Source organism: Lissotriton helveticus, chromosome 1_1 (assembly GCF_964261635.1).
Source record: "Lissotriton helveticus chromosome 1_1, aLisHel1.1, whole genome shotgun sequence".
Classification (NCBI taxonomy): domain Eukaryota; kingdom Metazoa; phylum Chordata; class Amphibia; order Caudata; family Salamandridae; genus Lissotriton; species Lissotriton helveticus.
Genome location: NC_136057.1, coordinates 698979084 through 699267441, shown reverse-complemented (window position 1 = coordinate 699267441; position 288358 = coordinate 698979084). Strand labels below are relative to the sequence as shown.

The following is a 288358-nucleotide window of genomic DNA, read 5'->3' as shown; positions in this document are numbered from 1 at the left end:
TTTTATCGCTGTGACGTTAGTTGAAGCGACAAAATTTGCCGACGCAAGAAGATCTTATCGCTATGTAGCGACTGCACTGCGGCAGAGTCCTGCCTCACTACCTGGGAACATACACTAGAGCTTGTGTCCTAAGTGCTGTCTGACTGAGGTCGGGAAGTGGGACTATCCTCAAATGCAGACAGTGTCTTCTCAGAAAAACAGGCACATCACACTCCAGAGACACTGGTTGACAAAGCAGGGAGAAGGCACTCCCGTCTCTCCTTCATTCATGGAATGCCTCCTCCCCACCACTTAAGTTGGATATACGACTACAGATTTATTTGCATTTGAGGCTGAGAAATTCAAAGTCATAAAGAGAGTTAAGCCTGCCAGGAATCATGTTGTGAATTTCTGGCAGGCATAAATGGAGGCAGTATCAGAAATAAACATACGTTTGCGGTTGAAAAAATCTTCATGAATAGGTGCCACTATGTTGTGGAAAGTTAGGAAGAGGGCTACATGTCTTTCAGTTGCAGACACACCACAATCATGACTGTGATAAAGCACGATAAATAATTTATTTAATGAAGCATGTTAGTGAATTTGTGCCGGTCTTCCTGTGCTAGCACTGGCACTTAATTCTTATCACCAGCCATCAGTTTATCAATTTAATATATAATTTAAAAAACATTTATAATAGCAGCGCCCCCAGGTGACTGACACTCAAATTTTGTTGCACTGAAAGGGGCAGTGAGTGATGCAATCTCCAACTGCAACCTGAGCGATGCCTTGCCATGGGACTAAAATATATATTTTTTTAATTTATGATTCGTGCAGCACTCAAGATCTGGTAGTGTTCCAACATTTTCTTTGAGTTATTAAATGTTGGTCTGCTGGGGAGCTATACCCCCTGATCCTGGGTATTCAGTCAATTAGTGTAACATCACGTCCCTTTCTGGGAAAGTCTTGACCTCCAATAGCACTGCAGTACTGGTACCAAATGGCTTCTTGGCAAGATGCCCCTTTTCAATGGTAGTCGTGATTATCCACAAAAAACACTCTTTTTGCAATATTCTTGATGGAACATCCTTTCTTTTATTCAATCTCAAGTTTGAAGTTATTACACGTGTTTTTTAGAACTCAAGCACTGGAGCACACTAAGAAAAACAAGTAGTATTGTGGTATGTACACATTACGCACAAGCAAAAGAGATTTACGATTTGACTGTCTCTTCTGATGCCCTAAGCACTGAAGACATCTACAATATGGAGGGTGTGGAACAAACATGAAGGAAAATACATTACAGAACTAATGCTGCTGTCTCCTTTCAAGATGCTAATATGTGTCTTTGCATCACACTTGGATTTAGGTCTCCTAGTCAAAAGGTTATTGATAGTCAAGCACTTGACAAACGCTTAAGAAAAGACGAAAATTATTATTCACCTTATATTCTTTATAGGGGAAACATATCCACCAAGCATCAATGGGAAGGAACCAGCTGGATTGCTGTGGGTGCAAAGTTGAGACTGGTGCCGCAGCCCCACAATCTCTTTATGAACCACGCATTAGACTCACGAGTGCCTGAAATGGCAACTCGCCTTCTGTCTGCTTCTGCACGGGGGAAGTGCTTATAAATAATGTTATGAAGCATGTCATGAAATATTGTAAAATGTTAAACACACGCGAGTGCAGTTTTTAATTTCTCTTAGAGGGATAATGAAATATACAGCTAGAGAATTGAAGAATTTATTAAAGAAGCCCTGTGCGCTGTACTGTAATATTTGTTTTTAATTCACCCAGACTATGGTTGTACTGCTGAAGCAGGCGACATGAAATTTTTATACCACTGTGTGGCTGTGACCTTACTGTAGCAATCCCTTCTTACGTCACATAATTCGTAAAAACAAAATAATATTTTATTGTTATGCGTTTTGTTCACCCGTTGCTTAAGTAAAGCCTTCCCTTGCCTCAAGGACTTCATTCATCAGAGACTGTCAGACCTGTCGCTACAGAGTGTACGTCTCTCCTTTTCTGCTCCAAGGCTCTTCAATATTTTATGAAAAAACACTATTGAGACATGTTCAGCATGCCACCAGAATACAGAAACCCAGGAGAATATGTATGGAAAGGACGGGATTGACAAATAAATAAGTATTGGGCGGCGTTGTTTTCACAGATCTAACAAAATTGTTAATCATTTGTTCATAATAGCTTAAAAAGTCATTTTAAAATTGGGCTCTGAAAATCAGAGTCCAGAAGGGTGTGCCGGTAATCACCACACCATAAAACTGATCCCCCAGGAAATTATATTTAGTGTGTTTGGTAAATATCACAAATTATAAAATAGAGCATAACATGCGGACTTTGAACCTCACTGCACCAAAATCCGCAAGATCTGGTATTTACTCAAAATGTCCTCCCACATGCTATCAGCAGGTTTGAAATGCCAATATATACCTGGGGGTACATTGGAGAGACAGGCTTTATGGCATCAGGCAATAACTGGTTGTGATAAACTTCACTCACTCACAATTTTGACCCCGGCTCGAAAATTAGTTTGCACAAAGATATGAATTATCTGTGCATTTTGTAATCGGAGCCTAAAATTCACAGGGATTACAGTATTTTATCGCACTTGCCCCCACAATACACTTGTGTAATATTGTATGTATATAACTTTGATACCAGACGCAGAAATCGAAAATGAAAATGTGTGCTGCACATCCATTTATGGTGAAGGGCACCTAAATATTTACTTGTGGTAGCATATTTGTGTCAGTAGGACATTGGCTTTTTTAGAATGATGACCTACAAAAATTGGATTTATTGTGCTGATTTCCACGTTTTTACACGGTATTCCACTCGATGACTTGAGGCAGGTGGAATACAAGTGAAGAGTGTTCCCTCTGAGCTCATGATTTCAGGATTGACAGCAGGTCACTCATAATGAGGCCTAAATATTTTTCTCTGCTTCCTTTACTGTAGTAATTGACAGGATAGCTTACTCCTGAAAATAACGCACTCTGGCACCCCAAATCTAACTCAATTGCAACTAAATCCTTTCCGGTGTTGCCCAGCCCCATCTGGCACACGCACGCGCACCACATTACACTCTCTTCAGGAAGACATTTGATGCCTGGACGGCATTGTTTGTCTAAAGAAACAATTCCTTAACCAGTACTTAAACGTCCAAAGAATTTTACCTCTTCCCTTGACGGAACTGAAGAGATACTTTCGCTTGGATTCTTTTTGTCTCCTATTAGTTTCATTGCACTCCTTTCTCTCTTAACGTTTCTTGCTGCTCTGAATTGTTTATACATTATTGATATTTATGTTCACTGATACTTACTGTATGGTTAACCGACATGGTTTCATCTGTTTCTGAGGCTCTGTCTCAATAACAATTGTTCACTGTGAAGCGCTCTGACACCCCATGGAGTAAAGGAGTGATACTAAAAAAAAAGTAAATAAATGAGCCTATGGGCCTAATTATATACCACTTGTTCACTGTAAGGCTCTCTGACACCCCATGGGTAAAGGAGTTCTATTTAAAAAAAAAATAATAATTACATATGTGGCAGGGCAGGCCACATGAGCCTATGGGCCGAATTACGATGTCCCGCCCGACACAGTTGCGGAAAGGAACCGCCAGACCATAGGTCAGAGGTTCTGATCGCAGGATTACAAGGTGCCCGTCCATCACTAGGTCGCAAAAATCCATTTGTCAATGGAAGCTTGTGCGGTGGGCAGAAAAGGGCCGCAATACAATCTTCCATTAACAACTGGGTGTTTGTAAACAGAAAGGCACCAAACGTGCCCCCCCAGGGTCCATGCAGAGAGTCAGGGGAGCAGGGGGCCCTTCTAGGGGCCCCCAAATAGGCTTTCCAACAGCCTTTTCATGTCAGAAATGCCGACATAAAATGGCTGTCAGAAAGTTCCATCATAATCCTGACAGTGGAGCCAAGCCTTGCTCCGCCGTTATTAGGGGATTATGCTGGCTTCCAACATGTCAATGGGCTCCTTGGGCCCATCGGAACCATCTCGGAATTCCCCCTCCGCTGATTTAATTCTGACCACCTTCATCCTTATACAGCAGTCAGAATGAAACCTACGATGTCGGGCGGAAAGCCTCTGACCACTAGTTGGAGGCTTAATCGGGCCCTATGTGTTTTGTTGAGGATAGTAACGATGACCTGAGGATGTTTTGTAAACCATATACGTTTTGTTAGGAATTCCTCATGCCTCCCCACGTAAATATGACAGAAAAGTCTGGTATTATTTCAATACTATACTTACAATTTACAAATAGGTATAAAACCCTCTTTCTGTTTGCCCGGATATCTGTCTATTTTTGAAAGATGAGCCTTGAAAAGTATTAACCAGGATCTAATATTTATAAAATAAAATCTTGGCAGCCACTCCTAAATAGCTGAGGATATTTACCTTGTTTTTGTCAACCATTTATGAAACATGCTCTGGAAATGCATTTGTGGGTGAGTTCTAGCTGCATCTATTTTTTAAGAATCAGAGAGGAGAACATGAAAGCAAGGTTATCATACCTGAGATTACCAGTTTCTGGTTGCAGAAGCATAAACAGAAAGATTTGCTGCAAATTAAACAGACAGAGATCAGCAAGAAGAGGATAATCGACATTCCTTCAAAGCGCATGCCATGTTACAGGTAGGCTGGTGAGTCTGCCCATGACATCGAATTTATATAGAGAGGCTACAAAACAGTTTGCTGAAATAAACCCAGGCACCCAGACATCAGGGTGTTGGTGTTTCGATGTGTGCAAAAGCTGTGATTAGGAAAATGGCTAGTCTGCTTGGGAGGCACCAGAATCCCTGTTAGAAGATGGTGCAGATGATGAGAAAATGCAGAGCAAAAATCTTAACGATTTGTTTTCCAAAGTGACACCTGATTTAAGGAGGGATGTCAGAAAAGGGAGAACCAAGTTGGAGGAGTATTTTGACCTTGTTGAAACTAAACAACAGGGTTTATGAACTTTCCCAGGCCTCACGAGGCCATACACCATAAAGTGAGCACTGCAAGTACTAATTCAAAGCAGCTCCTAGTCACAGTTTTGGCCTGATTCGCAACTTAATTATTATAATCCCTGCCCCATGATATCCACCACAAGAATCCAAGTCTTCTGAGAAAGCAACAACAACCAAACCCAATGCCCATGCACTTAGAAAATCATTGGTTAACCCCCGTCCACTTCCATCAACTAATCAGAAAGCAGAGAATCTTCCATGTGTTAGCTGGCCAGAAAACTTTGTCTGAGGTCGCTGGGACCTTATATGGTCTGCTAGTGGTTGGTACATGTCTACACTGATTGGTGGTTGTATCTGGTGTTTCTATTGGATTAGAGTTAATGTCCTCATTGGTTGGGTATTTGAGGGTTCTGATTGGTTTCTGGGTCTGTGATTCAATCATTGTAGGGTTGGGACTAGGGATAGGGTTAGGATTTCTATTGGAAGTAGGGACTAGGGCCTCCTATTTTATTGGTTGTTGGGAGTAGGGGGGGACTAGGGCTAGGGTTAGACCTTTAATTGGAAGTAGAGATTAGGGTTTCTGGTGTGATTGGTTGCTGGACTAGGTGTGGGACTTAGAGTAGGGTTGGGCTTTCTATTGGAAGTAGGGACTAGGGCTACCTGTGCCATTGGTTGCTTGGACTTGTTTTGGGACTACTGGTAGGGCTAGGGCCTTTATTGGATGTAGAGATCAGGGTTTTTGAACTGATTGGGTGCTTGGATTAGGGCTAAGATTGGCTGTAAGGTCCTGGTCTCCTATTGGTTCCAGAGTATAAGGCTAGTGTTGGGATTGGATAGTGTTAGGGCTAGGGTTCCCATTGGCTGAAGGGGTCACCTTATTACTAGGGCTATAAAAGAGGCCAGGCTTAGGGCGTCTCAGCCCGGGCGTCGAGGCTAAGGGCAGAGAGGACAAGGGCAGTTTCCTGTTTGTGCCTGTTAAGGGCAGAGAGGACAAGGGAAGTTTCCTATTTGAGCCTGTTCGAGACTGGTCGGGACTAGGGCCAGAAATGCTGCCCTTTTTCTCATTTAGCAATACCCAGCCCACACCATCCACATCCAAAAACAGAGCAACACACTCACACCAAATGTACACCACACACAACACTATGCCCAGATTAATGTACCAGCCGGCACTACAAACCCAACCAAACCACATGTACACACCCTACTATCCCAACTACCACACATATTCACCATCACCTACAAACAGGACACAACTCCTATACCATTAACCAATACACTCATCACTAACAACACCAATCAACACCATACATAACTACACCCCATTCAGACACACTCTTCCTGCTGTAATTACACCTAACAGACCACCTTTTATCACTAACAAACGTATAATCATCCGTCCATCAGTTGTCCAACAAACACCCTCCTCTCCCTTCTACCATAATAACACTAACGCACAACACACACACTGCACACCACCACACTTTGTAACTCTTGCAACAAACCAGTCTAAGATAAACATTCTCACCTCTACTTCATTCCCTCCTACACACAACATACACTCTACTCATAAACACATCACCACCCCTTCTATGTCACATCCTCCTCTCACAAACCACACTACACAACCAAATCCATTTCATGAAACATATACATCAGCACCCTTTTTCACTAATCCTCAAAAGCAAAACATATCACACAAACCAGCACAACAAGATCTTCAAAGAGCAACACCTCATAATACAACACGGTCTGCCATCTCACTCTAAAGACACGCCTCCTAGAAGCCGATATCCAAGAGAAGGCCCTTGACTGGACCACGTCCTTCCTCTCCGGCAGAACCCAGAGCGTCCGCCTCCCACCCTTCCGATCCAAAGCCACCAACATCATCTGCGGCATCCCCCAGGGCTCATCCCTCAGCCCGCCACTGTTCAACATCTACATGGCCCCCCTCGCACAAGTGGCCCGCCACCACAACCTCAATATCATCTCCTACGCCGACGGCACCCAACTCATCCTCTCCCTCACCAAGGACCCACACACTGCCAAAACCAACCTCCACGAGGGAATGAAGGCCGTCGCTGACTGGATGAGGAGCAGCCGTCTGAAGCTGACCTCGGACAAGACGGAGGTCCTCATCCTCTGACCCACCCCCTCAGCCTGGGACGACTCCTGGTGGCCTATCACACTGGGAACAGCACCAACACCCACCGACCATGCACGCAACCTAGGATTCATCCTCGACTCCTCCCTCTCCATGTCCAAACAGGCCAACGCTGTCTCCTCTGCCTGCTACAACACCCTCCGCATGCTTCGCAGGATCTACAAGTGGATCCCAACCGAAACAAGAAGAACGGTGACACAGGCCCTCGTCAGCAGCAGATTGGACTACGGTAACACACTCTACGCAGGAATACCAGCCAAACACCTACGATGACTACAACGCATCCAAAACACCTCCGCCCGACTGATCGTCAACGTCCCACACCGCAGCCACATCTCCCCCACCTGAGAGGCCTACACTGGCTCCCCGTCGACAAGAAGATCACCTCCAAGCTCCTCACCCACGCACACAAAGCACTCCACAACCCGGACCTGCCTACCTGAACAGCAGACTCAGCTTCCACACCCCCACCCACCAGCTCCGCTCCCCCAGCCTCGCTCTCGCCGCTGTCCCCCGCATCCAACATATGACATAGGGCAGCAGATCCTTCTCCTACCTCGCCGCCAAGACCTGGAACACCCTCCCTACCCACTTACGGCATACCCAAGACCTACTCACCTTCAGAAGACTCCTCAAGAACTGGCTCTTCAAACAGTACCAGCACCCCCCCCTCCCCTCAGCGCCTTGAGACCCTCACGGGTAAGTAGTGCGCTTTACAAGTACTCTGATTGATTGATTGATTGATTGATAATACCATCACAAAATATAAACATATACCCACCTTTCAAACCACACAAAAGAACAAACTCCAATGCCAAGCTTTCACTCTGACACCACACCTAACACAGATACAGCAATACAGCACCTCTCTTCTAACCGCCTCTCATCTATTGGACAATTTAGAACATTACTACATGACCCACATGCTGCACCACTTCCCCTGACTCATACACCTTCCGCCTTAAAGACACACAAAAAATATAAGCAACATGCCACACGTCACAACTTTGCTTCCTCATGTCTACTTCACAGCAATGTTACACCACAAAAGCAACACAGCACTCCAACTCACTCTCAAACACCATCTCAAACACATATACATGCAGACTCATGAATATGCCTTCTTAGCATGCTGGATGAGGAACACGATACAGAACAGCTACACGATTGCTATACTAATACAGCTAATACCAGCACTAAAAACACACCTGCTACAAACCCACACAATACTGATCACTCTTCTACCAAACTAAGTCCCACTATGACCAAAGGCCACTCACTAAACTGTCTACTAATAAATGCTCGATCCCTCTCTAAAAACAAGCATCACATCTACGACCTTCTCATAGATGCAAAACTAGACATACTATTCATAACTGAATCATGGTTGGGAGAAGATATGGCTCCAGTCCTGCATGAAGCCATTCCTCTAGGCCATGGGTACTTACAAACTTTCTCTCGGGGGCCAAATTTACAGTTTGGTTTGTGTCCGAGGGCCGCATCGATGGGGGGGCGGGGTCAGTGGGGGAGGGGGAGGGGTTAGAGCAACAACATAAAACTGACCATGAGGTTGATCATAGGTCCCTGCCTTCGTCCACTGAGCCGTCCCGGCATACACACATCTTTCTCTTTCTCGCTCAGTCTCCCTCCCTCGCTCTAGCTCTCTCTCCCTCTCTCTAGCTCTCTCTCCCTCTCACCCTCCCTCTCTCCTGTCTTCCTCTATCTCACTCTGACTGTCTCACTTCCTCTCTCTCACTCCCTCTCTCTCACTCCCTCTCTCTCACTCTCTCTCTCACTCCCTCTCTCTCTCCCTCCCTCTCCGTCTCCCTCCCTTTCCCTCCCTCTCACTCACTCTCCGTCTCACCCCTTTCACTCCCTTTCCCTCCCTCTCCATCCATTTTCCTTCCTTTCCCTCCCTCTCCCTCCCTTTCCCTCCCTCTCCGTCTCCCTCCCTTTCACTCCCTCTCCGTCTCCCTCCCTTTCCCTCCCTCTCACTCCCTTTTCGTCTCCCTCCCTTTCCCTCCCTCTCCCTCCATTTCCCTCCCTTTCCCTCCCTCTCCCTCCCTTTCCCTCCACCTCACTCCCCATCAGTCTCCCTCTCTTTCCCTCCATCTCACTCCCCATCAGTCTCCCTCCCTTTACCTCCATGTCATTCCCCATCAGTAGCCCTCCCTTTCCCTCCCTTTCCCTCCATCTCACTCCCTATCAGTCTCCCTCCCTTTCCCTCCCTCTCACTCCCTCTCCGTCTCCCTCCCTTTCCGTCTCCCTCTCTTTTCCTCCCTCTCCTTCCCTTTCCCTCCCTCTCTGTCTCCCTCCCTATCCCTCCCTCTCTGTCTCCGTCTCACTCCCTCTCCCTCCCTGTCCGTCTCACTCCCTCTCCGTCTCACTCACTCCCTCTCCCTCCCACTCACTCCCACTCCTACTCATTCACTCTCATTCTCTCCCTCTCGCTCACTCACTCCCTCTCACTCATTCTCACTTGCTCACTCCCTCACTCACTCCCTCTCACTCACTCCCTCTCACTCTCACTCACTCACTCACTCCCACTCACTCACTCCCACTCACTCACTCCCACTCACTCACTCCCACTCACTCCCTCTCTCACTCCCTCTCCCTCACTCCCTCTGACTCCCTCCCTCCCTCTCACTCACTCCCTCTCACTCTCACTCACTCCCTCTCACTCCCTCCCACTCACTCACTCCCTCTCACACCCTCACTTCCTCCCTCCATCCCTCTCACTCACTCCCTCCCACTCCCTCCCACTCATTTACTCACTCCCTCTCACTCCCTCTCACTCTCACTCACTCTCACTCACTCACTCTCACTCACTCTCACTCAGTCACTCCCACTCACTCCCTCTCTCACTCCCCTCTCACTTACTCCCTCCCTCTCACTCACTCCCTTCCTCTCACTCACTCCCTCTCACTCACTCCCTCTCACTCACTCCCTCCCACTCACTCACTCCCTCTCCCTCCCTCCCTCCCACTCACTCCATCCCTCTCACTCACTCCCTCCCACTCACTCACTCCCACTCATTTACTCACTCACTCTCACTCTCACTCCCTCTCACTCATTCCCTCTCACTCACTCCCTCTCACTCCCTCTCCCTCACTCACTCACTCCCTCTCCCTCACTCACTCCCTCTTCCTCACTCACTCCCTCTCACTCTCTAACTCACTCCCTCTCACTCTCTAACTCACTCCCTCTCACTCCCTCACTCTCTCACTCTCACTCCCTCCCTGTCACTTCCTCCCTCTCACTCACTCACTCCCTCTCACTCCCTCCCTCACTCCCTCTCACTCACTCACTCCCTCTCACTCCCTCTCACTCACTCCCTTTCACTCCCTCTCACTCTCTCTCACTCTCTCTCCCTCTCCGTCCCCCTCCCCCTACCTTTCCCTCCCACTCCCTCTGTCACCCTCTGTCATCTCACCCTGCCTGTGTGCCAGCCGGGGCACACACACACTCACAGCCGCACCCGAGCACTTCACAGGTCATTAAGACCATTTGCATGTTAATGAGGCCTTTGTATTTCACCTCTTCTTAGGCCCCCGCAGCTTTACTCTGGCCATTCCTAGGATCGCCCGGCTGGCAGCCCCCATAGAGAAGCAGAGTCTCTCGCGCTGCTGCAGACACTTGAAAAAAAACCTCGGAAAACACAGGTATGATGTCACGGGGGTCCGCGGGCCGCCAGGGACGGCTTGCCGGGCCGCCCCTGGCCCGCGGGCCGTACTATGAGTACCCCTGCTCTAGGCTATCAAATAATCACCCAAAATCGTATAACCAAAAAAGGAGGTGGTCTAGCTGTTGTATTCAGGCAAACAATACATATCACTAAAATTGACAACATCTCCATAAAGATTTGTGAGGCTCTTGTAACAAGATGCAATACTACACCGTCTTCCTCCTGTAACTGCCTGCTCCTTTACAGACTTCCACCTAGCAAGGCAACATTCCCAGACGCACTTCTAGACACAGTTTCAAACCTGATAACAATACACTCCAACCTATGCGTTCTGGGTGACCTTAACATTTGGTTTAATAAACCCAATATGACCCTTCCAAAAACTATAATCACCGGCCTAGATGCATTGAAACTGCATCAGATTGTCCACAATCCGACACACACCGCTGGACATATCCAAGATGTCATTTTTGCTAATACCGAACTAGTTACCTTTCAAACTATAAGTCCAGTCACATGGTCAGACCACCACTTGCTTGCCTTCCAACATAAAACAACGCCAAGCGACTCACCTAAAACTACCTTAAATCCATCCACCTATCGGCCTTGGAACAAACTCAATTTGGAACACTTGGAAACACAATTAACATCCAGTACAAATCTGGAAAGCATAAATTCTGTTCAAAATCTATATGAGTGGGTACAGGAAGCTTTTGACATCCTGATGCCACTCAAAACCACACAACAGAACAAAATAAAAAAAGCGCCTTGGAGAAACATAGAAATAAAAGACATAAAACAACAAATTAGAAAGCTGCAACGTACCTGGCTCAAAACAAATGCCAAACAAGACAAACTTCACCTACAGAAAATTAGCAGATTATACAAGTCTGCTATCAAAAAAGCTAAGAAAAGATACTATTCAGACAGAATTCAAAATGCCAAATGTGCAAATAAAGAATTCTATAAAATACTCAATGAATTTCGCAAACCAAATTGCCTAGAAGGAATTCATCCTGTTACTCAAGATATCACAGACAAACTGGCAAATCATTACACGGACAAAGCAGACACATTTGAATCGTACTTAAAACAGAAACAAAGCACCAGCACTAACCCTTGTACAAAACAACAATCCAAGAATGCTCTAATCAAGCCTCTCAGTTCCGTCGGACACATCTCACACGGTTAATTTATGGACCTGGTCAAAGCAAGCAGGCCTGCTGGCAGCCCTCTAACCCCTGTCTGCCACAAACTTTCAAGAAAATTCTTTTAACAACCTCTGCTGCCATTCCAGTAAGAAGAATCATCAATGATTCCTTAACTACTGGAATATTTCCAGAAGAACTCAAAAAGTTATACACACGCCCTTTACTGAAGAAAACAAACTTGGACCCGCTGAACCCTGACAACTACAGACCGCTTTCAAATGGACCGTTCTTGGGTAAACTGATAGAAAGAGTAGCGGTCGCCCAGATGTCACAATTCATTGAAGAGAATGACATACTTTCAGACTTCCAAACAGGATTCCGTCTGGGATGAGGCACTTAATCTGCCCTCCTTGCCATCTGGGATGACCTAAAGAATACAGTTGACCGCAACGGGGTTGCTGCGCTACTCCTCTTGGACCTCTCAGCTGCCTTTGACATGGTTGACCATGACACTCTGAAACAAAGACTCTATGAAACCGGCATAGAGGGAACTGCTTTAGACTGGATAGTGTGCTACCTTCGAAACAGAACTAATGTCATCCATACCCCACCTTTCTCGTCCAAACCATACTCCACAAAAGCAGGGGTCCCTCAAGGTTCTATCATCTCGCCCATGCTTTTCAACATCTACATGAAGTCATTACCAGTACTGATCAATAAATTTCACCTCACGTGCTATAACTATGCAGATGACACGCAAATACTCCTTCAACTGGAATTCCCCAAAGATATTGGAAAATCACCAATTTTCAGCAGTCTCAGAGCTGTGGATCAGTGGATGACCTGGAGCCATCTCAAATTGAATGCTTCAAAAACTGAAATACTCACGTGTAGCGATTGGTAACATTACAACCCGCTTGCTGCATGACCTGATGAACTGGGATCACTGCCTAAAGTATCGAAGGAAGTAAGAAACCTCGGAATGACAATGGACTCCAAGCTGTCGATGAATGCCCAAGTGGATAAACTAGCAAGATCCAGCTTTGCTACTATAAAAACGCTGCGATGAATTTTCCCTCATTTGGGATTTCCACACAAGGTCTAAGCTACCATCTCCCTTGTTCTGTCCAAACTCGATTAGGCCAATAGCCTCTACCACGGATCACCTTTAACGACCATTAAAAGACTACAACGGATTCAGAACTCGGCTGCCAGACTACTCTTGCATATCAAACCGCGAGACCACATCTCTCCTGCCTTGAAATCCCTGCATTGGTTACCGGTTGCCAGAAGATCCACGTTCAAGCTGCTTTGTATCACCCACAAAGCAATACATGGAATGGGACCGCTCTTCATCAGGAATAAAATCACCAAACACATTCACCAAAGTAACCTCCGCTCTAAAGGAGCATCTCGCCTCAAAATCCCACCATACAAGAAAAAAACCATTGGTGACCGGTTGCCAGAAGATCCACGTTCAAGATGCTTTGTATCACCCACAAAGCAATACATGGAATGGGACCGCTCTTCATCAGGAATAAAATCACCAAACACTTTAACAAAGGAACCTCCGCTCTAAAGGAGCATCTCGCCTCAAAATCCCACCATAAAAGAAAAAAAAACATTGGTGGCAATCCTTCTCTGTTCAAGCATCCAAACTCTGGAACTCTTTACCCCCCAACATAAGGTCCACCGACAACCACCTTACCTTCAGAAAACTACTCAAGATTTGACTCTTCCCCACTGAAGCACCATACGCGAACAGAAATTTACAGCATATCCCTCTGTATACAAGCATTTTTTTTCACTATAGATATGTACCTATCTTTGTGTATTACTTTCAATCAATCAATCAGGGATTTGTTAAAGCGCGACTACTCACCCGTAAGGGTCTGAAGGCGCTAGGGGTGGGGGGGGCAGGTTCCATTCCATCAAGGAGGGGGTCTGTCGAAGAGCCAGGTTTTGAGGTTTCTTGCGAAGATGGGGAGCGATGTTGTCGGTCTGAGGTGGAGCGGAAGGGCGTTCCATGCTTTGGCCACGAGGAAGGAGAAGGAGCGGCCTCCCGATCTGGTCTTTCTGGTGCGGGGGACCACGGCGTAGGAGAGCTGGGCTGATTTTGGGGTGCGTGGTATTTGAGTCGGCTGTTCAGGTATGCTGGTCCGGTGCCGTGGAGGGCCTTGTGTGCGTGGGTGAGCCTCTTAAAGGTGATTCTCGCCTCGACGGGGAGCCAGTGGAGTGTGCGCAGGTGCTGGGAGATGTGGCAGTGTTTTGGCAGGTTGAGGACCAGTCTTGCGGCGGCGTTCTGGATTTTCTGTAGCTTGCGGATGAGGTTTTTGTTTATTCCAGCGTAGAGTGCGTTGCCGTAGTCGAGTCTGCTGGTGACCAGGGCGTGAGTGACTGTCTTTCGGTGTTCGAGGGGGATCCATTTGAAGGTCTTACGAAGAAGGTGGAGGGTGTGGAAGCAGGAAGTTGAGACAGAGTTGATCTGTCGGTCCATTTTGAGCTCGCAGTCCAGGATGATTCACAGGTTGCGTGCATGGTCTGTGGGGGTTGGCGGGTTTCCGAGGGCGGTGGGCCACCAGGTGTCGCTCCAGGCGTCGGGGTTTGGGCCCATGATGAGTACTTCTGTTTTGTTGGTGTTTATTTGTAGGCAGCTGTTTTTCATCCATTTGGCGACGGCTTCCATGCCTTCTCGAAAGTTGCGTCTGGCGGTGTTGGGCTCGTTGGATAGGGAGAGGATGAGCTGGGTGTTGTCTGCGTATGACACGATGTTGAGTCCGTAGGTTCTGACGATGGGGGCAAGTGGAGCCATGTAGACGTTGAAGAGCGTCGGGCTGAGGGAGGAGCCCTGGGGGACTCCGCAGGCGGTAGGTGTGGGGTCCGAGAGGAAAGGGGGGAGTCTGACCCGCTGCGTCCTGCCGGAGAGGAAGGAGAAGATCCAGTCGTGGGCCTTGTCCTGGATTCCTGCGTCGTAGAATCTACGTATTAGGGTGCGGTGGGAGACTGTGTCGTAAGCCGCTGATAGGTCGAGGAGGATGAGGGCTACTGTTTCTCCTTTGTCCAGTAGGGTGCGGATGTCGTCTGTTGCGGCGAGGAGGGCGGTTTCAGTACTGTGGTTTTTTCTGAAGCCGGATTGGGAGGAGTCGAGGATGTTGTGTTCTTCAATGAATGTGGCGAGTTGGCTGTTGATGGCTTTCTCGATGACTTTCGCTGGGAACGGGAGCAGGGAGATGGGCCTGTAGTTTTTGAGGTCGGTGGGGTCCACTGAGGGTTTCTTTAGGAGGGGGGTTCACCTCGGCGTGTTTCCAGTCGTCGGGGAACGAGGCGTTCGCCAGGGAGCGGTTGATGGTGTGGCGGAGCATGGGTGCGATGGTGTCGGCGGCTCTGTTGAAGATGTGGTGAGGCAGGGGTCCTTGGGGGCCCCTGAGTGGATTGACTTCATTGTCTTCAGTGTGTCTTTGGTGGTGAGGGCTGTCCAGTCATCAATCGCTGGTTTCTGGGTGTCGGGGGTGGTTGGTGACAGTTCAGTGTGTTGGTTGTCTTCGTCGAAGTTGTTGTAGATGCTCTTGATTTTGTGGTGGAAAAAGGTGCTGAGTTTGTCGCAGAGGTCTTGTGATGGAGGGATGTCTGTAGACTCACTGGTGGGTTGGGCGAACTCCTTGATGATGCTGAAGAGTTCCTTGCTGTTGTGTGCATGGGTGGAGATTCTGTCTTCAATTGCTTTTTTCCTCGTTTCTCTGATGAGTTGATGTTGGGCGTTGGTGGCGGCTCTGAAGTTGTTGTGGGCTTCTGTGGATTTGGTGTTTCTCCAGGCCTTTTCGAGGCGGCGGCATGTGCGCCTGGATTCTCGAAGTTCGGTTGTAAACCATCTGGCTTTCTTGGCACGGGTATTGTTGTTTTTCTTGAGGGGGGCTATGGTGTTGGTGCTGTCCGAGATCCATCTATGCAGGGTTCGGGCTGCGGTGTTGGGGTCGTCGTTTTCCGCGATGGTTGGGGTGGAGTTGTTGAATGAGGAGGTGAGCTGGTCGTCGGTGATTTTGGTCCAGTTTCTTTGTGGAAGCAGGTGCTGGTGTGTGTGGATGGTGGGTGTTCTGAAGGTGAAGTGAACGCAACGATGGTCGGTCCATCGGAGTTCGGTGGTGTGGCTGAAAGTGATGGAGTTTCCTGTAGTGAAGAGGGGGTCGAGGGTGTGTCCTGCTGAGTGCGTGGGCTCGGTCACGATCTGGCGGAGTCCAATGTTGTGGAGGTTGTCCAGGAGGCATGTGGTGTTGGGGTCCAGTTGATTGTCGAGGTGGAAGTTGAGGTCTCCCAGCAGGGTGTAGTTGGTGGATGCAATGGCCTGCGGGGAGATAATGTCCGTGATGGAGTTGGCTTAGGGTCCGCGGGGTCCAGGGGGTCGGTAGATGAGGGTTCCTCGGAGGGTGGCGGTGGGGCTGGCCAGTATCTTGAAGTGAAGGTGTTCCATCAGTTCTGTGGACCCGTCAGGGAGTGTGCTCAGGCGGAGGCTGGATTTGTGGACGGTGGCGATTCCTCCTCTTGGGTGGGTGGGGCGGTCCTTCCTGGAGATCTTGTATCCTTGGGGGATGGCGATGGCAATGTCCGGTCCCGAAGTGGTGTTGGTCCAGGTTTTGGTGAAGAATGCTACATCCGGGGTGGTGCTGTCGAGGAGGTCCCAGATTTCTGTGGCGTGTTTGTGGAGGGATCGTACGTTGAGGAGGATGCATTGCAGGGACCCACGCTACACTGCCTCCTGCCTCCTGCCTCCTGACCTGCTTCCTGGATTGCGCCTGATTGCCGCAGCTCCTCGTGGGAGACCCAGCCTCCGCTGTGCCATCCACCTCCGCTTTTCCTGCCGATTCCGGCAGATTTCTTTTTTCCGCCGCTGACCCCTGCGGCCCCGCCCCCCCTCCTGCCTATTCGCCGCCCCGCTGACCCTCCCTCCCGGCTCCCTACTTAAGGGGTCCACACCAGAAGCAGGTAGCGACCGCTGAGCCTCCCCTTAGGCGAGGTCGCCCCATGCTACACTGCCTCCTGCCTCCTGCCTCCTGACCTGCTTCCTGGATTGCGCCTGATTGCCGCAGCTCCTCGTGGGAGACCCAGCCTCCGCTGTGCCACCCACCTCCGCTTTTCCCACAGATTCCGGCCGATTTCTTTTTTCCGCCGCTGACCCCTGCGGCCCGCCTCACCTCCTGCCCATTCGCCGCCCCGCTGACCCTCTCTCCCGGCTCCCTACTTAAGGGGTCCACACCAGAAGCAGGTAGCGACCGCTGAGCCTCCCCTTAGGCGAGGTCGCCCCACGCTACACTGCCTCCTGCCTCCTGCCTCCCGACCTGCTTCCTGGATTGCACCTGATTGCCGCAGCTCCTCGTGGGAGACCCAGCCTCCGCTGTGCCACCCACCTCCGCTTTTCCCGCCGATTCCGGACGATTTCTTTTTTCCGCCGCTGACCCCTGCTGCCCGCCCCCCCTCCTGCCCATTCGCCGCCCCGCTGACCCTCCCTCCCGGCTCCCTACTTATGACGCCCCCTGAGCGAGCGCGCAGCGGACGCGCGCAGCGGGAGCACCGCATGTGCGCCGAAGGTGTGCCAAAGGTAAGCCCGTCTGCGCCCGTCCGCGCCTGGACAGCGCCCAGTGCCAGGACCCCTGGCCCCCACCGATGCAAGATGACCCGACATACCTACGACGCCGCTGCCCTCAACGCACTCAATGCCGGCCGGAACCCCATCTGCTGCCGGGCCGCCCCGAAACACATTCACGGACCCTTCGCCTGCAGAACCTGCAAGTTCACCTTCCTCTGAACCTGCACCGTGCCCGCCAAGCCAAGCACCAGCAGCAACCTCAAGTGCAGACTGCTCAACACCCGCTCCGTCCTCAGACACGCCGTGGAACTCTGGAACCTCCTCGACACAACATCACCAGACATCGCCTTCCTCACGGAAACCTGGATGAACTTCTCCTCAGCCCCCGACATCGCCATCGCCATCCCGGATGGGTACAAGATCATCAGGAGGGACCGCGTCAACCAGACCGGAGGAGGCATCGCCATCGTCCACAAGAACACCATCCGCATCACGACCGACTCCAACGACACCTTCGCCGCCGCCGAGCATCTCCACTTCCAGATTCACACGAACCCAAAGACGACCCTCAGAGGCACCCTCATCTACAGACCCCCGGGACCACGCACACAATTCAGCGAAGACATCACTGACTTCATCAGCCCACACGCCCTCACCTCCGCCGACTACATCCTCCTAGGGGACCTCAACTTCCACCTGGAGAACAACAAGGACCGCAACACCGCCGCCCTGCTGGACAACCTCGCCAACCTCGGACTCAAGCAACTGGTCAACACCCCCACCCACTACGCCGGCCACACGCTTGATCCCGTCTTCTCATCCAGCAAGCACATCACCTTCAGCCACTCCACCGGACTCCACTGGACCGACCACAGCTGCGTCCACTTCAGCTTCAGAAAAACCACAACCCACCACCACCCGCAACAGGTTCCTCACAGGAACTGGAGCCAGATTACCGCCGACCAGCTCACCACCTCCCTCAGCCAGAACCCACCTGCCAGCACAACGGACCCCAACGAAGCAGCCCGCAACTTCACGCAGTGGCTGACCGCCTGCGCCGACGACCTCGCACCACTGAAGAACCCTCCCAGCAGACCCAGAAGCAAGAAGGCCCCCTGGTTCACTGACGAACTCAAGGACTCCAAGAAGACCTGCCGCTCCCTCGAGAAAGCCTGGCTCCTTGACCAGACCACCGACAACATGTCCGCCCTCAAACTCGCCACCCGCAAGCACCACCAGCTCATCCGCACCACCAAGAAAAAATCACTAAAGGAGCGACTGGACAACAACGCCCACGACAGCAAGGAACTCTTCAGCATCGTCAAGGAGTTCTCCAACCCCAGCACCGGCAACAACAAAATCACTCCTTCACAAGATCTCTGCGACTCTCTCGCCTCGTTCTTCCACTGCAAGATAGCCGACATCCACAACAGTTTCGGCGCTCCACCCACGCACCCAACCATCGAACCAACGCACCCCACCGCCACCCTCCGCACCTGGACCACGGTGACCACCGAAGACACAGCCCGCACGATGAACAGCACCCACTCCAGATCTCCAACCGACCCCTGCCCCCACCACGTCTTCAACAAGGCCGACTCCACCATCGCACCCCAACTCCGGGACGTCATCAACACCTCCTTCAACACCGCCACCTTCCCGGAGAGCTGGAAGCATGCCGAGCTCAGCGCCCTACTGAAGAAACCAACAGCGGATTCCACCGACCTCAAAAACTTCCCCCCCATCTCGCTCCTCCCTTTTCCTGCCAAAGTCATCGAGAAGATCGTCAACAGACAGCTTGCCTCCTTCCTCGAGACGAACGGATCCCTCGACCCCTCGCAGTCCGGTTTCGGAGCCAACCACAGCACCGAGACCGCCCTCATCGCAGCCACCGACGACATCCGAGCCCTGCTCGACAACGGGGAAACAGCGGCACTCATCCTCCTGGACCTCTCTGCAGCGTTCAACACTGTCTGCCACCGCACCCTAGTCCAACGCCTCAGCAACATCGGCATCCAAGAGAAGGCACTGGAGTGGATCATCTCGTTCCTCGCCGGAAGAACACAGAGAGTCCGCCTCCCCCCATTTCGATCCAAGGCCACCGAAGGCATCTGCGGCGTCCCGCAAGGATCATCACTCAGCCCCACCCTCTTCAACGTCTACATGAGACCTCTCGCTGCCATCACACGCCAACACAACCTCAACCTCATCTCCTACGCCGACGACACCCAGCTGATCCTCTCCCTCACGAGAGACCCCGACACCGCCAGAACCAACCTACACGAAGGGATGAAAGACATCCCCGAATGGATGAAGAACAGCCGCCTGAAACTGAACTCAGATAAGACGGAAGTCCTCATCCTGGGACCATCGCCCTCCGCCTGGGATGACTCCTGGTGGCCCCCAGCCCTGGGCACCGCTCCCACGCCAACAGACCACGCACGCAACCTGGGCTTCATCCTGGATTCCTCCCTCTCGATGACCAGACAAGTCAACGCCGTCTCTTCATTGTGCTTTCACACCCTTCGCATGCTTCGCAAGATCTTCCGATGGATCCCGACCGAAACCAGGAAGACGGTCACCCAGGCCCTCGTCACCAGCCGACTGGACTACGGAAACACCCTCTACGCGGGAACCACAGCCAAGCTACAGAATAGACTCCAACGCATCCAGAACGCCTCCGCCCGACTCATCCTGGACATCCCCCGACGCAGCCACCTCTCCGGCCACCTGAAGGACCTGCACTGGCTCCCCGTCAACAAGAGGATCACGTTCAGGCTCCTCACCCACGCACACAAGTCTCTCCATGACCTGGGCCCCAAGTACCTCAACGACCGCCTGACCTTCTACACGCCCACCCACCAGCTACGGTCTACTAGCCTCGCCCTCGCCCCGTACCACGCATCCGAAGAGCCACCGCCGGAGGCAGATCCTTCTCCTACCTGGCGGCCAAGACATGGAACTCCCTCCCCATCCACCTTCGGCTGACCCAGGACCACCTCGCCTTCAGGAGACAACTCAAGACCTGGCTGTTCGAGCAGTAGCGGACCCCTTCCCCCAAGCGCCTTGAGACCCTTCCGGGTGAATAGTGCTCTATACAAGTGTTATGATTGATTGATTGAGGGTCTTCGGTTCGGTTGTGTTCTTGTGGGCGGGTTGTGCTGGATCCGTGTTCTTGGCGGTGCTGCAGGTGTGCCGGCAGCGGTGACAGCTGAGGGGTCCATTGGTGTCGGCTGGTGATGCTAGCTTGCAGTTGTTGTTGCAGCCTGGGTTGAGTGCGTGGAGTGCTGCTGGGTCGTAGCGTTCGCGGGGCGGAGGTCCAGGGTTCCGGGTGCTGGTCGCGGATGGGTCGCAGACGGGCGCAGACGTGCTTGCCTTTGACGCGCCTTCGATGCACCAGCGGCACGCCCGCAGCAGTGGCCGCCATTAAGTAGGGGTCGGGGAGGGCTGGACAGCTGGGAGGCGGGAGCTGGATTGGGCCGGTCGCGCTGGGGGGGGAGGGGCCGCGGGGGCAGCAGCGGCGGGGAAAGGTAAAGGGAGGAAAGAAGGGATAAAGAAAAAAGGGAAAATAAGCAGAAATAAGGCACAAAAGAGCAGAGATGCAGAAAAGAGCAGAAAGGTGAAAGATAGAAAGGGTAGAAAAACGAGTGAAAACGAGTGAAGGAGCAGAGGGAGAGAAAGGGAAAATGGGCAGAAATAAGGCACAAAAGAGCAGAGGTGCAGAAAGGTGAAAGATAGAAAGGGTAGAAAAACGAGTGAAAACGAGTGAAGGAGCAGAGGGAGAGAAAGGGAAAATGGGCAGAAATAAGGCACAAAAGAGCAGAGATGCAGAAAGGTGCAGAAAGGTGAAAGGTAGAAAGGGTAGAAAAACGAGTGAAGGAGCAGAGTGAGAGAAAGGAGACAGAGGTCCACTGGACCACCAGGGATGAGGCGCAGGAAAACCTGCGGGTGGAGGAGGGCCTCGATCACCAACACTCAAGAGTGCAGGGGCAGGGGCACCTCACTTAATGGTGGAGCTGCGAGGGTGGGAGAGCAATTTCACTGACAATGAGTCAGTGCTCTTGCTCGCCTGTCCTCGCAGTGGCCGCCATTAAGTATGGGTCGTGGAGGGCTGGACAGCTGGGAGGCGGGAGCGGGGAGGGGAGCTGGATTGGGCCGGTCGTGCTGGGGGGGAGGGGCCGCGGGGGCAGCAGCGGCGGGGAAAGGTAAAGGGAGAAAAGAAGGGATAAAGAAAAAAGGGAAAATAAGCAGAAATAAGGCACAAAAGAGCAGAGATGCAGAAAAGAGCAGAAAGGTGAAAGATAGAAAGGGTAGAAAAACGAGTGAAAACGAGTGAAGGAGCAGAGGGAGAGAAAGGGAAAATGGGCAGAAATAAGGCACAAAAGAGCAGAGGTGCAGAAAGGTGAAAGATAGAAAGGGTACAAAAACGAGTGAAAGCGAGTGAAGGAGCAGAGGGAGAGAAAGGGAAAATGGGCAGAAATAAGGCACAAAAGAGCAGAGATGCAGAAAGGTGCAGAAAGGTGAAAGGTAGAAAGGGTAGAAAAACGAGTGAAGGAGCAGAGTGAGAGAAAGGAGACAGAGGTCCACTGGACCACCAGGGATGAGGTGCAGGGAAACCTGCGGGTGGAGGAGGGCCTCGATCACCAACACTCAAGAGTGCAGGGGCAGGGGCACCTCACTTAATGGTGGAGCTGCGAGGGTGGGACAGCAATTTCACTGACAATGAGTCAGTGGTCTTGCTCGCCTGTCCCTGCAGTGGCCGCCATTAAGTAGGGGTCGGAGAGGGCTGGACAGCTGGGAGGCGGGAGCGGGGAGGGGAGCTGGATTGGGCCGATCGTGCTGGGGGGGGGGGTGAGGGGCCGCGGGGGCAGCAGCGGCGGGGAAAGGTAAAGGGAGGAAAGAAGGGATAAAGAAAAAAGGCAAAATAAGCAGAAATAAGGCACAAAAGAGCAGAGATGCAGAAAAGAGCAGAAAGGGGAAAGATAGAAAGGGTAGAAAAACGAGTGAAAACGAGTGAAGGAGCAGAGGGAGAGAAAGAGAAATTGGGCAGAAATAAGGCACAAAAGAGCAGAGGTGCAGAAAGGTGAAAGATAGAAAGGGTAGAAAAACGAGTGAAGGAGCAGAGGGAGAGAAAGGGAAAATGGGCAGAAATAAGGCACAAAAGAGCAGAGATGCAGAAAGGTGCAGAAAGGTGAAAGATAGAAAGGGTAGAAAAACGAGTGAATGAGCAGAGTGAGAGAAAGGAGACAGAGGTCCACTGGACCACCAGGGATGAGGCGCAGGGAAACCTTCGGGTGGAGGAGGGCCTCGATCACCAACACTCAAGAGTGCAGGGGCAGGGGCACCTCACTTAATGGTAGAGCTGCGAGGGTGGGAGAGCTATTTCACTGACAATGAGTCAGTGGTCTTGCATAAACATGTAAAATAATTATGTTGTTGAGAGAAAAAAAATAATAATAAATAAATAAAAATCATCTTCTACATGTGCATACTTCCATTGTGCATCAATGTACCTTCCATATACTTGGAACTGTGTGTCTGTTACTTTTCTCCTGAAAAAGCATATCCAATGCACTGCCCTATTTCTCATCCTGTGCCTCTATCAATATCTTTAATCTACATATACTTACCTCCTTCATGTATCTATAAACTTTCAATGTAATTATGGATCTATGCATTTATCACTTACTTCTATTTTAACAATTCCAATGCACTACCCTATTTCTCAGCCTGTACTTCGCTCAATATATCTTCTAGCCCAACCTTCTGACTCATCTCCAACTTCTTCTACTACTCCTTCCAATGCACTACCCTATCTCTCATCCTATACATCTATCAATATATCCTCTACATCCACTCTCTCATTTATCCCAAGCCCCATACCACTACTACGATTGCCAAAATAACCCTTTCTAGACTCTCTCCTACTCTACCCCTCTTGCATCATCTGACACCTCTTTTACTATAACGATCCCCTAAAACAAACCTTTCTAAACTCTTTCCTCTGAGTCCTCCCCTCCAAAATTAATTTTTACTTCTCCAAAAGCCTCCTCCTATTGCTAAGACATAAAAAAAATTCTTTCACTCTTTTATCCCTCCACTATCCTTTTCAATCTAAATTAACAGACTAACAGACTAAAATGTTCACTTCTCAAATTCCATATTAAACTATACTAATATACTACCCAAATAACTGAATAACATATCCACTACTCAAATTACTTCTTATTTTTTTATTTTTACTATACTAATTTTCAACAGTAATCCTTTATGGGTTCCGGAGTAGCGTGGTACTCGCCAGAAAAGCGATTCAAACACCCATTAGGGGTAACAAGTGCTATATGAATGCAAATCTTTCTTCCCCTTTTATCCCTCCGCTATCCTTCTCACTCCAAGTTACTGACTAATATCCACCAATGAAATTACTTCATATTTCACCATATTAATTCACCACTAATCCTTTGTAGGTTTCCTGAATAGCGTGTGTCAACAAGCGCTATATAAATACAAACCTTTGTCCTCCTCTATCCTTCTGCTATCATTCCAAATCCAAATAACTGACTAACCTATCCACCACTTAAAATGTACTTGCATGTTTCACTATACTATTGGCCTCTATATATATTGGCCTCTTCGGACAGGACCACCTCCAAGCCTGTACCTTCCCAGCCCTTGTGTGACTCGCTGAATAATTTTTTTATTAAAAGAATTGCAGACATTAAGGCCAACATTCCCCCTCCTTCTCCAGCTTTTTTAAACCCCGACCCACCACCCAACACCAATCAACTTGATCATATAACTCCTCTGTCTAAAGAAATGTTCCTTTCTTTGCTACCCTGCGTCAAATCTGGATCCCCTTCCGACATCTGCCCGGCTTACATCTTGCGCGACATCTTCCTGACCTGCCCTTCCCCTCCTCTTACTTTTCTTAATGAGACCCTCAAGTCAGGAATTGTCCCTCCCTGTCACAAATCAGCCACCATTATCTTAACCTTAAAAAAACCAGGCGCAGATTCAACAGCGTTGGCAAACTATCAGCCTATTGCTCTTCTCCCTTACCTGGCCAAAGTTCTTGAACGCCACGCCACTAAAGTCCTCAGCTCTTTCGTTGAGGACAGTGGCTACCTTGCTCCGCGCCAAGCAGGGTTACGCCCTCTCCATTCCACCGAAAAAGTGGTTCTTCTTGACTTGTCGGCCGCCTTCGACACGGTGGACCACACCATCCTTCTCTCCCGTGTCGAGGCGGCAGGCATTGGAGGTTCTGCCCTGGCCTGGCTCAGCTCATTTTTGAGCAACCGCTCACAGGCGGTCCATTTGGCGAACTTCTCCTCCCCTGCCCGCAAAGTGCAATGTGGCGTCCCCCAGGGATCTTCTATCTCCCCCCTTCTTTTTAATTTGTATATCTTCCCTCTTATTTTTGCCCTTCAGAGGATGGAGGTTACGGTGTTTAATTACGCCGATGACCTCCAGCTCATTTTTAACCTCTCTGATTCTCCTGATTCTATCCACAATTTCCAGTCAGTGATGGTATTTATCAGGGATTGGATGAGCTTTAACCATCTTAAGCTCAACCCTGATAAGACCGAGCTTCTCCTCACTGGTGGTAAACTTAACCCTTGGTCTTCTATTTTTTGGCCCCTCTCTTTTGGTCCTCCCCCCTCTCCTTCTCCCTCTGTCAAGACCCTGGGGATCACGCTCAACCAACATCTCACCTTACACTGCCAGATCAGCACGGTGGTGTCTTCCTGTTTCTTAATTTTGCGCGCTATCCGAAAAATTTCATGGTTCTTGTGAGAAGTTGGCCTGGTAGGGGATGTTTCCAATTCTGGAACCACCTACTACCTGACCAAACAATCCCTTATGGTGTCTGGTTGTAAGTCAACCTTATTAGACAAGCTATCCTAGGGGTAGCATGGACTAAGCAGCCTAAAGGCTTAACTTAAGAGGTCGTGTTAAGCGAGCTGTTTTACCACATACAATCCTGTAATACCAAATGAAAGGACACCACACAAGTATATATTATAAAAATATATGTGTTTATTACTAAAAACAATCCCCAGTATTCTTTATGAATAAAGGGGCACAAGCGTTAAATCAAAAGCACTGTTTAAACATACAAGTTGCACAATTATGGATGAGGGCGGGTGGCCACTCAAACCATATACTAAACAAGTGGTATAAGAGAGGCCACTCGAACAGTGGTTAGGCCTAGGGCCTAGGGAATCGCTGGGAGCAGTCAGGACAAGCAATGCTGAAGTCGGGAATGGCCCTCGGGATTCGGGAGATGTGCGGAAAGCGCACGCATGCACCAATGTTAACCAATGGTGCGTAAAAGTCATAGAGTTAAAGTTTAAGGACACTTCCGCTGAACCTAGAGGAACAAAACTTAACACACAGACCCTAGAGGTGTGCACCAGTGTGGGAACACCGGCGGAGCAAAGTTACCTCACCCACAGGAAGTGGGTGCACAGGGTCGAAGTGGCGTCGGGTTTTGACACGCAGGCTCTTGGTGCTTGAAGCTGAAAGGGCTGCAGGCAAGTTGAAGATGAAGTGTCCGGTGGAGTCCAAGGGTGGACTCAAGTTGTAGAGTACCTGAAAGCAGAGGGGACAGAGTCTGGGTCACTCAGCAGTGACCAGGGTGGAACCAGGACGGAACCAGGCAATGTCGGGCGCAATCAGGTGGTCGTCGAGGAGCTTCTCTCCGCTGTCACGTGGGCTCTGGGGCATCTGCGACGTCCAGGAGCAGGTCACGATCTGTCCCACGCAGGCTCTCACCGTCGGTGCAGTCGGCTTCAAGTTTGGAGCAAACAAGCCTTGGCAAGAGCAATCCACGCGGGATCGGAAGATTGCTTCTCACTCGGACCAGGAGGGTCAGAGTCGGGGCTCCTTTTCAGGGGAGCTGGTGTGGATCTGGAGCAACCAGATTCACAAGTCTTCTTTGTAGTTTCGTCGGCACAGGGACCACTAGCCAGCTGGCAAGTGACCGGGCCAACGTGTTGAGCCAAATAGAGCCAAAGGGCCCCACGCAGCACTCGTCGAGTGTGGAGGGCTGAACTTCGGCTCAGGAGTAGCTCAGGGTGGGGGCTTCTCAAACCCCGGTGCACAGCTTCGAGGGTCACTCGTGGGCTGCACGGTCAGCGTCTCGTGGTCAATTCAAGATGGCGTGCCCCACGCTTCCGGTCGCCTCCACGGGTCTCAGCTCTGCAGGGACTGTGGATCGGGCTGTTGGAAGGCAGGCAAGCTTAATCTCGTCGATCTCAGTCGCTCGAGTTCCGGCGGGAACTGCAACTAAGTAGACGTCGAGGGCTGGATGATGCCTGCTGCTGCAGGGTGGTCACTCCTTGACCACAAGGGAGATTCTTCGGGCTTCCACGTTGAGATGGAGGTCCAAGGGTCCAGAGTTTCGTTTCTAATGTTTCTTCCAGGAAATCTGATGTGCATTGGCACTGCTCCCACTCTTATTCCAATCTGGGGGGCGTGATTACCTGCTAGGTCCCCTCCTATGGGTGGGACCCAGGAAGTGGGTGGATACACCCCCTTCCTTTGATCCAGGCCGCCCTGGCACGAGGGCTGGAGTGCCCCAGAACCGGTTTGGCCGGATTATGCAAGGGGCAGCCTTGTGCGCCCCAGGCAGTGTCTGGTTTCTTTCAAACCTCCCTGCTACAATACACTATCTCCTGTCTGGAGGGCGGTGACACCCTCCTGTGACAGGAAACCCTTTGTCCAGGACCCATTTGGTCGAGTTTCGGTCAACTGCAGGGGTCCAGACATTTGTCTGTGGCAGAGGCATCCATTTTGTGGATCTTAAGGTCTTTGGAGAAATTAACCGCATTAAAGTAAAGTAACATGTCTTACCCCTCTAGAGGGGTGGAATGCCATCCCCGTCGCCAGAACTGGCGAGGGGATGGTATTCCAAATCGTATGACACCTTACACGACATGTTTTGATAAAGCCAAACCAAAGTTGCTATTTAACCGCGAGGATTATAAGGCACTTAAAAGTATATGGTATGGCATTATCCTGAAACAGCTTAGGGATTTGTTCCCGACAGCTGCAGACAGGCTCAGCTCATGCTAGAGCTCCATCTCACATAAAACCACGCACTCAGCCTCCAGGATTGATGAGGCCTTCTATAGGAGTGGCTCACAGGTTTACATGTGTCCAGATATAGGTTTAGATATAGGTATACTATACCTAAGCAAGGGGTGTTTACACCACCTTACCCCAGCTGAGTGATCAGCCAGTTGTGTCAATTTAAGAACCAGCCAGGGGTGGCAAAAGATATGCTGCAGCCCCTGGTAGGCCTTGGTGGCCCCTATGCCCTGGGCACCTATAGTGCATTCTACAGGGGCTGACAAGGAGTCCATTTCCAATTGGTATGTGCCTATAGCACATGTGTCATTAATTTAGTGAGAGAACAGCAGGCTGGGGGTCTGATCAGCAGGCCCACAGCCTCAGTAGTCGAAAACCAGTGAAGCAAAAAGCAAAAATTTGGGGTGACCATAGGATAGCAGACCCTACTCTCCTACACAACCCCCCCCCAAACGCAGGGACATTAAACTAACCTTGACCAGATAAGTCTTCATGTTCTAAGTGGAAGTACCTGGAGAGACCATCTGCATTACCATGGTCAGTCCCTGGGCGGTGATCCACTGTAAAGTCCATCCCCTGTAGGGAAATGGACCACCTGAGCAGTTTGGGATTTTCACCCTTCATCTGATTAAGCCATAAGAGGGGCTTATGGTCTGTCTGCACCAGGAAGTGAGTTCCAAACAAGTAGGACCTCAACTTCTTTAATGCCCAAACCACAGCAAAGGCCTCCCTCTCAATGGCTGACCAACGTTTCTCTCTGGGAGTCAGCCTCCTGCTAATGAAAGCAATAGGCTGGTCTTGACCATCTTGATTAAGTTGTGAGAGCACAGCTCCCACCCCCAACTCAGAAGCATCTGTCTGAACAATGAACTGTTTGGAGTAGTCAGGACTCTTCAGGATAGGTGCAGAGCACATGGCCTTCTTCAGGTCATCAAATGCCTTCTGACAGCTAACTGTCCACTGAACCTTTTTTGGCATCTTCTTGGATGTCAAGTCATTTAATGGTGTCACTATAGACCCATAGTTTTTCACAAACTTTCTGTAATACCCAGTCAGGCCCAAGAAGGCTCTGACTTGTGTCTGGGTAACTGGAGGAGCCCAGTCCTGTATGGCCTGGATTTTGCTTTCCAGTGGCTGAACCTGGCCTCCACCTACTAGGTGGCCCAGGTATACAACCTTACTCTGCCCTATCTGGCACTTTGTGGCCTTGATAGTTAGGCCTGCCTTTTGCAGGGCCTCCAAAACTTTCTTCAGGTGGATCAGGTGATCCTCCCAGGTGGAGCTAAAGACAGCAATATCATCTAGATAAGCTGCACAAAAGTCATCCAACCCAGTAAGGACTTGGTTCACCAACCTTTGGAAAGTGGCAGGTGCATTCTTCAAACCAAAGGGCATTACCACAAACTGATAATGTCCACTAGGGGTAGAGAATGCTGTTTTGGCTTTTGACTCCTCAGCTAGTCTGATTTGCCAGTAGCCAGCTGTCAGATCAAATGTGCTCAGAAACTTGGCAGAAGCCAATCTGTCAATGAGCTCATCTGCTCTTGGAATGGGGTGAGCATCTGTCCTAGTGACAGCATTGAGACCCCTGTAGTCCACGCAAAACCTCATTTCTCTCTTTCCATCTTGGGTATGAGGTTTTGGCACCAGGACTACTGGGCTGGCCCATGGGCTCTCTGATGGCTCAATCACTCCAAGCTCCAATATCTTTTGCACCTCAGCCTTGATGCAATCCCTGACATGATCAGGTTGCCTGTAGATCTTATTCTTGACAGGCAGACTGTCACCAGTGTCCACAACATGGGTACACCAGTCAGTCTGGCTGGGTGTGAGTGAAAACAATTGCCTGTGGGCCTGCAAAACTTGTCTGCAGTCCATCTGTTGCTGGTCAGTGAGGCTGCCTGCCAAGGCTACTCCATCAACTGAACCATCATCAGGGTTCTGAGAAAGCAGGTCTGGGAGAGGGTCACTCTCTTCCTCCTGTTCCCCATCTGTGGCCATGAGCAAGCTCATGTCCTCCCTGTCCACAAATGCTTTCAAGCGATTCACATGGATTACCCTGTGAGGGCTCCTGGGTGTTCCAAAGTCTACCAAGTAGGTGACTTCCCCCTTCTTCTCAATAATAGGATAGGGTCCACTCCATTTGTCTTGGAGTGCTGCTGGAGCCACTGGCTCCAGTACCCATACCTTCTGTCCTGGTTGGAACTCTACCAGCACAGCCTTTTGGTCATGCCAAGCTTTCTGTAATTCTTGGCTGGCCTCCAGGTTTTTGGATGCTCTTTCCATGTACTCAGCCATCCTGGAGCGGAGACCAAGTACATAGTCCACTATGTCTAGTTTGGGCTTTTTGAGAGGTAACTCCCATCCTTCCTTCACCAAACACAGTGGACCTCTCACAGGGTGGCCAAACAAAAGTTCAAAAGGGCTGTAGCCAACCCCCTTCTGTGGGACCTCTCTGTAAGCAAAGAGCAGGCAGGGTAAAAGAATGTCCCATTTCCGCCTGAGCTTCTCTGGTAATCCTTTTATCATGCCTTTAAGGGTCTTGTTAAATCTCTCCACAAGCCCATTGCATTGTGGATGATATGGGGTGGTAAACTTATAGTTTACTCCACATTCCTTCCACATTGCTTTCAGATAGCTGGACATAAAATTGGTGCCCCTATCTGATAACACCTCCTTTGGAAAGCCCACTCTTGAGAAAACTGCAATGAGGGCTTTTGCCACCACAGGTGCTGTGGTGGTCCTCAGGGGAATAGCCTCTGGATACCTGGTGGCATGATCCACTACCACCAGTATGAATCTGTTCCCAGATGCTGTTTGGGGGTCCATTGGACCCACAATATCAATTCCAACTCTTTCAAAGGGGACCCCCACCACAGGTAGTGGTATAAGGGGGGCCTTTGTTGTGCCACCTGACTTACCACTGGCTTGGCAAGTGACACAGGAGCGACAAAACTCCTTGACATCCTCTGACATGTGAGGCCAGTGAAAGTGTGAAACAAGCCTGTCCCACGTCTTGTTCTGGCCTAAGTGTCCTGCAAGGGGAATATCATGGGCCAAGGTAAGAAGGAACCCCCTAAACTGCAGAGGTATGACCAATCTCCTGGTCATGCCAGGCTTGGGGTCTCTAGCCTCTGAGTAAAGGAGTCCATCATCCCAATACACAGTATGGGTACCTTGGGCATCCCCAGCAGCCTCAGCAGCAGCCTGCTGTCTGAGGGGTCCAAGGGAAGGGCAATCTAATTGAGCCTGCCTCAGGTCTGCCCTTGAGTGTCCCCCTGTCCCCAGAAACTCAACCTGGTCAGGTTCAAGCTCCTCAGAGACAGTCTCCTCTTGGACTGCAGAATCAGTTTCCTCTGAAACTTGATCCTCAACCTGGGGCAAGGTGGAAGGCTGAGCCTTTCCTCTCTTGCTCCTTCTCTTGGGTTGTGGCTGGTCTATTGTTTCAAGATCCACCACTGGTTCAGGAAGGCACTTCTTAGCCTGAGCCCTTGTCATGGCAAGGACATGCTCTGAAATCCCTAGCATTTCTACATGAGTCCTGTACTCCACTTCTGACCATGCTGAGCTTTCAAGGTCATTGCCTAACAGACAGTCTACTGGTAGGTCTGCACTCACCACAACTTTCTTTAGGCCATCAACCCCTCCCCAGGAGAAGTTCACAACTGCCGCACTATGGGAGGTAGTGGAGTTGCTGGCGTTGGTCACTAGGTAGCTCTCACCTAGTACAATCTGTCCAGGGTCCACAAAGTCAGGTGTCACCATTGTGACACTGGCACATGTGTCCCTGTATGCTTGAGCCAGTTTCTCATTAATTAAGGGAGTCTGCCTGTATTTGCCCAGGTTAGTGGGGCTTACTGCAGTGGGCAACTCAATGTCCACATCATACAGGAGAACTGCCTGTGTAGGGATTCTGACTAGGCCAGATCCTACTTCAATACCCAGGGTCAACCCAGCTACACCCTTGGACTGTGTTCCACCACTGCTTACTGTACTTGGGGTTGCAGTTGCTTTAGGAGCTGTAGTGGTGGGAACTGGATTTGCCTTGGTGCACTCACTGCCCCAGTGTGAAACTGATTTGCAGGTATTACACCAAGGTGTCTTTGGACCTTTGTTCTTCTTCTTCTTGTTACCATTTTGGGAACCACCCTCCTTACTATTAGTTTAGGGGCCTGAAGACTTCTGGTCTTTTTCTTTATCTTTCTGATTCTGGTTACCACCCTTCTGGTCTGTTTTCTTCTGGTCACCACCTTGGTTCTGGGGTTTCTGCTTAATCCTTGTTCTGACCCATTTGTCTGCCTTCTTTCCCAATTCTTGGGGAGAGGTCAGATCAGAGTCAATAAGGTATTGATGCAACAGCTGGTTTGTGCAGTTATTAAGGATCTGTTCTCTCATCATAAGATTGTACAATCCTGTATAGTCTGAAACTTTACTTCCCTGCAACCAACCCTCCAAAGCCTTAGTGGCACACTCCAAAAAATCAGTCCAGTCTTGAGTCTGTGCTTTTTGGGTGTCTCTGAACAACAACCTGTATTGCTCAGTGGTTAGGCCATACCCTTCAATAAGAGCACTCTTCAAAACAGAGTAGTTTTTGGCATCCTCAGGTCTAACTATGAGGAGCCTGTCCCTCCCTTTCTCAGAAAAGGAGTACCACAAAATTGCAGCCCACTGATTCTCAGGAACCTGCTGTACCATGCAGGCTCTCTCAAGAGCAGCCATCCATTTGTGGATGTCATCCCCTTCTTTAAAGGGGGGCACAATTTTGGTCAGGTTTCTATTGTCATAGGCCCTGTCTTTTTCTCTTGGAAAATTGCTGCCACCAGTGACATCTAAGCCACTTAATTTCTGCTCTCTTGCCAAGGCAAGTCTAGCTTGAGCCAAGGCTACCTCCTCCCTCTCTATCTGGAGTTTGACAGCCCTCATTCTGGCCCTATGCTCTAGCTTTTGAGAAGCACTCATGCCTCTCTGTGATTCTCTGGAGGCACTAGAAACATGAGAGTCCCCTGAGGGAGATCTCACTCTTCTGTTGCCTGGGAGAATAACATGTTGGGTTCTGGGGAGGTGCTGGCCCTCTCCATTCCCCAGTAGGTCCAAGTTGGCCTGGCTAAGCCTGGCAACTGGAACCTGGCTACCCTGATCCTGAACTTCTAAGTCCTCAACATCTGAGTCCTCATCTAAGTCATCATCATCCTCCTCCTCCTGAGGGGGATCAGTTTCAGGGGGGTTCCCTCCATTTCCTGTTTCTAGGGAAGCTTGCTTCGCCTTGTCTAAGTCATCCTGTTCTAGGATTTCTACCAGGATTAGGCAGGTGGGGCTTCTGCCCCTTTTTAACCCTCTTGCTTTGCACAAGGCAATCAAGTCTCTGCGGGTTAGTTTGTCATATCCAAAAGTTGCCTGGGTAGGGTCAACTGTCACAGGAGTAGACCCTGAGGCTTTTCCTGTGTCAGACATGGTTACTAGTGAGGTGTAAGTGGTGCACTTACCTACACTAAGTGTTTTCCTACTGTACCTTGCTAGTGAGTTGTAGTCAGGGTGTGCTAATCCCTTCAACCTACAACTACTAAGTTCAGTAGAACTTAATATGCTAAGCTTTTGATTTATATGTACCTAGAGGTACTTGATGTGATCTTTCAATTTGATATAAAGATTGCAATGGTAAAACAACAGCAAGCTCAAATCCGCACCGCTGCTCACCAATGTGAGAAGTTGGCCTGGTAGGGGATGTTTCCAATTCTGGAACCACCTACTACCTGACCAAACAATCCCTTATGGTGTCTGGTTGTAAGTCAACCTTATTAGACAAGCTATCCTAGGGGTAGCATGGACTAAGCAGCCTAAAGGCTTAACTTAAGAGGTCGTGTTAAGCGAGCTGTTTTACCACATACAATCCTGTAATACCAAATGAAAGGACACCACACAAGTATATATTATAAAAATATATGTGTTTATTACTAAAAACAATCCCCAGTATTCTTTATGAATAAAGGGGCACAAGCGTTAAATCAAAAGCACTGTTTAAACATACAAGTTGCACAATTATGGATGAGGGCGGGTGGCCACTCAAACCATATACTAAACAAGTGGTATAAGAGAGGCCACTCGAACAGTGGTTAGGCCTAGGGCCTAGGGAATCGCTGGGAGCAGTCAGGACAAGCAATGCTGAAGTCGGGAATGGCCCTCGGGATTCGGGAGATGTGCGGAAAGCGCACGCATGCACCAATGTTAACCAATGGTGCGTAAAAGTCATAGAGTTAAAGTTTAAGGACACTTCCGCTGAACCTAGAGGAACAAAACTTAACACACAGACCCTAGAGGTGTGCACCAGTGTGGGAACACCGGCGGAGCAAAGTTACCTCACCCACAGGAAGTGGGTGCACAGGGTCGAAGTGGCGTCGGGTTTTGACACGCAGGCTCTTGGTGCTTGAAGCTGAAAGGGCTGCAGGCAAGTTGAAGATGAAGTGTCCGGTGGAGTCCAAGGGTGGACTCAAGTTGTAGAGTACCTGAAAGCAGAGGGGACAGAGTCTGGGTCACTCAGCAGTGACCAGGGTGGAACCAGGACGGAACCAGGCAATGTCGGGCGCAATCAGGTGGTCGTCGAGGAGCTTCTCTCCGCTGTCACGTGGGCTCTGGGGCATCTGCGACGTCCAGGAGCAGGTCACAATCTGTCCCACGCAGGCTCTCACCGTCGGTGCAGTCGGCTTCAAGTTTGGAGCAAACAAGCCTTGGCAAGAGCAATCCACGCGGGATCGGAAGATTGCTTCTCACTCGGACCAGGAGGGTCAGAGTCGGGGCTCCTTTTCAGGGGAGCTGGTGTGGATCTGGAGCAACCAGATTCACGAGTCTTCTTTGTAGTTTCGTCGGCACAGGGACCACTAGCCAGCTGGCAAGTGACCGGGCCAACGCGTTGAGCCAAATAGAGCCAAAGGGCCCCACGCAGCACTCGTCGAGTGTGGAGGGCTGAACTTCGGCTCAGGAGTAGCTCAGGGTGGGGGCTTCTCAAACCCTGGTGCACAGCTTCGAGGGTCACTCGTGGGCTGCACGGTCAGCGTCTCGTGGTCAATTCAAGATGGCGTGCCCCACGCTTCCGGTCGCCTCCACGGGTCTCAGCTCTGCAGGGACTGTGGATCGGGCTGTTGGAAGGCAGGCAAGCTTGATCTCGTTGATCTCAGTCGCTCGAGTTCCGGCGGGAACTGCAACTAAGTAGACGTCGAGGGCTGGATGGTGCCTGCTGCTGCAGGGTGGTCACTCCTTGACCACAAGGGAGATTCTTCGGGCTTCCACGTTGAGATGGAGGTCCAAGGGTCCAGAGTTTCGTTTCTAATGTTTCTTCCAGGAAATCTGATGTGCATTGGCACTGCTCCCACTCTTATTCCAATCTGGGGGGCGTGATTACCTGCTAGGTCCCCTCCTATGGGTGGGACCCAGGAAGTGGGTGGATACACCCCCTTCCTTTGATCCAGGCCGCCCTGGCACGAGGGCTGGAGTGCCCCAGAACCGGTTTGGCCGGATTATGCAAGGGGCAGCCTTGTGCGCCCCAGGCAGTGTCTGGTTTCTTTCAAACCTCCCTGCTACAATACACTATCTCCTGTCTGGAGGGCGGTGACACCCTCCTGTGACAGGAAACCCTTTGTCCAGGACCCATTTGGTCGAGTTTCGGTCAACTGCAGGGGTCCAGACATTTGTCTGTGGCAGAGGCATCCATTTTGTGGATCTTAAGGTCTTTGGAGAAATTAACCGCATTAAAGTAAAGTAACATGTCTTACCCCTCTAGAGGGGTGGAATGCCATCCCCGTCGCCAGAACTGGCGAGGGGATGGTATTCCAAATCGTATGACACCTTACACGACATGTTTTGATAAAGCCAAACCAAAGTTGCTATTTAACCGCGAGGATTATAAGGCACTTAAAAGTATATGGTATGGCATTATCCTGAAACAGCTTAGGGATTTGTTCCCGACAGCTGCAGACAGGCTCAGCTCATGCTAGAGCTCCATCTCACATAAAACCACGCACTCAGCCTCCAGGATTGATGAGGCCTTCTATAGGAGTGGCTCACAGGTTTACAAGTGTCCAGATATAGGTTTAGATATAGGTATACTATACCTAAGCAAGGGGTGTTTACACCACCTTACCCCAGCTGAGTGATCAGCCAGTTGTGTCAATTTAAGAACCAGCCAGGGGTGGCAAAAGATATGCTGCAGCCCCTGGTAGGCCTTGGTGGCCCCTATGCCCTGGGCACCTATAGTGCATTCTACAGGGGCTGACAAGGAGTCCATTTCCAATTGGTATGTGCCTATAGCACATGTGTCATTAATTTAGTGAGAGAACAGCAGGCTGGGGGTCTGATCAGCAGGCCCACAGCCTCAGTAGTCGAAAACCAGTGAAGCAAAAAGCAAAAATTTGGGGTGACCATAGGATAGCAGACCCTACTCTCCTACAGTTCTTTTCCTTCTCAGCCCTCAAATTGATCCTTATGGCTATGGTCCTTTCCCATTTAGATTACGGTAACGTTCTGTACAATGGTGCCCCCGCTTATGCCCTCTGGCGTGGTCTACGGTCTACCTAAATCACACCACACTACACCCCTTCTAAGATCCCTCCATTGGCTCCCTATCAGAGAAAGGACCCTTTTTAAGATGGGTTGTATCACGTTCCAGGCCCTTGCGGGAACAGCTCCATCTTCAATTAAGTCCAAAATCGAACCCTACATCCCCAGCAGACAACTGCGTTCCTCCTCTCTGTCCCTCTTGGTGGTCCCCAGGTTCAGGAGGAGCAGAGCGGGAGGCTCTAAGTTCTCTGTCCTGGCCCCGCAATTTTTGAACTCCTTACCTCTCCCAATGAGAGCAATGCCATCCTATTTGGAGTTTCGCAGCACCCTGAAAACTACTTTGTTTTCACAGGCTTTTAATATCTAATCCGCCTACCATCTAACTCAGGGTCCCGACTCCCTCCTCACAGCGCAATGAAACCGCCTGGTAAACGTGCGCTCAACAAATCCCCTTAATTTAAAATTAAATTCAACACTAATCCTCTATGGGTCCCGGAGTAGCCGAAAAAGCGCTTCGACACCTCGTCAGGGTTAGTAAGCGCTATATAAATGCAATTACAATACAATATTTGAAAGTTTGAAAGTACAATGAGCTCACAGCAGGAATGTAACCGCCAGCTAAGTTTGCACTCTTTGGAAATGCAAATTAAGTTTTAAAGCCAGTCTTAAGTGCTGGCTACTGGCTCACACTCAGTGAGATCAGAAAAATAATAATTTACATTGATAAAACTGTTTTGATTAATAATAATGAAATTAAGATTTTTCTTTTTTTTTTCCCCCCAATAAATACAACTTTGGGTTTTTGTTTAGGCAAATAAAAACGAAATTGTACATTTGTGTGGGACTCTGTCCTGTTGAAGGAGCCATCCATCAAACTTTCAATGCATTGACGGGAACTGTCATGATGGTGGTTCCTGCCAATGCTAGAGATGTTTGCTGGGCAAAGGGCATCTCAAAATTTGGTAGGCAGAGACTCCATTAGGGAGACAGAGTACTTTACTCCTTCGCTCAGATGGAGTAAAAGCCCTTCAATCAAACTCTAAATCAGTTAGTCGGTTGTAAATAAAAGAGACAAAGGGACTAATTTAGAGTTTGCCGACAGAATACTCCATCACAAATGTGGCGGATATCTCGACTGCCATATTACGAGTGCATTATAGCCTATGGGACTTTTAAATATTGAAAACGGGTTATCTATCACATTATGAGAGAGTATCCCATCTGCCAATCTTTAAATAAGGCCCTCAGTCAAACTAGAGGGTAAAGCTAGAGAATAGTCAATTAAATTCACTTTTTGGATTTACAAAATGAATGCATGCAAACGTAAGGCTACGTCCAGAAGTGAGTCACGGCCTAACCTCTTTTTTTTTATTCGATTCACACCAGTGTATAATGGGCAAAATTGCTAAATACAATTGGTAATTTCACAAACTGCTGCATAATTATCAGGTTGGACTAGAAATCCACATTTGTTTAATTTAATCCTGTTAGTGAAATGATGTAACTACAAATTAAATATTACTTTGTTCCATTAAAAGGCATATAAGCATAATTTAGTAAACTATGAAATCAACATTCAGCACTTCTATTGCTTTGCCTAGATATGAAGAGGGAGAACAGTTAAACTGTGTACAATTCATACTGGCTGATAAGACACCTGTTTTGAATATTTAAGGTGAAAGTATTTATTGTTCAGGAAAATAGTTATTGTGGTAGCACTGACAGAACGATCATGTACCGTGCTAAGGTAATATATATATTTTTAATATATTTTATTAGAAAAGGTGTAATCCATAATACAAAATAAATCAAATTCAATCAGAGGGAACACATTTCAAATTCATTGAATAAATACCTCCCCGGTAAAATCTTCCTAGAATCATCTGCCCGACCCCACACACTGGCCCTCCTCAGCTCAATGTAGCCACAGCATGTCACCCCAATATCTTCAACATAAGTAGAGAAAAAACGTTTATCTCCCCCTTAAAACCCAGACACTCTCCTGCCTCCTACACCACGCTGCCCTTCTCCCTACACTGACTATGCGTGCTTAACATAACGCTTCCGGGTGAAGCCTTCAGACCCGCTAGTCCTTCCACGATCATAATAGGAAAGCCTGTCTATTTCCCTTCTGTACCATCTGCCCTTAATTCTCCTATACTTTGCTTGCCCAGCCTCTACAATTTCCTTTATTAATACTATACCTATTCGTTCTAGCATTGTACCAGGCTTCCCATTGGCTCACTGTCATCTTTTTTGACTCCCATTACTCAAAGCTTGACTCTGCAAATAATTTCAAATGAGTAGTAGTTAATGACTGCACAATCAATGTTGCTATGAAAACAGACTTCTCGGCTTTAAGACAGTAGCAATCTTTCACACCCAACATGGCCACTCTTGGTGAGGGATTAAGGGTGGGCGGGAAACTATGGTCTGCCGGCAGAGTTCGCAGAGTTTTGTCAATCTGCGCTAAGCTTAGAAACGCAAAGTTAAGCAAGAAACTTCACCGACCGCTGGCGGAGCGGAGTTTTCCCATGCGCCGGTGCTCACCCCACTTTGACAAATTAATCTCTGGCTATCAGGCAGCAGTGATGTATCAGCCAATCTGCAATGGCAGCAATATTTGCAGTTCCAAGCAAGTTGTGACCATTGTCGTTATTTGTGGTGGATTTACCAAGCCTCTCTCTGCACTGCTTCCTCCACGGTCTAATAGGAAACCAACGTTAGCCTTGGCAAAAAACGCTTCATTGCCTCCCATGACGTGCACAATACATCACAGAAGAAGGACAAAACTAGGTCATGGATGCTCCGGTGTCGGCAATTCACTTTCCTGTGACGATGTGCACTGCAGGCTGCAGTCTCCACCAGCCGGAGCTGCACCCTCCATCTTCCGCTCTGAGTCCTGCAGGCTTATGCTGATCGTCGTCTCATGATGGCAAACGAGACCCATCTGGCCCGCACATTCCATCATGATAAGCCATCATGTCTCAGGAGTGCATTGCTTCCTGCTCCTGAGGTGAGAGAGATGAGATGCCGAATTCAGAGAGGAGCCTGCAGAAGACTTGGAACAGAAGATGGAGGAGAAGGGCAGCTCTGGCTGGCACAGGCTGCAATCTGCAGTGCAGTGCACACCGTCACAGGTAAGTGTGTTGCCACCACCAAAAGAGTGACACAATCTAGCTACACATGGAGAAGGGGCTAGCTGAACCTATCATTGCAAGTGGGAGTTTTTGGGTCACTTCACGGAGCGTGACTTTGTGAACTCTGCCCACCCATATGAGGGATGAATATTTTCTTGAATGGTCCAGTTACTGCCTAAATAAGCTCACCCAGAACTGTTTAAGGGTGCTACAGGACCAAAACTTGTGGAGTAAGTGCTACTTGAGTTCGAAATCCCTAAAAAACAATTCCGGCATACTGATTATGGCGAGGAATGTTGGTTGCTGCCTTTGGAGTCGTAAATTAATTGTTTAAGGGTCACCACAGGTGGATCTCAAACTCGGGTTGACGCAATGTGGCCAGTGGATAACGTGTACAGATTTCTGGCATGGGTAGCACATGATCACTGGGTGGGATAGTTCCTGATTGGCTTTATTCCCAACTCATGTGACATCAGACGTTTTATGATGTTTTTAGGAGTGCATGTACTCCTTCTGGCCATTTGTGCTTTATTGGGGCAATTTCCCATGACCAGCGTAATGTTGCTGTGCCTATCTGTGGCATTGATCAAGAGCTTTCATGCCCGAATGTTTGACGGCAAGCTACACGCCCTCACACCTGTGACCTATCAATCAGCAATCATAGGACTAGGTTTCATGGCCTGCTTGACTACAAATTTGCGAGTCGAGGTTGATGTGGAGTTCACAACGGGTGATTCTGTTAATAAGGCTGAGATTTTATTCTTATCGATCAATGCATCAATTTCCATTTTAACACCAGTCTCCCTCAGAATTGCATCTTGGGCATCTCTCAGTAATTGAGGGAAACATTGTATTCAGAGCACGGGGCATTAAATAAAACATACAATAGACGATTGCAGCTCGGAGATAAGTGAAACTCAAACTGAATTCCTTCTCCTGTGTTGCTCATTAATATCAATCCCCCCAAGCCACCTGCATTTTCTTCTTGTCATTCCATTAGCTGTGCAGGGTCTGGGGTTAGAGTTTGGTACCAAAATCTTACAGAGAGATGAACCCCATCCCACCTAAACAGATACTATACTACCCCCTTTAAAAATTCTATGCCTGCCCTGTTAACGTCAGTTAGGATTGCTCTTATTTTGGCATATATTATAAAATATGGCTGGCTGTACAATGTTCTACCCAGAAACAGACTGTGGGGATCTAGACCTAGGATTCTCAAAGAGGTCCACACCTAAGTTAAGCCTGGGTCATCTCATTTACATATGATATCCTTGGTTAGTCCGGGCAACAGAGAACTGCAGAAGCCTTGTTCCGTCTCAGCATTAATATTTGGTATACCTTTCATTTAAAAAATCTTCTTCCTAAAAATTATAAATTGGTATACTGCTTTGTTTGTTACTTTTTCTGGACATCTAGGGGATTTTCGTACCACGAAAGCAGAGAAAATCAAAACTTTCAATATTTGGAAAAGAGCTGAATTGTCAGAGCTAGAAGACTCAACTGACAGGCCGTGTACCTGCATTGCCAAGGGTGGCAATTAGAGTCCCAAATCACCTTTATTCTTGGGCTGCTGCAAAATGCTCATTATAACTTGCGGTGCTTTTGATTCCACACAAACAAGCATACGAACTGATCCAACTTAGAAAAGAAACAATTATCTAATTTGTATGAAACAGCCAGAAAAATAAGGGGGGGTTCAGCATTTTAATTAGGGTGATCTTGAGCATATTGTCAACTCTCCTTAATAAAACATTATAATTTTCATAAAAGAAGTGCTTTTCTGAAAAATATATGCCTAGATATCTCTTAGAACCCAGTTTACAGCTCCCTCTTAAGAGGGGCGGGAGCCTTTGTAGGGGGGCAATAAAGAGTTGATATTCTGTATTGGACTTGTTTATCTTATAGCCTACTAGACCTGTAAAGCTCTTGATTATTTGTAGTGCCTGTTTTATGTTGTCCGCTGTAGGTGTTAAATATACCACCATGTCATCTGCACACAACTTTATTACCGGGGTCCCTAAAAAAGGTGTTGAAATCATACTGTTCTGACACAGGGCTTGGGCCAGGGGCTCATTAAACAGGGCAAATAACAATGAAGGGAGAGGGCAACCCTGTCTTGTCCCCAACTCCAGCACCAATTTTCCTGCCTGCTTGTTGTCAATGATCAATCAAGCGCTCGCTCCTTGGTATAAGGCCTGGATCGACCTCATGAGTTGGAATGGAAATCAAAAACTGACAAAATGTAAAAAAGACACTTCCAGATCACAAACTAGAATGCCTTCCCTACGTCCAATAGATTAATGACCGCCAGAACAGAATCTGTTAAGACCAGGTCAATAAAGTCAGGCATAAACGGAGTATTCGTACCCTTACGACCTCTGATAAATCCTGTTTGGTCCAGGAAGACCAGTGCTGGGGCTACCAACCCAATCTGGTTAGCTAGGATTTTTGCATATATCTTATAGTCGGAGTTTCCCTCTTTTTATGGCTGTTAATCAGGACCCCTCTAAGAAAGGAGTCAGTACCCATCCACCTCCCAGGAGATAGTCAAACAGAGCAGTAAGAGGTTCTAAAAGGCTAGCAGGAAAAGCTTTACAGAACTCTGGGCCTAGACCATCTTCCCTCGGTGTCTTACCATTTGCCAGTTGTCCTATTACCTCCTAGTCCTCTTTCTCTGAGATTGGATTAATGTATATTACGGAGGCCTCTGGTTTCAAACACGGCAGGTCCCAACCTACCAGTAAATCCTCTAATTGCTGCTCCGTGGCCACCTCTGCTGCTCCTATCCTATCCCCTCAGTAAAGGGTAGAGTAATATTGATAGAAAATTCACCAGATATCTTCAGCCCCATCCGTAAGCTGACCTGTTCTGGTTTCTTTAAACTGCTGATAATTTTTTACGTTTTTGGTTCTCTTTAGCCCTTCACGCTAAAGACCGGCCTACATACTCTCCTTCTTTCTATACTTGGTACTGAAAGATCTGATTATTTATCAGCACTTTTTGGAGATAAATATCTCTTACCCTCATTTTTGTCTCCTGCTAATGTAGGTTAGCCATTCCCTGGAGTAAGTTGCATCCCTTCTACGGAGCCTTTTGCCCACACCTGCTTTTCCAAAAAAAACGGCCTACTCCAGACATAGAACTAAAGCAAAAACCTTCCCCTGTTACATACTCTGCTCCCTCTCTCCCCCTCTGCTCTAATATTTGAATTACCTTTTCATTTTACTTCTGTGCCCGCTTCCCCTCTCCCTCCACCAAATTCTAGAGCCCGCCTGGTTGCTGGGTGGACCGTACTCCCCCTGCCCTTATGGATGGGATGTGTAGCACCATCGTCCAACCATGCGTGGCACCCCCATATACTCCCCTCTGTCTGATCCGTAACAGCATGAACAAAGGAAACAAAGGGAAAAGAAAAAAGAGAGAAATAAAAGTAATAGTTCTGTGTCTATACCCAAACATCTAAATCACCATGATGAGGCCATGCACAAATCAGCCTACCCACCCAACCAAATACATGTAAGTGCCTCTGGCATTCCCAGGGCACATTAACTGAGGCCTCCGACCCTCTTCACGTGAATCAGGACCCCCTTTCTGCCACAGAAGTCTTATGAGTGGAAATAAAGTCTCTAGCTTCATTTGAGTCTGAAAAGTCTTGGAAGTTCCATCTCCAGTTGATCCTTAAAGTAGCTCTGCAGAGAGATGTGAATGGCTAAGACCTTGAATTCTGGCAGCAGGATTCTAAACTCTATCGCCCAGGCGAATTCTGGAAGACTGAAAAAGCAAAACCGCTCTCTGAAGAAATGCGTTTTCTTGCTCTAGCGACACTCAGAGCTAACTCCTTTTTATATGGTAGTCCTCGAAGTAAGCAAAGATTGTCTGCTGCCTTGTACCAGCCTTAAGAGTGCCTGCCGGGACCCGATGGGCCCTTGCTATTGACAAATCTCGAGCTTGCAGCTCTGCAATCTCCTAACCTAGTGACTCACTTAATAGGCGCGACTGCCATTTTTCCAGGCACAGGGTCAGACTGATTTGCATATAGCCATGTCTGAACTGGGGTGGCTGAGTGAACTAAAGAATGGTGATGGATTAAACCCAGATCAGTTGACTGGGGGTGAGTGTTTGATTTGTTCAAACGCTCCGTCCATCATCCCCTTTTGTATCGCTTTGTTCGCCCTAAGTGTGGCAGGGTATGCTCAGACGTGAGTCCCTTGTTCACTTGGCCACTGGATTCAAGATAGCCTGGCTGATGAGGATTATGAATCCGAAACCGGTCCCAGGATGCTTGTTTCCGGTCCAGGGAAGACATGGCTTGGCAGTTCGGGCTGGACTGTTCCCATAAGGCACAGGGTCAGACTGATTTGCATATAGCCATGTCTGAACTGGGGTGGCTGAGTGAACTAAAGAATGGTGATGGCTTAAACACAGATCAGTTGACTGGGGGTGAGTGTTTGATTTGTTCAAACGCTCCGTCCATCATCCCCTTTTGTATCGATTTTTCCATGCCTGGCTGCAATGACTCGGAGCCCTCAGGGACCCCTACTACTCTCACGTTGGATTGGCGGGACCAATTCTCCAAGACCTCACACTTTCTCACCAGGGACCTAATTTGTTGGTTGTGGTGCCAGTGGTGTTAGTAGAATTGGGTTTTGCCTGCTCCTACAGAATCAGCAAATTATTTCACTGGCTTCAGTGGGTGGGACACTTGAGGTTAATACAGCTGTTTTCCCAATGTCCGATGAAGTCTGACATTGGGGTCGGGCCTACTTCCCCCACTCTCCATACTCCCTGGGGAGATTGAGACCAGAGGACTGAAGCTCCGAGTAGATGGCTCCAACTAGCCTGATTCTTTCCCTCTTCCAATTGAGCCTGTATCCATTATCGATCCTGCTCTTGCAACCGTCTTTGGCTTCTGGGTCCTAGACGACTAACTTTTTCCTGCCTGGATTTAACCACCATCCTCACATAGTCCCAAACCTTATACTGGCTGACCAGCTGGCTCTGGAAGAGCAAAGCATGTAGTCCTGCCTTTTCCTATCAGAGGCCCCCTCTGAAGCTTTACGGAATATGGCTGAGTTCAGAAAAAGCAAAAGGTAAAGGGATTAGTCAGTTGCACTCACCAATTGTTTAGCTTCACACACCCTTGCAGTGGAGGGGGTCTGAATCAAATGCCATCCGCATGAAGATGGAGAACAATAGGGGGCTGCCGAGAATAATGGAGATGTGGTGAGGAATGGGTAACTGCACCACATGTGCTTCACTGTACCATTTTGGTGTCCTGCCGATGTTACAAAGTGCCTCTTGTTCTGTTACTTCATGCATGATTAGTGAGGAATTCAGCACAGTCTCAAAACCCTCATTGCATTGTGTGTCTGTATAATCTCTTTCTTTATTTCCTCTCAATCACCCAGTGTCTCACATCAGGTGCCGACGGCCTTGCACCGTAATTAAAGGAAGCTGCCATCTAGACCTGAATCCATGGAGAAGGGATGAGGATAGATGAGTATCTGCAGCCTGCCACACGTCGCCCTACACTGGTCAAGCATGGGTCTCAACTCAACTCATCTACGGTCGTCCAGCGACAGTAGAAGCCAGTAAATGACCCCTCACTATGCCAGGGTGCACTCTGCACCATGCACCCATATGTGCAGGATGCTGAGAAGCGAGGAACTGGGGGGAAAACCTCCCCTCGCTCTAGCATTCCTAAGAGCATTCAGACGCCGGGAGAGGTGTCACCTTCGCTGGTGCAGGAGTGTGCAGGGAGCGGGAAGCAGTGCCTGGAGCTGCAAGCTAGTCGCTCTTTAACCTGGCTCCATCTGCCATGTTGGCCGGAAGACTGCTAACACAAACTTAGCCTCAGGTGGTATTATTGTCAATAATGGATGCGCTATGAAATGGACAAAGCAAATTCTCTGACAGCTGTTGTTCCTCAATTCAATAAAGACTTTAAATAGGTATTCAATCATTTTAATGATCAGGTGTTGATTATGACCAGTGATAGAGGCCATTGTCTTCCTAGACTCTCTCACAAAAACAGCTTTTCATATCCATCACAAAATCAGGAAAACACCTCTACACACTCAGGCATTTTGAAGCTTGCTTCAGATAGAGAGTGAATACAACAATATGTGGTATTGTTCATCAGGAGGGAAGCACACTATTGGCCTTGAGTTTTAACCACTTTCAAATGAAGCATTGCAATTTGTGATTTTTTTATTTACATTTTACTTCACACAGGATCACATTTAACAATTTATTTTGACCTTCTTTCTCATATCTTCTTCAGTTCTAACGAAAAAGATTGAAAGTTGTTGTCAGTGTTCAGTCCTGTGTTGTGTCATTTCTCCGTAGGTACTTTTTCTGAAAGTTAACCAGTCCAAGCGGCTCTTGATGCTGGAAAACCTCTCACTCATTTCCTTTTCCTTAATCTTTCTTGTCATATCTCGAACAAAACTGGTGCAACGATGGAGATCATAAGCTAGAAAATGAAAGTGCACAGGGTACAATTGAAAGAATTCACATATAATCATAAGTTGTGTGTAATGGATCATTGGAAATATACATTGTTTTCAATTAGTTTGTAGCCCATGGGATAGCTTTATGTAGCTTACCCCCTAGCAAAGACGACCACATTCAAAGAGGTCACGTGATTGGTTCTCTCATATGAAAATATATGGACTACAATACAATATGAAGCGATTTTGAAGCTCACATAACATTTTTGTACTATTTTTTGATAATTGCTATTACTCAACACGAAGGAATATTTGGCAAATGTATAAGCAAAAGGCGCATTTAAAGTAGCGCGTATGCGGAAGAATCAATTAAAATTGTAGGTTCTTCGACCTGAAATGCCTAAACAATTTGTAGTGAAAAGTACTATTTAAAGCGCAGAGGATTCAATTCCATTCAAAGCTGGGTGGAATTTAGAGGCAACTTTGCAGGGAGTTTGCGGGCTCTCGCTCGATGAGTTATTGGCAAAACTAGGAGGAAGTCACCGTTTCTAAATATATTAGACCAGCAAATTTGGCCAGCAATACTTTTCCAATGATTTAGAGAAGACCAAAAGAGAAATAAATGAATAATTTCCTTGACATGTTCCGTTGCCCTATCGACAGCTTTTTTTTTTTGCAGAGTTTTATATAGCGGGAACTAGACCCGAACCGAATCAGGTATCGGAGCGCTTTACATAGCACCAGTTACGTTACATGAGGACAAACTTTAATTTTAGGCACGGGGAGATTAAGTGATTTGCCCAGAAACACAGGAGTTTTTTTTTTTGGGCGTCGTTACCGAGACTCGAACCCAGATCCCCAGGTCCGAGGTCGAGCGCCTTAGCCGTTAGGCCAACTCCTCTCCCCTAAGAAATCAGCTTTACCTGATTTCTGAGATCTATTGCTAATTAACAACATACACACAAAAATACATATACGCATGCAGAAAGGGGCTTTAGGACAGCACCGTTCAGTCATAGGTTACTGTTGTACTGTTGTTCTGCAGAATGTTGGCATTAGCTAAGTGGGATGTCAATCAAAGTTGGTATCAGCCTATACCATTTTCCAGATGAGACATCATAGTATGCTGACTTGCTACACCCTTCCGCCATTCATTTGTATTTTTAATTACTGTTCTTCTATATTTCTTCAAAGTATGCACATGCTAGCGGCCCATGGCAGCAGGGCCGGACTGGCCGTAGCGGGCACCGGGCATTTCACCAGTGGGCCGCTAGTGTGGGGGCCGATTTTATGCCCCTGTGGGCCGTTTTTGTCACAGGGACGCAAAATCGGCCCCTGTAACAAATTCGGCGGAAACCGGCCCTGGCAAACAACACATCCGCTCCCAGGGGGGCCGGCCGAGTTCTTTGCCAGGGCCATTTTTGATTTCCATTCCGGCCCTGCATAGCAGCCAGTTTTTTGTGCTTTTTCTTACTATTTTAAGATGGCACTGTGTGCGTGCATATGTACACATGGATCATGAGGCATATGTTGCGATCCATGGCACATATGTGCAAGCTTGTATTGGCAAAGCCAATAGGTCAGCATTCACATTTTCAAGGCGAGTTCTACTGGCTTTGCAAATGCTTGTTACTTATTGTGATACTTATTGCGGAACGACAGAGATATTGCAGCTGTGAGTGGGGCACAAATACCAGAGTTATTGAGCACAAACCAGAGATCCACCAAGATAGATCTGTTGGTGATTTTTCTAGTAATACTTTTTCAAGACTTTTATCTGAATATGTTAAGGTTATGGATGTTAAAGATTGCTACATTTGCGTAAAATTACCTGCTTCAGTTTCTGAGGGGGTCACATACAATATGCTTCCCCTTACTTGTAGTGTTATAGCTAGTCTATTTTATCAGACAGGTCGCCTGGAGTATTATTATTCTAATTACGATGAAATCTTTGCTAATTTAAAGGTTGACAAAAGCTTGAATAAACATAAACATGCTAAACAGATGAGGGAATTTTTCATTGTAACTAATGAACTTACTTATGAGTATGCTTTTAGAAATAATTTAACTTGTAAATTGAGAGCTGAAGAAAAATATTTCTTAAACTTAGTTGAAGAGAGAAGGGCGATTTATAAATGGAATGAGATGTTGAAACAAACCAAATCTAAGTTTTGGCAAATAGAGGATGAAAAGCTAAATGGTAGAACTGAAAATGTTGCTATTTACATAGATAAACCTGTTAGTGGTAAGCTTTGTATTAGAAGAGATAATACTCTTTTTGATAATTATTTTGTGGGTGCTAGTCAATGCGAAGACACTTATCAAATCTTGGGTGGTTGGGCATTTAAAGGTTGTAAAGATCCAATTTTTCCTGGAATTTATTTTGTGTGTGGAAATAAGGCCTATTATAATCTCCCAGATCACTGGTATGGCACTTGCTATATCGGTTTAGTTTTTCCAAAGATTTTTCATGTAGATAGAAATGTAAAGGGTTTGTTTGAAATTAATAATCATCTGACTAGATTCAGAAGGGAAAGTTTTTCAGAAATTTTGGGAGATATTTTTGGTGCAGTAATACCTTTTGTGGGTATAACCCTGAATGCAGTTAAAATCAGAAAAATGTCTACAATTGTTGACAGATTGTCTACTGATACTGCTAGTGGATTCCAATTAGTCAATACTGAACTTATTTCTATGAGATCGATGGTTATGCAGAACCGTCTTGCCCTTGATATCCTTTAAGCTAAAGAGGGAGGAGTTTGTGGAATTTTACATGGCCAGCATTGCTGTACATATATTCCAGATAAGAGTCAAAACATTGAGATGTATATTAAGAAAATTACAGAGTTACATTCAGAAATTGTACCTTTAGAAGATGAAGATTTTTCAGAACGTTTGAGCAAAAGATTTGCAGCAATCAAAACCTGGTTTCAAGAGATAGGTAGTTCAATTTTAGGCAAAATATTATGTCCTTTATTAGCTATAGTTTTTGTGATATTTCTGCTAAAAATTAGTTGCTTGTTACACAAAAGAAAGAAGTATCTTAGGGAGAAGAAGAGGATTTACATGCTCAGAAAAGAACAGGAGAAAGAGATAGAATTAGAAGAGTTTTGTAAGTCACAATATGAGAGTTACAAACAAACAGCAGAATCGAAAGTTTAGAAACACTAATACTGTGATTATCAAACATGTTCAAGGGTATTAAAATTTTTGCTAAAATTTTGGGTGTAGTTTGGTGATTTTGAAATCACCAGATAAGGGAGCTGATGGAGCGAGTTTCAGAATAATATTTTGTTCTGGCTTGCAGAGCTAAACTTCCATACTAAAATAACCATATTAATTGATTTGTGATGAATTATTAACCAACCTAGATTAAAATGCATTTACATGACACGAGGGACTGACTTATGTGCTCTTTGTTGCAAAAGAAAGTGCGTTGAAAATAATAAACTAACCTTGTCTATTGTCTTTGTCAGTATTAAATGCGGCTGTTTTAATTAATGGCATGTGCTTATTTGTGTGCTTATGTTATGTCTTATGTATTTTATGTGGCATAAGCTCATGGAGAATCCTGTGGCCTAAAAGAAGAAGGTTAATATGAAACGCAGCTTTGTGTGCTCAGCTAGGTAACATAAATTAATGGGTTAATAATTAGCAAAGGGGGTGGGTAACAGAATGGGTCTCAATTCTCTAATTAATTGATGTCTTGTGTTAACTGAAAAGATGGTGTTCACGAGTCCTGTCCAGAGAGAGCTAGAGCCCTGCATGGAAACTTTTACCACGTTGAAAAATATTTGCAAGCTCTAATGAAAATTGTTTTACGTGCTCTTGGTGAGACTAATTCAAGGACAGGAAGCGGCAAAGTTTGCCAAGCTAAGGAAGTCACGGCCTGTGATTTGCGAAATGTTTCTTTTTAAGGAAGCTGCGTGACTTGTGAATAAGAGACAATGGACTCTAAGAAAAGCCTGATCTAGGCTTGGAGAAAGGTGATGACACGATATGAGCTGACATCAGTCAGCCATTGAAGACACTGGATGGCAGGGAAAAATATACTTTTTAGCGAGATTAGTTAGACAGAAAGGTATAAAAACTTGGCCCCTTTGACAGGAGGGCGCTTCTCGCTTTCCGATTCCTGATGGGCGTGTCGTGCTGTTGGACTTTTGGCGCACGTAAGGATAACAGGCTTTAATGACTTTAACTTTTTAGGTGAAGAGAGTTTTAGTCAGGAAATAGACTTAGGGAATGGAAAACTGTTATTTTGCTTTAACTCATACATGCTGATTTGCTTTGAAGATGTCAGATCAATAATTCATTATCTTAATTGATGCTGCTTAATTTGCTAATAAATAAAGATTTCCTAATGAGAATGCACTTTCCTGAATAATAAAGTTAATACATAGATTTTTGAAACAACAAGCTGGTCTTGTTTATTCATGGTCTAGTTACCATCAGCTGATCCATATACCTAAGTGACTTAATTAATATGAAAAATGCATAAAACCATTGTAAGAAATGATAAACTGCAGTTATATATAAAATTATAAACAGTTTGTGAATAGGTTTTATTAATTAGGTCACATGATTCAGTCGCCCAAAAATTGTCTTGTTAGTTAATGGGCCTTGTAAGAGATTTATGATTAATGGTGAGTATTATGGTGATGGGTAGTGTTGGTGAGACAGTTTTTCTAAAGGGGCGCTGGATCAGTGGTAATACCTTGCACAGAGCCTAGGGGTTCACCAAAAGTGTACAGGACTCAATGTAAACATCAAAGTGAACTATTTGTGGTAGTGTGGTTGAGCAGCCTTAGGCCTAACAGAGAAGACATTGGTTGCACAATCATTGAGCAATAATGGACACACAACTCAATAAATGGAGATCCAGACCAATTTAAGAAAATTATACTTTGTTTATATTTTATTTTTAAGAACAAGGTTGTGCAACACAGTAAGTACCGTTCTCAGTAAAAATACCTTTTAGGTTTCAGACGTTTGGCAGTGCAAATTTCATAGCAGTTAAATATATATATCATGTAGGAAAACAATTGTGTGGGGTGATAGGTACGTATACTACTTACAGTTCCAGTCCAGTCTTCGGGTGTCTCAGGCTAACACTGCAGGCAATGTCGGTCGTGGGGGACTGGGGGCAACCAAGCGATGCTGGATTCAGTACATAAACCAAGATGGTCCATACATGCAATTAGAATTACCCTTGCGGTCTTCAGAAAGCAATGAAGTGATTTGGTTTTTAGCAGACTGCCAACACGGTTACTGTTGTGGTTGCCGGCAGTTAGCTGCTGTCAATCAGATAGAGAAGTTCTGCCATCGTTGGATCATCATGGGGCGATCGGGCAGGCAGTGTAGAAGCTGGCAAACCCACTTTCAAGAGAGTACAGGCTCTCTGGCACCGGGCTGAGAACAGCTCAGGTTGTGGGCCTAGAGGATCCCTCGAGGTCATCCTGCTGTGTGGTGTTCTTCTCACCAGGCAGAGTGGTGTCCCCACAAGTGATGTTCCTCTACCACGAAGGCCATTGAATTCTTTGGTAGCAGTAAATCGTGTCTACCCAAGGGTGGGTCCTCATCGGGTCTGGTACCAATGGTTGACAGGGACTAGAACCTCTAGTCTGAAGGGAGGTTCTTGGCACTTTGGTGAAGGTTAAAAGGTCTCCGGGGTTTCTTGGAGGCCTTGCAGAGTGTCAGTGTTCGAACCGGTTGAGAGTGGTGGGATTTTTGCTGGGGTTTGTCTGTATAGGTTCAGTTCCTGGTTTGACAGCGGTCATCTTCTTCTTTGGTCGATCGAATCTGAGGGTAAGGTCTGGGGAGCCGCCTGAATACAAAATTTAGGAGACATTTTAGGCGAGTAGCAGGTAGGGCCAATTGGCACCTTACCTAGTGTGAATGCACCCTCTATTATGCCACCCTCCAGTGGGAGGGGGCATAGGCCTAGCCCTGATTGGGGGGGTCCCCCCATCTTCAAGATGGCAGGGACTGAAAGTTGTGCATCACCTCAGTTCCCACCTCTTTAGGAGTGGGGTTGGCAGAGGTGGGCACATCTCCTATCTTTTTAAATTTTCGTGACAGCTTTCCCACCCAAAGTGGGGGTGTAAACCAAGGGCTCCCACCTCATGCTAGGGGTCCAGAAACATATCTGATGGTGGTTGGCAGCCTACCGCCGACCAGAGAACACAGCAGGTATGGTAGGGATTCAGGGGACACCTCTGAGGGGCCCTCTAGGCACATGGCAATATAAATCCCACACTGACATCAGTGTGGGTTTATTGAAAGGAGTAGTTTGTTACAAAACCGTCCTGTATTCAGTAAAGGCATCATGCTGCTGTGGAACTTAGGTTGTCGAGCTCCCAGCCCATGTACTCTCTATGGCGTCACTGGCACCTACGATATTAGGAAATGGTGCCCAATATTGTAGAGGGATATCTGTTCATACAAATATGCCCCCACCTTAAGTATAATGCACCCTGCCTTAGGGCTGTGGGGCCTGCTAGAGGGTCCTATGCTGCCAGGCAGAGCTAGAGGACAGGGTGGCATGTTGACCTTTTCATTTTCTCCCTCACATTGGCATGCACACTGCAAGGGCAGTGGCATGGTCACAGTGAGGGGTGGGGGTCCCAAGGGATCCTCTTTATTAATTAATTAATTTTATTTTTTTCAAAGGTTTTATATAGCGCTACTGTACCCAAGAGTATAAGAGCGCTTTACAAGGATGGTGAACATAATGACATAATATTAACAATTAGGCGAAAAAGAGTTACAGTATGATAATGCATTCAACTGTGCTAAGGGGGCAAAGAAAGAGAGATAACATTAAGTGGAAAGTGAATATTAAAAGTTAGGAGCGAGAGGGGGTGAAGAGAGGGGGAGTGAGAAAATGAAGGGATTGTGAGGGGGTGGGAAGAGGAGCGGACAAGGGAAGAGAGAGGAGTGGACATGTTCAGAGTCAGTAACATTAGATACCCCAGTATTTGTTGAGAAGAAGTACTTTGAGTTCCTTTTTGAAGAGAGGGTAAGAGGGGTTGCAGCGAAGATCCTTAGGGAGAGAGTTCCAAATTGTAGGAGCGTTACCTGAGAACGCACAAGATTGGGTCTTTTGACATTTGAGTCTGGGTGGGATCAAGACAAGGGAGTTTGTGCTCCTCAGGGACCTGGAGCAACCTGCTTTGTGTAGTTTCGTTGTAAGGTAAGAAGGGGTGATTTGGTGAAGAGCTTTGTGAGTGATGCAGGCAATCTTGTAGGTGGATCTTCCTTCTATTGGGAGCCAATTGAGATTTTTGAGGACAGGGGAGATGTAATCAAATTTTTTACAATCAGAGATGAGTCTCGCAGCTAGATTGAGGACAGATTTCATTGGTGCAAGATGGATTTTAGGGGTGCCAGCCAAAGTGGCGTTGCCATAGTCAATCCTGGAAAGGACAAGCGTTTGGACAACAAGTTTGAAATCGTCTGCTGGAATAAATGGTTTAAGTTTCTTGAGGTGGAGAAGGGTGAAAAGCGCACTTTTGGATGCATTTTTAATGTGGGGGATGAGATTTGAATTCTGGTCGATACTGATGCCTAGAGATTTGACAGAATTAGAGGTGGAGAGTGGCAGTTAAGAGCGTTGATGTCCTTTATCCAGAGTTGGATGGGAAGGGAGTTGTTTTTGGGGGAGAAAAGGATTATTTCAGTTTTGTTTGGGTTCAGTTTGAGATGGTTCCAATGGAACCAGGTTTGAATTCTGGTCAGGGTCTCATTGAGTTGGAGAATGTCTTTGTGGGATTTGATCTTGTAATATAATTGGGTGTCATCGGCATAGAGGTGGTAATTGATATTAGCTTGTTTGAGGATGAGGGTGAGTGGTTCCATGAACAGATTGAATAGGGTTGGGGAGAGGATGGATCCTTGAGGGACGCCGAGTGAGACAGGTTGAGGTTTAGAGAGAAAGTGGCTGTGCTTGATTTGCTGTGATCTGTTTTGAAGGAATGAGGAGAACCATTTGAATACATTGCCATCTAATCCGAACCGCCATTAACTAGGGACTTACAGCAGGCATAAGTACCAATTGGCAGTTTATTTTGGGGAAGCAGCTCAGGCACAGGGGACCTGGTTGGCAAGGACCCTGTGCACAACATTTGATACTACATTAAAGCCTGGTAAAACACCGGGGGCTAAGCCTATTCAGGAAAAAACTGGCAGTGAGAATATAAATATGTCTATTTTCTCAGACATGATCGCTATAGCTAAAAAGACAGAGATCAACAGCCATTTGCACTTATCATTGTTTGAAGATGAAAGGATGTGGAAAAGACCTCTGAATTGGAAGAGGCAGTTGCAGCCTCACTCACTACTGCCAAGTCCACCCCCTGTGGTGAGTTGGACGATCTCAACAGTTTTGGGCCAACCTTAAAATTCAACCTTTGATGGTACTGCCATACTGTAAAGCTCATCCCCAGTCACTATTTTGGTCCATGGGAAATCCTGCTAATCTGCAGACCCCATCCTGGATAAAGCTAACCCTAGCCTACCTACGATGCCTCCCAGCAAGTGAATAGGACCATCATGACAAACAAGATTATGTGATTCATCCTGCTTCCTAGGTCAGACGTCTGTCCCATGTGAGGGCCAACTCTGCCCAAAAGACAAACAAGAAAAAGAGGTCACTAACAGCTGTCACTGTCAGGAAGTAAGCCCCAAACCATCCACTGACATATGAATGCATCAATCCGGTGCCTAGAGTAGGCCTCATTTCCAGCCTTATGGATGGCAAGGAATTGTCCACTGGCTCCTAAGTTGTCCAAACCTGAAAATTGGCCTCTCAGGTTTTCCAGAGTGGGGGGCTACATTCACTTTGACCCTGTGCAAATAATTCCCAGACTCTCAGGGTTTACCAGCTTACTTTTTGGGTCTACCTAAGGTCTACTAGGACCTCCTCTGGGTACTCTTCCCCAAAGTAACACTAGTCAAACCCTGTGGAGGGCCCACTAGTGCTAGCCTATCTTTTGGGACATGAGGAATCTCGCTTTCTTTGACTTGGTTGTGGGTATCAAAGACCTACCCCTGTTTAAAGATTTCCTTCCCCATGGGCTTGCACTTCCCTGCTTTTCAGTGAAACTACCAGGACAGGTCCTGTGTCTTAGGTCCCATGCTCACTGTGTCAATGGAACCAAGCTGCATCTGACTGAAGAGCTCCAATCAGGGAATACCGGCAGCCGTGGCCTGTGCAAGTAAGAGCAGTGGGGCCCGTGGGGGGGGGGGAGGGGTGGTTCAAAGGACGTTAATGAGGTTAAATTAAATAAATAATTTTCCCTAGTATTGACCATTGAAATCCCCCACCACCCGGCCCCACCGCCCCAACCCTCTCACCTGCATGGGCCGCGTCTGAATACTGTTCTTGGGTTGCTTCTGTTCTGGTTCAGAGAAAACCAGGCTTGGCAGTTTGGGATGTTTCTATTGGAGCCTGATCACTACTGATTTGCTTTTGTCTAGGTCCAATCTGACGTGGCATGATATGCAAAAAAATGATAAACCGGGATGTGGCCCAAATAATTACCAGTGGCTGAGATCATTTCACGCATCCCACCCAACACTTTTTGGGTGACTTCAGTGCAACATGCTAGGTAAGACGGGTATGCCAAGATGTGGGTCTTGTGCTTACTGTGACACTGGACCCACACTGCATCTCACTGAAGATCCCCAACTAGGGCAAAATTGGTCTTGTGTTACTTGTATTCTGGTTCGGAGAGGACCTGGATTGAGAGTTCAGGCTGGACATTTCCATTCGGAGCTGGGTCAACGCTGATTTGCATATGGTTTGGTCTAATATGAGATGGACAAAATGGTTGATGGGATATAGCCTGAGTAAACACCAGTGACTGAAATCAATTCAAGCATTCGACCCATCTTTTTTCATTTTATTTCCTTTAATGAGACATCGTAAGTGTGACCGGTATGCCAAGACGTGGGTTCCATGCTCACTGTGGAACAGCAATCAAGCTACACCCCTCCTAACAAAAGAACCCCAAACTAGGGCGAAAACAGCCTTGGGTAGCTTGTGTTCAGTTTAAGAGAAGTACTGACTTGGTATTTGAAGCTGGACAGTTTCTATTGGAGCAGGTTCAATGCTGATTTGCATATGGTTGGGTCTAATCTGAAGTGGCATAGTAGGGAAAAAAGATTGTGATGTGGCCTGAGTAATTATCAGTGGCTGCGACAAATACAAGCATCCCACCCTCACTTTTGTGTTTACTATGGCCCCCACTTTGCGTATTCTATCAAGGTCAGAGAAGTCATGACTGCCAAGTCAGGCCTCCTGTTATTTACTACTGGGAGGTATTTCATACCTCTTTAACACCTACTGCCAGGCATAAGCAGAGACAGGAGCTGATAGAGGCTTATGCTAATTAGCCATCTGGCAGTTCAGCCAAGTAAAAAAAAACTTCATAAAATGTACTTTTCCTTAAGGTTTATTAAAATGTCAACTTCGCCATTAAATTAGATTTTTAATAACCATTACAAATATGGCTTTCATTATTTGTCTAGCTTGCCCCATTCCCTAAATAGCATTATCAGTATTTACCATGCACTCTGGTCTTCTACATAGGCTAGCTAGTTCAGCCACTGTGAAAACTGATGTTAGGGCCCGTTACTGTAGATACATGGTAACATTAATTTTTCAGATGTCCACTTTTAAATACTATGCACCCTACCTTATGAGCTAAAGGGGGAACATAGGGGTGGTATACTCATAATTAAAAAGGATATTTGTATCTGTTAAAAAGGGTTATTTTAACAGATCACAATGCAGCTTTTACACTCCAGCAGCCATGCTACAATGGTAGGACAGAAGCCATGTTTTCCCTTGACATACTAGTGGATAGCACAATACATGCTGCAGTCCATAGGTGTCATTTAATTTTTCATCCCATGGGTATATTTCCACATCATATACTATGACCTCATATAGAAGGTAAATAAGATAATCAGAGATTAGCGAGCTTCTACATGTTTTAGGAGGCAAAGCACATACACTGGGCACTGACCAGCATTGCCCCACTGAACAGAGTCTAAAAACTGGCAACAAAATTCAGGAAACAAATCGAGTTGACCATACGAAATTCGGCACTTTCTCATGGACATTATTTCCCTTGGTATACAAAAAAGTGATGGATAGAATGCTTGAACAAATCTCAGCCATTGGTAATTACTTGTGCTGCATCCCAATGCATCATTATTTTGCACATCATGTCACCTCAGTTTGAACCCAGCTATTTGCAAATCAGTCTAGACCCTGCTCTGATCGGTACAGTCTAGCCCGAACTGCCAAGCCACGTCCTCCCTGAACCAGAACACAAGCAACCCAGGACCAGTTTTGTCCTAGTAAAGGGCTAACCAGCCGGGTACAACTTGGTTTCAGTGACATTGTGTGCACGAGACCCATGTCTGGGGATACCTGTCCCACTTTGGATGAAAAACTAATTTATACAAAAAAGTGATGGTTGAAGTTTGAAGTGAACATTCTTTTGAGCATCTTAAATGCTGTTTCGGTTGGGAGCCCACAAGAAAACCTTCTTTCATGTTTTCTTTCTGCAAGACATGGGTAATGCCACCACTGAGATGGGAAAAATCTTTGATACATTTGCAATAAACATGTGTGTTAGACCTGTCAGCCTTAGGGTGGTCTCCCCTACATTTTTGCCCTTTTTGCCTCCCATTCTTATCCTATATTTTGTTGGACTTAGGACTCTGGGCGCCTCACCACTGCTAAACCGTGCTGAGGTGCAGGTGCTCTCCTCTAAAACCTTGTGAGGCTGGCATATCTGCCACAAGCCACTGCTAACGCAGTAAGGCTTAATCCTCCATAGGCTAACATTGGGAACCTCCCCTTATGGACTAACTTCTGACAGGGTCCTAATAAGTCTATCATGTTTGGTCTTGTTGGACTCGGGGCGGGGAACCCTTTCCAATGATATATAGGGTTTGGGCATTACTACGCTAGGGATCCCACATTTATAAAGGGGACCTTTTCCTGCCTACACTTAGATTAGGCTGCAGACTCCCCCCTCCCCTCTGCATACTGATATCCTGCCTGGGTTGGGAGGTGGGAGTGGTGATTCACACCTTCTTCCCTGGGATGAGCTGTGATGGGCTGCCCACTGTAGCCTTAACGGCCTGTCTTTCGTCACTGTGACAGCTAGGTCAGGGAAGGCAGGGAACATACCAGAACTCCCTGGACTCTTCCAGAAGCCCCTGCCCCCAGACCCTTCCAGAGGTTTCCACCACTTTCTAGCCCCTAGACTAAAAAGATATATAAGGGAGGGTCCTGGCCTCATATTCTTGTTACACTGCTGGACCTGGAAGAATCCCTTCTGGAGTGAGGACTGCTGCGCAAGAGGATTGCCACTGGGAAGGAGGCTGACTGCTCCAAGGAACTGCTGCCCCACAACCTGCTGAGCTGCCCTACTGTCTGCTGATCCTGCCCTGTATGGGAGACTGCAACATCACCACCAGAGTGTCTCCACAACATCCCAAAGGAACTACTTTTCTTTGAATAACATTTTAAAGAGTCTTCAACCTTTTAAAGATTGCCTTTTTGGGACTGCACACTTTTTAATCTAAAGGAAACTACCTGTCCTTGGACCACAGCGTTTTAAAGACTGCCCTTTGGAACAGCAACAACACTCTCCAGATTTGCCCTGCAACGCTGTGCCTGCCCTCAGCACTGCTTGCCCCGTGATCCTCCCGAGGGCTCTGTGATTGCCTCTGCTTCTGGCGCAAGCCGACTAAAACAGGCCCTGAGGTCACCGCCACTGGGACAGGATCGCGCTGTGTAGCGCTGAGAAGCCAAGCGCTGTGTGGCAGGAGGCTCCGTCATTGCCCCGGACTTGGAGGCACTGTTAAGCGCTGTGCTAAAGGAGCGCTGTGTGGCCGTGACCTCCACCCGTGCGGCGCCTGCTGAGCCGAGGCCCCAGGGGGAGAGGAGCCTCGCACCCGCGCCCGCAATCACCACCCCAGGTAACGCCTCAGTGCAACCAGGCTGCTGCGAGGGGGCGGGGGGCGGGTTGGCCGGGTACCTGGAGTGTGAGCTTTGTGCTTGGCTGGGAACCGTCCTTCACTGACCGGCCTACGGGGGGGCATAATTACTTGATAATTGACACTGGGGTATTTTTTAGCATTACCAGCAGCGCCTGGGCAGCCGCATTTCCTACGCTGGGAGCATCATTTCTATGAGAGGCACACTTATTACGCTACAAGGGAACTTTGGCCTAAGAACCTTCCCACAGTGAATTTTGACCAGGAGAACCTACCTCAAGTGAACTTTTGCCATCCAAGGACACTGTGAGAAAGACATTACCAGCAGGAGCCCTTGGCACACTGGAGCTTTTTGTGATTTGATCAGGCCTGGGAACTGGATATATTCCTATTGATTATTGATCTTGCTTGGAAACTGGAATCCTTTTTATATTGAAAAGGCCTGGGAACTGGATTCATTCTTATTGATTATTGATCTTGCTTGGAAACTGCAATCCTTTTTATCATTGATCTTGCCTGGAGCTGGATTTACCTGCTTTTGTTTCTCGCATAATTTTTAGATAAAGAAATTCTTATTCTTATACAAAACTGGTGTGGTGTTCCTTTTGTGAGTGTTTTTACTGTGTCATCGCCGTTGTGTGTTGCACAAACACTTTACACATTGCCTCTGAAGTTACGCCTTTGCTGCTCTGCGCCAAGCTACCAGGTCGGAAGCGGTGGTCCCTACTTGGACTAGGCTGCATACCCCTGCCAACTAGAGACCCCGGTTCTAACATTGGTGATCGAGCGGTGGGATAGGACTTGTGCTTGTGTAACACCACGCAGCGACGCAGTGTACACCGCAACCCTACACCTGACTCTATTGAATTTTTGTCTACCCTCTCCAATTGGCATTTTTGAATTTATTATTATTTTTTTTTAATTCTCCCTGACTGGCTGCTCTTTTTAAAAGTCCTTTTGCCTAAGTCCCATTTGGTTTTCTCTACAAACGTCTGAGGCCCTACCTAGCAAGATGGCATTCGAGCTGGCCAATCTGGAAGTTTACACAGTGGCACAACTCAAGGAATTCTGCGAGGAGAAAAGGGTGCCCTTCAAGCGAAGCGCCAAGAAGGCAGAGCTTCAGAAAGCCTTGAAAGCATGGGTAACAGCCCACCCAGAAGGAGATGGGGACGGGCAAGGACCAGAGCACGACGCCACAGGAAACCTTGACCTACTGCACTTGGCGGGAAATGGTAATTTGTTACCAGGTACAAGGGTACCTTCCAGGGCAGGCAGTAGTGTGTCAGTGAAGAGCCTGTCCATAGAGGACCTGGAGGACAGGAGGGAGGAGAGACAGCTCAGGTTGGAGCTTGCCAAGCTGGAGAAAGAGCGAGAAAGAGAAAGGTGGGCCATGGAGCAGGATTGCGAGAACAAGCGACTGGCTATGCGGGAAAAAGAACTTGCCCATGAGCTCAGCCTGAAGGAACTGGAAATCCGGGCCCTAGAAGTAGGGGCCAACAGCAACAAGAATGGTGGCAGCGTACCTATGGAAGCTTCACGTGAGTCCAGGCTCTTTATGCCTAAAGATGCGATGGCCAGTTTTAAGGTGGGGGATAATATTGATAAGTGGTTAGCCGCCTATGAGGTGTCTTTAAGAGCCCATGGGGTCCCAGAGAGTTATTGGGGGGTGGGTTGTATAAGTACCTACCTCCAGATGTTAGGGACACCCTCCTTTACCTAGAGAAGGAAGACCAGACTAACTATTCTGTCATGAAAGCCGCATTGCTTAAGAGGTTCGGTCTTACCCCTGAGAGGTATAGGCAGAGGTTTAGGAATAGCCACAAACTTCCCACACAGAACTGGGTAGACTTCCTGGACTACGCTAGTAAAGCTTTAGATGGTTGGGTGTGGGGCAGCAATGTGTATGACTATGAAGGGTTGTATGACTTGTTTTTAAGAGAGCACCTTCTAAAGAAATGTTTTCCAGAGCTGCGCCAACACCTGGTTGACCGCAAGTTGACCAATCCTAGGAAGCTTGCGGAGGAGGCGGACACCTGGGTCAGTACCAGGGTGTCCAACAAGGATTCTGGGGGGGACTCCCAAAGGGGTAGTCAGGGTTCCCACCAGAGAAAAGAGGGGGGAGACAAAAAGAAAGAGTTCTCCAAAGGCCCCCAAAATAGTTCACAAGGGAAAGGGTCTAGGTCCCAGCCCCAATCTGGCCACCAGAAGCCCACTTATCCTGACAAAGGTCAGCAGCCCAGAATTGTCCGGTGCTATGAGTGTGGTGAAATTGGACACTACAAGGGGGATCCCAAGTGTCTCAAGAGAGCACCACAGCCCACTGGAGGTAAAAACCCCGGGGTGGCTAGTGTAGTGCTTGGGGAGGAGCTGTCCCTAGATGATGGGAGTGAGGGGGCAGGGCTTGTCCTAGTGTCTCTGGGAGACAGTGAGATGGTTCCTAAGGTCCATGTGCCCTCAAATACTACCAAGTATAGGCAGTGGGTCACCCTCAATGGTCGGGGGGTGGAGGCCCTGAGGGACACAGGTGCCAGCATGACTATGGTAAGGAGTCAGCTGGTGTCCCCACAGCAAATAATTCCCGATGCAGTCCATCCAGTTGTGATGGCTGACAACAGGGGGGGTCACTATCCCATAGCACAGGTTCCATTTGAGTGGGGAGGGGTTTCAGGCCTTTTAAGAGTTGCTGTGAGCCCTGCCATGCCAGTGTACTGTCTGTTAGGGAATGACCTTGAGCATACTGCCTGGAAGGAGGTAGAGCTCAAAGCGCATGTGGAGATGCTGGGGTTACCGGAGTGGATTTGTGCTACCACACGGTCTATGGCTGCCCGGAAAGGGAGTCAACCAGGGCCGGAGCCTGGAAAAATGGCCCAGTCAGCTGCTAAGAGGGGAGGAGCCCGAGGGCGTGGGAAGCCCCCCCGGGGCAGTCACCCCGTGAGATGGATGGGGCACCTGAGGAGGTCACACCAGAGTCCATGGAGGGGGACGTTGTCCCCTTGGGGGACCTACCTACCCCTGCAGGGTGGCAGGTGGAAGGAGGGCCCACCAGGGAGGAATTTTGCCGGGCACAGAGGGAGTGCCCCACCCTTGAGGGCATGAGGCGACAGGCCGAAGCCCAAGCAGCAGGCAATGCCTCCGCAAAGTATCATATTTACTGGGAGGATAGGCTCCTTTACAGTGAGCCCAAGGCTCCTGTGGATGGGTCATCAAGGGCCTTAGTGGTCCCCCAGTGCTACAGGGCCTTTCTTTTGGAACTGGCCCATGAGATCCCTTTGGCAGGACACTTGGGCCACGACAAGACCTTTGCTAGGCTTGTTCCACATTTTTATTGGCCGCAGATGAGGATCTCCTCAGATACATTCTGCAGGACCTGTCTGACCTGCCAAGCTAGTGGGAAAACAGGGGCTAAGCTGAAGGCTCCCCTGGAACCACTACCTGTCGTTAGCACCCCCTTTGAGAGGGTGGGCATCGACATTGTGGGGCCTATGGATCCACCGACTTCTTCTGGTCACAGGTTTATCCTGGTTCTTGTGGACCACGCCACCCGGTACCCAGAGGCTATTCCTCTGAGAAACATCACTGCACCTGCAGTGGCACGGGCCCTGATGGGGATTTTTACCAGAGTGGGTTTTCCCAAAGAGGTGGTGTCTGACAGGGGTACCAATTTTATGTCTGCCTACATGCAAGCCATGTGGAAGGAGTTACTTATAAGTTCTCCACCCCTTACCACCCACAGACCAATGGTCTCGTGGAGAGGTTTAACAAGACCCTAAAGGGCATGATCAGGAGTCTGCCTGAGGGCCTGAGGAAAAAGTGGGACATCCTCTTGCCCTGTTTGTTGTTTTCCTACAGGGAGGTACCGCAGAAGGGAGTGGGCTTCAGCCCCTTTGAACTTTTGTACGGTCACCCTGTTAGGGGACCTCTCAGTTTAGTGAAGGATGGGTGGGAGAAGACTCCAAGGAGGCTTCCCCAGGATGTAGTGAGCTACATGCTGGCCTTCCGTAGCCAAATGGCTAAGTTGTGGAAACAAGCTTCTGACAACTTAGAGGCCAGCAAGGCGGTAATGAAGGAATGGTACGACCAGAATTCTCACCCTGTGGAGCTAAAACCTGGACAGAAGGTGTGGGTCATGGAGCCTGGAGAGCTTAGTGCCCTCCAGGATCGCTGGACAGGCCCTTATGAGATATTGGAGAAGAAGGGCAAGGCCACTTACCTAGTGGACCTTAAGACCCCCAGGCAGCCCCACAGGGTGCTACACGACAACCGCCTCAAACCCCACCATGAGAGGTCTGAGCTTACCTTACTGATGGTAACTGATGGGGCCGAGGAAGAGGAAAGTGAACCTCTCCCGGACCTCTTTACTTCCAAGGAGAAGGATGGATCGGTGGAGGGAGTGGTCCTCTCCCCATCCTTGACTCCTAAGCAACAGAGAGACTGCCGCCAGGTCCTGGGGCAGTTCTCCTCAGTGTTCTCCCTTATCCCTGGGATTACCCACCTGTGTACCCATGATGTGGACACAGGAGACAGCCCCCCTGTCAAGTCCAAATCTTACAGGCTGTCAGATAGGGTGAAGGCCAGCATCCAGAGTGAAGTCACTAAGATGCTGGAGTTGGGGGTGATAGAGCCCTCCAACAGCCCTTGGTCCAGTCCGGTGGTTCTGGTACCAAAAGCTGCCCCACCAGGCACCACACCACAACTTAGGTTCTGTGTGGATTACAGGGGACTGAACTCTGTGACCAAGACTGATGCTCATCCTATCCCTAGGGCGGATGAGCTCATTGACCGACTAGGGGCTGCCCGATACCTGAGTACCTTTGACCTCACGTCGGGGTACTGGCAGATCGCCCTAACAGATGGAGCTAAAGAGAGGTCCGCCTTTTCCACCCCAGAGGGCCACTACCAGTTTAGAGTGATGCCCTTTGGACTGAAAAACGCTCCTGCCACCTTCCAGCGGCTGGTGAACCGGGTCTTCTCCGGTTTAGAGGCCTTCTCTGCTGCCTACCTGGACGACATAGCTGTCTTCAGTAGCAGCTGGGAGGACCATTTGGGTCACCTCCAGGAAGTGCTTCAGGCTCTGCAGCAGGCAGGTCTGACTATCAAAGCTAGCAAATGCCAGATAGGGCAGGGGTCGGTAGTCTACCTAGGACACTTGGTAGGCGGGGGCAAGGTGCAACCCCTACAGGCCAAGATAGAAAGTATCCTGGCCTGGGAGCCTCCCAAAACACAGACTGAGGTCATGGCATTCCTGGGCCTCATAGGTTACTACCGCAGATTTGTCAAGGGCTATGGCACCATTGTGGCCCCCTTGACTGAGCTAACCTCTAAGAAATACCCTAGGAAAGTGATCTGGACAGAGGCTTGCCAAAAAGCTTTTGACTCTCTAAAGCAGGCCATGTGCACCGCTCCTGTGCTCAGGGCCCCTGACTTCTCCAAAGAGTTCATTGTCCAAACGGACGCCTCAGAGCATGGCATAGGGGCGGTACTTTCGCAATTCAACTAGGAGGGAAGGGACCAACCAGTAGCCTTCATCTCCAGGAGGCTGCTCCCCCGAGAACAGCGGTGGAGTGCGATAGAGAGAGAAGCCTTCGCGGTGGTCTGGGCTGTGAAGAAGCTGAGGCCATACTTGTTTGGCTCCCACTTCCTGATTCAGACTGACCACCGGCCCCTCAGGTGGCTCATGCAAATGAGGGGCGAGAATCCCAAATTGTTGAGGTGGTCCATTTCTCTACAGGGGATGGACTTCAGGGTGGAACACAGACCCGGAGTAGACCACGCCAATGCTGACGGTCTCTCTCGGTTTTTCCGCCTTAGTGATGAGAACTCCCTGGAGGTTGGGTAGTTCTCCCCACTTTCAGCTGGGGGGGACACGTGTTAGACCTGTCAGCCTTAGGATGGTCTCCCCTACATTTTTGCCCTTTTTGCCTCCCATTCTTATCCTATATTTTGTTGGACTTAGGACTCTGGGCTCCTCACCACTGCTAAACCGTGCTGAGGTGCAGGTGCTCTCCCCTAAAACCTTGTGAGGCTGGCATATCTGCCACAAGCCACTGCTAACGCAGTAAGGCTTAATCCTTTATAGGCTAACATTGGGAACCTCCCCTTATGGACTAACTTCTGACAGGGGCCTAATAAGTCTATCATGTTTGGTCTTGTTGGACTCGGGGCGGGGAACCCTTTCCAATGATATATATTGTTTGGGCATTACTAGCTAGGGATCCCACTTTTATAAAGGGGACCTTTTCCTACCTACACTTAGATTAGGCTGCAGACTCCCCCCTCCCCTCTGCATACTGATAGCCTGCCTGGGTTGGGAGGTGGGAGTGGTGATTCACACCTTCTTCCCTGGGATGAGCTGTGATGGGCTGCCCACTGTAGCCTTAACGGCCTGTCTCTCGTCACTGTGACAGCTAGGTCAGGGAAGGCAGGGAACATACCAGAACTCCCTGGACTCTTCCAGAAGCCCCTGCCCCCAGACCCTTCCAGAGATTTCCACCACTTTCTAGCCCCTAGACTAAAAAGATATATAAGGGAGGGTCCTGGCCTCACATTCTTGTTACACTGCTGGACCTGGAAGAATCCCTGCTGGAGTGAGGACTGCTGCGCAAGAGGATTGACACTGGGAAGGAGGCTGACTGCTCCAAGGAACTGCTGCCCCACAACCTGCTGAGCTGCCCTACTGTCTGCTGATCCTGCCCTGCATGGGAGACTGCAACATCACCACCAGAGTGTCTCCACAACATCCCAAAGGAACTACTTTTCTTTGAATAACATTTTAAAGAGTCTTCAACCTTTTAAAGATTGCCTTTTTGGGACTGCACACTTTTTAAGCTAAAGGAAACTACCTGTCCTTGGACCACAGCGTTTTAAAGACTGCCCTTTGGAACAGCAAAACACTCTCCAGATTTGCCCTGCAACGCTGTGCCTGCCCTCAGCACTGCTTGCCCCGTGATCCTCCCGAGAGCTCTGTGATTGCCTCTGCTTCTGGCGCAAGCCGACTGAAACAGGCCCTGAGGTCACCGCCACTGGGACAGGATCACGCTGTGTAGCGCTGAGAAGCCAAGCGCTGTGTGGCAGTAGGCTCCATCATTGCCCCGGACTTGGAGGCACTGTTAAGCGCTGTGCTAAAGGAGCGCTGTGTGGCCGTGACCTCCACCCGTGCAGCGCCTGCTGAGCCCGAGGCCCCAGGGGGAGAGGAGCCTCGCACCCGCGCCAGCAACCACCACCCCAGGTAACGCCTCAGTGCAACCAGGCTGCTGCGAGGGGGCGGGGTGCGGGTTGACCGGGTACCTGGAGTGTGAGCTTTGTGCTTGGCTGGGAACCGTCCTTAACTGACCGGCCTACAGGGGCATAATTACTTGATAATTGACACTGGGGTATTTTTTAGCATTACCAGCAGCGCCTGGGCAGCCGCACTTCCTACGCTGGGAGCATCATTTCTATGAGAGGCACACTTATTACGCTACAAGGGAACTTTGGCCTAAGAACCTTCCCACAGTGAATTTTGACCATGAGAACCTACCTCAAGTGAACTTTTGCCATCCATGGACACTGTGAGAAAGATATTACCAGCAGGAGCCCTTGGCACACATGAGCTTTTTGTGATTTGATCAGGCCTGGGAACTGGATATATTCCTATTGATTATTGATCTTGCTTGGAAACTGGAATCCTTTTTATATTGATCATGCCTGGGAACTGGATTCATTCTTATTGATTATTGATCTTGCTTGGAAACTGGAATTCTTTTTATCATTGATCTTGCCTGGAGCTGGATTTACCTGCTTTTGTTTCTCGCATAATTTTTAGATAAAGAAATTCTTATTCTTATACAAAACTGGTGTGGTGTTCCTTTTGTGAGTGTTTTTACTGTGTCATCGCCGTTGTGTGTTGCACAAACACTTTACACATTGCCTCTGAAGTTACGCCTTTGCTGCTCTGCGCCAAGCTACCAGGTCGGAAGCGGTGGTCCCTACTTGGACTAGGGTGCATTCCCCTGCCAACTAGAGACCCCGGTTCTAACAATGTGCAAATCCAAGGAAACATTTTGTAACTATAGATGCTTCTGACCTAAACCTGAGACATCCATCTCTTCCTTCTTATTTTGACATTTCTAAGGTTCACCTGTCAATTACTTCTGTTGGAGCTTGCATTACCATGCTCCCATTGTTCAATGAGGGATTTAGAAAGAGACAATATCATCCAAGCATAACTGTACTAAATGATTTAAATATCAGCCAAAACTAAATCCATGAAACAATGAAAAATTTCAGGTGCACCAGGATGACCAATTTGGTAGCAGCATGTTCTGTAAATCTTCTTAATATTATTAACAGTACCCCACTGGCATTATTCAATACTCAAAATGCCCAAGTTGCTAATGGAAAGTGTTTACTACTCACCGCCCTCTTTTATAAGTAGCATATGGTAAAAACACCACAAGTCTGGAATTTGGTGAACATTTGTGCTCCTCACACCGATCCTAGAATATCAATATCTTTAAGAAAAGGATATATATACTTATCTTTGATCATAATTTGATTTACGTCTCAATCGACTGATACAGAGACACTGAGGCCTTCATCTTTTTTCAGAAAGAAAAATAGAGGTGCCTCAGCTGGGACTGAAGAAAGTATAAATAACACATTTTTAAGTTCTGTAAATAGGCTTTAAGGAACTTGTTCTCATTCTCTCACAGAGATTAGATGTGCCCAAAATATATCTCAGGTTTGGCAAAAACTGTAAAACATGCATGGTACTAAAGTGGCACTGAAGAGAGATTAGGCACTGTTAACTTTGAAGTAGTAGTGGAATCTTTCACTTCCTCTTCAGGTAATTAGTGACCTCCTGAAACATAACAATGGTCATGGCAAGACTATGATGATATTGATATTGTTCTGGTAGCCCATTTTACATAAGAATTGTTCCTCCTCAGTCAAAATTCCAATTGTCACAGAATATTTGGAAGAGGCTGTTAAATCAAAGGAGAGTATTTCTCTCTGATCACCAAAAGACACCAGAAATAGAAGTGAAATCTCGATAAATGGCCCACAGGTCAATGACAGTCTGATCTACATTGGGTATCTTTTCAGCGCTATTAGGAATATTATTGTGGTGAGCTGCGGCCGATTTGATGCAGTGCTTTAGATTTAATATTTCAATACTGTTACTTTTTAAATATTACTGCTCTGCCTTGTTTTAACCTTTTTTAATAACTTACTGCACTTTATTTGTTCTTCCGATCACTGTCCCGGTCCACCGCAGCTCTGTGCATTTTGAGTGGAGGGAGTGGTTGGAGTTCTTTCGTGGCCACTCTCTGTCATCTTCCCCTTCCTGAGTAGGGGGCTGGTTAGCTATGACGTACTCTCCCAATTTAATGAACACCGGCAAGCGGACGTGCATCGGACGCACACAGCGGGCGCGCTGCTGGCACATCTTCACCCGGCTGTGCAGGGACCAGGGGCCAGTAACCTTGGCCTTTTTCAGTCAAGCTCTAGATCAGAGGTCTTCAAACTTTTGAAGGTTGAGCCCTCCCAGCTGAATTGTTTTAGATGTTGGGTCTCCCATCCCCTGACAGAAATTTCTGGAATCTGGTACACTACATAATCGACCACCACACACATTTCCTGGGCCATATCCAACAAATAATGTTGAACACAATAAGAGTGTTTAGTAAACTGTAGGTTTGTGAGTGGGTGTGGTGAAATAATAGAGGCTTATTACACAGCTCAAAACACCATTTTCCAAGATAAAATGTGAGCAAATAGTTTTTACTAGGATGCTTTGTTTTACACATGACATAGATTGATAATAACACCACCAATATAAATGTGATGGGTTTGCCTGTTTTTCACCACAGAAACAGTTAATCTGTGGATGGATTTTTGCTACTGCCATCCTCAGGTTGTGCTCCACATCCAGTCTTGAACGGTACTTAGTCTTTAATACCGCAAGTGCTGAGAACCCAATCTCACATAAATAGGATGAGCTGAAAGGCTAGAGTTTTGATAGCAGCTTCTCTCAAAGCTGAACATTCTGCAGACATTTACAGCCAAAACAGGGACTGTAAGGGAGACAGTGTTGTCAGAGTTTTTTAGCACTCCCTAGCTCAGAGCTGGTACACGAGAAACAATTATTTTCTAGAAATCATTAACAAACGTTTTAGGCAGCATTATAATGGGATAATTGCCCACCAACAAGTTATGGATCCAAAGACAAAGCGGAAAGTCCACAAGGGGGGGGGGGCGCTGAACGAACACCTAATTGAGAATATCTTAGTGGTACGATAAGTGGCTTGCCTGAAGCAGTGGGGGTTTAGGACACGTCGGGCTTATGTTTTTAAAAAATAGAACTAATAATAAGTTAATTATGTTGTCTATTTCACTTCAGAGCAATGTTGTCTGACAGCCTTTGTCGTGGCAGGGACATGTTAAGGATTTTGGGTGCCCTGGGCCAAAAATATTTTGGGGGCCCCTGTTAAGTACAGTTTTGAGTTCAAATGTTTAAATGATTTACTCTCAGCTCTACCATACACTCTTTAGCCAGGCTACCACGGTGCACAGGCACTATGGTCGAAATTCTAAAAGCGTTTATGTTAGAAATGGGATTTCTGGTTGGCTAAGGCTTGCGCCAAAGCCAGGCAGAAACCAGCACTCTATTCAAGGCAAGGGAGTTACACGCCAAAGATAACCCCTGCTCACCCCCTTGGTAGCTTGGCACGAGCAGTCAGGCTTATCCCGGAGGCAATGTGTAAAGCATTTGCACACGCACACAGCGACAACATCCCAGGCACACTACAAAAGGAACTTCATGCAAGGTTATATAAAAATAGCCTTTGTATTCTCACAACACATTAGAATAGTAAACACATAACATACACTGTGCCAACTGGCACCAGCAATATTCACAGGGGATTATTTACACGTGACAGGGCCACGTGGGCCACTGTCAGAATCAGCACTTAGCAGAAATTGGTAAAAGTAAAATAGATCATAAACATACAACCAGTAACCACTGGTAATCACTGTACTCCACCTCAACCTGTAACATGAACCACATTATGCACAGTCACATCAGGCACGAATTACATTCTGCGCCAACTTCACCAGCATAAACACCTTATGCAATCTCCTCACTAGTCTAAACACATTAGACCCTACCTCCTAAGTATAACTCACATTAGGGGTGTACCTCCCACAGTGAAACATAATCTCACTAGCATAACCACATGAAATGCAAAATAACCTCATAATCATAAACCATATGTAAAGCTATCAAAACAGGGTGTGTAAAACATACTAAATGCATTACATTTCCTAGCACCATAATCACATGAGCACATAAATCACATTAGGGCCTTGCACCCTATACATCTACCAATCCCCCTGGCCAACTGGCCACTTCCAAAGGGGCTCAAATGCCTGTGTCCAGAATGTCAGGGCGCGCTGCCAAGGCAGCGAAGGTCAAGGTTGCGCCACTGCGCAAAAACCTAAACGTTGCAGCTTCCCACTACTTGCTGGGCAGCTGAGAACCATCACATGGGGGATAAACGCTGCAGCTGGCACTAAGTGCTGCACAGCTGGGGAAGGCCTGGCACCTCTGTTCCATCTCTGGCCCTCTCAGGGGCTCTCTCATGAATTGCGCCTCACGGTGGAGCCATCTGGCTCTGGAATAGTAGGGCCAAACTGTGGAGCATTGGAGCCCTCTGGCTCTGAAATCAACTGTGCCCCCGGAGCCCACTGGCTCCTTAAATATTGAAATATGGCCCTGGAAGTTGGAGCCACGCATAGGCTGTGGAAAATTAATACCACGTTGAAGCGGCCCTCTAGCTAGCAGGCCGCTCAGGAAACAACAATGCCGCTCTCACTGGTCCCCCCTCGGTTGAGCCACATAGGCTCTGAAAAACAATTGCCCAACCGTTGGAGCCCTGTAGCCTCTGAACTAGTAAACATGCCCCCATAGGGTGGGAGCGGCCCGCTGCCATCCGGGCCTCTCTAGATGCCACCACCATACTGTGCCTCACACTGGCACTGACCCCCACAGAGCCCCCACTCACCAGGACTCGCTCTGGGGCAGGACTCCTCCATCTGCGCTTTGCCGGGGCTCCCAACACTCACGGGAGCCCCTCTCCTGCCTCAGGCGCTTCGACGGTGTTGCGGGCGGGGCTCTCTCTCCTTCTGGGGAGCCTCGCTGCTGCGGCTGCACTTCTCCTTACGTCTGGCTGCACTTCCGCTTCCGTCCAGCGGCACCGCCCACAACCAGGCAGACCGCAGGCAGCGGCGGCAATCTCGGTTCCTTTTGGCCATAATACGGGGTAGGCTCCCATATTTGTTAACATATAATGCAGGGTTGGCTCCTGCCTATAACCACCATGAAACAAGCGGGGTGGGCACCCGCGAAGGGGGCAAAATCGCAGGGGAATCCCCACTTAGGGATCCCCACGAAGGTGACCGCAGCCCAGTGCTGCGAGTGAAATGCCGAAGCGCCTCCTTCTGGGACAAAGACAGGGCTCTGCTAGAAAATCAAAATCAAGCACCCACGAAGCACTGGAGGGGACACACAAACCACCAAGTCCCAAGGAATAACCCCTAAAGCAACAAGCATTTGCAATGCAATGGTCTCGGCATCATTAAAGGTAGAGCTATTGTCATTGCTCATGACATTTTTTTTCTTTAAATCAAAAATAAATGGGCATTGTCATTAACATTGCCAATACACAGCACTCTGCACTCAACAGCACACAATGCTCTGCACACTTGCTCTGCACTCACTGCTCTGCACACTCACTACTCTGCACACTCACTACTCTGCACACTCACTACTCTGCACACTCACCACTCTGCACACTCACCACTCTGCACACTCACCACTCTGCACACTCACCATTCTGCACTCACCACTCTGCACTCACCACTCTGCACTCACCACTCTGCCCTCACCACTCTGCCCTCACCACTCTGTCCTCACCACTCTGCCCTCACCACTCTGCACTCACCACTCTGCCCTCACCACTCTGCCCTCACCACTCTGCCCTCACCACTCTGCCCTCACCACTCTGCACTCACCACTCTGCACTCACCACTCTGCCCTCACCACTCTGCACTCACCACTCTGCACTCACCACTCTGCACTCACCACTCTGCACTCACCACTCTGCACTCACCACTCTCCGGGGAAGACGGGCGTGTATTCGTAATTTGATGTCTCTGGAAGGTTGGCAACCTGACAGTAGTGTTTCATGTTCTCTCTCTCAGAAGGATTAAGCTGTGGTTTTCCCTGGTGGTGAATAGAAGTGTGACTAGTAAGTAGTTGTGCACGTTCACGACCTCACACCCACGTCACTCTCAGCCTTTAGCCAGGATAGTCCGTGTTGTGAATTACACATTCCTTTTAAATATTACGTAATTGTAACATTTATTGTCGGAATGAAAGATAATTTGCTGTCATGTGACAGATCCATATATTAGCCAAGCAAATCAGCGGTTATTGGCGTGTGTTTTGTGCGGCTGAAATGTCTTTATCTTTCTAATTTTGGGGCAGACGGGGCCCGCAGTTGTGAGAATAGTCGCAGATGACACGTGGCATTCACTGCGACACCATTCTTGTAGCTCGAAATACCAATAAGCTGAAATTAGCTGTGGATGCGATCGATACATCTGTGCTGATCAGCAGACAGACCCGGGCACCCATGACCTTGAAGTGCGCGTGACCCGTGCTGGGTGCAGTAGAACCCAAAAAGGTGTATACATATATCGGGGGCGGGGCTTCCCTTGGTGCAGCAGGTGTAGTGGCACCGGGACCCAGAAGCCTATGGGAGTGGGTGGCACGTCGTTCCTTGCACTAAGGCTTATGCCACATTGTCAACGCTACTGCCTTGTATTCTGAATGTTGCCCTTTATCAGACTGGCGGTGGTATGATTGGGGGAGGGGCTGGGGGCGGGGGGAGGGTGTTATTAACCCCTTAATTGCTGCCGTCGGCCAACGGTCGTCACGGCCACTACCTCCCCAGTGCTGCGTGCGACCGCTGGACGTCCAGTTCAGCACCGGATAATGGACAGCGCAGCACTGGGGAGGAATTTACAACGCTCCTAAGGAGTTAAAGATGAATTCTGGAACTAATCCGTATAATATCGACCACCCATCCCCGAACTGGTAAACCATTCACTGCAGCCAAGTCAACCCTGCGTCCCGAGCACACCCGCTTCGACTGGCCTTTTTCTTTAGTCGCTGTGTGTGATCTTGGGCAGGTGTTGTCAGCACTGATCTGCTGAATGAGCTTCCGCTGCTCGATGCGCGTTGTCACAGCCCGGCCGGATTCACAGCCCAGCTCTGTCTTCCCCTTAAAGTAGGCCAACAGCGGACACAGCCGGGCCTCGCCCCGTGTCCTGCGCTCAGCATGAGGCGGAATATGGATTTTCTTTCTTGTTTAAACCGGAAGCGGCGCCGTTCCGCAGGCGAGCGTGAGATTGACCTTTGAGAGAGTCTGGCACGTCTCCTCCGATGCCAAACACGGCGTGTGCTGTGCCCAGGAACAGCAGTGAAGGGTTCAAAGCGAGCTCGAGCCTGCCACCCCCCCCCCCTCATCCCCGTACCCCACCTCCGTTGTAATGCATCCCTTTTATTAAATGTATAGTTAAATGCGTTTATACTGTCTACGCAAGGAAAGCACGTTTGCGTTCCAAGCGGATTTTGACTGTTCCTTTCTGCGCTGCTCATCCTAGGCCGTGAACACACAAACACTTCAGTGTAAACACCGGCCTCATTGTTGACACCTCCTCCTGCTGGGTCAGAAGGTAAATAAGGTCGGCACTTTCACACTCACCCCTTGCATGCAACCATTGTAACTCCACAGACCACACTTTGTCCCCAGCAGTCTCTTAGTATCGCGGCCGCCCCGGAAGTCAGGCACGGTCGCCTGTGACGGGGGCGGGGCCACGTTCAGACCGGAAGAGGAGGCAGGCGGAGTCGTTGCGTCTCGCGGCCCGGGGCTCCTGTGAGCGGTGTAGAGCCCCTGGGCCGCGCCAGCAGGAGTTTGGGCGCCGCGTGCTGAGGTAAGGTAAGTTCCAAAAGGCTGGAGCGGGATTGGTGCACTTGTGTGTGTGTGTGTATGCTCGTGTGTGTGTGTGTGTATGTATGTGTGCGACGGTGACGGCGGGGGGCGGGGGGGGCCTGGGTGCACTTGTGTATGTGCGCGCGTGTGTGTATGTGTCAGGGGTGGTGTCTGTATGTATGTATGTGCGTGCGTGCATGGGCGCTTGTGTGTGTGTGTATGCGCATGCGTGTGTGGTGCTTGCGCTTCCCAGGAGACAGCGCCTGGCCACAGCGCGCGTTCCAGTTACAAATCGCCTCGAAGGATGCGCGCGGCCGGGACTGTCTCCTGGGAAGCACGCTCGGTGACATAAGATCTCGGCGGAGACGTGCTTCCGCGCGTCTTTAGCCGAGACCTAAAAAGGGGTCCCAATAACCAGGTCTCCACAGGTGAAGAGGGCAGAAGGGTCTCAAAGAAGTCCTCAAGGCATCCAGGGGCAGGGCAGGGCCCAGGGAGGCAAGCCTTCCTCTGGGCCCCAGCAGCAGCATGCCCCTGATAGTTTCAAGTATCAAAACAAGAACATTTTACATAGGGTCACAGCCCCTTTTTATACACACATTTCCTTTGTTTAAAAGGGTGCAGGCAATGGGTGAACCAGCTACAACTGGTTCAGGGGAACTCCTCAGCACTTTGGTTTGCTCAGCCCCTCTCACCCTTTCACTGGCCAGGCTAGGGACATCAGACACACCACAGGGGGTGGAGCCAGCATTGTGGAGCGAAGGCACAGCCCTATTCAGGTCCCAGGTGCAACTTCTTCCTCCCATCTATATGCAGTCTCCCCTTTCACCACCGGGCAGACCCAAGCACACCAGCCAGCTCCTGTCAATCACAAGCCAGACAGTCAATTCACATTCACTGCACACAGAAATGCCAACTTCTAAAAGTGGCACTTCTACACTAGACACATTAAATCTGCGCACACCGTCGCGCAGCATTTAATCTCACAAGTTCGCACATACCAAACTAGCCCCTGCACTCCCCACACATCAGGAACTACCATGGACACACATATCCCAATGCATTCCTATGGGAGGGCAGGCCACTCTCACCACACATACACAGAGAGCGCACGCACTTTACACTGGACCACAGTGAAAAAGTATGCAGAGGCCTAAAATCACTAACACCAGGTTACAGAAACAGGCTAGAAAAATGCAAAAAGTTTCGGAATGAACCTGCCAAAAGGGCCAAGTCCAACAGTTTACATCTGATATTCAGAGATAGTGAAGTGTTTTGACTGCTGTAACAAAGCAGCAGCCCACTAATTTTACAGCGAATAATATCTGTGATATCCTCTATTTCTCATATGTGAGGACCCGCTTGGATCTAAAATAAACTTTTTTTATGATTGTTGCATGAAACAAACACATTTCTCTGCAAATAGTAATAGACTCCCTCACATCAATCACATTAAAAAGAAATTAAACAAAATGGTACTTACAAGAATCTGTTTAGGAATTATTCCAGGCCATCAGGGCAAAAAACAGAGCTGTCTCTATCAAGGGGCTCCCTGAAAGGCTGGATTGCAGTGCATGTAAATGTGTTCTTTTGTAATTTAGATTGAAAACCTTGATGGGGCACAACATGCCCTACTTGTGCACAAGGGCGCAACTAGATCCGAACTTTGGGTGGGGGCTAACACTCCTAGCCAGGGCTGGCCCTAGCACTGATCGCACACAGTGCAACAGTCTTTTTTGGTGCCCCCTTCCCCATTTCCTCTTTCTTCATGAATTTCCTCACTACCACTCACCAACGATGCACCTCATCTCTCTATAGCACTTTTCTGGCAATCATTTCATTTTTTTATAGCACTACTCATTGTTTACTCACACTCAGTTCAGTGATCTGCTTGGTACATGTTCTTTGTAGCAGGCACATTAAACCTCTGCACTGTGTGGGTGGCAGGAGTGCAGTAGAGCCATCAAACAGTGTGAGAGTAGGGTAAGAGGAGTGACTGTAGAGTGAGTGAGGTGACCATATGAATTAGGGTGCAGATGTAAGTGCAGAGTGGGACGAATGAATGTGTGGTTAGTGATGGGCTTATTTGAGTGAGATTGCAGATTGAGCAGTAAGGGGGACAAGTGAGTGAAGTGTCACAGGAGTGCAGGTTGAGCAGTGTGCTCGTGTGACTGCACGGTGAGGTACAGGGTGAACAGCGCAAGTGCATTGTTAGTGCAGAATGATCACTGTGAGTGCAGGTTAAGTGGGCGAATGGTGTGTGTGCATTGGGGTCAATGTGAGGGTATTGTGATCGCTGTGAGTGCAGGGTGAGCCTGAAAGTGAAGGGCAAGAATGAGGAGCAAGTTGTCTGAATGCAATGTGCATTCTCAGACACTTGAAGTAACTCAGCATGTTATTGATGGCAGCGTAGGGTTTCAGATATGTTACACTATTGCTATTATGGCATTAACCACGGATAAAGGTGGAGGAAATAAAGGTGCTGATCTTGCAACAAACTTCCAATTTTATGATTATGGTTGCCAGCTCATTATTTCGATGTCCCAGGCTGTACAAAAATAAGCAGTCTCCTGAAGCTGTATTCTCAGCACTAGTCTGTGCACACTTTGAACAGCAAATATAAATAGAAATAACTTTTAATTGATTGTGTTCTAGGGCTGTCTGAATGATCCATGACTGATAATAAAAGGTAACGAAGACAGAAAAGTCACATTATAAATGAATACATACTTCTTTATTTATAACCATATTTAGTGTCAAGACAAGGTCTTTGTAGGCTATTAAAACAACACATGGCTGGCTGACACTTTGCACGCCTGCCTGTGTAATTTTAAAAGAAACTTTGTCTCCTTTCTGGGAAGAGCTAATCCTCCCAGGACGGGGTTAAATTCATAGAGCTGAAATACTTCAGCTGCAGTGGGAGGAAGGATGTCTCCTCTGCTAAGAAATGGAACCTGAAGGAACAGGACTGTCTGTCCATTTCCTTACGGGTTTAGCAGAGGAGACTTCTTGCCTCTCACTGCAGCTGAAGCATTTCAGCTCTATGAATTAACCCCTCCTGGGACGGTTAACATGACAAAAAGCATGAGCACGTCGTGCACCATCGATTACCCCCTCCAACCATACCGGAGTTCTCCAATAAAAAAATCCCCAGAAGACGAACAAAGGTAAGATTAGAGTGGAGTGCGCGCCCCCCACTGATTTGGTGTCGCGCCCCACAGATTGAAGAACTCTCCTATAAATGCTACTCTTCTTTAATGCTGCATAGCTTTAGACATCATATGGGTGAGACCTGCCAAGTTCTCATCCCAGATTTTCCTGTCCTGCAGTGCCCTTGTTTCCGCTTTGAGTGCACTTCCAATTCTCAGCTGGCAGCAGAGCAGACCCAGAGGGGAGCTTTTGATTCCTCTATTAATTTGAAAAGCACTTCCGCTGACGGAATTTCACTGTTTCAGTTTGAATTGCCGTTTCCTGTCTAAACACCAGCTTTATTTGTTTCACTTTCTTATTGATGAAGATCCTGACTTTTTTTAACTGAGACATGGCTGCATGATGGTTCTCTACCTGATATTATCTCGGCATTGCCTAACAACTTCTCCTTGTTGGGTATCAGTAGATCCCTCAAGGTTGGGGATAGTATTGCTATCATTTTAAAAACTATTTACAACTGTAAAATTGTGGACCTTCAGATTCCCAATTGTGAAGCCTTGGACTTTTCCATTCCTTTTCATCATAAGTTGACTTTCTCAGGCGCCCTTGTCTAACACCCTCCTGGGCCTTTGCTTAATTGGTGCTCAGCCTTTTGTGATCTATTGGTTTCCCATATTCTCTGTTCTGCTAACTTCTCTGTGCTTGGTGACCTTAATCTCCATTTTGAGAACTTGGAAGACAAATCAGCCTCTACATTTATTGAGGATATGAATATTCTCAATCTTTTATTGTTAAATTCACTTCTCACTCATATTGCTGGTCATCTTCTTGACCCTTTTTATTAATCTCTCTATTATTTCTGTTGCACTTCCTTTGCTGGACTGATCATTTTGCTGTTACCTTTTCTATTACGTTTCCGGATATCTTTTCCGTTAGATCTACTGTACAGTCAAAAGCCTGGAATGGGCCCAAACTTAATATGCCTTCCCTGAATAAAGTGCTTTGGGATAATATTCCTGCTCTTGCTTCTTCTCCTGACCAAGCTCAAGTTTGTGTGCACTCTTGGCTCTCTTCAGCCACTGATGCTGTTTTACCTCTTGTCTCTAAACCCCAGTTCAGGACACATTGCCCTGTGCCTTGGTTTACCGATTCTCTTAAACAAGAGAAAAAACACTGTAAAGCATTAGAAAGGAAATGGAGGAAACAATATTTGTCTGATGTTAAATTAGAGTACTTGGGAGCTTTAAAGAAATACCATGCTCTATGTAGATTGGCACGTGCTGCCTTTTTCATAGATAAGATTTCTAGCTCCCAGCACTGCCAGAAAACTTTGTTTAAGGTGGTTAATCAATTCTCAGACGCCACTGGGTTTCTGCCTCCTCCTTTGCTCACTCCACCGCAATGTAATGAGTTAGCATTGTTTTTTTACAACAAAGTCTGGTCTATTTACGCTTAACTAGCAGTGGATGTTGCTCAACAAGGGAGCATAATATTCCCTAGTGGGTTCTTGTCAGATTCCCAAGAATTTTCTTCCCAGACCTCTGTGTTTGAGTACCCTGAACAGTTCTGCTCCTAGCATCTCCTGTATTTGCCTTCCTTGAAGTTGTCATTGAGCTCTATCAAGTCTGGCTCTCCTGCTAATCCTCTCCCCTCTTCTATACTCAGTCGCTTGGATGACACGGTCCTTCCTGTGATTCTTAACTTAAGTACAAGTTTCGTACCAAAGGGGTGAAAGCATGTTCTTTTTTCTTCCTTTATTAAAAGAGGAAGGTCTTGACCCACTTTATTGGTCCAATTTTCGTCCTATCTCCCTTCTTTCGGTGGTCTCTAAAATTTTGGAACGGCATATTAATACCTTACTTTCCTCTTTTGTTACAACATCAAATCAGCTACATTCGTCTCAGTCTCGATTCAGACATGGCCGTCAGCACTGAGTCTGCTCTCCTTGGGGTCACTGAGCATCTCAGACTACAACTTAACTCATGGGGAACCTCTGCGCTCATCCTGTTTGATTTGAGGGCTGCGTTTGACACAGTGTCTCATTCCATTCTGTTAGATCACCTTGAAGCCTGTGGGATTGTGGGCTTGGCTCTGAAGTGGCTGAGGTCTTTTCTTACTGACCGTACTTTTCAGGTTTTTTCTAACAATGTGAGATCACACACATTAGAGTTAACCTATGCAGTTCCTCAGGGCTCTATTTTGAGCCCTTTACTTTTTAATATATATATTCGCCCCTTGGCCGACATTGTGGAAAAGTCGGGTCTGACTATCTTCTCCTATGTTGACTATACTCAGATCGTCTTCTCCCTTTCTGCTGCTCAGCCCCAGGATCCTTCCTTATTGCAGCGTGGCTTGAGGAATGTGTCTGCCTGGCTGACCAGAAATGCCCTGAAGCTTAACAGTTCCAAAACTGAGGTGCTCATTCTTTAGAGAAAATTTGGAAGTCAGTGATCTCCCCTTTCATAGTAGTATTAAACAGTTCCCAGATGTTATCTGACAAGGAAGTGTGCTGATTTTAATAAAAAAACTAAGACGTGCCTTGATTTGCCAAAGAAACGATTGGTTGACAAGTAGTGCACTATGATAAACTTACCTCTTAACCAAAAGAGTCTTATTATTGGGCCCAAAAATCAATGCTTATAGCTGCCTGATCTGATATAGGGTTTGGTATAATTGAAGAACCAGGACCCAGTATCTCTTTAGAGATAAGAAAAAACATATTTCCTCGAAGCCCAAGTACCAAGGAGAGAAGAAAGTATAGAATCTTGTCTGTGGAAAAAGAGCTCGCCAAGCGTCCACAAGTCCATACTGCTCTTTAATTCTATCCACTGCCTTCACCATTTTTGGTTTATTCTGAGATATTAATCCTCTGATGATATCTACCTCTAAATTCTGAGGGCTAATAAAATCGTCACCTATTATACTTCTCCCACTATTAGTCAATTGAAAAGACAGTTCATACAATGGCTGAGGGTCATCTGATGCTGCACTATAAAAACAGGTCATACAGTACCTTACCTCATTATTAGATATTTCCACCACAACCTATCTTCCCTCACAGTCCACCACCACCTGGGGCCAAATGGAACCTTAAACACCTTACTAACCAATATCCCAACCCCACGATGTGATGCAGAGGCTGATGAATAGCAAACAAATGTAAAAAAATAGATCAGTTGATTGGCGACAGCAGCAGATGGTTTTTAAGAGCAAGAGTGGATTGTTACTTCACCATGATGTTTTGTGAAAATTCTGTCCCAGTTGCAGATTTTCCACTATACTAAACTTCATTTATTAAATCTCCACAGATTTTGATTCTGTCAATCAGGAAATCCAGAGGTGCACCCACAGATTTACTTTACTGTGCACCTAAGTTCATTATAGCTGTGCTAAAACATTTGTAAATTCAGCCATGTGCTGGCAGTGTTATTATTCATCACTTGTTATTGGGAAATAACTTGTGGACCCCCATAAGAACTAGCACAAAAAACTCTGGCGTCTGTACGTATGATGGTTGTTAAATTCAGGCAAGCATTATCCAACGCTGGTCATTTAAAAATGTATGCCCATTCTTTGCTGTGGAGTAAGGTTCGCTTGTATTTTCGCACAGACTTTCACATGTAAACACTACCTTTGAAACGAACTAAATAATGTCTTGGATATTTCCTTGAAAGAAAAAATAAAACACACTATTTAGGCACATTTTCTGCATAGTTGGCACATACAGTTGCACAGAAATGCTTGTTGTGTTACCTCAACTATACTTACATTGCAGCAGCTGAGTGATGCCCTCAGAAAATAATCCACTCTCAAGCCATTCATCATAACCAGGAATGTAGCCAAAAGCAGTCAAACTGTGACTGTCCTGATGCCTCACATTTGCTCCTAAAACACAGTAAACAGAGGAACACACAGTGCAGTTGTTTATGAGAATTAGAGCAGTGATGCATTAAGAGCTGTGAAATATGTGACTGTCATCCACATGTCTGAAAACACAAACATGTCTTTCATCATGCAAAATGATGCTAGTAAATTAAGTTACAGTTCATTGTGCATCTCACAACTCATAATGACTTCGAGGAAAAAGTAAAAAAAAAAAAAAGACTGTATGTATTGACCCTTAACATCGAACGTGCATGCATGTGTTGATCTGGACTAATAACGCATGAAGAATATTTTGAAAAATACACTTATGTGGCTATACACATTTTAAAAAGGACTCATTAAAATCAGTACTCAATCAGAGAGTAATCAGAGTGCTTCTCTGCTTTAAAAAAAAGACTAATTTCTCTAAAGTTTAACTTACTTCTCTTATTTTCTATCTTATTTTTATTTATGTATATTATTTTTTCTCTTTCGTCTCTTGAGTTTTAAGTTAGACACATTAAAATAAATACAGTTTCAAACGTGTCTATATCAATCCCTTTGCAGGAAAACTGCATTACAAGATCAGGCTACTTGTAGAGAGAAGTCTAATTATCATTGATATGTTTTACTTTTATTAAGTCAACAGACAATTTCATTCTTAGGTCTTGACTACAAACAGTTTTCGCTGTCACAAGGCAGACATGTTGTTTCCAATACACTCCATATATTTAGAGTGGCTTTTGGGCCTGCCTCTTGTTGATGATTGGATAGAATTCTTATTTAGCTCTATTTTGTACTTCTTATTCAATAGATATCCTCTCTATTCTTTTGCTTGTGCTGACCTGGGGCTGTATTATGTAGAGTGCCCTGGGGGCGCAACATGCGTTTGTGCCTGCTTTGCGCACCTCCGGGGCACTCTGGTATTACAGAAGGGTCCGCAGACGCTTGTGCGGCCCCTTCTGTAATACTGATAGCGCTGGCGCACATAAAGTGCCAGCGCTATCTGCATGGACATTTCCTCATTTGCATGTATTGCCGTATTACCACAGCGGGCACATCTTTCTTTAAGAATGCTACTTAAAGTCAGCACACAAACCAAAAATGTTATTGAGCATATTATTTTACTCATGTTTTTGAGAATTGAAGAATATTATGAAATACGTACAATTCCTTCATATTTTAAAAGAATACAATTTTTATTCAGTACAAAGATATCCTGTTAGTGATTTTGGTTATGTGCTTCATCCGTGTGGGTATGGTCACGCCAACACTGTGCACAGGGAGCTTTTTCACAGTTGCTCAGACTGAGCTAATTTCAGCAGCAGCTCTGTTTAAACACTTTCCTACAGCTCTTGAAGGAGATCCAAATCTGCTCTGACAAAAGTACTGTTGGCAGGGACCTGTGAAGCACTGCTTCGGGAGCTGCGTAGGAAAAACACAGCATAATCCATGGTCTTGAGGTAGGCATGTTGGGTTTACTGTGAGGGGCATAGAATGCTCATCAGGATTCTTCTTTCAGTCTCAACACATCATTTCCCACCGTTTGAGTAGCATTCACTTCACCCCCTCATTAAGTCAGAGATGGTCCATCCTGCCAACACCTATTCCCCCTTTCTCTCAATTTCTGGGAGCACTACGCAAAGACCAACTGCCAGCTACACCTAGTCAGGTGGCCAAGGATGCAGGCAGCAGATACCAAATGGTTGGCACAAGAAAATGACAACTTTCTAAAAGTGGCAATTTCAGAAATGTGACTTAAAATCTGACTTTATCATGAAAGAGTGCTTTTAATTGCAATTCTTTGGACAACAAATTAGACAGTCCTACAGCTTCCCAATTGAAAGTTATCATGTATTAGATATAATAAGGCCACCCAATGTTATCCTGTGTGAGAGGTATGCCTTGCAGTAGAGAAACGAATGTAAGGGTTTATCACTAACAGGACATACAAAAATTAAAAGTACATGTTCAACGTTTTAAACACATCACACCCTGCCCTATGGGCTGTTTAGGGTCCCCCCTAGGGGTGACTTATATGTATTAAAAAGAAAAGATTAGGCCTGGCAAAAAAAGTTTATTTCGCCAGGTTGAAATGGCAGTCTAAAACTGCATACACAGGCTACAATGGCAGACTCAAGACATGTTTTACAGTGTTAATTAAGTGGGTGGCGCAATCAGTGCTGCAGGCCTATTAATAGCGTTTAATGTAAAGGCCCTGGGTTCATGTAGTACCACTTTACTTGGGTCTTACAAGTAAACTGAATGTGCCAATTGTGTGTAATCCAATTTGACCATGTTTAAAGGAGACAGCATGTGCACTTTGGCACTGGTTAGCAATGGTAAAGTGCATGGAGTCCCATGTCCAACAAGAACAGGATCAGCATTAGCTGGAGCACTAAGGCAAAATGTTTGGGGGAAGCCCACCCTTAGGCTGACAGGTCTAACTCTCATGCAACCATCACTACCTCAGAGCATGATTTTTAATGTTATAGTCAGAGCCTGCTCTTGATTAATACTGGCATCCAAAATTCTCCCAATGATTACTAGAATATTGTGGTCTGGAGGACCCATTAGAATGCTTTTTAGCTAACTATAACTACTGTTATTGGCCTGCTCAGGGAGCATCATGTGGCTGTCAGCTCCCCGGGTAAACTAGTGTGGTTGGGCCCTGCAACACTGTGTCATGCTCAGTCCCAGCCTGTTTTCCCTTCACATTTGAGTGAAGGTACCTGTGCTTCTGTTACTCATCTGTAACATAAACAGGCTTTTCTGGGAGGTACCTCCTTCTTTCCTGGTACTACTGATTAATAAAAACTGTTTCCCCCCAGGCAACAGAACTGAATAGCTGAAACTTACTACATGCCACTGTATCAACTTTAAAAATCAATATCTTTATTTTTTATGTTCACCTCTTTCCACTCCTAACCATTCAGTGCGATGTACATGGAACATTTTGCTATTTTTACATCAACCCAGGACTTCACTCTCTGTTCCCTGTTTCTGTGTGATTGTGCATTTTGCTTGTTCAAATGCCTTCATCCTCCAGCATTTCCAGTGTCTTGAGAACTTTGAACTTTGCGACATAACCTAAAGGTAAGGCAAAGACAATACTGGAATGCTTCTCCTGGACTAAACTTGGTTTTGGGTGTAGTGGGATTCGGGGCTTAATTTGTAATAAATAATTGCCAGGGCCCTTGTCTGGAGGCCATTGTAGATTGTGCCAGGCATTGCCCCTGCCATTGCTGCCAACGACAGTACCAACCCAACTAACCATCATACTTCTACAATTGTGCCAATACAGACGTTTAATATACATTAAAATGACTAGGTGACAGGTATTAGCCATTTTAATGTATAATAAATTCTTAAAGAACTGTTGTTGTGCTTATCACAAATTCAGACAAACAGCACCACCATGTGGCAGGCTCTAATAAGTGCCAATGTTGACAATTAAGTGTCTGGGCTGAGCACCGGAAACTACTGGCTCACTTTAAGCACTGGTGGGGAGCTGAACTAATGTGGCTGAATTAGGTAGGTTCGCTTTTACTTCTATCTAGCTCGCTATGACTTCCCAACAAATGAAAGCAGTATGGGGCTATTAAAACACATTTTCAGCAGCAATGTTCATGTTCTGACAGTAATCTCAACTGTTTTAGCTTGTCATTTACAAATAAATGGATATAAATGATACAGCAAAAAGCATAATAAGAATATAGAGATATGTCAATACTAGCTATCTGAAAAAACGTATTAGAGTGCCTACAATAAAGATAAATGGAAATGCTCACAATGAAAAATAAGTATCACACTTGTATTATAATCTAGTCGTTTTTTAAGTATTTTCAGGAAAATAACGAATATAAATTGCTTTACCGTGCTCAATCAAAAGTCGAGCACTGTGTAGATTTGATGCGAATACAGAGTAGAATAACGGAGTACGGCATTCATCGTCTTCTATGTTCACATCAGCACCGCAGTCAAGTAGCGCAGCCAAAATGTCATACAAATCCAGGTCTAATGCAGTGAGATGCAAAACACTAGTGATAATAAAGCAGAAACAGAAACAGACCTTAAAGTTTGTAAAGCTTCTTTGTAATAAAACAGCAAGCTGCTATGAATGACTACTTTGGTTTTAATATACACTTGGGGGTTTACCAATCGCACCAGCATACTTTTAGATTAAAGATAGACTCTAAATGGAACATCTCGAAAACAATCTTCTAAATCTTAAAATACATTATTTATCTTAACTAATCTTAAAACAACCTAACAAATTACTACTGCAATATCCAAAGGCAGGCCTCTTTCCGGAGACTTCATTCCATTCTATCTTACCTCATTTAGGAGAGGATATCTCCCCATTTAATCAGATTTCATATTTATTAATATAGTAATGTCAAGGGGCTAGGGGCAACGGGGCCTGTAGGGATAGGGAAAGCAACAAGAATGTTTCCAATAACTACGAACAAGCAATGACGTGGGAGAAGGGAGTGAAGAGAGGCAAGCAACAACAGAGCTAGCAACCACAGGCAAGCAGTGACGTGGGAATGATGTGGGAGGGGGGCTGGGAACAAGCAACAGAAACAACAATGGCAGAAGAAGATACAAAAGTACCTCCATCCATGCACAAGCAATGGTAGGACACTATTCAAACAAAACCAATATGTACTTGGTCCATGCTCTGCAGAAGGGGGGAACAAACTAACAGAAAGTAAAAGCGGAACGCATTGACGAATCAGGAGCCAGCAAATAAGAGTGGCAATGAAGCCAACAAATGGTAATTAATGGACAGACTCCAAGCCCCCTTATAGTTAACAAAATATCTTGCAAGTGGCAGCGCATGCACTGTCTCAGGTGAAACCTAAAACCAAAGGATAATGATGCACTTTATCAGTCCTAGCCTACAAGACCCTTATCTTGGTCTCCAATGCCACTCTCTTTTTGATTCTAACAGCCCAGCTTTTTTAGTGTGATAGAGATTCCAGGTGAACCTATTGAGATTGAATCAAAGCATCGCAGTAAAACTATTTGAGATGTTTTTGAAATACATTTCTACCAACTCCGCCCCCCCCCCCTCCTAACTTCCAGCTATGATCGATTGCAACGTTTTAATGGCAATGCCGGTTAAAGCACTGCATACATCAGAAGCCATTTTTATACACATACAACTATGATTTAAATAATGCCTCGCGTTTTAGCTTTCAATATTGATACCGTGCAGCTGTTTATTGTGTCACCTCATAATCCTTATTTGATATTGATGTTATTGTCGGAGGTGCCTTTGTGGCCCCCCTACATGGGCCTGAGGAGCATAGTAGATTCGCTATTCCTCCTTATATCTTTTTTAATGATTTTTTTTGCAACATGGTTTAGTAATTCTTTCTGTCAGCTAAAGGTGCAAGTGAACATGCCAGTGAAGATGCAGTATATCTTAGCAGTGACTTCTTTCCAACCGGTCAAAGCCCATCGTTGCCGTTGTATCGCTACTCACAAACATCTACATTCACAAAATCATCGGTTCCAAAGTTCACAATATGAAAGAACTTACAGTACTGGTCACACTACACTTGATAAATAAACTATCAATCCCGGATAGAGCTGTGTTGTAGCCTACGGCTCTACACATTAATACTGTCAAGAATGAAGGTTAGTTTTAAGCACTCCACCCCACGCCACCCTTTCCTCTACCATCACTCGACCCCCCACTCCCTCCCAGCTTGTCACACCAAACATTTTAGAAGGGAAATGACACACTCACGGCTTGCCTCGAAATAGGATTTCTGCACTTCCCTTGTATTATTTTGTCAGGTTGCCCTGCCTTTCATGCACGAATAAAATCAGCTTTTATCTTGCAAAAATAATGACGTCCTTCATTCGCTATTGCTTTTTTCCAATAATGAAAACTGCATTTGTGATTTACCATTCTTGGCATGATATAAACTCATCCGCTCCCCGATGCCAAGCTTAAGCTTGTGGATTTCTTTTCAATATGTAACCTGCGTGCTACAATGTCGCGTGCTCTAAAGGATTTATAGGAAACATCTCTCTTTTATTGATATTTGCCTCCCTGTTTTGCAGCACGATGAACAATGTTGAAATAAGAGGCATCGCTCGTGCTCACAGGTGACAACAATCCTCCTGGTTATTAACGGAGGAAGAAGAGAAGTTGGGGTGATGGAAAAGTCATGGCTTCCATAAGGAACATTCGCTGGGCAACCATACAGACTGGTTACTCGCCCAGCCCAGACGTATGGCAGACAAATCAGAAACTAAGTATGAATACTGCGCAGTCTATAGATGCTCTGTACATGAATGTTGTCTACCTTAAAGGAAGCCCTAAAGGACACATTAAAGTGTTTTCCCGGGTTGCTATGGGATTTTTTTTTAATGTGGCTCTTGGATTTTCACTTCGGGCTTTGATAGTAAAAAAGAGGCTGGGTGCTACATGTTTTAATGGATTTGGACTGGTATGTAGAACATGATATTCAGCCATGTTTCATGAGTCCTTAATGTGGTGTCCTTTAGATGCTCAAATGATACACATTTTTTGCTAACATTAATGTATAGTAGTTTTCTGGGTGCTGTGGTATCTTCTTTTTGACACGAAGTTAATTGGTTAAAAAAACCACACCACATACAGAAATAATTTCCCACAGCAGACCAGCTCTCCAGAAACTATCCTCAGCCATTTGTCACGTTCATGTGCCTCATCTGGGAGGGGGAGTGGGGGGGGGACTGGCCGGGTCTGCCTGATGGACTGGCTGGTGAACCCCCTATCCTGCTGCAAGTATTCTCTGTGCATCGAGTGTCTGAAACGCTACCTGGACTCGCACGTAAGTGGTGCTGGGGTGAGACTTTCTGGACCCAGATTAGCCCACCCCCCCTTTACTAAGTGGTCAATGGTCGAAGTCGTCAGTGGTCAAACTGGCCGGATCTGAGGGGCACGATGTGCCTATAATTTTCTAACTCAGGAAAAAAAACGTCCCCAACTTCTTTTTTTGATAAGAGAACGGTCCCAGGATGGTTAATTCCGAGAGCTGAACTGATTCAGCTGAAATGTAAAGTAGGGAGTCTCCTGTGCTGTGAATTCGGGGGAGCGGCAGATCTGGCTCCACAAGCCTTCTTGCCAGGGTGACTGCTTGCTTGAAAGGTTAATGTGCGCAACTGGTAAATTTGCAACTGAGCCGGTGTTGGCTTTAGTTGATGGAAGCAATTGAAGCGTCCTGATGACATGGATTTATTCTTTTTGAGTGGTACTGCATGGGAGTTACTAGCTGAGCTGTGAAGTGTGTGCTTTTAATGGACTGGCTTACATAAGTTGCGCTGTGTACAGACTGGATATTCAGGGGCGGCTGGTGACATTTGAAAGTGGTGGGGCGTAAACTAATTTGCATATTGCAGCGAGCGCAGCGAGCGAGCCCGAACCACCTTGCATCCATCCATACATCATTCATGCATCCACCCATCCATCCATCCACCCACCCACCCATCCATCCACCAATTCTGCATCCATCATTCATTCATGCATCCAGCATCCATCATTCATTCATGCATTCACCCATCCATCCTGCATCCATCATTCATTCATGCATCCACCCATCCATCCACCCATCCATCCACCCATCCATCCTGCATCCATCATTCATTCATGCATCCACCCACCCATCCATCCATCCTGCATCCATCATTCATTCATCCACCCATCCATCCACCCATCATTCATTCATGCATCCATCCACCCATCCATCCACCCATCCACCCACCCATCCATCCACCCATCATCCATCCTGCATCCATCATTCATTCATGCATCCACCCATCCATCCACCCATCCATCCTGCATCCATCCATCATTCATTCATGCATCCACCCACCCACCCATCCATCCATCCACCCATCCACTCATCCATCCTGCATCCATCATTCATTCATCCATCCATCCACCCATCCATCCATCCATCATTCATTCATGCACCCATCCATCCACCCTGCATCCATCCTGCATCCATCATTCATTCATCCACCCATCCTGCATCCATCCTGCATCCATCATTCATTCATGCATCCACCCATCCATTCATCCACCCATCATTCATCCATCATCCATCCACCCATCCTGCACCCATCATTCATTCATGCACCCATCCATCCACCCTGCATCCACCCTGCATCCATCCTGCATCCATCATTCATTCATCTACCCATCCACCCATCCTGCATCCATCCTGCATCCATCATTCATTCATGCATCCACCCATCCATTCATCCACCCATCATTCATCCATCATCCATCCATCCACCCATCCTGCATCCATCATTCATTCATGCACCCATCCATCCACCCTGCATCCATCCTGCATCCATCATTCATTCATCTACCCATCCACCCATCCTGCATCCATCCTGCATCCATCATTCATTCATGCATCCACCCATCCATTCATCCACCCATCATTCATCCTGCATCCATTCATGCATCCACCCATCCACCCATCCTGCATCCATCATTCATCATTCATGTATTTTTATGACCATATAACTTGCACACAGCTTGTCAGTGTTTAATACCAGTCTCGAACCTTGTACTCCAGCACCAATGATACATGATTAATATTAATTGTTTTTAAAACATGTATTTATTCGACACCAATTTCACACCTTAGTCGGAACATCATTTTTATTTGTTTTTTAAAATATCTATTTATTTAACACCAAAGTAAGTCATGTATACATTTTTATGGTTCAATAAGAGGCTCGAACCTGGTTTCCCAGCACCAAAGTCGGCCGTGCTATCCGTCAGGGGTTATGTAACCGGGCTATGTATTGACCAGCCAATCCATTGGCTGGGGGGGCACCATGACTCCTCGCCCAGTCGCCCTGTGTAACCCCGGGGGCTGCGGCCCGCCCCCTGGTCCTCTCTCTAAGGGGGAATTCACAGGAAAACGATCTGCGCATGCGCGGGCATGTTTGTGCCCAAAAATACACTTGCGCGGATATTACTTAAATCTATATTTTGGAAGCACTTCATCTTAAACCTTTTGCGCATTTTGTAGCAACCTGCTTTGTACTACCAACCGCCACGTTTTGGATTTTTTTCCCCCAACGTGACTTGCCAAATCTAAGTTGGCGAGCCAAACTGGCGTCAGCTAGTGCAATTTTCGGGTGCTAGGATGCAAGATTTTCTCAACATGGGCGGTCGCAAGAATTAGCTGACGCTCGACTAGAAAATCTATCCAGGCAGCAGCAAAGAAGAAGCGCCCTCTGGCTCACGGCGTGGTACGGCTCGTGATGATTTTGCAGTGCGGAACTAACTCCCAGCACTGAAAACCAGCGTAACTTGCCGATTACCCCCTGCTTTTGTAACTCCGCTGAATCGCGCTGAATTTTTATGTAACTCCGCAGAATTCCATGGAGTGAAATTCTGCGAGTTCAGGCTATCCCTATGCTCGTTGTACATTAGGTGGTGGAAGTACGATTGGCAGCTGTCTGAAAGACATATGGGGTTTGGCGGGTATTACTGGAGGTGGGGGAGGGTTGGGGTGAGAATATCAGGGTCACTGGAGTTCATTCAGTGGAGCAGAAATGTTTTACCTATTATTCCCCTTTGGGTTTATTTACCATTTTCGAAAAATTGTAATTTACATAGAATTATAAAGAATGTAGATACCATTCATCAGAGATATTATTGGGCGCTAAAGGACACCACAGATGCAAACATTTTGTTTTGGTTTTTTTGGTTCTCCCAGCTCCTGCACTCCGGCCCAGCACTCCCGTCACACTCTCTTCTCACTTCCCTAGACACAGCTAACGGGTCTGCCATCTTCACTCTGGAGGGTGCTTTCTCTTCTTTTTGGCTGCATCTGCAAGTGGCGGAGTTCAGCTAAGGCCACACTCCCCTCATTCCAAAAGCATGTTCACTGTGTGTGTTAACGACAACTTGCTGATTTTGGAATCCCATGGCACATTTTTATATTCTGCATGCAGAGAGTTAGACAGCAGTCATGCAATCTCTTTACTTTTGTACAATTTGCAGAGACATCGTGTGTGTTGTGGTCAGCATCCATGGGAGTCACGTGCTGGTCTATCTGCTGCTTGCACTGCAGTCTTCCCTGGATCTTGCGGCCGAGCTTGGGGAGGGGGAGGCGTGGATATCGCTCATGCTTGCCTGTCTTTGTGGTTTGTGTTTGGGGGACAAGGCTGTGGTTTGGGCATTTCTTTTCACTCAATGTTGTGCATTCATGAATGCTGATAGTTGGAGCAGGGGGCATTTTGAGGGGTGGTCCGGACAGTGGTGGAAGACACAATGGAGCCCCACCTCTGAAAAATGTGATGAGGGGCCCATGTATCCCAGATATTGGACTCAATGGGGTCCCACTGAAGGGTTGGTCCTCCCTTTGTGTGCAGGTGACCTGCTTGAGCAAGCAGAGTAACTTTCCTAAGGGCTCACCTTTTTATTAGTCTATGCGATTACACGCATTCTTCAAGGCATACAATAGTGTGGCTTTAGGAGGTGAGATAGGTACCTCCAAAAGAAGGAACCTCCCCCACCCCACATTGCAGGGTCTGCCGGGGCCTCTGTTACCGGGCCTCTGTTACACTCCTGAGTCTGGGGGCAGAGTGCAGGGCACACGCCTGGTTTGTGACTCTGGTTGCTGATTGCTGAATGATGGGCTGCCCGGGGCAAAGGTGAACACAGTGTTGGTCCACCTCATCTGGGCACTTTTTATGCCATGAAAGTCCTGAGGAGCCACCCACTCACTCATTTTTGTTGCTGGCATTTGATCCTTTTTGGAAAAACATAGTTAGAAGCCACATGATTGACAAGGGTGAACGGTCAGCTGGTGGCATTCTGCTGCAGATTGAGGGGTGAGCTCAGAGCCATATACACACATTACTTTCAATAAGAGCTGCTAGCTAGTCCTGCCTTGAAACACATTAAAATATGCCTCTCCCTATTTTCCAACAACCCTCTAAGAAAACCAGGAAGTGACCAAAGTGCTAATTATTCTTCCCAGAAACTTGCAGTCAGGTGAACTGGTTTGGAGGGGGTCCTGTATTCAAGAATTATTCTCGATGAACTTCTGAAAACACACCCTTTGTGTGGGGTGATGCTGCTCATAGTAGGGTAGTCTTCAGCCGGAAGAACTCACAACAGAGTCATAAAGAGTTAAAACCATCTGCAACTGACAATGAACAGCCACAAAGACAGTGGCCACTAAAGAGACAAAGGGATGGTTTTTACCCAAAACAAACCATCTCTCTCTCTGAACAACAAAGACTGCAACCCCATTCAGCCCCACCGTCTAACAAATGGCAGTGCTACAAAAAAGACCTAATCAAATTTCTTTAGGAGCCTTGTCTCATTTGTCCACACTAGGTCTCCTCCATCCTGCATCTCTCCTAATATACTTTGTCTGTCTGGGAAAACATCAGCCCCATTTTAGTCACAGGAATAGGCCCGGGACTTCCAATATAGAACCTAAAGTCTTCCATTACTCTGCTTCGCTTGTATGGTCAATGCATACCCTACAATTGGAATATACACAGACATACATTTGGATGGCATTATGTGACAACCTAGGGTATAGTTATGACTGCACATTGGCAAGACACTTTCAGCCAATGGCAAATAACTAATTGTTAGTGAGTAAAAAACAGAATAGCGAGGGAAGACCTTTAAATAAGAACTTTCGTTTTTCTGCACCAACTCCCTTTGAACAGTCTACAGATCCTGTAACGAGGTTGGGTAACTCCCACTGCTTAATTTGAGCCAATGGTTTCCGGTGCTCAGCACCAGAACTTAATCATCAACATCAGCACTTGAGCAATGGTTAAGGACACATTCATTTTTAGTAGGCACAGGGAGATTAAGTGATTTCCCGAGAATCACAGGATGTTGCAGAAGCCAAGATTCACACCTGGTTACCCAGCTCTGAGGTGTGTAGCTCTGGCCACTACACCATGGCCACTCCCCACTTGTAGGGTTTCATGGCTTCTATTTTAGGTGGCGCTAACAGGAGAAATGGGCTGGTAGAAGCTGCCTCCTGACGAGAGCCCTGGCACTTATTTTTTTACAAATTAACCACTGGATACTCCAGACTATATTTAAAAGGGCTATTCCAAGCTCGGGACATAATAGGCTAGGGTTATTAATGTTTTAGTGATGTGCGCTCTCAGACTTGCAAGTTTAAGCTGTCTGCCCTGGATTTGGAATACTATATATCATGTTGTTTCTTTCTACAGCTTACATCCTCTAATTGCTTGCTATCCCAGAAAGCCTTTTACCACTATAATCCTATAAACCTGCATGAACATTTGACCTTGACTTACATCCACTTGATTTCTCATCTTTCTTTCTTCAATTTGACCCTCTTCTTAACGTCCGCACTATTTATGGGTTATACTTCTGAGTATAGACTTTTCTGAGTCTCATGCCTGCCTGCCTGCTTTAATCCTTCCCATTTTAATTCTGGAATTGCTAATACCTCATTTCATAGATCCCAACCACTTCTCTTTATAACCCTATCCCTGTAATCTAACATTACCTAATCTCCGCCAGCCTATCTCACCAACCATTCACCTGAAACCACATAGACCCCACTAATGATCACTCCTACCTGGTATTAACATATAACTAAGTAATTGGTGTAGCTGCATGCACTTGTTTCTTGAGAGTTCAGCTGAACACAATAGCCAACAATAACCACTAGATTAACCACTAACCTTGGGTTCCAGAATAGTGTGCTACTCCCCAAAAAGCAATTCAATGCCTCGTCAGGGGTAGTAAGTGTTATATAAATACAATTATAAAATTACAATGAGCAAAGCTTTGTCTCTTTGCCATGATAATGTATTGTGTTAGACCTGTCAGAACTTGCTGGCCTCTTTATCTCACCTTGGACCCACACCTGTACTCAGCCTGTACTCAGCCTTAGTGTGCTCTGAACCTCCAGGTGGGCCCCACCAGCCCTGGACTCTTAGAAGTGATGCTGAAGATTATCAGTGGTGCTGAAGGTGACCAGATATCCAAAAGTGGGCACTTAAAACATTTTTGGCTAAAAACGTCTCTGAGAACCAGGAGGAGACTGGGACCAACCTTCTCACCTATACCCCTGAGGTGCATTACCGGTCAGATTGACTTCAAGGCTTCTTTCGCTACATTGTTCTCCACAGCAGCAAATCCTGTTTAAAGGTCCTTCGCCAAAGGGATATCTGGCCTAGTGGAATTTTTCTTCAGCTATAGGCCTCTGCCTCGTCCCGCTAGAGATTTTCAACTTCCATTTCAGAGAGTAAGTCCAAACAAAAATCTTCACAGCGGCTTGGACTCAAGGCTATATGATGACGGCGCTCCCTCTTCAGACACCTCCTGCAGGTTTGCCTTGTTGAACTTTACCTTCTCTGAACATTTTTCTCAAAATTTCTTTTAAGTCTGAAGGTAAGTTCTCCACTTCTTGTATCTGACCTGCACCCCATCGCAGTCTGAGTTATATTTCACCTTTGACCCGGTCTCTCACAAATAGATTTCTGTGGTTGTTGGTTGGTTCTTTTAAGTAATAGTTTTTACTAAAATGTTGAAAATTCATACCTCTGGTTCTACTGATTGGGTTTTTGTCATTTTGGTGTAAGAAATGTAACAACATTTACTGTTTTTAAATTGGTGTGGAATTTTTTCTTTTGTTACATTTTCACTTTATTACTGTTTGTGTCTTGCATACAGACTTTACACATTGCCTCTAAATTAAGCATGACTGCTTTTTGTGCCAAGCTACCCAGGATTAACAACAGATTAGTTTTGTGACTTATTGTGGTTCACACTGCAAGGATTTATGGATGTTGCTTGATCAGAACTCACACCGCAGTCAATCAACAACCCAATTTCTCACACTTGGTTACACAGCATCTTAATACATCACAATATATGTTATTTATTTGTTTGCTAGGTGTTGGACTTGGCAATCTCTGCATGGTCATCCCTAAACTTTTAGCCTTCATCCACCTGTTTTATGAACCAGTTTTTGTTGGCTTTTAGGACTTCAAAGACTTTACCACTGCTAACCAGTGCTAAAGTGCTTGTGCTCTCTCCCTTAAACATGGTGAAATTGTTTTACACCCAATTTGGTACATTTACCTGTAAATCCCTAGTAAAGTGGTACTACGTGTACCCAGGCCAGTAAATTAAATGGTACTAGTGAGCTTGGAGCACTCATTGTGCCACCCACTTAAGTAGCCCATGGAACATGTCTCAGGCCTGCTATTGCAGCCGGTGTGCTGTTTTGAACTGCCATTTCAACCTGGCAAGACAAACCTCTTGCCAGGCCCATACCCTCCTTTTTAATACCTATTAGTTATCCCTCTAGTAGGCCCTAAATAGCCCATAACACATGGTGCAGTGTATTAAAAAAGTTGCACATGTCCTTGTAACTTAATTCTGGCCCTATGTATAAATAATGGACCGTCAGACCCAGCTATTCAGTACACCTGTGGAAGATTCAGAAGAAGAACTGTTGTAATCCTTTGCTGCATGAAGGACTGCCATGCTGCAGCTCTGCTACCCTGCTGCGCTCCTACCTGAGTGAGAAGGATTGGACCTGCATCTTAAACCCAGTGCCACCAGAGTGACTCCAAGGGATAGAACAGGCTCCAACTCCCTTGTACCTAGCACCAAGACTCAACAGGTGTGATTTGTGCCCTCGAAAGCGAAACCACGCCATTCCCAAACACTTGGAAGTGGATATGAGGGTTCTCTGACAGTCCAGCTCTGGTCCCAGCAGTGTAGCGCAACGCATCGCCTTACATAACTCTGCATCGGAACCGCTGAGCAATGCATCCCCGATGCAGGACTTCGCTGATATAAACACTTGGCCAAGGCAGACCTAAAGCTACATAGAGATCACCAATGATGTGCTATTGAACCAGGTATAAAGCAGGTATCCTGTACTACTGGCCAGCAAGTAATACTTCAGTAATTCTTTCCTGCATGTTCAATAGAGGAACACATAGCAGTGAAAAATTACTAATAAACAAGCGGCCAGGGCACTAACATAGAATCTGTATAGTTTAGCAGGTGAACAGACAAATAGCTGATTTTTGTTTTCTAAGGGTATGTGGCAGAGATTCTGCACTATGTTGTTGATGGCAGATTAAAAAGAAGGGAAACGTTACTACGGAAACATTACTACTAATGTGGAGGCCCACTAAATACCAGAGATGTTGTACTACTTGCCCAATGACAAAGGAACACTAGAGAAAGCTTTGTGTTTTTCATGGCGTATTGTTGAATGCTATATAATTGATAGTATTTAGTCAGGGACTGGTGTACAAGTGATTTTTTCCTATGTGCCTGTCTGCCAGCTGTGTAGCACTTAGGGGTATATTCACAAGAACGTGTGATAACTACAGCAAGAGTAGCGTAACACAACTATCAACATCGCAGTCCATCGCGGGAAAATAACCCAGTGACAACGTGGAATTCACAACACGGCGGTAGCATGCGATAGTCTGCCGAAATCACGGACAATGTCTGCAATACAACCACCGCAATGGAGATAATAACATAAACCACAACACCAAAAAACCTGCAATGGGCCCAAGAGCGATGAGGAAACCAGCGATACGCAGCACCAGGCCTGCAACACACACCTAACAGGCATGAAAAAACACCATAAAAGTAGAAAAATCACACAAACACAAACTGACCAACACCCTAGCATCATGGAGGCTGCCGGAGCAGGCACAGAGGACGAGCACAACCCCCCCCAAGCACCCCGGACGACCAGCCCGGGACCTTGGGGACAGGGAAGGGCAAGGACAAGAAGAAGAGGAAGACGAAGTTCAGTCCACAGGTGAACAGGATCATAGTCATGGAGGTGATGCAACACCATCAACAACTGTTCGTCAACTCCAATGTGTCATTGGGCACCAAAAATGGGATATTGAGGGACATAGTAGACAAGGTGAATGCCGTCGGGGAGCACAAAAGGACAATGGACAAGGTCAAGAGGCGATAGAATGACATTAAACGGCGGACCAAGTAGAAACTCTCCGCCAACCGGAAGGCAGCAAAGCAGACTGTGGGTGGGGATCCAGCGCCACAGCTCGAGCTGGATAACACAGAGGAGCTGGTGCCGACAGTCATCAGTGTGGAGACTGTGGCCGGAGTCGGGGGATCGGACACTGCTCCACAGAACACAACACAACCGCAACAGGGTGAGTGACCACCAGGTACTGGGGGGACAGGAGGAGATGGGCACAATGGCACATATGCACAATCAAGCACAGCACAGTGCACACCCACAATGACTCTGGGTCCTCGCCCAGATCTATAGACTGTCACAATGTACAATGCCATGCTGTCTGAATGTCAACATGTACCATGCAACTACATACATGTGGACACTTTGTAATACACCATCTCCTCTTCACATCGCAGGGGAACCGTCAACACCTCCTGCAGAGCAGTCCCAGCCACTCTTCACTGATGACGAGGAGGACAACAACACCATCGACACCCAAGCCATCCAAGACATCATGGACCTCATCAGCAACTCACCTCCAGGATCAGGGCAGGTCAGCTGCATCGAGGAGACCCCACCCACTGCCCAAACCACCAAGAAGGAGGCACCCACAGCCCCGGCACCCCCCTAAGACCCCCAGGAACAACACATGGCCTTCCAACACCCTGTGCTGGAGTACCAGAGGGACACCGCAGAGCAGGTGCAGTTGGGCTTCAACAACATGGCAACCTTATCCTTGGGTGTGTAGCCCCGCTCCATGGTCTCCAACGAGCCCTGACTGAGATCGCTGGAGTCATGACGCGGAGAGAACATCTGTCCACTCAGAGTGACTCCAGTGATAACAAATAACATTATGATTTATTACAGAAAAGGGGTAAAACACAACAAGAACATATTTGGTAAGTGCACTTACAGTATTTCACGGGCAGTGTTTCCCCTTATATTATAGAATCGCCATAGCACATCCTCTTTTTAACAACAAAGAAGTCTCTCAGGGTATATCATTATGATACACACTACTCAAAGCAGTGGGTGATGTTTCTCTAAAATTGTGTTTTACCTCTTTTCTGTAATAAATCTTAATGTTATTTGAAGTCAAAATGTACAAATATAGGAAAGCTTAGCTTGGAATCTGACCTCTCTGTGATTTCTTAAACAAGATGTAACTTAGATCCATTTTGAATCAGCAGGTCATGATTTGAACAATTTGTGTTTGGGGAACTCAATTCTTTTCCCCTTTTTTTCGTGTTGTTTCTTTAAAAATGCAACTGCTTACTTTGTTATATTAGTTCGAAATACTCATGAATGAATAAGAAATGAATTGGATACCGTTTGTGAGTTAAACAAAATTCATTGTTTTATAGACTTTTCATAAAAAGGTGTTTTTAAATGTACATATTATTCATTTTGTATATATCTGTATATAAAAATATTCTGTATACATTATCCAAAATTGTGTTTACATATATTTGTTTGTAGCCCTGAAGAAGTCTGTATGGACGAAACGCGTTGGCTACTTCGTGTCATTTTTAATGAAGAATTTAGAATAAAGAAGTTATACAACGACCTGCTGATTTGTTTCTGAAAAATGTGTCCTTTATAACATATGTATTACTAAGTGGAGTGCCAGAATATTGTTTGTTTATAATCCCCGGCCAAACAGTGCTTGGTCTCTTTTAATTTGCCAACAGCCAGGTAAACAGCAAATTTCTTTGCTACTTATACAGTCATCACCAAAGTGTTCATAATCCCTGCCATTTAGCCAGCAGCGTAAATAGTGAAGGCTTTTTGCTATCTGCAAAATTACCAAACAGATTGAACATAATATCTGCAATGTTGCCAGAGACTGGTTAGGGAAGTTTACTTGTTATTTGTAGACTGACATACAAACAGTGCATAATCTCTGCTACTTACTCTGGAATTTAGTAAATATTGAAGTTTATTTGCTATTTGTGTGACTGTTGCCCAAATAGAGCATAATCAATGTGTTGGTATTTGTGTGGCTGCGGCCAAACGTAGCATACTCTATGTTTACAATGTGCCATGTTGATCAAGTGGGAATAATTGGGAAGTAAGGGCAAGAAGTTACTTATCATCAACATTTAGACTTCCCCACTATTACAATGTAGTCAATGCATAGCACCACATGTGTTTTTTAATCTTTCTACTGATGCCTCCCAACTTCTTTGAGAATTCTGGTTTATTGCATTTTTAGACAGGCGACAGAGTTTAAACATTTTCTTTCTAATTTTATTGCCCCTCTCGCTCTTAAATCTACTAGATTTATTGTTTTAGGGGATCTTAATATGTGGGTGGATGCTACTAATCACTCAGCTCCTAAAAATATGATGGAGGCATGTGCTACTAAACAACTTACTTGGGTGGCCACCTCACTCAACTTCATCACAGACATTCTTTCTAATTCTGTCCTTTTGTGTGACCCCCTATTGCATTCTGGGCATGGTAGTCCGGAGTTGCTTCCATTGAACTAATCAAAATAACACACTTGATAGCTTGACTTGTAGACTAAAAAGACAGGGTGGGTGCAGTGTCTCCATGTAGATACAGAGTGAGATAGGTGCCCTATTCGTTACTCAAAATATGAATTCCACATGCAAATTATTGCCAATTGTATTCACCTAATATTAATCTTTGATGATTGTATCTCAGATTTTTGCATTTGCGTGTTATTTCGTCTGATCACTTGACAGCTATGTTTTTAATAAACTGCCAATATTTGATTGTAGAGAATTCTACCCATATGGCTAGCCCATAAAGAAACTCAGATAATTTAAAATGAATGGGTAACATTTCACTGCACAATTACGAGATAAACCATCTGACACTTAGGTGAATAATTCTGTACATCATATTTGGTTTACGACAAATGTGCTTGCTTCATTTGTGTCTTCTGTCTTTCATCGCTATAGGCCTTCAGTGCTCCCTTATAGAAGCCGGGCAGGTATGTAAGGTATTAAAATGTGCGTGGCACCTTAATTAAATAACTGATACAAAAGATACCTATTCCTAAGCCTTAAAATGGTCTTCCTAGCACTTTTCTTACTTCTGGCAGCAAACAATTCCTTACAAAAGAGTTACCAAGGAGTTTCATCAATCCTTCCAGTGTGCTTAATAACGCCCATGTTTTTCTATGTTTATGAAATACAGATATACGTGTTGTCTAAGGCTGGGCATGTTTTGAGTAAAATTATGGAATTTGCTTCTATCTCTTCGGATCTCACTTTTCAATTTATGAAGTTGGCCAACTGTTGTTTTCAGATGACCCTTGTCCTCACGAAGTTTGCATCTGTCAACTGCCATTACAGCATCAATTTTATGCAACCTTGTGAACCTTTCACACATGCAGCTTCTGTTCTAGCCCTTTTGATACCATTGATAAAAAGCACTCTCTAGTCGATCTATATTGATTCATGATAGGTCTATCTCTCTATTTTCTTTCACTACGAAACTAGTGAAAAGAGAAGTCAATGCTCAATGTTTCCTTTTATTACACAAATTCTTTATATGACCTTGTGCAAGCAAAATGCAGTTTTGATTGAAATTCAAAATGAGCAGGTTATGATTTTGCAGCGGGAAGGGTGGTGGAGGGTAAAGGGAATGGCAGCCCTAATCCTTCTTGATTTCTCTGTTGCTTTTGATACAATTCCCTACAATAATGACTGGATTGCTGTTGCCTTCACTCTGTTCCTCCTTCCTCCTGCTCCTGGGGACAGCATCCCTTGGGGTCCTAAGCATTTTTTGGGGAGGGGATTTACAGCCAGATTCATCAACACAAATTGCGATCGCAATAGCTGCGAAATAGCTATTGCGATCGCAATTCCATGAATCGCAATTCATGAAATAAAACCTGACCAAATTGCGAATTGACAAAACATATTTTGCGACTTCGCAAAGAAAATCGCTGAATCAAGGTGGAACCCCCTTTGCGAATCGGAAATTGCGAGTTCCCAATGATTCTGCGATTTCATTAGCAAAATCACAAAATAATCGCAGACCAAATGCATGAAATATCGCTATTAGCGAAAAACCTCAAAATCGCAATTTGCGAGGCGCAATTTAAGGAGAACACAAACCAGGTGGTAACCATGAAGTTAAAAAAAAGACATTAATTTAAAAAAAATCCTAACTAGCCACAGGTGTGGGGCTGACCAAACACACTTAAGGAGACACAGTAGGAGCATGAGGACCTTCACAATGCCAGGACTCTACATGGTGGTTAGGCGGCGAAGGCTCCAGGCTGCAGCAAGGAACAGACGCAGGATCCAGGAGCGAATTTTCAGCCAGCGGATCACACTACTGGGCCAAACTGAGGAGGAAATCTACTCAAAGTACTGGCTGAATGGGGCAACGATTACAAAGCTCGTCCGGGACCTTGACCCCCTGATGCAGCACCCAACGAGGAGGACCAATGCCGTGCCCACCCATGTCCAGGTCTTGTGCAGCCTGCACCTCCTGGCCTCCGGAAGCTTCCAGGGGATAGTTGCCGTTGCAGGGGGGATCTCCCAGAGCACCATGTCCCGCTGCCTAAGGAGTTTCCTGGAGGCCACGCTGACCCGGCTACACCATTACATTAAATTCCCAACCACCCAACAGGACTTGAATCAAACCAAGCTACAATTTTACAACATTGCGCAATTTCCCCATGTAATTGGATGCATTGACTGTACCCACATCCACATCTGCCCACCCGCCGAGACTGAATACATGTACCGGAACCGCAAGTCCTACCACTCACTGAACATCCAGACGGTGTGCAACGCTAAGACAATCATGTAAATGTATTTCGATTTATATAGCGCACTAATCACCCAGGGGTCTCAAGGCGCTTGCTTAGGGAACCCGTCCTGGTATTCCCCTGTGAGATACCCTGGCAGGGTATTCACAAGGTGAAAGTCAGGCATCCCGCCGCGAGGGGCCGTAGTGGAGATTAAGCAAGCTATTGCCCAGAGTCGCAGAGTGTGACCCCGTGAGTCGAGTAGGCACCGGAGCGAGAATTGTCGAGTCCGTGGAATTTTTGAGCCCGAGACCCGCCGAGGCGGGGAATCGAACCCTGGTCCACGGCTGATCTCAGCTTCCGGGTCTGCCGCCTCTAACCACTGAGCCACGCTTCTCCGACATAGTGGCTCAATACCCGAGGAGCACGCATGACTCCTTCATATTCCGGCACAGCGGCATGCACACACGACTGGCCAGGGGAGACTATGGCGAAGGACACCTTCTAGCTAAGTAAACATGCCAACAAACAGTACATCGAGACCATGTAGCTGCGCATGATAGGCACTCACCCTCTGCTCCTTGAATTCAGGTGACAGCGCATACGGCCTCCGTGAGTACCTCCTCACCCCATACCTCAACCCTGCCACACCACAGCAACGGCGTTACAATGCTGCACACATTCACACTAGAAATTGCATTGAGTGGACATTTGGACTTTTAAAGAGCCGTTTCCGCATTCTACAAAAGACTGGTGGGGCCATCAAATACCAGCCTGAGGTCTGCTGCGACATCGTGGCCGTGTGTGCAATACTCCACAACATTGCTACCAAGCGGAGGATACCTGTGGATATCTCTGGCAGTGAGTCGGAAGGGTACAACCGCCCACCTGCACATGTGCATCATGCACGCGGGGAGAATCCTGCTGAAGGACACAGGCGCCACAACCAAATCACAATGAACTGTTTCTAGTGCACCCATTCCCCTCACATAACACTGCACTCATGCATGACAAATGTAATAATGACACGAATCGGATTTACTTGTGACCATAAATTCTTATTGTTTTTTCACAATAATGGGTACTACAATTATTGTAAATATTACATGCGAACTGTATTCCCTCATACAGCCCCATGATGGGGTAGAGGGCGTGCTTGTGTAATCAGCATGGCCCTGCTGGTAGAGTACAAAGTGTCACTGGCGCCTATGGCCGGACGCACCCAGTCGCCTCTCCACGTCCTCCACGACACTACTGGCCCGTGATGCTGCAGTGGGCCTGGTGCTGCGGCGGCGTTCCTTTACCAGCGGCAAGGACAGGCTGCTGTGACTGGAAGTGCCCTCGCTGGCATCATCCCCCCACTTTCTTGGCCATGGCCAGACGCCTGCAGACTCTGCACAGCTGTTGTCACCTGTTCAAGGGCCCTGGCGACGTCCTGGCAGCATTGGACCATCTGCATCTGCCTCGCTAGGGAGCGGCGCGAAAGTTGGGAGGTGGCATTTCCTATGATGTGGTTAGATCTGGTGTAGGCTGACAGGCGGGTCAGCAGCTGGCAGTGGCGGTGGCGGGTGATATCCTGCTGGGACACCAGGATCTGGCTGTTCTCACGGACATCTGCGGTCATGACCTGCATGCTTTCTGTGAGCTGGCCCACATTTCGCGCAGTCTTATTCAGCTGCAGGTGGATGGCTGCCAAGTGCCGTGCCTGCTTCCGGTGTACTGCAAGCATCCGGCGTTCTATGGCCAGCCCAGGATCCCGGACATGTACCTCCCTGCCAGCGCATGTTGAGACGTCACACTGCTGCCTTAGTCCGCTGGACTGGGATCGCACAGTGGCTGTGCGCCGTGTCTGCCTCCTGGGTGCTGGTGGTGTGGCATGTATCACTGCCATGGGTGTCACTTGGGGTGATTGCTGGGCACCTGTGGCTGCAGGGGTGGCCCTGTCCACATGGGGAGGTGGTGGTACTGCTGCTGCTGGCTGAGATGGTCCGGGTCATGGGGCAGGATGGCCCTCACCCTCGGTGTCCTCAGGGTTCTCCTCTATGTGTAGGGCCTCACTGTCGGTGCTGGGTTGTTCAGACACACTTGTGATGTAAATGGGTGCATGATTAATGCTATGTATCTTGCACATGGGATGTTGCTACATGCATGCAGGCTTGCATTCCCTGACTGGCTTTAGGAATAACTTTCACTTGACAGGTCTGGCTGTGTGGGGGTATCCGGGAATTGTGGTCACACTACAAGTACCACAATGCAATAGGGCATTTCAGGTGTGCATGGCCTGCATTACTGGGGTTATCAAATAGCTAGCTCTGGAGTCATGGGCATTGTTAGGGGACGGGGTCGCAGTCGCATGGCACTTACCTTGGGATTGTTGAGTGGGTCGGGAGGAGTCCAGCCGGGTGAGCCCCACGCAGGCTGCAGGATTTAGGGTGTCCTCCACAAGGTCTTCCAGTGGAGTGTTGGGTGGAAAAGTGGGGTCTCCTCCTCCGGTGGCAAGTCGCTCCCCTAGCCTCTCAGCGATGCGTTCTTTGGCACGCCCTCTGAGGTTGTACCACCTCTTTTTTAGTTCATTGATGGAGCGCTGGGTCACTCCGACTGAGTTCACATTTGCGCGGATGCGCAGCCAGATGCGCCTCCGGGACTCCTTTCCAAAAAGGCGATCATGGTCCTTACTGACTCCCTCAATGAGGTACACCAGTTCCTGCTCTGAGAATTTGATTTTCCTCTTTCTTCCTGGTGCACTGCTCCCTGCTGCTTCCTGGGACATTTTCAGTTGATCTTTGTGTCCTGGTGTGGTGCTGCAGGTAGTCTGTTGTGGAGCTCTGGCCAGTGCTGCTTCCACTTTGAGGCTCAGTGATCAGAATGAGGGAGGGAACTGCCCTCTTCCTGGTTGTGATGTCATCATTGTGCTCGAAATGCGACTTCCCGTTTTTGCGATCTCGCAATTAGCGAGATCGCAATTTGCGATTTCGGTAATTGCGAGTTCGCAATTTCTACATGGAAAACGGCCGATTCTGCGATTTTTATGCGATTTTGCGAAAATCGCAATCGGCAATTGCGGCCGATTGCGATTCGCTTTTTTTAATCGCTTTTCTTGATGCATCCCATGCTGCGAATTCTAAATTGCGATTCGGTATTTTTCGCTATCTAGAATTTGCAAAATATGGGCTGGATGCATCTGGGGGTTAGTGCCTTATTTCAAATCAATCAATCAATCATATCATTTGTAAAGCGCACTATTTATCTGTGAGGGTCTCTAGGCGCTGGGGGTGGGGGGTGCCACTACTGCTGGAAGAGCCAGGTCTTGAGGAGTCTTCTGAAGGTCAGTAGGTCTTGGGTCAACTGTAGGTGGGTGGGGAGGGTGTTCCCGGTCTTGGCAGCGAGGTGGGAGAAAGATCTGCAGCCGGAAGTTGTTCTTTGGATGCGGGGAACTGCGGCGAGGGCGAGGCCGGTGGATTGGAGCTGGCGGGTGGGGGTGTAGAAGTTGAGTCGTCTGTTGTGGTACGCTGGCCCGGTGTTGTGGAGTGCTTTGTGTGCGTGGGTGAGGAGCTTGAAGGTTATCCTCTTGTTGTCGAGGGAGCCAGTGCAGGTCTCTCAGGCGGGGTGTGATGGGGCTGCGGCGGGGAAGTCGAGGATCAGACGTGCAGAGGCGTTCTGGATGCATTGCAGCCGTCTCAGGAGTTTGGCCGAAGCTCCTGCGTAGAGTACGTATCCGTAGTCCAGCCTGCTGCTGACGAAGGCCAGGGTGACCGTTCTTCTCATATCGGTGGGGATCCACTCGTAGATTCTGCGGAGCATGCGGAGGGTGTTGAAGCAAGAGGAGGAGACGGCGTTGGCCTGTTTGGCCATGGAGAGGGTGGAGTCTAGGATGACCCCTAGGTTGCGTGCGTGTTTGGTGGGTGTTGGGATTGTTCCCAGTGTGGTCGGCCACTAGAAGTCGTCTCAGCCCGAAGGGGTGGATCCAAGGATGAGGACCTCCTTCTTGTCCGAGTTCAGCTTCAGTCGGGTGTTACTCATCCATTCTGCGGCGGCCTTCATTCCTTTGTGGAGGTTGGTTTTGGTGGTGTGGGGGTTTTGGTGAGGGAGAGGATCAGCTGGGTTTCATCGGTGTAGGAGATGATGTTGAGGTTGTGCTGTCAGGCGATGTGGGCGAGGGGTGCCATGTAGATGTTGAACAGCGTTGGCCTGAGAGATGAGCCCTGGGGTATGCCGCAGATGATCTCGGTGGCATCGGAGCAGAAGGGGGTAGGTGGACGCTCTGTGTTCTGCCAGAGAGGAAGGATGTAGTCCAGTCCAGGGCCTTCTCTTGGATCCCGGCATCGTGGAGGCGTGATCATAGTGTGCGGTGGCAGACCGTGTCGAAGGCAGCTGATAGGTCCAGGAGGATGAGGGCAGTTGTGTCTCTGTTGTCTAGCAGGGTCATGATGCCATCGGTGGTGGCAATGAGGGCGGTTTCGGTGCTGTGGTTGCTGCGGAACCCGGACTGGTCCGGGTCCGGGATGCTGTTCCCCTCGAGGTAGCGGGTCAGTTGTTTGTTGACGGTTTTCTCAATAACCTTCCCCGGGAACGGGAGCAGGGAGATGGGCTGGAAGTTCTTGGGGTCCTTGGGGTCCGCCTCGGGTTTCTTGAGCAGAGCGTTGATTTCGGCGTGCTTCCAGCTTTCTGGGAAGGTTGCTGCCTCGAAGGAGATGTTGATAACATTCCAGAGATGGGGTGCGATGGCTGTGCTGGCTTTGTTGAAGATGTGGTGTGGACATGGGTCTGAGGGTAATCCAAAGAGGATGGTGTTCATGATCTTGCTGGTGTTGTCGTACTTGATGTTGGTCCAGGAGAGGAGGCGGCTGGTGCGAGTGGTGGTCAAGGGGGTGGAGGTCTCAGTGGTTGTCGTGGTGGTCATGACGTTGAAGCTGTCGTGGATGTCGGCGATCTTGCAGTGGAAGTAGGTGGCCAGTTAGTCACACAGGTCTTGCGAAGGTGGGATGTCGTTGGTGTTGGAGCTGGGGTTGGAGAGTTCCTTCACAATTATGAAGAGCTCTTTGCTGTTGTGTGCGTTGTTGTCTAGGCGGTCTTTGAATGAGGTCCTTTAGGCGGAACTGATGAGGTGATGATGTCTACGGGTGGCGTTCTTGTGGGCTGCGTAGGTGTCCGGTGTTTGTTCGCGGAGCCAGTTCTTCTGCAGTTTTCAGCATGTTCGTTTGGATGCCTGGAGGTCTTCGGTGAACCAGCTGGCTTTCTTGCTGGTGTGATTGTTGGAGGGTTTCTTGGGTGGGGCGATGGTGTTGGCGCAGTCATAGATCCACTGTCTGAGTTTGTGGGTGATGGTGTCGGCGTCGGTGGGGTTGGAGGGTGGTCTCTGGGCGAGAGTGGTGGTTAGCTGGTCTTCGGTGACTTTGCTCCAGCAGCGGCGAGGCATCTGTTGGGTGCGGTGGTGCCTGGTGGGTTTCCTGAAGGTGAAGTGGATGCAGCGATGGTCAGTCCAGGTCAAGTTCGGTGGTGTGGTTGAAGTCGACGTGGGGGCTTGCAGAGAAGATGGGGTCGAGGGTGTGGCCGGCGGCGGGGGTGGGTGTTGTGACGAGTTGTCTGAGTCCGAGGTTGGCAAGGTTGTCGATCAGGGTGGTGGAGTTGGTGTCGTTATTGTTCTCGAGGTTGAAGTTCAGGTCCCCTAGGAGCATGTAGTCCGTGGAGGCGAGGGCGTGTGTGCTGATGAAGTCGGCGATGGAGTCGCTGAACTGTGGTCTGGGTCCGTAGACGAGGGTTCCTCTGAGGGTGGTGTTGGGGTCGGTGTGGAGCTGGAAGTGCAGGTGTTCGGCGGTGTTGACGGTGTCGTCGGAGTTGGTAGAGACCTTGAGGGTGGACTTGTGGACGATGGCAATTCCACCGCCAACTCCATGGGTGCGGTCTCTTCAGGTGATCTTGTAGCCATCCGGGATAGCTATGGCGATGTCGGGTGCTGAGGCGGGGTTCAGCCAGGTCTCTGTCAGGAAGGCGTCTGGCGATGTTGAGTCGAGTAGGTCCCAGAGTTTGACGGAGTGTTTGCGGGTTGAGCGGGTGTAGAGGAGGATGCATCAGAGGTAGTTGGGTTCTTTCCTGGGTGGTGGTTTGGCGGGGGATGCTGGTGAAGCTGCAGTTCAAGCAGGTGAATGTTCCTTAGGTGCGCTTCAGGGTGGCCCGGTAGCAGGTGTGTTCTCGTCCAGGGTTGAGTGCATGGAGGGTGCTGACATTGTAGCGGAGTTGGGCGTCATGGCGTTTGTGGGGGCCAGGGGTTCTGGTGCTAAGCGCAGTCCAGGCACAGACGGGCGCGGACAGGCTTGCCTTAGGCACGCCCACTGCACGGCTGTGCAGCGGGCGCCATATAAGGGGAGGTGGGAGGGAGGAGCAGCTGGGAGGCAGGAGGCGAATGGACAACGAGGGGGCGTGGCCGCAGGGGACGCAGTGGCGGGGATCGGGAATAGGGAAAAAGGCGAGGGAAACAGAAGGCAAAGGGAGCACAACAAGTACAGGGGCAAAAAACGATGAGGACAAGTCAACAGCAAGCACATCACAATTACAAGACAATTACAGTGCAGGTACAAAAAAATGAAAAACGAGCAGGACCTACGGCGGGCTACGAAACCGGCAGCAGCAGAGCTGGAAACACAGGCGCAGTCAGGTGGAGCTGCGCAGCGTGGGGAGCGACCTGCCTGGAAGTAGGGTCAAAGGCCATACCATCCAGTTGCCCTGAGCACCCCATTCTCTGGGGCCCAATTGTCGCAGTGTCCAGTGATCTCAAACCTACCTGAGCTCTTGCGGGCAGGGAGCACAGGTTTGCTCCTGCCTGGCGGGAGCAGAAAAATATGGCCCAGCCATCAGGAGCAAACCACTACAGACAGTCGAGATGCAACGCCACCAGTGCAGGCAGAGGATTTAGGAGTGGCTGCAGGTGCACTGGGGTTCCCCTTGGGACCCCATGGGCTCCTATTGATGTGGGTGTCCTAGATGAGCACTGGAGCACCAACTTAAGTTGGTTTGATCCTGATGGATGTGGTCTCCGGGGCCCCGGTGTAGTTTAAGGAGGGGGGCATCATACCTCCTCCCCAATAAGGAACATGTCATTCCCAGGGATGGGGTCTTTGGACCCTTGTGTAGCTCATGAAAGATGGCCGCCCTCCTACTCTCTATTAATTAACATGTTGGCCCAGCACATGGGGTCTCCCTTTTAAAGGCCTTGAGATGCGGACAGAAATCTCCCTCTCCATTCATTGCAAAATCGGCCTGGGGGATGGGTTCCCTGGGGCCGCTAGAAGGCTTGGGTAAAGGGGCTGCATGCCCCTCCCAAATTAATATTTTGCTGACCCCTTAGGCCCAGCCTTACCCTGCGGGGATTGTAGATTAAAAGAGGGAGCTCACCATTTATTTAGAATGGTCCTGCGGATCCACAGATCTGCTATATATCTTCAGTACAGAGTTAAAAAAAAAACAGTTTTTGGCCCTTAGGGACGAACCCAAACCAGGCCTAGTGGGTAGGGTATCCATACACTGCCTTCCATATGTTTTTTTTTTTCTCAGGACAGGGAACTGAGGGGCATATTACCAACAAGTAGCGATAAATATCGCTAAATAGGCTTAGAGACGATTTTTTTATCGCTGCCTATCGCTGGATATGTTAGCGGAGAAAACATGCCATTAGCAAAGTTTTTCTCCATTGTGCTAAAATATCCAGCGATAGCGGCGAAATGCGTGAATATCGCTGAGAATAGAGCGATATTCACGCATTAGCGACGAAATGCTCTTAGCCATGTTATCCACCTCCCATTGGATAACATGGCTAAGAACTAGTCTGAGCAGGCGTTAGTTTTTTGCGATAGCGGGAATATTTCCATCGCTATGCCTGCCTTGCTAATAGGCGATAGCGATGTTAGCGACTGCTTTCAGTCGCTAACAGGTTGGGTACGCCCACTTTGCATGTCATTAGCGATAAATATCGCTGACATGCAAAGCGGGCCCCAAACCGCTCGCTATCGCCTAAAAGCTGTCACTAACATCAGTTTGCTCAGCTTGCTAATAGAGCGATAGGATTATCGTCGCTTAGCGGCCGAAAACGGACGCTAAACCGGCGCTAATTGCCTATCGCAACCCTTGGTAATATGCCCCTGTCCCAATTCCTAAAAAGGCTGCCACCACTTCTCTGTTGATGTGGTGGTAGCCAATAAGATCCGTTGGCTCTGAGGATCATTCTTGGCACGAATATACATTTTTTTAACTTTAAATTCTCAAAAAACACTGAACAGATGTGCAAAAAGAATGGTTCATGGACCAGGCTCTAGCTATCTGCAAAATTTGGTGCAATTCCATTTAGCAAGTCTTGCAGTATAGCTGTTCAGTTATCCTTTGAAAATCGCACAGGGAAAACACATTTTGGGACTCCCCCTTTTCTCTGCCCCTGCTTGATGGATCATCATGACATCGGGCCAGCTTTAGCACTGGTGGTGCCCGGTGCAACAAGGTTTTTTAGCACCCCTCCCCCGACCTTCACCTCGGATTTCTTCACTACTACCCGGCAAACGTGCCCCTCCTCTCTCCATAGCCCCTCTCTCATGTACATTTTATTTGTTTAAAAGCGCTGGTAAAGGCTGTTTTCACTAATCCACTCAGCTATTCGCAAAATGTTTTGATCTATTCTTTACAGGAGGCATATTAACCCTCTCTGCTACTTTATGGCGAGTCAAAACTGCAACTGGACAAAACTCCAACCTCTCTCTAGCAGGAACATTGATCACAAGAGTTATCTTGGCATTTTTATTACTGCCTGGAAGCTGTATTCACAAGGAACTCTGCAGCAGTTGCCTTTCAATCATAAGTTATCGCTCAACACAGCCCCCTCCACAGGAGGTCAGTGCCCCCCTCCAGGTCATCACCCAGTTCAGCCGCACCAGCCCCACTGCCCTAAAGCTGGCCCTGCATGAAACTGTTTAGGAAAGTGCTGAAGGGGATGACGTTTGTTTAGGAAGGCCTTGTGAAGATTCGTCAAATGTTGCCAAAGTTATTAGCAAAAAAATAACTGCTTTTCCTATCCAAACGTGGTCCTAACTGCAACTACCCAGTGACTACCACCAATGGGTAATATATGAGGTGTTAAGTATAGTAAACCTATGTTTACCTATATAACCATATCTTGACAATATTTTGGTCCTCAATTCTTTTGCCACACTCTTTTTGTCCCCACAATAGTATGTAGTCAATATTCTTTAGTAGTAATATACAAGAAGTATAACATATTAACAATACTATTTTACAATTATAGTTCAAACATTAGTCCTTTTTCCAAAATGTGTACCTTTTGCCTTTTTCATTCAGAGCATTGACGTGCACTCCATTTTTGAACAGGAAATTCAGAATCTGTACTTGGTCTTCCCTGTAACCCAAAATATATTCAGTGATTAACAAATTACACGTTAATTATATAAAGGAAAAGTGCCCTGTATGTATTATGTGTATGTATAAATATATATATTCCCAAGCTTTGCCCCACAGTAAGAATGACAGCAGCATTCTAGAATCATTACAATGCAGTTTGAAGAATTAATTTGTTGTATAAACTTGCTCGTGGTTATCCTTAAAGCTGTATCTGCTTGCACCGTGTGAACTGATAGATGTTCCTTAGTCTTAAATCACCAAAATCATCAGAATTTCAACTCAGTTTAAGAATTGAAATTGACTTTTTCCTGTTATCCATTATGGGAACTGATTCACTGAATTCCACATGTCCCATTACATCTAAGCTTTTAAACCTTAAAATACATGTGACAGTTAATAGTCATCTTTCTTAATCATGCCCTGTGCATTATGAGTTTTGAAGTTCACAATATTTCTAAGATATGTATTTTTGTTGGTAATGCTCGTATGCCATTAGTCTTTGTATTTAGGTACATCTCACGTATATTCACTGACTCATTTTTCTATTCAATCAGAATTTGTTTCTAACAATTAGATTTATTGTTCATATTTTCTACCCCTATAGATTACATTTCGGTATCCATTGACTATCTAATCATTCTTTCCACCAGATTTCCAGTGAGGTGGTAGGGATACACTATAACAGGTTTATCTCCACCATGAGCGACCTCTGACCCTGCTCGCAGGCAGGTTGCTCCCCACGCCACCACATAGCCGTCAGCTGCCTCCCACCTGCTCCCTGCCGCCCGCCTGTTTTCCCGCCGTTTCCCACTCCTTCCTGCCGCTGCGTCCCTGCGGCCAGCCCCCCTGCTCCCCATTGGCCACCCCGCCTCCCAGCTGCTCCTCCCTCCCTCTCCCCCTCTCAAGGAGGCAGTGCAGTGGCGTAGGAGCGACCCCTGATCCTGCTCGCAGGCAGGTCGCTCCCCACGCCACCACACTGCCGCCAGCTGCCTTGTACCTGCTCCCTGCCGCCCGCCTGTTTTCCCGCGGTTTTCTGCTCCTTCTCGCCGCTGCGTCCCTGCCCCCCTGCTCCCCATTGGCCACCCCGCTCCCGCCTCCCAGCTGCTCCTCCCTCCCTCCCTCTCCCCCTCTTAAGGAGGATGCACAGTGGCTTAGGAGTGACCTCTGACTCTGCTCGCAGACAGGTCGCTCCCCACGCCACCACGCGACCGCCAGCTGCCTCGTACCTGCTCCCTGCCGCCCGCCTGTTTTTCCACCGTTTCCCGCTCCTTCCCGCCGCTGTGTCCCTCCGGCCCCGCCCCCTGCTCCCCATTGGCCGTCCGCTCCCGCCTCCCAGCTGCTCTTCCCTCCCTCTCCCCCTCTTAAGGAGGCCACTCAGTGGCGTAGGAGCGACCTCTGACCCTGCTCGCAGGCAGGTAGCTCCCCACTCCACCACACGGCCACCAGCTGCCTCGTACCTGCTTCCTGCCGCCCTCCTGTTTTCCCGCCATTTCCCGCTCCTTCCCACCGCTGTGTCCCTGCGGCCCCGCCCCTCTACTCCCCATTGGCCAGCCTGCTCCCACCTCCCAGCTGACCCTCCCTCCCTTTCCCCCTCTTAAGGAGGCAGCACAGTGGCGTAGGAGCGAACTCTGACCCTGCTCGCAGGCAGGTCGCTCCTCACACCAGCACACGGCCGCCAGCTGCTTCGTACCTGCTCCCTGCCACCCGCCCATTTCCCCACCATTTCCTGCTCCTTCCCGCCGCTGCGTCCATGTGGCCCCGCCCCCTGCTCCCCATTGACCACCCCGCTCCCGCCTCCCAGCTGCTCCTCCCTCCCTCTCTCCCTCTTATGGAGGCCGCGCGGTGGCCACGCCCAGCAGGCTCGCCGCTGGTGGGCCAAAGGCAAGCCCGTCTGCGCCTCTCCGTGCCTGGACCGCGCCCAGCACCAGAACCCCTGGACCCCGCGAACGCCACAACACCAGACTCTGCTACGACGCCAGCACCCTTTACACACTCAATGCCGGCCGAAACCACACCTGCTTCCAAGCCGCCCCGAAACGGACTCACAGACCTTTCTCCTGCCACACCTGCAGCTTCACTTGCGACAGAGCCACCAAACCTCCAAGGACTGGACCGAACTACCTCCGCTGCATACTCCTCAACATCCGCTCCGCACGTAAACATGCCGTCAAGCTCTGGGATCTGCTCGACAAATCCGCCCCAGAAGTGGCCTTCCTGACCGAAACCTGGTGGAACGACTCCTCGGCGCCCGACATCGCCATAGCCATCCCGGACGGCTACAAGATCACCCGCAGGGATCACGCCAATGGAATCGGAGGAGGAATTGCCATCGTCCACAAGTCCATCCTCAAGGTCGCTATCCACGCAGACGACACCCTCAACACCGCCGAACACCTGCACTTCCGGATCCACACCAACCCCAACACCACCCTCAGAGGAACACTCATCTACAGACCCCCGGACCCCAAGCTCAATTCAGCGACTCCATCGCCGACCTTGCCAGCACCCACGCACTCGCCTCCACGGACTACATCCTCCTCGGGGACCTGATTTTCCGCCACGAGAACAACAACTACACCAAATCCGCCACCCTGATCGACAACCTCGACAACCTCGGCCTCAGATAACTCTTCACCGCACCCACCTACGCCGCTGGCCACATGCTGGACCCTGTCTTCTCCACAGGCACCCACGTCACCTTTGACCACACCACCGAACTCCACTGAACCGACCACCGCTGCAACCATTTCACCTTCAATAAACCAATCACGCACCACCTCACCCAACAGCTACCTCGCCGCTGCTGGAGCAAAGTCACCGAAGACCATCTGATCACCACCCTCGCCCAAAACCCACCCACCGACCCCACCAACCCAGATACCACAGCCCACAACCTCTGACAGTGGATCGACGACTGCGCCAACACCCTTGCCCCACTCAAGAAACCCTCCAACAACCACGCCAGCAAGAGAGCCACCTAGTTCACCGACGAGCTGCAGACCTCCAAACGCGCATGCCGTAAACTGGAGAAGATATGGCTCCACGAACGCACTCCGGACAACCACGCAGCCCACAAGGACGTCACCCGCACACATCACCACCTTATCATATTAGCCAAGAGATCCTCTTTCAAAGACCGCCTGGATAACAACGCACACGACAGCAAAGAGCTTTTCAGCATCGTAAAGGAACTCTCCAACCCCAGTGCCAACACTAACGACATACCGCCCTCACAAGAACTGTGCAACTCACTGGCCATCTTCTTCCACCGCAAGATCACTGACATCCATGACAGCTTCAACACCAGGACCGCCCGACTACGCCAGACCCCACCTCCCCTGTGAACACCACCAGCACCAACAGCTTGACCTCCTGGTCCAACGTCAACGACGACGAGACATGCAAGGTCATGAACTCCATCCACTCAGGATCTCCGTCAGACCCGTGCCCACACCACATATTCAACAAAGCAGACGCTGCCATCTCACCCCAACTACGGAAGGTCATCAACATCTCCTTCAAAACAGCGACATTCCCGGAGAGCTGGAAACACGCCGAAATCAACGCCCTCCTCAAGAAGCCCAAGGCAGACCCCAAGGACCTCAAGAACTTCCGGCCCATCTCCCTGCTACCGTTCCCGGCGAAGGTCATCAAGAAAATCGTCAACATGCAACTGGCCCACCACCTGGAAGACAACAACATCTTGGACCCGTCCAGGTCCGGGTTCAGATGAAACCACAGGACCGAGACAGCCCTCTTCGCCGCCATAGATGCCATCAGGGGCCAACTAGACAACAGCGAAACATCAGCCCTCATCCTCCTGGACCTGTCAGCCGCCTTCGACACGGTCTGCCATCGCACTCTAAAGACATGCCTCCTAGAAGCCGGAATCCAAGAGAAGGCCCTTGACTGGACCATGTCCTTCCTCTCCGGCAGAACCCAGAGCATCCGCCTCCCGCCCTTCTGATCTGAGGCCACCAACATCATCTGCGGCATCCCCCAGGACTCATCCCTCAGTCCGATGCTGTTCAACATGTACATGGCCCCCCTCGCACAAGTGGCCCGCCAACATGACCTCAATATCATCTCCTATGCTGACGACACCCAGCTACTCCTCTCCCTCACCAAGGACCCGCACACCACCAAAACCAACCTCCACGAGGGAATGAAGGCCGTCGCCGACTGGATGAGGAACAGCCGTCTGAAGCTGAACTCGGACAAGACAGAGGTACTCATCCTCGGACCCACCCCCTCAGCCTGGGACGACTCCTGGTGGCCGACCACACTGGGAACAGCACCGACACCCACCGACCATGCACGCAACCTAGGATTCATCCTCAACTCCTCCTTCTCCATGTCTAAACAGGTCAACGCCGTCTCCTCCTCTTGCTACAACACCCTCTGCATGCTCCGCAGGATCTACAAGTGGATCCCGACCGAAACAAGAGGAACGGTGACACAGGCCCTCGTCAGCAGCAGACTGGACTACGGCAACACACTCTACGCAGGAATTCCAGCCAAACACCTATGACGACTACAACGCATCCAAAACGCCTCCGCCCGACTGATCGTCAACATCCCCCGCCGCAGCCACATCGTCCCCACCTGAGAGACCTACACTGGCTCCCCATCGACAAGAGGATCCCCTTCAAGCTCCTCACCCATGCGTTTGCTCTCTGGGCAATGTATGTTTTTTGCTGTTGGTGATTGTGACGGTTATCAAAGTAAAAACCCAAGTACTTATAGTTAGGCACAGCTTCTATGTTTTTTCCCTCCAGTTGGACGTGTTGATTGACTATCCGTCGTCTGGTGATGAGCATTGTTTTGCTTTTTGTTGTGTTTATCTCCAGGCTGTTATTGGTTATGAATTCCACTAGCCCCTCTAGTGACCTTTGAAGGCCAATCTTAGTTAAGCTCATCAGTACAACGTCGTCCGCGTAGGATAAATGAGTTAGAGATAAGGAGCCTAATTTGGGTGGGTGGGATGAGATCTTGTTTAGGCTTGAGGCTAGGTCTGCCATAAAAAGATTAAAGAGATGCAGGGCTACAAGTACTCTGATTGATAGATTAATTGATTGATAATGATTATTAGAGAATTCTTTATATTACATTAATTAACAAAACATCAATGAAATACAATTATTATATTTTTTTGATGCATATTTTTCTTTGTATTTCTTCTCTTTCAGTAATCTTATGTATCAAAATTCATTCATTATTTGACTTTTTTTACCTGCCCCAAAGTCCTGACTGATAAAAATGAATGTAAATACATTTTGATGTTCACTGGTGTTGAGTGTCTGGGACGTAATTATAACTCATGTTTCTTACTTTCTTATGAGCTATAGATCATGAGCCATTGTAGTTTTCCCTTTCTATTTCATGGTTTTCAGCTCCATTGTATGTAAAGTTGCATATTGGTTGAGCAAAAATGCCCTTTTTTGTGGTCACCCCCATTTTTTGGGATGAATTTTACTCCTGGTTTGTAGACTCTTCACCCTGGGCACTGCTTTGCAATGCCTACTGTATGCGCTCTAACTCCCCTAAAACATGTAAACATTCGCTAATCCCTCATTGGAATATTTACCTCTTCTACAAGACTATAGTACATGGTATAGAAACCCATGGCATGGAATGTTAAATGTCAGCTCTGAACTGCAGTACTAATTATGCAATTCACTAGTGTCAGAAGGAAAACATGGCTTCAGTCGTACCAATGGAGCTCAACTGCTGCAGTCTAGACCTTCAATGTAAACTGTTAAATTCACCCTGTTTGAGCCATAAAAACCTTCCTTTAAATATCAGTAGGTCTTCCCTGTGTAGACATTGCACGCTTGAAGGTAGGGTGTATGGTATTTAAATGTAGGACATGGAGAAAATGTATGTTACTATGCCCCCAAAGACTGGACTACGGAAATGCCCTCTATGCCGGGATCAACAAGTCTGTGCTCCGCAAAATCCAGACCATATAAAACACAGCAGCCAGACTCATTCTCAGCATCCCTTGTCAAAAGCAAATCACCCAATACCTACGTAACCTCGACTGGCTCCCTGTTGAGAAGAGAGTAACATTCAAGATACTCACCCATGCCTACAAATGCCTCCACAGCACCGGACCCCATTACCTCAATGACAGAATCTCCTTCCACGTACCCAAGAGGAACATCAGAACTGCCAACCTCGCCAAAACCCAGCGCATCCGCAGAGCAAGAAGAACCTTCTCCTACATTTCAGCCAAGACCTGGAACGAACTCCCTATCGACATCAGACTGATCCAGCGCTCCTAAGGAAAAACTGTCTCACTAACGCTACCCAACACCACAATACTTACCATTAATCATAAATCTCTCACAAAGGCCCATAAACCAACGAGACAATTTTTGGGCGACTGAATCATGTGACCTAATTAATCAGAACTATTCACAAACTATTTACATATTTATATACATCTGCAGTTTATCATTTCTCACCATGGTTTTAAACATTTATCATTTTATTTAAGTCACTTAGGTAAATGGATCAACTAATGGTAACTAGACCATGAATAAACAAGACCAGCTTGTCGTTTCAAAATCTAATTTTATTTTAACTTTATTATTCAAGAAAGAGCATTTTATTAAGAATCTTTATTTTATTAGCAGTAAGAAAGCAGCGTTTATAAGGAAATGATTTATTAGACTGACATCTTCAAAGCAAATCAGTAAGCATGAATTAAAGCAAAATAACAGTTTCCATTCCCTCAATCTATTTCCCTGACTATTCTCTCTTCACCTAGAAAGGAAAAATCAATTAAGACTGTTGTCCTTACGTGTGCCAAAATGTCCAACAGCACGTCACCCCATTCAGGAATCGGAAAGCGAGAAGCGCCCTCCTGCCCATGAGGTCAGGTTTTATACCTTTCTATCTAGCCAAACTGTCTACATTTTATATTTCTCCAAGCAAATCCAGACTTTCCATTGGCTGTCTTATGTCAGTCCACATTAAGTCATCTCCGTTTCATCACCAAGTTCAGGCTTTTCTTTAGCCCTATTGTCCTCTGCTTTCGTGTCATTTGGCTTCCTCAAAAGAGAAACAATTCTCTCGAGTTACAGTTCACAACTTCCTTGCCTTGGCAATCTTACTGGGTTCCTGTCCTTGAGCCTTTCACCAAGAGCACGTTTAGCACAACTTATTTAACTGCGTTTTTCTGACAAAAATGTCATCGTGGTAAAAGTTTTCCACTTCTGAATATGTGCAAGGCTCCTCTCTGGACAAGATTCGAGACGTCATTTCTTAGCATGCCTTAGGCCTCACTTGGAAACTATTATTCAAACAAACACAAGACATCAGTTAATTAGAGAATTGAGACCCATTCTGTTACCCACCCCCTTTGCTAATTAATAACCCGTTAATCTATGTTACCTAGCTGAACACGCAAAGCAGCATTTATATCTACCTTCTTCTTTTAGACCGCAAGGATTCTCCACGGGCTTTTGTCACAGAAAAAACATAACGTAAGCACACAAAATAAGCACATGCTATTAGTTAGACAGCCGCATTTAATACTGACAAAGACAATAGACAAGGTTAGTTTATTATTTTCTTCGCAACTGCAACATAGAGCACATAGGTTAATCCCACGTGTTTTCTGTATGAATGCATTTTAAAACTAAGTTGATTAGTATTTTCAACACATGCTTGTTAATACTGTTACATTTTTTATGGAAGTTTAACTTTGCGAGTTTGAAGAAAAGGTGTTTCATCACCTCGCTCCATAAACTCCCTCATTTGGTGAGTTCAAAATCACCAATCAACACCCAAAATGTAGGAATTTTTTTAACCCTTGAACATGTTTTGGACTTTCTTGATATTAGTATTTCTAAACTTTCAATTCAGCTGTTTGTCTGCAACTCTCATATTGAGATCTACAAAACTCTTCTAATTCTATTTCTTTTCTGAGTTTGTAATTCTTTTCTTTTCCCTTAGATATTTCTTTCTCTTGTGTAACATGCAACAAATTTTTAACAAAAATATCACTATGACTATGACTATAAGAGGACACAGTATTTTACCTAACATTGAACTACCAATCTCTAAAAACCAGTTTCTGATTGCTGCAAATCTTTTGCTCAAACGTTCTGTAAAATCTTCATCTTCTAAAGGTACAACTTCAGAATGTAATTCTGTTATATTTTTAATATACATCTCAATGTTTTGACTCTTGTCAGGTATGTATGTACAGCAATACTGGACGTGTAAAATTCCACAAACTCCTCCTTCTTTAGCTAGCAGAATGTCTAATGCAAGACGATTCTGCATTACCATCGTTCTCATGGCAATAAGTTCTGTATTTACTAATTGGAATCCACTAGCAGTATCTGTAGACAAACTATCAACAATTGTAGACATTTTTCTGATTTTAACGGCATTCGGGGTTATACCCACCAAAGGTATTACTGCACCAAAAATATCTCCCAAAATTTCTGAAAAACTTTCCCTTTTGTATCTATTCAAGTGTTTGCCAATTTCAAATGGCCCCTTTTCATTTTTATCTACATGAAAAATCTTTGGGAAAACTAAACCAACATAACAGGTCCCATACCAGTGATCCGGAAGATTATAATAGGCTTTGTTCCCACACACAAAATAAGTTCCAGGAAAAATTGGATCTTTACCTCCTTTAAATACCCAACCCCCTAAGATTTGATAAGTATCTTCACATTGACTTGCACCTACAAAATAATTATCGAACAATGTGTTATCTCTTCTAATACAAAGCTTTCCACTAACAGGTTTGTCTATATGAATTGCAACATTCTCAGTTCTACCATTGAGCTTTTCATCTTCAATCTGCCAAAACTTAGATTTGGTTTGTTTCAGCATCTCATTTCGCTTATAAATTGCCCTTCTTTCTTCTACCAAGTTTAAGAAAGATTTTTCTTCCATTCTCAACTTACATGTTAAATTGTTTCTAAAAGCATAAGTAAGTTCATTAGTTACTATGAAAAATTCCCTCATCTGTTTAGCATGTTTCAGTTTATTCAAGCTTTTATCAACTTAGAGTAATAGTATTCTAAACGACCTGTCTGATAAAACAAACTAGCTATTACACTACAAGTGATGCCATAAGTAAGAGGAAGCATATTATAGGGCACCCCTTGAGAGACAGAAGTGGGTAATTTCACACAAACGTAACAATCTTTCACATCCATTACCTTAACATATTCAGATAAAAGTCTTGAAAAGGTAATACTAGAAAAATCTCCAACAGATCTATCTTGGTGAATATCTGGTTTATGCTCAATAATTTTATTAGTCTTGCCTACTATATCATGGTTATCTTGTTTAACCACAACTTTACTAGTCATATTAGTTTTATACTCTTCCTTATCAATTCCAAAAGGAAAAATGACAGCTAAAATCAACCAAACCAAAATTATTAGGATTACACAAATAGAAGACATTTTTCAACATCTCCTGACAATAGAGCATGAATAAATATTATTAGTAGAAGGCATCTTTACTATGAAACAAGAGCCTTTCAAAACAAGAAAAAAAAATTTAAAAATTTAAAAATTACTAAATATACACCCCCCTTTTTTAACTTTTTTTTTTAAAGAAAACCCTATTTTCTAACAGCTTTTCTTCGACCTTATGTCTTACATTGATGTGTTTTTTTTCAGCTAACACAATTTCTTCGACCTTGTGTCACCTAACACAATTTCTTCAACCTTGTGTCAGAACAAAATCAATCATTATCACTTGTATCATCTAAATCTTCTTGGCTACTACTATTCACTTCAACTACTGGTGAGATAATAATATAAGTCCGCTCAGGTGACTTATACTTTTGATTAGGCTTTATTACACTTTTTGCTCTATTACTTATCACTTCTATTTTCTTTCCTGCTTGATTTTTCTTATCTGAGTCACCTCCCTTCTGACTTGAGACCTCATTAACTTGCTCTTTTGATCTGTTCACTAATTTGAATTTTAGACTCTCATTTTCATCTGGCCAATTATCTCCTTTTCTTAATAATTTCTTCTGTGGTTCAGTCAGATTACACTCTGCTCTCCAAGCTCTTTTCCTTGAATTTTTCACTTTGAATTCATCATCACTTTCATCTGATTTGCTTTCTGTGATGTTAGTTTTAGATTCAGGTACTTCTTTACTCTGCAGTTTCACTCTGTTAGGAACATCATCCTTACAGCTGGTACTCGGAATTTCATCTTCTTCTTCTTCTTCTTCAATTACTTCCAACTTCCCAGACTCAGAATTTTCGTTCCTTCTTCCAGAGCTTCCAATCTGCTTTTCAATACTCTCCTGATCTTGAATCACTTCTTTTTCAGACTCTTTTTCTGCTTCTCGATCTAGCAGATCTTCATCATTTTCAGAGTCTTGTATCACAATCTCTTCAACTTCTTCATTCAATGCCTCATTCGCATTTGAATTTTCCAGATGTCGACCTTCTTGTCGATCTTCAGAATCTGGATTTCTTTCAGGTTCTTCTTCAGAATCTGAATCAGCTGTAGTGTCAACTTCGTCAGGATTTTCAGGAGCTGGTACGCGTATGGTGTGACTAGCATGAATCCATCTCTTCAATCCTCTACACTTTACTGTATTTGTTGTGACAAGTATCACCTGTCTTGCCTTCTGCCACCTGGGTACTAGGCAATTTCTTATTCGGTGTACTTTTGTTCTAACCCAGTCTCCTGGTAACAAATCATGAGCTTGTTCCTTCTCTTTTGTTATCACTTCAGTTCCCACCTGATGGAACACAGAAGTCACCACGTCAGATAGATTCTTGCAGTACTCCAATATGACGCTATCATTAATGCTCATTAGTTTACCAACTGGAACAAATGCTTGTCTCATAACTCTGCCCATGACAATTTCATGGGGACTCAAACCTGTTTTTCTATCTGGAGTACTTCTCAAAGACATCAAAACAAGTGGAAGTGCATCAGTCCACTTCATTCCTGTAGCTAAACACATTTTTGCTATTCTGTTTTTGATTGTGCCATTCACTTGTACAACAACACCTGATGCTTCTGGTCTGTAAGCACAGTATAGCTTTTGCTTTATGTCTAGTGCGTCACAAATCAATTTTAGCAATCTGTTTTCAAAATGTGTGCCACGATCAGTCTCGACCGTCACTGGAAATCCATACCTTGGTATGATTTCTCTCAAAAGCAATTTTGCCACAGTAACTGAATCATTGTGACGTGTTGGGAATGCTTCCACCCATCTTGAAAACAGACAGATTATCACTAAAACATATCTTAACTTGTTATGAGGTGGCATGTCAATGAAATCAAGCTGTAATCTGGTAAAAGGACCACCCTCCCGTCCTATGGTTCCCATGCTCACAACTGTTTTTCTGTTTGGGTTAATCTGCTGGCAGATTAAACATCTCTGACAAAAAGATTCTGCAATTAGTCTGAACTTTGGATTGTACCATGTCTGCCTAAACAATCTAATCATTGAATCTCTTCCAATATGTCCTGGACCATGATAAATTCGAGCCATGTCAGCAATCATGCTATCTGGCATTACTGGTCTGTCATCTTTGTAAACCCAAATCTCATCTTCTTCTCTCTGTCTGCAACCTGCTTTTAACCATGTGTCTTTTTCCTCATCACTTGCCTCATCTTGTAAATCTTTTACTCCTTGCCATGTCTCAACTACAGATGTTAGCATAAGTGAGTTCAAAACATGTTCATTGTCTTTTTCCCGATTAATGGACATATTATTCTTTGCACAAAATTTTGCAATTTCATCAGCATATGCATTTCCTTTTGTCATATAGTCATCACCTTTTTTGTGTGCTGTGCATTTTACAACAGCAATTTTCTCTGGTAGCTGAATACCATCGATCAGCCTTTTGATCAATTTTGCATTCCTGATAGGAGTTCCCGCAGAAGTTAAATAACCTCTTTGAGACCAGAGCTTCCCATAGTCATGGACTACGCCATACCCATACTGACTATCAGTCTCTATGGTAACCTTTAACTCTTTTCCTTTTTCACATGCACGAATCAAAGCAATCAATTCTGCTACGTGAGCTGAACGAATTCCTTTGAGACAGGAGGCTTCAATTACATCTGCAACTGTGCACACAGAGTATGCTGCACTTAGAACACCTTTATATGTTCTTAAGCATGAACCATCAACAAAATAAACATAATCTGATTCAGCTAATGGGACATCTTTTATGTCCTGTCTGGGTTTGGTGCAATATTCTAATACATCCAAGCATTCATGATCAATATCATTTTCATTTCTGATTTCTGTTACAGTACCAGCAGGCAATAATGTGGAAGGATTTAAATTCACACATCTTGCAATCGATACATTATCTGATCCAAGGATAACTTTTTCATATTTTGTTAACCTGTTACTTGTCAAATGCTGTGTTTTGCTTCTAGTGAGAATTTTAACTGAATGAGGTACATATACTTTTACAGGGAATCCCATTATTACCCCTTCACTTTGTTCTAAGCTTACACTTGTTGCAGCTACTGCTTTTAAGCAGCCTGGTAATGCTTTTGCAACAGGATCAAGAACAGCTGAGAAATATGCTATTGGCTTTCTCAATCTTCCATGTCTTTGAATCAGGACTGATAAAGCACAGCCTTCTCTTTCACTGCAATACAGTTCAAATTCCTTTTCATAATCTGGCATTCCCAATGCTGGAGCTTCACACAAACTTTTCTTTAACTGCTCAAAAGCTTCTAACTCAGTTTCTGTTAGGGTAATCGGGTCTTTTATGTCTGCTTTTGTCAATCTCTGCAGTGGTTTTGCAATTACTGAAAATCCACTAATCCATTGGCGACAATAACCCACCATTCCTAGAAATATTCTGACCTGTCTCTGTGTTTTTGGAGGTTGCATTGCCTGAATCATTTTAATTCTCTCAGTTGTCACTTGCCTGATTCCCTTTGCAATTCTGTGACCAAGGTATTTCACTTCTTGTTTACAAAACTGTAATTTTGCAGGAGACAATTTATGTCTCTCATCTGCCAAATGATTTAAAAGAATAATGGTATCTGTCACACAGTTATCTCGTGTTTTTGCAGCCATAAGGAGATCATCAATATACTGCACTAGCGTTGATTTTCCAGGTAAATCTAGATTTTCCAAGGATTTCTTTAGCAACTGATTAAAAATAGATGGACTTTCTGTGTACCCTTGAGGGATACGACCCCATGGTAGGATACGGTCTTGGAACCTGAACACAAAAATTTGTTGGCTTTCTGAATGCAATGGAACAGTAAAGAATGCATTACAAAGATCTATAACGGTGTATCATTCTGCGTCATGCGGAATCTGATAAAGAATTACCGCTGGGTTTGGCACAACAGGGCAACATGGAACATCTATTTTGTTAACCTTTCTCAGGTCTTGAACAATCCTGAAAGTTCCATTTGGCTTTTTGATTCCCATAATCGGTGAATTACATGGACTGCTCTCAATTTCTTTTAGAACACCTTGTTTTATGAATTTATCAATTACAGGAATGACACCTTCAATAACTTCTGCTTTCATTTTATACTGAGGAATGTTTGGATAATCTACTCCTTGTTTTACTGATATTTTAACTGTGTCTACATTTTTCATCAAACCCATTTAGTTTCCAGTGAAATCCCAAATTGTAGCATTAAATGTCTCTTTTAATTCTTCAGGTAGATTATTTTTATCAAATACAGGAAATAATTTACTTTCTTCTGCTTCAACCATTAACATTGTTAACTTATAAAGCCCATCTTCTTCTTGTGTTTGTAGCTCAATACCATCCGGTGAGCAATATATTTTACAGTTCATCTTACAAAGGATGTCCCTTCCTAACAAGTTTACAGGACTGCTGTTACAAACTACACATTTATGCATATCCTTAAATTTACCAATTTCAACTTCAACTGGTTCTGTTAAATCTGTTTTAATTTGTTGATTAGCTACACCAACTACTTGGATCTTCTCCCCAGAGAGAGGCAGGTTTTCTATTTCCACTGATCTAACAGTAGAACGGGTAGCACCAGTGTCCATTAGAAAAGTGATTTCTACATCATTCACTTTACCATTTACAAATGGACCAGCCTGATCTACCTCAAGAGTGGCTCCAAGCACACACTCTTCCTCCTCTCTCAGGCACCGTCATAAGTAATCCTCAGAATCACTCCCTCCATTTTCTTTTAACCAATACTGTTGAGAAACATTTGACACATTCACTCTTGGCGATCTGTTTACCTGTTCACCTCCGCAGAATCCTGTTTCTGTATTGTATCTCTGCACATTTACACAGTTTGGAAGTGGCGGCTGTGGTATCTGACTTTGCTGATTCACTACCTGTCGCTGTAGCTGTTGCTGCAGATTTATCTCATTCTGCATCTGTGGATTTAGTGATGCATTTTTTAAATTTCTGGGCGGATTCTTTCATTCGCGCTTCCAGTGTCCAATTTCGCCGCAATTAAAACATGGGAGTTTTTGCTTTAATTCTTCAATATTTCCCATCAATCTTGGCTTATTAAAATTACCTTTAAATTTCCCTTGATTCTGATTAACATTTTTGTTTTCTAGAGTTGCTATTTGCTGTTCAGCCACTTTCACCTGTGCCCACATAGCTTTTTCTTTTAGCTTCTTTTGTTTAGCATCCAATTCATCACTACAGTATTTTGCTTTTCTCAAAATGTCATCTACTGAAAGCGATTGCCATCCAACTATTCCAGATCTTATCATTTCACCAATTTCAGGTCTTAAGCCATAAACAAATCTGTATATGAAATGGCTCATATCTTTTTCACACAATTTTTCATAACCACTGTATTGTTTAAATACCAGCAGTAATCTTTCATAAAATGAATTCTTTTGGTTCTTGATTTGTTCTATGTATTTTAACCCAATCTACTTCTGTCGGGGGAATCTTGTTTTTCAACCACACAATTACTTTTTCGTACAGATTCATAACATCTGATGAAGGAGTACCTGTTACCTTATCTCGAGCAGGTTCTTCTTTAGGCCAATCTATAGAAATTTTACATTCTGTCCACAGATCTGATGGGACAACTATGTCAAAGAATCCATCAAGATCAATCCACAGAACTTTTGAAACTTTCACAAATCTGTCTACTTGTCGATACCATTCCACAGGTTTTTCTCTCAGCCGAGGAAAATCATTTGTAAACAGTAAAATGTCCTGTCTTGTCCAAGCAACATGCACATACCCTCCTCCTGGTATTTCTCTCATTGGAAACTCATTTGCTACTTCTCCTCTTTCTCTTTTGTCTTCCTCTCTTTTCTTTGTCCATTTTACTCTTCACTTACTTAATTCACCCAATCTTTTAAGAAACACAATTAAAAATCTTTTATATGAATAATTCTTCCTGTGGTATTCATGTTTTCAATGTCTTTTTCAGAGAAATCGACTCTATGATGTTTCTGCAAATTTTTCTGTCTACTTAAATCTACTTCTAATTCAGCAGCCAATTCCTCTAATTGATCATACTTGGTTTTCGTTTTCCATTGTATGCTTTTCCAAATAAATAATAATTCATCATCCTGATATAGCTTCAAACTGTCAGTCCCAATTGTACCAATAATCAATTCCTCCAAATCCGCCTTCAATTTAGCAACATCAAGTAATTTAAATTCTGAGCTTTGTGGAGTGTTCGTTAAATCTATTTTATTTATGCTCTTTTCCGGAGTTCCTGAATCAGAATCTGCACCAGATGGAGTTTTATTTGACAAACTTTGATTAAAACTTAAGTCAGGCATCATTGTTTTCTCTCGGTGAATTTCAGATAAATCTGAATAAAATTTTTCAGCCACTTTCTGTATTTCTGCATTTAATGGAACAGTCAAGGCTGAATGTTTAACTTCTCTTTGATCAAATACTGGAATAACAGGTCCAATCATTACTGGTACTGTTACTTCTTCCATACTTTTAGTTAACTGCTGTATTAATTCATCTTTTGATCAGAAATATTCTGATGTATTTGGTAATTCCTCACTTCTTTCTGTTCTCATTACATTTCTTGGAGTTTCATTTTTCTGAACTGGGGTTTCAGCATAATTTCTATTCTCCTCTGATATACTAGAATTGGATCTTGTTTCTACTCTTTCAGGTGTTTTTCCACTATTCTGATTTAATCTGGGTGATTCCTCATCAATGATTTCTCTTGGAGGAGCACTCGGGGAAGTTCCTGGAGGAACTCTTGGGGAAGACCATGAACAAACTGGTTGATAAGGTGGCGGTTTTGGTTTTGAAATATAAATCTCTTCTAAAACTGCATCCTCTAAATCACTTTCTCCACCATTATTATTTTTCTTTTGGAGCACCTTTTGATCAGTTGCCTCACCAAATATTGCTGGAAACAGACCATCACACAAGTCTGCACGTCTCCATCGATGCATTCTATCTTCATGAGTTTCCCTATTAATGTCTAATCTAGTACCTCTTGTTACACCTCTACTTTCTCGTTCTAATTCAAACATTTCATCCTCCCATTCAGCTAAAGCCTACAATTGAGTAGGTCTAGGTCTTGGTACAAGAGCCATCATTTTAGTTTTTCAAAACCTTAATGTTAAATGATCCATCTTCCGGCCATGCTAATACACCATTATTTTTTGGTATATTCCATCCAATTTTTAATCCAAAGACAAGTATGATAACCATATTCACCTAACATAGAAGCTGGAGGTGTTTTGTACTTATGAATTAATCTTCCACCTCGCGTTTCAATTTTCTTGTCAGGTTTCAATTTATTTTTCAATTTCTGAAACCAAGAAAGCTTCTTTTCCTCTTTAATGTAATAATAATCCATGTTTTAAACAATTCCGCTTACTTCGGAATGGATCGTAACTATTTCCTTGTTGTTCCGCAAAACCAACCAATCCGTGCGCGAAACTCACTAACAAGCCAATCAGGTTGAGCTACGTCAGTATTCTGCTCAACCAATAGAATTGCTGCCTTTCGGAATAAGCCAATCAGCTGCAAGCCTGTCTAGTCACATGAGCCAATCAGTGCGCAAATACTGTGACGTCTGCTAGCCAATCACAGCGCGACACTAGTGACGTATACTGCCGCTGCAGCTTCTCTGTCTTCGCTCCGCTGTGACACTGACACCTCCTTTACAAAATATTTTCACAGCGCCATGTTTTACGATTTTTTTCAATGGAATTCAGTTAGTATTTCCACAAAAACAAACCATTTGTCTGTTTCGCTAAATAAAGTGATAGCTTTCTCAGCCATTCAGGTATTCTTTTGCGTGGAATAGACGACGCTATTCTCACAGAATATTTAGATTCGTTGATAAAGTATGGCTACTCTATCCTTCTAACAAGTAATAACGAACTTGTTACTCTCTGAATGTACATATAGTAACAATTCAAAGTTTCACTCGATCGTATATTACAAAATCATTTACGCACATTCAAACAGAAAAAAATCCTAACCATACATACATGAGTCTTGGTAGGACTTTAACCCACGCTAGAAATCCTCACTCGCCAGTAAGATAGACAACGCTTCCTTACCCTTCACTCAACTTGGATAAAATCTACTACTCTTTTCACAGTGAGTTTTAAAACAGGACACCAGTCCCTATACTCAAAAGCTACAATTTCATAGACAATTCTCACTATACATTCTACCTTACACGCCTAAAAATCCCTAAACTTGTGCTGTACGTCCACAACACTAGTGATACATGACAATACCACTATTTTGAAACAGAACAAATGCACTGTGCAACTTCACCTGTTACACTACTCTTGCCGGCACAACTAGGAATTTTCACACTGCTGGAAAAAACCTTTCGACTACATATAACAACTGAACAGACTTAACATATGTTAAACATCGATCCTATGTAATTACCATGTAGCATGTCAGTTACCATAGTAACCGTAACTCTGCTACCAAGAAATTGATCCAGCGCCCCTAAGGAAAAACTGTCTCACCAACGCTACCCAACACCACAATACTTACCATTAATCATAAATCTCTCGCAAAGGCCCATAAACCAACGAGACAATTTTTGGGCGACTGAATCATGTGACCTAATTAATCAGAACTATTCACAAACTATTTACATATTTATATACATCTGCAGTTTATCATTTCTCACCATGGTTTTAAACATTTATCATTTTAATTAAGTCACTTAGGTAAATGGATCAACTAATGGTAACTAGACAATGAATAAACAAGACCAGCTTGTCGTTTCAAAATCTAATTTTATTTTAACTTTATTATTCAAGAAAGAGCATTTTATTAAGAATCTTAATTTTATTAGCAATAAGAAAGCAGCGTTTATAAGGAAATGATTTATTAGACTGACATCTTCGAAGCAAATCAGTAAGCATGAATTAAAGCAAAATAACAGTTTCCATTCCCTCAATCTATTTCCCTGACTATTCTTTCTTCACCTAGAAAGGAAAAATCAATTAAGACTGCTGTCCTTACGTGTGCCAAAATGTCCAACAGCACATCACGCCATTCAGGAATCGGAAAGCGAGACGCCCTCCTGCCCATGAGGTCAGGTTTTATACATTTCGATCTAGCTAAACTGTCTACATTTCATATTTCTCCAAGCAAATCCAGACTTTCCATTGGCTGTCTTATGTCAGTCCACATTAAGTCATCTCCGTTTCATCACCAAGTTCAGGCTTTTCCTTAGCCCTATTGTCCTCTGCTTTCGTGTCATTTGGCTTCCTCAAAAGAGAAACATTTCTCTCGAGTTACAGTTCACAACTTCCTTGCCTTGGCAATCTTACTGGTTTCCTGTCCTTGAGCCTTTCTCCAAGAGCACGTTTAGCACAACTTATTTAACTGCGTTTTTCTGACAAAAATGTCATCATGGTAAAAGGTTTCCACTTCTGAATATGTGCAAGACTCCTCTCTGGACAAGATTTGAGACGCCATTTCTTAGCATGCCTTAGGCCTCACTCGGAAACTATTATTCAAACAAACACAAGACATCAGTTAATTAGAGAATTATGACCCATTCTGTTACCCACCCCCTTTGCTAATTAATAACCCGTTAATCTATGTTACCTAGCTGAGCACACAAAGCAGCATTTATATCTACCTTCTTCTTTTAGACCACAAGGATTCTCCACGAGCTTTTGTCACAGAAAAGATATAACGTAAGCACACAAAATAAGCACATGCTATTAGTTAGACAGCCGCATTTAATACTGACAAAGACAATAGACAAGGTTAGTTTATTATTTTCTTCGCAACTGCAACATAGAGCACATAGGTTAATCCCACGTGTTTTCTGTAGGAATGCATTTTAAAACTAAGTTGATTAGTATTTTCAACACATGCTTGTTAATACTGTTACATTTTTTATGGAAGTTTAACTTTGCGAGTTAGAACAAAAAGTGTTTCATCACCTCGCTCCATCAAGACGCGCCCCCACCCTGCACATCTTCAGGAAGACCCTCAAGACCTGGCTCTTCGACTGACTGGAGCTGCTCCCCATCCCCAGTGCCTTGAGACCCTCACAGGTGTGTAGGGTGCTTAAAAATCCCCCGATTGATTGAATGAATGCCCCCCTAAAGAGACAAGGCCCAAAAAGCTGTGGCAGAGCTAGAGTCCTTCGTACAAAATTAGATGAAAATATGAAGTCTACTTTCTTAGGAATGGACCCAGGTGGAAACCAATTAAATCACTATTGTTAATAGCTATTAAAAATCCAATTCAGTGAAGTCAGATAATGAATAAATATGACAAAGGTTTACTTTTTACCTTCCTTAAGTTCCTGGAAACTAATTTGCATTAGCTTTCTAGCTTTCTAGCTTTTCCCAGCCTGTACATCACCTGAATAAGGTATGAATGAGGGGTGAAATTCCTCCCAATAGCTACACAATAGACCACTGTGATAACAGTTCGATATAAATGAGCAGGGATGACTCTTTGAGCTCAGTAGAAAGGTGAGGGTAGCGTCCCCCCTGTTGACACTACAGTGTTAAATCATGCATGACAGGTCTGTCTGAGGCACATGTAAAACGTGTGCACCATTCAAAGGGAGCACACAGGACGCCAGGACATTTGTTGTGTATCCCCTGTCTAGTGATAAGAGGACCTGCTTTTTTCTCACCAGAACTCTGTTTCCTGGTTGGGAAATATCCGTTACAACAAATCTATCACAACACATGCTATTACATAGAATGCCATTACAACGCAAGTTCCATTATATAGCACTGGGCCGTGGAGAAGTGTGGCTCAGGGGTTAGAGGCAGCAGACCCGGAAGCTGAGATCGGTCCTGGACCAGGGTTCAATTCCCCGCCTCGGCGGGGTCTTGGGCTAAAAATTCCACGGACTCGATAATTCTCGCCCCGGTGCCTCCTCGACTCACGGGTTCACACTCTGCGACTCTGGGCAATAGCTTGCTTAATCTCCACAACGGCCCCTCGTGGCGGGATGCCTGACTTTCACCTTGTGGATACCCTGCTATCTCACAGGGGAATACCAGGAAGGGTTCCCTAAGCAAGCGCCGGGAAACCCACTGCGGGTAGCTGTGCGCTATATAAGCTCAACTACATTTACATAACGCATGCCATTACAATGCACATGCCTTTACCACGCATGCCTTTACAACAAATTTCGTTGTAAAGGCATGAATGGTAAAGGTATATGTGTTTTACATGTAAGTAAAAGGAAAGTACATATGGTTTAGGGTGAGTATGTGTTTTGGAGTGGCAAGGGTAATTTTAGGGTTCAGGATGGGTATCGGTTTCGGGAGGCAAGGGTAGTTTTAGTGTTCAGGGTGGGGATGGGTTTTGGGATGGCAAGGGTAATTTTAGGGTTCGACTCTAAAATAACTTATATGTATATTTTCTACATAGTGATTTTGAATGTTGGAATAATCTCAAAATGACGTGACATAACAGTTTAGCCTTGAGAAAGCCCTGGCGCTATTCGCCACACAGGGTGAAACACGTGTCGGCTGTTATTTTCCCTTGTGCAATGAAGTTAAGAAAATCTACAATGAGAATGGATTCTTTAAAAAGTCGAATGAACAAAATATGGAAAAATTGCATTTGTTTTAAAAATACAAGAGATAAAAAAGGATTTACCTGCATTATATTAAAGAAACTAGGAACATATGCTCACACTTAAACCTCAAACCCCACCTTCGAAGCTTCTATGGTCCAGAGCTTTGAGCAGAGTTCCTCCGTTGATTGAATCCTTTAGGAAGAATAGATATCAACCTGGAATCCCTGGACCTTTCATCCTGGCTGCAACCTTTGCACTAGAGTGCAACGGTGTCTGCGTTTAGGGAAAGATTGTTTATGTGCAGGATGGTCTTCCTTCCTGCACATAAATAATCTATAAATGGCGTTTTGTAACTTCTATGTGGTGCTTAATGCAGCACACATAGAAATTGTAAAACATAATTTTTTTTAAATGATTGTTTATGTGCAGGAAGGGACTCCTGCTGTGCTGCAAATGGTGCTGCTACCATTGTCAGGACTACAAGGATTATGCAGCATTCAGAACCAAATTATGCAGCAGCTATCTAAATTATGCTGCAAAAACACAAATTATAAGGCACATTTTCTGTTAATATAATTTACATCCACAATACCTAAAAACCTAACTTTTTTGTGAAATCTACAAATTATATTGTAACTTATAAAGTAAATTATATGGAAAATGAGGTATATCCATAATAATGAGTAAGACCTCTGACCCCTGGTCTAGGTCGACTCTCCACCCAGCTCCGCTGTGCCATTGCTGCTACTCAGTCCCCGACCTCCTCCTGGTGAGGTTCGCACCTGCTGCCCACTCCTCTGCCTGATCCTGCCTGCCTTCAGCCCGCTCCACGTCCTGACCCTCGCCTGCAGCCCTTAGCCATCGCCTGTTCTCCCGCCACCGTTTTATTTAATTTCAACTTCATATTTATTTTTCATTGTTCCTGCCACTGCTGCTCCTGTGGCCCGTGCCCCCGGACATCCCCCCTCCTGCCTCCATGCCTCCTGTCCCTCACCTCTCCCCTATTTAATGGCAGCCGTTGTGCAGTTGCACAGTGGACACGAGCAGCGGCCGTGCCGCTGGTGCGCCGAAGGCGAGCCAAAGGCCCGTCTGTGCCTGTCTGCGACCAGCACCAGGGATCCTGGATCTCGAACCACTCACCACTACAACACAGCCACTATCCTTGCACTCTTCCACCGGAAGATACAGTGACTGCCAACAGGTTACAGCAAACACGACCCACGGCCAGTTCCCCTGCCACCACGCCCATCAGACTTTCACCACCACTCCGATTACCGCCGACGCCCTAGGATGCATCTTCCCCAATGAGCGCTCCATGCGCAGACACGCCGTGGACATCTGGAACCTACTCGACTCTCTCTCGCCCGACATCACTTTTGTCATGGAAACCTAGACCAACGCTTCCTCCACCCCCGACATCACCACCGTCATACCGGATGGATACAAGATCCAGAGGAAGAACCGCTGTAACCATCCGGTAGGGGGTCTCACCATCATTCACAAGAATGCCCTCTGCCTTACCACCTCCAGCGAAGCCTTCCCCTCTGCCGATTACCTGCACTTCCAGATCGAGATCCAGACCAGCCCTAACTCCATACTCCGCGGCACCCTCACCTACAGACCACCGGCCCCTGTGCCCTCTTCACCACCACCATCACCAACCTCATTAACCCCACACCATCGCCTCAATGAACTGCATACTAATCAGAGACCTGAACTTCCACCTTGACAATCCCAGCAACCCCAACTCCACCACCCTCCGTGACAACCGCTCCAACATCGGACTCAAACAACTGGTCACCACACCGACCCACAGGGCAGGGGACAACCTAAACCCCATCTTCGCAGGAGGAAACAGCGTCCACTTCAGCCACACAATGCAACCCCCATGGACTGACCACCACTGCATACACTTCCTCGTCGAAAAACCCAAGACACCCTAACCAGCCCCGCCCACTGCATAGGAACTGGAGCAAAGTCTCTGCCGAGAAACTCAACTCCACCCTTAGCCGAGACAACCACACCACGGTGTTCGAAGCCAACGTGGCAGGCAGGGAATTCCACACTTGGATTGCCAACTGTGCAGACAAACTCGCACGCTATGCAACCCTGACAAACAACGTCTCAGGAAAGCCGCCTGGTTCACTACCGACCTCCAAGAAGCCAGATGCAACTGCTGACACCTGGAGAAGAACTAGAGAAACAGTAAGACACCTGGAAACTACACCACCTACAAAGGATGCCATACCAGACTACCACCACCAAATCAAAACCACCAAAAGGACCATCAGCCACAAAAACTCCAGCAACTCCAAGGAAAATTTCAGTGTCATGCAGGAATTCACCAATCCTGGCAGCGAAGCCACGGACATCACCCCGCCCAAAGACCTCTGTGACAACCTTGGATCCTACTTACATCTGAAGATAAAAAACCTCTCCGACAACTTCATTGACCACACGCCTGACTACAACTGACCAACCCCCCCCAGATGCGCCAGCCAGCCCATCATCTCCTCCTGGACTACGACCATGGCTGAAGAGGCCACCTCAACCATGAAAAGCATCCATTCAGGGGCCCCCACTGACCCCCTGCTCACCACACATCTACCACAGAGCCACCACCGCCATTGCACCTGAACTCCAACGCACCATTAACACCACCTTCGAAACCGGCATCTTCCCAGACGATTGGAAACACACAGAAGTCAGGCCCCTGCTCAAGAAGCCTTTTGACACCATCTCCCATCGCACACTCGTAGCTAAACAGCACCACCCCTGCATACAAGGAACCGCCCTCGACTGGATCCGGTCATTCCTCACTAGCAGAAGCCAAAGGATCAGACTGCTGCCCTTCCTCTCCGATCCCTCGGAAATCACCTGCGGAGTCCCACAGGGGTCATCTCTCAGCCTGCCCCTCGTCAACATCTACATGGCCCCCCTCATCACCATCGCCCAATAACACGGCCTCATCATTGTATCCTACGCCGGTGACACCCAGCTCATCCTCTCCCTCACCAAGGACCCCACCACCGCCAAACTCAACTTCCAGAAAGGAATGCAGGACGTCGCAGCCTGGCTGACCAACAGCATCCCTCGACACAAGCACATCAGCCAACACCTCTGGAAGCTCCACTGCCTCCCCGTGGAGAAGAGAGTCACCTTCAAGATCCTCACCCACGCCTACAAATGCCTACACAATACCAGACCCAAATACCTCAACAATAGATTCACCCTCCACGTACCCAAAAGAAACTTCCGATCAGCCAACCTCGCCCTCGCCAAAACCCCTTGCATCCACAGAGCCACAGCAGGAGGAAGATCCTTCTCCTACATCGTGGCCAAGACCTGGAACGAGCTCCCTACACACAGCAGATGTGCCCCCTCCCTGAACACCTGCAGGAAGACTCTCAAGACCTGCCTCTTCTGCTGAACAGCACTGCTAACCACCCCCCACCCTCCCAGCGCCTTGAGACCCTAACGGGTGAGTAGCACGCTTACAAATTCCCTGATTGAATAATGCAGTAAACATTGCAATCATAAAAGACATATATCCACTGACCCTCACTCTTCCCAAGTATTTTAATAATTTATTTATGAAACATTATCAAAACCTTAACATTCTATTTCCAAGCAGTGCTCATTTTTAGCTGAACTTTGAAGAAAGTAGCTGTTTCAAGCTAATTACTAAAAAATAAACATAACTTAAAAATACTAAAAGCAATATAATGTGCTCCATGAGTAATATGGTCCTATTTTGCTGTCTAAAGGTTTTGATGACATATATAAACAACTCAGCCTTCAGCTTCAAAGTTTTGTGCAGATCAGCAAAAATTACTTTGGAAATGTTGCTCTCTGCTAATTTAATAACTGATCAGTGAATAGATTTACATCACATTTATAATGAATGAAAGTACATTTCACTCAGAAATAATTCGTTTTGTATTTTGCTTTAAATCATTAGTTTTTGAGATAATGCATTTGAAAAAGATGTCAGTCAGTCATCACATGTTTCATATTTAGAGATCTCTTAGTCATTAAACCTGGGGTTGGAAATGCATGAGTTCTTTCAATTACATTTGACTTTTTCATGAAATATGATTAGCTGAGGAAGGGCAATAACTATTTGTTCAACCAAATTGGAATTTGCAAATTCTCCAGAAGATGTGAGTTTTAAACCAGGAAAACAATTCACAAAGAAAAGAAAGTTCCAAACCACAAAAATGGGTCAAAAGAACCACAAATTGGGTACCTTTCCATCAGAGGTATGATTCCTGTCCTTGTCTCGCTTAGGTTGCAAAAAGATCGGACATTTTGTGCTATTTATTTGATCCATTATCTCTTGAAAAAAAGCTTTCTTTTCAAATCCGTTTCAGGTCCTAGGGAAATCTGACCTTTGCCAAAAATCTCAGTGCACAACTAATTCCATGACATTACCACACTGTCTCAATCAGAAGAACCTCCACTTTAAGGTTTGGCTTATCACTATTCCATGATATATGTGTTCACTAATTAGGATAATAACAGATAGAAATTATATAACCGTGGGCTGAATTTAAATTTAAATGAATGGTGCCTCAATGTGGAGGGAGTCAATCAACAAATCTCTTACTGATAACAATAGTTTAGGGAAATGGCCTCATGATGAATATATATGAATCTGAGCTGGATACTAACTGATTTAGAGAAATCTCCTGATGCACAGTGATACATTTGTAATAAATGGAGACTGGCTTAGTGATGAATCAATCGTAAGATTCTATTTAAGTGTGTGCTATGTAGTCTTGGATCTTGAAATGTTTGTTAATTAAATTTGTTTTGGGGAATTTGTTGTTCTTTTGTCTCTTTCTTTCTCTCATTTATATTTTTGGTGATTTTGTGGAGATAAAACTCCATGTATAGGTTTTTTAAATGTTATTTCATTTATGTTTTTGTAGCCATAAATAAGTCCTTTGCGACAAAACGCATTGGCTACATATGAATTAAAGAATAGAATAAAAAAAATAAAAGAAGAACATGAATAAAAGGAATCTCTTCTGAACAAACTTAATGAAGTCTGTGCATTATGTTAAACAACTGTGCTGCATTGTTTTGAACTGAGTTTATCATTTGTAAACAAAATTGGGGTGCTTGGCCATTTGAATTTGCAGTTGCTCATGGATATTATCCTGTGTGGGAGACGAAGAGTGCTAGTCCTTGCACTACTTTGTTTTACTGCTAATCTTACTCCACCAAAGTGTTAGGTGCGATGGCTTATTGCCCAAGCATCTCTGTAAAAAATTGCTTACAAAGGACAGCTATCCTGTAAAACTGATCACAGATAATGGGACCAACTAACATCAGATGAAATGAAGCGGTACCTACATTTTTCTGACATACTACACTCATGTACCTCATTGTGCCACCCCAGGCAAATGGTATTATTGAGAGGGCAAATCACATGGTAAAGGGAGTAACACACATGGCTTTTGAGAAGAGAGGTGATGTCAACGTTATGGTGAGTGATGTAGTATGGGAATATCAGACCACAGAATGTAGTGTAAAGAAAGAAATTCCCTTCTGTGTTATGAGGGGCCGGAGGCCAATATCAAGATGTCACCAGCATGGATGAAAGTTTTGAGTGGTCAGGAGGGTTACAAGAACACCAATAAGGTCAATGGGACAAATGGAAGGAGAATAAAGGAGGGGGATTTGGTCAAAGTAAAGTTCAGGCGAATTGGAGGTGGCCTAACAAAATATCGAAGTCCATTTAAAGTAAATGTAGCACTTGAGTTATTTGTGATCTTGGAGAATTATGAATGGTGGAATATGAGAAGAATATCATTGTATGAGAGGGGAAGTGATACTAGAGTAGAAGGAGTGCAGACCTGAACAGCTTCATGCTGATGGATGATGGTGACGTTTTGGAAAGGAGTGCTAGACACCAAGGGCCTCATGAAAGAGAGGATGGTGGAGTCAATAATGAAGGAAATGATGCACAGATGGTGAGAGGTCACTGGTAACAAAAGCTATGCATACTACCTAGATATATAATAATGTACATATAAGAGTATCAGTTAACTTATAATGGAATGTTTAATAATGTACATATGGTAGTGTTAGTATTTTATTAACTTTTGGTGTCTTTTTAAACTTTATTTGTATTTGAAGTATTACTATATTTCTGTAAAGTAAAGAAGATGTGTTGAATCTATGTACATAGTTTAATGATAGTATTGAACATTTAAACACAGTGCTAGAATGTTAATGAGCTTATGTTCTAGTACACTTTAGTTCTATGACTTAGATGGGTTCTCTAGAGAGTCAATTGTCGTCTGACTGGAGAGTGAGCACAAACAGTAGTCACCTTTGTCCTAATAAACCTATGTGTTAAAATATACTGTCTCCTGATGGTGTAATATAAGACCTGGCCTCAGGACCTGGCTCTGCACTCAACTCTCAGCACAAGGCCAACCCCAGCTGTGCACAATGTCTTGCTTTGCGCAGTATGACTTGGACACTGGACCCACACTCAACCCTCTGTGGGCTCCCAACCACCATTGTGCCCAAAGACTGCATACTATAAATTTTGCTATTTTTAAATTAGAGAACTGTTAAGAGACAAAGAAAGTGGATAGGGTGAGTAAACAGATGTGAAATATCGATGCAGTACTTGTGCAGATGTTCCCCTGTTTAACTATTTTTAGCCCCTTTATAAATACATTTTATCTTAAATTACTAAAAACCCATACCTCCCCTGACATTTTAACCCATTGTTATCATACTTGTATTAGGATCACAATGTTCATTTACTTTAACCTGCTCCTAGGAAAGGGTTTATATTCAACAGCACCTAGCCAAACAAAATGGCCTCCAGGAGTGGCTCTCTTTTGTTTTGAATACTAAATGTTAATGATTTAGTTGTTCTTTAGAACTCTGTGGTAAAGCTACAGTTAATCTCTAGGAAGGTTAATGACAGGCTGGTGTTGGAAGTATATGTTTGACTCTGTATGCCAGAATGATTTCCTGGACAAAGAAGATATTTGAGAGCTCATAGATAATGTGTCCTAATTATAATTTTCTATAGCACTAAATATCATTTCTGTGGCAAAAAGTAAACTCTAATTTTGTTAATTTGCTGCAGGATTCTCTGTCTTTCAGTTTTACAGCTTTAATTTCATCATGACGGTGTTCAAACATGCCACACATTTGTGATAAATACCAAATGGTAGTGCTCTACTTGTTCATTGGAACAATGTGGTGCAGCTGCTGTAAAATACTCATGCATCACCTGTTGGATGTCAGCGTTTTATTCAGAATATCATACTTTGTTCTCACATGACTGAGTAAGATGGTGTGAACTGTAGCATCTGGGGTACCTTCCATAACCTCTCTGAGAAAATCATTAGAGAAAACTATGTTTTTCTCAAACACCGTTCTTCAAATCCCCGCAGGCTCAGCATTTTTCACCAGCAAAAATCACCTTGGAACACAAGCACCGTTCCTTAAATTAAAATGAAACCACCAACAAATGATTCACATTGGGAGTAACATCTGCTTTTACCCTTTCTATCTATTCCTTTTTGTGGCCCTCAAAAAAGAGACTTTCCCTATAATACAACATGTGCCTGAATCCATTGGCTTCCACAACATGTTGTCCATGTTGTGGCCATCTAATTAAGAGGGATTCCCTCCAGTACCCCTGCACATGCCCCTGGGTCAAGGTGTGCTCATCCAGCCCCTGTGTCTGTTTTTCTTAATTTCATTTTCAGGACGCAGGGGCCATTAATTTGAGCCCAGTAATGCCTAATGCAACATATTGTTCATATTGTGACCAACCAATCAGGATTTACCAATCCTTTTTAAATGGACCAATCAGAGCATATCTGGACACCAGCGTTACAGATATCATTAACCTCAGCTGCTGGTTAACCCCTTCATGCCCACCCAAAGAATATATTCAAACACTAATTTTCTAAAACTACTGAACACATTTGCACAAAATAATGAAAACGAGACTTTTTGAGTAAATATATAACTTTATGCCAAATGTGGTGTAATTTTGTCCACTTGTTTTTTTTCTGTATCAGAGTGTGAACTTTATTATGGGATTTAAAAAGAGAAATCAATTTTTTGGGACGCCCCATTTGTTTGCCCTTCACCTTCCAGATCATTGTGAAACTTTCCTTGAAAGAGTGAAAGTGGAAGGACTTTTTGTTTTTACAAAGGTTTTGCAGATTCTTTGAAAGCAAACTTATTGAGAAAACAAAAACTGCCTTTCCTATCGAAGGTCTGGCCACAGTTTAACTACTTGCTCACTTTTGTTGCCACAGTAAAAAATGTTGTGATTGCCCCAGGACTGACCTTCTGGCAAAGATGTCTAATTTCAATGTGACTTCAACCAGATAAAGCTTTAGGCTTGCCCCTCTTGAGGAGTTTGACCTCTATTAATAAGAATGAGGACCTGATTAAGAGTTCGGAGAACAGGGAACCCACTTTTGAATTGGGCAGACTGCTAGTTTATGCTGATGGAGTAAACTTTAGTCTATTGGTGTAAACCTTCCTCTGAGGGACTGAGGGAGTTCTTGTCATTAGAGGAAAGTGATCTGACCACCTGCTCTATGGCTGGTAGGGTGGCTTTTTTGCTGTCAGACACAATCAGGAATACCCTTGCACCGAGGGACAGTAGAAATTATAAAAGTACACCCACACACTATCGAAGAAAATTCCAACGGCGTTATGGCCATTAGTTTGTACTTTCCCAAACACTTGCTTTCAGAACTTTGTTTTTGGAAAAGTTAAAACTTTTAAACAGATTTGCATGAACTGCTGTCTTCAGAGTTCACTGGCAGACAGGCTAAAAGCAGGGTGGTGGACGTAAAGTCCTCCACCACCCTGAATTCCTTTACTCTTTCCTCCAAACTCTAAATTGGGCCTTTAAACTAAAGGTAGAACTCTTACCCAGGCAAAGGCAAAAAACATATCCACCCAACAAGAGGACTTTGGTGACTGTAAAATTTGTATTTCTCCCAGTTGTAGCTTTTTCTGCCAAAACGAAAGGTTTCAACGGGGCATATCAGGCTTTGAGAGGACATTAGTAGTTACATCCTCCAACCTTGCCCCACTGGAGGATTTTGATTTCCATTAAAAAGTCAGACGGTATTAACTCTGACTGTGACAACTCGCTTGATGTATCCAACCTGCACTGCATTATGGTTGGCTTGAAATTGCACCAAGGTCTTGATAAACCATGAACAGTGATTTCTGGATGGCATATTACATTGTCTTGACACTTTTTGCCATACATTTTTAAAAAGCTCTCCCGTTTTCATTATTAAATTTTTGGTGTTATGGTGTAAAAACTTTCAATTCCTCTCCTGTTCCCCTTATTAGAGGTTTGTAATTTAGAATTTTTCTTACTAAGTTAAACTTAATTTTAGAAATAGGTTGCAGGAGTTTTAATGAGTTTTCTGTTGCCTATTTAACTTTTTTCCTGTTGCTAAATACTTAGCACATTTTCCAAAACTAAGTCAGGATGCTCTGCTCTTTAGCTTCTAAGTATGAGCCAGGTTTAAATTATTGACACTGTGTCTTTCATCTTACAGTATAATCAGATGTATTACTTGGATAAAGCTCACACCCTCCCCAACTAACAACTCCTTTTCTTACGTGATTTGTTTATTTTTTTCACCTGATAAATAACTTTCTTGCCTGTGATTCAATACATTGCAAACATCTGCAAATCCAGATGTGATTCTTTTTGATGATATTCTGAAATTTACAATACTAAATCTTCTTTTTCCAGGCTGTCCTCTTTGCTGCATTTCAACACAAATGGTACAAGCTTCCTTGCAGGCACTTACTCTCACATTGATCGTGAGTAAAAATATAATCATGCCAGTTTATTTTTGTGTGCCTGGTCACAGTCATTTGTTGCACTTTGATTACTTATGCTTCTTCATCATCCTAATGGGCGAAGTTGCTTTGCTTCCAATTGAGCCTGCTGTCTCCTGACTCTACTTTTTCTGATTGTGGGATATTTTTCTTTCAGAAGAAATCTTCGGAATATCCTATTCTGTGGAAAATTGAAATGTAAATTGCGTCTCAAAATGATGAGATCCTAGTTTGCTCAGAAGATAAACTTTTTTTATAGTGTGGAATGTGTTTCACTTCTAGCCAATCTTTTCTCCCTATTTTTTATTCTGGTTCTTAAAGTTTTGCCGATGCTGTGAGAACCCTGTCATTCTAAGAAGGTGAGACTTCTAGTAGCCGTTATAAATTACTTATGCATTTAAAAAAAATCCTATCCTCATATGTTAATATGTATACTACATAACATCTTTTAAGGTGCATGTTTCCTAAAAGCACAGATATTTCTACTTATGTGTTCAGACAATACTTTCAGGAGCAGTCTAAATAAATTGTTAGGAAAATAGCAGCTCTTAAGGGATTGTTAAAGCGGGACATCCTAATGGAGTAAAGTAATTCCAAAAATAAGTACTGCAAACTCCATAATTTTGTAGAGGTTAGTTTAAGATAAAAACTGTGTACTTTGATGAATGCATGATAAATGTAAAATTAAGAAGTCACAAATCTGCTTCAATATGTTTGTACATCTCCTTTTATGTTGTCTAAGTCTCGTGATTACAATTTACCAGTGATGCAAACCCACAGCAAGCCAATCCCATCCCACCTATTTTCCAGATTTCACAAAGGATTTGCAAACCCTTAGGGATCTTTGAAAACTTTTGATTGACTTTTGAACATGTATTCATCCACATTCATCCACATTCATATGGCCATTGCTTTTAAGGACTCATTGTGATCCTTGTCTTTCTACAGCACTTCAGCAAAAGCAACAGTGTAGTTTTTTGTTGGGTATCCTTTTCGAGGTAAAACATTCCTTTTTATCTACAGTTTGGATAGGTTCAGGACAGGAGATTCAACAGGGCAGAAGGAGAAATCCCACATAGGAGTATGTTGGAGAAGAAGAAGATGAAGTGGAAATAATGTACGTAAAACAATCCAATTCACCACCAGAGTCAATTGTAAGGACGTTTTTCACCACACTACTAGGTGAAAATTATGTTACTACAAAACATGTTATATTATCCTTAAGTGAGAATAACTTTAGTAGAGACAACCAAAGAAAATATCGAACTGGGACTACTTTGATACTAAAATACCTTGCAACACATCATGAAAATGCGTTTTCTGCAGAGAAGCTAAGACCACATGGCAGCAACGGATCACTGAAATAATATCGACTACCAAAATATCGACTACCTAAAATATCGAGGAAAAAATATCTACAACCAAAATATCGAGTTTGTATGTACAAACAGGTAAGTACAAAAATATCGAGTACAAAATATCGTTTACAAAAATATAGTTGTAAAAAATATCGACTTTAATAAAAACAATGTTTAATTACATTAATATAAAAAATTAATTACTAAAATATAATTAACAATACTTAAAATAACTTTTAATAATTAAATAATTAATTAAAGTAAAAAAAAATATTTTTTTAATCATATTTCTTAAAACATATATATATATATAGTAACAAAATGTAATTAAATAATAGCCAATATTATTAACGTACAAATACAAAAGAGTAAAAATTACTAATCCCACTGCAAAGAGTGCAACAGTGGATATATGACGTTACAACGCAACTTTTACAACGCACTACCATTACAACGTAAGTATTGGTAAGTATATAATAATTTTTTTAATTTAAATTATTTAAAATTATTTAAATATAATTTAATTTCATTAAATTAAATTAATGTAAATTTAATTTTACTTTATTTTTACACTGTACCCCTGTACCCCAAAAACCCAAAACTGACCCTGAACCCTAAAAAAAACCTTTACCCAAAAACCCAAAACTGACCCTGAACCCTAAAAATACCCCTTTACCCTAAAACTAAAAACTGACCCTGAACCCTAAAAATACCCCTTTACCCAAAAACTAAAAACTGACCCTGAACCCTAAAAATACCCCTTTACCCAAAAACCCAAAACTGACCCTGAACCCTAAAAATACCCCTTTACCCAAAAAACCCCTTTACCCAAAAACTAAAAACTGAACCGGAACCCTAAAAATACCCCTTTACCCAAAAACTAAAAACTGACCCTGAACCCTAAAAATACCCCTTTACCCAAAAACTAAAAACTGACCCTGAACCCTAAAAATACCCCTTTACCCAAAAACTAAAAACTGACCCTGAACCCTAAAAATACCCCTTTAATTTAACATAATTAGCAATTAATCAATTAAATTAAATTAATTACCAATTACATTTTAATTAATTAACAAATATTATTTAATTACCAATTAATTAAATATTACTACCAATTAATACATTTACATATTTAATAAATAATAATTAAATTACTTCCCACCCTATTCCCCTATAAACCCACAACCCGCTACAGGAAATACATTATTTTAATTTACATAATTAGCAATTAATAAATTAAATTAAATTAATTACCAATTAAATTTTAAATAATTAACATATATTATTTAATTACCAATTAATTAATTATTGCTACCAATTAATAAATTTACATATTTAATTAATTATAATTAAATTACTTCCCACCCTATTCCCCTATAAACCCACAACCCGCTACAGAATAAAATTACACAATAATTTAAAAAAAATCATTAATTAAAAATAATTATAACATAAAATGACACTTTTCACACATATTATAACATAAAAACACTATAAATAATTACATATTATTTAAAAAACGATATTTTTTACTATCTAGATTATATACTTGGATATTTTCACTTTCTATATTATTTACAGTCGATATTACTTCACTTACCTTAAAAACGATATTTTGGCTGTCGATATTCTGTCCTGTCGATATTTTCTCCAAACGATATTTAAAACTCGATATTCTGTCCAAACGATATTTTGGAGTCGATATTATGTCTGTGCACCGGCAGCAACTACATCGTCCACTGCATTGCAGTATGCTGTCCCTGGCAGCAAACATCTTCTGGGTAATATTTCTACCAAGACTAAAGAGGCCATTGATCCCTGATATATATCAGTTGTCTAACAACGCACTGTATGAGAAAAGTGATAAGTTGTGGTGAACAAAATATTGCTAATCCTTTGTATATCAGAGTTGATTTTCCCTTTTTGGAACTTTTTCCCACTAGTGACTGTGCAATTGTTTTTTTTTTATCCAGAAAAAAATACAAAAAGATGCCATAACTGTTTTGTTTATATCCCGATGTGATATCTAAAAGAAAGAGAACTACATGTAAATATTTTATATAATTGTGTGGTTCTGTGCCAGTATACCTGTTGATTCTGGCATGATAGTTATATGGTTGTGTAGTCCACTAAAATGAACACTACTGACTAATAAAGGGCCACTCCAGTTTTATAAGCCTGAGATGAAAGTGAAGGTTAATAGCGTGAGCAGAACTTTAAAACTACTATATTCTGGTGGGCTGGGAAGGTTTCAACTTTCCTTTAACAGCTACAACTGTGCTGTTAATTGTTCAATTAATATTTTGGCGGAATGTGACCTGCACTGACTAAGATGATGGAAGAGCTAAAGCTGTGTAAGTGAAGTGAATGAAGTCTCTGTAGTCTTTTTGTGGCTGACCTCATCAGTTTACTTTGCACTTTAACAAAGCGGAATAAGACAAATGAGCTTTGAAGAATTAAGGCATCATTTAGACTTTGTTGGAGCGGTGGCACCGCTGCAAATTGATTAGGTCCTTCCATTCTAAACTTTATTTAGGACTGGCGGAAGTGCCAGGTTTAAACAGGAGCAGTCCTCTACTACGCAGATGTAAAAAATAGAACTGACACTATGTCTGCCAGTGGCCACCAGGTAACGTTTTGTTCAGACAATTTAAGTTTTTGCTTTTGGAGTATATTTTAGTGAATAAAAAAGTTTGAAGAACAAACTTTTTAAACATGGCACCTGCTTGGCAAACATTTGGGGCCAGATGTACGACCATTTTCTGTGGTCGTAAACGGTAAATAGGCCCATTTGCTACTGCAAAATTGGTTGGCCCATTTACAAACTCTATTTTGCGAATCTGTAACCAATTACCAACTCGCAAAATAGGGTATTCATCTCGCTATTAGGAAGGGGAGTGCCAAGGGTGTCCCTTCCTAATAGCAGGTTCAAAGGGTATGTACCATTGAACACTCGCAGTTTACCACCTACTTCAAGTAGGTGGTGAGCCACTCGTAAACAGAAAGGGGTCCCCAAGAGACCCCTTCCCCTTTATGCATGGGTGCGAAAATATTTTTTATGAGCAGGCAGTGGTCCTAGGGACCACTGCCTGCCCATACAAAATGAAACTGAAAAGTTTCATTTTTCTTTTTTAAATACATCCCGTTCGGGCTGCATAAAAAAACTGTTTTATTCAAAAAGTAGTCACAGACATGGTTACTGTTAGCCATTCCTAATGGGGTCGTAAATAGCACCTGCCTCATGAATATTAATGAGCCAGGTAGTTTGCGACCCCATTAGGAATAGCTAACTGTGTCTGAGACACTTTTGTAAATCGCATTGTGCGAGTTGCATATTGTGAGTTGCAAAGCGACACAATTACTACTCGTAAAATGTAGGGGTCATACATCTGGCCCTGTAAAGGAGACTGCTGTGCTGATGGTTCCATTGCAGGACACCAATCCCTGCCCACAGGTCAGATTCAATTAGTGTGGATAGTCCTACACCCGGATGGTGGCGCTCATAAAGTCTGTCTCTGCTCCCATAATGCATTATCATACTGTCTGGCTTGGTTCTCACGGTTGAGTCAGTCCCTTTATGGAGATTGTTTTCCAAAGTTGCTCCAAACTTCTACAAAATTCTGGAATTGTTTCCTGAAGTTCCTCTTGAGAGTCCAAAGTGTCCAAAACACAATCTAAGGGTCTGGAAGCTCTGAGATAGTCCTTGAAAGTTTGGGACCACAATTCCCACCATGCACCTGGACAAAACCCTTACAAATCCACTGGATGCACTCCAGGTAGGGGGTTCCTGATGGTGATGTTCCAGGTAAGCTCTGTTAACCTGTAGCTTGTAGGAAGTCCACTCTTTAATCATTTTGAAGCAAGGTACATCCACAGTGCTGTAGTTCCAGATAATGCAGCAGGCGCAGTCAGTCAGAATGCAGGGCCTAATTGTTCAAATCAAGTTTCCAGCTTGGGAAACTTTCTTCTCTTAGTTTCAAGCAGCAGATCTGAAAAGCTCTGCTCCTCTCACATTTGTATTCAGTGTTCTCTTGGGTCCAGCAGGTGAGCACTCCTGTCCAATGAGGTGCAAGGCAACAACCCAGACCAAGACCACTTCCTCCAAAGAGTGGCATAATCTTCTCCCAGAAAGCACTATATTTCCAAAACTTAGTATGGTTGAAATCTCAGCAGAGGAGGGAGAGCTAGTGAAACCAAGCTCCAGTATGGCTCATTCCCATACCTCTCCTCCCCCTAGCATCTGCAGATTCCTTCCATAGGCCTCCCATCTGGCTGGGTATTAGGGGATGGGGATAGCTGGACCTTGCATTCCCTGCCTGTCCTATTCCTCCTAGAATCTTCATTCTTTATGACCCCTCCCCTGCTCTGGCAATCCTGTGTAGCAGAGCTCTTCCTAACAGATGGCTTCCCTCCAGGTGAGCCATTTATCACTTCATCAAAGCAGCCTGGCTAATCCTGATAAGTGTGACCAATCAGGAAACACCACAGGTGGCTGGATTTCGGCTTACAGACCAAAAAGTCTTATAACATATTTTCTGTAAATTATAGGATAGATGCAACAATAGCATAGTTTTGGATTTATTAATACCATTCGCCTATGTCCTTGAATTATATTTTCTTTGAATACTAGCAATATTAATGCATTCATAATCCTTTGCAAAGTTATCCTATGTGGCTGGGGATTCTCCAACACCAGGGCATATAAAACATCTTTTAAAATTACCCTGCTTCTAGCTACATGACCCCCACCCCTGGGACATCTAGGGAAGACATTGTAGGTTCTGAATGTGCAAACCTCATGTAGATCCACACTTGACAGTGCTCATACCACTTAAGTCGATTTTGTGAGGCACTTTACTACACTGGGTGAAGTGAAATGTGCAATTTCTCTATCTCCGGGTACATAAACATCTTTTATAAGGTTCATCCTTATAATTACATGAACCCCCTCCACTGGGACACCTAGGACGTTCTGATTATGCAAAAATATTGTAGATTATCACTTTTTAATTGCCCCTACCACCAAAGTTGTGTTTTGAGTTAATGTACTTTTAAAAGCTGTGCTGCAACACAGGGCTGCCTTTAAAATTATCTCAGGAGCGCCGCTGTGCACACATGCAAGTGCAGAAAGGGTTGCTTGTCTCTAAACTCCCATGCCCTATTATATACCATGGACTTATAGGTAGTTTTAATCCCCCTGCCTTAGTAACTACTAGGAACTTATTGGGCAGATCATGTCAATGGTAAGTGTACCCTAAACATAATTTACCATAATGCTTGTGCATCAACATAACAGTGGGTGTTTTCCACATAGCACTGGCCCTGGCCTGCCCAGTAGAGCCCAGGGCACCACGCTCAGAGTCAGAAATCCAGCATCCAGGGGTCTCAAATGGGGCAAAAAGTGGGGGACGCTGCATACAGGTCCTAATTTCCAACAAGCACTTTTATATTGTTCAATACATGGCGAGCACCACTGCACAATTTATGTCACCATGTTCCACTGGTAGCATCAAAGATGCTGTAAAAGTGATATTGTGAGCGGCCACCTCAGTTGGTGCAATAACAATGCACAAAAAATACAGACCATTCTTTGTGAACACAGACTGTGAGCAGGCGAACTGGGAAACAGTTTCTGGTGCCTGCTTGTCCACTAAATACAGGCGTGTAAGCTTGAAACTGAGACGTTTCATTCAGGATACCATGGTCCACTGAATTAGTGATGTTTTAGAAAATGTCATGTTGAGCTTCATTTAGTTGTGCTAGGAGAGCATTGAAATCTATGGATTCAGTTGCGGCTTGCATTTTTGTGCTCCCACTCAGGGGAAAAGAGCAGCAGCCGGCAATTTTTATTAAATATGTCTCTGTACTGCTTTCTCTCCCAGTACAAATCTGCTGGGGTCTTAAAGACCCTGCCAGCAATTCACAAAACTACACTATATGGAAACTCATGGAAGGCATGCATATTCTGCAGAACGCACAGAGTCATATCCCAAGTAGAAGTGCCTAAGCTATAAAACATGCTCACCCATGTTGATGGAACCACAGTGGCTTGCCATGGGATTCATGATGCTAAATTCTAAAGTCTTATCTTTTTTTGTTTCATATATATTTTTTATTGAGATTTTCAGTAATGAGACAGCATTTACAAACAGTCTGTTAACATACAGGAAATTGCCATAGTACCTGTAAGTAAACATTGCAATGTATACCCCCCAACAAGACCATCCTCTTCTCACAAACCGATATCAAGCCAATCAACATATCCATTGCGCTTCTCCACTCCTTTACTGTAGGGCTCTCTACAAATACCCAACGGCGGGCTATGTCTCTCTTGGCCTCTACCAGGGTATAGCTAAAAAACAGCAACTGGGCTCGTTGTAGGTCTATGTCATTGTGAATACCTAGAATAATGAATTTTGGGTCCATTGGGAGGGTTAGTGTAAGCATGTCAGAAAGTTGCCCCACGATGGCTCTCCAGTATGTCTGTATTTGGGGACAGCTCAATATTGTGTGCAAGAACAAACCTTTGATGTATTTGCATCGTAGGCAGAATGGATCAGGTGCCATGCCCATGGCATGAAGCAATCAGCTGTCATAGTAGACTCTGTGTAGAAGTTTAAACTGGATCAGCTGGAGCCTCACCTTTATGCTACCTCATAGGGGTTCATCAAGGCTGCCTTCCAATCTATATCATCCATGTTTCCCATATTCGTCTCCCATTTCACTCCCAAGATCCTCAAAGTATCAGACTTATTATCAATGAGGGTCTGATTTGTGGAGGAAATTGCTCCCTTCCCTAAGCCATCCGTCAATAGCAAACTCCAAGATTCCCTCCCCAGGGAGTCCCTCAGCTTTCCATGCATGCCTCATTTGTGCATATATTAGTAATTGGGTACCATACATGTTGTATTCATGCTTTAATGAAGAGAACGGTACAAAAGGGGGTGGTGATGGACGGAGCATCTCAACCAATCAAACACTCACACCCAGTCAAAAGATCTGGGTTTGATCCATCACCGTTCTTTAGCCCACTCTGCCACCCCAGTTCAGACATGGCTATATGCAAATCAGTCTGACCCTGTGCCTCATGGGGACAGTCCAGCCCGAACTGCCAAGCCACGCCTTCCCTGGACCGGAAACAAGCTTCCGAGGACCGGTTTCTGGCATTACAGCCGTCTTAAGCCCGGCTTGCTTGAATCTAGTGGCAAAGTGAGCAAGGGACTCACGTCTGAGCATACCCTGCCACACTTATGGCGGCCAAAGCGGTACAAAAGGTGGTGGTGATGGACGGAGCATCTGACCCAATCAAACACTCCCTCTCTAGAGATCAGGGGGTAGCTCCAATTCGGTTCACCTCCAAGAACATGCCTAGAAGCCAGGGTCCAAGAAGGTCTGCATACTTCTGTAAAATACTGTGGGTATTCCATTGGGCCCTGGGTTTCTTTAACTTTGAGATGGGATATAGGATTTCTGATGTCTGTTAGCGTTATCCCTGCATCTAATGTGTCATGGGTCTTAACGTCTAGCATCGGAGTGGTGATTGATTCTAGAAATGCAGTGATCTGGGATGCTGATGGCAAGGGCCAGGCAATATACAGCTCTTTATAATAACAAGCAAAGGTCCAAGCTATGTCTTTATCTGACTCAGCCACGTCCCCATCTGGTCCAACCACCCAGTGCACCCACCTGACCTCCAGCTCTTTTTTTCACCAGCCAGGCTAGTAGTCTACCAGCCTTCCCTCCAGCATCGTATAGCTTGAGGAGGGTTGCTAGCAGTTGATTTTTTGCACTTTCCTGCACCAAGGTGTGGTGTTTCCTTTCTAAGGAGTACCAGCTGCTCGAGAATGGAAGGGCCAGGTTTAGGACCCAAAGTGCTCTTCAGTTCCTGCAGTTGGTTCTTTCTCTAGGGATTTTAGGGAGCTGAATGTACGTTTCTGTGCCACCAGGTTATGTGTCTGATCCCGAATTACTGTCTTATAAGCCTCCCATAGTGTTATTTTGGAGGTGACCATGTCCTCATTTTCTTTCAAATATATCTTGGCGTCTATCCCAAGGCCAACCACCAACTTCCGATTGTGTAGATCCTATGCATTTCATTTCCAGCTAGGCCCAGACCTATTTGAATCAGCAAAGGCAAGTGGTCAAACAGGCACCAGGTCGAATAATCCGCCTGCAGTACTTTGCTCACTTCACCTGCTTGTCCTAGGATATAGTATAATCGGGAGAAGGTTCAATAGGCTCCAGAGAAGTAAGAGTAGCCTCTATTGTGGGGATGCACCCACCTCCAAACATCAGTCAATTTCAAGCAGCAATGAGATTTGCGAGTGTGGTCGGGTGGACATGCGACAGAGTAGTGCCAGTTCCATCTTGACTCGGCTCCATTGCATAATTAAAGCCACCACCCACTAAATGAAGAGAGAGCCTGCCTCTAAAAGAATATTTGTAACTTTCTCTAAGGTGGGTGCTTGCAATGGGGGTGGCCATAAACGTTGATTACCGTGACGTCACACTGTGCCCACAACTCCTTTACACCAGCATATTTGCCCAACGGGTCAATCCAACATCTAGCGACCGTGAAGGTGGGTGAGGGGGTTTGCAGAAGAGTAAAGCTACTCCCCTGGACCCAGATGTGTATCTGGAATGTGCCAGAATAGTATATGCACCCGGTATAAAAATGTACATTATGACCCTCTAAGATGCGTTTCTTGTAGAGGAGGGATAGAGTCTCTTTATATGTAGTGAGACTAGCCCCCTCCCAAGCCATTAAAGTTCCACGTTATGATAAAGATAGCATTCCCTTCTAAACGTATTTCACTTATATCTCTTGTGTTTTAAAGAGTGGGACGTGGCATGAACCCAGAGGCGATCTCATCGCGCCGAGCCCATGGTGATTTATTAATCTGAAAGTATGCCATCTTGTCCGGTTTGAAGATTGGCCCCTGAAAGGGTAGTGATCAGAATGAGAAAAACAGTATCCCTAAACAGCCATAGAAACCCCTATGTCCAACCCAACACCCCCTCTCCACCCCACAAAGAGCCCCATGAGTGAAAGCCCAAGTTGCTGAACATAGAACTACTCAACAGGGGAGTCTGAGAGGCCTGTAGCCCACCACCTCCACTCATTAACTCAATCCCCTTAACACCACAACTGTAACCACTAGATCAACTGTCCTTGATAACAGTGATTTTAGAAAGAGTATCTGGTGTAGTTGTTTCATTGCTCATGCAAGCATCAACAAGGGGCCCCCAGTCAAAATCGGTGTGTCACCTTCTGGCCCCATACAGAATGTCAAAGTGCTATCATGGTGTTGTCAGCGGATCAGTGTTTGCCGCCTCTGGAGGGGCACACTCAGAGTCCCCCACGAGAGCTGCAATGGCTTCGGCCAAGGGGTGTGGAGCCCTAAAGCCTCTCTCTCGCTCATCTCCATGGGCACTTAGACATGTGGTTTATCTATGTCTGTCGCAGTTGTCTGTTTCTCTGCCAGCTGCTTGTCTCCTTCAGTGTCCGAGGATGTTGACTGCTGATCAGGGTTGTCTTGCTTTTACCATAACATGGCCGCCAACAAACGGTGCTGTCTCGACCTCCCACTCCTGAGACGGCGTTTCACCTTGAGTCTTGCCCCTTCAGTCATGTAGGAGTGGTAGTCTCAGACCCTTTCTTGAAGACACTACGAGCTAGAATGCTCTTCAAGCCAAGTCCAGGGCTCCTCTGGTACAGGGAAAAAATAGGATTTTTCTTGAAAGAGTACTGGCTGGGAACATGAGCATATACTGTGGTTGTAAGCCCTGTAGTCAAGCCTTCACCTCAACAAAGGTCTGTCTCTGTATTTCTCTAGTATAATCTGGGAATATTTTGGAGTTCTCATATCTCATCTCCTCAAGTTTTTGCCACAGCAAGGATCATATCCCTATTGCGGAAGTTTAGGAAAAGTGAAAAGACAGTCCTGGGCAAAGCCCCAAGAGTAGGGAGGTTACCCTGTGCCTGATGAGCTCTCTCAATGACAAAGCAGGAGGAGAACTTGTCTTGTGGAATGAGGGAGCGAAGCTATTTGTCTAGAAATTGCACCATAGAAGTTCCTTTAGTTCCTTTGTGGAATCTCACGAAGCAGAGATTATTACGGCAGGCTTGATTTTATGCATCTTCTAGTGGACACAGTATACCTTTAGTAGAAGTTTGGGCGTCTGCGACCTCCCTGTGAAGAGTAGCAACGCCATCTTCTAGTTCCAATTTCTGAGACTCTGCCGATATGACTCTTTCAGCCACATTGCCAAGGTCCTACCAAAGTAATGTGACCTCTGACAGTACTTCATCCACTTTCTCCTCCAGAGCCATCCGGGAAGACTGTATGGCTAAATGGAGGACAGCATTGTCCAGAATAGGCTGTATGGCCGGCCCCGGAGGAGAGGAGGTCTTGACTACTCTCGTGAAGCGGTCAAATCATCCCTGGTGAGAAGACTTGGGGTCCTTGTCTTTGGCCATCCCCTCCACATATTACTGGCTTCAGGGTAAAGCCTTAGTATCCCAACCGGAGGAGGCATGAGCCGCAGCAGACCAGCGAAGCACCAGAATTCCACGGATTTTAGCTCCCTAATAAATTTCCTACTGTTTGATGAATCACTACAAAACATTCCAGACATATAGCATTTTCTACATTTTGAGATGATGTACATTTTTGTGGTGAATCATTAGGAGGGTGAAAAGGTAAAGGGGATCCATAAAAACATTTTTACACCAATGTATTTTCCATAGACTATTGTATTTGACATAGCGCGAAATGGCTGAATGGATTTACATGACATTTGGCAGAATTATAGATTATGCTTCTGAGATGGTGCTTTTTGGGTACCACAGTTAAGTAGGGTACATCGTTTTTAAGTTGTAATGCATTTAAACTTAGTGATATCTGTCACAGCATACTTTCACAGAATTTCACAAGTTGGCACAGTCCCACGTCACAGCTGCAGCGATAATTAGGAGTCTGGGAGGAGGTAAGGTCTGCTCACTGGTGAGTTGTAAAAAACACAGTTGATGGACAGAATGTAGAACAATGTCATACATTCACCCCAGTACAAGGATCTGGGCCTAAATCCATCGTTTTTTTGCACTCCACACCACCCTGGGTTAGACACTGGCTATATGCAAATCAGCTCTGACCCTGTGCCTCATGGGAACAGTCCAGTCCGAACTACCAAGCCATGTCTTTCCCAGACCGGAGTCAAGCATCCAAGGACCGGTTTCTGGCTATCAGCCTTCATCAGCCTGGATAGCTTGACTCCAGTGGTGTGGAGAGCCTGGGACTCACGTCTGAGCATCCCCAGCCCACTCGGGGTGAAATTGCAAAAAACACAGTTGATGGACAGAATGTAGAACAATGTCATACATTCACCCCAGTACAAGGATCTGGGCCTAAATCCATCGTTTTTTTGCACTCCACACCAACCTGGGTTAGACGTGAGTCCCAGGCTCTCCACACCACTGGAGTCATGCTATCCAGGCTGATGAAGGCTGATAACCAGATGGATTTAGCCCCAGATCCTTGTACTGGGGTGAATGTATGACATTGTTCTACATTCTGTCCATCAACTGTTTTTTTTGCAATTTCACCCCGAGTGGGCTGGGGAGGCTCAGACGTGAGTCCCAGGCTCTCCACACCACTGGAGTCATGCTATCCAGGCTGTTGAAGGCTGATAGCCAGAAAACGGTCCTTGGATGCTTGATTCCGGTCTGGGAAAGACATGGCTTGGTAGTTCGGACTGGACTGTTCCCATGAGGCACAGGGTCAGAGCTGATTTGCATATAGCCAGTGTCTAACCCAGGGTGGTGTGGAGTGCAAATAAACGATGGATTTAGGCCCAGATCCTTGTACTGGGGTGAATGTATGACATTGTTCTACATTCTGTCCATCAACTGTTTTTTTTTGCAATTTCACCCCGAGTGGGCTGGGGAGGTTCAGACGTGAGTCCCAGGCTCTCCACACCACTGGCGTCATGCTATCCAGGCTGATGAAGGCTGATAGCCAGAAACCGGTCCTTGGATGCTTGATTCCGGTCTGGGAAAGACATGGCTTGGTAGTTCGGACTGGACTGTTCCCATGAGGCACAGGGTCAGAGCTGATTTGCATATAGCCAGTGTCTAACCCAGGGTGGTGTGGAGTGCAAAAAAACGATGGATTTAGGCCCAGATCCTTGTACTGGGTTGAATGTATGACATTGTTCTACATCCTGTCCATCAACTGTTTTTTTTGCAATTTCACCCCGAGTGGGCTGGGGAGGCTCAGACGTGAGTCCCAGGCTCTCCACACCACTGGAGTCATGCTATCCAGGCTGATGAAGGCTGATAGCCAGAAACCGGTCCTTGGATGCTTGATTCCGGTCTGGGAAAGACATGCCTTGGTAGTTCGGACTGGACTGTTCCCATGAGGCACAGGGTCAGAGCTGATTTGCATATAGTCAGTGTCTAACCCAGGGTGGTGTGGAGTGCAAAAAAACGATGGATTTAGGCCCAGATCCTTGTACTGGGGTGAATGTATGACATTGTTCTACATTCTGTCCATCAACTGTTTTTTTTTGCAATTTTACCCCGAGTGGGCTGGGGAGGCTCAGACGTGAGTCCCAGGCTCTCCACACCACTGGAGTCATGCTATCCAGGCTGATGAAGGCTGATAGTCAGAAACCGGTCCTTGGATGCTTGATTCCGGTCTGGGAAAGACATGGCTTGGTAGTTCGGACTGGACTGTTCTCATGAGGCACAGGGTCAGAGCTGATTTGCATATAGCCAGTGTCTAACCCAGGGTGGTGTGGAGTGCAAAAAAACGATGGATTTAGGCCCAGATCCTTGTACTGGGGTGAATGTATGACATTGTTCTACATTCTGTCCATCAACTGTTTTTTTTGCAATTTCACCCCGAGTGGGCTGGGGAGGCTCAGACGTGAGTCCCAGGCTCTCCACACCACTGGAGTCATGCTATCCAGGCTGATGAAGGCTGATAGCCAGAAACCGGTCCTTGGATGCTTGATTCCGGTCTGGGAAAGACATGGCTTGGTAGTTCGGACTGGACTGTTCCCATGAGGCACAGGGTCACAGCTGATTTGCATATAGCCAGTGTTTAACCCAGGGTGGTGTGGAGTGCAAAAAAACGATGGATTTAGGCCCAGATCCTTGTACTGGGGTGAATGTATGACATTGTTCTACATTCTGTCCATCAACTGTTTTTTTTGCAATTTCACCCCGAGTGGGATGGGTAGGCTCAGACGTGAGTCCCAGGCTCTCCACACCACTGGAGTCATGCTATCCAGGCTGATGAAGGCTGATAGCCAGAAACCGGTCCTTGGATGCTTGATTCCGGTCTGGGAAAGACATGGCTTGGTAGTTCGGACTGGACTGTTCCCATGAGGCACAGGGTCAGAGCTGATTTGCATATAGCCAGTGCCTAACCCAGGGTGGTGTGGAGTGCAAAAAAACGATGGATTTAGGCCCAGATCCTTGTACTGGGGTGAATGTATGACATTGTTCTACATTCTGTCCATCAACAGTTTTTTTTGCAATTTCACCCCGAGTGGGCTGGGGAGGCTCAGACGTGAGTCCCAGGCTCTCCACACCACTGGAGTCATGCTATCCAGGCTGATGAAGGCTGATAGCCAGAAACCGGTCCTTGGATGCTTGATTCCGGTCTGGGAAAGACATGGCTTGGTAGTTCGGACTGGACTGTTCCCATGAGGCACAGGGTCAGAGCTGATTTGCATATAGCCAGTGTCTAACCCAGGGTGGTGTGGAGTGCAAAAAAACGATGGATTTAGGCCCAGATCCTTGTACTGAGGTGAATGTATGAAATTGTTCTACATTTTGTCCATCAACTGTTTTTTTTGCAATTTCACCCCGAGTGGGCTGGGGAGGCTCAGACGTGAGTCCCAGGCTCTCCACACCACTGGAGTCATGCTATCCAGGCTGATGAAGGCTGATAGTCAGAAACCGGTCCTTGGATGCTTGATTCCGGTCTGGGAAAGACATGGCTTGGTAGTTCGGACTGGACTGTTCCCATGAGGCACAGGGTCAGAGCTGATTTGCATATAGCCAGTGTCTAACCCAGGGTGGTGTGGAGTGCAAAAAAACGATGGATTTAGGCCCAGATCCTTGTACTGGGGTGAATGTCTGAAATTGTTCTACATTCTATCTATCAACTGTTTTTTTTGCAATTTCACCCCGAGTGGGCTGGGGAGGCTCAGACGTGAGTCCCAGGCTCTCCACACCACTGGAGTCATGCTATCCAGGCTGATGAAGGCTGATAGCCAGAAACCGGTCCTTGGATGCTTGATTCCGGTCTGGGAAAGACATGGCTTGGTAGTTCGGACTGGACTGTTCCCATGAGGCACAGGGTCAGAGCTGATTTGCATATAGCCAGTGTCTAACCCAGGGTGGTGTGGAGTGCAAAAAAACGATGGATTTAGGCCCAGATCCTTGTACTGGGGTGAATGTATGACATTGTTCTACATTCTGTCCATCAACTGTTTTTTTTGCAATTTCACCCCGAGTGGGCTGGGGAGGCTCAGACGTGAGTCCCAGGCTCTCCACACCACTGGAGTCATGCTATCCAGGCTGATGAAGGCTGATAGCCAGAAACCGGTCCTTGGATGCTTGATTCCGGTCTGGGAAAGACATGGCTTGGTAGTTCGGACTGGACTGTTCCCATGAGGCACAGGGTCACAGCTGATTTGCATATAGCCAGTGTTTAACCCAGGGTGGTGTGGAGTGCAAAAAAACGATGGATTTAGGCCCAGATCCTTGTCCTGGGGTGAATGTATGACATTGTTCTACATTCTGTCCATCAACTGTTTTTTTTGCAATTTCACCCCGAGTGGGCTGGGGAGGCTCAGACGTGAGTCCCAGGCTCTCCACACCACTGGAGTCATGCTATCCAGGCTGATGAAGGCTGATAGCCAGAAACCGGTCCTTGGATGCTTGATTCCGGTCTGGGAAAGACATGTCTTGGTAGTTCGGACTGGACTGTTCCCATGAGGCACAGGGTCAGAGCTGATTTGCATATAGCCAGTGCCTAACCCAGGGTGGTGTGGAGTGCAAAAAAACGATGGATTTAGGCCCAGATCCTTGTACTGGGGTGAATGTATGACATTGTTCTACATTCTGTCCATCAACTGTTTTTTTTGCAATTTCACCCCGAGTGGGCTGGGGAGGCTCAGACGTGAGTCCCAGGCTCTCCACACCACTGGAGTAATGCTATCCAGGCTGATGAAGGCTAATAGCCAGAAACCGGTCCTTGGATGCTTGATTCCGGTCTGGGAAAGACATGGCTTGGTAGTTCGGACTGGACTGTTCCCATGAGGCACAGGGTCAGAGCTGATTTGCATATAGCCAGTGTCTAACCCAGGGTGGTGTGGAGTGCAAAAAAACGATGGATTTAGGCCCAGATCCTTGTACTGGGGTGAATGTATGACATTGTTCTACATTCTGTCCATCAACTGTTTTTTTTGCAATTTCACCCCGAGTGGGCTGGGGAGGCTCAGACGTGAGTCCCAGGCTCTCCACACCACTGGAGTCATGCTATCCAGGCTGATGAAGGCTGATAGCCAGAAACCGGTCCTTAGATGCTTGATTCCGGTCTGGGAAAGACATGGCTTGGTAGTTCGGACTGGACTGTTCCCATGAGGCACAGGGTCAGAGCTGATTTGCATATCGCCAGTGTCTAACCCAGGGTGGTGTGGAGTGCAAAAAAACGATGGATTTAGGCCCAGATCCTTGTACTGGGGTGAATGTATGACATTGTTCTACATTCTGTCCATCAACTGTTTTTTTTGCAATTTCACCCCGAGTGGGCTGCGGAGGCTCAGACGTGAGTCCCAGGCTCTCCACACCACTGGAGTCATGCTATCCAGGCTGATGAAGGCTGATAGCCAGAAACCGGTCCTTGGATTCTTGATTCCGGTCTGGGAAAGACATGGCTTGGTAGTTCGGACTGGACTGTTCCCATGAGGCACAGGGTCAGAGCTGATTTGCATATAGCCAGTGTCTAACCCAGGGTGGTGTGGAGTGCAAAAAAACGATGGATTTAGGCCCAGATCCTTGTACTGGGTTGAATGTATGACATTGTTCTACATTCTATCTATCAACTGTTTTTTTTGCAATTTCACCCCGAGTGGGCTGGGGAGGCTCAGACGTGAGTCCCAGGCTCTCCACACCACTGGAGTCATGCTATCCAGGCTGATGAAGGCTGATAGCCAGAAACCGGTCGTTGGATGCTTGATTCCGGTCTGGGAAAGACATGGCTTGGTAGTTCGGACTGGACTGTTCCCATGAGGCACAGGGTCAGAGCTGATTTGCATATAGCCAGTGTCTAACCCAGGGTGGTGTGGAGTGCAAAAAAACGATGGATTTAGGCCCAGATCCTTGTACTGGGGTGAATGTATGACATTGTTCTACAGTCTGTCCATCAACTGTTTTTTTTGCAATTTCACCCCGAGTGGGCTGGGGAGGCTCAGACGTGAGTCCCAGGCTCTCCACACCACTGGAGTCATGCTATCCAGGCTGATGAAGGCTGATAGCCAGAAACCGGTCCTTGGATGCTTGATTCCGGTCTGGGAAAGACATGGCTTGGTAGTTCGGACTGGACTGTTCCCATGAGGCACAGGGTCAGAGCTGATTTGCATATAGCCAGTGTCTAACCCAGGGTGGTGTGGAGTGCAAAAAAACGATGGATTTAGGCCCAGATCCTTGTACTGGGGTGAATGTATGACATTGTTCTACATTCTGTCCATCAACTGTTTTTTTGCAATTTCACCCCGAGTGGGCTGAGGAGGCTCAGACGTGAGTCCCAGGCTCTCCACACCACTGGAGTCATGCTATCCAGGCTGATGAAGGCTGATAGCCAGAAACCGGTCCTTGGATGCTTGATTCCGGTCTGGGAAAGACATGGCTTGGTAGTTCGGACTGGACTGTTCCCATGAGGCACAGGGTCAGAGCTGATTTGCATATAGCCAGTGTCTAACCCAGGGTGGTGTGGAGTGCAAAAAAACGATGGATTTAGGCTCAGATCCTTGTACTGGGGTGAATGTATGACATTGTTCTACATTCTGTCCATCAACTGTTTTTTTTGCAATTTCACCCCGAGTGGGCTGGAGAGGCTCATACGTGAGTCCCAGGATCTCCACACCACTGGAGTCATGCTATCCAGGCTGATGAAGGCTGATAGCCAGAAACTGGTCCTTGGATGCTTGATTCCGGTCTGGGAAAGACATGGCTTGGTAGTTCGGACTGGACTGTTCCCATGAGGAACAGTGTCAGAGCTGATTTGCATATAGCCAGTGTCTAACCCAGGGTGGTGTGGAGTGCAAAAAAACGATGGATTTAGGCCCAGATCTTTGTACTGGGGTGAATGTATGACATTGTTCTACATTCTGTCCATCAACTGTTTTTTTTGCAATTTCACCCCGAGTGGGCTGGGGAGGCTCAGACGTGAGTCCCAGGCTCTCCACACCACTGAAGTCATGCTATCCAGGCTGATGAAGGCTGATAGCCAGAAACCGGTCCTTAGATGCTTGATTCCGGTCTGGGAAAGACATGGCTTGGTAGTTCGGACTGGACTGTTCCCATGAGGCACAGGGTCAGAGCTGATTTGCATATAGCCAGTGTCTAACCCAGGGTGGTGTGGAGTGCAAAAAAACGATGGATTTAGGCCCAGATCCTTGTACTGGGGTGAATGTATGACATTGTTCTACATTCTGTCCATCAACTGTTTTTTTTGCAATTTCACCCCGAGTGGGCTGGGGAGGCTCAGACGTGAGTCCCAGGCTCTCCACACCACTGGAGTCATGCTATCCAGGCTGATGAAGGCTGATAGCCAGAAACCGGTCCTTGGATGCTTGATTCCGGTCTGGGAAAGACATGGCTTGGTAGTTCGGACTGGACTGTTCCCATGAGGCACAGGGTCAGAGCTGATTTGCATATAGCCAGTGTCTAACCCAGGGTGGTGTGGAGTGCAAAAAAACGATGGATTTAGGCCCAGATCCTTGTACTGGGGTGAATGTATGACATTGTTCTACATTCTGTCCATCAACTGTTTTTTTTGCAATTTCACCCCGAGTGGGCTGGGGCGGCTCAGACGTGAGTCCCAGGCTCTCCACACCACTGGAGTCATGCTATCCAGGCTGATGAAGGCTGATAGCCAGAAACCGGTCCTTGGATGCTTGATTCCGGTCTGGGAAAGACATGGCTTGGTAGTTCGGACTGGACTGTTCCCATGAGGCACAGGGTCAGAGCTGATTTGCATATAGCCAGTGTCTAACCCAGGGTGGTGTGGAGTGCAAAAAAACGATGGATTTAGGCCCAGATCCTTGTACTGGGGTGAATGTATGACATTGTTCTACATTCTTTCCATCAACTGTTTTTTTTGCAATTTCACCCCGAGTGGGCTGGGGAGGCTCAGACGTGAGTCCCAGGCTCTCCACACCACTGGAGTCATGCTATCCAGGCTGATGAAGGCTGATAGCCAGAAACCGGTCCTTGGATGCTTGATTCCGGTCTGGGAAAGACATGGCTTGGTAGTTCGGACTGGACTGTTCCCATGAGGCACAGGGTCAGAGCTGATTTGCATATAGCCAGTGTCTAACCCAGGGTGGTGTGGAGTGCAAAAAAACGATGGATTTAGGCCCATATCCTTGTACTGGGGTGAATGTATGACATTGTTCTACATTCTGTCCATCAACTGTTATTTTTGCAATTTCACCCCGAGTGGGCTGGGGAGGCTCAGACGTGAGTCCCAGGCTCTCCACACCGCTGGAGTCATGCTATCCAGGCTGATGAAGGCTGATAGCCAGAAACCGGTCCTTGGATGCTTGATTCCGGTCTGGGAAAGACATGGCTTGGTAGTTCGGACTGGACTGTTCCCATGAGGCACAGGGTCAGAGCTGATTTGCATATAGCCAGTGTCTAACCCAGGGTGGTGTGGAGTGCAAAAAAACGATGGATTTAGGCCCAGATCCTTGTACTGAGGTGAATGTATGAAATTGTTCAACATTCTGTCCATCAACTGTTTTTTTTGCAATTTCACCCCGAGTGGGCTGGGGAGGCTCAGACATGAGTCCCCGGCTCTCCACACCACCGGAGTCATGCTATCCAGGCTGATGAAGGCTGATAGCCAGAAACCGGTCCTTGGTTGCTTGATTCCGGTCTGGGAAAGACATGGCTTGGTAGTTCGGACTGGACTGTTCCCATGAGGCACAGGGTCAGAGCTGATTTGCATATAGTCAGTGTCTAACCCAGGGTGGTGTGGAGTGCAAAAAAACGATGGATTTAGGCCCAGATCCTTGTACTGGGGTGAATGTATGACATTGTTCTACATTCTGTCCATCAACTGTTTTTTTTCCAATTTCACCCCGAGTGGGCTGGGGAGGCTCAGACGTGAGTCCCAGGCTCTCCACACCACTGGAGTCATGCTATCCAGGCTGATGAAGGCTGATAGTCAGAAACCGGTCCTTGGATGCTTGATTCCGGTCTGGGAAAGACATGGCTTGGTAGTTCGGACTGGACTGTTCCCATGAGGCACAGGGTCAGAGCTGATTTGCATATAGCCAGTGTCTAACCCAGGGTGGTGTGGAGTGCAAAAAAACGATGCATTTAGGCCCAGATCCTTGTACTGGGGTGAATGTATGACATTGTTCTACATTCTGTCCATCAACTGTTTTTTTGCAATTTCACCCCGAGTGGGCTGGGGAGGCTCAGACGTGAGTCCCAGGCTCTCCACACCACTGGAGTCATGCTATCCAGGCTGATGAAGGCTGATAGCCAGAAACTGGTCCTTGGATGCTTGATTCCGGTCTGGGAAAGACATGGCTTGGTAGTTCGGACTGGACTGTTCCCATGAGGAACAGTGTCACAGCTGATTTGCATATAACCAGTGTTTAACCCAGGGTGGTGTGGAGTGCAAAAAAACGATGGATTTAGGCCCAGATCCTTGTACTGGGGTGAATGTATGACATTGTTCTACATTCTGTCCATCAACTGTTTTTTTTGCAATTTCACCCCGAGTGGGCTGGGGAGGCTCAGACGTGAGTCCCAGGCTCTCCACACCACTGGAGTCATGCTATCCAGGCTGATGAAGGCTGATAGCCAGAAACCGGTCCTTGGATGCTTGATTCCGGTCTGGGAAAGACATGGCTTGGTAGTTCGGACTGGACTGTTCCCATGAGGCACAGGGTCAGAGCTGATTTGCATATAGCCAGTGTCTAACCCAGGGTGGTGTGGAGTGCAAAAAAACGATGGATTTAGGCCCAGATCCTTGTACTGGGGTGAATGTATGACATTGTTCTACATTCTGTCCATCAACTGTTTTTTTTGCAATTTCACCCCGAGTGGGCTGGGGAGGCTCAGACGTGAGTCCCAGGCTCTCCACACCAATGGAGTCATGCTATCCAGGCTGATGAAGGCTGATAGCCAGAAACCGGTCCTTAGATGCTTGATTCCGGTCTGGGAAAGACATGGCTTGGTAGTTCGGACTGGACTGTTCCCATGAGGCACAGGGTCAGAGCTGATTTGCATATAGCCAGTGTCTAACCCAGGGTGGTGTGGAGTGCAAAAAAACGATGCATTTAGGCCCAGATCCTTGTACTGGGGTGAATGTATGACATTGTTCTACATTCCGTCCATCAACTGTTTTTTTTGCAATTTCACCCCGAGTGGGCTGGGGAGGCTCAGACGTGAGTCCCAGGCTCTCCACACCACTGGAGTCATGCTATCCAGGCTGATGAAGGCTGATAGCCAGAAACCGGTCCTTGGATGCTTGATTCCGGTCTGGGAAAACATGGCTTGGTAGTTCGGACTGGACTGTTCCCATGAGGCACAGGGTCAGAGCTGATTTGCATATAGCCAGTGTCTAACCCAGGGTGGTGTGGAGTGCAAAAAAACGATGGATTTAGGCCCAGATCCTTGTACTGGGGTGAATGTATGACATTGTTCTACATTCTGTCCATCAACTGTTTTTTTTGCAATTTCACCCCGAGTGGGCTGGGGAGGCTCAGACGTGAGTCCCAGGCTCTCCACACCACTGGAGTCATGCTATCCAGGCTGATGAAGGCTGATAGCCAGAAACCGGTCCTTGGATGCTTGATTCCGGTCTGGGAAAGACATGGCTTTGGTAGTTCGGACTGGACTGTTCCCATGAGGCACAGGGTCAGAGCTGATTTGCATATAGCCAGTGTCTAACCCAGGGTGGTGTGGAGTGCAAAAAAACGATGGATTTAGGCCCAGATCCTTGTACTGGGGTGAATGTATGACATTGTTCTACATTCTGTCCATCAACTGTTTTTTTTGCAATTTCACCCCGAGTGGGCTGGGGAGGCTCAGACGTGAGTCCCAGGCTCTCCACACCACTGGAGTCATGCTATCCAGGCTGATGAAGGCTGATAGCCAGAAACCGGTCCTTGGATGCTTGATTCCGGTCTGGGAAAGACATGGCTTGGTAGTTCGGACTGGACTGTTCCCATGAGGCACAGGGGCAGAGCTGATTTGCATATAGCCAGTGTCTAACCCAGGGTGGTGTGGAGTGCAAAAAAACGATGGATTTAGGCCCAGATCCTTGTACTGGGGTGACTGTATGACATTGTTCTACATTCTGTCCATCAACTGTTTTTTTTGCAATTTCACCCCGAGTGGGCTGGGGAGGCTCAGACGTGAGTCCCAGGCTCTCCACACCACTGGAGTCATGCTATCCAGGCTGATGAAGGCTGATAGCCAGAAACCGGTCCTTGGATGCTTGATTCCGGTCTGGGAAAGACATGGCTTGGTAGTTCGGACTCGACTGTTCCCATGAGGCACAGGGTCAGAGCTGATTTGCATATAGCCAGTGTCTAACCCAGGGTGGTGTGGAGTGCAAAAAAACGATGGATTTAGGCCCAGATCCTTGTACTGGGGTGAATGTATGACATTGTTCTACATTCTGTCCATCAACTGTTTTTTTTGCACTGGTGAGTTGTGGCATCTCCAGATAGTGTCCCGCAATATGTATATAGTTGCAGGGATTCTGCACAAACACAGAACTATGCACAGGATTATGGGACCTTAGTGTATAGGGACTGGGTCTTCCTACAACCTTAGTACCTACAAACCCAGGACCGACTAGCTATAGTGTCTCCTTCTCACTTATGGAGAAACCGATGATTAGACACCCCAGAACGCAACTCTCCCAGATCTTCCAGGAATCGCGGTAACAAGACGCACCCTTTTGCTCACTCTCTTGTGGTTGTCCACAATAAAATCTGACAGAGACATGAAACAGTTTAAAATATTTATTTTAACTAACATGCGTATTCGTACCACAACAAGCAGGAAAACGCATAGTACAAATGCTGTCAGCATAGCAGCTAGTTCATAAATCATGAAGAGAGATGACATCATAAAAAGACAAAGGAGAAAAGACTATAGTGCCCAACCTCTTATTATATACCAGAAGATCTATGGGCTTTGTCAGCAGACCCCATACCTCAGCCTACAGATGATAGATCTACATCATAGGTGCTGTCCTGCTCTTCTCCCTGGAAAGGTCCCTCTCCAAGTGTGTTGCACCTATTTGTGTACCCCACTGTAGTGGTAGAGGCATTCTTGTGGTCTGACACCACGTGATGACCTTTGACTACCATTATTTTAATTGACTGTGGGGTGTTATTTTATACTAGCCTGGATGTACAACGTCCTGCATATGCCTTGTTTCTCTTAAAGGTTTCTTTCTTGTAATCTTGCAGTCTTTCAGTGGGAGATGTCATGGAGTAGGACAGCCTTAGCAAGAACAGAACGTTTGGGATGTACATTTGAAAGCATGAGAGAGAGAGTGAGAGGTGTGGAAAGGACTTTTTGGACTGGAAGTGCAGTGCTATGAGCAGTGGTGCACAAATGTGCACTGTGTTGTACAATTAATAATTTCTTACTATTGGCTTTGAATTGGCCTCATGTCATCCTGAATTCTGACTATTCCTGGCTTGAGATTTTTCTGTGCACACAGACACTCTTGCAAGTTGTTTGGGCTAATCAGGTTCAAGGATTGTTTTTGTGAGGGATTGTTTAATGTACCCTGGAAGGCTTACGCGAGCTTCATTACGATAAAGGCTGGAACATGCAAGAATGTAGAGGGGACGTGGGAACGCCTACCTGCCATTGAGTGCTTGCTTGGAAGCTGGCCAATCCTATTAAGTTTTCTTGTGCGGGGAGGAAGACTCTTGAATCTTCTAGTATGAGTTTTGAGACTATAAGGCTGAGGTTTGTTGACAGCTGAGTTGGAAGCTCACTTACAGAGTAGATGTACTGCAGTAAGACAACCTGAGTCCCGGTCGGGAGTCCAAGCCAGCTGTGAACGGGCCCCTCTAGTGTGAATTGGCAAGTGAGGTGACTTGTTTCTGACTAGTGCCATTGTGATGGGTGGTTCCAGTGGCTGTGGTCATCTGAGGTGTTTGAGTTTTGATTATTGCCATTGTGATATGTGGCCAGTGGCTTTTATTATTTGAGGTGTTTTCTTTGTGATTTAGTGTATATATCTTTCTGATCTCTTGCAGGACGTTCAGTATATTCACTTGAGTCTTATCTCATGTTATTTTTCTGCTTGTTTATTCATTATTATTATTCATGCATTTAACTGTTGCATTTACAATGTGTGTTATTGCTTGCATATAAATATACATCTCTATGTGTATATGAATGTGATTCATTTTGGCATCTGGGAAAGCCTTTCTGTTAGATAGCATTGTATAATTAAAAATCCCAAGGCTTATTCTAAAAAGAAAGTCTTTGTGGTGTTGGTGCAGAGCTCAGAAACGAATCGACTTGCTCTGCCGCAACACTTTCTTCAGAAACTCGCTCCTTCTCATATAGAAGAATTGTGCCTGTTTGTGCCATATGTATCTCTGCATACTACACAACAGCCACTTCACCTTCAAACAGAATATGGAGAAGGAATTGTACATTCTGACTGAATCATGGATTTTCAGAGAGAAGTCTTGTGTCAGTACTCTGCTTCCAGTAGTTTGATTGTTGGTCATCATAGCGACCTTCTTTAGCAATTGGAAATAGTTAAGGAAGACAACAAGCTTCGAAGCTTTTCTCCTTTGCTTGATGCATTTGACACACTTTCAAAGAATGACCCTTAACATCTTCTGAATGCCAAGGATGAAAACAATAGTATTAATGGATATATTATTCTTCCTCAAAATCAGGTTGCCCACTGTGTTCACACTTGGTAACTTGCATACCAACTAGACAAAATTAAACATGTATGGTGATGACTTTGAAGTACTTCAATTTCAAGTACCGAAGAACTTTCTTAGTCTTTTCTAAACTTACAAGTGACTACCAAATTTTCATGTCTCTTATTGGTACATTGTAGCAAATTAGTTTTTGGACTTTTACTGTGAGTGAGTCTCACTACCTGAGTCTCACTGACAGTAAAATCATTGTGACTGGACTCTGCATGCTAATCGATAGTGTATGCCATTTAGACTAAAGCTGCTGCTGCAAATAAGAGACTCTAGGCTAATTACACGTGAACACGTGTGCAGACTGCAAACGTGAGACTACCATCTTGTTCAATCTAGTAATGTTGCACGGGTAGCCTTTCAATGAAAGGACTCTTCAGAGAATGGTGCTAACTTAGGGTAGGCCTTAAAGTATGAGTGGACATTAATAGTGTAGGTCTGTAGTGCTTACTGAAGGTCTGTGGTGCTAATGCTGTGCATACATTATAGGTGAAATCTGCACTAAACTATAGTTTCACAGTACTCAGGCCTACAGGGTAAAACAAGTACCAAATTAGGGTAAAACATGCTCCATGAGTATGAATTTCCAGTCCCCAATATTCCATGTATACACTTTGGATTTGACATATGTCATTGGCTCAACACAGAACCAGATTCCAGGCCTTTCTTCCCCTGCTAAGCCAAGTTAATTACTCTCCTCTTCAGCAGAGGGAACACACTCCACCACACACAATAGTGCAATTAGCAGCGTTTTACCTGGTTCCTGGGAAAGTAAGGGGTAGGATGAAACTCTGCGTCTGATAATTAGCTTTTCACACTGCAGCTGGGCTGGGAGAGCCCAGTGGAATAAAATAGGAGGGCCTTACCTCTGGAGCCAACACAGGAGGGGTTTTCTTTTAAAGTTTTGGTGGGAATAGATCAGGTAGAAGCGTCATCAGATGGCAGAGCTGAAGCACTGAGGGAATTTCTTTTCACAAACAAATTGAAGGTTTCGTATTAGTTTGTCCCAGGGGTACCTGGATCCTACAAAAACGTTTTATCGCACCTTAAAACCCCTACACAGGGGAGAGATAGAAGAGAAGGCACTGGACCAGGGAGAGCCAATTTTAATATGGGCAACAGTGATTGTGTGCCAGGAACACGTAACCCTTTATATGAAGTTGAGACTAAAGCATCAGAAATGAAGCATGCATGCCTTATAACTTGCACTTCCGTGGCATGGTAGAATAACCAGCTGCTTGTTCACCCCGCCATTTTATCATGAGCCACCATTGATCCTTTAGTGTTGAGACCAATCCCTCTCATGCTTGGGCTCAAAGACAACAAGATATAAGTTCATTTAAATGGATACTGTAAAGGGGAGCACCATGGTTATACTGTAAAATTGCATTTTCTGCAAGTTTTGTTTCGACAAATTATTTATTATTAGTAATGACAATGGCATATTCACACCTTCCCTCTCACTTTAATCTGACTTGTCAGACAAGTACAATAAGTAATCCATTCTTCATATACAGATTTTCACTAAGGGTTACTAGCTGGTGTGATGTCCAGGTGCATAATATCAGTGATCCCATCTCTCCACTAACAAATTTAATTCCAAAGCCATGCGACAAAATAAATGAAGAAACAACCCTTATTGTACATCTATTTAAAGCCAGCATAATATATTCAAATCTTACAACATAATGAAACTATTTAAATCATAAGAGATGTTAAGATAGCCATGCCTAACCTTTTTTTTTGTTTAGCAACATACTTTTACCATGCTAATCACAAGTATATCACGACTGGTTCTTTTTAAAGCAGTGACCACTGAAAAAGTATTCCTAGAAAAGGGTCATGATATTGGATGCAATCTATTGCATGACAAAAAATTGCAACCTCTAAATCGACCAACCACTTTTTTTGCATAGTAAGCCTAGATAAATCAATCTATAGATAAGAACACCCAAAATGTATCAATCCTGTGATGTAAAGGTGGGCAATGTAAACAATGCAATAATTTTGAAGGTCAATATTGTTAACCACTATCATAAAACCCAAAGAGGTAATTAATTTGGTAGTAGATGACCGTACCACTTTTTTAATTTAAATGCACTGCAGTGGCAATTAATGCCCCCACAGGACTGTGGATGAACTCTACCAGCTGCACTGCAAATAATTTATTATTCAGTCCAAAATGTTCACCCAGACACAAGCATATGTTGCATATCCAATGCACATTACACCATTAAAAAGTCCATTTTCAATAATGTGCAGCTCTGCAAGGTCGCATGTTTTGCCGACATAACTCACAATAATATTCTAAAAGATTGTGATAATCCCCTAAATATTTTTACATAAATTATTAGATTAGCACACATCTGGATATTGCACTGATTCGTTTTATTTGGTAATGCCAACACTTGCCACTAAATGCCATTAAAACAAATTGTGTCTATTGTAGGAAGGGAAATAATAATGGGGTTGGTTCATGATAGAGAAATGTAAAAATAAATGTGAAAAAAGTATAAATAATGTTATTAGCAGAATAATAATTGACAAAAAGTACAACAGTTCAAGTAGAAATGAAATTGCTACATACACTTTCGTCTCATCTAGGAGGACGTTAAACATCAGTTCTTCCTGCTCCCCAGGCTTGAAGGTAAATGCCTTTGAAATTAGCCTGTAAAAATGAATGCAAGACATAAAGCTGAATGTGTGATAGAGATATGCCAAGTCAGGTTTGATTTAGGGAAAAGCATTCTACTTGACATCATTATTTTAATGTACTTGACCTAAGGCTTTATAAACAATAGTGGTGATTATTTGAAACTACTGTACACCTTAATTGTATAACACCAATGTCAGATCCTGTAGTGAGTGTCAGGGAATGATCAAAATGATATTTTGTGCCTGGAAATGGTAACAAAAAACTTTGGATCTAGTGATAGAATATTGGGAATTTCTCAATATTGTTAGTCTTTTCATAATTATTTTAACAACACCCACACAGTCACTTTAGAATAGCATTCCCTGATAATGTTTTTGATAGTAAAGATAGTACACTGCATATCACGTTTTAAAAAACAGAAGGAGATCAGAAACTTCAACAAGATATTAAAAGCTTTGGTTTTTACGACTCAAGGGTAAAACTCTTCATCCAATGTTCAAAAACAAAAGCGAAGTGTATTTTGAAAAAAGTATTTTAGATAGTAAATCTATAAAAAAAATCTGCAACAAATATTTTATTTTAATATACTCTACTGTATTACCCAGGGGACAAATAGTTACTTATCTTAAATGATAGTTGACCTCACGAGCATACTCTCTAAATTTGCAGAATCTATGAGCGCCAGGATACCCGTAGGGTGACAGCTGCGCCATATAAAAGCCATATAAAAGCTCAATTCATTCATATAACTCCTCCATTTACGACAGTTCTGGAAAACCGGACAGATCTTGAACAAATATTACATTATAATGCATAGCCATTATATCTCCTTGACAGGTTTAAGATTATTCATGGTATTTGTAATTCTGTAAACAATCTGGTTGCTGGCGGTGCGCCCAAAAAACTATAAAATGAGGGGTGGAGATTGCCGTCTGCAGAGGAGTTAGCTGCCCGAGGGGTGTTGGGTGCAGGGCCTGGCAAGAGGCCACACCCTGAGGTGGGTGGGCCAAACGGCTTAGCCGAAGGCAAAGCCCTGCTTTCAACCCCCAGCTGCTCACGGCCGAAAGCCATGCTCAGCTGGAGGAAGATGGGGGTTGCTGCATCTGATTAAAAAGAAAAAGCAGAAATTCATTGATAAAAGCAAAGGTGAAAGTGATATTATAGTCCGTACAGTAATACAGTCTTATAAAACATACAAAAATACTTAAAAATTGACTTAAAAACAAGGATTAAAGTGACATTATAGTTATGCATGGTAATAAGGTGCCCAAATACGATGTCAGATGGACCGCCAACGTTGGCCTGTCGGTGGTGGTCCGTCTGAAATCTGGTGCCGCGGTCCGACCGCAGCATTATGATGCGGGCAGTCGGAGGCTGCAGGAGGAGGGACAACCGATGTTTGGACGGGCTCTAGGAGCCCGTCGGACCGTGGGTCAGAGCGAAACACCGTACAATAGAGGAGGTGCTTGCTTAGGCACCGCCGTAGGAATTATGATGTCCCTTTACGACAGCCTTTCCATAGTGGTCTGACCGCCATAGAAAGGCTGTCAGAAAGGGACTTTGGAGCCACCTAGCAGGGCCTTGTCCCCCCTAAACTTCCACTATGGGGCCCAGGGGGCACCTGCGGTGCGCCTAAAAAATCCATGCACCCTGTGACAGCCGCCACATGGGGCCTGGCACACGGTGCAGGGATTTTCCAAAACATATCTTTTTGCATCGAGTCTTGTGATGCAGCCCTTTTTTGGACCACAGCACAAGCCTCATAACAAAAAGACATGTTTCTGACCGCCTATACAGTAGTAGGATCGTAGTATGGAGGGAGGGACCACCACCTACTTGTTGGGCGGTCCCGTTCCCGAATTGATGTCAATCGGATGCTCGTCCGACCAGCATCGTAATGATGGCCAAGATCTTAGCTAACATTTAAAATACTCTAGAAATTCACTGAAAAAAACAAAGGTCAAAGTGGCGCTGTAGTTAGGTGTTGAAATAAGATAAAAACTAAAGTTTAATAAACAAAAGAAAACATGGCATTTCACCTGTCAGTTTACTGAGCTACCTATAATTTGCTCTGTTTATGACCTCACATATACATTGCTCATGACTAGTTAAATGACATCATTGACGACATCACTGATGACATCTCAAATAACAGGCCTTCAGCTTGGCCCGCACCCAACCCTTGCAGATGCATTGCCCCCAACAAAAACCCAACCAACATTTTGTTTTTTTATTTTTTTATTTTTTGCAAACATTTTGCAGGTATCTTGGTACTCTTTATGGTATCCCAGAGAGAGGTTTATATGGTATCATGGCAGCATGGGGGTGAACCTTGAGAAATGGCCTTCCCAGGAGTGATGAGCTGGTTCAGATATATTTATTGGTAGGAGAATTGATATGCAAACACAGGTGGAAAAAGATTGATTTAAATATCCATATTCCAAATAGGTGACAAGACTTAAGTCCCTTCATTGTTACAAATCATAACATAATAATTTTTATATTATTGGAATAGGCTTACTGGGCATAGACATGCACGCAAGTGTTTCACCAAGTTGTCTATTAATCTCATTTATATAATCAACTCTATTCATAATCTCTTTGTTACACCCTTTGCCAGACTAACATATAATTTATCATCAGAGGCAGTAGAGCTGTATGTTCTATGGGGGATAGGTCATCACGGTGAATGAAGGGATATTTGTTGGCGTGATCCTCTTGTGTGCGACTCTCTCTTGATACTAGTTTACAAAACAGGTCAATATTGTTTCCCATTTGTAATGGTGGAATAAATGTTGATTTCAGTTTGAGGCAACTTTCATAATTGATTTCAGATGCAATATCCAAATCTTGCAGTAGCTTTTTCAAAGACAGGTCTGGGGGCACCATCTCAATGATTTATAATAAAATATGTACATCTACTACTTCTTGGATTGACACAACACACAGTATTGTGGTTGGTGGGAAACCAGATTGATATTGTGGTTTATCTTGAAAGAATTTTGTAGTTTGATGTTATGGACAAGGTTGAAGAGATCTGTGTGTACCTGTGTAAATCATGTTAATTGGAAGGACAGAAACCGAAACCCTTCTTCAAAAGGTTCTATTTCATCAGTAGTCGAATTCAGGAAGTGATATGTAGAATACTGATATCAGAAATAGTTGGAATATTGTTGGATACATGGAACTCCTGTGTTTGTGATGAAATCTCATATTTAGCTGTCATTTCTATCATTTGGTTCCAGATCTGGTAAACATCCCTCCTTATTTGATGTCTGGTATTCCTTTGTGGACCTTGGTAGGTTGATTTATGCCTTCCCCACTGTTTTTCACCACCTTTTCCCAACTATGTTAATATAAGTAACAATACTAATATTGTACAGGCTGCAATACCAGACTACAATCTGCTTCCAAAGAGAGTGTCTAAAGAACTGGAGGAAAACCATCACTCATAACATGAACATGGTGTGTCAGAACCACATTAACCAGTGAGTACAAGTACAGTGTTTGTTTCAGATGATTATTTAAAAGATATAAAATGGTTATAACAATTCCTATAGTTATAACTTCGAACAGTAGTCAGAAATTCACAGCTTGTATTAGCAGAACAATCTAGGCCGTTATAACGGTGAAATCCGTATGAAAACATCTGTTCATTGGATATTGAGTTACATAGGAGACAATGATGTAACACGAGCTTGTTCTGACGAGCAATTGAGCCAAACAGATGACTACCAAGGAGCTACTACAGCCGACACATGTTATATCACAAGGGACTTTTCAAGGCTCATATTGAATTGAAGGTAAGTAATAAAATTCAGGTTTTATAGGGAAAGGTTCTCCAAAGTCGGTACTGGAGGGCCGTATGAATGCCAGATTTTTAAGATAACTACATTTATCTAAATGGGGATATGTTAACAATCTGGCATGGATCCAGCCGTCCAGGTTTGACATTGGAGAACCCTGCTCTAGGACCAAGGCTGCTGTCATGGCTCTCTTTAAAGGCGCTGCCTGTTTCCCATCTGCCAGGTTGTTACATGGCCAACTCTGCCTTTGCTTTCTAAACATTACTGTCTCACAGCCCAATCATGAAGTGATGGATACTTTGACATGGTTGTGGTGCATTCTTTCCTTGGTTAAGCTGCACTGCTCATTCCCCCCTGCTGAAGGGTACTGCTTTGGGGGTTATCCTAAAGGTGAGAAATCTGCAGAAAAATTGTATATATCAGAAATAAAAGTTACTTACCTCTGGTAACCCTATTTTTGGTGGAGACTTCAGATTCCTCAATGCTCTCTCGCCCTAACTGAAGAGTCTTTGTGGTGTATAATAAGGTCCCAAGAAATGCAAGTGTGTTTCTGCTGTTATTACTATTGTCTTTTCGCTCTCTTGACTTACTCGGTACACCTAGCTAAGGCGAAGAAAAACACCAGTAACTGATATCAGTGCTCTGGTTGGTGCCCTTTCAACACCCCCTTTTCTGAATCCTTTCAACACTAGTGGCTTTGTGTCCAGCAGGTGGAGTTGCTGCTTGAGCTGCAGTGTTATAAAAGAAAAAGTGCCTTCAAGGAATTTCGTTTGCAAGATATATTTTAGAGATATTTATCTCAAAAGTATTTATAGGTTACACCCTAAAGAGTGGTGACCAACAGTTTTAATCAAGTAATTTGTAAAACATTTGAATGAAACTCGTGATTTTGAGAAAGACAACGATTAAAACATAACACACGGGGCAGAAATTCTACTTCTAGAAAAACATATATTTAATATATGCGGAAACAGAGAATAGAAGGATTGTGACAACCTAACATAGACTGTGAGGTAGCATGAATTAACCTGCAAAACAGCTATGTTAACATCTTTCCACATGTATATAGAAGGATGTCAATATATAAATCAACAACCACTTCACAAACAATTAATGTCAAACGAAAAAGATGTGAAAGTCGACGTTTCGGTCTGTGTTGGCGATAAGACCGTCAGACCATCTTCAGGACTGGAGTTTGGTGGAAATCCTTGCAGGAAAAACTTCTCATGGATTCCTGAACATTAGTCAGATAATATTCTCTGAATTCATAAAATAGCTGCTGAGTACAACTGGACAGCGTGATGTTGTAAAGGTCGTATATCACGTTGCGCACTGCAAAACGTCAGTGAAATGTTCGTGGATGACTCTTTTAAACATAAATGAAAATCGTAGCGGTGAGAAATCCGGTTCACTCGCTGTGAATTACCAGTAAAGGGCGATGTGCTCGCTGAGGGCTCTTACTGAGTTGTGAAAGTCCACACGCCTGAACACACACAGCTGTCAATCTCCCTAGATTGACAGCTATCTTCAGAACACTATGATATGCAGCATTGTGTAAATGAATATTTCCATTGAATTCGATTTCTTTTAGGTGGTATTGTAGCAGAGAACATTGTATATTCTGAATGATAGAGTCAATGAAGTGATACATCACCGCGTGCTTTTTAACATTCTATATTGTCTGGTCGTTTCTATCACAACCTTTTACGTTTGTAATGAAATTAATTGAATATTATACATGTGTATGTTATGATCTATCCACGTATATATGTCATACGGCTACGCATTCGGTTCATACTTTACATTTAAACAGATGAGCACAATGATTCTTACTAAAGATGGCAGTAAAAGAAACGTGCAAAAAAAAAATCTTACCAGTTTGCACATTTTAAGTGGCTGTTTGCAACGGAAAGATAGAGGAGGCTTGGGGTGTCTCTTTTATCTGCTATTTCGACTGTGTTAGATGTGGGGTGTGCATCAAAATCCATCAGTGCCTGTATGACATCAATTCGACCTTGCATTGCAGAACAGTGAATCGGAAGCAGTCCTTTCTTGTTCCACTTTCGCCTTGAAACCTTGCGAGACAACTGGTAAAAAAAAATATATGATATTAGGTGTGTGCTAAACGCCACTGATAAACAAACATGATCTGACAAAAATGGCAGAAACCCACAAAAACTTCAATGTCGTATGTAATATGTTAGGCTCTAAAACATCGAACTATATATAATCTGTGAGCAATCATTGCACAATAAAGTTAATGGCCGAATATTGTGAAACCTGCTACCGCTTATAACCAGTCTACGATAGCGAATATAAACAAACCGATGTTTGGATGTGTACCTCAGAAGCTCAGATTAAAAACAAGCAACATGTTGCTGGTGTTGTCAGTAGGAACATAACATATAATAACATATTATATGGCTGTAATCAGGGGCGTAGCTTGTCCAGTAGTAACATAACATATAACATAAATTAACATATAATATGGCTGTAATCAGGGGCGTAGCTTGTCCAGTAAGATGGGGGGAGGGGTGGCACCTTCAGATTTTCCAACAATCACGTTGGCTTATAATGCTAAAATAGATACATTATAGTAAAGGCAGGGTGCATAAGAGGCAGTGGAAAAGATAGGAATGCGGATTGGTAGAAGTATTCAGAGAGAAAACAATATTTGATAAAATAACGAACATTTTGAGGACTTTCAAAACAGGGAGGGAGAGAGAGTATGTATGCATTTTGGTCTGTGTGTATGTAAAAATGCCTGGTGAAATACGACAGACGTCACACCATACCCAACTAAAAGCACCTGCACTTAATTATTTATCAGAAAATACATTTATTAGGTGGTGTAACACCCCAAACACCCTACTTAAAGCGATGCCCCTGGCTGCAGTGTAAGTGAAAGCCTGAGAAAGAGCTCACGTGCTGCTTTTCTGTATCTTAGCTAGTAGGTAGGTGTTTTGCAATTCTGCTGCAGCAACATCCAATTATGAGGTAAACCCAATAGAATGGTAAATTACCATGTTTGACAGTTTTTTTCAGTGGTAAAGCCACTTAGAATTCCAACTTCTGTGGGGTTTAAAGTATACATATTCCACCTGCTCTTAACAGGTGGAACATGTATATGAGGACCTCTGGGTGGCGTGTTGGGTTGTTAGGGTGGGAATAATAAAGTAAGAAGTGAAGGGAATTTCTGTCAGGGGGTAGAATTGTATGTTCCTCATCATTAGAACATAAAAACATGGAATGAGAATTGGCTGCTGCTGCAACCGAAGCCTCATGTGAGTTTTCTAATCAAAATTACAAGAAATAAAAATTGTGCCTGGTTCTCCCACGCCCCAAAAACTGGGGCACTCATTTACAAAGAATTGGCACAAGTCAACTTGCTGTGCTGCCCTAAGCCAATTTGAAAGGGCAGGAATACACCATATTTACAATATACAGTGCATTCCTGTCATTTCAGCCAGTGCCTGTGCACAATTTCCAGCCGAGCGCTAATAGAGGCACCCTTGCTCCATGGTTCAAGTGTGTCTTTGTTGTTGGCATGATTGTCTTTGTGCAGGAAGGGGCACATTCCTGCACAAAAACAAAAAGTGGAAAGAGAAAGAAAGGGAGGAGAAATGTAAACATTTCACCTTGTTACAACTGCTCTAGGGAGGCGAAAGTTTTTGCCACTGCCTTAGGTAGATATGATGTTGTAAAGTGTCAAATTCCATGGGCAACACCCATGGAATCCCTCCTTGACATACAGTAAGGGAAGGCAGCGCAAAGCTGCCTTCCCTTACTCCACATCTATGAAACCATGCAAAGCCATACAGGGTGGCTTTGTCTTGCCTCATAGATATGAGAACATTTGTGACCTCCTGAGGCGGAAAGCTGGGAGAGTCGAGCTAGCATTTTAAAATTGTAAAACTGTGTAATGTAAAGTGATTTTAAGACTTTATTTACCATTTTGAGTGTGATAATATTGTGAGTTACAACATTCCTACCTCGATCCCCCTCTGCCACGGGATACTTTCGCGTGTGGACGCCCTGCCCTGGGACACGCAGGCCACGCCCACCACCAAACAGGCCAGGCCCCTTTTTTTGACGAACGCTCAAATAGCGCGCCAAACCAAGCGCGAGGCAGAACATTTGTGACCTCCTGAGGCGGAAAGCCGGGAGAGTCGAGCTAGCATTTTAAAATTGTAAAACTGTGTAATGTAAAGTGATTTTAAGACTTTATTTACCATTTTGAGTGTGATAATATTGTGAGTTACAACATTCCTACCTCGATCCCCCTCTGCCACGGGATACTTTCGCGTGTGGACGCCCTGCCCTGGGACACGCAGGCCACGCCCACCACCAAACAGGCCACGCCCCTTTTTTGACGAACGTTCAAATAGCGTGCCAAACCAAGCGCGAGGCAGAACATTTGTGACCTCCTGAGGCGGAAAGCCGGGAGAGCCGAGCTAGCATTTTAAAATTGTAAAACTGTGTAATGTAAAGTGATTTTAAGACTTTATTTACCATTTTGAGTGTGATAATATTGTGAGTTACAACATTCCTACCTCGATCCCCCTCTGCCACGGGATACTTTCGCGTGTGGACGCCCTGCCCTGGGACACGCAGGCCACGCCCACCACCTAACAGGCCACGCCCTTCCCTCCGCCACTATTTATCATGTGTTTCCACCGGAAGCGCAGCGGACGGGCGCAGCGGGGGCGCCGTTTGCGCGCCGAAGGCGCGCCTAAGGCAAGCCCGTCTGCGCCCGTCCGCGACCAGACCGCGGCCGGGGCCAGACATGCTGCTGGCTGTGGTTCACAAGGCGGAAGGTTAGTGTGGTCAGGTGAGGACCTAAAGGCTCTTGCTCCCTCATCCAAATGCTGCCCGCATTCTACAGACCCTCTGACTGTTGCCCCTCCTCAGATATGCAGCAATTGTGAGATAGTTTTTGGCAGCGAAGTCCCTGTGAGGCCTCCTAATCCCAAACCCCCACCTCAAATAGGCCTTAGAGCTGGCTTACTGAATTGTAGATCCATAGCCAAACATGCTGATGATGTCTGGCTTTTACTCGAAGAACAGGAATGGGATATCCTGTTTTTAACAGAAACATGGATTAAGGAAGACAACTTGATCCCCATCGCACTGGCAGTCCCTTTGGGATTTAAAATATGCCTCGCCAACCGCTCTGGGACGAAAAGAGGCGGTGGCGTAGCTATTATTTTTAAAGAGCACTTAATATTAACTTCCTCAGCCCCTACGACTATTCAAGGAATCGAAGGCCTTCACTTCTGCTTTCAGGCGAGCCCTCAGCTTTCACTAGCAGGATTGGTGATATACCGCCCTCCGGGCGGCGTAGATCCCAACCTAATCACCCTACTGGACACGATTGTTCAAAGCTCGCTCCTCCACCCCCATTTCATTGTGGTGGGTGACTTCAACATCCATATGGACAAACCCGACTGTGCCATGGCAGAGCATCTCAGAGCTACTTTAAGCACGGCCAGTCTTAGACTGATCAATGAGGGCCCTACACATACGGGGGGCCATACTATTGATCTCATCTTCTCTAACATCAAAAATGTGCTGCCCGAGGTACCTCTCCCTCTGACTTGGTCAGACCACTCACTTGTCCCATTTACATTGAACTTGGTGCATGACATCTCTGCGTCCAGCAAATGTTACTTTTTAAAAAGGCAATGGAAAAAGCTGACCCCCGAGACTATGGGCCCTGTCCTGGCTCAAACCACCCCATCTCTGACAAACAATGCTAATACGGATGCTCAACTCCTCAACGAGTGGGTTGGAAAGATGGTCTCCTCCATTGCGCCAGCCTCCCGAGCACTATCAAAAAGAGACTCCCCCTCCGCACCCTGGTTCTCGCAGGAACTAAGAAAAGAGAAAGCTGCTTGTAAAAAGCTGGAAAGACTCTGGAGAGTAAGTTATGGCCTGGAGGAAAGAACTAGGTATAAGGAAGCCTCTAAAAATCTACGGAAAGCTATTAGAAAAAGTAAAAAACGCTTTTACGCAGACTCGATTCTACAGGCAGAACAGTCTAGTAAACAGATCTTCAAAGTAGTACAGTCGTTTTTTAAACCAAAGTGCATTGAGAGGGAGGTTGCTCCAACAGTTATGCTATGTGAGCAAATTTCCGAGTTCTTCGACCAAAAAATTAAAAAGGTCTATGACTCTTTTGGACCAATAATAAAAACAGTAAAACAGGACCTCGCGAGTAATAGTGAGCTAGGTGAGACTTTCACCCAGTTCCTGTATATCCCCCTGAGCGAAGTAAGGCAAGAGCTCGTCCGATGCAAATCTGGTTCACCCGACGACCCTTGCCCTGCAAAATTATGGAGCAATATAGCCGACTTCGTAGCCCCTACACTCCAACATATCTGGAACTCCTCCATTGTTTCGGGCATATTTCCGGAAACATGCTACCCTCTTGCCCTTAAAGAAAAAGCCTAACGGGGATCCAGCGGATCTCACCAATCTCCGCCCAATATCCCTATTAGCTGCCCCCGGAAAAATGTTGGAGAAAGTCATACAGCGCCAACTGAGTAAATTTGTAGAAGTAAATAAAATCCTACATGAAACACAGTCTGGCTTCCGCCCCGGCTTTAGCACGGAAACAGCGCTTATTGAGGTAGCCGAGTCAGTAAGGTGGTCGATGGATGCAGGGAACTCAGCAATGCTGGTACTCCTGGATCTGTCGGCCGCCTTCGATACGGTGGATCACGCCAGGCTACTCAGCCGGCTGGCCGAGATAGGGATTCAGGATAAGGCGCGGGGTTGGATACATTCTTATCTATCCCAGAGAACTCAGAAGGTGGCACTTGGGACGATCTCTTCGGCACCCAAGACCCTTGACTGTGGAGTGCCGCAGGGGTCGGCCCTAAGCCCCCTTCTGTTCAACGTCTACCTTGCTCCTCTATTTGCGCTAATTGCCAACTGGGGTGTCAAGGCAATTTCATATGCCGACGATACCCAGTTGGTATTTCCGTATTCCGAGATCACGCAAGAATCCTTTTCTAACTTCAAAGGCTGTCTCCAAGATGTAGCACATTGGATGAATGCAAATAAATTAAGACACAATGCCAATAAGACCGAAGTTATCTTTTTTGGCAAAGGTCCCCTCCCCGCGTCAGAACTTTGGTGGCCGATGGAGATGGGCCCTGCCCCCCTACCTAGTCACACAGCAAAAAATCTTGGAGCAAGATGGGATGATAGCATATCCTTTACATCCCATATCCAACAAGTTGCCGGCTGTTGCATGAGTAAACTGAGAAATCTCCGAAAAATCCTCAGACTCCTCCCAGAGAGCTGCCGAAAAACGGTTATCCATGCTACTGTTACTTCAAGGCTGGATTATGCCAACGGACTCTACCTAGGCCTTCCAAAATACCTGACACAAAAGCTTCAGGTAGTTCAAAATGCGGCTTGCAGACTGTTACTGCGTATTCCACTCAAGCAGTCAATCTCTCCGCATCTTCGATCCCTGTACTGGCTGCCAGTTACCAGCAGAATAAAGTTTAAAGCACTGACGTTGGCGTTTAGATCCCTGCATGGCTCCTGTCCAGAATACCTGAAAAACCGCCTCCCCAGATACTCCCAAACCCGTGCATTGCGGTCCAATTGCCGTGTTCAATTGGCAGTCCCACACACGAAAAAGGCTCGACTAGGCGGTCGGACCTTCTCGGCTAACGTCTCCGCTCTGTGGAATACCCTGCCACAAGAAATTCAACAGGCTCCCTCTGAACCCTGTTTTAAGACACTGCTGAAAACTTGGCTCTTTATCCAACCCCGTTAGTTTCTTCCATCATTAGCCTCGGGTCATCTGTGTTCTACTAGCGCCGGGACACCTCCTAGCGAGGTAGCTGTTGCGCTATACAAAATCCAGTATTATTATTATTATATGATCGGATTGTCATAAAAAGTGATGGTCCCGCAGCGCAGGCCTCTTGTAAATGAGGGCCTAGGTGTGGAAAAACCTACCAACTCAGATCATGCAGAGTGAAATTCCATATTGTAATTTTACCCCAGCTAACTTGGAATGACAGCTATGGTAGATGCTGTATGCTTATGCCAACTGGTTGTAAGAAAAGGAATAAGAATGTGATGGGAAATTATGCAATCTTTGTTTGAAGTAGCAAAGAAAATGAATTGGCCGTAGGTGTCCTTGACACCTCCACCCTGAAATTGAGTGTTGGATTGTTAATTTTCAAGGAGGTTGGACATTTATATGTGGCTGTGTAGGAACTGGCATGTTCTGGTTGGCTGAGGAGAGGCCCTAGCCAGGCAGAACCTACCACTCCTGTCAAGGGTGGGTGATTACGCTAACTGTATAACCCGTGCTCACCTTTGGGGAGCTTGGCACTGAGCAATCAGGCTTATCACAGAGGCAATGTGTGAAGCATTAGCACACCTCTCTCTCACAATAAATGCAGAGTGTCACAAAAGAGACTCCACATGTGGTGTTTGTAAAAAAAGTTTGTATTCAAAACACATATTAACTAACACAACGTAAACATCATGTATTTCTGGCCATTATGCACATTCAGAAATATCACTTACAGTACTAGGCCGAACTGTGTTAAACTGACATCAGTAATATGAACACTTGGGAAATATTTGATTTTACAACCCCGGGTACCATTATGCAGTGCAAAATGTTATCAAAACGAGGCCTGTTCTGGCAATTATTATAATTCACTACCACAGTTATAGGGTGCACCACAGATCACAAAACGATCAGAAATGTGTTGACACAGATAATTGCAGTACTTTGAAACAACACCGTATTCCAGGGCCACACAGGTAAAAATTAATGTCAAACGTAGTTTTCTTTTGGCCAGGAATCAACAGGTAAAGCAAAACCGCCATACGATGTAATTATTAACAGGCAGTCACTCCCACACACTGACTTAGCACAGATACGCAGTACCACGTATTTCAGGCAGGTCATTATGGAGCACACTCGCACACACACGCACACAGCACCGTTATGCGATGCAACTAACATCTAGTAAATCAGTTGATAATGCACATGCCGACCTTGTGGCCCAAACCCTCCTCCACCATTTAGCAAACCCTGACTACCTGAAACCCACAGGCTGGACATAAAGAAAACCTTCCCCCTGGTTCTAGGCTGATTCACACTTAGTCAAGGTCCCGGGGAAGAAGTTTGAGGGTAGCTAGCAGCTGCGGTCGGTAGGGGAGTACCTGCCGAGGCGGAGGGGGAGGGGCAGGGTGGGTTTTAGTAATGTATGGATAATGGAGGTTTGCAGGTAAGGAAGCATTTAAATAAACCAAACGAATTTCGTTGCGTGCACTGCATCCCCAAATGCAATGCAGTGCGCGCAACGAAAGTCATTTGCTCAACATTCTTAGAGACACTTGTATTCCCACTGATAGTCCAGTTTGGTTGTGTACAGTTGATGTTGTTTCACTGTAGACTTCCATTCCTCACCTCGAGGGAATTGAGGCGATTGAATGGGCGTTACTGAGGACTGATGACATTAGGGCCATCAAGATTTTCTTGTTGGAAATACTCCATTTCTGTTTGTTTCATTGTTATTTTCAATGGAAAGGGCAATTTTGTCTCCAAACGAATGGCACATCTATGGGCTTTTCTGGAGCTCCCAGCTATGCGAACATTTTTATGTTCAAATTTGAAACAGAACATGTCTTGTCTGACCCATAATGGACTAACAATCTGATTGTTTATCGACGCTATATTGATGACATTCTCATCATTTGGCGATGGTCACATGATGACCTTGAAAACATGGTTCAGACACTCAATTTGATTAACCAGAGAATACAGTTCACCCACCATATTGATCCTCACAGCATAGCATTTTTGGACGTTTCACTCACGTTGTCTAACAATAGCATTGAAACCTCCATTTACACAAAATCCACAGACCGCAATAATGCTCTTTCATTCCGGAGTTTCAATCCATCGTCACTAAAACGCCACCTACCCTTTTCGCAATTTTTGCGAATAAAACGGATCACTTCCAACAATGAAGTTGGCATGCAGACAATAACCGAGTTCAAAAAGAAGTACCTCGATAGAGGTTACCCCTCTGAAGTTGTAGATCAGGCAGCGAATAGGGCCTCATCTTTGAGTCGTGAAGATTTGCTGAAGAAACAAAGCAAACCCACGGCATCAAAACGAGAAGTTTTTGTTTCTACATATTTCACACACTCAAAGTTGCTTAAATCAATTATACTCAATAGATGGAGTCTTCTTCAGTATGAACCCGATTTCAATGGCATGTTCTCTGAACCACCGCTGTTTGCTTACAAAAGGTCCAACAACCTTAAAGAAATTTTGAACAAACCTATCCAAAAACCACTGGTCTCATTTAAAGGCATGATGAAATGTATGGATTGTTCACATTGCAATAACGTGATCACCGGGAAAGTGTTACATCATCCCAGATCAGGCATTAAAATCACCTTGAAGTTCAACGCTAATTGCAATAGTCATCACGTGATTTACATCATGAAATGTCCTTGTGACCTTTATTATGTCGGTAAGACTGAAAGAACTCTTCGCACTCGTATCACCGAGCATAAGAGTCGCATCAGGACAAACACAGACAGCTCGCCTATAGCGCAGCACTGGCATGCCTTTAAGCACAATATTGCCCAACTGAGATTTGGTGTCCTAGAGGTTGTTGAGCATCGATCTGACAGAGATATGTCCACATTTTTATCCCAAAGGGAATTCTATTGGATATGGTTTATGCAGACTCTATCCCCCTTGGGGCTAAATGATAAATTTGAATTGGCTTGTTTCCTATAATGATGTTATTTCATGTGCTTCAGATACTGTGACTGCAATTTTCATTCTTGTGTTCAGAACTGCTTGCTGATCATGTATTAGGCTTTGATCTTTGTATTGCTTTCAATTTCATGTTTACTGCTCATGTCCATTTTGTTATTACCACACATGTTTAGTTTCATTCATGTTAGTTACTTAACATTCTGTTATTTTGAGCTATACGATATATAGACTTGTACTGAATTTCGTATGCTTGTTATTGATATTGCTGGATAACCCTGTTGTTCTTAACTTTCATACCACAAAGTCACAGTCAAACACTTTCGGGTGCTTTCCTTTTCTTTTTCTCCTTCTGGTTTAGGCTATTTTGCCTTTCCATCACTCCAAGATGGCCGCCACACTTCTTTTCCCTGTCTAGTCCGGTATTTACCTTTTTTACCCACACCGTTTTAAGCGTCCTCGCTAAGCGGTGAGGCGTTTCTCGTGTATGTAAACACTTTTCCAGATGCTGCGGCTCTTCTAACCTTTAATAGGTGAGTCGTGGGACCCGTTTTAGACAGGGCAATAGTGGTTTTCTTTCATTTCTAGCGCTCACATTACTAAGAAGTGCCTTCACTGTTTACCCTTAGATCTACGGCGTTTTTGAAGCTGTTAATTGCTCCTCACGCTAAGGACTACTTTACCCTAGTGGTGAGTCTATTAGAGCTTTTATTGGTCATGCAGCACTTGTGCTTTTTGAATTGTGAGGTCTTGTACTAAACTTAGTTTCCCCACCATTTACTTACAGACTCTTGTAGTTTCCTAGCCACGGCGCGTTCAGGCGCCCAGGCAATTTCTAAGGCTTTACTATCATGCCAACTGGTTAACAGAGTTCGTGCGCTCATTTCTGTTACGATTGCTGGTAAGAACCTAATCTGTAACCTATGGGTGTGTGTTCTCCTTCTACCTTTTAACGTTACGGCTTTCCTTTTTCTCACAGTTCTTCGATCAGTTTCTATTCTCACTCTCGTCTGGAGGCACTTGGGTACTGTTACTCTCATATCTGTGGTGATGAGACTTTTATTCACGCGTTTCTTTTCATTTTGATTTGTGACGTCTAATGTAATATTGTCATGTGTCTTCCACGCTCCTTCTTGAGCTTTAAGCATATTAATACTTGTACACTTTCTCATGATAATGTACGTATTGTTGTTTCATAGATTCCCCTGACGAAGGGCTTTGTTGTTAGCCCGAAATGCATTGGGATTTTTAAAGACACAATTACTGATGCTGATGTAAAGCACACCGTTTGGATTTTGTGAATTGTCGCAACAGTTTCCAAGAATTAAAAATTACAAGGTACAGCCATATATGTAGATTGGAGTGCATCTTTCTCTTTGTTCCTTTTGATTACTTTTTTGTGGACTGTTGCTTGAATTGATAACGTTTATTGAATCTTTGATGTGATATTGGTATTAAGCTTATACACTCTCGCGAGTGATACCCTTCAGGCAGTGCACTAGGATTCTCAGACAGGTGTCTGAGAACCTTCCCACTTTCTAGAAGTGGCATTTCTAAGCTAATAATGGCAAAACCACCATTACCACAGGACAGTTTGTCTTCGTTAAATCAATGACAGGAAACATTATGAGGCAGCTCCACTACAATCCACTATTGCAGCCTGAAGTAATTTCAACCATTCTCCATGTTAGCCTATTGGAAGAGCAAACATCATAGGTAGTGAAAACACACATGGATCTTCTTCACTACCTGGGCCGGGTACACACATGTGTACCTGCCCTGCCTTTCACGTCCCATGTGCTTCACACCTCACGACTTACCCTGGGTGTTCTCTAGTGGTAGTGAAAGATCCTCTCAGGATTGTCTAGAGATTAGATAGGCTAACCTGAGCATAAGTGCAATTGCTTACACACAGGCATGCAGTGACAGGCTGGACCCATGTTTAAAACACCATAATTTCAAATGCGCACACCCAGGCCTGCAATGGCAGGCTGGACACATGTTTAGAAAAACCACAGTTGCAGGTGTGGACACACAGGCCTGCAATAGCAGGCTTGTGATATATTTTAAAACATAAAGTAAGCACCACTTTCGAACGTGTGCAGGAAGGGTGTGTACACTTTAACACTGCCTTTACAGTGAGGCCATAAACAGAGAATCGGCAAAACACCCCAGTGGTGTCTCCTGGAAAGAGACAACCTCCTAGGTTGAGAAACGTGCATGGGAGTTGTTCACTACCTAGGCATGGATCACCCATGTATACCTTCCCACCTTTTGCCTTCCACTTGGTTTTGCCCTCAGGGCTTACCCTAGCGGTTCTCTGGTGGTAGTGGAAGGCCCACTCAGGGTTGGCTAATGAGTGAGAAATGCCAACCTGAGCACAAGCAATGACAGTCCTGATACAGGTTTAACAGGCTATTCTGGTGGGTGGCACTACCAGTGCAGCACCCCACATATTATCCTTAGACTAGTTGATGAGCATTGCTTTGTGTGCTATTGGCAACTGCTTCTCCTGACGAGTGAATCATAATTTCATACTCACAGCTTATTAAGAAAAATCATTATTGCTGTACACACAAATGTGAGAATAATCTGAATCCCTATTCCTATCAGCCATACATGTCACTGTATTTTGAAATGTCAAAATTGTAATGTTATTGATACATTCTTATAGGCCTTTTTTATTTAATACTTGAGGCCAATCTCCTTATATTTTGCTTACTTTCATCAGTTTCCAGTTCATAAAATAGGTCCTAGTGGTCTGAGCCTTGGTTAAACGTATTTATGAAATACTCATCCTGATGCGCTGGTTCTTTGGTTTTATGGTATGTCCCTTATAGGACACCTGGCATGTCCCTTACATGATGTTCATATCTTTATATTATAATTATGCTGCGTGACGTTCCTACCATTACATTCAAATGGCGGTTTACCCTCTTCTTGTAACAACTCAGACTTCCATGTTATAACTCACTATAATACAAGTGTCTAACATAGGTCAAGATCTATGCAATGCTTTCATTATATTCATACAACTGATCTAAGCGGAGCTCATTTGCACAGTCAGGGCCCATTTACAAAACTGTTGCTGCAACTTCCACTTGTAATACTCATTAGTTCTAGAAGTAAGACAGGACTACTCCTGGCTTACTCCTGAAATTCACAAGTAAGCCAAGTGTTCTACAGTCTTTGTGATTGGAGTCCTGAGTTTTTTTCCCTGAAAGTCTGGGATGGATTTTCCTCCTGGACCTCTGTTGGGCTAATTTTACACCACAAGAAGCATGTCACCATTCGGTGGGTGAGGTGTCCTCTTCTAGTATTTCAGTAACCCTGTAGGATAGATGTTTGATTTGAAAATAGGAACTAACGGTCTCTGGGCCCTCACATCTTGTGGTGTAAAATCACTCCTGCACTTTTACATGAATGGTTCTGTCCTTTGAACTCAAGATAGTGGCAATTTTTTAAGGTAATTGAATGTTAAATAAAAGGGTACCCGCCATGTGAATTTTGATGCTCTGTATTTATGAGATAAACACAGTTTCCTTAATTATTGGTGAATTTATTATGCTTCTCTGCTCGGTGTATAGTTCCTCCTTTAGAGGGTCATTCGCCTCCTGTTTCATGAATCAGAAGATGAGAAACAATCTGGAGTCCTCCCTTGATCATACTGATGGTGTGTTTTGGTAACTTATGTACTGTTAGACACTTGGAATTTTGTGTACTTACACTTGATATAGCTTTAAATTTAGGTTCTTTCCTATTCACTACATGGAATGATAGATACCCAGCTCTTGGTAGATAGGTGTTGATTTGCTTGTGGATACTGGGACAAGACAGATATGTGTTCACCAGATGACTGGCTGGTGGATTCCCATCGTGTCCAGTATTGTCCAGAAGAAGCACAGTAGTTGTCCCTCATATGATCCCGTGGGCTCAAGACTCTTAATGTTTGCATTTATGGCCAAGGCTTCTGGTTGAAGGCTTGGCATTGATTGGTAAATCTGCATAATATAATCACTACAATCAGAGACTCGTATTGCTCTAATGATAATCTTTATTCAACTGAGCACTGCTCTTTCGCCATCCCCTGCAGCCTGTTTCTCGGGCACTTCAATCTGCCAAAGTGCATTGCAACATTTTGGAATTATGTGCTGGTACAAAGGAATAGACTAAAAATTACGACTAAAGGAAGAAGAAAGTCATTCAATGCAACAATTGGAAAGTATAATATTAAACCCCAGGATTTAGGTCAGGATACTGAAGAAGATGTTGAAAAGGGTGGGTCATAAGAGCCCAATCAGAGTTACAGATCCTCGGCAGCTTGATCAGCAAAGCATCGATTACAATTCCACTCTTTGGGGTACATCACTGAAGCAGCGCGTTCCAGCACCAGACCTTTCTGCCAATAGTAGAAAGCGGCTCTAAAACAAAGGTGTCTTTTTGCTTATGTACGAAGCATACCATCATGGACTTCACATGCGATTATAAGTCAGGCAAAGAGCATGCAGAAGATATTAAAAAGAATGGCAGTCATCTTCAAGCATCACTGTTTTGAGTCTTATTTTTCAAGGGCGCATCAGCTAGAATTGGATGACATTCATTTCAGCAAGTTACATAACATATGGCACTAAAACATTAATCACATAAACTAGACACTGCTAGTTTATCCTCTGCCAGCGCGAATACCTCCGGGAATTGGCTTGATCGACACTGGTACATGAAATAGAATGAAGGACGGTACTGCTGGTGTCACATGAAAGAAAGTCACTGAAAGTTAAAGGGACACGGATAGTTCTGGTTATACTCCCCATATGATTTTGTTATGAAGGTTAATATTATTTCAAATCTATTCTAAACAATGTAATATATAGCCATTCATTTAGCGTCCATTTCACCAAATACTGTAGAGGGCCCAGATCTAATTTCATTAAGATTCCTATGTATGTTCTGCATTTATCTATTTATGCGGGTTTTTTGTACAGTCTGCACTCTGCAAACATCCAAAGCCTCCATGACGCCAGCGTTCAAGCACACGCAATTATAAAAAACTGTATTACTCTATGTTGCCAGTAATTTGAACTGGCCTGCACGCATCCCTTCGGGTTGTTTTAGAAGTGGAAGATGAAACGTGTTACATTCACATTCACTTTGATTGCCTACCACACAAGAAACTCTTTTGTAGAAAATTAACCCTTGCAATCAGTGATGGCAAAATGTATAGCACGACTTCAGTTCTTAGGAAATTGTTTATTGTAAAAGCAATTAAAAAATAGAATATCAATCTTCTCACAGAAGCAATTAAAAAATCATCCTCTGCTCCTGACCTCTTTCAGATGTTTAAGGTAACATGAAGCGCTATACAAGCAACTACTTCTAGGCACTCATTGCTAGTGGGCTAACTTCTTTCAACCATGGGAGTTACCGATACAGGGGATACTGACAACTCTGACGGTATATCAAATACAGACCATTCTCAGTTGTACCCGAAGGGACCACTAATAAAATAGAAATTATTGGCTGAATCAGTAATTCTGGCTCAAATTTCCCAAGTAGTTCTTTATTGTTCCCAGACTTCCTATGGGGCTATAAGCCAAAGCTTCTGGACCTAGCCATCAATGAAATATCTCATTTATTTGATTACAACTAGCAAGATTGAGTATGGGCCTTTCAAATTACCCAAGTGCAGTCTGCCCAATAGGTACATGATTGTAAAATACAGGAGCTTAAATCTCATTATTGAAACAACAGTAGATATACCTGTTCATCCTACACCTTGGAGGTTTGGCATGTTTCCCAATATACACAACATGTATAATCATGGCTGTCCCATCATCTCTGGTAACAATACAGCTATTGAGAGGCTATCTTCATTTGTTAACCTGCACCTCCAGCCCCATTGCCCAGGGACATCCATCATTTGATAAGAATACTGTTTGACCTGGCATCCGTGATATAGTTTCCCCTAACCTTTTGCCTTCAGACCTCCTGTTTTTGCTAGCTTTGTTTTTGCTGGTCTTAGGACTCTGCACACTTTACCACTGCTAACCAGTGCCAACGTGTGTGTGTTCTCTGCTTAAAACATGGAAACATTAGCTTATTCCTAATTTGTCATATTTAATTTACTTATCAGTCCCTAGTAAAGAGGCACAACCTGTACCCAGGTCCATTAAATAAATGCTACTAGTGGGTCTGTAGCAGTGACTGTACCACCCACTTAAGTAGCACTTTAATATTGTCTCAGGCCTGCCATTGCAGTCTGTGTATGCCGTTTTTAAACTACCAAGTCGACCTGGTGAAGTGAAACTTTTGCCAGGTTCAAACCTTCCGTTTTAATACATATAAGTCACCCCTAGGGTAGGTTCTGGACAGCACAGAGGGCAGGGTGCAGTGTATTTAAAAAATTGGATATGTATTTATACGTTTTACATGCCCTGGTAATGAGAAACACCTAAATTTTGTTGTTCACTACTGCAAGGCCTACCTCTACCACAGGATAACATCGGAGTTACCTTATTACATTTTATAAGTATAATTTCTAAATGGTGTCACTGGAATCACAATCAAAAATCATAACTTACAGTGAAGTCAGATTTTAAATTGCAACTCTGAATATGCCACTTTTAAAAGGCTTGCACCTTCTTGCCTTAGCTATTTGGTGCCTGCAGCAGGTGTCTGAGTCACAGGGCTGGGTGTGGGTGGAAGTTGGGCTTTGTATATTCCTCCTAGACAGCCACAGCAATGGGGAGCTTAGGTGTGTCTAGATGGGCCATCACTGGAAGGATAGGTGGGAGAAGCAGAGTCTAGCCAAACTTACACTTGAACAGGCTGTGTCCTGTCTCCACAGAAGGGGCTGCATACCCCCTGTAGTAAATCTGGAGCAAGGGCCTGGAAGGTGCACTTGATAAGGAAGCTCTAGAAGCTGCCCCACACTTTTAAGGCACAACTATTTATAAATACTGGACCTCAAACACCACTTCAGTACACTTTCGGTCCTGTGGATACTCAGCCAGGAAGAAGGACTGCTGTGCTACTGAAAGGACTGCCTCTCTTCTGGTCTGCTGTTCTGAAGAAACAGCTGCCCTGCTGTGCTGACCTGCTGCCCTCTTGCCTGGGGAAAAATAACTGGACCTGCAACTTCATTTTGAAACCAGGATCTCAGAATGACACAAAGATCTAGTCTGCTGGCCTCTTGATCTGAGCCTCAGGGCCATAAAAGGCACCCCAATATCTTGCAACAGCAGCTAGACCCAGGTGCAGAGAAAATAATCCTGCAACTGTGTGTTAAAAGTCATTGTGTGAAAGAGAAGGCAACTTAGGAAACATGTACATGTTTTAATATGGCAGCGTTTCTCCCTGGGCCTAACTAAGACACATGACACGGCCAGCCCTGAAGAAACCCTACCCAGAACCAGTACAGTTGCATATTACTAACATGGAAAGGGCGGGGCCAAATGGGCGGCGCTTGTACGTGGTTGGGCACCTTTCCACACTCAGCACAAATTACAAGGGAGAACAATGGACTGGGCCCTCAGACCAGGAGATGACAAAAAAGAATCCACTTGTGTTAGACAGTCACTAAAGTTGAGATTGTGCTTCAATAAATTAATGATGCATTCACTTCCATCAAGGATTTCAGATCATTTTTCAACATGCAGTTGGAGAGGAAACACACTGTCCATCAGCCTGGAAAATTGTAGGAATGCGGTAGCATACTACTAACAACCGTGGAAGCTGAACTCAGATGAGGAAGCAACGAGAAAGAATGCACTCGTCATGGACAGTCACTACAGAAAAGATTGTATTGCAATAAATCAAAGATGCATTCCCCTCCAGCAAGGATTTCAGATTATATTTCAATGTGAAATTCTAGAGAAAATACTCCGTCCATCAGCCGGGAAAATGCTGGGAATGTCATTGCATACTACTAATGTGTAAGGGGCAGGGCCAATCCGGGCAGAGCATGAAGATGATTCACTGTCTGCATACTCAGCAGCAATTAAACGAGAGAACTGTGGACTCTTCTCAAACCAGCAACAACAAGAAAAAGCCAATTTGTCTTGGACAGTCACTACAGAAGAGATTGCACTCCAACAAGTCAATGATGCATTCACCTCCATCAAGGATTTCAGATTGTTTTTGAACGTGCTCTGTAGAGTAAACACAATGTCGATGCATGAAAAATGGGGGGAACACCATTGCATATTACTAACTTGGAAGAGGTGGAGCCAAACAGGCAAAGCGTTAAGGTGATTTGCTGCCTTTGCATACTCAGCAGCAATTAAAAGAGAGAACTGTGGACTCTGCTCACATACCAGGAGACAAGGAAAAACCCACTTGTCTTGGACAGTCCCCATAGAAGGGATTGCACTCCAGTAAATCAACGATGCATTCACCTCCATCAAGAATTTCAGATTGCTTTTCAATGTACAGTTGTAGAGAAAGCACACCATTCATCAGCCTAGAAAATGCCGGGAATGACCTTGCATGCTACTGGAAGGGGCAGGGCCAAATGGACAGAGCTTGTAGGTGATTTGGCACCTTTACATTCTCAGCAGTAATTCAAAGGGAGAACCGTGGACTCTGCCCTCTGGCCAGGAAACTACAAGAAACTACAAGAAAGAACCCACTCATCTTGGACAGTCAATACAGAAGAAACTACAAGAAAGAACCCACTCAACTTGGAGAGTCAACACAGAAGAGACTGCACTCCAATAAATCAATGATGCATTCACCTCCATCAAGGATTTCACATCAATTTTCAAAGTGCAATTTCAGCGAAAACTAGGCCTGAAGGCATGCTAAACAGAGCTCCGCAAAGTGACAAACAATTTCCGCCGTGATACGTGGAGCTCTGCAAGCTGCAGAGACCAGTATATCGCGTTGTTGGTGCTGATTATAGTCTCTAGGAGTTTCTCCCATGCTGTAAATTCAGCATCAATTGCATCATGCGTGGGGAAAATACATTATTTGGAAAATGGCGGCAAAACCACTGCATACTACTAACATGAAATGGATGGGGCCAAATGGGTGAACCTTACAGGTGTGGTTTTGTTTTTTAAAGGGTGGTCACACGCCCGAGTCTCCGAGCCTTAAATAGGCCCAGGGGACTCGATCCATCAGTACTGATTTTTTTAAGGGGAGGGGGGCTCCCCTCTTTGAGCCTTTTCTGGCTCCAGGGACCTCATCCCTTGGCCTCCCCACCCCCAGCCAGCTCCCCCATTCTGCAGGAGCCAGCTTTGCTCCCAATCACAGGAAGCAACTATTTATGCTGCTCCTCTGGACGGGAGCAATATCTTGATCTCAAATCTGCTCCCTGCCGGCAGTAGCATTTATATGCTTTTATTGCCCCAGTGGAAGGTAGCAGAGCCCTCCAAAGTTGAAATAAACCCCTTAGCCGTCTGCCCACATAGTATATGTAGGCTGTCGGGAATTCGGTTAAAACCGACTGTAAACGACAATACCCTACTGAATGAAAATCAGCTGACCCGGTTTAAACCGAGTCTCACTGATTTTCATTGTTGTTGCGTCACTTGGCCACTTGATGGAGCAAAAGCAATACAAATATTGGCCTGCCTGTGGTGTTTGCACGGAGGTGTCAAGGGAAAACACTGCTTCTGCAAATGGTCAGTCGAGGTGTGCATGGCCCAAGGGTCGGAGTAACACCAGGCCCCCTGCCTGGCTCATGTGGGGGGAGAGGAGCTGTTGTGGTCTGCTGTCTTACCGGGGTGGGCCGCACCCAAGTACTTCCCAGGTATTTCAAAAGACCATTTACCTAAACGAGGATTTGTCAATAAAGTTGTGGAGGACGGGCGCCAGAGAAAGAGGTGGCGCGCGCGTCTCTGGATAGTTAGTTCCCGCCTAGCACAGCCCTCCACTGCCTTCCTTGATGGCGTCGAACCCTGACGTGTGTGGCCCTCTCTGCACCGACTACACATGCACAGTTTAGTCTATGCTTGCAAGAGTGCACAAGTGTGGTCTTATACGCTTTTAAATCGGCTCTAAAGAATGCTTCTAAAATATGTAATGTTACAACAGTACCAGCTTGCATGTAATAGCTGTCTGAGAACCCCCTATTGCACTCCCGTGGACCGACCATCGACTTGTCCCGAAGCTAGGTCTAATTCTAAGGAAATATACAGGATTGTAAAAAGCCTCACTGTCCTTCCCCAGCCCCCCATAAACAGTGATCATTTACAAGTCCGCTGTAATGAACTGGCAGATTATTTCTATAATAAAGTAGACTTTATATACTCTGCCTTTCCAATCGCCCATTCAGACACCCCAGTAGCCACTCCTGGGCAATCCAAACATGGCATGACAGATAACATGTCACCAGTGCTGGAGAGTTTTCCTTTGCTGCACTTGGACCTATTAGCCATCTTAATGACCCAGGTTAAATCGGGCTCTCCCAGCGACCCCACCCCTCCGAGCTTCTTAAGGACCGTTAGTCAAACTATCCTTCCGGTCATACTGAAGGTACTTAATGCCTCAATCTCCACCAATACAGTTCCATCTGCGTGGAAAGAGGCTAGGGTAAAGGCACTTGTTAAGAAGCCCAATCTGAATATCAACAACTTCAGCAACTATCGTCCAATTTCCCTGCTCCCTAGGGCCAGTAAGCTACTGGAAAAATATATCAACAGCCTCTTGACCAACTTCCTAGAGAAGAACAGTCTGCTTGATCCCTCGCAAACCGGTTTCCGCCCCAAGCATGGGACGGAGTCGGCCTTATTGGCAGTCCTGGCGGAAACAAGAGGCATCTTGGATCGGGGAGGATCGGTGGCAGTCATCCTCCTCGATCTAAGTGCCGCTTTTGACACTGTAAACCATAATATCCTATTGCAGCGTCTCCAGGACATTGGGATTCAAGGAGGAGCGTTGGAGTGGATTTGTTCATTCTTAACCGGTAGAAATTTTCAGGTCTTTGAGGGAACCACCGTCTCTATCAGCAGGCCCTTGGATTGTAGAGTCCCGCAGGGTTCTTCACTCAGCCCGACGTTGTTTAATGTATACATGAGGCCACTGGCTGGGACCTATGCGGACGATACCCAGCTGGTGGTGGGCCGAGGACCCTGCGGGTACAGTGGATCTGGTGGGCTGCCTGGGTGAGGTCAACAGCTGGATGACCCTGTCTTGTCTCAAACTTAATGGGGACAAGACAGAGGTCATGCTGTTGGGTCATTCAGCTCCATCTGCGATCGACCAGATCTGGCCAGCTTGCCTGGGTACTCCTCCAGTCCCTAGGGATGCCATTAAGAGCTTGGGTAAGTCCTTGATGTTTGACCATCAGGCCGTTGTACTATCTGCCACCTGTGTTGGCCTCATTAGAATGTTGAGGAAGATTCTTCCTTTGTTACCATTTGAGGCCAAACAAATTGTTGTTCAGGGACTGATTCTTTCCAGGTTGGATTTTGGAAATGCGCTTTATCTCGGGGCCCCAGACTTCACACTAAAGAAGCTACAGGTGATTCAAAACTGTGCGGCCCGGACCCTGCTTCAAATCCCCCGCAGGACCTCTGTTAAACCTGGATTAACAAGACTGCACTGGCTCCCGGTGAAGGACAGGATCAGTTTCAAATCTCTCTGTGTTGCCCACCAGTCATTCTGGGAAACTGGCCCAGCGATCAGTCGCCCCTTAATTACCCCTTACCTCCCTAGCAGACAGCTTCGGTCTACCAACGCTTTAAGTGCTGTTGTGCCTAAGGTCAAATGGTCTAGATCTGGAGGTCGCTCTTTTTCCCTGAATGCGGCTAGGCTTTGGAATAGTCTACCTTTCTATTTAAGGTCCAACTCAGATCTTACTTCTTTTAGGAAACACTTGAAAACTTTTTTGTTCAACAAATAGATTTTTTTGTTCTGCTCACTAACTCAGCTGTTTACACACTGTTAGCATCAGCGCTTGGACGCCCCTGGGCAGCTATTTGCGCTCTATAAAACTCATTTTCATTTAATTTAATTTCATTTCATTTCAGAGTGTAAACACATTGACAAAGCAGCCCTGCCGCGGTGCCAGGGTGCATTTCTGTGGGTTTACTGTATAAGAATATGTGGTCTGAACCGTAGAAAATGGCATTTGTAAACATTATTAGGGCGCCTCCCGCCGCGCTACCTCTGACTTTCTGCATCTCATTTTCCTTTGACACCACAAAATAATATCCCAGCAGTCCTAATCTTCTAAGCCCCATGCACGCCGTCTCAAAGCCGGCTCTGCTTAAGATCCCCTCTGCATTCCCATAACCCCGGAGCCCCTTGTATGCATCCCCACCACTTACACGGAATGACTTATTGCTGTGTCCCTATCAAACCCTCATTACACGCTCAGTAAATATAAAAATGCTCACCTAGAAGTGCCTCTGGTTTTGCTCTGTGCATACCGGGGCCGTAGCCGGAACCACACCATGGCCACCTTGCTTTTGCCATTTTGACAGCTCATGTCACACTGTGTGGAAGTTGGGGACTTTTACCGAGCTCGGGCAGATTTACTTAGTCTTTGGTGCTGTTTTTCGTTTTCAATATTGCTGAGTTTCCTCTCACCTACTCAGACAACTGGGTCAGGTGCTCATGCGTGGAAGACCCTGTGTAAATTGAGCTGCGCCAGACAGTGACTCATGGCGCGCATTCGATGCAATAAAACCAATATGCAAGCCCTTCCAATGAAGCTGTTCAGGGTGCTAATGAAAACACATGGCATTTGTCGAGGGCAGGTCTGTTGTACCTACGGGTATGTGCAGTACTTAGTACTTCTGTTTTCCAAAAGCAAGGTCTCTCCAGTCTAAAGATCGGAACATTTTTTTTTGTTGAAACTTTACTTATAATTTTCCAAAATAAAAGCAAAAATAAGGGTAAACATACATGATAAAAACATACAGATGAATCATAGTGTGTCACTTTAGTCACATACATATAGTATACAATAATCAGAACATACTCAAATATCATACTTGGGCCAAGTTGAAAGACACATGGGGGGACGCAGAGCCTGTGTTTTATATCGGAGGGAGCAAAACCTTACATTTGGATCAACGGAATATGAACATCGCCTGAGTTTCCCAATCAACTGGAATAAAAGGGTAAAATAAACAGGGGTAACGTACCATGCATTACACAAATCAAGTGACAAAGTTAGTAACCCTGCACAATCCTTCAACCAATCCCCTCGGGAACAATATCATGAGTAGGGCTAGTCTGGCTCCTGGCCATGGCGCCGGCGATATAAGAGCGGTACGGGCCCCAAATATCAATGGGTCTGGAAGTAGAGGGAACCATGGTGGAGTACTCCTCACTGTTGGCGTTGCAGTGCGCCAAGCTCCGGAGCCAAGAACAGTGTAACGGAGGGCGGCGGTCACACCATCGCAATGCCACCTCGCGCTTAGTCAATAAAAAACCCAGCGCTGCTAGCTTACGTACTGCCCTCGGAAATTCGGCCACATAGCCCAAAAGGGCCATCTCAGGGGTGGGAGCCAGATTCAGGAGCAGCATATCACCAAGTGTGTGGTGCACCCGAGATCAATAATCATGGATCGCAGGGCACGACCATGAGAGGTGTGCAAAGTCCGCGAAGGGCCCAGCGCACTTGGGGCAAGCGTGGGGTCTTGCTGGGTCCATCCTATGCAATTGCGCTGGTGTGCAGTATAATCTACGCAATAATTTAAAGTGCAGAAGCTTATGTTTACTATTTAGGGAGATGTCTTTGGTCGCCCTACAGAACCACTGCCACTGTTCGTCTGAAATAGGGTAAGGGAGAAGTTTGCAGCACATATCACATAATTTAGATACCAAAAGATTGCCCGATGGGTGTTTAATGAGAAAGGTGAGTGGGGACATCTCCTCAGGAGGGAGAGGGACCGAGAGGAACAAGGCACGCAGTAAACAGCGCAGCCTGGTCAGCACAAAGGAGTCCATAAATGATCTTTCCGTGAAGCGCTGATCTTCTGTGAGTGAGAAGGCATGGCCGTCAGGGAACAAGTCCCCAATGGTAGAAATGTGGAATTTGGTTAATGTTTGCCGCACCACAGATTCCCCAGTTATTGGTAGCCAGGTGGCATTGCCCAGCAGGTCGATGAAACAGTTTGAATATCCTGCGGGTCTCTAGGAAAGCCCGGCGGTAGAGTGGTGGATAACAACCCCGGCAAGACCAAGTCGACTTCCGGTTTCAGATAAATAATCCGAGCGTCAGGGAGGAACCATGGATATGCGTAGGAGCATTGTGCTACCAAAAAATAAAGGTAAAAATCGGGGACACCAAGTCTACCATGCTCATATGGGAGTGTCAACACGCGCCAAGACACGCGTGGAGTCTTGTTTCCCCACACCAGCTTTAGCAATAAGGAACATAACTGTGTGAAAAAAAATTTGGTAAGGGGCACAGGTATATTATTGAAAAAATATAAAAACCGTGGCAGTACTATCATTTTAATTATGGCGATGTGCCCAGCCATGGACAATGGGAGCCGATTCCATCGCTCAATCTGGCCCTCTAGGGCAGTCAACGCAGTGCCGTAGTTTAGTCTGATGATGGATTCAGTATCTAAATGAACGTGGACTCCCAAGTATTTCACCGAGTCCTGTCTTCCACGTGAGGGGGAAGAGACTTGACCATTCGGCTGTACTGGGCGTAAGTGGAAATATGACAGATTTATGCCAGTTTATACGCAGGCCCAAAAATTTGCCAAATCTGGTTATCTCCAAGATCAAAGGCTCTAGGAAGATCTGGGGCTGTCTGACATAGAGGATGGTGTCATCCGCATTAGAGCGAAATCAAGAGTGGGCCTGTGCGGAACTGGAGACCTCGGTGCAAGTGCTTCTCCTGAAAATGACGGACCAACGGGTCCATCGCTAAAATGTACAACAGCAGCGACAGAGGACAACCCTGACGCGTGCCACGCGTCAGACGGAACTGGTTAGTAATAGTACCATTTAGGCGCAGTTTGGCCATAGGAAGAGTATACAATAACTCCACCGTATTCACTAAGCACTCAGGTATTCCCATATGCCGCATCACAGACATAAGGAATGGTCACTCTAAAGAATCAAACGCCTTCTCAGCATCTAGGAGAACCGCCGCTGCCGGAGTGGCAGGGTCAACACGGTGCAAAATGGAAAAGAGGGTGCGGAGATTAAGTGAGGTGGAGCGATGCGGCACAAAGCCAGATTGGGCTGGGGACTCCATGGACTCCATTAGTAACGAAAGGCGGATGGCGATGACTTTCGCTAGGAACTTGTAGTCCAGGTTTAATAAAGATAGAGGACGGTAAGATTCACACAAAGTGGCATCCTTTCCCGGCTTGGGGAGAAGCACTATGACCGCCTCCCTAAGGGTGGGAGGCAGACAACCCGTTTCGAGGGCCTCGGCGTACACTTCCACCAAGCGGGGAACCAACAGTTCTTTATAGGCCTTATAAAAGTCGGCCGAAAAGCCATCCAGTCCAGGGGCTGAAGACCCTCTCATGGAGTCAATAGCCTCGACAATATTGTCAGGCGTGATAGGATCGGACAGAAAGTCTTTCATCCAATTTTCCAAGTACACCATCGCTATCTCATTAAGGTAGTTACCTCGGTCAGTGGCGTCATCAGCTAACGTGTACAAAGATGTGTAATAAGACGAGAAGGTCTCACAGATCTCAGGTGTGGTGCGCAGTGTGTCTCCTTGAGTTCCGTGATGTAGGAAGATTTGTAAGAGGGGCGAAGTAGCTGTGCCAACAATTTGCCCGGTCGATCGCCTTCACCGTATTGCCTAGCCGTGTGTGAAGTAGTCAAAAATCGAGTTCCCTGTCGGTCTCCTCCCTAAATTCCACCATCAACTGCAAGTGCTTTATCTCCCTCTTCTCAGTATATTGTTGAAGCTGTTCTGCATCTAGCGCCGCTATGGCATGCTCTATTCGGGACAGGGCAACGCGAACATTGCGCAGCGCGCCAGTATGTTTAGCAATGCATACACCCCTGATGGTTGCCTAAAACCCCTCCCACAGGACCGCCCAGGTGTCAACTGTACCCGTATTGAGCTCAAAATATTCCTCAATTGCCCCCCTAATCTCTTCCGTGAAAACCGGGTCAGATAAAGCTTTCCCGGGGAAGCACCACTGCCTTTCATAGCCACCTGCCCTAGGAATCCTCAATCTCAATACTATGGGAGAATGGTCAGACAGGGTGCGTGGGAGCGTAAGGAGGTTGTCAACCCACCCAACCACTTCCGGGGAAATTAGCCAGTAGTCGATCCTGGTCCAGGTGTCATGGAACCCGGAGTAGTGCGAGTAGGCCGGTGATGAGCCATGCAAAGACGCCTCGATGTCTATGAGGGAAAAGTGGGAGCATATATCAAGGAGGACTGGACGTGAGTGGGGTTTAGTGTCTGGGGCAGAGGATGTACTGTCTCTGGACGGATTAAGCAGCAGATTAAAATCGCCACCGACTAGCAGTAAGCCTGGGTCCAACTTCAGTAAATGTACCTGTAACTCATTGAAAAAAGCAGGAGTGTCTGTGTTAGGGCCATAGACTCCAATGGGTGTGAGCTTGTGGCTCAAAAGGGTCCCCGCAACGATGACATATCTGCCATCTTTGTCAATTACAGTGTGAGTTAGCACAAAGGGTACCCGCTTATGTTTACAAATAGCGACCCCCCTGGAGTATCTGCTATAGTGGGAGAAGTAGCGGTGTGATCCCCAGCTTCTGGCAACATGTGAAGCATCATCCAATGATAAATGAGTCTCTTGCAAGAAAACTACGTCAATCTTATGCCTAGCAATGTAGTTAAAAACTTGCTTACATTTCCTGGCATTGTTTAGTCCCCTAACATTCTAGGACATCATCGAGAGTTCAGAGGAGCTGAGCTGTAACCCTAACTTAGCCATGCGTACAGGGAAAGGAAAGTTGACCTATACCATGAGCAGTTCAACACGATAGTTGCTATTGTGGAAATGACGTGACACATTATAAAAAAATAATACCAAACAAAACCCCTCTCCCACCCCCACCCAACCTCTCACAAACCCTAAAGAAGAAACCCAACCCAGTGTAGCGGTGAAATGCAACATTATGTATGGAGGAAGTACATTGCAAACTGAATCCACCGCAGTAAATAAATCAACAAATACCCAGAAAACAAAGGTGTTCGCCATTGGGGGTAGCAACGCCACGACATCCGGGCTAACCAATACAAATGACAATGTAATAACCAGACCAGTGGACCATCAGACAGTCCCCAAATTGACCTTGCCATAAGAGGAGAATCAAAGAAATTGGGTAAGGTTCAAAATGTCAGCCAGGGCCTGAGCTCGAGAACAGTTCCACGCTGTGCTGGGAATCTCCCTGTGCCGGGGAGGGCGCTCTGGAGTTAGCATCAGCCTGAGTGCCTCTGGTCTTATAAGAGTGACAAAACTCCTGAACTTCCGTCGGGGTATCAAAAATGCGGGCCTTGCCAGCGGCTTCCACCCTAAGGCGCGCAGGATAAAGCATACCATACTTAAGACCTAAATTGCGTAGAGTAGCCTTGACCCCAGTGTATTTCCGTCGCACCTCTTGAACCATGAGGGTGAAGTCCGAATAAAAGGACAGGGAATTGCCTTGCCATCGTATCTCCCCTTTCTCACGGGCCGCTCGAAGGGCAGCATCGCGGTCCCTGAAGTTCATGATCCTGGCTATGATGGGACGCGGCGGTTGGCCCGGTTTTGGTCGGGGACCCAAGGACCGATGGGCCCGCTTCACCACAAACCCCGGAGTAAATTGGTCCCTGCCGAACAGGTCTATGAGTAGGTTTTCCACAAAGACGTCCATCCGACCAGTTTGGGTAGATTCTGCCAAGCCTAAAATACCAACGTTGTTGCGTCGTCCGCGCGCTTCTAAGGCTTCATTTTTTATAGCCACTTCCTTTAGGATCTTTTCAACTCGCTCAAGTCGCTTCAGCGCTTTGGCGTCCGCGTCCTCAATATCGGAAACACGGGCTTCAACAACATCTAGCCGGCGATCATGTGCTTGCACTTTAGAACCCATGTCGGCAAACTTTTGCTCCAAGGTTTCAAATCTGCTGTCGAGTGATTTGAATCCGGCCCTCATTTCGTTCATCATGGCCGTGACCAAGGAGGTGGTGTCGCCCTGAGGCGGGGAGGCATCGCGTCCGATGAGGATCCAGTAGAGGTGTCCGTAGCCAGCATGGAGGCCTTGTCAAAGCTGAGCTTTCGCTGATTAGGGTCTCTTTTCCCCATGCTGACTAGTGGCCAGCAGGGTGCGGAAGAACAAGTAGCAAGGCAGGTGAAGGATAGGCGAAATGGCCGCGTACAAGCGATCAAGAAGGTGCGTGCAGAGCGGGAGCGCAGCAGCGTTCAAATCAGTCTTCCGAAGAAGAAAGGCCTCACAGAAGTCAGGCAGCCAAGGGCAGTGGAGTGGTGCCTATGAAATCAGGAGCCAAGCAGTTGTGAAGGGAGGCTACACACTGGGAAAGACACCCCTGATACTCCGCAGCTGGTCAAGCAAATACACCGTCCCCAGGTTTCAGAACGATCAGGACCACGAAGGCTGTACCCTCCGGCAAAATGGTGGACCAGGTCTGCTGTGTCGTCAGGTAAGGAGCAACAGGATCAGCCGCCACAGCACCACAGTCATTAGGCGGCTACGGGAGGAAGACACCGAGGGAAGGCGGGGCCACCCGGCCTCGCAGCAGCTCAAGCCCCCGAGACGCCCGCCACCACCAACGCGTCCCCCCGCGGCACCCGGGCCAAACCGCACAAACCCCCAGAGCCCGCCGGGATCAGCCGTTACTAGAGTCCCCGGCTCCGGCCTATGCTCCAGGCCCTAAGGCCGCAGTTCGCTCCAGAGCCGCGGAACCAGCACGGCCCTACCCCCGAGCCGGACCGGAAGAAGTGCGCCCAAACCCCCAGCGCCCCAAGCGAACGCGGGGTGAAAAATGACGCAACCCCGGCGCAGAACTCACCGGATGGCCAGGCGCAGAAAGAGAGGACGCCGGTGGGGTGGCGCTTTGTCTCCTCCGCCAATCAAACCCTCACAGGGCGCCCCCGAGCCAAAGACAGGTGTCAGATGGTGGCGAATCGCCACAGCTACAGGATGGAGGTGCTGAGCGGGTTTAGGTCAGGCTTATGTCCGCAGGATGGTGTAGATTGGCCGCCCGGACGGCGGAGCTTTAGTCGGAAGCGGCCATCTTGGTCGCCTCCGTGGCCACGCCCCCAAGGTCGGAACATTTTTAAAGATGAATTTTAATATATTTCTATTAACGGTTCATTAAAATAGCCTTTGAAAGCAGAACCATGTAATCATTGGTGGTCACCGTGTTTCATAAATCCTAGACTGATATTTGTGAGGAGGTAGCAGTCTTTTTAAGGCCCCGATTGTCCGTCATATAGATATTTTTGGGTGGCATGAGCAGGCACTGTACAGCGCCATGAGGTACTCCAATCTCCCTTGAGTGCACTGCTTGCTTGTTGAAAACCAGACGTCCTCAGGTTTACAGTTAAAAAAAGACTTTCCTGTTCATGGGCAGCCAGACGTAAATTAACCCAGTGATAAGAACTTGGGGGCAGATTTACAAGCCCCTTGCGCCACTTTTTCATCACTTTCCCCATGTTAAAAATTACACCAAAGTGGAGCACGGGCCTTGTAAATAAGCCCCTTGAAGTCTACAGCTCAATTTCCAGGTCTGTTTAACATTGAGATTATCTATCTCCAGTGTTGTATTCCTGATTTGGAACTTTAAAGGGTTGAGTCCTTGCTTTTATACACTAGGGAACACTAGCCCAAAAGGCACTGTTTCGAACCCATTTAAGCTCTGTGCATGAGGCCCATTTGTTGACAGACGTGCCTCGCATTTCTCCATCTTGGTGCATCAGTTTGCTGGACGTTTTGTTTGCTGGTCAATTATGCTGGTAATAGTCGGTGTCAGAGCTCCTTGAGGTTATCTTATTGTGTGCAGCAATTACTTAACGAGCTTGTTTCCACCCAGTGACTTCCTTTTATTGGCATGCTGAATGTATCCGCTTGTCATATGGATTGTCTTAATAGAATTAAGAAACGCTTACATAAGGACCAATGATGTTTTCGCCACTCCTTTTGGGGATACGTTCTGACACCTATTTACTTTATGCTCTTTTATTTCCAAGAACTGTGGGGCATATTATTAAGGGCCATATCGCCGCTTTAGTGGGACTTTTTCCAGCTAAAGCAGCGATATTTTCATCGCTCTATTAGCAAGCTGTCGCTAACATCAGTTAGCGACAGCTTTTGGGCGATAGCTACAGGTTTGGGGCCCGCTTTGCATGTCAGCGATATTTATCGCTAATGACATGCAAAGTGGGCGTACCCAAACTGTTAGCGACTGAAAACAGTCGCTAACACAGCTATCGCCTATTAGCAAGGCAGGCGAAGCGATAAAAAAATTGCGCTAAGCGCGATTATTGCTGTAACCTAAGGCCTGCTAAAAGGTTGAGTTACCTGTATAGTCAATGGGGGGTGGATTATCAGATTGAGCCCCCATTGGCGTTAATGCGAGAATATCGCTGGATTTCCAGCGATATTCTCTCATTTCACTGATATCGCCGGATATTTTATCGCATTGGAGATAAACGTTGCTAAAAGCACGTTATCTCTGCTATAATATAGGCGGTGTTTAAATAGAAAGGCGCTAAGCGCATTTAGCGATAAATATCGCTATTTGTTGCTAATAGGCCCCTGGGTGACCATGTGCCATCTCCCGCTGAGACGATGACGTAGTGCACGTTTGCAGCTTAAATTAATAATGCTGGACAGGAAAGGTCGGTCATGTAAGATGCTTGCCTCGTCGGAATTGCCTTTGTAAGGGGTTCACTGTAAAACTGTTTGTCCAACTCATACATCATGGCTAGCAGCGTGCAGCACGATACCTGTGGCAGTCCTGGATTCTACATTTTCCCTGCTTAGGATATTTACTTCTATCCATCTGAGGAAAAGCTTGCTGAGGCAATTTCGTGCCACACATGAATTTAACCGATTGCTGTCACTGAAATGCCAGCAGCGCAACATACTGGATGTGTCAAAGTTTTTATTATGATTTTATTTCTTAGCTAGGTGTGAAAGCACATTCAGGGGAAACTCACAATTAATTTTTGACTAATGAAGTGTCCTAAAGGGTGTTGGTCGCAAATAGCACTATTCAAACCATTAGACGTCAGCTTTTTACTTTACTTGTGGTTCAGAGAGTCTTTGTGGGCTTGTTACAGTTGCACCTATTGTGATAATAATAATGTGCTAGCTAAGTTTCCTCTGTAGATTACTTCAATTGATGTGGTCCATAATATGGTCCACTGACTACTTGAGCCATCAATCAGTATAACCAGAGACGGATGTATGACGTTACAACGCATACTTTTACCACGACTACCATTACCACGCAATTTTTACAACGCAGGATCCATTACAACGCAGTACCATTACAACGCATGTATTTACAACGCTGGTACCTTTACAACGCATACAATTACATCATAAGTATTGGTACGTTTAAAATATTTTTTTAATGTAAATTAATTAAAATTAATATAATTTAATTTAATTTTTTTTTTTTTTTTTTTAATTAATTAAATTTAATTTAATGTAATTACTTAATTTTAATGTAATTTAAATTTAATTGTATTTAATTTTTACCCTGTACCCCTTTACCCAAAAACCCCAAACTGACCCTAAACCCTAAAAATACCCCTTCACCCAAAAACCCAAACCTGACCCTAAACCCTAAAAATACCCCTTTACCCAAAACTGACCCTGAACCCTAAAAATACCCCTTTACCCAAAAACTAAAAACTGACCCTGAACCCTAAAAATACCCCTTTACCCAAACACTAAAAACTGACCCTGAACCCTAAAAATACCCCTTTACCCAAAAACCCAAAACTGACCCTGAACCCTAAAAATACCCCTTTACCCAAAAACCCAAAACTGACCCTGAACCCTAAAAATACCCCTTTACCCAAAAACCCAAAACTGACCCTGAACCCTAAAAATACCCCTTTGCCCAAAACTGACCCTGAACCCTAAAAATACCCCTTTACCCAAAAACTAAAAACTGACCCCGAACCCTAAAAATACCCTTTACCCAAAAACTAAAAACTGACCCTGAACCCTAAAAATACCCCTTTACCCAAAAACTAAAAACTGACCCTGAACCCTAAAAATACCCCTTTACCCAAAAACCCAAAACTGACCCTGAACCCTAAAAATACCCCTTTACCCAAAAACCCAAAACTGACCCTGAACCCTAAAAATACCCCTTTACCCAAAAACCCAAAACTGACCCTGAACCCTAAAAATACCCCTTTACCCAAAAACCCAAAACTGACCCTGAACCCTAAAAATACCCCTTTACCCAAAAACACAAAAGTGACCCTGAACCCTAAAAATACCCCTTTACCCAAAAACCCAAAACTGACCCTGAACCCTAAAAATACCCCTTTATCCAAAAACCCCAAACTGACCCTGAACCCTAAAAATACCCCTTTACCCAAAAACCCAAAACTGACCCTGAACCCTAAAAATACCCCTTTACCCAAAAACCCAAAACTGACCCTAAACCCTAAAAATACCCCTTTACCCAAAAACCCAAAACTGACCCTAAACCCTAAAAATACCCCTTTACCCAAAAACCCAAAACTGACCCTAAACCCTAAAAATACCCCTTTACCCAAAAACCCAAACGTATAATATTTTTAATAAAATTATATACTTACCAATACTTACGTTGTAATGGTATGCGTTGTAAAGGTACCTGTGTTGTAAATACATGCGTTGTAATGGTATTTCGTTGTAATGGATCCTGCGTTGTAAAAAATGCGTGGTAATGGTAGGTCGTTGTAAAAGTTGCGTTGTAATGGTTGTATACCCCAGAGACTGAAGGGCTATAATATTCCAACTGCTAAGGATGCAGTGTTGCACAATAAAAAGGAAAATAAGACACAATACGCATATCAACTGACTTCTTCCATTTTAAACTACGGGGGAAAATATCCATTCTAGAGTCAGAAATTAGCTGTACAAGCCATCATTCTGTCAAGCATGGATTATCGTAATAGTCTCTATCTTGGCATTTCAAATGCTGGGCTGTCCAAAATTCAGGTAGTACAGAATTCAGTCGTCCAGTTAATACTTGGTTTGAGGAGACAGGAGCATGTGTCTGTTTTCACTCATAGATTACATTGGCTCCCTACTGAGAAGGATTTCATTTGAGTCTGCCATGTTTCTTATTCAATACATGGACGAGAGCCCCTTTCCCAACAAACTTTCACCCGTACCAACCCAATTGCCGACCCCGCTCATAACCCTGTGCTCCTCAAGGTGAGACCTATTGGCTATGCCAATGCTTGTATTTTAAATGTGCGCGATTCCCCATCTTCATTGAACTGCAAACTCAAAATATGCAACTGATGTTTACCAAGTCCTTAATCAGAGTTGGTAGGCTACCAGAACCATGCTTAAGAAGCAGACACTGCACTAGTCAGGTGACCATGTCCTTCGTGGAGTGCAACACTCTCTGAACAGAAGAGGGGTGGTGACTCTGGAACACAGACTGTAACTGCCAACTTGCTGAGTGACCAATTCATGCTTTCATTTAAAACGAGCATTTGCAGTGCATTAGGTCTGGCATTTATGTGAGTTTGAGCTATTGACATTGCAAATAACAATGCCTTTTATTTTTGTTTTCGTTTTTAAAACATAAATAAAAGGCTTTGTCATATACAATGCCAATACCTTAAACTCGCATAACTGCGAAACCTATTGCATTGCAAATGCTTGTTAAATCTGAGCTGCAGAATCAAAGGACAATGAAAAGTATTTCATGGCTGTTTTAAGCTTCTGAAATGTAGAACAGTATAGAATTTCTGAAGAAAAATGGAAAAAGCAATAATAAAAGCAAAACGCTCCATAAACACCGGTAAAACACCGTTTCAATTGTTTTTAATGGCGCGAAAATGAGTAACCACTGAAAAGCACTGTTTTTTTGAGGTATTGAAATCACTGGAAAACACTGAGAAAACACCACCAGAATTTCCCAAAAATAGAAACTGAAAAAAGGAAAGCCTAAGTGTATGTTTTATAAAGACAGCCAGACATAATGAATCTATTTATTTAATCTCTAATAAGCACATCAAGAAATCAGAGTGTAGTCTGAACACGAGTCATTTACTTAGAAGTGCATAAAGAAACAAATGCATCTCTATAGGTATATTGGGGGCTCCCGTAATGGAAACATGATGGTTACCTGACACTAAATAAAGCAGGTGATCTGTAAGTTTGATGGTCAGGGTAACCCGTTTCATTTGTGGTTGAGTACCCTGTCCATCAAACACTAAATAACGCACAAGTAATCAGTTTTGTTTCTGATAAGTAGTTGATTTGTAGTGTTGCTGAGAAGAGTGGAAACAATTTTTCAAAAGTTCATGGCTTGTGTCAATATCTGCCACCACTCTTGCCTATCGCTTTATCTTACATGTATTAACAGACTCAAAGGAAAGAGTGGAATACGCCGTATAGATGGTTTGCCTGTGTTCTAGTAGAGAAAGTGTGTGTGCATGTGTGTATGTATGGTTATGCGTGTAGAAGGAAGTCAATGTGAAAGTGTGTGTGACAGATAAACTGGGAATTGGAGACAGAGTGTGTGTGTGTGTGGGGGGGAGGGAGAAAGAGTGCACAGAGAGTAGGAGTGAGATCCAGTAGTATTGGGCAATGGTTGGGGGAATCAGGGAAGTACTCAGAGAGAGGGATGAGGGCAGGGGACGAGGGTGGCAGGAGTCTAGCTACTTTTGTTGTGTGAGGAGAAGAGTGAGGTGATGCATGATTTCAACAAAATTACGTGAAATTAAGCACATTTATACAAATTACAATATTATGCATTAGATTGTAGCATGAAATGACACCTCACATTAAAAATTGACTCCAGGGTGTATTTTTTCCTAAAAGATTTACAAACAAAAGCATCAACAACAGTCCCTTGCGTTCTGTTGCTCCTGTGCATTCATGGCAAATTTGTCCTGTGAATGTTGCATTTACAGTATATTTTACAGCAACACTCAATTTTGTGAGCTGATGTAATGGCTTAATTTCGGGAGTTTTGCATAACAAATGTAACTTACATTTCACCCAGGTCTAGTAAACCATAGGGGAGGTTGATGTTGGTGACAAGACACTAGAGGGTAATTTTGAGGTAGCCTAAGTGGCTTAGCTGGCATAAGCCTTTCACCTGACAACCCATCCACCACCTGACCATGAGGTCAGAATGACAGTCACCCTGCCCTACTAGGTGGGGCATGATGTGTTTAGGCATGGAAATCGCTCAGAGCACATCCGTTTGGAGAAGCTTCAATGCATTCAATAGAGACGCTGCACTAGCAGCTCTCTTGAAGGCGCAAAGATCCCTGCCTGCTTGGTGGTATCTCTGTTATTGGTGGGCAGTCCTCTGTTCTTCCTTTGACCTGTCGGGCAGTGGGCCAACCGAAAAACTGTAAACAACTACATGTTTTTTTTTTATCTATGTGAACTGTTGGAGTGAGAGACACTAAAAAAGCTGGAAAGAGCATCAAATATGTTTTCTATAGCTATAAAGCTACTAGTCATAGTAGGTAATTAATGGGGCATGCAGTAGTGTAAGGGGCCATTTGTCTACAGGAAGTATGCATTTGAATTCCTGCATTCCCTCTGAGCGGATCCTAAGGCTAAGAAAATGTAGAGTTACATGAGAACCTTAAAAATGTAAAATTGTAAATATTTAGATTTCAATGTGGGTACGATTTTACCTTCAGGAATCCATAACGTATCATATACAAGTCATGCTTCACTCTAGTCATTTTGATGACAATACTCATATTGTTGGACCTTGCCATGCATTTATTACATATCTAATAGTAAATTTGAGATCCATGTAGTCAAACCGAAAAATATTAATTTATAGCCATGGCTTTTGAAGGCCCGTGTTTGTAAATAAAATGTAATACAATCAAAGTAAAGCTCTTAAAATATTTAAGCAGTTTTAAAAATCTAAAAATAGTTTCTGTACTATGACTAATGATGTGTTGTGCCTATAATATTGCTAAGATGATGTCATATCCTACAAAGCAGAAAGTCTAGGGTTCCCTCTGAGCAGTTTCACAACATTGACCTCACAATATTACAAATAATCTATTTGTACAAGAGATTTTCCTTAATGCAAAAATGTTTTGTTGAAGTAACCTTAGTATCATACAAAAAATCAGATGCTATTTCCTGAGTTTTTTTGAAGATACATTTTACCTCCTCAATATGTAATCAGATTATTTCCTCTTGATAATTATGCATCTTTTTTAAATGAGATAAATAACGTACTTATTTGCAAACTCTATTCGTTTGTTCTTTATGACATGATAAGCCGTGACCTTGAAGATGCACCAGAAAAGTCATATGTCGGCAGACCTATCAAGTGATGATGGCTACCAACGGTATGAACAATTACAATTAAAGAAGGTAAGGTACATTACCAAGAGTTGCAAACAATCCAAGCGGGATGCTGCTCCTGGTTCGCCATAGCACACCATGTGAAGAGCTGTATTGCCATCGGCATCAGTCCAGTTTATATCAGCGCCGTGAAACAACAACAACTAATACAGAAAATAGATTATGTTAGGATGCTAACAGCATTCAGCAGGATATTATATTTTACATTGCTGTAAAAGATACTACTTGGCCTGTTTGTTGATAACGATACAGTGGACCATGAAATCCTGATGGGCCAGGTAAAATGGCTAGAGATACTTGTACGACCCCACAGTGGTGTCACTTCTCGAGCAAGCAAAGCAGAATTCTTGCACCCACATCATTGGTCACATATTCCAAGTGTGCTAGCTTTTCACTCTTTTCATTGTTCTTCAACATCTGCTTAAGGCTGCTAGCTCAGGACATAACACATCACTAACTACATTTCCAAATGCATGGTGATGATACCCAGCTTTGCATCTGGGTGGGGACCAATGCCAGATTAGCAACTTCGAATTGCAAGATGACTAAAATGCATACTTCCATGCATGAAGGAGTACTCTGCACAGTCTGACCGTCACTTGGGTTTAAATTGACCTCCCTGCTGTTTTAAGTTACCATCCAGTGACCCCAATATAGCAATGACTAGTTCCACCACAAGGTAATATTAAACCACTATCTTTCGATCCTACCACTTTCCCTTAGCATCAAGTCCAAAGACAGTGTGTTGAAACATTACAAGTCACCTTGATAGGGACCCTAATGGTTTCCATCAGTATCTCCATCCTCTCACCTGGCAAAAGAAGTCCATTAACATTGAAGTGAGACCACCCCTGTAATATGACACTACACATGGGCATGCTGCAGATCCAGTAATGAAACATGTATTCAAGGGGTGGGAAAGAGGGCCCAGCCTCCTACAAAATAACCCGGTCATGACACTTTAACACAACACCCTCTCTTTGTCAATTGCGATTCTATTCAGGTTTGTTTTGATGAAGAAGCGCAGCCTATGCTTGAATGGCAGCAAAACAGAGCTTTTGGCAGAAGGGAGCTCTTGGTAGGTAATTACTTATTTACAGTAACCTCAGTAATTAGTGTAAAAAATCGATTGACAGAAAGTAAAAATATAGATATGCTCTTTACATTGCAGATCAAAGCAGAGTCAAAAAATACCAACAACAAACTGATGATTCTGAAAAGCGTCGTATCACCCCTACAACTAAACTACAATGTATTTATTTATTTATTTATTTATTTTAGGAGTTTTATATAGCGCTATCTGGACCCGAGAGTATCAGAGCACTTCACAACATGTACAGTAAGAGCAAAAAGAGGTACAGATAATTGAAATAACATGACGGTTGTGGCTGGGTAACGAACGCACATATAAGGGAAGGGGAAGAGGGAAGGGGAGAGGGGGTAGAACAAATCGAAGGAGTCTCTGAGCAGATTCAATGTTCAGAAGAGTTTCTTGGTTCGGGACGGTGACATCTGCTATCTGTTCCCTTGTGATCATCGTTCGAGGAAGAGGGCTTTGAGTAAGATCTTGAATTTTGGAGACAAGGCGGTCGTCCTGATGTGGGGGGGAATGGAGTTCCAGATTTTAGGAGCGTTTCCAGCAAATGTTTTGGCTGCGTTCTTTTTCCTATGTGTTTTCAGCGGGATGAGTAGCATGGTGTTGGATCTCCTGAGGCTTCTGGACTCCCATAGTTAGCCTGTTGCACTTCCATCAAAGGCAGGGCCCAAGGATAAGAAATCCTAATTCTAGGCTGCAAAACTGTAAGGTTAATCTATGCATGAAACCATAGCAATCTCATTAGATCTAAAAGCTTTCTACTAGGTCTCCTTTAAAGAATCCTTACTAATTATGCAATCTCTAGAAAGCCGCTGATGCAAAAGCTCAAGAACATCTGAAGAAATTGATTCTTTCATACACACCTGACCATACTCTGAGATCAAGTTGAATGAGATGTATTACCGAGGGCTGGTGAAGCATTTGAAAATATATGGGCAAACCATCAGAGTTCTCAGCCCGTGCACCCGGAATTCCTTAAGCCCACAGTTGGGATATAAAGTCTATCTGCTGTCCTATTAAAAAAAACTCTTCCCATTCCAAGACTGCTTCGGGATCTCCTCCTTCACTTGTAAAGATTAACCAGGTCCCTAAAAAGATAACATTCAAGTCTCCACAAACGTCACCATATAAAGATTAACAGTAACAAACCTCAAAAGCTCTCAATGACTTTATCATCTGTACTGAATGGGGAATGTGCTGCATGTACTTGACATATCGTTTCTTGGTGCTGAGATAGGTGATAAGTCAGTGTTATCTAAAACAATTAAATTTAACTTTAAGATTTAGGCCTAGATGTAGGTAATTCCCATTTACAGACTCTTAAATACCGAATTTTACCGATTCGGTATGAGTCTGTAAATGGGAAGGGGGCAGATTTAGGTAATTCCGAATTAAGGAAGCCCATAGGAATCAATGGGCAATACCGATTCGGTATTTACCGAATCGGTAAATACCGAATCCTGCAAGGGTGCAGGGGGTGTCACTTTGACACCCTCTAGCACCCCAAGTACAGGCTTGTGTGACATGTGGCACACATACATGCCCTAAGGGCATGTCTGTGTGTCACATGGCACAGGTCTGCATGCACAGATGTGCATGCACACCTGAATTCGGTATTTTACCACACAATAGGTTTGTGTGGTAAAATACCGACTCTTAAGGGCCTGTGGCACTCTTAGGAGTGTCAGCTACATATGGATTTACCGATTCGGTAAATATACCGATTCGGTATTTTACTGAATCGGTATATTTACCGAATCGGTAAAATTACCGATTCTTAAAATAACATGCCCCTACATCTGAAAACCTTAATACCGGCCGGAAACGGCCAAAATCGTTGAAGAACACTGTACTGAAAAAGTAGAATGTAGTAAAGTGTGTAACTAAGGTTGAATACAAGTAACAAATGTAAAGTAATCTGTTGCTCTAACGCTGTGCTTGTGTTTGAAGATACATTAAGTTGATATTGTCACATGATACAAGTATACATTTCAATGTGAACATTGTTGCTGTTTTAAGTTTTTTAAACTTTATTTGCAAATATTAGCTATTCTAGTGAAATCAATGAAATTTACAGAGATTGTCATGTTTATCTTTTAATGTAACCTTACACCTGCATCTCGTTCTCTAAGCTTCCACTTCTGGAATCCGGTGTGTAGATTCTGAGAAGCTGTAAAGCAGACGGTTACAGAGATCAGGCACTGACCAAGGGCAGTTTCATCGAACTGAATAAAGAGTATACACTTTACAACTATAGTATCCTATCTTCATAAAAGTGGCGCCAAAGGACAAGATCGTAAACAGGATAATGCGGCATGTTGTGCAGTAAAGGGTTATTTTTTATGTGAATCTAGGATTGGGCATAGGACGTTTGTCTATTCAGGCTCAATGGAAAAATAAGGACACTACGGCCTCTGGTTCAACTTTTGTCTGTTTGTTTTGGGCAGAAGTGCTGGGCACAAGAGGGTCTATGCAGACAGCATGAGACGGAGAAGTGTGGATACTTCCAAAGTCACTGGGCTGAGGACCAGCCCAGGGTACATGCTGTGTGACTGTATTGGTGTATGTGCTACCTGACTTTATTGGTCTGTTGCAGTAGTGTGAGACGCTAACTTTCAATGTGAGGGCTAATAGTCATCGGCCACATGTAATGTATTTCCGATCACTTCTCACCTTTGGAACTGTAAACATTGTGGGGCAACATCTGAATTGGGGCCCAAGCCTAGAACTTTGCTGATGATTCATTTGTAGATACATGCTGGGATGTTCATGTGCCTTAGACTACGGCACATTGTTGCGAAAGGGTGCGCACATCATAAGGAGAGCTTAAGGAAGAATGGTGGAAGTGGTGTGTGGACGTCAGCTGCATCCAGATGTAGCAACACCATCTTGAATTGGGGAGTAACTGCGACAGTTTCCATATGGGCACCAGTGGTTGTGTTTGAGCCGTGGTTGAGTTGCGCATCGGCGATAGGCATGCTGTAAGTGTTTGTGATTGGTGATGGGCACACTGCCTAATGTTTTACCTGCAACTACTACTTCCTTTTCTCAGCCTCAGCGCTAGGTACACTTTGAGTGATGGCAGTCTATCGTTCTACCTGCAGCTACAATTCTTGAATTTCAGCACCACTGATAGGCACAACTTGAGCGGTGACAGGGATTTGTCTATTGTTGCGCTGTGGGTCCAATAACAGTTTTGTTGAATATACATACAAGGTATTTGACTGGAAAATTGTATACAAAGTCTTACTTCTGCAAGGAGCTTAAGTGTTTGCTGTTTGGGAGACACATAATTGACTTCATTTTTGGGTTCAGTAGCCATGGCATCACCCCTAGCATTTTTAGAAAATCCTGGTCAACCCAGTATGGTGTGGAAGGATTGGAAATATGCATTCCAGACATACTTGGAGCCCATTGGGGGCGATGTATTTGTTTAAAAAACGGAAATTGGCATTGTCTAAGGGTAGAGGACAGGAAAGTGTTAAAAGCTTTACCTAGGCCGTCAGTAGAGGGAAAGAATGCAGATTCAGAATCAGACAATGATGAAGAAAATGTGTATGCAATTGCTCTGTGCGCTTTGGAGGAAAACTATGGGGAAAAAGTGAGCATTGTGGAGTGACACAAGTGTTTTTTTCCCGAGCCCAACTACAGGGTGAATCAATCAATCAATATGTGGCAGCACTAAGAAGATTAGCTGTTACTTGCAGGTTTATGGATCTCAGAGATGAGATTATTAGAGATCAGATGATCAATAGAACAAGTAGCACGAAAATTCAAAAAAAAATTGCTAGGCTTGAAGGACCCCACCCTTGATAAAACTATAGAAGTAGCAAAATGTATGGAAAATACCTTCCAATATGTAAAAGAGTTGGGAGGAGCATCAGCCAAAAGTTATGGTGATGCAGGAAAGTTTAATGAGGTGTGCATTGTAAAAAAGGTCATGGAGAATCCTGAGGAAGAAAGCATCAAGAAGCAAAAAAATCAAGAGGGGGACAAAGACAGAACATGTTTTAGGTGTGGCAGTAGCAGACATATGGCAGAAGCAAGGAATTGTCTGGCTGCAAGTAGTAGATGCTTCAAATGTAAAAAACTAAGGTATTTCTCGAGAGTCTGTAGAATGCCTGATAAAACCCAGGTACAAGTAGTCTGCTAATTTGGTAAACAGTGATGGATAAGCACATCGCCAGGATGAATCTAGTTGGAGTGAGGGTGATTGTGTGGAGGTAGTAGTGGTGAATAAGCCTGAGTTTGAGGAGAAAGTTATCATCCTCCAAAATGTGTCATTTACATGACCGAGCAAGTGTTGGGGAATTCATATTCCCTGTTCACTTTAGTTGCCCACATGGCAGGAGCTGGAACTAGGGCATTTGACTCCTGCTGAAGTAGAACCTGGGGGTTACTGTGGGAGAAAACTACCTGCTTTGGATAGAGATGAGTTTTCAAGGAATATCTGCTCGAGGGAAAGAGTATGTGGTGGAAAAAGGGAGACCCTTGTGAAGATGGAGAGAGCAGCGTTTGTTAGGAAGAGTATTGAATCATAATCATTCCCAACAGGTATTGCTGACTGTTCCACAGAGTGAGGATACATTGGTGAGCAGATTTTCTGAACTCTTCTGTTAGAAATAAGGCTGTTTGAAGAAGTTCAAACACTGGAATATGTTGAGGAAGGGGTGGTTCCCAGAGTGCATAAGGTGAGAAACGTCTCATTGGATCTAAGGGGTTTGTTGAAAGACAAATTGACGGCAATGTGGCGAAGATGTGATAGAGCCTATTGAAGCATCTGAGTGGCTTACTCCAATTGTAATTGCAAGGAAGCCTAATGGTAAAATGTGCATGTGTGGACCTCAGAGACCTCAATGATTGCATCTGGAGAAAGAGCCATCCTCTTCCCCGCTTTGGTGAAATGCTTGCAAGTGTGAGAGGGGGTAGGTATTTCACTGCGCTGGAACTATCCAATGCTTACCATCAGGTGCGGTTACATGAAAGTTCCAGGCATCTCACGTCCTATATAACACCAGGGGGGAATTCTAGTTCATCCACATGCCCTTCGGGTAAGCTTCCGCATCAGCGAACTTTCAACGGGTTATGATTTTAACTGGGGTGTAACAGATGTTGGAGGATGCAGGTCTCACAACAGGTCTGGAGAAATGTTAATTTGGCACACAAGATGTTGACTATTTAGGTCACACATTGTTGTGTGAGTGGTTGAAACCTAAGTTGAGTCTCGTAGAGTATTTTCATTGAGGTAAGTGCCAGAGGTAAAGAACGTCAACGCAGATTGTTTGTCTTTGCATATTGAGAGTGTGAGTGAGGCGGTGGATGACGAATGGATGGTGGCGGAAATTTCAGACTTCTGAGAAGTCACTGAATAAACAGAATGGAAAGAAGCTGTCCCAAAGGATCCCAAGTTGGTTAGATTAATTGAAGCCCTGCCAAGTGCACAAAGGTGGAGGTGTGATTAGAATGTGGAGGTATTGAAACAAGTTTGGGAGGAGTTGTCACTCGAGGAGGGTATTATGAGAAGAAATGAAAGACTGATGGTACCTGTGAACTTAAGAGATAGATCGCTGACGTTGCTTCATGAGGGACAAGGGGGTATATCAGAGAGGAAAAGTAAAGTAAGAGTTGACTTCTGGTGGTCGGGCATGGACAAACCGATTGAGTGCTGTTGGAAGCCGGAGTCCCAGTCCCGCACTACTGTCACCAAGTGCGCAACTCGGGGCTCACCACTCCATGTTAGACCAAGTAAGGACACCGTTTGAGACAGCCCTGCTCACCCCTTAGTAGCTTGGCACGAGCAGCCAGGCCTATCTCCAAGGCACAAGTGTTCTGTATGTGCAACCACGCCCACAGCAACCCCCTGGTGACACCACAAATAGACTCCACATGAGTTTGATAAAACGAGTATGATTTTTATACAAAAAGATGTACGATCAGACCACACGATACAAAAGCCAACATAGAATAAAGGGTAATATTTGTTCCAGCTGGCTGGTAGGTTCAAATCCCAACCACCGCTTTCAAAATGCTATGCTGGTCATAATGCTAGAATCACACACGTTACGATAGACAAACAGTAGTGCATTGCATAACAATGCAAACCTGTGCTGGGCAAAGGAAAAATAATACAATGAGTAACAATACACCACGGTACCTGGAGAAACCTCTACTAAATGTTAGGCCTAGTGTCGAGACATATTTGAAATACTCATTCAAATCTAATGTGTAGTACTACTATTAAAGTAAAAATAATAACATGGAACGTGAATGGCCTGAGAGAAAGAAAGAAGCTGAATAGAATTTGCGAGTTCTTGCATAAATCAGGGGCGCACATTTTCTTGTTAGAAGAGACTCATCTTGAATCATTAGAATGTAAGGAAGCTTTTAAAAACCAAAAGTGGATTCAAGACTTGCTTTGTTCTAGACAAAGTGGAAGCACTAAGGGAGTGGCAGTGATTATTCGGGCTAATTGTGGTATTCGAGTAGAAAGGTATGAAACAGATTGTTCAGGCAGATGGCTAACTGTCTCTCTGATTATGGACAATGTTAGATTTCCCTGAGCAAAATATTATGGACCTAATTTAGATTCTCCAGAGGCCCTTCTAAATTTGAAAATTAGCCTTTCCGATATGAGTATACCTGTCATTCTTGGAGGCGATTTTAATTTGGTTTTCGATCCAAGTTTAGACCGTACCTCCAGGGCAATTTTTTCCCCTCCTTACAAATCGAAAAGAGAATTGAAAAATATTATGAAAGATTTCAATTTAATCGATGTCTGGAGGATTAAAAATAGGGAAAAAAGGGATTATTCGTTCTACAGCCATAGACACAGACACCATTCACGTATCGATTTTTTTTTTAGTAGACCAAGGTATTTTTTTCCGCAGTTGATACTATTTCTTATATTCCTGCTATTCTATCTGACCACTCAATAGTTGAGTTAGTGATCAAGATCCAGCAAGAGACGCGGAGTAAACGGTGGACTCTAGATAGATCTTTACTTCTCCAAGAAGATCTAAAAGATGGTATCTTGAAGCAGATGGCAGAATATTTTAGATTTAATAGTGCTACTGCATCCGACCAAATAGTGTGGGAAGCTTTTAAATCGTACTTAAGGGGCTACCTCACTACCGCCATGATCAGCAGGAATAAGGCCAGGAGAAAAGCGGAGGAGGACTCTGTATCCTCAATAAAACTTAAGGAGCAGCAGCTGCAGACAGCATCGTTAGATCAGCAGCAGAACCTGGTTTCTATCCAGAAAGAGCTAGAGGGATTAAAAGCTAAAGCTAGTCTAGACAAGATTATTAAGGATAGATGGGATGCGAGTAAGCTGCAGAACTTCTCATACGGAGAAAAGTGTGGACGTCTCTTAGCATGGAAGGCTAGGATGGATAGAGCCAGAAACCAAATAAGTGGGTTAAAAATCAATAGTACAGGTACCATATCATATAGTAATGACCAGATATCTGAAGAGGCTAAAACCTATATGCAAAAACTATATACAGGGAATAGCGACCCGTTACCCCAAAGTGCAGGGAATTGGTTGGAACAACTTGACCTACCTCAGCTAACAGCGGCGGATAGTTCCTTTCTGAGTTCCAGTATTAAGGAGGGAGAGGTATATAACCAGCTGATAAAAGTGGCTAAGGGAAAGGCAGCAGGCCCAGACGGGCTTCCAATTGAAGTTTACCAAATGGGTTCAGACATCGTAGTGCCTGTCCTCACAACTTTATTTAATAAAATATATTTGACAGGAGATCCTATTCCTCAAACTTGGTTGGAGGCCACAGTTACGTTGGTCTTGAAACCTAATAAAGATCCTCTGGCTATAGAGTCTTACCGGCCGATCTCGCTGCTCAACACGGATTATAAAATCTTTGCCGGGGTCTTGGCAGCAAGATTGGCCAAGGTAATTAAATCAGTTGTGCACGAGGATCAGAGGGGGTTTATGCCAGGGAGGCAGCTGAATGAATTAACCTTTCAGGCTATTGCCGCAATAGATTATGCTACAGACAAGAAACTCCCCTTAACAATTGTGGCGATAGATGCCGCTAAGGCATTTGATCAAGTTAGCTGGCCATACCTCTGGGAAGCTTTGACTGGATTTGGATTCCCCATAAACTTTATATTTTCAATCCAAATGTTATATCTAAACCCAAAAGTCAGAATTTTAGTTAATGGCGCTCTCACAGATTGGGTGAAAATATCTCGAGGTACAAGGCAGGGGTGTCCCCTGTCCCCCTTATTGTTTAATTTATATATTGAACCGCTGGCCATCCAGTTAAGATCAGATATGTTGATTAGGCCTTTTCTTTTGAATGAATTAGCTTTAAAAATTGCATTATATGCAGATGACCTTTTAATGTTTACTACCAATCCTGAAGTGGCAATTTCCCGACTTTTTGATCAGGCTGAGGCTTTTGGTGAAATTTCAGGATATAAAATAAACAAGGATAAAACGGAGATCATGCAGTGGAATCAGGTAGCAGGATCACATATAGCTAAGCCACAGATGAGATATCTTGGAGTTCTTTTGACACAAGATATTACAGAGATATCACGAACAAATCTCAGCAAAGTGTATAAAGAGGTCTGTGGGCTCTTACAGCGTTGGTCTGGCCTTCCCTTAAATATCTTCGGGAGAGTAAACCTGATAAAAATGGTCATCTTGCCTAAGGTGACCTTTTTGTTTAATTCAATACCACTGAGTTTTAGTCCCAAGGCTATAGCGATCATTCAGGGGAAAATAGGTTCCTTTATATGGAATTCAAAATCCCCTCGTATCTCCTGGAAAAAACTAAGGAGGAAATTGAGGATGGGAGGGCTGGCACTACCGGACATATTAACCTACTGTCATTCATTCCATCTAAAAAACTTTAGGTTAATGGCGGATAAAGCAGACACGTCCTCAATGGGTAGGTTATTTCAGGCGCTATTGCAGGGTATTCCGCAAGGTCATGAATATTTCCTGTTTAAATTTGGGGATCCTAGATTTTACAAAAAAGTGAGGTTGAAGATATTGGATACAGCCCTGAAGAATTGGGTATTCTTCAGGAGAAAGCTAGGGATCCCGTATTATATGCCTCAGGCTCCAATATGGGATTCCCCAGGGACACCTGAATGCCTGAAAGACCAAGTATCAATTCCCCTTAGAATGGCGGGCATTTCACAATGGCAAGATCTCCAAAATAACTCACAGCTTTTAGATTGGGATACCATTTCTAATTTGACGGGTGGAACCTTAACTCGATTTAAGTACTACCAGCTGTCTAGCTGGTGGGCCACAATATCATGGGCCCCAGATGATTTAGTAGGTAAGGTAGATGTAGTAAATAGAAAGGGAAGGTGGAAAAGAGAGGTATCCTATTGGTACGAGACTATGTTAGAGGGAATTACGCAACAAGAACTCCATAAACTATGGGGGGGGGTAGCCGTTTTGGATTTTAATAATTTAGAAAACTTGTGGAAGGATTCATTCATGATGCTACATACAATAGTGAAGTCTGCACCCCTAAAAAGGAATCACTTATTCACTCTGTATAGAGTATACTTTTCGCCCAAAAAACTTGCCAAGATCACGAATTCAGAATATCTCTGTCCAAGATGTAAAGCCCCCGCTGCGGATGACCTACACATGTTTTTGGAATGCCCTAGGCTTACAAGTTTTTGGTCACAAATAGAAGGATTTATAGCAGAAGTGTTGGACATACAATTTCCAATTACAGTCGTGACAGTTTTCTTTGGGCTGATTCCAGAGTGCCAGCTTAATGACCTGGAGACCAAATTTGTTTTCTATCTAATGGTCTTAGCAAGAAGGGAAATATGTAAGGCCTGGAAGAATATCAATCCACCTGTTTTTGCTGAATGTTTAAAATACATCATCTACATCTCGGAGTTGGACATAGCCTGCGATAGTACCAGCTATGATAAAATCTGGTCGGCCTTAGTGGCGTGGCGGAACAGATGAGCTAAAACTATATTCCGATGATTTCACCTGGGTTCTGCTGGTGCTTAGCCTCCAGTTAAACCGAGGGCCATAGACATACGAAGAACTGGAGTGGAAAGCAAGCAGAAGTGACCAGTGGGGTCTGCCAAATCTCTCTTCTTTTCTCCTCTTGCTGAGGGCGGAACATCGTAACATTGGAGTGAAGAGAGGGGTTTCCCCATCTGGTAAACCCATTATTGGTATATGAGGAATAGAATTTTTTTTTTTTTTTTTTAAATACACCACAGTACCTGCAATGGGAGAAATAATGCAATGCGTACCACTACATTCATGTACTGCGCAATGAAGGAATAATGCAATGCGTCACACCCCAATGACGTACTTTGCAATGAAGAAATAATGCAATGTGGGACACTACAATAATGTCCTTTGCAATTAAGGAATAATGTAATGCGTAACCACAACCATGTACTTTGCAATGAAGAAATAATGCAACGCGGGCCGCTAAAATCCTGTACTTGTCAAGGGATAAATAATGCAATGCGTAGCACTAAAATCGTGTACCTCGTTAGGCAAAATATTGTCAGGTGTCCTAAGACATTCCGGCAGTTCGTTAACAGCAATATTGGCAATGTATATTACGACAATTCAGCCTGTTAGATAACAGTTGCCCCCCACACGGTTCAACGATGACACAGAGTACAGCTTCTTACTACCGGCCACTGTCCTGCCACTCCTTTCGTCAGTCCGGATGCACGTTCACCACCGCACCCTCCGGGTCTCTTCTGGCACGAAGCCATGCACACAACGCCGATGGAACTTCACGTTGTCTCCGAGTGCGCACTCACCAGGCACTCCTTCCTGCGGTCTCAGTTGGCACCAAGACACGCACACCGCGCTGCAGAGACTCACTTTCTTCCAGTGCACACGATGATCAGCTGTTCACCTCCACAGTCCCAGGTTGCACCGAAGCACGCACACTGCTTTACTTCGACTTACTCCAACTCCGGTGCCCCGATATCCAGGCGCTCTTCACCAACGCCTTTGGCCGCACCATGACACGCTCACCGTGTCTGAGCCTCACTGCTCCTTCGGTGCACATGTTGGTCAGGCGCTCCTCACCAATGCCTGAGATGCACCCCGACATGCACCCTGCGCATCCAAAACTCACTTCACCTCTGGTGCACACGCCGACCAGGCGCACCTCACCAGTGCCTGCAGTGCACCACGACACGCACATTGCACGTCCGAGTCACACTTCAGCTTCAGTGCACATGCTGACCAGGCGCTCTTCAGTAGTGCCTGTGGTACACCACAACACACACCCAGCACGTCCAAGACTCACTTCACCTGCGATGTCCATGTTGGCCAGGTGCTCTTCGCCTGTGCTTTATGTACACCACAACACGCACCTAGCGCGTCCGAGTATCCCTTCTCCTTCATGTGTCCAAGATCACAGGGCACACCTTCCGAGGGTCTCAAGCTGCCACAACACGCTCCCATCGCGTTGCTTGAAACTTCTCAGGAAAATGTTATGTTCCTGTGTTTCCAAACAGGGAGCCAGCTCACCTCGGGCCTTTGGGGTTACAAGACACAGCACAAAGCACAGTCTCCATAAAAGCAGGGGGACCCAGCACCTCCTAGCACAGTCCCTACAGCATCTTCCTTGGTTAAAACAGCAAACTGCAGACCAGCCCCAGATCATGAAGCAAGGGTTGGTCTTTCCCCAGCAGTCTCTTCAGTTGCTACTTCCTTAGCAGAGGTTCCTCTTGACCACGAAATGGGTCCAAGCCTTTTCAGACTCAATTCATTTCTGTTTCATTCCAACGTTCAGGGGTTTCAGCTCTCATAGTTATACGCCTTAATGCCTTTGAAGTTTGTTGTGCTCAGGGGTCCCTGTCCCCTCCCTAAATCAGTTCTGGGTGTCTCCCTCCCAGTGTCACCTTTCTCCCTTTGATACTGGGGGTCTGGATACTTATTCACCTTTCTCCCTTTGATACTGGGGGTCTGGATCCCTAATCACTCAGCAGGATAAGGGTCAATTGGTTTATAGCACCAGCCAGGCCTTTTCACCTCCTGGGCTTCTCCTCTCCCTACTCTACAGATGCAGGGCAGCCTGGTGCCATCTCAACCCCTCCCTGGATCAAGACTTCTCCCAGCTTCTCTCACCTCTCAGATCCAGTCAATCCACATTCAGCAGAGACACACAAAAAATGCTTAAAGCACAAAACTCAGCCACTTTCTAAAATAGTGGCTTCTGAACACACAGTGACAAAACCATTTTCATAGAAAGATGTGTTATGACACTGTGAGTTCATACATACTAAACTCCACCTCTCTATTTTAAACTTATAGGAAACTAGGCTGACAAAACACAATACCCAGCCTTCCCCATTCTGTCCAATGGGCAGAATGGCCTTTCCGCAGTAAAAAACGAAATAGAGTGTTTTTCACTGTCAGGACATAACACACACCTTAGTATATGTCTTGCCTTTTACCTACACTGCACCCTGCCCGGGGGTACCCAATGAGTTCGAAAAAGGGAAAGTAAGACCTGACAAGTGGTTACACTTGTCAGGACAACATGCTAAACTGCGCGCAGGCCCTACACTGAAGGCGTGTATTTCCTTCTATGCGCTCCTATGCATTACTAGCTCTGGCACACACCGTACACATCACTAGGGACTTTACGAGTAAGGCAAATATATCAATCACGGCCAACCAATTACCACTACACTTTACATGGGAAACACTTGTACTTTTACACTGATCAGCAGTGGCAAAGTACCCAAAGCATCTCAATTGGCAAGTCTATGTCAGGAAAATGGTCTAGGAGGAAAGCAAAAAGTTTAGGGAACTTTAGCCAAAAAGGCCAACTCCTACAAGTGCCATGTCCCCAATTGTATTCCTTGTGCCTGCAGCAACAAGTCAAATGTGATGCAGAAGAAACAGATTAGCCCAGTGACATTGCTTAAACATCCTTAGGAAAGAGATGCTATGGACATATGTGGACCACAAGAAGGTTTGGGCGAGTGCAAGAAGCATGCTATTGCAATGATGGATTCTTTTTTGAAGTGGCCTGAAGTGGCATTTGTGAAATAAGTGAAATCTAGCAATGTAGGTGTCTTCTGTGAGGAATCTTTAGAAGGGAGTGTTGCCCAGTGGAAATCCTAATGGATACCGGTCCCTAGTTTGTTTCTGAAGAGTTTAACTTTTTTCTGGAAAGATGGGTAATTCACCATTTTAAGGCTCCTGTTTTTCATCCCTGGGGTAATGGTCTAGTGGAACGCTTTAACCGTGTGCTGGGGGAAAGTAATAACCTAGCCAGTAACAAGAGTTGGAGACGACAAGTAAGGGACATGTTGTGGAGTTATCATACCATGCCACATTTGGCAACTAAAGAGACTCAGTTTAGTCTGTAGAAAGGCTGGGTACCGTGTACTGTACTGGTGCTTGCCTGGATGGCAAAGGCAGGACCTCGCAATGTTGATTATGATGGATTGCGTAAAAGGTTAGGTGAGTATCAGGTCAAGTACAGTCTGAGGCATAATGAAAAGGTAATGAAGAGCAACAAGGGGTTAACAAATGGAATGTTGGTGAGTGTTGATGTGGGTATTGCAAAAACGAAGGGAAGTTCCAAATTACCGGCTCCAAAGATGACAGTTGAAGTGAAGGGATATAATGTCAAATTGTCAGAAGGAGAGTGGTGGAATACCACAAAGGTGGCTATGTGCAATGAGGCAGAGAAAAGAGAGTGGGCAGGAACGTGTGAAGAAAATGGAAGGGTAGAGCCACAAGTCGGAAGGGAGCCGAGCTCCTGTATCAAAAGGAGACCAAGGGCATTGGAGGATTATGTGTGCACATAGAATGGGGGACAAAAAATTTGAGTAAGCAAAAAGGTTGTTAAGGAAAGGAGATGTGTTATGTTTGTTTTTTAATGTCACCTGGCAACTGCATCATGTTCTCTAGGGACGGTAGGCTTCCACTTCTGGAATCTGGTATGTAGATTCGAGAAGCTGTGAGGCAGATAGTTACAGAGATAAAGCAATTAGCAGTGGCCATTTCATGCAATGGAATAAAGTGGATATGGTGCACAGACATAATATCGACTCCAAAATATCGTCTGGACAGAATATCGAGTTTTAAATATCGTTTGGAGAAAATATCGACTAGACAGAATATCGACAGCCAAAATATCGTTTTTAAGGTAAGTGAAGTAATATCGACTGTAAATAATATAGACAGTGAAAATATCCAAGTATATAATCTAGATAGTAAAAAATATAGTTTTTTAAATAATATTTAATTATTTATAGTGTGTTTATGTTATAATATGTGTGAAAAGTGTCAATTTATTTTATTTTATTTTTTAATTAATTATTTTTTTAATTATTGTGTAATTTAATTCTGTAGCGGGTTGTGGGTTTATAGGGGAATAGGGTGGGAAGTAATTTAATTATAATTAATTAAATATGTAAATTTATTAATTGGTAGTAATAATTAATTAATTGGTAATTAAATAATATATGTTAATTATTTAAAATTTAATTGGTAATTAATTTTATTTAATTGATTAATTGCTAATTATGTCAATTAAAATAATTTATTTTCTCTAGCGGGTTGTGGGTTTATAGGGGAATAGGGTGGGAAGTAATTTAATTATAATTAATTAAATATGTAAATTTATTAATTGGTAGTAATAATTAATTAATTGGTAATTAAATAATATATGTTAATTATTTAAAATGTAATTGGTAATTAATTTTATTTAATTGATTAATTGCTAATTATGTCAATTAAAATAATTTATTTTCTCTAGCGGGTTGTGGGTTTATAGGGGAATAGGGTGGGAAGTAATTTAATTATAATTAATTAAATATGTAAATTTATTAATTGGTAGTAATAATTAATTAATTGGTAATTAAATAATATATGTTAATTATTTAAAATTTAATTGGTAATTAATTTTATTTAATTGATTAATTGCTAATTATGTCAATTAAAATAATGTATTTTCTCTAGCGGGTTGTGGGTTTATAGGGGAATAGGGTGGGAAGTAATTTAGTTATAATTTATTAAATATGTTAATTTAATAATTGGTAGTAATATTTAATTAATTGTTAATTAAAAAATGTTTGTTAATTAATTAAAATGTAATTGGTAATTAATTTTATTTAATTGATTAATTGCTAATTATGTTAAATGAAAGGGGTATTTTTAGGGTTCAGGGTCAGTTTTTAGTTTTTGGGTAAAGGGGTATTTTTAGGGTTCAGGGTCAGTTTTCAGTTTTTGGGTAAAGGGGTATTTTTAGGGTTCAGGGTCAGTTTTCAGTTTTTGGGTAAAGGGGTATTTTTAGGGTTCAGGGTCAGTTTTTAGTTTTTGGGTAAAGGGGTATTTTTAGGGTTCAGGGTCAGTTTTCAGTTTTTGGGTAAAGGGGTATTTTTAGGGTTCAGGGTCAGTTTTCAGTTTTTGGGTAAAGGGGTATTTTTAGGGTTCAGGGTCAGTTTTTAGTTTTTGGGTAAAGGGGTATTTTTAGGGTTCAGGGTCAGTTTTCAGTTTTTGGGTAAAGGGGTATTTTTAGGGTTCAGGGTCAGTTTTCAGTTTTTGGGTCAAGGGGTATTTTTAGGGTTCAGGGTCAGTTTTCAGTTTTTGGGTAAAGGGGTATTTTTAGGGTTCAGGGTCAGTTTTCAGTTTTTGGGTAAAGGGTTATTTTTAGGGTTCAGGGTCAGTTTTTAGTTTTTGGGTAAAGGGGTATTTTTAGGGTTCAGGGTCAGTTTTGGGTTTTTGGGGTACATATACAATATTGCCTATTATTTAATTAAATGTTGTTACTATATATATATGTTTTAAGAAATATGATTAAAAATATATATATTTTTTTACTTTCATTAAATATTTAATTATTAAAAGTTATTTTAAGTATTGTTAATTATATTTTAGTAATGAATTTTTTATATTAATGTAATTAAACATTGTTTTTAGTAAAGTCGATATTTTTTACAACGATATTTTTGTAAACGATATTTTGTAGTCGATATTTTTGTACTTACCTGTTTGTACATACAAACTCGATATTTTTGTAGTAGATATTTTCACCTCGATATTTTGGGTACTCGATATTGTGGTAGTCGATATTCTTTCAGTGATCCAGTGGATATACCTTATAACTACAGCATCCTGTCTTCATCAAAGAGATACCATGGAATGTCAAAGTTTTAACACATCAATACAGCAGGCAGTGGCTTTGGCACTGCCAAATCTTTTCTGTTTAGTCATTTTTACCAGAACGCCCTAATGTACATTTTAAGGATACTTCAAGTCACCTCAGAGTTCCATGGCTTGCAATATTCTGATAATATACTGCGGTGATACTTTATCCCATGTACACATCTTTGTTTGTGTCAAGGTAAATATATGTGGAGTTAAAATGACTAAATCTCCAATAACTAATGCATACTTCTCCTCACTCTATTGTGGTAGGTGATATATTGGTTACAATATTTCTGTAGCACAACATTTTTGGATATAATATTTTGGTAGAATACCCTACCTTCTAGTGGAAAGAAATTGCTTTTAATAGTTGCTTTAAAATCCAGGAAGGAGTTGCATGCTCTGATTTTAGGTGGAACTACATTTCAGTGGGTGTGGTCATACGAGGTGAAATGGTCAGACCTTAGATGTAGCACATGGAGGATTTGGTGAAACTAGGGAGTTTTGATTAGAATATTTAAGGTTATCAACGGGAGGGTAATGGGCAATAGGATCAGAGTGATCATTTGGGGATATGGCATGCATTTCCTTAACTATCAATGTTACTTTTTTATAAAGTCCCGTTTTTGCAGAGTAAGCCAACTTTGTGATGATAAGGTGTGGCTTGTGTGTGCTTTTAAATGTTTTATAAGGTGGTCATGGCAAGACTGAATACCTTGTGCAGCAAAAGGAAAATATTTTGGAGAAGGCTTACTAGTAAACTGTTGAAATAGTCCAATTTACTGAGCCCCAGCGAGAAGTTAAGTGCTTTGGATTTTTGCAGTAGAATGTGGGGTGTATCTTTAGGACCTGGCAGTGTACTGGAGAGGCAATGGTGTTGATGAATGGTTCTAAGTTAGAGAGGTCGAATAAAACATCGAGATTTCTGGAAGAGGAGGCCAAGGTCAGAGGGTCAGATCAGAAGTTAATAAGTTGGATAAGCATAAAGGTGCACATAAACAAGGAGAGTGCAGGACCCACATTTTGGATGAGTTCTGAATGAGGGACTGTAGGGCCGTACAGTTACAATTAACAGTGCAACATCTTTATATGTATGACTGGAGTAGGGTAGTTGTTAAACCTGTCAGCCTTAGGGTGGTCTTCTGCAAACTATCTGCCTACCCCTGTCTTGTTTTTTGCTGACATTCATTGATGTTGGCTTTAGGACTCTGTACTGCTAACATGTGCTAAGGTGCTTTTGGTCACCCCTTAAAACATTATACCTTCACCTGATTGGCATATTTAATCTTCTTTTAAATCTCTAGTAAAGTGGTACAAAATGTACCCTTGCCCTGTATATTAAATGCAGTACCTACTTACGTATCCCTTTAAAACATGTCTCATGCCTACCATTGCATTCTGTGTGCAGTTTTAAACAGCCAACTTGACCTGCCAAAATAAACCTTTTGCAAAGCTTAAAACCCCCTTTGAAATAGCAATAGGTCACCCCTATGGTAGACCCTAAACATCTCAGAGGGCAGGGTGCACTAGTAAAAAGTTGGACATGTTCTTTAAGTTTTACATGCCCTGGTAGAGTAAAACTACTAAATTTGTTTTCACTACTGTGATGCCTACCTCTCCCCTAGGATAACGCAGGGTTACCTTATTTGGTCTCTAAAGAATTTTCTTGTCTTAACCCTTCAATACCAGTACCCAGTGTCCTGTATTACATGAGTGTGAACAGAGTGACAGTCTGCCTTTGTATATTCCTCCCAGGCAGTGAGACAAAGAGGGACTAGGTGTCAGCAGGGTGGCGATCCAGCCAGGATGAAAGAAGTGGACCTGTTCCCTGCCCCACTTATATTTCAAAGGAGCTGCCTCAGCACACTCGCAAAGAATCTCACATCAGTTTTTTATCTTCCTAGGCCTCAGAGCCTGGGCAGAGAGGAAGGAAATGCCAGAAACATCTGTGGGGGGAGAAACACTGGAAGGTTCTTCCACTTCAAAGAAGCTGGCATCAGGTATGAAAAGAGGACACCTAACACCCACTCTTCAGTTCACTTCTGGACCTGTGTTGCTTGTCCAAAAGCATGCGATAGATGAAGCCAACAACGGAGCAGTAGTTAACAAGGATTTTTCATTGTGTACTGACCATGCATTAATTCATTTGGTAAAACATAAAGAATGAAAAAAGTATATGAAAAAAACTTTTGCATTTTTAACCTAAACCCTTGATACTGAGTTTAGGAATAATAAATCTGTGTGCAGCAATGAACTTTGGGTTACCCATACTATCATTTGAGTTAGAGGGCATTTTCACAAATGTGTTCTTTCTTGCACACTGGTTTACACTTGGAAGCCAAAAAAGAAGAGAAAATAGAAAATGTTCTATTTATTTTTTTATTGATGAGTTTTGTATAGCGCGAACATGACCCAAAGGTATCAGAGCGCTTTGTCACCCTGCGGGAAGGACAAAGTACTCCGGTTTCCGAATGTAATAATCTGTTTCTCACTTAACAGTTCCACTGAGCTGCCTTGCTATAACAAGCATTTGTATTGCAATAGGTCTCGCATTTGCAAAAGTTGATGCAATTAGTATTGTAAATGACAATGCCTTTTATTTATGTTTTAAAACCCAAAACATAAATTAAACATAAATATAGGGCATTGTCATTTACAATGACAATACCTCAAACTCACGTAAATGCGAGACCTACTGCATTGCAGATGTTTGTAATAGTTTGCAAATTGTTACTGCCTGCTCCTACTTGGTGATAATTTGCAATTTGCATAATGGCGCTTTTTGGACATTCCCAAATTATGAATATTTTTAATTCACTATTCAGAAATCATATTGCAGTAATACTAATTTGTGGTCATTGGATTCTTTTATCGCTAATTTGTTGGATTGCTGTGGAGATTAGCACACTTTTATATTTTGGTGGCATGGCACGTTGGCTTGTGTTGTTTCGATAGTAACAAACGAGTTTGTGAATAGTTTGCAACCCACAAGTTCATACATAGAGAACTTGCTGCTTTGCAACGCCAGCTGCTTACCTCCTGAGTAATCTATACTACTATAATAAAGGAAGAACTTTCAGCCTTTGAGGTGGGTAAAGTCGGGAACCACAGTGCCAATCCACACACCCGATACACCATTGGAATCGTCAGGGTGTGTAGATGGTTATAGGCTATATAAATTACAAAAAAAAACATTATTTCAAAATTTACAGTAAAATAAAAGTAGTGCCTCAGAAGTAGCGCCGGCCGCGACGTGCGTGCTCACGTCAGGAGCACGGGGAGGAGCAGCGTCCAGGAGCCAGACGAGGAGCGGCAGACATGGCGCGGGGGAGGAGTGGTGACGTGAGGAGCAGCGGACAGGCCAGCGGCGGAGCAGCGGCGAGGAGCGGTAAACTGAGGAGCGGACAGGCCAGCGGCGGTGAGGTGACGAGCAGCGGCGAGGAGTGGTAAACTGAGGAGAGCGTGGGAGGAGCGGCGGCTGAGGTAAGGGGACCCATGTCGGGGCAGGCGGGGGTCGGGGCGGGGTTCGGGCAGGCGGGGGACGGGCCGGGCGGGGCCGGGCTGCTGGAGGGGCAGGCGGGGATCGGGGCAGGCGGGGGACGGGCCGTAGCTTACTTTACTTAACGCGCTCCACTAATAGTGTGAACAGTCAAGATTGTGTAACTTCTAGCGACAAAGGGTACACACTATGGAGCCACTCAATACACCACGCAACAGTTTGTGGGCCATACATAAGGAATGGTGAGGTGATCCTATGGAAGCCATGTGTTTGAGCTCAGCTTCCGTGTCGTTGCTAAGGGGACCCATGTTGGGGCAGGCGGGGGTTGAGGCAGGCGGGGGTCGGGGCAGGCGGGGGTCGGGGTAGGCGGGGGACGGGCCGGGCGGGGGCCGGGCTGCTGGAGGGGCAGGTGGGGGTTGGGGCAGGCGGGGGATGGGCCGGGCGGGGGCCGGGCTGCTGGACAATGTCGGGGCGGGCGGGCGGGGGTCAGGGAAGCCTGATTGCTCCCGGACAAGGTCGGAACGGGCTGCTAGTTAGTAACTATAAAAGGTTTTGTAATGTCACTATCCATTGTAAACACTTCCGTGTGAGGGCTAGTCAAACAACGTGTGGTGTACCACAAGGCTCTTTATGACAAGTGCTATGTTACTGTGGATGATACGTTGCGAAAATATTATGGCCAGTTTGCCAAGGCTTTTAGAAAGTCATGTGCTTTGACCACAACACAGAAAATATAGTCCAAAGGTAAATGATTTGGTAAAGATTACTGTAAAAACTGCTTATACGAAGACAAATAAACACATCTGAAAGAGTAATAAAAAAAGGTTTCATGAATCAAGGACATAGAGCATTAAAAATCAGCCCGGCCGTAGGTGTCGTTCACTCCTTTCTTCAGAACGGTATCACATTGTGATTGCTCTATAATCTGTCTTCGTCTAGTACACAAAGTCAAACGGTTGTGAAATGGATCGATCAGTCTGCGCATCCCGAGTGATTAGTTCCGGTGAACTGCCAGTTACCCTGCATCTTCATAAGATCGGATCCAATTTCTTTTATAATGTGTCCAAAGTATTGAAGCTATTTCTTTCATCTACAGCATTATTCAGACTTGGCATCTGTCTGCACTGCTGCTGAAACTGATTTAATTACCTGTGCAGACGGATACTTGCAGAATGGTTGTCCTACGGCTCAGATCATACAATCTTTACAAAGTCAGGAAATCATTTTTCGTCAGTCAGCTTTAAATATTCATAAATAACTACAATTTCAAAAAGAACACAGATAGACTGCTTGTAATTACAAAGATAGATAGTTGGCAATAAACAGCATCTGCTTAAACTAACTGGGTGTAGTGCCTTGATTGTGTGCCAAAGAAAACAAGTGCTCGGGTCTGCCTTGAAATCAGCCAGCGAGGTCAGCGACAGAATTCAAGTGAAATGTTTTATGATGTACATTTGTTTATAGTTAATCCTTAACTTCAGCAAAATATTCAAAAATAGTTTGCACCAAATAATAAAAGAAATCCATCACATTTACTTCTTGGCATGTATGTAGTGGCTCACTCAAGACAATAAAAAAAAAATATTCTTCAGCTTAGGCAATAAAAAAGTCTCTGCACCTGGGGTTGGGAAAATACTTGATCTACGTCCTGTTGTGATGGTAAATACAGACGTTTTCATTGTGAGTTTAGGGGACTCGAGTACATAAACACATTTGAATGGGCTATTCTTATTTTCAGGAAACAGGCAACCAACTTCTTTCCTGGAAGTAATGGTACCATTGGAGTAGGGTATCAATTGCCTATGAGCCAAGAGATGTGTTACTTCAATATTAGCAGCCAGTCACAGAGAAAGGGCAACCTTCAGGCAACTATTTTGAGCACACACAAGGACATGATAGTCGGAGCGTTGAAACTTTTCCGAAACTCACCCCCAATCACAGATCTGGGTTGAATCCATCATCGTTCTATAGCTCTCTTCACCATCCCAGTTCAGACACAGCTATATGCAAATCAGTCTTGACCATGTACCTCATGGAAACAGTCCAGCCCGAACTGTCAAGCCATGTCTTCCATGGACCGGAAAGTAGGATCCTGGGACCGATTTCGAGCTAACAGCCCTCATCCGCCAGGCTAGCTTGAATCCAGTGGCAAAGTGAGCAAGCAACCCACGTCTGGGCATACCTTGCCAACTTAGGGCGAACAAAGCAAACACAAGGAGATCATGGAAGGAGCGCTGACATATTTCAGACACTCACCCCCATTCACAGATCTGGGTTGAATCCATCGTCGTCTTTAGCTCACTTCGCCACCCCTGTTCAGACACAGCTAATGTGCAAATCAGTTTTGACCCTGTGCCTCATGAGAACAGTCCAGCCCGAACTGCGAAGCCATTTCTTCCCTGGACCGGAAACAAGCATCCTGGGACAGGTTTCGGGCTAACAGCCCTCATCAGCCAGGCTAGCTTGAATCCATGATATAGATCCATGGTACTCAAAGTATGGCACAGGCGCCGCATGCGGGCCTCCTGCCTTTCACATCCGTCCCCTAGCTGAATGACTGCACTGGGATGCTGTTTACATCAGAAACCACTAAACATTCAAAAATATGGTTAATTAGCGTAAAAGCGTTTATTTAAAGTCTGACTAAAGCTAACGAAAAGAAACAAGGTTTCCTCAAAACCTTAATTGAGGAACACATTCATTTTTTTCAATACATCTTGCAACAAACGTAAAAAAATATGAAAAAGTATGATATATGATGAATGTAAAAAATATGATAAATATGATAAAAGTTGCCTCAAAATTCACGAAGTGTATACCATTAACATGTCAGAACTTAGTACATCAGAACAGATAAGTGCATTCAGAAGTATTACATTTCAAAATGATAGTTTTCAAAAATTATTGTAGGAATATTAATGTATCCTCATACCCTGACAACAATGCAAATAGTACACTAAGAGACGTGTCAGTTGCCACCTGGAAGCCTCTGGGTGGTCGGGTTATTATTAAACATGGGCACAATTATATTTGATTGAATCAAACACAAGAAGTTTGTTCAGCATATATCCTGAACTCATGTGTTTCAAGGTGCTCTTTTAAGCTATATGTCATAATAAAGAAAAAAAAGGAGGCAAAGTGAAACTCTGCAATTTCCTATGATCAAAAATTAGGTAAAGTGGTGAAGCCAGGATTGATCCTAGGTTTTCTGCTTTGACGGTGTGCTATTTGATTTAATCTTAATTTAATTAAATAATCAAATTACTTCCTTTTTACACTTCCCCTCCCCCAAGGTAACGATCACAAGCAAGAAGTCTTTTCCCAAGTTCAGTAAAGCAACTCAGATACAGATGAATAGTATTGTAAAATCTATGACTCCAGGAGCTTAATTCAGAAGGCAATATGGAAAAAAACCTTTAAAATACCTCCATGACTCACTGGCCATACTATGTACATAAATCACTCACAACGTCCCACTGTGCAGCCATTAATGTGGCTTTTGGGCACACCAAAGACCATAGTTTGTAGCCCCTAAAAAATTGTTTGTTAGTACCCATGATATAGATTATATGGTATAACAATTCTTGAAAATAAGCCCTCCTCAATACATACAAACACTTCTCGATGTAACTGGTCAAAAAAATTTCTTCTAAATAACAAACTAATTAAAATATCAGGAACGATGATGGGAATCAGGAATGAAGGGATTCAGGAAAACAAGAGAAAAACATAGAAATAAAAAGTATAAAAGGGAAACTGAGAGATTCACCTCACAAGTTAAAAAAATACACATACAGCAAAAAGGAGACAGTGGGACAATGGTGAAAAGGAAACCAAAAGAAAAGGAGGGTAGAGAAAAAATGAGTAAGGGTGTTACTATGTAAGGGAGAAAATATGTTAGAAATGGGAGAAGGAAACAGGGACTACGGGGCATATTAGCAAGGCGGGTGATATGAAATTATCGCCGCTTTTGATGCCATTTTCGTCCGAGAAACGGCGATAATTTTATCGCCCTATTAGCAAGCTGTCGCTAACAGCAGTTAGCGACAGTTTGTAGGTGATAGCGAGCGGTTTTGGCCCCGCTTTGCATGTCCGTGATATTTAACGCTAATGACATGCAAAGTGGGCTTACCCAACCTGTTAGCCACTGAAAGCAGTCGCTAACATCGCTATCGCCTATTATCAACGCAGGTGTAGCGATTAAAAAATTTGCACTAAGCGCGAATATCGCTGAAAACTAACGCCTACTCAGACCACTTCTTAACCTGTATATCCAATGGGAGATGGATATTCAGGTTAAGACCCTATTGGTGTTAATGCCTGAATATCGCTGGATTTCCAGCGATATTCACGCATTAAGCAGCTATCGCCGGATATTTTATCGCATTTGAGATAAATGTTGCTAATAGCACGTTATCTCTGCAATAAAATCTGGCGATTCACGGCGATAGAAAAAATTTTAAGCTTATTTAGCAATAAATATCGCAAGTTGTTGATAATATGCCCCTATATGTGGAAAGCCGGCATGATAATTGAGAAAAAGAAGACAAAAAGAAGTGAAACATCCTTACGCACCACAAATTGCCACCCTATGATTGAAACTGTCTCATCCAAGTATATTCGAATGGTTTGGAATAAAACAATCTGCTATTGGAGCCTCAGATTTTTTATTCAGATTAAACATGTGTTACTAAAATGTATCTTCAGTCGGTGTTAATTAATGTACATTATAAGTTTAATTTCTGAATTTGCATTTCATTAAAAATAAGAATGATTTTGCCGACATGTTTCTGTAATATTTTGGAGTGGTAACAAGACATAATCATATAGTGGTGATTTGCATTCTTGGCAACTGACTTCTACTAGCTTCCTCACCAACCGCCAGACCAGTGAAGCCACATCTGCCACAAGACTGCAATGCTTGTGGTCTTAAGACCGCCACATTACGAATGGATCACCGGGCCGGCAGTGTGCTGGCCGGTCTTGGCCGTCTGCGTGCTTTGGCTCACTGAGTGAGCCTGAAGCCAATACAGCAGCCCAGCAGTGCCTGCACTGTTGTGAGTGGGGTTCACCGCCATCAGGAAAGCTTGTGGAAGGGAATATGGACGGTGCTACCAGGCTCGGCACCGCCTCCATTCCTCCCCACTCTGAACACCTCTAGCACCGAGGGATTTGGGTGGGCTGGTGGCAGTCCGTCCATACGACTTGCAATCAATTGGTCAGGCTGCCTAGGTTACGGCAGTCGGACAGTCACAACAGGTATGGCGGTCTCAAGAACGCCATACTCATAATCAGCCCCAGAGTGTTTTTCTGCTCTCCCTCAGTGAGCTTTTGGGAATGGGTCTTTAGTGATCCCTATTTGGGACAATCTAGATCTGTCTATGAATATTCAATGCACCACAACTGAGGTCCCTCGTTACTCCAGTAACTGAGCTGATACCACCAGCCAACCTCTGCTTGTAGGTGTTTTGTCAGCATGCAGTAAATCTATCTGTTTACACATGGCTTAAGGTATGTAGAAGGCCAATCTATAGTCTGCTTGTAATCAATATTCACCGGATGGAAATTTACAGTGTTATGTAGCAACAGACATCCCAGACAAAAAAGTAATACGAAGAAAAATCAACCAAAGTTGCAACATTATAACGACCTGTAAAAGAAACGATAGCAATTCAATCCATGCCATTAGGCATCTTTTCATGTAAAGGGCTGATTTCAAAGGTTAATCTGATTAGATTTCCATGTTATTCTGCAATCAAAGTTCAGTAATAGTTTTGCAGTTTTTAGCAGAGGAGTTTGCTTTATTGAGGGCAGCCTGAGGACAGATTATAACATTTGCAGGAGTTTTAGGAGCATGCAACTTCTCTGGCAATATTCTATCATAGAATGCTCTACAGGGATCGAGGCACAGCCTGAAAAATGGTGTCGTCAGTGTCACTATGAAGCATCTTTTAAAATTCACTGTTATGAAAGGAGTTACAGATAGAATAAAATATACAATTTTCGTGCAATTCAAAATCAGATTTGATGCAGGTTCTTAGCACAATTGTTTAAAAAGGCGCACTTTTTTTAAATGGTGCATGTAACCGTATAAAAAACATGCTTTAAAATATTAATGCATAATGCTGTAAGATGCACATTCTTGTTAATTGCTTACAATAGAGTGTTAAATTACGTCATCATTACGAGATAAACAGTAGATTTATCATAACCTGGGAGGGAGACCAAGACATTGTCTTGGAACATGGTGAGAACTCCATGTCATATGCCTCCTAGTTTTCCCACAATCAAAAATTAATATATATGTGAAAATTCATTCAAACGATGTGCTTCTCAGGATTTATGTACAGCATCTCTTCCCTATATGAGGTAGAGAGCACCAGAGCAAAAATAACTGGATTCAAATGTAAAGTGAAGAGCATGTGCAGTTGACCAAAGATAATGAAACTAGAGCAAAGTGATACTGTAACAAGTCTACAAATGCTCAATGAAATTGACGCTGTGACGTCAATGAAAAATGAAACAATGCTGTGTTGATTTCAAAATCAGCAGATGGGATGAACATTTCTGAATTTGTGGACAGTTGCAAAATATTTTTGCATTAATTGAGCTTACCGACACGCATACTCACTGTGTGCATAGCAGCATAACCTTCTCCAGTTTGTGGATCAACATGGCCAGTGAAGTGTAGATGTGTTTCAGCCCTCAACACAGATGGCTGCCTATGGAATACTGAGCATGGCCCCACAGTAGCAGTATTTGTATGGATAGTAGGGCTAGATTACTCGTAAAATAGAATCGAGCATCTCACTCCTGCAGCCGCCAAGTATTCATGCGAAAATGCTAAAATAATGCTTCGCTGGGAGCTCTGAACAAGAAGGCTCTGTCTTTCGGTGGGAAAGGGTGCAAGAGAGAAAGAAGGAGCAGGCACACAGCATTAAAAGAGCAGAAATGCATGCTAACCATCTCATGTTTAATACTTTTCCTCAAAAGTGTCCCGGAAGCTCCATATAAAGTGCTCAAAGAATATGGGCAAATGTTTTCAAATTAATATGGGCACAGGATGGAAAGGTAGCAGAGGTGATGTATATCATAGTTATTTATTCTTCATTTTGCTGAGGACCTTTAGTCCAGTTACTTGAAAGTCTTATGTCTAGAACAGGCCCTTAGTACACATTCCTTCTTCCTTGCCATTTCACATGCACTTGATTCTTGATTTGTCACTGTCTCTGGGATTATTTTGCAACTGTCCAACAGGTTATTGGATTGTGCGCAGTATGGCTACAGAAGTCAACATGGCACCGAGCTGGCCCTGATAAATGTGTCGAAGGAAATTAGAGAGGTTCTGGATAAAGGTGGGAAGGCAGCATTGACCCTATTGGACCCTCGGCAGCCTTCAACACAGTTGACCACAACCAGCTTGTTAGTCGCTTTTTTTCCATGGGAGTCAGGGGCAAGGCTTTGGCCAGGGCCGGACTGGCTGTAGCGGGCACCGGGCGATTCCCAGGTGGGCCACTAGGGTGGGGGCGATTTTGGGCCCCTGGGAGCGTTTTTTTGCAGCATAGCTACAAAATCGGCCCCTGTAACAAAATCGTCCGAAACCGGTCTTGGCAAACAGCTCAGCCGCTCCCAGGGGGGCCGGCCGAACTCTTTGCGAGGGCCAATTATGGTTCCCAGTCCGGCCCTGGCTTTGGCACTTCTAAAGTCCTTTCTCACTGACAGAGAACAGCGGGTGGAGCTCGAAGGGCATAGCTCATCTTGGTTCATCCTGCCCTGCGGAGTACCACAGGGCTCTTCACTGACTCCAGCACGTTTGAATTTATATGTTACCCCCTCTGCTTGCTCATAAAATCCTTTGGCTTCAAAACAGTGTCATATGCCTCTTATATATATCTCTTTCTGGGGACCCTAATGGTGGCCTCGGGGAATGGGAGAAATTCCCACTCCGACCAATAAAGTGAAAAACCTCTGAGTCATTTTTGAGTCCAAACTAACCTTTGAGGGGCAAATGAACTCTATTACCTCCTCATGCTTCTTTTTGATTAAAACCATCAGAAAGATCCTTCCCTTCATTCCGCTAGAGTCCCATATAAGCGGTGGTGACAACAATCATACTATCCAGACTGGACTATTGCAACTGACTGTTCCTGAACATACGTACCCATCTCCTCAATAAAATACAGGTCCTACAAAATGTAGCAGCCCGTCTGCTGCTCGATATCCCTAAACAGCAATTGGTAGCACATGCCCAACCCTCCTTGTACTGGCTACCGGTAAAAAGAAGGATCGAATTCAGTGCCCTCTGTACTGCCTTCAAGGCAGTCCATGGACTCGGACCGGTTTTCCTGACAAACAAATTTCAGTGGTATCTCCCTGGCGGGGAGCTTCACTCTGTAACTTCCGCCAATCTTGCAGTCCCTAAAGTCAAAATGGCAACAAGGGGGCGGGGGGGGAGACGTTTTGTGGCAGGGGCAGTGAAGCTGTGGAACGCACTCCCAATTGGACTTAAGACAGAAAATAACCTCCTGGTTTTCAGCAAATCCCCTAAAACTTTGCTGTTTAACATGTAATAGCCCTTCTTTGTAGTTCCCCCGGCCAGGCTCACACTTCAGATTCGAGCCGCCGCACCTAGAAACCTCCGGGTATTAGCGCGCGTTATACATCCCAATTTCATCCCAATTTCATTTCATTTCATTCATTATGCCATGTGGTACAAAATCAGGTGAATGCCATGCCAGTTCATCCAATCTATTAAGGTCCTGGTACTGCCAACATCCTTGATGCTCTAATGGCCTGTTGTAGGAAAATTAGTTGCACCTCATTTATTGCCCAGGATATCTTGCTTTTGGACTGCTCATTTATTGGACCTTTACTGTGAGTGAGTCTCAATGACTGAGATACACTCACTGTATCCTCTGCTAAAATGAATTGAGAATGCTACATGCCAGTGTCTGCCTTTTAAATCAAGGACCACTGCTGTGCAGCTGAGGCAAGAGGCACTGGGATGGCTGCATGTGAACATGTGCGCACATCCAGGGTGCACAGGTGTACAGGCTGTGTGGGTGGGACTACCGTCTACCTCGAATACTTGCAGAAAACTGTTTAATGGAGCCTTACAACACCCCCACAAATGCTTTGCTTTTTTTTCTTTTCTTTTTCTACAGTGAGCAATTTTGCTGCCCTGGGCCATACGGGGAGCCCAAGTCCGCATGGCCTTGCCAGCTCCCCATTCTGCTGACACTGTACAGTGCCGGTGTGAAAGCTGTGGTGTACTCCCCATCCCCCAGACAAATGCACCAGGGGTGGAGAGATGGATCCCACTGGGTGATTTTGCTAGAGGGGCGAGTGCCCCATGCACGCCCCCTACCGGCCACACTTTCTCCCCTTCACTCCCTAGGGGAATGGTCTTCCCTGGGGCCAATTTTAGAGAAAAGAGGGGGACACCATGCACTCCCCCCTAGTCATTTTCTTTGCCAGGGCCTTGTCACCCCACAGGTAGCTTGAAGATATTCAGGAGTGGGAGTCTTACACTATCACTGTCATGGTCAGTTCTCCCGGCGGACAAGAAGTCTTCCTTTGCTTCCTCCAGACCCATAATGACAATTTGGATGATATAGGTCACCTCCAGAAGGCCCCCAGCCCGCAAGACAAAATAGTCTTCATGCATGTACTCTTTAGGTCCTATAGCCTCTATGACTGAGCTTTCATCGTGGTGTGAGTCTCCTTTAAAAATATATCCCACAGGCAAAGGTGCAGCCCAGAAGGCACTGGGGACACCCATTTTGAGTAATTGAGCAGCACAAGTATGTGCTGTGGGAGAGGAGGGTTCCTGGTGCCACAGGGAGATTCATTTGAAGTAACTATAGATTCAAGGTGGCACCCTATGTCTTACAGTGGGCTACACTGCTTCTCACATTTGAAAGCACCCAAGGTGGCACCCTAAGTCATGTATTAATTAAGGTCATTGAAAGGCTTTAGTGCCAAGCACAAAGTTATCAGCGAACCATTACATTTAACTGATTTATTGACAATCATAACGTTTACAATAAATCCATACATATATTTGGGCCTTTTGAGCACTTTATAGACAATCATAAAGATAAAAGTTAGTCATTAAATGTCTTGATGAATGTCATTGTAGAAGGATACCATCCTTAGTGTTTTTAATGGCATTGCATTGGTTTATTGTGCTATATGTCATCTTTTATTTATGTGGTGACATCCTGAAAAAGCCAGTAGGCCTGTTTTCCGAAACTACACCCTGTTTAATGGTGTGTGTGGGCCATCATAGTCTTGGGGTTCAGGGCTCGCTAGAGGTGTGCACTACTAGGAGAATGGCTCCATATGTATTTCCACCTGCAATTTTGTATGTATTTGTAAATTTAGATACATTATTGAGTATTATGTGTGTGTAATAAAGGACTTTATTTATTTATTAGGAGTTATTTGTTGTGTGCCTGCGGACTGACATACTAGCCCACACCACCTTCCCTGAGTAGGCCTTGGACTGCTCTGCCTTGCTACATAGAGATAGTCAAGTTATACAGTATCTAATAGATGGAAGGTTGGGGACGTATTATTTCTGAAGGACTCACATTTTTTGCAACCTTATAACTAAACTTTTATACCTGTCAGCTCTGGGACTATTTGGATGGGAGTTAGACATTAAAGAAATATTATGTTTTTTCTCTTTGCTATGCTGGAGGACCTTGGATTGGCAACCAGTGAGGTTGGCGATCCTATTTTATCAGGTGCCTTAAACATTGGCCACCATGACAATCCACTCCATCATCTACAGAGTATCACAAGGATTATTTTAGTTTCTCTCTCTAGTCATTTTCAATGTTGAGGTTTTGGCTTGTTTCATCCCATCCCGTGGTGTAATTCCTATACATACACTATTGACAGATAGATACTTCTCAAACTTGAGGGCAATCTCCGTGTTGCAGTCTCACATTTCCAACAGTATATAAGGGAGCTTACAAACTAGACTGGCAGCCACTGAACGTAAGAAAAACTGAAATAATCAATCAATCAATCAATCAATCAATCAATCAATCAATCAGAACATTTATAAAGTGCACTACTTACCTGTGAGGGTCTCAAGGTGCTGGGGGGGGTGTAGGTGCTGTTACTGCTCGAATAGCCAGGTCTTGAGGAGTCTTCTGAAGGTTAGCAGATCCTGGGTCTGCCATAGGAGGATGGGGAGGGTGTTCTAGGTCTTGGCGTAGAGGTGGGAGAACAATATGCCGCCGAGGTTGTTCTTCAGGTGCGGGGGACTGTGGCGAGGGCGAGGTCGGTGGAGCGGAGCTGGCAGTTGGGGGTGTAGAAGCTGAGTCGTCTGTTGAGGTATGCTGGTCTTGTGTTGTGGAATCCCTTGTGTGCGTGGGTGAGGAACTTGAAGGTGATCCTCTTGTTGACGGGGAGCCAGTGCAGGTCTCTCAGGTGGGATGTGATGTGACTGCGGCGAGGGATGTCGAGGATCAGGCGTGCAGAGGCGTATGCGTTGCAGTTGTTTCAGGAGTTTCGTCGAGGCTCCTGCGTAGAGGGCGTTTCCGTAGTCCAGCCTGCTGCTGATGAGGGCCTGGGAGACCGTTCTTCTTGCTTCGGTGGGGATCCACCTGTAGATCTTGCGGAGCATGCAGAGGGCTTTGATGCAGGAGGACGAGACGACGTTGACCTGCTTTGTCATGGAGAGAGTGGGGTCGAGGATGAACACTAGGTTACGTGCGTGGTCAGTGGGTGTTGGAGCTGTTCCCAATGCGGTCGGCCACCAGGAGTCGTCCCAGGCCGAGGTGGTGGAGCTGAGGATGAGGACTTCCATCTTGTCCGAGTTTAGCTTCAGTCGGCTGTTCTTCATTCACTCGGTGAAGTCCTTCATTCCTTCGTGGAGGTTGATTATGGCGGTGAGGGAGAGGATCAGCTGGGTGCCATCGGCGTATGAGATGATGTTGAGGTCATGCATTTGGGCGGCGTGGGCGAGCGGTGCCATGTAGATGTTAAAAAATGTCGGCCTAAGGGATGAGCCCTGGGGTACGACGTAGATGATCTCGGTGGCTCCGGAGCGGAAAGGGGGGGAGGCAGACGCTCTGGGTTCTGCCGGAGAGGAAGGAGGTGATCCAGTCCAGCGCCTTGTCTCGGAACCCAGCGTCGTGGAGGCGTGTGCGTAGGGTGCGGTGGCAGAAGGTGTCGAAGGCGGCTGACAGGTTCAGGAGGATGAGGGCCGCAGTTTCTCCATTGTTGTTAAGACACGGAACTTGGCGTAGTACCTGACAGCGCTGTTCCTGCCGTATCAGGACTACACTCCCCAGACTACCTCTGGCGGGAACTACAACTCCCGTCATGCTGCGCGCGGCGCATGCGCGAGGCAGGCACACGGAAGAAACAGCTTAAAACGGACCGGGAGATGGGGGCGGCTGTCAGATATTTCGAGTCCGCCGTGGAGCCCGGGAGTTACCTCAGGTGAGCGGTTCCTCTGGAGAGTTTACTCTCACCTCTTTGTCTACGCGCTGATAGCGCCAGCACGCCCTGTCCCCGCTCGAGGGTTCGAGCATTTCCTGACTTAGCGCTTGAAGCGCCAGCACGCCCAGTCCCCGCTCAAGGGTTCGAGCATTTCCTGACTTAGCGCTTGAAGCGCCAGCATGCCCAGTCCCCGCTCGAGGGTTCGAGCATTTCCTGACTTAGCGCTTGAAGCGCCAACACGCCCTGTCCCCGTTCGAGGGTTCAAGCAGTACTATCGCGCACTTGAAGCGCCAACACGCCCAGTCCCCGCTCGAGGGTTCGAGCTTTACTTTCGCGCAATTGAAGCGCCATCTAGTCCAGTCCCCGCTCGAGGGTTCGAGCAGTGAATAGCGCAAAAAAAGCGCATACGAACTCAGTACCCGCTCGAGGGTATTCGAGTGACTTGAACTCGAAGACGCAGAGAGACATTCCCCGTTCGAGGGTTATCGAACACTGGGGCTCTGCCTTTTGCTTTCCCTCCATTCGTTTTGCCCTCTGTTGGGAGGTGTCGGGACCGGCATCTATGCAGAGGACGAAATAGAGAGTGCGCCTTCCCAAAAAATTCCACAGTTCGAGTGGCATTGTCGGCCACTACTTAGCACGGTGGACCGACAGTCGTGCAGAGGACGGTTGGACGCCCTTATCATCGGCTCCGCCAAGCATCTTTTGACCATCTGCTTTGTTGTACTCGTGTCTTCTTTGGTGCTATTAAACCAACCGTGTATCAACATCACCTCGCGTTGTTACTGGGTTCTCAACCCCGGGGTACTCAGGGGGTTACATAATATCCGACCTATTATTCACCTTAATCCACCTCCTGGTTGAGAAAGGAGAATGGCATCCATGGACGACGTATTGGCCGCATTACTCGACGTACAAACAGAGCTAGCTGCATCCTGGCAGGAAACCGCTGACCTAAAGGCCAGGATGGACCATGTACAGTGGAACCCCTTCAATGCAGGGGCTCATGGCGCAGGACCACAAGCAGCAGTTGTGGTGGAAATGCCGGTCGCTATTCCGTTGGCCACGCCAGAGCGATACAGCGGTGACCCGGCCACAGTGCAGGTGTTCATAACACAGGTGGCCCTGCACTTCTCCTGTAAGCCCAAGTCGTTTCCTACGAATCAGGCGAGGGTGGCATTCATGATCTCGTATTTGGCAGGAAACGCGGCTCAATGGGCTGTTCCTTTGGTGAGCAGAGACGACCCGTTGTTGTATGACTGGGAGGCTTTTCAGGAAGAGTTTGTCAAGGTCTTTGACAGAAGAGCTGATTCCTATACAGCGGACCGCGAATTGCTCCAGCTGAAACAGGGCTCCACGGGCCTAGTTCAATATCTGAACGCGTTCAGGCGTCTCATAGCGGAAACCAAATGGCCACCGGCCAAACAGACAGCGCTCTTTCATCAGGGTCTGAGTGAGGAGTTGAAGGACGTAATCGCACAGATAGACCCCCAACCCGCACTTTGTGAAGACCTGAGCATAGACTAAGCGAACGCCGTGGTGTGGGGCCACGAAAAGACAAAACACCCTCCGCTTCAGGCCACACTGGCGCCAACGAAACGCCAACACCTCCAAGAAATGAACCCATGGATATTGGGGCTGTCAGAGCCAGCCTAACGGCGATAGAGAAAGAATCCCGCAGGAAACAGGGCCTTTGTTTATACTGCGGAAAAAAGGGACACTACGTCCGTGAGTGTCCGGTGAAACCTAGAACAGGACCCTCACGCTCCAGCCGGCTGTCCACCGCGTCGGTGGAAAAGAAGGCGGAAAACTAAAGGGCTCCCGGAACAAAGAAGGGGATTCCTGGAGTCATGGATACATCCCTTCCATACAAAGGCGTGGCGTGAATGGTCCCAGACACCTGTTCATCCCTCTGCGAGTTAAGGTCCAGGAGGAATGGGTCACTGTTTCTGCCATGGTGGATTCTGGGGCTACGGGGTTGTTCATGGACGAGAAGGAGGCTGAACGAATAGGGGTGCCACTTATGCCCTGTTCGGTTCCTGAGGATGTGTACGCGGTGGATGGGCGCCGGTTGGTTTCTGGGCCCATCAGTCAACACACGGGGAATATGGAGGCATGCTATGGACAGCAGCATCAGGAAGTCCTGGATTTTAATATCATCTGTGCCCCGCAGTATGGAGTCATCTTGGGGTTGCCATGGCTGAAGAAACACAACCCTTCCATCAATTGGGAGTCCCTCACCGTAACGATGGATTCAATGTTCTGTTCCCGTTCCTGCCGGTACACAGGGTGCTCAGAAACGGAGAGTGCACCAGGGTACAATGTGGCCACGGCAGCCGAAAAAGATGTTGCGCTCCCCCCGGAGTATCTACAATACCAGGACGTATTCGACGATAGGCAGGCGGAAACTCTTCCTACTCACCGCACATATGACTGTCAAATCGATCTGGTTCCGGGTGCTACTGTTCCTAGCGGGAGACTGTATGCGCTCTCGGAACCCGAGAACGTACATCTCCGCTCCTATTTGGATGATATGTTAAAAATAGGATTCATTAGGCCTTCCAAGTCCCCAGCGGCCTCTCCTCTTTTTTTTATCCCGAAAGCCAACGGAGAATTGCGTGTGTGTGTGGACTTTAGGGCGTTAAACGCCATAACAGTAAAAAACAGCTACCCCCTGCCACTCATCAACGTGCTCCTGGAGCAGGTCAAGAGCGCAAAGGTGTACACCAAGTTGGATCTGAAAGGGGCATATCACCTTGTACGGATGCGGGGAGGCGACGAATGGAAGACAGCTTTCAAAACGAGGTACGGCCTCTTTGAATACCGAGTAATGCCCTTTGGGCTGTGCAACGCCCCCGCTGCATTCCAATTCTTCCTGAATGATGTGCTCCGAGACATTTTGGACGTCTACGTAGTGGTCTACATAGACGACATATTAGTGTATTCAGACAACTCGGAAGACCACGTGAAACATGTGTCATCAGTCCTACAAATACTCCAAGAAAACTCCTTATTCTGCAAACTCAGCAAATGCGACTTCCACGTCACCACCGTGGAGTTCTTGGGGGTGATGTTAAGCCCCAACGGCCAGACAATGGCAGAAAGGAAAGTAAAGGCTGTTGTTGCATGGCCGTCTCCCACGAACGTTAAGGAAGTGCAGAGCTTCCTTGGCTTTGCCAACTTTTACAGGAGGTTCATCGAGGGGTTTTCTGGAATGGTGGCTCCCATCACCCATCTGCTGAGGAAATCATCACCTCTTCTGTGGGACGCAGGAGCTCAGAGAGCGTTCGAGGCGTTGAAACAAGCCTTCATCACCGCTCCGGTGTTGGCTCACCCCGACCCTGAACGACCGTATGTTGTGGAAGCTGATGCCTCCGATCTGGCAGTGGGGGCCATCCTCTCGCAGAGGAATGGAATAGGAGTGCTTCATCCGGTGGCTTTCATGTCCAGGAAACTTAACAACGCCGAGAGGAATTACCACGTGGCTGAGAAGGAATTATTGGCCATCAGGGAAGCATTCATGGAATGGAGGCACTTGCTGATGGGGGCCCGACACGTGGTCATGGTGTTTACAGACCACCGGAACCTCCAGTTCATGACCGCGGCCAGACAGCTGTCGCCGCGTCAGCTAAGGTGGATGCAGTTCTTCTCTGGCTTTCACTTCACCATCACGTACCGGCCGGGCTCAGAAAACAAGAAAGCTGACGCTTTATCTAGGCAGTCCAGCGATGGGGAGCGCCCCTCGCCGATCATCAGGCCCATCATCTCCCCAAGTGTAGTGGTAGGAGCCATCCAGCCGGGAGCCTTCCTCAGCGGTATCCAAAGAGGAATCCGTACTTTCGAGTGGAGGGCTTGGCTTCAAAGACACGAGGAATGGAGGGTTAAGGACGGGATACCGGTGAAGGGCGAATGCGTACTAGTCCCCACGCCACCCTGAGGAAGCAGGTCTTTGAGTGGTGTCACGAGTCACCTAGCGCGGGACACTTCGAGCTGGAGAAGACGCTGGACTACGTGTTGCGTCGGTTTTGGTGGCCCTCGGTACAAGCGGATGTTCGTGGGTGGGTTGCTGGATGCCAGGTATGCGCAACCATGAAATCGGACCACAGGCGACCCCAGGGACTCCTGCGCCCGCTACCAACTCCGGTCCGACCCTGGGAACGCATTTCTTTGGATTTCATTGTGGGTTTGCCCAAGGATAAAGGGTGTACCGCCATCCTCGTTGTGGTGGATTACCTCACAAAGATGGGACGGTTTATCACCTGCAAAGGGGTACCCACAGCGGGACAACTGGCAAGCATCCTACTGAAGGAGGTGGTGCGGGTACACGGCCTGCCCAGTTTGATAGTATCGGACCGCGGATCCCAGTTCACGGCCCGGTTCTGGAAAACATGGTGTTCGGCTCTTCACGTAACAACGGCCCTATCCACCAGCTATCACCCACAGACGGATGGCCAAACAGAACGCCTCAACCAGACCCTAAAGCAGTATCTCCGCTGTTTTTTCGACCAGGGCAAGGAGGAGTGGGTGGATCTGCTGTGGCTTGCGGAAATCGCATACAACAATGCCACGCACGGCTCCACGAAGGTGTCGCCTTTCTACTGCACCTATGGGCACCACCCGAGGTTCCTTCCGTTGTCCCATCCTGGGGCCACCCCTGGGGTGCCTGAAACCAATAGGAGGGTGGCCCACATCAAGGAAACGATCAGGAAGGCCATACGCTGTTTGGTGACAGCCAAGGAGGCTTACAAGGAATACGCAGACAGGAGAAGGCGGCCGGGGCCGATATACAGACAGGGCGATTACGTATGGGTGTCCTCGAAAAACCTGAGGTTTCGCAAACATAGCGTGTTCCACCCGCGATTCATTGGGCCATACAGAATCAAGACCTGTCTCAGCCCTGTGACGATGCGGTTGGAGCTTCCGAACACCATGCGGATCCATCCGGTGTTCCATGTGTCGCTGCTCAAACCAGCCCTCACGGTCAGACGGCCTGTCCCTTCTACGAACATGGTGGAAGCCGACACAGAGTACGAGGTCGAGGGCATCAGAGATTCCAAATGGAGCAGAGGCAAGCTGTGGTATCTGGTGGCGTGGAAAGGGTTCGGGCCTGAGGATCAAACGTGGGAACCGGTGTCTGGTTTAAACGCTCCACGTTTGGTGTCCGCCTTCCACCTGAAGCATCCGGACAAGCCGGGCCCTGTGTAAGGGAGGCTGGATGGAGGAGGATTGTTGGACCTGGCCTCGTGGCGTGGCCCGTCTCTGTCCCTCAGAACTCTGCGAGCGTAGGCCTGCACCCAGAGCCCCTGCACAGCGTCCCCGTAAGAATAGCCTGCACCCAGCAGCCTGGTAGTCTCACCCCCGATGAGCCCGAACCCCCGTAAACCCACGACCAGGCCGCATGTCCCCGTCCCGCTCACGGCTCCGAGCACCTAGACCTGGCATGCCCCACAAGGCCCGGACGCCATCTTCCCCTCCCGACATCCCTGTCTCCTTGGGCCTAGCGTGACCCCGGCCCCAGCGAAACACAGCCTCCAAAGGCGCGCCAGTCCCAGCCGGGGGGTAAAGGGCTCCCCGAGTGAGATAAGCCAGGGAGTTTCGATGGCACCTCCGGCCTCCCCTGAGAGACTGGTATCTGTCACACCTTTGGGCCTCCCCTGTGGCCCAGTTTCGATCACCCCTCTGGCCTCCCCGAGGGCTGGCTCCCGACCCGCTGGGCGTCTGGGAATTCCCGGACCCTTCCTTCAAAGGGATCAAAGAGCCAACCGCCGGACCTCGCCAACGACCAGCCCCCAGGGCTTGAGACCTCCGCCTGCGAGGGTCCGGAGATCAAAGAGCGAAAGGACTATAACTGGGCCCGCCCAACAGCTAGCGGGCAGTTGTATCTTGGACCTGAAGCCCTGCTGATCTGATCGCGGCTGACCCTAAGAAGACTCATCTGGAACCTCTGAGCCCTGCTGACGCTGTCGCGGCTCCTGCTTCGCCTTAAGGAGCTGAACCACCGGAGCCCTGCTGACGCTGTCGCGGCTCGATCTCTGAAGGCCACCGGAGCCCTGCTGACGCTGTCGCGGCTCGACCTCTAAGACCATCGGAGCCCTGCTGACGCTGTCGCGGCTCGACATCTAAGACCATCGGAGCCCTGCTGACGCTGTCGCGGCTCGACATCTAAGACCATCGGAGCCCTGCTGACGCTGTCGCGGCTCAAGCTGAACTTGCAACCATCCGAGCCCTGCTGACGCTGTCGCGGCTCGACCATCCGAGCCCTGCTGACGCTGTCCCGGCTCTCACGAACCTCTCCCGATCGAGCCCTGCTGACCTCGTCGCGGCTCGAGGAGTACTCTGGTCCGGCTGGACCATCGAGACCACCATCACGACCGGGCCGACTCGACGAAGGTGAGGCAGCCAGTACGACCACCATCCCGTACCCCCCGGCTCGAGGATTGAGAGCTGTGCGTGGGGTATGCCTCGTACTGACCCAGAGACTAAAAGACTGTCCCGCTTCCCCCTTCCCGAATCCTCAGAGACTTTGTGGTCCCTTGGCCACTGTGTATATAAGAGTGCTTCCTTCGTTATTTGCTTATATAAAGAACTTGTTCCTAAAACCCAACGGTGTAGTGTCTGTTCGTAGTGTGGTGTGAGCTCAGTGTGTACGATCCCAAACCCAAAGGCCTCCCCGGCGAGGACCTCACATCAAGGCTCGGCAAGTTCTGTGGGAGAGGTGGATCTTGGGGGTGTCTGGGTGAGCACAACCTGGCCCTCGGAGATTGCCCCTTCTAACAAGGATGTACTGTTAAGACACGGAACTTGGCGTAGTACCTGACAGCGCTGTTCCCGCCGTATCAGGACTACACTCCCCAGACTACCTCTGGCGGGAACTACAACTCCCGTCATGCTGCGCGCGGCGCATGCGCGAGGCAGGCACACGGAAGAAACAGCTTAAAACGGACCGGGAGATGGGGGCGGCTGTCGGATATTTCGAGTCCGCTGTGGAGTCCGGGAGTTACCTCAGGTGAGCGGTTCCTCTGGAGAGTTTACTCTCACCTCTTTGTCTACGCGCTGATAGCGCCAGCACGCCCTGTCCCCGCTCGAGGGTTCGAGCATTTCCTGACTTAGCGCTTGAAGCGCCAGCACGCCCAGTCCCCGCTCGAGGGTTCGAGCATTTCCTGACTTAGCGCTTGAAGCGCCAGCACGCCCAGTCCCCGCTCGAGGGTTCGAGCATTTCCTGACTTAGCGCTTGAAGCGCCAACACGCCCAGTCCCCGCTCGAGGGTTCGAGCAGTACTATCGCGCACTTGAAGCGCCCACACGCCCAGTCCCCGCTCGAGGGTTCGAGCTTTACCGTCGCGCACTTGAAGCGCCAACACGCCCAGTCCCCGCTCGAGGGTTCGAGCTTTACTTTCGCGCAATTGAAGCGCCATCTAGTCCAGTCCCCGCTCGAGGGTTCGAGCAGTGAATAGCGCAAAAAAAGCGCATACGAACTCAGTCCCCGCTCGAGGGTATTCGAGTGACTTGAACTCGAAGACGCAGAGAGACATTCCCCGTTCGAGGGTTATCGAACACTGGGGCTCTGCCTTTTGCTTTCCCTCCATTCGTTTTGCCCTCTGTTGGGAGGAGTCGGGACCGGCATCTATGCAGAGGACGAAATAGAGAGTGCGCCTTCCCAAAAAATTCCACAGTTCGAGTGGCATTGTCGGCCACTACTTAGCACGGTGTCCTCTGTTGGGTGGCTGTCGGGACTGACAGTCGTGCAGAGGACGGTTGGACGCCCTTATCATCAGCTCCGCCAAGCATCTTTTGACCATCTGCTTTGTTGTACTTGTGTCTTCTTTGGTGCTATTAAACCAACCGTGTATCAACATCACCTCGCGTTGTTACTGGGTTCTCAACCCCGGGGTACTCAGGGGGTTACAATTGTACAGCAGGGTCCTGATGTCATCGGTGGCAGCTTCGGTGCTGTGGTTACTGGGGAACCCGGACTGGGATGGATCAGGATGCTGTTCTCCTCGAGGTAGCGGGTCAGTTGTCTGTTGACGGGCCCCTCGATGACCTTCGCCGGGAACGGAAGCAGGGAGATAGGTCGGCCTTGGGTTTTTGAGTAGGGTGTTGATATCGGCGTGCTTCAAGCTCTCCGGGAAGGTCGCTGTCTCGAAAGAGATGTTGATGGCTTTCCTAAGGTGAGGTGCGATGGTGGTGCTGGCTTTGTTGAAGATGTGGTGTGGGCATGGGTCTGATGGAGATCCGGAGTGGATGGTGTTCATGATTTTGATGGTGTTGTTTATGTTGGTCCAGGAGAGCAGGGGGTTGGTGCGGATGGTGGCCGTGGGGACGGAAGTCTTAGTGGTTGTCGGGGTGGTCATGACATTGAAGCTGAAGTGGATGTCTGCAATCTTGCGATGGAAGAAGGTGGCAAGGGAGTCACACAGGTCTTGTGAAGGTGGGATGTCGTTGGTGTTGGAGTTGGGGTTGGAGAGTCCCTTCACGATGTTGAAGAGCTCTTTGCTGTTCTGTGCTTTGTTATCTAGGCGGTCTTTGAAGGAGACTCTTTTGGCGGATCTGATGAGTTAATGGTGTCTGCGGGTGGCGTTTTTTGTGGGCTGCATGGCTGTCCGGAGTCTGTTCGCGGTGCCATTTCTTCTCCAGCTTACGGCAGGTTTGCTTGGAGGCCTGGAGGTCTTCAGTGAACCAGTTGGCTTTCTTACTGCTGTTTCTGTTGGAGGGTTCCTTGATCAAGGCGAGGGTGTTGGCGCAGTCATTGATCCATTGCCTGAGGATCCGGGCGGCAGTGTCAGGGTTGGTGGGGTCGGCGGGTGGGCTCCGGACGAGGGTGGTGGTTAGCTGGTCTTGGTGCCTTTGCTCCAGCAGCGGCGGGGGATCTGTTGGGTGCAGTGGTGCGTGGTGGGTTTCCGGAAGGTGAAGTGGATGCTGCAATGGTCGGTCCAGTGGAGTTCGGTGGTGTGATTGAAGGAGACGTGGGAGCTTGCGGAGAAGATAGGGCCAAGCGTGTGGCCGGCGGAATGGGTGGGTGAGGTGACGAGTTGTCTGAGTCCGAGGTCGGCAAGGTTGTCGATCAGGGTGGTGGAGTTGCAGTTGTTTTTCTCGAGGTGGCAGTTCAGGTCCCCGAGAAGGATGTAGTCTGTGGAGGTGAGGGCGTGTGTACTGACGAAGTCGGCAATGGAGTCGCTGAACTGTAGTCGGAGTCCGGGGGGTCTGTAGACGAGGGTTCCTCTGAGGGTGGTGTTGGGATCGGTGTGGATCTGGCAGTGCAGGTGTTTGGTGGTGCTGAGGGTGTCTTCGGTGTTGGTGGAGACTCTGAGAGTCTTCCTCTGGACGATGGCGATTCCTCCACCTACTCCGTTGGCGCGGTCCCTGCAGGTGATTTTGTAGCTGTTGGGATGGCTATGGCGATGTCGGGTGCCAAGGAGGGGTTCAGTCAGGTCTCCGTCAGGAAGGCGACGTCTGGGAAGGTTGAGCCTAGTAGGTCCCAGAGTTCAACGGCATGTCTGCGGGCGGAGCGGGTGTTGAGAAGGATGCATCTGAGGTGGTTGCGTTCTTTCACAGTGGATGGCTTGGCGGATCAGATGCTGGTGAAGCTGCAGTTCCAGCAGGATAAGCGTCCTTGGGTGAGCTTCGGGGCGGCCAGAAAGCAGGTGTGTGATCGTCCAATGTTGAGTGCGAGGAGGATGCTGGCATCGTAGCAATGTCAGGCAGCTTGGTATCCATGGGAGTCAGGGGTTCTGGCGCTGGGCGCGGTCCAGGTGCGGACGGGCGCAGACGGGCTTGCCTTTGGCGCACCATATAAGGGAAGATGGGAGGGAGCAGCAGCTGGGAGGCGGGGCGGCAAATGGGCTAGTGGGGGGGTGGGGCCGCAGGGGAGCAGCGGCGGGAACGGGGTACAGAAGGCAAAAGGGGAACGAAGAGAATGGCAAAAATAACAGAAATGGAGAAAGAGGCAAGAAAATATACTGTTAAAAGAACCAGCAAAATACAGTTAGCAGAGGCAACAATAACAGGCGCAGGCAAAAGCAGTAGGGCAGAGGAGGAGCGGCGAACTTACAGAGCGGCAGCAGCGGGAATCAGATGTACGGACCCACAGGTGGTGCTGTGCGGCGTGGGGAGCGGCCTAACCTGCAAGCAGGGTCATGGGTCGCTCCTTTCACCGCGCAGCGGCCGCCATAAAAGGGGAGGTGGGAAGGAGGAGCAGCTGAGAGGTGGGAGCGGGTTGGCGAATGGGCGAGTGCGAAGGCGGGGCCGCAGGGGAGCAGTTGCGGGAACAGGGTACAGAAGGCAAAATGGGTACAAAGAGAATGGCAAAAATAACAGAAATGGAGAAAGAGGCAAAAAAAAATACAGTTAACAGAACCAGAAAAATACAGTTAGCAGAGGCAACAATAACAGGTGCAGGCAAAAGCGGTAGGACTGAGGAGGATCGGTGAACTTACAGAGCGGCAGCAGCGGGCAACAGAGGCACGGACCCACATGGTTGTGAGGGCAGTCAAGTTCCCAAAAGTACCACATTTTGGCTCTAACAGATAGGCCATGCTTGAGTCCTATAAATGTAGCAGACTACCTAGACTCTTAAAATTGGAACTCTCCCTTCATTAACAAGACTCCTAAGTGCCCAGAGAGAAGATCATCTGTGGTGAAATTTGCAGTAAGATCATGTCACTTACAGCAACACCTTTTATCATAGAGTAACACAAGATGTCCTACAAAGCCTTCAGAGAATACAAAACAGAGCCGTCCTTAGAGAGTTCTCTGAAGTTTTCTGAGTTTTCCCCATCTTGTGTAACTGTACTAACTAGCAAAATTGTTTCAAATGCCTATCACTGCTAGAGTTTACTTTGAAGCTATATACATTGTTCTTAAGTTTTACTATCACTTGGTGCCCGCATGTATTGAGTGCAAGGAAATCTGTTGTGTTATTGCCGATAACTGGCGTTCTTCCTCTGTGTGAGAACGTGGTTTATTGGTTGGGATGGATTAATGCTCACCACAAGCAACAAAGGTACTATCCTATTAGGTGCAGTTAAAAGCTTCAGTAATTTAAACTTGAGCTCAACCCCAGGTAACTATGGTACAGAGTAGGAAAGCTTAACTTAGACAAAACGTGTAATGCTTTTTAAAGTAACAAAACAATTAAAACGTCCAAAACACCACACAATAAAAATCCCACTTCAATTAATAAAACTAGGGAATAATTTAATGAACAAAATGACACCAAAATGACAACAATCCAATGAGGGGAACCGGAGATATGAATTTTAGAATATGTAGCTAAAAATAGCACAAAAAAGCGCAACGTGCCAATGTGGGTCAACTTATCACGGTAGACCAGACCTAAGTGCAATTCCAGGCTGACCACAATGGAGCACGGATCGGATACACTAAAGAGGTTTGACCCAGTTGGAGATTTTACCTTGGGACTTAGTCTCAAAATAGAAGTCAAAATTCTTCAGCCGGGCAAGGCAGCAAGCTGTATACAAGGAGGGGCTCTACAATGTCAGATAAGCCTTGGTGGATGTCCCTGTGAAGTCATTAGTCTTTTATGGAAAAAATCTGAGTAGAAAAATTCAGATCTCATGTCAAAGGAAGTCCTCATGCTGGCCGGATACTTTGGCACCTTTACTTGGTGAGGATTTCTACCTTCAGGTTTAGGGCCTGATTTAAATCATTGTGGGACTACTGTCATCACTCCGTGGCGGAGTATCCAAGTACTCCATCAAACTGACAGAATCCCATCCACCCTATTTAAATGCATGCACACTGAATGTCCATCCGCATCAAAAGAGTGTTTACCATCGCGTACCCGGCTCACTGTTGCTTACATATCGGACTCCTCTGCTGGCGTATAATACTCCATTGCTGTCAGGATGGCGGGATAGTGCCAAGCCTATTTGGATTTCACAGTTGTGCCAGCGGTGTTCTAGCAGTGGTTTGCAGATGGAGTGAATCCATCGCAGGATGCGGTCAGCATTGGACTATTCCTGTGGCTGAAGGATGGATGCTAGAATCAAACATCTTATGGTATTTGGCTAAATGTTAACACCTGCATACCACACTATAAAATACACTCCATTTCAGACCATTATCCTTTGCTATTCCACTGCAACATTACATTTAGAAGCTGAACATTTGTCAGTTAAGCCAGAGGTCTTGTTTCTTTTTCACTGTTTCTTCTCTCTTTTTCCTTCTTTCAATTATTTCCATGTGGGTAATATCATTTATTTCAAATCTGTTAATTTAGATAATCGCAGGGAAGAATAATCCCCGTTTTACACAGAAAGAAATGTCAGTTAATTGTGGTGGTTTAAATTATTAGAGTAGAGTTACAATTGTTTGGAGCCGAAGTACAAAATACAACCAATTCTCAGAAAAGGCAAATGTGGGACAGAATGGTTGGAAGAGTGAATGCTATAGCTAACAACCTGCGCGCACAGGAGAAAATTAGGAAGAGGTGGGACGACCTGTGGGGGAGAGTGCTTTCCCAGCCTCCAACCATCACCTGGAAGCCCAGAGGTGGTGGTGACACCTGGTGATGGTTCTCTCAGTCCCCTCCTTAGAACTTTTTTCCTGGAAGGTGAACGTCTTGCGGATCCTACATCCTGAAGACTTGACAGGAATCTCGGGTGTTGTGGAGACTGGTAAATTAGACTGTTGAATGGGTAACTAAACCTAATGTCCTTACTACTTTTCATTTAGCTGTTGCTAATATGTTTTGCACCTTTTAACAACATAGAAACCTATATATATTTGTATCAATCTATTTTTTGTCTTGGTTGTGTGTTTCAATGTATCATCTTTTATTTGAGATTACATAATTTTAAACTCCATTACATTTCCCATGTGTCTTATATAGTAAATGTCGGTTAGATTTAACTGCATATTTTCACTAGGTATGTTTAACTTTCAGTGTTGCAAGTGTGATTGATATATAATTGAAATTACCATGATGCCTTGTTTTGGTTTTGTGACAATACGATTGGCATGTTATCTTGCTCATTCTCTTTTTTCTACAACATTTCTACATATGTTAAAGAGTAATGTATTTACCAAATAAATAATCAATGCTAAGTTTTGAAATGTTGTAAGGTTTAAATATCTATGTTTTCCTATCATTGTTATGCTATATAATTGATGTCATGTGTTTTACAAAGTAAAGTTTGTTCATTTCAAAATTGCAAGGTATGTAAATTTGTATGCTGAATATAAGTGGTGTTTTATTTTAATGTACCTGCAATATGTATATGATGACTAATGCAATATATAATTCTAGGTTGTGTAATTGTCAAATTATTATCATGATAGGCCTTTGAATGGTTGTTTTCACATTTCTTCTCTCTACTGTGTTCTTTGGAATGTTTTGTATGTTTAATGTATACATTCCAAAGAATGTATTTGTCATTTCAGGACATCTTTTTACTTGTTTTTATTTTTTACTTCTGCGTGTCATTTAAACTGTTTTCTTTTATTGATTATAATACCACTGAAATTTACAATCATTATGTTAATTATCGTTTTCCTTTTAAGTTGCTACGTTTTTTAGCTTCAAACACATTTGATGAATAATCCAGGCTTCTAACACTTTGTTTTCATTCATATTAGGTCCAACACTGGGCAAACACCTCCCACTGAGGAGACCTCCTCTCTACACCAGTAATAAACCTTTAGTGAGGACTCCACTCCTGCAAGCCTGGATGAGGAGGAGCTGGCTGGCCCATCTGTGCTGCTTGGGCAAACAGCTCCAGTGAGTCTCACTCAGTCCATACCTTCATCTCCCACCCCAGATGACACTTCATCTCAGGCCATGCATACCTCCACTTCCTGTGTTCAAAGCAACATCATCCCAATCTTGTGCTCCCCAGTCTTGGCTGCTGGTCAGCTGGCACCACAACCACCAAATCAATTTCAGCAAGCAACCAGGAACATTGGGTCATGGTCTCAGGGTACTAGGGTAGGGGTCTTGTGAGGGAGCCTATGGACGAGGAAAGTGGGGCCACTGGGTTAACTGTCACCCCGGCCACCACTGACCAAGCCTTGGGATCCCTCCGTCAGTCCCAAGAGATGATGGGCCAGTAAATAGTATTCAATGTGCCAACACGTTTATCAACAAACATCGTTGGCCAGAATTTCATCAACTTGGCCTTTGTGAAAAGTGTCCAGCAGAGTGTTCTCATGATATTAAAAGTTGGTTTAACCTAAATCTCATAATATATAGAAGTATACTTACACTCAGGTGAAGAAGTTGTCTATAACATCTTGACGTAAGTGAATTCCTTCCTCTTCACCACTATCATCTTCATTTGACATTTCAACATCCTCATCCGGTGGCTCTTCATGGTTTCCTTCCACTGTGATATACAGGATGCTCCATCGCAGGGCTATGTTGTGCAACATGCAGCAGGCCACGGTGATTTAACACACATTATCTGGGGGGTAGAGGAGGGCTCCACCAGTCTTATCCAGATAGCAGAATCTGGCCTTTAGGAGCCCAAATCACGCTCCATTGGCCTCCGTGTTTACCCATGAACCTCACCAAAGCAGACTTCCCCTAGTGTTGTTGGATTCCTCAGCAGCGCCAACAACAACCATGGTCGTTTAGGATAAGCTGTGACTTTTAAATGGAAAAAAAAGAAAAGAGCCAAAATATCTAACACAATTTAAAATTATTCAAGTTGAAATTACCCAAACAATATCACGTCAGATTGTACTAACCAACAAACAAGACCTTCTCAGGTTCAAGTTGTGACATTTGCAGGGGTATACTGCTGTTCTGTAGTATAAAGGAATCATGGGGTGATTCAGGGAAACAAAGTAGAATCCACTCAGAGGGTAGCAGTGGTCCCTAAAGTGATGGGGAACACACAGTGTTGTTTAAATACCCCTCACACACCAACAGGCCCCTTGGTGTCATGCTTCATCATCGGGGCCTTCGCATCCCTCTACGGGATGCGGCGTGCTACGACTAACGGCTACGCAGGAGCACTGAGTAGTGAACTATGTGAGGGTGTGTGTGTATTAAAGGGAAGAATGTGAGTGAGGTGAGGTGAAAAAAGTGAGTAAAAAATACCTGGCACGTAGGAAAACAATTATTTATTATGTCCTCGGCTGGTATTATTAAAAGGTGCAGAGTCAGGTTGATAATATACGTACTAGGGTATATCAACCACTAAAGTGTCAACATGTTTCGGAGCGTAAAGCTCCTTCTTCAGGACGAGGATATGCACTTTATCCTCACCTTACTCACATGAAATGTGAAAGTGTTTAAAACAAAAATAAATGTGTAATGTACCTAACAATGTTTATGAATAGGTATGTTCGTTGCGCCCAATTGGCGTTTGAAAAAACTTATTTTCAAAAGTCAGATAGCCTCATGAGCCTATGCGTGGTATTGGGGGTATCCTCCCTCGCTGCCCAGTAAACAACGGTTACTGCCAGGTTCATTCGCCTGCCTTCCCCTCAACCCTGCTCCGATGAAGTCGGAGCAGCGTAGACTCATGAGGCTATCTGACTTTTGAAAATAAGTTTTTTCAAACGCCAATTGGGCGCAACGAACATACCTATTCATAAACATTGTTAGGTACATTACACATTTATTTTTGTTTTAAACACTTTTACATTTCATGTGAGTAAGGTGAGGATAAAGTGCATATCCTCGTCCTGAAGAAGGAGCTTTACGCTCCGAAACATGTTGACACTTTAGTGGTTGATATACCCTAGTACATATATTATCAACCTGACTCTGCACCTTTTAATAATACCAGCCGAGGACATAATAAATAATTGTTTTCCTACGTGCCAGGTATTTTTTACTCACTTTTTTCACCTCACCTCACTCACATTCTTCCCTTTAATACACACACACCCTCACATAGTTCACTACTCAGTGCTCCTGCGTAGCCGTTAGTCGTAGCACGCCGCATCCCGTAGAGGGATGCGAAGGCCCCGATGATGAAGCATGACACCAAGGGGCCTGTTGGTGTGTGAGGGGCATTTAAACAACACTGTGTGTTCCCCATCACTTTAGGGACCACTGCTACCCTCTGAGTGGATTCTACTTTGTTTATTCATAATGCCAAGGGAGACTGAATCCACTTCTCTCTCTCTCCCCCCTTTTGTTATATTTATGTGATTCAGGGAAACACACACCCTTGTGATGTACAAACCAGTTAAGCAGACAACCTGCACATTTATTGAATGGAAGTTCTTTTTATTCGGGTAGCCTTGTTTCCTGACATGTGGTGGCACTAAGGCAGTATGTGTGCCATCAATTGATCCAACCACATGTGGTAGATGACCCAACCATAAAAACCATTCTTCACATTTGCAAAATCCTCATGTCTTGGTAACTGATTGAAGCAATGTCTCAACATTGAAGAAAGAACTTCTTGTAGCACACCACTAAAAATTGGTTGTGACATACCACAAGATATTGCCACAGTGTATTGGAAAGATCCTGTAGCCACAAATGAGGTACTGTTAAGAGTTTGAAAATTGGTGTAATAGATGTGGGTTTTCTTTTGTGAGGCAGAAGGTCTGGATCCAGCTGATGACATATATCCAGTATAGTTTGCCTACTCAATCTGAATTTTCTGATAAGATCCTGTTCTTCCATGGTGGCTTGGAAATGGTAGGAATACCTGAAGCTGTTGAGTACTCACTCTCTCTGGGTTCATATGTCTGCATAAAACAATGGCAACATTTTAAAACATTAACCAATTTGTTTTTGGATAGATGACACAAATCTCATGCTTTGCAAAAAAGATATATGGTTTCTTAATGTATCTAAACACAACATGTAAAATTGTTTTATTTTTCAACAATAATTATTTAGGTTTATTGATTAAAAAAATAATGTGTAAATAATACATTTTAAATGTATTATTTGCATATAATTAAAAAAGAAAGTTCTAACAAAATACTGTCAATAGAAGTGTAAACAACATTGCACAACTATTGCCTTAAACCACAGTAACACACCATATCTAAATGTATTTTTTTCGATTATTAAGTAACATTAGCATTTTGTATATGTAAACAAAATAGCCAGCATTTTTAGTGGTGGTGACGCACTAAACATTCACATACACACTTTTTGACCATATAAAATGGCGGTCGCCTGGCCTCGCTGTAAAGACATTTGGAAGTCGTCAACCATGGTAGATGTTTACAGCCTTCTGGGTGTGAAGATCCATGACGGGCCCAGCCATAGGCTAACATGTGTGAAAGCAACATCCAATGGATGTGTCTGTCGCTGTTGACAATTGCATTCATGTACGCAGAGTTTTAAAAAAAAACACTTGCCTCCTTACACTGCAGCCAAAAAGACCTCTTCAAATGTTGCTGCTGTTTCTGACCTCTGGGAGCCACGATGTCAGGAAGAACAGGTGATAGGGTTCCAGCCTCCTCACCAGAGCAGCTGGAGTTGCTGGCATCTGAGGTTCTCTCCCTGTACAGCCAGCTCTATGACATGTTAAAAATGTATTTGTAAATCTGTCTAACCGTATTTTTTAATACAGTAGCTAGAATGTCCCTTTGAGCTCCTGAATGAAGTGTAGTGATTGAAGTGAAGTGTCATTTATTTTTTACATTACATAAGGAAATGATGATGTGAATATTTATGCATTTTATGATTGGAGAAAACAACAACATTTGTATGTGGTCTGTTTTTTAACACCTGTATATCATTTGCTGTGTATTTTAATATATATATATATATATTTCATGTAAATATAGAAATTGTACATCATGCAAACATATGAAACGCATTGTATCTTGTTTACAATTGTACATATATATACATTTTTACATACCAAATGAAAAACATGTTTGCTATGTGTATTATCTCACATCTCAATCAGCCTAGATAAGGTGTCTCCCACCTGGGGTTTGGGAGCAGCTCCCAGACACCTTCAGGGTAGCTCACAGCCTTGCATTATTTTTCAAAGGAGCATGAGGTGATATTTTTTTTTTAAGTTAAGGGAAGGTGGTATTCATGTGACATCATGACCATCAGGCTGCAGATAGCAGGGCCTGACAATGAGCAGTGTTCCGTCAATTTTGTGGGCCACTCTTGGGTCACAGAGGCGAACGAGCAACCGAAGCACTGAGGTATTGGACCCTTAGTAAACATTCCCTGGCAAATCTAAATTTTGAGTTGTGAAAAAGATGATAATTCTAAATGCTTTTAAATGGAAGAAAAATTAAATTGAGAGTTATACATTATGGAAACAAATAGAATTTCACAGGCTTTCAGTCACCCATACAAACCCCTTTATGAGCACACTTGTTCATACATATCCAAAGAAAGCACTCTCACTAACACACATGGCTGCCCTTCCATTGTACCCTTAGTCATGATATTTAGTTCAAACCATATTATCTGCCTCTATAGACATTAGTCTTCAAGTCAATACAGCTGGTCATGGGGGTGTTTGGTTACAATGCACAAGTTGTTTAGCCTTCATTATTTCACAATGATATTCACTAATGAGAAGTAGCTCTCATTACAGAATATGTTGGAGCCCTCTGGCCTAGATGATGTCACTGCCTGCATTATTGAATTTAAGGAATGACAAGGTCAAGGGTAGTCAACATGTTACAACAAAAGTATTATTTGCTGTCATATTTTGGCAAAAGTAAATACATAAACATATTGTGTAGTACCTCTTGACTAACGCTTGTGAGTGATGTAGAAAAATGTTGATACATCAATACAGACAAACAAGTCACGAAACAATTCTTTTTTCTTTCATTTCTTGCATCCATACAGGTCAATGCCCATCAGAAAAAGGAGAGTAGAAGGCCATCGCCAAGAAGACCCTGGGGGTCTACAAGCGGTGCAGCATTCACTGTTGTAAGAGGTGGGAGGACCCACTATGCTGGACCAAGAAGTCATCAGAAGTCCATCTCGGCAAGTCCTCCCAAAATGGGAAGCGCGTGTGTCACACCCAAAACTCCCTAACGGCCCGTATACTTGTCGTGGCCTATTGGACCTTGATGGGCATTTGACAGCCCAACAGCAGTATCAAAGGGTTAAGTTCTAGTGTGAGTTCAACATGATACATAACTATTTTTTGTTACAGCAACTCATTTTTCCATCAACAGAAGAAGAGTTGATGAAGGTGTAGGTTTTGAACAAGGTGTATGAAGATGTGTTTTGTCGATTACATATTGGGAAATCTTCCATATTGGGAAAATATACCATCTGATTTGTGTTCACTACAAAAGGACTTTGTTTGAGCAGACACATGCCTGCCCAAAATAAAAAATAAATACATATCAGGTAGTTTGATGTTACTGGGACATTTATACCAAACAGGCCACTGGTCTTTATTGTGTCAGGTGTGATGCTCCTTCACTATTGTGAATGATGTTACATTAGCCTATTAAAGATGACATAGCATAAAATGCTATTATGATACAGTGGTTGCCCCAAATGACACATCGGTAAGTTAGTTTTATAAACGAACACGAATAATCATGTGAGCCATAATAATTAGTAACATCAGATTAAATGGCAATTTTTTTCTTCAAAACACATCCCAAATGTGTTTTAAATCAAAAAAACTATTTCATTTACGGTAAAAGTGACAGATTTGCATGCTGTTTTACTCCGTCACAAATGTGCGTGTAAATAAGTCTGTTTTTGGAAACATAATTGTGATACAATTTTTGGTACAGCACAGACAGGAATGTGTACACATTGGTGACAGAATACCACATACCCTAAGCCATTTTACAATGTCCTTTGTTATGTCCAGATGATAAATCAATAATGAAGAAAAATGGAACTCCTAAAGGGTCTTTTGCTGGTGGAATGTCCCATCACATACATGTTGGAGTACACCATACGGAAAACTCAGTATCATGCCGAAATCATGACTCATTTGGAAAATGTAGAAATGCATCACGATGTAATCTGTATCAGATTATGAATTGAATTTGAATGTTTGATGAAAGATTATATATGAATCTGTGCATGTAATATTTACTGTGATGTTGTGCCAATTTGGGTCTAAATTGAAAGCCAGTTTATTTTGTGAAACAATTTCACAATGGTAAAGCAGATTTCAAATAACTAGAGATATTTACAAGTCAAATGTGAAAATGTTTTTGCTCTGTACTGAAGTGGATTAGAAATGCATCAAGGTCTATGCATTATTGTATGCTGTAGTAGTCATTTGTCAATCCGCCCTAAAATATTTTTCTTACTTCTTCAACATCATAGGTATCTACATAGTGCATGAAAACAAAATTGATAAGCTATTTCAGTACAGAATTTATAAAATATTTTTTGTGTTTGAAATATACTTTTGTTACTTGAAATAAGTGTTACAATTGTGAAATGCTCATACAAAGGAAACTGGCTTTCAGTTTATGCAGAATTTGATGACACACATGAATTCATATTTTACTTTGTGGGCATTGTAAGCACACTGTACAAAGGTATTTTGGTTTATATCCTTTTTGGTGACATACGTTCATTATTCTAAACAACAAAGACCAACCATTCAGAGGTGTTAAACAGTTCCTGCACAGAAATAAACATAGGGAATTACAAAATGGTTTCTGGAAATATTGCCTACATGCATGCGCTTATGCTAATGTAGAACCAAAGTTCGAGAACCTTGAAGCAGGTGAATATGAAAACTTGGAAAAGGTTTTGTGATCAAAGTTCATGATCATTTACATTTACACACATACAATACAACTCTTGCATATGCCATTTCAGCATCATCAGGAGCAGCCGGAGGAAACATTGGCCACATAGGCAGGGAAGCAGCTGGTCACTTTGGTTTGAGTGCTCATACCACTGACACTGAGGGACCCAGTGGCACAGAGTGTGAAGAGAGAGCCCAGAGGGTGCCAGCTTTACAACATCCTCATTGGGGACCCCACAAGTGAGCACTCCCTAGTGGTGGCGGACCCTACAGGAACTCTACCAACTGCGTCCTTGTGCACCATCCAGAGAACCATCTCCACCATCCCGCTTGGTCCCCCCTAGTTGGCCAAATCCAGCCCCCTACAAGGGGTGGCATTTTCTTACCCACTGCCCCTGTCTCCTTGGCTGCGCTGAGTGAGGAGGCTATTGACCTCCTACAGAACATCTCTGTGGACCAGACTGCACTCCTGAATGCCATCCAGGGGCATAGTTGCCACATGCAACCAAAGGTAGCTTTCCTGGAAGGCACTGGGGGCCCCCGACCTGGACTCAGAGCTCAAAATGGACCGCCAGATCAACTCCGCCTCATCCTCCTGCTTCCACAACCTCTGCCTCCTACGTAAGACCTTCAAATGGATCCCCCTCGAACACAGAAAGACCGTCACTCACGCCCTGGCCCCCAGCAGGCTCGACTACGGCAACGCACTCAAGCTGGAATAAATCAAAAGCTCACCCACAAGCTACAGAACATCTAAAACGCTGTGGCAAGACTGGTCCTCAACCTGCCAAGCCACTGCCACATCTCCCAGCACCTGAACACACTCCACTGGCTCCCCATTGAAGCGAGAGTCACCCCTACAATAAGCATGTGCAGAATTTGCGAATTCGCGATACGCAAATTCGCGCGAATTCATAATCGCGATTCGCAAAAATCCACCAGCAGGCTTGCAAATTTTTTTTTGGGCGAGTTCGCGAGATTTTTATACAAGTTCGGGAACGAGAACTTGCGCATGCAGTAACAACGGTTGCAAACATGTTGTTTCCACTTAACCAGCCTGCTTGCGATGCCTTTTTCCAGTTTCGGGTCGCAATGACATGTTCACATTCACAATTTCCTGTTTCGGTCGCAATGACGTGTTCGCGTTCGCAATTTCCTGTTTCGGGTTGCAATGACGTGTTCGCGATCGCTGTGTCGCTCGGCCAGCTACCAAAATCTCGCAGCGCACGCGAACAGGGAGGAAAACTCATCAGCGAACGCAGAATCATGGTAAGTCAATGCCGCCTGTGCGAGATTGTATTTTTGAAGCTTGAACAAGAAAAAAAACTTGCGAATTGTGGATTTTTGGGCAATTTCGCGTGATTCGTGAATTGCGAAATTGCCAAAAATGCGCAAATTCCGCGACCAGAACACATTTTCAGCCCATACTTACCCTACAATCAGCCCAGCTCTCATACACCATGGACCCCCGCACTAGAAAGACCAGATAGACAGGCCGCTTCTTCTCCTTCCGCGCGGCCAGTGCCTGGAACAACCTTCCGCTCCACCTCAGACAGATAACTTCGCTCCCCATCTTCACAAGGAACCTCAAAACCTGGTTCTTCAACAGACCCCCTTCTTGATGGACTGGAACCTGTGACCCCCCCCCCTCCCACCCCCACATCTCCAGCACCTTGAGACCCTCACGGGTGAGTAGTAGCGCTTAACAAACACCTGATATGACACTGTCAAAGTGATATGTTTGGCCAGCAGAGAGCATTTACAGACCTAGACTCCTCACTGACTGCAGACTCCCAATTAGCCCAACCTTGTGCTTCAACTCCGATCCCTTCCCCATCCCAATTCTCTATTCCCAGCCGTGTCCCAAGTACACTCACTCCTTTACATTCACCCACTCCAACAGACAGAAGCAGCTCACCCGCAAATAAACACAAACACACCCAAAAAAACAGGCACACATCCAAACAACAAACATAACACCCACCACAGCACACCCAGAGACACCACCCCCACCACCACCAGCACACCCACAGACACCACTCACACCCACATGCACCACCACCAGTAAACCCACAGGCCCTACCCCCACCACCACAACTACATGCACCGGCATACCCACAGATACCTCCCCCACCACCACTCCCACATACATCACCACCAGATCGCCCACAGACACCACACTCGCCACCACACCCATATGCACCACCACATGCACAAGCACCACAACCACACCAGGCACCTCAACAGCACACTCATCCACACACACACATATTTTAGAAACAACACCCACAAAACACAAATGACCATACTCACCCAAATAACATGCACCAAGGAAGAAACATCCACCCAAACTTACACAACATACACCAGACCCACATGCAACTGCAACCTCATTAGACACATGCATATCACCCACTGCCGCTCCCTCTACCTCCCAAACCCAACCCGCTCCTGACCTTCCTACTCGTTTAACCTGTGGAGAATATTTATTTGCCCTTGCCTTGAACCATTCCAAACCCGAAAAAGACCACTCCCAAATGCCAAGCCACCCCTTCCGAACCCAAGCCACTCCTTCTAGAACCCAAGTCACCCCTCCCATACCCACGACCACCCCTTCCAAAACAAAAACCACCCCTCTCAAATACCAAAACTACCCCTCCCAAACCAAAACTGACCCCTCCCAAACCTAAGACAACACCCCTCTGAAGAAAGATCATTGAAGTGCCAGCTCTGTGCCCACTAGATACCACTTCCTGAGGAGATTGTCCTTGGTAGTTATTTAGGAGGTAAGCTTAGTGCTACAGCACAAGAGGGCACCATACATTATGACCTATTGGACTGTCATTTATTTTATTTTTTTATTTGATTAACATATCTCTTTGGTAAAATAAACCAGCATTTTCATTTCACAAAGTTTGCCCTGACATTAATTTTCGTTGGCAATTATTTTAGTCCTTGCAATGTTTCTGACTGACATGTGAAGCACATATTCTTATTTACCATTATGGCAGGAAAAACAACATTGTTTTAATGTTTACTTTGTTAAGTGCAAACACTGGTTAAAATAGTATGTGATGGTCATTAGTATTGAGATAATACACACTTGCACAAACAAATGTTTGAAATTATATTTTTAAGAATTGCTACAGGTGTGTCTATTTCACCTTGATTACTGATAAAAATAAACACATATGCATAACACTTTAAACAAGCATCTCCAATGCAATAGGCCTCGCATGTAGGCGAGTTTGAGCTATTGACATTACAAATCACGATTCCTTTTATTTTTGTTTTGGTATTTAAAACATAAATAAAAGGCATTGTCATTTATAATGCCAATAGCTTAAACACGCATAAGTGCGAGACCTATTGCATTGCAAATGCGTCTTCTCTCTCCCGTCTTAGACTGCCTCCCGAGAAGTCAACTGATGGCTTTCAGGCTACTGAAAGCATAAAGTCGCGAGGTATGTTTAAAATAATTTTTCAGTGCTAATTGTGATAGTGTTACATTTCTCAAACCCAGAATATATGACAGAAAGCATTTTGTGAGAGTTTGGGCCACACTGGGTGTCATGCATATCTGATGCATGCGTGTAACTTATAGGACACCGTGCCACCAATAGAAGTTTAAAACACGCCTCCCTCTAGAGAGCTTCTTGCATGTACTCTGAAAACGGTCCTGGGCTGAGTGTACTTTGCACAGTGTATATATCCCCACAAAGCTTCACTCTCTCGGGCTTTTTCCAGACAGTCGATTACGCACCTAGGAGTGAAACGGTGAGCCAAATGCTCTATAAAACGTGCAATTCAATTAAAAAGTGCTGTTCCCCACAATGGTACCAAGGGCCCTAATGCAAGCAAGGAACAAGTCCCCCTGTCATCTGGCTTGGTAAAATCAAGACAGCTATGAGTGGGATGCAGGGGGCCCCTAAGACCCCTGGGCCTCGGTGCTCTTGCACCTGCTGCGCTATTGATAGCTACACCGTTGCAAGAACAAAGGGCTTCCAAGGCCCCAGTACCCCAAGTGATGGAGAACACCATAACCGACGGGTGTGTGCGGGTCCTACAATTAGTATTCATTGTTTGCATTTTATTTTATTGTAGCATTGGTATAACGCTTCCAGCTCGCGACCCCTTCAATCTATAAAGGGGTTTTCAAAGCTACCTCAAGCGTCATGCAGACAAACCTAAAACACCCTCTAATGAATATTTTATCAAAATGAATTGTACATTTGTTTCTTCCTATTCTAGTATCTGTATTGGGAACACCTTGAAGCAACCAGTGATTACTTTGTGTTGGCGCATTAGCAAACAACAAACATGCAACACTCATGGCACTGGTAATGCCTGAAATACGATTGGGTGTAATGCTTTAAGGAGTATGAAACAAACTCTAAACTATAAGAAAGACATATAGTGGTGATGGGGCTTCAATGTGAATCGACACTACCCAGCTCTGTTCTGCAGAGAGTCTTGCCCTGCCGGATGCCTTGAATAAAGTTTAAATAGATGGTTTTAAATACCGTTTTCCTTACATATATTTTTAATGTGTGTGATTTGTGAAAATACATTACAGACATTTTGCAGACAAATGTTTTTATGTAGACGTATCAAGAGAGAGAGAGAGGATTAGAAAGCTAGTCCATGTCCCCGTGGGTTTATATGTATCAACAAAGAAGACTAGCTCAACATGACTATTATTGTTTTGACTCTGACTAGTTTTGTCAGTGGACACCTTGTTGATGTGTTCATGAAGCCCTCACCCACCAACCTAGTTGGTGGCATGCTTCATCATCGGGCCCACCCAGTGACACCAAATGTGTCCCGGGTGTGCTTCGACGCCTGATTACAGCGGAGCTGGTGTGTTACTGAGAGTGCAGTGTGGGGTGTAGGTGAAGTGACAATTAAAACAGCTTGGTGAGGGTCCCAGTACCCGAGGGTATATTAAACTTAAATAACAGCGGTTAAAAATAAGGCTAGAGGATTTTAGGTGGTGAGTTACGACCTCCTACATCCGTTTGTTGGTCGACATGTTTCAGCTAGTGCCTTAAGTTTAATCTGGCTTTCCTCAGGACCTATTAAAATAGTGCTGGTGCAGGCTAAAAGGTGGGTTGGTGTAATACAGACTATGTGTTACACTCGCTAAGGTGTTTTTCTAGGTGTGAGAGGGGGATTCCCTTCTCATGCATACGCTGGGAATTAGCAGCCAATGCTTCCAGGAGTGAAGCGGCAAGGGGCTTACCAGCCTTTCTGATCAGAGCCTGCCATGTACCTGTGGCGCCGTCTTCACACTCCGGAGTGTGAAGACGGTGCCACAGGTACACAGCAGGCTCTGAAACATGTCGACCAACAAACGGATGTAGGAGGTCGTAACTCACCATCTAACAACCTCTAGCCTTATTTTTAACTGCTGGCGGCGTCCCAGTTATTAAAGTTTAATTTACCCTCGGGTACTGGGACCCTCACCAAGCCGTTCTAATTGTCACTTCACCTACACCCCACACTGCACTCTCAGTAACATACCAGCTCTGCTGTAATCAGGCGTCGAAGCACACCTGGGACAAATTAGGGGTCACTGGGTGGACCCGATGATGAAGCATGCCACCAACTAGGTTGGTGATTGAGGGCTTCATGAACACATCAACAAGGTGTCCACTGACAAAACTAGTCAGAGTCAAAACAATAATAGTCATATTGAGCTAGTCTTCTTTGTTGATACAAATGTTTTTATGTGTCATACAACATTCATCAAAAAGTTTTTTTTATCAAAACAGGACCTCATATATGAGAAATGGGAGGTGGGGTCATAGACATTATTTGCACTAACATACACCAACAACATCTAAATTCTTACAAATTTGGACAATCAAAATCAGCGAGACCAGTGGTCCTAAGAAGAATTCAATGAAGGAAGAATTCCCGCAACCCGTAAAGAAATTGTGTCATTGAAACTTAAAGAGATTCTGCTATTTCTGGGAAGTTTAAGTAATGTTAACTTTTTCAGGGAATTTTATATTAGCAATGTGCGTCTCGGGACACAGGCCGGTAAATGCGCTCCGAGGCTACTGCGCAGTGATATGAAGCGATGTTATCAGCTTTGGTAACTACAAGTAACATTAAGAAATAATGATTATTAACAGGTATGGGAGACCAAGTGGAATCGAACTGTAGACAGTGGCACTGAACCTAATACTACTCGTCTCTGGAGACCCTTGATTTTCCTGCAGGCCAAGCCCAGTTTACAGCAGCTGTAATTCCTCTTGATGTAGTGGAAGAGATGCTGGTGGGGAAAGACGGGCCTGGGGGGTCCCGAGGCAGCAGTGCGCACCCGCAGCCTAAAGGGAGCTCCGTCATACAGCGCTGCCAATTTGCTTTGCCTGCTGCTCCAGGGCTGGCTCATGTGCAGGCACTGATGCCGCCGGTCCGCTCTGCCGAGGTCATTACAGTCCACTCAGGGACCCATATCCTCGGGTCTTCCAGCGGGCCAGTGCCGGGTGGACACTGGGCTGTGTTAGGAGTAGAGCGGCAGGGCCCAACCCTCCTGGAGGAGAAAGAGCAGACAGCAAAGGGCGAGAGCGTCCAACATGACACGGCACAGAGGGCAGTGAGTGGGTGAAATGCAGTCTGTTAGGCGGGACAACTTAACCCAGCAATATCAGTGCAAGTAAAAACTTGTCCTAAAAAATAATCTAAAGAAATAACAACAAAGCCACTAAATAAAATATGGAGGTTGGAAGCCGCATCGTGCACAACAAAATAAAACGCGCGGATGACATACTTAACGAGTATCGCATGCTGCAGATGCAACAATTAGAAAGGGGGGAGGGTGTGGGGGGGTCGAGGGCAGGGGGTAGCATTGCGGTCTGGGAGGCGGCATAATGTAGCATGAGCAGTGCTCGTAAAAACTGCTCAGAAAGAAATAATACAGAGCTAAACCTAAAGCGCGGCGCGCATATTGTAATCATGAATGCGGGTGCTGTGCTCTACATAATGTGCTACGCCTGTATATGTCAAAGCTAAGAAAGCGTCTGCTGGCGCTAAATCGTTGCCATGAAATAAATTAAGTAGTCTTCAAAGGAACTAATAAACAAGTACAGCGTAAGTAAACTGTACTTAGTCAGTGCTGCCTCGGCAGAAAACGGAAATTACATGACTGATCGCCAGCCAACAATCAGCCACATAAGAAAGGCAATACCAGAATGAACCAATGGCAAGTGGCAGGACAAATGACCCTCCATATTTTGTTTACTACAGGTCTTGCGACAGCGCATGCGCTGTCTAGGCTCGACCTAAAAATAACGTGACTATTGAATTTGACTACAATATAGTACTTGCAGTAGACAAGGGGAAATGTCACATGGATGAATATGTTGAATGTTTCAAATTTGGGACTGACATCGATTTCACAGGTAATTAATTAGGTAACAGTTGCACATTGTCTAGTGCAATTTCTACATCATGTTACATTGCACTTATCCCAATGATGTGCAATACATACGTTTTTAATTTGACAATTTTTAAAATCTATTTAAACACACCTATATGGTGACTTTTTGAGTTTTTGATTGATATCCTATTTTCGTGCAATTGTCCACTTTTTGGCAGGCAGCCTGCACCAAATTTATAAATACAATGTGAGCATACAGATGTCTTTTTTTAAATTTCTTAAACTTCAACATTAAACACATATGCATTACACATTAGTATGCTATTACTTGTAAGAGATATTTAAAAAAGCACAAGTCCAGTGCAAATGTTAACAGGCAAGTCTAAAGTTTACACGTAAAAGTGGAGCTTACAGTTGATTCGGCCATGAAGTTGTTGATTTTGTTTGTCATCAAGCAGCAGTGGCAGGACTTGGAAGATCAGCTCCATGGTGGAAAAGGAAGCGTGAAGGTGAGAAAAGATGAGTTTCTGCCTCATATCCCTACAAACATCCAACCAAGGTGTCGAGATTTTACCACCACAGTCACGTTGGTGGGAGAGACATGATAATTGGCTCAGCGGATAAACTGGCTGTCCTCCTTGTGACAGCCACTTTTGCCTATAGTGCCATCAACAGGGGTGAACATACCTAGTGGAGTCAGTGGCACGCCGATGCTCTTTCGTCTGTTAAACTGTCAGCATCAAATAGAGCTGGTGTACCAACAAGTAGGCGAAAGAGGAGTTTTGAAGTCCAAAAGGTTTCTAAGTACTAGCTTTCCAGCGATGTTAGGAGAAGTCCAGTTAGACCCAGCTAAGGAACAGCACTTGGGAATCAAGACTCCCAGCAGAAGACACCAGTAGGTTCCAGGATAGGCCTAGATACTATAAGTCAGATAGGAGTTGAAGGAAAAGGCTGCTTGTAGCTTTGTGTATCCCTAAAGAAAAACACAATTCATGCCAACTTACCTTTGGAGTCCACTCCTTTGCCTTAGGTACAAGAGGGAGCAAGTCTAGTTCCTCAGGTCCCACACAGTAGGTCCAATTCTCTTGTGTTCCTCCTCAGGTTCAGCAATGAAAATGTCTTGGGGTGCCATATTTATTGCTGGCAGTAGGCTTTCTGCGGGGGTTACTCCTGTATCCTCCCTAACCAACAGTCTGAAAGTCTCAAGGGGCAATCCCACCCACCTTTGCAGTGGTTCATATGTGTCCTACTTCAAACCACCCATAGCGAGGGTAGAGAGCAGCTCCTCCTCTGTGGTCAGTCCAAACCAGTAATTGGGACAGCTTTCCTTCCAGTGGTTTGGTGTCTGCCTAACTGGGAGGACAAAGGAAGACGCATGTTTAGATGTCATATAGCATCTGCTTGTGACTGAGGAGGCCCCTTTGAACTAAATGAAGTTCCTGTGCACAGTGAAACCAGTCTTCTTGCCAGGGGGACTAACAACACCTCCCCATATCTACGCCATTTTCTCTGCTCTGGGAACTTTTCACACCCCATTAGGGCTAAGCACTCAGTGGGCCACAGTTAGAGAGTTAAGCCAAATTAGCCTTCAAGAGTTTGATAGGGGGAAAAGGTAGCTTTCTAAAAGTTACTTTTGCTTAATATTTATAAAAAATATGACTTGACCATTGAGTTGGGCTTTCAATAAATAATATTGGTTCAATCATCTTTCTAGCTGGCCCCAATCTGTGGCACCAGATTTAGAGCCTAATTTGGATGTCAGTCGGAAAGCCTCTGACCAGCATCCAAGGTGTAATACCCAAACGCCGTATTACAATGACTACGGGCGGACTGAAAACTGACTGGTCAATTCAACTGGCTTCTGACAGGCTAAAGGAGCCCGTCGGCCAGTCGGAACTCCAACATAATCCCGTAGAGTCAACACTTCTGCCATTGGGATTATGATGTCGGTTTCCAAAAGGCAATCCATGGCAGGCTTTCCGACATGGAAAACCTGTCGGAAAGGGACTTGGGCGGCCTCTGGTTGAGGGCCAGGCTACAGTGGGAAGCCTGGAGTCATATTTACTTGATCACACCAGTGGATGGCACAGTAGTGCTGTGTTCCATAAATTACATTTAACTTTCCATGCCATGGGTGCAGTTTGGACACCATATGCTATAGTATTCTAGGAAAGTTAAAAAAGCCAATTAGGTGTTATGCAAACAGCATGTTTTAGGACTCATAGCACATAAGTTGTTAGCAGAGTCCTGGTGCACAGGGTAAAAAATCCAACAGCCTCAGTACACAATAAATGGGGATGATCACGTAAAAAGAGGCATTTAATCACTCTCTCTCTGCTGCACATCCTTTAAATTCAAATTGAACACAACTAATTCTACTATTTCTTTGCTATTGCTCCAACCCTGTGGAACCATCTGGTACAAGAATTCTACACCTATGTGTTTGTATATTGATTCCTTCTTCATGTTATTTCCATTTTGTTGAGTGCCAATATGGAACTTGGAATCTGCCAACTCATACCCTTGTAAATAACAGATCTTACTATTAATCACTGAGTTATATTATTGGCTGGGCAGAAGAAGGCCTACTTATTTGAAAGAGTATGGTATTCATGATAATACCCAGCAAGAATGCGGTCTTCATGCTGGCATTCCAGTAGGTAAACAAGTGGAATGTATATTGATTGCCTCCACCCTTACTGAGGAAGCTCCGTCATTTTCTTCAGTCCTCCATCTTCAAAACCATCTTCAAAACACATGTACACATACTTAGGTCTGCCTGTACATGAGAAACAACTGGAAAAAGTGGTTGAAGACCACCATAGAGTGTACAATATTCGAGATCACCATCAATAAATGCTTTCTCAAGATTAACAGTACTCCGCGATCTAAGGCTCCTTTACTCTCTGCATGAAGCCAAATCAATGGTTTGCCGTTTGTGTGTCTTTTCACTACTATTATTTGTGAGCTCCAAATATTCAGGATTTTCTAAAGACCTACGTACTTCCATGAGCCAATGCTGTTCTTATTTGTTAATTTCAATCTTCATTACTGACTATTTGTTACATGAGACAGAAACTTTATAGAGTGACCTGAAGTGAATTTAAATAAATTAATTTGTTACAATGCAAACAAATATGGGCTGCATGTTATAATCGAGAAATATTTATTTTAAATTGAAAATGCTGTGATAACAGTGCATTGTCAACATAGGACAATGTATTCGCTTGAGCTTCATGCCAGTGGTGGACATCACTTGCTTGAGTCTTACGGGCTATCTGCTGGTTGTGTTTTTTTTAACAATCTGTGCTAGTGGAACCACCTAATGGGGCCTTTCCCTCTCCAGGCGTGGGATACACGTAGATAAAAAAAATAACAAATGATGCGAGGTAATTCTGTCTTTATAGAGATAGACCTAACATTTCAAGAACCTGTGAGTCGGGTATTTGCCTCGAAGCCTGGAGATAGAGAGAGATACCTTCTTCCACGAGCAGTGCAAGGCAACCTCAGCACACCTATCTCTTTCATGCATGCTCCACATGTTCAGGTGTCTACGTAAACATTGTTTGCAAGACATGCCCTCACGTACGAAATCCTCGTAAGATTATAGCTTCGTGGTATCTTCATGCAGTTTTGAAAGTCACATATGGAACTCTGCTCATGCTTCGTAAACTACAGCATAATCCATTTATTTTTAAGTACCTATTTATGGCATTCAGGGGGCCATATTCCTGGTCTTTGCTTTCCAAAACCGTTGATGGTCAGGGATGTAGGAGACATTTAGTAAGATAATGCCATCTTGTCACATGTGCTCTGTACCTCTGTGTTGGAACTGTTCAAAATCAAGGACTCCACTTTCCGGATATCATTACCTAAATCCCATTAAATTCTGACACTGCCAGCGCCTTTCCTTACCAAATACCTTCTTGGCTTATCAGTTAAATGTTGAGAATCATTAAAGATACAAACAGTTGTATATCTTTCACAGAATCCCCTGATATACTATACTCTGGGATTACATGTGAGGCTCAGCTCGTGTACCACTATACCACATCTCCAACGTATATGTATTTGGGCCTGGAGACATCCTTTTGGATGTGCCACTGACCTAACTCCTGCTATCTTTTATTCTCACATAGAGACTAACATAAATAGATATCTGAACCTACTGCAAAGTCCAGGAGGCATGTTAAACTGAATCCCATTTGATGCAACTTAAACAATGTTCCTGGGCTCAGGTAACCGATTTCCTGCAAGTTATCCTAAAATCTAAACAGGTATGCATGTCTTCCATGGCTACGGAGGAACTCCCATCACTCTTACCCCCCATGCAGACTAGAGAAGAAACATGACAATGCAAAACAGCTCTCGGTTACATCCTTGTGAGTCAGATAGATCCTCTGTAGATCATGCTCTATATCACGCATGCATATTAATCTCCCTTTAAAGGAAGCATGACAAAAAAATAGCAAGGAGTTTTAATAAATAAACATACTACAAAGATTCCATAAGTACCTGCATGGTGTTGCTAGCTCTAGAACGCTGTAATGGAGTTGCCCCTTTATAGTCTAGTAAATTCACAGGAACTTGCATTTGCAATAATGCCTAAAAAGAAAAGAAAAATAATCCATAACTAGAACTCATAGAAGATAAACCCTTCACATTGTTTTTTTAAATTCGCTGTATGCTTTATAATCTAGAGGTTGAACATTTGTATTAAAAAAAAATATTACACGGACACTAAGAAGTGGAAGTGTGAATTTTTATTGGATTTCTGTAAAACATTTTGTAAAATAGTGAGGCATTTGGGAGGGAGCCCTTTTATTTATTTGCACTTTATTTGACGTTTTTGCATGGCCCTATTAGCCACCGTGTTTTGCCGTTAGTGCACTTTCAAGTAAGAGTACGCCTAAGAGAGTGCTGGTAGAAAGAACGCACACCAGCCAGGGCCCAGCTCTACGGATCCACATAATAATCTGATGGTAATTTGTAGTCGTCATTGTAGGGCATTCCATAAAGAGAAGAACTGGGCATAGGTTGTACTACTAATTATCGACCCTCATTATATCATCATATAAGAATATCTAGGAGAGAATATCAAGGGACAAATATCAAAAGGTAAGTGGAAATAGGGAAGTATAAATTTACCATTCCTAAATCCACGTACGGTACCTAGAGGATTTATGTGCTGCATAGGTATATATATGTGGAGATAGGTATAGAAAATCTAGGCCTATTTACTTGTTGTATTCTTTTAAATTCTGTCCCCTCGATATTCAGGGTGCACACCTCGGCATAGAGGGATCAACCATCATATTTCTTGAATCTGAACCGTAGCATCATTAATGTGCTGTGGTTGAAAGATTTGATGAGCCTTCTCGAAGGGTGGTAAGGGACAACAGTTGCAGAGCTCCTTATGTACCTGGTAAGGAGTTCTGAAGACGCTGCTTCCTTTACTGAAGATCAGGTAATGGATTTTATGGCAGGTGTGATGCAATTGTATATTTTCAACCCACACAGCAGGTGGGCAGTGTAGTTTTGCACTCTTTGTAGTTTTGTGAGAGATGTATTAGAGAAGCCAGGGTATAGCCTAGCCTACTGCAGCAATACACACTGGACATGACCACGGTAAGCATTAGGAAGACTGTCTGAGTGCAGTGTACTATCGGAGGTACACACCTTTTATCAGACATAGGTGGTGTTTTCGGAGGTAAATGTTACGTTAAAATCAAAGAGCAACCTCAAATGACTCCGCAAGGGCTGAGGGAATGCCATATACTTGGCCAAGGTGAAAATTAAATAAGGTCTGTGATTTTGGCACCTGGTCCCTGATCAAGTATCTGAAATGTTCAAGAGCTTCAATTACTTGACATGGTTTGCATGGGTATGAGGCTCTTTGTTCAACACCTCACCTCAAACTGGAACTAAATGAATGTTTCAGGAGTAAGGGTGCTTTATGCACTTTCAGATGGGTGAATTAGCGGTTATACTGTAGTGGAAAAGATCCTACACCTAGGGATTCCTGAATAGATAATGATAAAATAACTTGGTGCGATAAACACTTGCTGCTAATATATTTCTGCAGAAGTCGGGTCAAAGGTTCAAATTGAGGAAGGCTGTCTCAGGAAATCAATTAAAAGAGAGCAATAACAGAGCATCCACCAAAACACAGCCTCTCGTCCCGCATCCATTTAGATGTGGTCAGATGCTAAATTAAGCATCCTCAGCTAGCTCCGTTGTTCGAAGCCAATCCCTAGCAAGTCAGCTGCTGCAAACCCACCAGCTCCTTGATGTGAGAAAGCCTACATTACTAATGACTGTATTCCATAGCTGTATTTTTCAATATGTATTGTATATATATATTTTTTTTAATACTTGTCTTTTGGAAACAAAAAAATGACATCCCATACATCAAGCAACTATGACTTGATGGGTCAACCAGCATTCAAACAGAAGAGCTACCGCCATATTGGAAGAAGCACTTTAAATGGAACAACTGTGCATATTAAGGGGGTCATTGTGATGGTGGGAGGTTCGCTACCACCCGGCCGGCAGTGGTGATCCGCCCGCCATCACAACATGATTTACCCCCGCCACATTAGCATGACGGGGGGTACTGCGGCGGCCAGAAAGTCCGTCCGCCGCTTTTCCGCCGGTCGGAAATCATTACGATTGCCGGGCGGGCGGACTTGGGGTATAACAAGGTGGCGGTGCCTTCCAGGCACCGCAAACCATATTATGTTGAGGGCAAGGCCTTTCCATGACGGCATTACCACCATGGAAAGGCTGGCGGGAATTGCTTTGAGAGCCCGTTGTGGGCCTCCGGGAGGGTAGGGGGCTGCTCCCCTTCACTGCCATGCACAAGGTGGCAAGCACCGCGTGGTGCCTGTCACTTTGTGCCTGGCAATGCACAGCATGCCTCATTGGCATTGGAGCAGGTGCTGCTTACAGCAGCACCCGAAGCAATGGTAATGAATGTGAGGGCCAGGGTGGCGGTCACATCCTAATTGGCAGTGCGGGACCGCCGCACAGCTGGCGGCCGGTCCGAGTACCGCTAGGGTGGTGGGTGGACTCAAGTCCTCCCGCCTTCCTAATAAGCCCCACATTGAGGATCTTTAGATATGGGGGCGGGTTGGTGCATTGGTGGCAGAGCCAGGGTATCTGCTGCCCCAGCTCCTTAACAGCAAGGCTGTTTGTCTTCAAATTAACCCTTCAGTCTTTACTCCTTTTGAGATTGATAAATGAAGTGATACACAACTTGGTCAATACATTAGCTCTCAGTTTTACAGAAAAATTATACAGCAAAACGTATAGTAGCAAGTAGCATTTAAAACAACTGTCTGACATCAAACTTGAAGGCTATATATTTATATATTTAATATGTTAATATAAAAAATATATATATAACAAGTCTCCTTTAGTTAACTTCGGAGCTCTTGACAAATGTGTTAAAAAAGTATGACAGTTTAGGAATACTGATCCTAAAGAACTAGTGATAAGCAAAGTCCAAAATATTTCTATCATGATTAATTTTTTGTTTTAAATCCATTTAAAGTGAGTATCATAAAGTCCACTAACGTACTGAAACTATGCTTCCACTGAAAGTCACTATCACTGTGTACTCCTCTCTGGCATTTGTGATGTGACGTTACCTCTGACATTATGGGTGACTTTTTTCAAACCTATTTTAGCCAGACCCTGCGTCCAACACCCCTGCTTGTGCCCAACTCCATGCTGCATATGGCATTTGGCCTGTGGCCAGGATCCGCACCCAACCCCAGCTGAATTGCACAGCTATGTGTAACAATTTAAATGGTGCCAACAATCATCAATAGCTATAGTCAGATGTTCATGTCATAAAGGCACACATTGAAATAATTAATAAAAGTGATTATCATAAGTGTGTTGAATAAAGCTTTTTTTCAAAAACATGAATACGTCTTTTAGTTTTTCTTTTAACATTTTTTAAAGCACAAAATATAACCATACAACTAACCACTAGCGGTCTCCACACTCTCCTAGGGTCATGGATGTAATGACCTAGAAAACTTCATGTATTTTTTCTTTATATTGCTAGGGCCTGCTGCACTACCTGCAGCCCCACACAACAATAACACATGTTTGGTATTGCCCTGCCTCTTCCAGGGAACACCACAAAGAAAACATATTGAGTAAATTGAGTGAAAGTTCCCTAGAGTATTATGGAACACTCCTTGATAGGAGCCGTGAATAATAAATAAGCGACTCTTGCTGGCATTTATTATTTATCTTTCAAATGTTTTTTTTAGTATTTGGAAGAGAAGGTGTCTGTCCCTCCTTCTTGAGTCATTGCTGGCCTCCAAAGCCCCATCCCCGGGGCAAAATATTTTCTTTTATGGTGAGGATGTTATGCAACCTCCCCCCTCCCTGAACATTGAAAGGTCCTGGGGACCCCATCCCTTGGGACAAACAAACATTTAAAGGGGAACGGGGTGCAGCCCCTTCACCAGCCCATACTGGCCAACATACATCTACAGAAGAGGAAGGGTGTGCGGCCCCCCTCTTTGAGTCCATACTGGCCCCGTGGACTCCATCTCCCCAGTGCCTAGGGTGGGGCCCTGGAGCCCATCCAGGGCACCCTCAACACGCAACTTTGAAGGCAGCCTCATAGTCTGCGGAGTCCAGCTTTCTCCCCTGTTTGCAATCTCGGGTGCAGCGGAAGTTGCCTTTACTCCTACTGGGGTTTTTCTCTGGTGCCACTGGGTGATAGCAATCTCTGCATGCCTGCCCACAGAAGCACCGTCAGGGGAAAAATTATCTCTCACCCACAGAAGGCCTCAGCAATGCCTGAGGAGGTGGGCAGTGTGCCACTCTCTCTTTTAATTGGGCACTGGCCCTAAGGGGATCATGTCCCCAAGACCTGAGTGAGTTGAGGAGAGGGACCACGTACCCCCTTCCCTTTAATTTACATCGGCCCAGGTGATGGTGTTCCTGGGACTTCAGGGAAGCTCTGGGACAGGGTCATACGCCCACCCCTCCCCTATTAAATTGTATGTGACACCCCCCAGGGCCCAGGACTACCCCAGGGGTGTTTATTTATGTAAAGTGCACAAGGCATTTAAAAAGTATATATATGTTACAGTGAATTTGTGGATCCATTGCAAATTCACAGTAAAATAAAAACAAAACCTTTTTGGCACCCCAGGGGTTCCGTTGGGACCCTCACCACCAGGCCTATGAGGGAAGGGTATGCATACCCTACCCCTATATGATTTTTTCAATCATTTCTGAGGACGGGGGCTCAGTCCCTGAGTATTAGGTTGGCTACTGTCACAACCTTGTTGATGTGGTGGCAGACAATCAGATCTCACCTTGATATCTGCAGGGCTCACAGATTCTTCGTGACATTTAATGTATGTTTGTAACCATTAATATATCAAAAACTACTGAACGAATTTACTCCAAATTACAAAAAGCGTGATGTTAGACCTGACATCCTTGGAGTGGTCTTCCCCCAACATTTTGCCTTCTTGCCTCTTGTTTTTGCTGACTTTGTTTCTACTTGCCTTTGTTTTCTGCACTCTTTACCTCTTCTAACCAGTGGTATAGTGCTTGTGTTCTCTCATTGTAACTTTGCCTTACGCCCATTTGGCATATTTAATTTACTTGCAAGTCTCTTCTACAGTGGAAATACATGTACATATTTAATTTACTTGTAAGTCCCTACTACAGTGGAACTACAGTAAATTAAATGCTACTAGTGGACTAGTGGGCCTGCAGTACTCATTGTGCCACCCACTTAAGTAGCCCTTTAAACATGTGTCAGGCCTGCTGTTTTGTGTTGTTTTTAACTGTTATTTTTACCTAGCAAAATAAGCCTTTTGTCAGGCCTATACCTTCCTTTTCAATACAAATAGTTCACCCCTAGGCATGCCCCAAACAGTCATAGGACAGGGTGCAGTGTCTTCAAAAGGTTGGACATGTACTTTTAAGTTTCACATGTCCTGATAGTGACAAACTCTTAAATGTGTTTTTCATTACTGCAAATCCTGCCTCTCCCATAGGATAACATTGGGTGAACTTATTACATTTAAAAAGTGTTAACTTCCAATTAGGAGCAGGCTATAAAGTTGATTTTGTTGTCCAAAGAATTGTATTTTAAAACTCTCTTTAATGGTAAAGTTGTGTTTTAAGTCACAATCCTAAAAATTCCGCTTTTAGAAAGTTCAACAAACAAATGCCAATACTGACAGCGCTTTCAAACACTCTCAGTTACCTCCGTGATCACACTAATTTATAAATATGGTCACCATTTATTCTTTCTCTTCTTTAGTCAAAACCACTAATTTTGTGTTTCAAATGGCCATGCACAAAAGAAACAAGACATATAATGAACATACTTTTGGATATATATCACCCACAAAACATCATGAGAAAACAAAACATTTTTTATAGACAGTCACTTTCTTCCCTGAAAGCCAGCACCTAATCTTTTAAGTGCACTTGTTGGTTGAAAAAACTGTAGATGCGTTTCAAACCCTCAACCATTTCTGGGCTCTCCTCAGGATTCAGAACTGCTGAACACTACAATAAAAACACAAACAATTAGCTCCTTTGTACACATAATGTAGAGTGGGCTCGCAGGCCATCCAGCCCAGCCGCCAACTAAGTTACCTTATTTCTACTCTTAAGGTGACAGTTTCAATAACAAAAGCATTCCATTTAGTACTCTTGATTGTATCTGAAAAAACACACATACATGAACAAAGTACTGTCAAACTTTCATGTGCAGAAGCACATATCATTAACATATTACATAACCACACTCACTGGTCGCCATGCAAGTTGGCCTTTGTAGGGTCTCCTTGAATTTTCCGATAACACTCTTCATTGAGTACTTGCCTCTCTCCTTCCTTCCTGTATTCTTCTGTTGACCAAACCACGATAGCTGCCCCCTTATCTGCCTCCTTAATTACAATTGTATTATCCATTTGTAACTTATCCAAAGTATCCCTTTGATCTTTTGTAATGTTATTTTCTGACATTTTCTTTGTTTTATTCCAGGTTGTTGATGACAGACAACACTGTTTGCTCAAAAATATGAACATCTTTGGGGATAGTATTTGGTGGATGTTGGAAAGTCATCCTGTGTCCTTGGAAACCCAACTATTTGCCGACTGGTACTGGTGGTAACTGACTCTGACTGACCCTGGGCTCTGCCTAACCAGGCCCAGGGTCAGTGCTACGCTGAAAAACACTTAGAATAAAGTGAAAACACCTACATACACTAGGGTACACTATGGGTTGGGGTACCCCTGTGACCTACCCTTTAAGGCCATAGTACATAATAGGGCAGGGGGGTTGAAACTACCTCTAAGTCCCTAGCATATAATAGGTCAGTTTAGAGGCCAGTAGCCTTTTCTGCAATTGCATGTGTGCACTGCTGAGCATGAGGCCAGTTTAAAAGTAGCCCTGTGATGCAGGACTGATTTTAAAAAGTAAATTGTGTCCAAACTCGACTTTGGTGTTTGGGGCACTTAAAATGGTTGACCTACAATGTGTGGGCATATTAGGTACCCCCAGGGTCTCTCCTAGGTGTCCCGGTGGTGGGGGATCAGGTATTTATAAGGAGGACCATTATAAAATGAGTTTTTTATGCCCTGGGTTTCAGTGAAATCGCACATTTCACTCCCCACATTGTGATAAAGTGCTGCCCAAAATCGACTTTGGTGGTAGGAGCACTGTTGGGCAAGGATCTGCAATATTTTTACATATTCAGAACTCTTAAAGTCTTCCCTAGTTGTTCCTGGGGTGGTGGGGGTCCTGTAGATATATGTAAAGTACTTATAAAATATGTTTTTATACGCCCTGGTGCTGGAAAAACGGCCAAAGTCATTTTCCTATTGCAAATCACCTGCCATATAGGTAACATGGCAAAAAGTTATTAAGTAATAACTCTTGATAGGAGAAGGCTAAAAGTACCATTCAAAGACTTCCCAGAATGGAATATTAAACTCAACAATATGATATTGTTGAATTTCTCCTAAAATGTACATACTAGAAGTTATAAGACTTTCTTGTTTGTAAGCCCAGATTGAGCCGCCCAGTGGTCTGTCCTGATTAGTCAGAGTTAGGGGGAGGAGTCGTAAAGAATAGACTTCAAGGGAAGGGGAAGACACCAGTGTCATTTACAACTCCAGACTTTTGAACCCAGCCAGATGCTAGGATTAAGGAAGCAAGGAGTAGATGCAATGAGGAGAGTTATGGAGATTAGCCACCTTAGCGGCGTGTTTAGCCATCTCTTCTCTTTCTGCTGGAAAATCAGCCATTAAAAATTTGGAAGAATTGGTGCACTCTGGGAAAAAATAGTGCCACACTCTGGTGGTCAGACCTTTGCTTGACCCACAGAAATTTGAATAAGTATCTGAGAAGGGCAGAGTCCCTCAGATCTGCTGCTTGAAACTTAAGAAAGCAAGAATGGTCATACCGGAAATTTGATGTGTATTTCCTAAGGCCTGCACTCTGAAGACTGCACTTTCCGCAATCTGAAACTCCAGCCTGTGGATTACCTTGTTGTAAAAAGGCTAAAGAGTAGACTCCCTGCAAGCTAAAGGTTAACAGAGCTCACCAGGGACATCACCACCAAATATCCTCAACTGTGAGATCTACCAGTGGATTTGTGAGGGATTTGTCCAAGTGGATTGTGGGAACTGAAGTCCTCAACTTTCAAGGACCATCTTGGAGATTTCCAGACCCTTGGTGTGAGTTTGAGACACTTTGGGACCATTTGAGGAACTTCAGGAAGATGTTCCAGAAGTTTGGAGAACTTTGGAGCAACTTTGGAAAAAATCTCTATAAGGGGACTGACTCAACCTGGCCAGCAAATCCACCTGCCTTCAACCGTAAGTCAGCCTGCCATCCAGGTTTGTCCCACTGAAAAGCTCCATAGGTCCTGCTTCCAGAGTTTTACCAGGAGTCATCGAAATCTGAGGCCAGTGAACCCTCACTGAATCCGGCATGGTGAAGAGCATCGAGGGACCCGCGAGAAAAAGCTATATACAAGTTTCTAAGTCTGAAAGAAGAAAGGTTGACCGGGAGCAACCGCAAAAGCCAAGCTGCCTGCCTTCAACCGCGTGTCGGCCGGGATCCTTGGTTTGTCCACTGGAACGCGCTGCAGGTCGACTTTCATAAGTCACAAGGCAATCCGGCAAACCCTCACCGAATCCGGACTGGCTGAGAGTTTGAGAGACCCCAGGAAGAAAAGCTCCAGAAAAGTTTCTAAGTCGGAAGGTAAAAACTTTGACCGAGACCTACCGCGAGGGGTAGCCGCCCAGATCTCCATCGCGGTCAGCCTGAAACTTTGACTTTGACCCGGCCTATCGCGACCAGGTGTCCCGATAAGGCGCTGTATGTTTCTATGTGCTATAAATTGCTAAATCTTTGAAAATTCATATTCCGGTTCCCTACATTGTAATTTTGTCGTTTTGGTATCATTTAAAAGATACAAATATTTCCTATATTTATAAATTGTGTTGGGTTTTTATTGTGCATTGTGTCTTAATTATTTACTCAAATTGTGTTTTTAAATGCTTTTACATACCTATCTTTGAAGTTAATCTACCAAGGATTGAACATAGGAATCATTTTCTAAGACCTATTATGAAACCTATATGTGTTAGTGACCTTATTGCCAGTGGCAGACCTACATTTGCCCCTACAAATAATCCACTTTCCAACAGTGGAGGACAAAAAAAATATTTATTTGTTGATCGTAAACTCGATTGTATTGAGGGGGATCATGATCCAGAAAGAAAGCCTTAAGTCATATTTTTCTAAAAAAACACCAGCAGTTCTGTTTTCAACTGAATAAAATTGGCATGTTTTACAAGCACAAATTTTGCAAGTTCATGTAGCATTATTATTAACATATTTGTATCACGCGTAGGTGCCCCAGCAAAGGGGCGTCCCAGAGCTACCCAGAACAACATACCTGTAAGTAGTGACAGCCTGGGAGAGAAAAAGAGAGTTACGCTGGGAAAAGCCAGGTATTTATGGCTTTCCGAAAGGCTAGCTGATCTTGGAGCCCTCAAATACCAGTAGGTAGGGAGTTCCAGAGTTTGGCAGCCAGAACTTTAAAAGAACGACCTCCCGCTCTGGCTCTTAAAACTCTGGGGGTGTACGCCAGCCCTTGGTCGGCTGAATGTTGGCACCTGTTCGGGACATAAGGTGTTAACAAGTCTGATAAAACAGGGGGGGGGGGGGCTTGTTTAGTCAAGATTTTGTGGGCGCTGCATAGAGTCTTAAACTGAATTCTTTTCTCCACCGGTAGCCAGTGTAATTTGGGTACAGACCTAGACACGGAGCAGGTTTTCGGCAGTGCCAGTAAAGTACGGGCTGCTGCGTTTTGCATTCTCTGCAGGCACTGGATGCAGTATTTGTTGGCATCTAGATAAAGGGAATTCCCTTTATCCCATTGCAGATGCACACAGAAATTAAAATTGCTAGTGTGGCATTCAGCTGAATGTGGGCATTCCTAAATATGACAGTTATTGAGCTAATCGGCTTCAGAAATGCTTTATTTAATTTTCACAGAGAGTGCATCTGGTCGAGTATTTAGAGACGGACCATTAAGGAAACAACTCTCTGAAAAAGAGCTGACTCGCTTGGAAACCAGTGAGTGTGATTATGTAATATGTGAATAATACCTGCTTCTGCACATGAAGGCTTGGCAGTAATTAGTCCATGCATATGTGTTTTCTCAGATCCAATCAAGAGTACAAAATGGAATGCTTTTGTTATTGAAGTCATCAAGTTAAGAGTGGAATGAAGGTAACTAGTTAATGGCTGTGTTGGATGGCCTTCAAGCCCACTCTAGATTATGTGTACACAGGAGTAAATTGTTTGTGTTGTGTTTGTATTGTAGTATTCCGCAGTTCTGAGTCCTGAGTACAACCCGGAAATGGTGGCGGGCTTAAAAAAGATTGACAGTTTTTTCAAACAACAAGTGCATTCAAAAGATTAGGTGCTGGCTTTCAGGGAAGAAAATGATTAAATGATGGAATAGCCATACCCCTGGGAGTAACCAGGTTGGCACTGTTTTGTTGTTTGGCCGATCTAATGGACTTTACAAAAATGCAAGCTCCGATTCCAGAGCTGGGGTAGTTTATGTTCACCAAATATGTCTGTAAAAAATGTTTTGTTTTGTCATGAAGTTTTGTGAGTGATATAATTCCAAAAGTATTTTCATTATATGTAGGCTGTCCGGTTTTTGGTTTAAAACTATAATAACTGATAAAACCCATCGGAAGCGAAATGGAATGTTTTGTTATGCACAGAAACTAAAACACAAATAATTCTTATTTAGTGCTTTGTGTGGCATCAACGAAAGAGTAATCCCAACTGTGTCACTTAACTGGTGGTTCTCAGTCCTAGTGGCCATGAATGCTATATTATATTTTATGTGGCAACCATTTACAGACCTTTTGCTGAGTGATGATGCCACAGGCAAGAAATGGGAGGATTTTTGGTCTCATATTGATAGTGATTTGATAAAAGTACACTCTACTGCATTCTTAGATTTTTACAGGAAAGAACAACTGCTGTATTTGACATAATTAAAAAAAACAGGAGTTTGAAAACACACTTGTCTACCAGGCGTTCAGCATAATTGTTGTAGATGTGAAACATCTCCTTGAGAGTAGGCTGGGCGACACTTTTAGTGTTAGAGTGCTTGCACTTTGTAAGCAAAGAAATGTTGAGGAGCAATTTAGAAACTATTATTTTACAATGTATGAGAAAAAGCCTTTCCCCAACCGTGGCAATTGAAGTCAATGAGGCTTCACTGTGGTACTCTGCACATGTTATATATCCCTTCTATAAAGGGAAGTTTTATCCGGAGTTTCAAAAGTGCTGCCTCATTTTTGACCACTTAAATCACTCTGAAGGCATATGCGCCCACTTCATC

At 45.2% G+C, this 288358-nt stretch overlaps 1 protein-coding gene across 1 annotated transcript; it reads right to left on the bottom strand.

Moving 5' to 3' along the window:
• Positions 1 to 45602: 45602 nt before the first annotated feature.
• On the bottom strand, positions 45603 to 276996 carry LOC144770536 (transient receptor potential cation channel subfamily A member 1-like). The gene is made up of 8 exons (XM_078655142.1): positions 276931 to 276996; positions 211183 to 211302; positions 175801 to 176012; positions 170051 to 170131; positions 110928 to 111005; positions 84737 to 84900; positions 80765 to 80881; positions 45603 to 45811 (listed from the first exon to the last, which is right to left on the bottom strand). Exons 1-8 carry the CDS (start codon positions 276934 to 276936, stop codon positions 45648 to 45650), a joined length of 942 nt encoding a protein of 313 aa, XP_078511268.1. The 5' UTR covers positions 276937 to 276996; the 3' UTR covers positions 45603 to 45647.
• Positions 276997 to 288358: the final 11362 nt, after the last annotated feature.

Excerpts from the sequence above, each read along its gene's own strand:
- LOC144770536 (XM_078655142.1), bottom strand. Across the intron at positions 111,006-170,050 it reads CTCCTAGATGAGACGAAAGT|GGAAGACCAAGTACAGATTC; the intron begins GTATGTAGCAAT and ends TTTGGGTTACAG. Across the intron at positions 84,901-110,927 it reads CTGAATGAAAAAGGCAAAAG|TGTTTTGCATCTCACTGCAT; the intron begins GTACACATTTTG and ends TATTATCACTAG.